Source organism: Triturus cristatus, chromosome 6 (genome assembly GCF_964204655.1).
Source record: "Triturus cristatus chromosome 6, aTriCri1.1, whole genome shotgun sequence".
In the NCBI taxonomy this organism is placed as follows: Eukaryota; Metazoa; Chordata; class Amphibia; order Caudata; family Salamandridae; genus Triturus; species Triturus cristatus.
The window spans coordinates 1,045,003,774-1,045,292,131 of NC_140589.1; the positions used below are offsets into that span (position 1 = coordinate 1,045,003,774).

Here is a 288,358-nt window from a genome sequence, read left to right on the forward strand (position 1 = left end):
TTATACTGTTTTTGAATCAGATCTATACCTTAATTAAAGAAATGAATGCCCCAAAATTTCCCTCTGTTGCCAGTTTTGATAATTGGCGGAATCATACAAATTACACTAAAGAACAGTTAAATACCCTGGTGCAGAACAGACATAAATGGGTGTCATGCTCGTTTTATCAATTCCACATCTGGTTTTAAATTCAGTAGACCTGATCCCCGATATCCCCAGTCAATGCATTCTGGTACTATTTCCACTTATTTGGCTGAAAGCTATGTCAACAATGGTTGGAACATTTCACAGTGTCTGCAGTCCGAGGACATGAACTTATCAGATTTTCTTTTGGGGCCAAATTCCCACGTTCTACAAGATTTATATATTGACATTTGGAAATGATCCCAAATGGAAGCTGCTGCATGCTTGAGACAAATAGACCAAGATATTTTGGAGAAAGTACTAGCCGTTGTCGATAATAGTATGAATACACTATTTTCTTGTATTTACAATTTAAATCACTGATCTACTGTCTTATCTGTTATTGATATTGTGCAGACTGACATGTCAACCTTGTATCATGGGCAAAGTCAGCTTAGATCTATTATGCAGTCTAGCTGGACACTGCAAACACTTAAAAATGGGCGCGTTCCATGGCATTACCGGAATTGAACTGATTTATTCTCACCTTTTAATTTAACACGTAAACAATAATTAATGTCCATGAAAGAAAAACACTATATAATGCTGCATTTAGAAAGAATTAACAGCTTCTTTTCACTATAGCTGAAACGCGTTCAGCTGGGTAGTTGATTCACGTAATTATTTCACTGCCTGTTTTGACTTTTCAGTTCACAGCTTCAACGAAACATTTTCCTGTAGGTAGATACAAACCCCTGGGTAATAGTTACATACATGAAGCATTGTCACTTCTCTTTGCTTATCGTTGTGAGCATAGTGACATGGAAGTTTTTTTACTAGTGAAGATTTTAATTTAAAAGGAATCCTGGGTCCCGCAATTATCCCCTTCATTCTGATCTGAAGGTTAAGCCAGTGGACCACATCGCCTGTCTAGAAAAAGTGCTCAGCGGGCTGCTGTGTGGCCAAGACTGATGTCTCACTGATAGCCAGTCGCATTGAGCTGAGGAGACATCCTAGCTCCTCCTCAACAGTTTCTGATGACTTCTCAACAACTGCGGACCTTCACCTGTGAGGGGAAGACCAAGATACTGGATCCACGCTAGTCAAGCACAAGAGAATCCAAGCCAACTTTTTTACCACAGTGGTGACCAGGGGTAAGAACAAGCGATACTCATGAAATGATTGCGAAATGTAATTGTACTGAGACTGCTTCTTTCAGGATTGCCTGGAGGACAATCCTATAAAGTGTCACCTGGTTGGAAAATAACACAAGGTGGAATCGGTGGTTTTACCGTCACAAGGGAGAATCATGTCCAGGATTTTCATTTATATGCTGGATTGAGCTGGGCAGCATTTTGTACTGCAGTGAGATTAAAACGTTCTTTAGTTTCTTTAAAAAGACATGCGCTGGGCAGCACAGTAAAGCTATTATGTCTGTTAGTTGAGATACACCCACACAAACTCCCTGAGAAGCCTGTGAATGCTTGCTGACGCTTTCCTAAGAGTGAAGAGTGGAAAATGTTTGCTTGTCTCAGACGGCAGACTGACCCCAGTACACCAATGGCAAATGGCCTAGACCACCATGGTTGGACCCAGTAGCCCCTGTCTGCCTGAGGACTCCCGAACAGCTAACAAATTTCTCAGCACTTTCTATACTCTATCTTTTAACTCAATAGTGACTGTGTATGTTGATCTTTGCTTCATGTAGCACCTCTAGCTCAGCTAAGCCTTTTGAGATGTTTCAATGCTACCATTGGTGAGGCACCTAGTAGCTTAATGAAGCGTTCTAACCTGTCTGTAATGAATCTGGATTGGAGCATTGTTTGAGCTCCCCTGAGAAGTGGCATAAAAGAAGAAGAACATGACAGTGGAACCTTCCAAATGACAGCACCTAGCCTGTTTTTATACTCCTTGCGTAAAGTCCCTTATATTTAATGGGATCTGTGTGCACGATATATAGTACCCACCATCACAGTACTGTACTTAGGTGCACCACTCAAAGAAACTTTTAGCAAAAACAGATCATTTTAACGTTCATGTCCAAGAAAGAAAGTTCTTGAGTTTATTCTTTTTTTCTTTCTCTTTTATTATTTCGTATTCATATCACGTTGCTGAGATGCAGTATTCAATACACAGAAGTAGGTCTAAGTCACTCTCCCACTTACCCCCTACAATACCTGTTTTTACTCTGCACATGGCTGTTGCATGCATTCTCTCTATTAACCCCTTCCCTGCTCATGACGGAACCGTTCCGTCATGAGCCACGGTTGCCGTGTGCTCATGACGGAACGGTTCCGTCATGGCAATCCTGTCGGCGGCCGCTCCGCCTGCGCGGCGCTGTTTCCCCGCCTGTGCGGGGCGACAACGCAAATGGGCGGAGTCATGACGGAACCGTTCCGTCATGAGCACAGCTCAACTGTGGCTCATGACGGAGCGGCTCCGTCATGAGCACAGGCCCGCCGCGCTGCCCCCCCGCACCCCCCCGCGCCGCGGCGGAATTCCCGCCGCGGCGAAGGGGTTAAGAAAGCCCAATTTTATTAAGGTCATCTATTCCTGTTCATCCAGTACCATGTTCCCTAACAGATGCAAAATGTTTGCCCGCACCCACACATCTCTTAGGCAAATACTTGGCACCATTTAGAAGGCCCAAAAGGCCTACCTTTGAGCATCTTGGCTAACCTATGAACATCACCCAATGTACACAATTTATTGCTCTAAAGCGGTAAGTAATGTAATTTGTATCGTTTCTCTTGCTCTCAAAGTGTTTCTTTGACAAAACAAGCAATTTTGATGGCATGGGGCGCTTGATGTGGTTACCGTAGACATGAGCAGGGCTTGGTAAACTGAAGACAGTCTTCTATTTCAAATAGTTCAGATAACAATGTCTTTGAACAACTGCAGGTTTCTTCCAGGAAAGACCCGGAAAGCCATTTTAAAATATTTAGTGAGTTGCTCCAAAGGATATTTTTCTTGAAATTCAGTCCTTCCTCCTGGCACAATGTGCACCTTTATTAACACATCAGTGACTGAGTTGATAAAGCCATCAAGATATCATAAGGCTTTTGCACCTTTATAAAATTGAACATATTGTCCATGGACTTGTTGATTTGGAGATTCTACCTTCCAAAGAAGAGAGAATATTGTCTCTGTTCAGATTACTCCATGGGCTTTAAATTTGACGGTTAACTGATTTCTGTGTTTTTTTCAGAGAATATATTTCAAGAAAGATCATGAGGTCCTTAACTTGACATACCTAGAGATAACAATTCACTGTTACCCACTCCTGTTTTTAGAAAGGATATTGCAGGAATATACATCTGCCTGACTGTAGATGGTCTCAAGAGAAAGATAAATACACAATGATTATCTTACTGCTTACTGGAGCAACAGCCGAGGCCAGGACATCTGGATCATGAGCCCTCTACGGAGCCCTCTACGGAGAAGCAAATCACTGAGTTGGTCAAACAAAGACAGTTCCAGCTTAAACTGGTAAAAAATGCAGGGACTGTTTTTTTTGTTTGACCGACTACCTGCCATCCATCAGTGTGGAGAACATTACATTGATGGACTAACTCCTCCAAATTCAGGGTTGACTGCCTGCCCAGTGGTGACTTTTGTGGCTTCAAAGGGATGACTGCCGATTCTTCAAAGGTAGTAGAAGTTTGGACGGCCGCCATCAATTAGGCAGCTGTTCACGAAACATTTTTGTTTTCCAGAAACAAACTTCAAAAGTGTGTTTGTTTCTGAAAAACAAAAACCTAATGACCACCAAACCCTGGGAATTTTCTTGTAGGGTGTGGGAATTCTTTTTTTTCTTCTGTACATTATTGCCAGGTTTTTCTTGTCAGTGATGAACAAAAAATAAAGCTATTAGACTGACTGCTCTAAATGGGGCATGTGGTCTAAGGTCTTTACTCAGATGGCCCATACTCTATTGGGATGTCTGACTTAGTTGTCTGACAGTAGAGCCAATGGGGGCACCACTGTTGCAAAACTGATGGTCCGTCTGAGTGAGAATAGGTAAGTACTTCACCAATTTTGTGACTGTCCTTTAAACTCCAAATCAAGACCACTGTCTCTTTGTTCACAACATCTCTGACAGGAAGCCAGATGAGAGTTCCTTCATGTGCTCTTCAAAGTCTGCAGAAGTTTCATAACAGCGGTACTAGGCTATTTTTTTAATTTAAAAAAAGGCACAAAAACATTATGCAAGACCTGACTGATATCACTGATTCCCTGTAATACTCACAAGGGTATGTTGGGTAATAAAGCTTTGGCAAGAGAGTTTATCTCGGTTTATTACTTCCTGCTTCTTCTCTGGCACAACAAACTCAGTAGTAGCTGCTGCTACTGGGTTTGGGGGAGGGGAGGGGCTTGCAGTTGGGTTTTAAAAATAAAATAAAAAGACTAATCTGCCAGTCCACTGCCGGCCACCTCGTTGCTCCTCTTGTCCTAGAAGTGGATGGACAACACTGCACAGGCTCCCCATCCAATCCAGATGTTACTCTCATGCTATTCGTAGCATGAGAGCAGCCCCTGGATTGGCTTGAGCGGGCTGGTTTAACACTCGCTCAGGCAAAGGGAGCTTGCAGCTTTTTTCCAACCCGGCTGTACAACACAACTCGTTGGAGGAACCTAAGTGCGCATGTCTGTTTGGCAGGCCTAAGACAGTTGTCCAAACAGAAATGCACATTTAAAAGTCCCTCCCACTCCTCCCTATTGCTGACGTGGCGCCCGTCAGCATGGCACCGCCCCTGCCCTCGGATTGGCTGGCAATAAGGTATGAAAAATAAAATTATAATAAAATGGTTTATCATTTTATTTTTCAGCGGGCAATGCTCCTCCGCCACAGAACACACCTCAAAGTGTGAAGAGGAATCTTCGAACCGAGCCAGACACCAAGTAACACTAGAAGTCTTAATTCCTGGTTCTTTAATAATGTAATGTGTTTTGTTTGGTGAATGCTTATGTTCTAGTCCTTGTGAATAAAGATAATGCCCTGCTTGGGACCACCTCAATATTTTTAGGAATGGTTGTGGAAGTGCATGCTAGGTCTCTTCACTATTTAATGGAAAGGGCGTCTTTTTGAAGTTTGTTTATTTTTTTTATCCTGCTGAAATGGAAATGCAATTATGGATGCAGCTATATTGTTGAGATGGGAATTATTAAGACCACGTTGCAGCTGCGAATTTGGGAAAGCTCTATCTAGACAACAGAGAGTAAGGGCCCTGATTAAGTTGCTGGTCGGACTCTTGTCAGACCGGCACTGTAGCGGAAGCAGGGATGCCCAACTAGAAGTCAGTGGTCCCACTGCACTGATTACAATGCGACCGCCTTTACAGCGGTTGCAATATCTGGTAAACACCCAAAATATCGATTCCAAAATATCGACTGCCCATAATATCGAAGTTAAAATATAGAGTGGACAGAATATCGACTCTACAAAATATAGATAGGTCAGAATATCGAAATTGGGGTACAAAATATCGATTACCAAAATATAGACCTTAAAAATATAGATTACCAAAATACAGACCTTAAAAATATCGAATACCATAATATCGAATTTTAAAATATAGATTACCATAATATCGAATTTTTTTTTGTGTTATGTATGGTAGTATATGTGTTAAAATGATGTATTATTGTTGTAATGTATGTTTAATTTATTTAAACAAATGAATGTTATGTAATTTAATTATTGCGTAATCTAATTTCGTAGCGGGTTGTGGGTTTATAGGGGAATAGGGTGGGAAGTAATTTAATTATGGTTAATTAAATGTTAATTATATTTATATGTTTTGATAATTAATTAATTGATAATTAATTATTAATTGGTAATTTATTTTTATTAATTGGTAATTAATTTATATTAATTGATTAATTGATAATTATGTTAATTGTATTTGTTATTAATAGGAGCGGGTTGTGGGTTTGTAGGGGAATTGGGTGTGAAGTAAATTAATTGTAATAAAGTAAATAATTAATTTTTTATTTATGTGTATTGATAATTGATAATTAATTGGTAATTGGTAATTAATTATTATTAATTGGTATTAAATTTTTATCAATTGATAATTCATATTTTTTAATGGTAATTAATTGTTATTAATTGGTAATTATTTTTAATTAACTTTTTATCAGTATTGATAATTAATGTCATCTTATATTTAATTTAAATCATTACTTCCCCTACTTTTGCACTCTCTGGAGTGGGAATAGTAATTTTTACCTCTACGCTATCCAACGCTTTCCCTACTGTTGCACTCACTGGAGTGGGAATAGTAATTTTTACCTCTACGCTATCCAACGCTTTCCCTACTGTTGCACTCTCTGGAGTGGGAATAGTAATTTTTACCCCTACGCTATCCAACGTTTTCCCTACTGTTGCACTCACTGGAGTGGGAATAGTAATTTTTACCTCTACGCTATCCAACGCTTTCCCTACTGTTGCACTCTGTGGAGTGGGAATAGTAATTTTTACCCCTACGCTACCCAACGTTTTCCCTACTGTTGCACTCACTGGAGTGGGAATAGTAATTTTTACCCCTACGCTATCCAACGCTTTCCCTACTGTTGGACTCTCTGGAGTGGGAATAGTAATTTTTACCCCTACGCTATCCAACGTTTTCCCTACTGTTGCTTTCACTGGAGTGGGAATAGTAATTTTTACCTCTACGCTATCCAACGCTTTCCCTACTGTTGCACTCTCTGGAGTGGGAATAGTAATTTTTACCCCTACGCTATCCAACGTTTTCCCTACTGTTGCACTCACTGGAGTGGGAATAGTAATTTTTACCCCTACGCTATCCAACGCTTTCCCTACTGTTGCACTCACTGGAGTGGGAGTAATTTTTACGCTCTCAGTATCCAACAAAATCTCGACTTTTTTAAATTACTTATATTATGTTTACATTTTAAGCTATTTTATATTATATTATGTATGTTTTATTTAATTGTTTTTAATATTTAATTAATTGTATATTATTTTTAATACATTTAAAAAATTCGATATTTTGGCTAACTATATTTTGACAGTCTATATTTTGGAATCGATATTTTAGTACTTACCTGTTTGTAGATAGGGAGTCGATATTCTGTCCCTCGATATTTTAGTGTCGATTTTTTGTATAGTCGATATTTTGTCCCTCGATATTTAGTCACTCAACCGCAATATCTATATTGTCTATTGCTGCATGTGCTGCAGACTGCAGCACACACCCCAAAAGAAAATAAACACATTAAAAAAATCCCTGCACAGTGTAGCAGGCACCATTTTGTGCGATTTGAGTTTTAATAACCTAAAAAGCTTGTTGGGTAGATGTCCACGTCTATACGATGTTGTATATTTATCCTTTTCAAAATGGCATCCACTTTTGCACTAGTATTAGGTGCCCATCGGTATCATGTTAGTCTGTCAGCTCTGTTTCTGATTGCACACATATGAGGGCTGTCATAACATACTATATAAGAAGTTTTAGAATTGGCGTTCGGTTCTTTTCATCTGAACCGGACATCATGCCCACACTTGAGGTGCTATCATACTCCGTACGTAGAGGATACTCTGATTCAATTAACCTTAGGCGCGTACCACTCTATGGCTGACCAAGATATTAAGATGATAACGAATTTGTTTGGAAAACATTTTTGTCTATATACATTTTTAGAATAACTGTTTGCATTGACCTGGGTCAGAGGGCACTAGGACCCTGCACCCGAATGTTGGGAGTGGTCAGCAACTGAACACCACTTCCGGTCAGGGAGTGGGGAGGGAATTCTACAGACACGAGGGCACAGGGACAGACGTGCATGTGGGCACAGCAACGAAGAAGAGCAATAAAGCATTGTAAGCCACATACCTGTCTCTGCGTGCTTACTGCGTGATGACACGACAACTGGCGATGAAGAGGTGGGATTAGAAGTCACCACCAGAAGCGCGTGCCCCCTGCAACATCGAAACAAAGCCAGGAGCCCACCCTGCTTTGCCGACTACAAGGAGCGGAAACGCGACATCGGGTGTCCACCCCAATTGCGAGGAAACGAAACAAGGAGCCTACCCTGGTTTGTGGTGCCCCACAAGAAAAACGCGAATTTGGGAGCCCACCCCGATCGCAAGGAGAGCGGAGCCAGGAGTCCACCCTGGTTCACGTGCGGGGTGTAACGCCCTGAACGTCTCAGGATCGTTTAACAGACACGACAATGAGGACGCAACCACTTGTGAAGGGTTAGTTCTTTTAATGAAGGCAAATAAAATACAAAGAACAAACAAAAGTTATAGTCACTGGAATCCTCCAGGCTAAGTACGTTACCAGCCCACAGCACGGATGGTCCTAACCGTCCTCTGCATATACGCCGATCCCGGCGTATGCCAACAGAGGGCAGAAATGAAATGGCCGACAATGCCAATCGGTAGGCTGTGAGGGGCACGAAGAGTGTTGGGGAGAATCGAGGAGTCAGGGAAACACCCAGCCGGGGTCTCTACCTGAAGGGAGCAGCCGCTCAACCTCTTCCTCAGACTGCACCGGGACGCGGAGTCACCTCCTGGTGATGCGTCACCGATACCCCAATCACAAGCAAGAAGACTGAACCGAGAGCAGCCGCTCGATCGATCGATCCTGTGGACTTCCGAGTCTGTAACGCGGCAAACACCTCCTGGTGTGCGTTACAGCTGGCAGTCCCTGTGTCTCTGGTCGGGCTGGGAGTTACGACTCCAACCAGCAAAAGCGCCACTGCGCTTGGACTCAGCCGAGTCAAAAAGCGAAGCTCAATGGTTGACCGGTAGAGCTTCCGGGTCCTTCACAGGTGACGATGGGGCAAGACACGGCCCAGGGAGTAACGACTCGACCTACCTCCGTTCTTGCCTTACTGGAGCACCACTCCGGAACACTGCTCTTCACGAAGCAGGTACATCGGTGTAAACACAATATCCGACAGCCTTGTACCTCCCGGTTCCTCCCTTTATAGGGCGTGTTTTCCTTGAGTTATGTAACAGCTCTCCTGTTTACATAAGGGCGTGTTTCCCTTGAGTTATGTAACAGCTCTCCTGTTTACATAAGGGCGTGTTTCCCTTGAGTTATGTAACAGCTCTCCTGTTTACATAAGGGCGTGTTTCCCTTGAGTTATGTAACAGCTCTCCTGTTTACATAACCTCTCAACCGCTAAGCATCCTGGGAGATGTAGTCCGTTTTCGCTGGTTACCGTTTTCCTCCCCTCGTATGACAGGAATTCTCGACACGGGGACTACAGCAACATCGGGAGCCTACCTCGGCCGCTTCAAGAAAAAAAAGGTGAGCTGAGAAGAAGCGGTGCACCCGGCCGTGACCACAGCTGACCGCCGACTGAAAAGACAGCCCGAGCCTCCCGCATGTAGATTTCAAGCTGAAATCTCGTGAGAGCTCGGTGGCCATCTTGGAGTCAGGTGGGAAAGCAAATGGGAAAATGAGTAAGACCCAGCGGCCATCTTAAGGTCAGGCCATTGAAAGTATAGCAAATCTCACTGAGTAGAAATCTCGGTGGCCATCATGGAGTCAGAAGGGAGAGCCAATTAGGAGCGGAAGATGGCAAAGTGGCCATTTTGAAGTCAGGCAACAGTAAAAAAAGGCCCAAAAGAAGAAATTACAACAACGAACTGTGAAATAAAGGAGACATAAAAAGAAATTATAAGAAAGAAAGGTGAAAGGTGAAAGAAAGGAAATTAAATACAGCAAAAGAAGACAACTGCACACAGAGTAAGGAGAAGAAGGTCTGCACAACAACAAAATGACAGAAATGGTATGCAACAAGAATAGCGCGAATGCAATTTTCCGCAGACCACTACCATTCAGCTTGTCAGAACCACAAACAGGCATTCGGTGGGAAAGATGGATAAAGCAATTCGAACGATACATGCGTGCCACATGCAAGGCATACACAGATGACCAGAACATAGACTTGTTCCTAAACTCTGTAGGTCACGGGTACTCATAGTACGGCCCGCGGGCCACCTGAGGCCCTGCCAGTCTTCCTTGGCAGCCCGCGGACCTTGCAGACATACTATCTGTGTTTTAAAAAAAAAAATTAAAGAGTGTCAGCAAACACTGCCGGTTGCTGCTCTATGGAGGCCGGGCGATTCCAGCAATAGAGTGGAGATGCAGGGGCGCTAAGAAGAGGTCAAATACAAAAAGCCTCATTAACAAGTAAATGGTCTTTTAAAGACCTGTGAAGTACTTGGGTGACTGGCGCCAAAGGGGGTTTGGATCTGAAAGCTCGGGGGTGAGAGTCAGAATTAAAGCCAGCGACAGATGTGACCCCAGGCCCAGTGGTGGGACACAAACCCCGCGAAGCAGCAAATTCAGAGAGAAAACAAGCTGGCTTTACATTACACAGGGAGAGCAGGGAGTGGGGGGTGGGCTGTCTCTGGGCTGGTGATGGGGACGTGTAGACACAGTATGTGTGCACTGCGACAGGAACAGACTGACAGATAGAGACAGAGCCAGATAGAGGCAGAGACAGATAGAGGCAGAGACAGATAGAGGGTGGGGCAGACAGAGCTAGATAGAGGCAGAGACAGGGACAGACTAACAGAGGCAGAGACAGATAGAGGCAGGGACAGATAGAGGCAAGGGCAGACAGAGCTACATAGAGGCAGAGACAGGGACAGACTGACAGAAGCAGAGACAGATAGAGGCAGAGACAGATAGCGGTAGAGACAGACAGAGGTAGAGAGCGATAGAGACAGAGACAAAGAGACAGACAGAGACAGAGATAGAGACAGAGATAGAGGCAGGGACAGATAGAGGCAGAGACAGATAGAGGCAGAGTCAGACAGAGACAGATAGAGGCAGAGACAGACAGAGATAGAGACAGAGACAGACAGAGAGACGGAGAGGGAGACAGAGACAGGGACAGACAGAGACAGGGACAGACAGAGACATATAGAGGCAGAGACAGGGACAGAGACAGACAGAGGTAGAGACAGACAGACAGAGATAGAGAGACAGAGAGAGGGAGACAGAGAGGGAGGGGTAGACGGAGGGAGACAGAGAGAGAGGGAGAGAGAGGGAGGACGAGGGAGGGAGACAGAGTGTGACAGAGAGAGGGAGACAGACAGAGGGAGACACACAGAGGGAGACACACAGAGGGAAGAGGGTGATAGACAGAGGGAGACAGAGGGAGGGAGACAGATAGAGGGAGACAGACGGAGGGAGACAGAGGGAGACAGACAGAGGGAGACAGAGGGAGGGAGACAGAGGGAGAGAGAGGGAGGGAGACAGAGAGAGGGAGACAGAGAGAGAGAGAGGGAGACAGAGAGAGAGGGAGACTGACACAGTGAGTGAGACAGAGGGAGACAGAGAGAGAGGGAGGGAATGAGAGAGAGAGAGAGGGAGAAAAAGAGGGAGGGAGGGAGACAGAGAGAGAGTAGGAGGGAGACAGAGAGAGGGAGGGAGAGATAGAGAGAAGGAGGGAGATAGAGAGAGAGAGGGAGAGATAGAGACAGAGAGAGAGAGAGAGAGAGAGAGAGATGTGTCTATGCCGGGTCTGGTGGCTCAGTGGACGAAGGCGTCTGCTGCAGGGGCCTGTGTTCAACCTCGTGGTCACAGGTTTTTTTGCTCTAGCCCCGCCCCCCTCCCCCACTGACCCTGCCCCCACCGGTGTGGCCATGCTACAAACCACACTGTAAATTTGGCCCCCGAGAGAAAGTTTGTGTGTACCCATGCTGTAGGTGATGAGGTTGGAGACCTGCTAATAACATTTCCCCGAGATCAAACAGCAACCTACACGGGACTGATAAAGTGTCTCACAGACAATTTTGACCTGCAAAGAAATGTAGATTTCTTGAGGTACATGTTCAACAACATGTGTCAACTAGCAGAGGAGTCACTCGACGATTTTGCAACCAGATTGTGGAAACTAGTATCATACTGCGAATTCGACAAATTTGACAATGATCAAGCGATACAACTGTGTATCATTGAAGGCTGTCAGTCAGTGGAGTTCCGAGCACGAATTCTGAAGGAACCACCCACGCTCGAGAAAATACTGACCATGGCCCAAGCGGAGGCTAGAGCAACAACACATGCAAGACAGATGGAACTGGGAAAGGTAAGAAGAGTGGAACAAGCGAACAGCGTAACTGGAAATGTCAAGGAGAGACAATACACCGCCACCAAGAAAGAAGCAAGAAATAATGTGCTATCGATGTGAACTTGAATTTCCGCATCCCGGCACGTGCCCGGCAATGGGCCACAGATGCATAAAATGCAACAGAGAAAACCACTTCACAAGCGCCTGCATGAGTGGACAATTTAAAAGTGAGCGAGGAAGACCAGCAAGACCACGGACGGTGACGAGCAGATACGCACGGCACATGGAAACAGCAAATTGCAGTCCCCCAGCTGAATCAGATGGACCAACTGCGCCAGAGGCTGCGGAACGACTATATCTGATGTCAGATTCCCCAGTAGAAGACCGCATGCCGGAACACATTCATCTCATAGAAAAACATCAGATAAAGAAAACAGCGACAGTGAACATTGAAATAGGAAGACACAGTACAAGCTTTGTATTAGATAGTGGAGCAACATCATGTGCATGTCAGAATATGAGAAGATGAGGGTGAAACCGCCATTATCACAGTCCACTGTTGATGTATTCACCTGGGGCTCAAGAAAACCAGTAGTGAACATGGGTAAGTTTACAGAGACATTAACTTACAAAGAAAGGTCAAGCAAAGAGGAAATACATGTACTATGAGGAGACATTCTAGCACCCAGTCTGCTAAGCAACGTCACCGCGCAGGACCTACATCATGTCAGAAAGACAGAACATTCTGAGAGAACATCCAGCCATACTACAAGGGCTGGGCAAACTAAAAGAAAAACAAATAACACTGCATATCAATGAAGTAATAAAACCTGTGGCTCAACATTACCGAAGAGTGCCCATACACCTGGGACCACAGGTAGAAGAAGAAGTACAAAGCCTGCTGGCACAGGATATCATAAAGCCAGCCGACGGACCGACCCCCTGGGTGTCTCCAATAGTAGCAGTACCAAAGAAGAACACCTCAAAGATTAGCATATGCATTGACATGAGAGTACCAAACACGGCAATTGAGAGGGAACTGCACCCTGGACATCTAAATGACATGATCAGCTGTCTCACTGGCCCATGCTGATTTTCAAAGCTAGACCTGTGCAAAGGATACCTTCAACCGAAGCTTGACCCGCAATCACGGTACATCACTACTTTCTCCAGTCACATGGGTCTTTTTCGCTACAAGCGACTCAGCTTTGGAATATCATCAGCAGCAGAGATATTTCAAGAGATCATATAGCAAGTAATAAGGCCGGTGAAAAACAGCTTGAATTACAGTGATGACATCCTGGTGATCGGCCGTTCAGATGAAGAACACGACAAGGCCCTACGTGAGGTCTGCAACCAGTTGGAACAAGCAGGCCTAACTCTAGATGAAGACAAGTGCAAACTAGGGAGAAATGCACTAGTATCTTTTGGTCACATCTTTTAAAAACAAGCATTTGCAATGTGTTAGACCTGTCAGCCCTTTGGGTGGTCCCTCCTCATCATTATTTATTTTGTCCCACTTTTGCCTCAAACCCTGTTAGTATTTTTCCTTTTTGGGAACCACCAGACTTTTTAGTATTGATGCAGATTCAGGGAGCCATTTTATCTACCCCTGGAACTTCTGTCTGAGGGCCTGGAGCACAAAATGGTGGCCACCCATTGTCACCTGTGACATCACTGGAACCTACCAGCACCTTCCAGAACATTCCAGAACCCTGTGACAGTTGGAGGCGGTTTAGAATGTTGGGAAGGCATCTCCATAGTTGACAGTTGGAGCTGGCAGTTGGCACCTGACTGGTGAAGAGAGAGCAGCAGAAACCTGAAGGAGGAAGGAGTGAGGCAGCAGGGGTGGAAACTTGTGCCTGGAGTGGGGTCCATAAACCCACCCTTGATACTAGTCCCTACTGACTGAGCCCAGCCTGGAGCCCTGTGTGGGAGAAAGCAAGAAAAACCATCTTAAGGACCTGGACAGCAGGAACAGGCCTTAAAAGTAAAGAGCAGCAAGTTCCTGACCTGGTTACTGGTAACTACCTGAAGACTGACGTCGAGAAGCCTGGAGACCTGGAGCCCGAGGTGGAGAAGCGGCGCTGACTGGAAAGCAGACGTCGTACCCGGAGCCGCCAGAGGTCGAGAGAGGGCGCCGACGGAGGTCGTGGAGAGTACCAGAGGTCGTGGAGGAAGACACCTGAGGTCGAGTGTGCGGCGTCGACGGAGGAGTGAAGTCCGCCCTCCGGAGTCGCCGGAGACCGAGGTGAATCGTGCCGGAGGTCGGGAGTGGAGATCGCACTCCGGAGTCGCCGGAACCTGAAGAGAATCGTGCCGGAGGTCGGGAGTGGAGGTCGCACTCCGGAGTCGCCGGAACCCGAGGAAAGGAGCACCGGAGGTCGGGAGTAGAGATCGCACTCCGGAGCCGCCGGAAGTCGACATCGAGCCGAGGCCGCCCGACGTCATCGAACCGGAGCCGCCCGAAGTCGACATCGAGCCAAGACTGCCCGACGTCATCGAACCGGAGGTCGACATCGAGCCGAGGCTGCCGACATCGAACCGGAACCGCCTACCGGCGTCGACAAGAACTGTCACTGAGCCGAGGCCGCCGACATCGAACCGGAACCGCCTCACGGCGTCGACACGACTCCAGCGGCGTCGGAACTTCATAAAAAGGGCAGTAAGTGGAATAGAGGGCGCCTAAGGCCCTGTGAAGCCCTAAGAGACCATCCTAGAGGCTAGAGAGGTGCTGGAACCAGCTTGATTGTGCCAGGGGTGAGCTGAGACTAATACAGAGGGGTTGTGTAGTGTGGGAGAGCCAGATCTCTAGATTCCCCCTTGATCTACCTCAGTTTAGGCCTCAGCCTTGTCCAAGCCAGGGAGTATACCCCTCAGGCCATCCAAATCTCTACAAGCTGGGATTGGGTCAAATCATCCCATAGTACCTCAGGAATGTGAACTGATTTTCAAGTGTCACTGTTGGCTTTTATTATTTATTGAGAGCACTGTATTTATTGTATTCATCCTATTTATTGCCTCACAGTATTTATTGCCTTACAGTATTTATTGTTTCACAGTATTTATTGTCGCACAGTATTTATTGTCTCGCAGTATTTATTGCCTCATAATATTTAATTGCCTGTTATGTAATGCACTTATATTTATGCCTTGATTATTTATGATCTACCTTATTTATTGAATCGTTGAAGTATTATTTATTTGACTTACCCTTCCACAGAAAAAGCCTTGTGTACTGTGATTGTATTATTATTTATTTAATCAGCAACTAAGAGAAAAGAAGATAAAGAGATATATTTTCAGTATAATTTTTAAGGTGTAGTGTCGTTTTTGGAACGGATGCACGCATGGTTATTGTGTGGGTATGTCGTATGCTTAACACGGTGCCTTCCTTCCCGCTCGAGCCAAGCTACCACAGTGTGTCTGGGAAAATCCCATTACCACCCTTCCGGTGTGGGGGTGGGGTTTTTCTAACATAATTGGTGTTCAGCGGCGGGATTGAGCTGTGCCTACGTATACTCGACAATAACTGTGGGTAGTCCATAGGCCTACACCGGGAGTTTTCTCAAAGCGGCCTTCCTAATTGTGAGTTTTTGTTTTTCCAAATTTACTCTGGTGGTGGGAGGAGGTATTATATAAGGTACCCCCCTGCATAGCTTCTGCAAATAACTGTCCTCTGACCTGAGTGGGCAAGATGGAGTTTGTACTGGAGAATTTAGAAACGTACACTGTGGCCCAACTCAGGGAGTTTTGTCAGCGGGAGGGGGTGTATTGTCCCCCAGGAGCAAAGAAGGGTGCACTCCAAACCAGCTTAAGGGCTTGGGGGGAGGCACGACGAGAAAGCAAGGCTGAGGAGGAGGACAGGGATAGAGAGCCCGACAGTGAGGGAGCTGGTTTGTACCAACCTGAGGTGGGGAACCTGTTAGCGGGGCCCAGGACACTTTCTAGGAAGGGCAGCAGTGCCTCTAGCGGGTGCTTGTCTGAAGTGGAGTTAACAGACCGGAGGGAGAAAAGACAGCTCACATGGGACTTAGCAAGGCTGGAGAAAGAGAAGGAGGAACAGAGGATGGCTCATGAGCTGAGGTTAAGGGAGATAGATCTCCAGATCCTACGAGCCGGGGCACACCCTATTCCTAATGGTGGCAGCGAAGAAAGAGAGTACACCAGGGAACCCAAACCCTATTTGCCGAAAGACATAGTGGCTAGCTATGGTGTGGGCGACGATATTGCCAAGTGGCTAGCGGCCTATGAGGTCTCGTTAAGGGCCCATGGGGTTCCAGAGAAGTACTGGGGAGGGGGATTGTACAAGTACATGCCTCCAGCTGGTAGGGATGCATTATTGGCCCTAGAGGAGGATGAGCAGACCCACTACCCCACCATGAAAGTGGCGCTCATAAGAAAGTTTGGACTAACACCCGAAAAGTACAGACAGAAGTTCCGGTGTAGTCACAAACTGGGCACACAGAATTGGGTGGACTTCCTGGACTATGCAAAGAAGGCACTAGAGGGTTGGATACAGGGCAGTGAAGTGAGGAACTACGAGGGGTTGTTTGATTTAGTACTGAAAGAACACCTGCTCGAAAAATGTTTCCCTGAACTGCGTCAACACCTGGTGGATAGCAAGCTGACCAATCCCCGGAAGCTTGCTGAGGAGGCGGACATTTGGGCTAGTACCCGGGTGTCCACAAGGGGGACTGGAGGGGAAACTCAAAAGGCCGGACAGGGCGCCCCCCAGAAGAAAGAGGGAGGGGAAAAGAAAAAGGAGTTCTCCAAAGGCCCCCAAAATAATTTCCAAGGAAAGGGAACAGGATTCACCCCTAGGGCTAACCCACCCAGAAACCCTAATCCTGGCCAGAGTCAGCAGCCAAGGGTTGTCCATTGCTTCGAGTGCGGTGGCGTTGGACACTATAAGGGAGATGCGAAGTGCCCGAAACGACCACCCCCTCCCATTGGAGGAAAGACCCCCGGAGTAGCTAGTGCAGTGCTCGGGGAGGAGATGCCCTTAACTAAGGGAAGGGAGTGGGCGGGTGTCACTTTAGTGTCCCTGGGAGAATGGGAGATGGTTCCTAAGATCCAGGTGCCCGCAAATACCACAAAGTATGGGCAGTGGGTCACCATCAACGGCCAAAGAGGGGAGGCTCTGAGAGACACAGGAGCCAGTATGACTATGGTACGTAGCCAACTGGTGTCTCCAGAGCAGGTAATTCCCGATGTACTCCACCCAGCCGCGATGGCTGACGGCAGAACAGGCCACTATCCGGTGGCCGAGGTTCCCTTTGAATGGGAGGGGGTTGCAGGTTCACTTCGAGTTGCCGTAAGCCCTGCCGTGCCAGTTGATTGTCTGCTGGGGAATGACATGGAGCACAATGCTTGGAAGGAGGTGGAATACCGGACTCATACTGAGATGCTGGGTACACCTGATTGGGCCTGTGTTAGCACAGGGTCCGCGACTACCCGGAGAGGGAGTTCGTTCAGGCTGGAGCCTGGAACAAAGGCCCAGCCAGCTGCCGATCAAGGGAAGAACCGAGGACAGGAGGAGCCTGCCTCGGCGTCCACACCCCGTAGGACGGATAGGCCACCGGAGGTGGTGGACCAGGAGTCTGCGGTGGGGGATGTTACCAAACTGGAGGACCTACCCATCCCGGCCGAGTGGCACGTGGAGGGAGGCCCGACCAGGGAGGAATTCTGCCAGGGCCAGAGGGAGTGCCCTACCCTTGAGGGGCTGAGGCGTCAGGCCAAAGCCCAGGCAGCAGGGAACGTTGAAGGGAACTACAGTGTTTACTGGGAGGATGGCCTCCTCTACAGTGAACCCAAGGCACCCCTACATGGATCGTCACGAGCCTTGGTAGTCCCTCAACGTTATCGAGCCTTCCTTCTGGAGTTGGCTCACGAGATCCCCTTGGCAGGACACCTGGGGCAAGACAAGACCTTCGCCCGTCTTGTCCCACACTTTTATTGGGCTCAAATGAAAGTGTCGTCCGATACCTACTGCCGGACATGTGTGTCTTGCCAAGCCAGTGGGAAAACAGGGGTGAAGCTGAAAGCTCCCCTGGAACCACTTCCTGTCGTTAGCACCCCCTTTGAAAGGGTGGGCATCGACATTGTGGGTCCGTTAGATCCACCTACTACAGCTGGTCACAGGTTTATCCTGGTTCTGGTGGATCATGCCACACGGTACCCAGAGGCAATACCTCTGAGGACCATAACAGCACCTGTTGTGGCTAGGGCCCTGATGGGAATCTTTACCCGAGTGGGTTTTCCCAAGGAAGTTGTGTCCGACAGGGGGACCAACTTCATGTCAGCATACATGCGGGCGATGTGGAAGGAGTGTGGAGTGACCTACCGGTTCACAACTCCTTACCACCCCCAGACCAATGGTCTGGTGGAGAGGTTTAACAAAACCTTGAAAGGCATGATCAGAAGTCTGCCTGAAAGCCTGCGGAGGAAATGGGACGTCCTCCTACCCTGTCTATTGTTTTCCTACAGGGAAGTGCCACAGAAGGGAGTGGGCTTCAGCCCCTTCGAGCTTCTGTATGGGCACCCTGTGCGTGGACCTCTCAACCTGGTGAGAGACGGATGGGAAAGAACTCCCAGAAAGCTTCCCCAGGACGTGGTGAGCTACATGCTGGCCTTCCGAAGCCAAATGGCTAAGTTGTGGAAGCAAGCTTCTGACAACTTGGAAGCCAGCCAAGCAGTAATGAAGGCGTGGTATGACCACAACGCTCACCCGGTGGAGTTGGAGCCTGGCCAGAAGGTGTGGGTGATCGAACCGGGAGAGCTTAGCGCCCTCCAGGATCGCTGATCAGGACCCTTTGAGGTGTTGGAGAAGAAGGGTAAGGCTACCTACTTGGTGGATCTTAAAACCCCTCGTCAGCCCCTACGGGTGCTGCACGCCAACCGCCTCAAACCCCACCATGAGAGGCCCGAAGTCATTTTGATGATGGTGACTGACGGAGCAGAGGACGTGGAAAGCGAGCCTCTCCCCGATTTGTTTGCGTCTCAAGAGAAGGATGGGTCGGTGGAGGGAGTGATCCTCTCCCCATCTCTAACTCCTGAACAGCAGGAGGACTGCCGCCAGGTCCTGGGGCAGTACTCTTCGTTGTTCTCCCTTGTCCCGGGTAGGACTCACCTGTGCGTCCATGACGTGGACACAGGAGACAGCCCACCTGTGAAGTCCAAGATCTACCGGATGTCAGACAAGGTGAAGGCCAGCATTCACAGTGAAGTCACTAAGATGCTGGAGCTAGGAGTGATCGAACCTTCTAGCAGCCCCTGGTCCAGTCCGGTGGTACTAGTACCAAAAGCTGCACCACCGGGTGCCCAACCGGAACTGAGGTTCTGTGTGGACTACCGGGGACTGAATTCAGTAACCAAAACTGATGCTCATCCGATCCCTAGGGCGGATGAATTGATTGACCGGTTGGGAGCTGCCCAATATCTAAGTACCTTTGACCTTACTTCTGGGTACTGGCAGATCTCTTTGACTGATGGAGCAAGGGAAAGGTCAGCCTTCTCCACGCCCAATGGCCACTACCAGTTCTGTGTGATGCCCTTTGGGCTCAAGAACGCACCTGCCACGTTTCAGCGCCTGGTAAACCAGATCCTCACCGGAATGGAGAGTTTCTCTGCTGCTTATCTGGATGACATAGCCGTCTTCAGTAACAGCTGGGAGGGTCACTTGCGTCACCTGCAAGCTGTTCTCCAGGCCCTGAGACAAGCTGGATTGACGATCAAGGCCAGCAAGTGCCAGATCGGGCAGGGGTCGGTAGTGTACCTGGGACACTTGGTGGGTAGGGGAGCGGTGCAACCCCTCCAGGCGAAGATCGAGGCCATCATGGCCTGGGAACCCCCCAAGACACAGACTGAGGTCCGAGCTTTTCTGGGCCTCACGGGATATTACCGCCGCTTCGTGAAGGGGTACGGTACCATTGTGGCCCCCCTCACGGAGCTCACGTCCAAGAAACAACCTCGACGGGTAGTCTGGACGGAGGCTTGTCAGCAGGCCTTTGTGAGACTGAAGAAAGCCATGTGCGAGGCCCCGGTCTTAAGGGCCCCAGACTTTTCCAAGGAGTTAATTGTCCAGACGGATGCATCAGAACGTGGCATTGGGGCAGTGTTATCGCAACTCAATGAAGAGGGTCTGGATCAACCCGTGGTCTTCCTATCCCGGAGACTACTTCCCAGGGAACAGAAGTGGAGTGCAATAGAGCGTAAAGCCTTTGCAGTGGTATGGGCTCTGAAGAAGTTGCGGCCATACCTGTTTGGCTCGCACTTCCTAGTTCAGACCGACCACAGACCCCTTCGTTGGCTGATGCAGATGAAGGGGGAGAATCCCAAGTTGTTGAGGTGGTCTATCTCCCTACAGGGAATGGATTTTCAGGTGGAACATCGGCCTGGAGTGGACCACGCCAATGCAGACAGTCTCTCAAGGTATTTCCGCCTTAGTGATGAGAACTCCCAAGGGGTTGGGTAGCTCTCCCCACTTTCAGCTGGGGGGGACGCGTGTTAGACCTGTCAGCCCTTTGGGTGGTCCCTCCTCATCATTATTTATTTTGTCCCACTTTTGCCTCAAACCCTGTTAGTATTTTTCCTTTTTGGGAACCACCAGACTTTTTAGTATTGATGCAGATTCAGGGAGCCATTTTATCTACCCCTGGAACTTCTGTCTGAGGGCCTGGAGCACAAAATGGTGGCCACCCATTGTCACCTGTGACATCACTGGAACCTACCAGCACCTTCCAGAACATTCCAGAACCCTGTGACAGTTGGAGGCGGTTTAGAATGTTGGGAAGGCATCTCCAGAGTTGACAGTTGGAGCTGGCAGTTGGCACCTGACTGGTGAAGAGAGAGCAGCAGAAACCTGAAGGAGGAAGGAGTGAGGCAGCAGGGGTGGAAACTTGTGCCTGGAGTGGGGTCCATAAACCCACCCTTGATACTAGTCCCTACTGACTGAGCCCAGCCTGGAGCCCTGTGTGGGAGAAAGCAAGAAAAACCATCTTAAGGACCTGGACAGCAGGAACAGGCCTTAAAAGTAAAGAGCAGCAAGTTCCTGACCTGGTTACTGGTAACTACCTGAAGACTGACGTCGAGAAGCCTGGAGACCTGGAGCCCGAGGTGGAGAAGCGGCGCTGACTGGAAAGCAGACGTCGTACCCGGAGCCGCCAGAGGTCGAGAGAGGGCGCCGACGGAGGTCGTGGAGAGTACCAGAGGTCGTGGAGGAAGACACCTGAGGTCGAGTGTGCGGCGTCGACGGAGGAGTGAAGTCCGCCCTCCGGAGTCGCCGGAGACCGAGGTGAATCGTGCCGGAGGTCGGGAGTGGAGATCGCACTCCGGAGTCGCCGGAACCTGAAGAGAATCGTGCCGGAGGTCGGGAGTGGAGGTCGCACTCCGGAGTCGCCGGAACCCGAGGAAAGGAGCACCGGAGGTCGGGAGTGGAGATCGCACTCCGGAGCCGCCGGAAGTCGACATCGAGCCGAGGCCGCCCGACGTCATCGAACCGGAGCCGCCTGAAGTCGACATCGAGCCAAGACTACCCGACGTCATCGAACCGGAGGTCGACATCGAGCCGAGGCCGCCGACATCGAACCGGAACCGCCTACCGGCGTCGACAAGAACTGTCACTGAGCCGAGGCCGCCGACATCGAACCGGAACCGCCTCACGGCGTCGACACGACTCCAGCGGCGTCGGAACTTCATAAAAAGGGCAGTAAGTGGAATAGAGGGCGCCTAAGGCCCTGTGAAGCCCTAAGAGACCATCCTAGAGGCTAGAGAGGTGCTGGAACCAGCTTGATTGTGCCAGGGGTGAGCTGAGACTAATACAGAGGGGTTGTGTAGTGTGGGAGAGCCAGATCTCTAGATTCCCCCTTGATCTACCTCAGTTTAGGCCTCAGCCTTGTCCAAGCCAGGGAGTATACCCCTCAGGCCATCCAAATCTCTACAAGCTGGGATTGGGTCAAATCATCCCATAGTACCTCAGGAATGTGAACTGATTTTCAAGTGTCACTGTTGGCTTTTATTATTTATTGAGAGCACTGTATTTATTGTATTCATCCTATTTATTGCCTCACAGTATTTATTGCCTTACAGTATTTATTGTTTCACAGTATTTATTGTCTCGCAGTATTTATTGCCTCATAATATTTAATTGCCTGTTATGTAATGCACTTATATTTATGCCTTGATTATTTATGATCTACCTTATTTATTGAATCGTTGAAGTATTATTTATTTGACTTACCCTTCCACAGAAAAAGCCTTGTGTACTGTGATTGTAATATTATTTATTTAATCAGCAACTAAGAGAAAAGAAGATAAAGAGATATATTTTCATTATAATTTTTAAGGTGTAGTGTCGTTTTTGGAACGGATGCACGCATGGTTATTGTGTGGGTATGTCGTATGCTTAACACGGTGCCTTCCTTCCCGCTCGAGCCAAGCTACCACAGTGTGTCTGGGAAAATCCCATTACCACCCTTCCGGTGTGGGGGTGGGGTTTTTCTAACACAATGCAATAGGTCTAGCATTTACGCTAGTTTAAGCTATTGGCATTGTAAATGAAAATGCATTTTATTTATGTTTCAAAAAACAAAACATAAATAAAAGGCATTGTCATTTACAATGCCAATAGCCGAAACTGGTGTAAATGCTAGACCTGTTGCATTGCAAATGCTGGTTGTTACTTTTTGTCCTGGCACTCCACTAAGTATGTTTCTTTTTGTTGACGGCTTCCCTGACAATGCGTTGTGGGTGACTCATGCTTTCTGCACTCGGCAGATAATTACTGTGCAAGGTCCGGGCTCTGCAGGAGGCACAGTGATTAGAGCTGCCTTAAGAGTTTCCAGAGGCGTCAGAAGCAGACCTGCTGGCTGAGACACTCTTGGTTACTCAGCGAGTCTGTTTCATTTTTGCAACATTTCGTCTGTCATCCTGTTAATTCGTAAATGCATGAAGACAGGGGGAAGGTAAGATTCATCTTGTTTCTAATGCTATGGCCGGCTCTACACCTCCCCCTCCTCCAATGTCCGGCCCATGGCTTACAAGAGAAACCGGATGAATCTTACCTTCCCCCTCTCTTCATGCATTTACAAATTAACAAGCTGGTGGAAGAAATGTTGCAAAAATGAAACAACTCGCTGAGTAACCAAGAGGGTCTCAGCCAGCAGGTCTGCTTCTGACGCCTCTGGAAAGGATTAACAGGACGGGGCTGCTTTCAGCTGCATTATATCTCCCAGAATAAAGGAGAGACAGTGTCCCTGGCTCCACCCAGCCCCCTCCTCTAATGGCCCCGCCGGCAGAGCCCAAAAGGCAATGGAGGAGCAGAGCACTTAAAGCACTCCGTGAGGCTTGTGCTTTTTTTGAGAGAAAACATTGCATTATTGCTCGCCGGGTCTGTGCTGCTGTCGCTTTCATGAACATAATGGTGCCAATTACGATCCGGTAAAAAATGTCCCCGTACGACTCGTATCCGGTCTTTTTACCGTACGAATCGTACAAGTGCCGTACGAACTGGCAATCACGATTCGCATGGTAAAAAGTCCATACGAACCGCACTGGGAATCATTCCCCACACGTCCTCGGGTCGGAAAATGTGTCCGACACGTCCTCGGACGATTTACCTTACAAACGTGAAAAGCCAAGTCCGACCGAGGAATCACGATCCATCCCGTGCGTCCGAGCTCACAACCGTATGGACTGCTGGGAGGACTCTGCACACACACCTCCTATTTCTGGATATGTACGCTTGGAACATACACGGTGGGGGTACGCTCCATGCATTCGAGGTGAGGGTACGGGTCGTACTTACACTGTTGGGGTGGGGGTACGCTCCATGCATACGAGGGTGAGGGTACGGGTCGTACTTACACTGTTGGGGTGGGGGTACGCTCCATGCATACGAGGGTGAGGGTACGGGTCGCACTTACACTGTTGGGGTGGGGGTACACTCCATGCATACGCGGGTGAGGGTACGGGTCGTACTTACACTGTTGGGGTGGGGGTACGCTCCATGCATACGAGGGTGAGGGTACGGGTCGTACTTACACTGTTGGGGTGGGGGTACGCTCCATGCATACGAGGGTGAGGGTACGGGTCGTACTTACACTGTTGGGGTGGGGGTACGCTCCATGCATACGAGGGTGAGGGTACGGGTCGTACTTACACTGTTGGGGTGGGGGTACGGTACGTACATACGCGGTTGGGGTGGGGGTACGCTCCATGCATACGCGGGTGAGGGTACGGGTCGTACTTACACTGTTGGGGTGGGGGTACGCTCCATGCATACAAGGGTGAGGGTACGAGTCGTACTTACACTGGTGGGGTGGGTGTACGTTCCATGCATAGGGGGGGTGGGGGTGGGGGTAGGGTCCGTACATCTCCGTCCCCACGCTATGTGATGCTTGTGCGGGCCGTACCCAGGCCTTTGCCACGTGGGTACGATCCGTCTCGCCATTGTTGGGGTGACGTGGGTGTGGGCGTGGTACGTCTCGTACCCACGCTCTTGAGGCGTGGGTTCGGGACGTACCGGTCTGGTTGTGTTGCCGGTTCGCGTGGTGACGGACTTCCGTTGTGGCGGTCGCTGGCTTAGCTGGACACGCCCCCACCCCCTCGTAGTGACCAGGGCATGGGTGTCAGGCATGTCCTGGGCATGTGTGGTGTGTGACTTTGGTGGGGGTTTTGTGGCCTGCCCTGGTCCTGCCACCCCCACCCCCCCCCACTTTCCCCCCTCCCTTAGTTGTTCTGACCTTCTGCGGCGTCTGCGTCGGAACCTGTAGAGGAGGTGGACTGCTATGAGGGCCAGGATGACACGTAGGTTCGGGTCAATGTCTGTCCGTCGCGTACGGGTCCTCCTTGTTTGCGTCGTCCTGTGTGTCCGTCGCGTACTGGTCCTCCTTGATCGCGGAGTCCTGTCTGTCCGTCGCGTACTGGTGGTCCTTGTTCGCGTCGTCCTGATTTCCCGGCAGTTTTTGGCAGCCGGAAAATATTCACCGTGCGGGATGACGTCGGTGCGAATCGTGATTCCTGGTTCATGAATGGCAGGCTGCGAGCGTCCCGACGTCAGGTCGGCCCTTTCCCGGATCGCATTGGTAGGTTTATTTTGTTCGGTCGGGCTTTTTTACGAATCGTACGGAAATGGTGTTCCGTGCGAATCGTAATTCCTTGTTTGTAAATTTTGACGACCGGGTACGCGTCGGACGGAGAATTTGCTCCGTCCGACGGTTCGTACCCGGTTTTTACCGGATCGTGATCGGCACCTATATGTTTTAAAACTGCAGGCGAAGGGGGAATTTTTTCTAAGAATTGGAGAGGGGCTGATTAATGCTCTCTTCCCTCAAACAGACTTTCGCAGCACCAGCAATAAATCACCCTCCTTCCGAAAACACAAAGCTTGGGCGGATAGCTGCCCTGTAACAGAGGATGGAGTTTTAAAAGAAATGTCAATTTTGAATAAATCCCTGTGGGTTTTGGTATTAGCTAGTCAGTGTTTGCCTTGGGATCAGGCCTCGCATTTGGAAAACTGAGGCGCACTATCACCCCTTCTTATAACCTTGTTAACTCGCTATGGTCAGCCACATTCTTCATGAGGATAAAATTAATTTTGACAATTTCCCCCAATACTGCACTTAAGTAAGTTTAGTTGTTTCGCAAATAGGAGCAAAAATGTCTGTGCACACTAACCCCAAGATTATCAATTGTCAACGAGCCAGGTGTCAAATGCATCACTCTTTGGCGCAAGTTGAAAAGGAATTCCATTACGTGTGATGCCTTTTAAGTATTATTCACTGGTCACTGGAATCATGAAACAGAAGCTCAAATTATGCGGCACAAGTTACGTATTACCCAATTGGTTTTGTTTTTACATGTTAACACTATCTGGGCAAAGTCTGATTAGTTTCCCTCTGACACCAACATACAGAAATAAGCAACAAAGTTCAATAGTCAACCTCTACGAAAAGCCTACCACCAAAACATGCCGCTGCAGTGTTAGTAACTTTTGATCCGGTTGAGCTAGAAACGATTTGTTGAAGTCTACAGACAATCCCCGTGGCCGACAGAACACCCGTGATCATTAAGAAATCTGGTAGATAAAGTTACGGTCAGGTGACTACGTCCATTGGGAAGACTTCAACTCCCGGGCACACTTGCTGCTGCAAGCTAAATTTAGCAGATCTCATGGGCATTTTGACCTGGGAAAAAACCACACTGAATGCGCACTTTCTATCATTACTTAGAGAGCGCAATGGCCAAGCTGGAAAACACGTATGGGATAATGTAAAGTTCCATCTATTTTCTTAAAAGCCTCCACCAGGATAACAAGAAGACTGCGAGTGGTGCGCGCAGACTGCAAGAAATGCAGATACCATCCGGCGTGCCTCTGCTTGCCCTCGCAAACAAAACGCTGTGGCAGTGACCAGTAAACAAAGAGGTGGGACATGCGCCCGCCTTTGGCCATTTGCGTGCTTTCATTATTGAAACCACACGCAAAGACCAATCAAATGTGTGGGAGTTGCTAGACCCACACGGGAAGTTTTGGAGTGCTCACAAGAAGCCTCGCATAGACAGCGCATTCGCGCTGCCCTAGGCTCGACCTAAAAAGGAATGAGGCCGGACCCCAGCAAAGTGGAGACACTGCAAAAGGCAAGACCTCCAACAAAAGTAGCGGAAGTGAGGTCATTTCTTGGTCTAGAAAGCTACTGTGCTCGCTACATAAAAGACTTTGCCACAGTGAGCACATCTCTTCAGGACCTAACAAAGCAGGGTCAGAAATTTCTCTGGACACAGGAATGCAATAGGGCATTTGAGGCCATTACACAAGCAGTAATGGCTGTAGATCATCTTGCCTATTTCGACCCGTCGCTATGCACTGAACTGACTGTGGACTCCAGCCCGGTAAGGTTAGGAGCAATCCAAACACATGCCTGGAAGAGATTTGCCCAGGAAAATTGTTGCATATGTGAGCTAAACATTGTATGACATCGAAAGGGCATACTCCCAGCCAGAGAAGGAAAGCCTAGCAGTGGTATGGGTGTGTGAACACTACCACATGTTCATCTACGGGAAACCGTTTACCATTGTAACAGACCAGCAGGCCCTAGTGACAATATATGGAAATCCGAATGCAAAGATACCGCCACGCATTAAACGATGGGGAGTAAGACTGATGGATTATGATTTCAAGATTGTGCACAAGCCGGGAAAAGAACACAACCCAGCTGACTACATGTCAGGACAACCCCTACCGCAGGCACCAGAAAACACATCAATGGCAGAAGAATACCTCACTTTTGTGTTAAGGCAGAACATTCGTGCACCAATAACAATCACAGAGCTAGAACAAGAGACAACGAAGGATGCCACAATGCAAGCAGTCAAAATGACAACACGACAGCAAAGATGGAGGCACGTAAACAGCTGCAAAAAGAACTATTGATGGACAGAATGCAGAACAATGTCATACATTCACCCCAGTACAGAGATCTGGGCCTAAATCCATCGTTTTTTTGCCCACCATGCCATTCCAGTTTGGACCCAGCCATATGCAAATCAGTCTTGACCCTGTGCCCAATGGGAACAGTCCAGCCCGAACTGCCAGGCCAGGTCCTCCCTGGACTGGAAACAAGCATCCTAGGACTGGTTTTGGGGTTTCAGCCCTCTTCAGCCAGGATAGCTTGATTCTAGTGGCATGGGGAGCACGGGACTCACGTCTGAGCATACCCATCCCACTCGGGGTGACAAATGCAAAAAGAACTATTGATGGTCAGAATACAGAAAAATGTCATACATTCACCCCAGTACAGAGATCTGGGCCTAAATCCATCGTCTTTTTGCTCACCATGCCATTCCAGTTTGGACCCAGCCATATGCAAATCAGTCTTGACCCTGTGCCCAATGGAAACAGTCCAGCCCAAACTGCCAGGCCAGGTCTTCCCTGGACTGGAAACAAGCATCCTAGGACCGGTTTCGGGGTTTCACCCCTCTTCAGCCAGGATAGCTTGATTCCAGTGGCATGGAGAGCACGGGCTCATGTCTGAGCATACCCGTCCCACTCGGGGTGACAAATGCAAAAAGAACTATTGATGGACAGAATGCAGAACAATGTCATACATTCACCCCAGTACAGAGATCTGGGCCTAAATCCATTGTTTTTTTGCTCACCATGCCACCCCGAAACCGGTTCTAGGATACTTGTTTCCAGTCCAGGGAGGACCTGGCTGGCAGTTCGGGCTGGACTGTTCCCATTGGGCACAGGGTCAAGACTGATTTGCATATGGCTTGGTCCAAACTGGAGTGGCATAGTGAGCAAGAAAACAATGGATTTAGGCACAGATCCTGTACTGGGGTGAATGTATGGCATTGTTCTGCATTCTGTCCATCAATAGTTCTTTTTGCATTTGGCACGTAAACAGCAACAGCACCATGGGAGAAGGAGTTAACAGGGAAGAAATGCTGCCATTCAAAAACATACACGAGGTACTCTCAGAGACAGAAAAAGGAATCATACTACGAGGAACAAGGATAGTCATGCCAAATGCACTACGTCGGCAGACTGTAATCTTGGCATATGAGTCGCACAGAGGCATGGTAGCAACAAAAAGATGCTACAAGCGAAAGTATGGTTCCCAGTCCTGGATCGACTGGTGGAGAACACTATCATAAACTGTCACCTATGCCAAATAACAGGATGACTAGCAAAGCCAGAACAACTACAGATGTCGGAGCTTCCAGGGGCAGTGTGGATAACGTTGGCAGCAGACTTCTATGGGCCATTGGACACGGGCAATTACTTGCTAGTGGTCATTGATGAATACTCCAGATTTCCCATAGTGCGACACATCTTGTCAACATCAGCGACCGAGATGTTGCCGATACTTGATGACATATTTGCAGCCTGGGGTTCCCCTCAAACAGTTCAAACAGACAACGGTCCTCACTTCTCAGGAGAGGAGTTTCGCAAGTTCATGGACTACCTAGGCATTCACCACTGGAAAATAATGCCTCTGTGGCCACAAGCAAACAGCATGGTGGAAAGGTTCATGGGGAACGTAAAGAAAGCAGTCCAAAGAGCAAAGCTAGCACAGATCTCCATAGGACAAGCACTCTGTCAAATACAAAGAGACTATCGAAGCAACCCCCCCACAGCTCCACGGGACGATGTCCAGCAGAACTAGTGCTGGGAAGGACAAGCCGGACCAGATTGCCCCAACTAGAAGCAAAGACATCACCAGAGCACCACAGCATTGCAGTAAGAGACCGGGAGGCGAAAAACAAGATGAAAGTCTGTGCGGACGTCAGGAGACATGCCACTCCATCGCACCTGAAGCAAGGGGACCCAGTGTTGGTGCGCCAGTGGCAGTCAAGAAAATCCTACAGTCCATTCTCAGATGAACCACTGACAATCATAAACGTCAAGGGGCCAATGATAACAGCTGCATCGGGTCCCTACCGGATCACCAGAAATAGTTCTCATTTCAAGGGACTAAAGACATTGGATGAAGGCGGAGGAGACACACCAACAAAGAACAACGAAACACATGGAAAAGAGGAAGTTATGGACAGCAAGGGAAGAAGGACACACAACGGTGAGAGACAAGAAGAGGTATTACAGAAGGAAATGGATGGAGCTTACCCAAGAAGAGTGAGCAAAAGGCCAAAAAGACTGATTGAGGAAATGTAACGATGGGGATCATCGTCTCTCTCTGTATATCTCTCTCTCTCTCTCTCTCTCTTTCTCTCTATCTCGCTATCACTTTTCCGTCATTTTCTTTCCACAAAGGGGGAGATGTAGTGACCTGGGTCAGAGGGCACTAGGACCCCGCACCCGAATGTTGGGAGGGGTCAGCAACCGGACACCACTTCTGGTCATGGAGTGGGGAGGGCCTTCTACATACACGAGGGCACAGGGACAGACTTGCATGTGGGCACAGCAACGAAGAAGAGCAATAAAGCATTGTAAGCCACATACCTGTCTCTGCATGCTTACTGCGTGACGACACAACACTGTTGTGCTATAGTTTTGGTCTAGGTATATTCAATTTTCAGCAAGGACATTGTTTATAACTTTTTCAGTATGGTGTCTCTTTTGAGATATTAAATATCGATAGCATGCACTAGTCTCACTACGATCCGTTTTTTATGTTGTTGATGGAACTTGTGAACCAAACCATATTGGAATTGCTTTGAGCTTGCAGATTATGTAATGGAGTTTTGTCCTATACGATGCATTGTTTGGTTCACATTTTTATAATATAGACTTACACTATTGGAGCATTTCTGTTGCGTGGCGAGGCTATGAGCAGAGAGTGGACGTGTGCTCATATTATGTTATGGAAGTTTGTTGATTATGCTGAAAGGTGCATGTCCTATTAGTTGTTCCGGATGACTGACAGAATATCGAGGAAGAGAATATCGACCTGCCAAAATATCGAGGAAAAAATATAGAATGCCAAAATATTGAATCCCTATCTACAAACAGGTAAGTACAAAAATATTGAATCCAAAATATTGTTGTAAAAAATACAGTCGGTCAAAATATCGAATATTTTAAATGTCTTAAAAGTAATGTAAAATTAATGAAATAATAAATATAATTAACTAAAACATACTTAAAATACTTAAATAACTTTACTAGTAATAAATAATTAATGTAAGTAAAAAAATTAAATTTTAATACATATATATATTAACGTAATATTAATAAAAAATATTCAATATTTTTAGCGTAGGATAGCGGGCGGGTAAAATTTACAATTACCACTCCAGTAAGTGCAACAGTAGGAAAAGCGTTGGATAGCGGGATGGTAAAAATTACTATTGCTACTCCAGAGAGTGCAACAGTAGGGAAAGCATTGGATAGCGTAGGGGTAAAAATTACTATTCCCACTCCACAGAGTGCAACATTAGGGAAAGCGTTGGATAGCGTATGGGTAAAAATTACTATTCCCACTCCAGAGAGTGCAACAGTAGGGAAAGCGTTGGATAGCGGGAGGGTAAAATTTACTATTCCCACTCCAGTGAGTGCAACAGTAGGGAAAGCGTTGGATAGCGTAGGGGTAAAAATTACTATTCCCACTCCAAAGAGTGCAACAGTAGGGAAAGCGTTGGATAGAGTAGGGGTAAAAATTACTATTCCCACTCCAGAGAGTGCAACAGTAGGGAAAGCGTTGGATAGCGTAGGGGTAAAAATTACTATTGCCACTCCAGTGAGTGCAATAGTAGGGAAAGAGTTGGATAGCGTAGGGGTAACAATTACTATTCCCACTCCAGTGAGTGCAATAGTAGGAAAAATTATAACTTAATATTTTATTAAAAATAAATTAATTATTAATACTAATAAAAAATAGTATTAAAATTAATTACCAATCATACAATCTTTAATAATTAATTAATTATAAATACCAATAAATATTTTTTTAATTAATTACCTATTAATCATTAATTAACAACCAATTAATTATCAATACCAAAAATTCATAAATACAAATAATACCAATTCATAATTAACTAATAATAAATAAATTATCAATATACAAAAAAAATTCAATAATTAATTATTTACAAATAAATTACTTCCCACCGTATTCCCTATAAACCCACAACCCGCTACAAAAAATAAATTAATAAAATTAACATAATTATCAATTAAACAATTAATACAAATTAATTACCAATTAATACACATTAATTACCAATTAATAATTAATCAACAATCAATTAATTTTCAATACCAAAAATTGATGAATAATAAAAAATACCAATTAATAATTAACAGTAAATTAATTATCAATACTCAAAAATATTTTCAATAATTACTTAATTATAATTAAATTACTTCCCACCCTATTACCCTATAAACCCACAACCCGCTCTGAATAATAAATTAATACAATTAATATAATTATAAATTAACCAATTAATACAAATTAATTACCAATTAATAAAAAATAATTACCAATTATTAAAAATGAATTACCAATGAATAATTAATTACAATAAATTAATTATCAATACCAATTAATAATTACTTAATAACAATTAAATTACTTTCCACCCTATTCCCCTATAGACCCACAACCCGCTACAGAAGTAGAATGTAAAATTAAATTAAAAATAATTATTATTTAATGTACTATAATTAAATTACTTCCCACCCTATTACCCTATAAACCCACAACCCGCTCTGAATAATAAATTAATACAATTAATATAATTATAAATTAACCAATTAATACAAATGAATTACCAATTAATAAAAAATAATTACCAATTATTAAAAATGAATTACCAATGAATAATTAATTACAATAAATTAATTATCAATACCAATTAATAATTACTTAATAACAATTAAATTACTTTCCACCCTATTCCCCTATAAACCCACAACCCGCTACAGAAGTAAAATGTAAAATTAAATTAAAAATTATTATTATTTAATGTACTATAATTAAATTACTTCCCACCCTAATCCCCTATAAACCCACAACCCGCTACGGAATTAAACTACACAGAAATTAAATAACATAAAATTCATTACTTTAAAAATATTCAAACATACATTCCAAAATTAATACATACTTTTAACACATATACTAACACTTAAAACACTAAATAAAACGATATTTTTAACAACTATATTATGACTGTCGATATTACTTACTTCTATATTATGTAAATCGATATTTCTTACCTGATTTTCGATATTCTTCACCACTATATTTTGGCAATTCGATATTCTGTCCATTCTATATTAAAAACTCGATATTCTGTCCAGTCGATATTTTTTTTCTCGATATTATGACTGTTTACCGATCCTGAGTTTATATTCCAGTTTTCAATGTACGTGGTAATTGCTGAAAAGCGCGCAGGTCATCCGCAGTTCCACTAAATCCACAATGTGTACTGGGATATAGAGGAGTTTGGATAAAGTATCAGTTACACTTCATTGAGCACGGCATTATCATTTTTGAAATAAAACATTGACAACTTATACTTGCCCAGTTAAAATGAACACACGTGATTCACGTCAAGAACGGGGCACTGGAACGGACTTTTGAGCATGATATTTACAGTGAATGCACTCTTGAAGGGTCGTTTTTAGTAATACCAACAAGGTACAGATGGTATCCACGGATACACATAGCTATCACAAGCATGTAAAATGATAGGAATATACGGATTGTTCTGTTATCCTCAATGGAACCAGACATTTTAGCCTCACAAACTGAATCTGTTTCTACTCATAAGAACAGGTCTTCACAACCTGTATCTTAGAAGTAACAAACTTCATCATCTTGTATAAGGTGTGGATGATGCCACTGCGCAAATATATTTGTGATGTGTACATACGATATTTATGTACCTAATCATTGATATTCTCTTACACTTTTTCCTTTTGAGTAGACATCAAACTTAAGATTTTGTCCACACTTCTGTTACGATTTCTCATTATATTTAAGTGTCAATATTTTAAAGGACTGGGATAGTGCTCCTTATAATGTGACTGATCAGTGTCTGTAACCTGTGTATTATATTGGTAGTAGCATGGTGAGCGTTTCTTTTAATATTCTTGCAGAACTATTCTATTTTAGAGAGCACGACATGGAGAACATGCAGAAAACATCATGTGCATGCTAAGGTATGGAAGCTTAATATATGATCATTGGAAAGCTTATAACAGTAATCTGACTGCTAAGACACGTTAATGAATTTGAACTCTCACTCTAGCTGACATGTGTAACAATTGGCTGCAGAAATTGTGGTCCTATTATGTGAAAGTTAGCACATGGTTTGAATTAAATATTATAACCTAAAATAATGCCAGTCTAATACACATGTGATGGTTTTTCTCCCTGTTTAAATATGTGTATATGGGTTTCTTTGTCTATGTATTTGATACAGAGTGGACTGTCTGGTTCTGTGCACAGTGTAAATATATGTTGTTTTTAACTTTTGTATGTATTGTAAATAACGCTATGTTTTGTATATATTTTATAGCCTTGAAGAAGTCCCTAGAGGGACAAAATGCGTCGGCTATCAATTGCATGCTGTGCTTTTAAGAACAACTAACGAATAAAGAATAAAGAATTCTTTTTCGAAAGAAGAACAATTCATACTATGACTTTTTGAGAAAATATCATTCTGTTTATTTTATCAGTGGACTATGGATTATAATCTCCGTCACTTGATCATTTAAGTGTGAAGTTGAGTGCTGAACCACGCTGTGTGCTGGTGCCTGAAGCAGAGTTCAGAGATGGGGTGCCCCCAGGCCTCATAGCGGAGGGCCAGGGGAGAAGGGGGGCCTTGATAGGGGCCCCCAAAGTCACTTTCTGTCTGCCTTTTCATGGCGAGGGAACCGCCATGAAAGGGCAGACAGAAAGGTACATTGTAAGCCCTATGGCGGTGCCTGAGCAGGCACGGCCTTATTGTAAGGATTGCTGACCCTCCAATGCACAGACTGGCTCCTTGAGCCTGTTGGAAGCTCTTTGGACAGCCCCTCCACCTGCCGCATCATAATGCAGCTTGCAGACCGCAGGGACAGATGTCGGTAGGTCCGACGAGCCGCCTGTGTTGGACCCACCGACATCGTAATGACCCCCTTAGTCATGATGTACTCAATCTGTCCTCTATAAAAGTGGAGTTCATATTCAGTCTGCATTCTCATTCAATGTTTAGCCTCTCCATAGAGGGATGTCAAGAGAAGGCTGTATGTATCATACCATTGGCTCTCTAAGTATTGGACTACCTGCGTAGGAGCATAATTGCAAAGGGCTGTTAACATCCACGCCACCTTCTGCATGATAGTTGGGTTTGAGGGCCCTTACCACTCATTCCACATCAGAGGAAACTCTGAGTACCTCATCGATGCTCAGGCCTTCCTCCTCGTCCAGCTCCTCAGTAGCACTGAGTGGATCTTTCTTCTGTTTTGGGGACAGCAGTCCTGCCAGGAAGGACGGGTTAATCACAGCTTCCACCTGCAATGCAAGGAAAGAACAGACCTGTCAGCGTGGAGAAGAGCAGAACTGAGGTGCACGGGTGTGAGGGAAGAGCTGGTGTTGAGAATTAGGAGTGACGTTTACTGGCAGAGCTGTGTGCTGGTTGCATGCTTCTCAATCTTGGAACAGGAGACGGTGCTGAGCTGTTCGCCCCTGAGTACAGGTGGTGTTGCAGCCTGCAGGACATTACTGAGGTGCACTGACAGGCTAACGCTCACTCTCTCTCTGGACAATGACCTGGTGCTTTCAATCCGAATTGAGGTACACTTTGGAAGTTGTACTGATTTGATCTAGGTTTGATCTTTGAGACCTCTTTAGCTATATTGTCCGACTATTGCTTTTAGGACAAAAATATGATACATTAGACATATGTATTGGGTCTTTTGGTCAGTCCTCTTTATGTACTTGTCTCTTCACTTGCCATTCACTCTTTGCTTCTGCCCACCACAACATACAGCATGGGGTGATTGGTCAGCCAACTTCAGCCATTGGATCCCCTGACTGTGAGTGACCACTTTCCTCTTCTGCATAATGTGCACATCTGCCTAAAAAGTAATCCACTAATCTGCTAGTGCTGGTCAGCCCAATCCACCCTCTAAGAGACTATTGAGCTGAGTCTTCACAGGCGGGAGTGTGCAAGTGTTCATACAGTGGTAAAGCCAGGAGATGGGCATTTCATTCTTTTCACATAAAATAAAAGCACTGAGTCAAGACCAGCACCCTAGTCAAATAGGCTTATCATGCTATTGGACCTTGGCTTCCTAATGCCCCTTCTCTTCTCTAGTCAATGTTATTTAATCAAATGTATTGTACAACCTAAGATCAACTTTGTCATGCTTTCGGTTTGTTTGGCACGTTTTATTCTAAAGGGAGGCCTGGAGCCCTCTCTCTGCCAATTGTGCGTTCATGACCCCCTCATCAACCCTTCTTTTCCCCCTACTTTCAATGCGCATATAGCACTGTGATTTATAGCTAGGTGCTTCCAGTCCTGTGTCTCACTTGCACCTCTGTTGGAATCCAATCAAAACATTTGCCACTGAGATGGGGAGGGGCATTTGTCAGCTGTACCTTTGTACGGCTGCAGTTTCACATACTTTGAGTGGTAATGATAATTGGCATTAAGAAATGATCCTTCTATTGGTTTAGAAATTTGGCTTGCACTGCCAAGCGTGAAAACACACGTACATTGCCTCACAGACACAAAATTTCACTATAAAATACGTATTAATACCAATCAATAGCCCACAAAGTGCACACTAATTTACAAGCTGCGAGAAATTGGATTACTGGTTGAGGGGGGTGAAACCCTACTCAAGCAGCAACCACAAATCTTTTCAGGGTGAAACACAAGCAAACCCCAAATTAACCTGTGCTTAACCCTCTGGTAGCTTGGCACAAAAGCAGTCAGGCTTAACTTTGAGGGAATCTGTAAAGTATTTATGCAGCACTTCAAACAGTAGTGAAGTGAAAACGCAACACAAGAAAAATTCCACATCAATGTAGAAAAATAGAGTAAGGTTTAATAAGGTATTTGACACCACAACAACAAAAGTCCAATTAGTAGAACTGGAAATATGCAATTTTAAAGATTTAGGTGAAAATAGTGCTTGAAAGCACAAAGTGCCAACTGTGGTTATCTGTCGGCGCCGGACCAGGACAAAGTCACAAATTCAGTTGACCGCATTGGAGTGTGGGCCGGATACAGGAACCAAATTAGCATTGCTGAGAAATTTACTGTAAATCCTGGTTGTGGAGTGTTGTGCCACGCAGTGCCGATCCTGTGAAACAATGTGAGGTCCACATCGAGGGAGCATCACGCAGCTGAAATGTTCCGATGAGCAGCAAGGTGTGCAATGCAGGCTGGCATTGAGGTTGAATCACGCTGCATTGGTTCCGATTAAAGGCTGCAAGGTCCAGGTCAAGGATGCACCACACAATCTGCAGTTCTGATGAGCTGGGCCGGCTGTGATGCTGGCTTGTGTCGAGGCTGCCTTGGTTCTCATGAGGCGCTGCGAAGAGCTGCATCGAGTTTGCGTTCAGCTGTGGCGAATCTGATGTGACCACAGGTGGGCTGGTAGAGCCCTTTTAGCCCCATGTCCAAGGGTTACAGACTGGAGGGTCACCAATTGGGAGGGTTATGACTCATAGCAGGCAGAGTCCAGGTGCAGGGTTTGGGATGGTTGGAGCCTTTTCTATCCCTGAGGCTTTGATCAGGAGGCCAGTCAACTAGCCCTTGGTGTCACTCTAGTGGAAGAGGTGTGGCGCAGCAGCCAGGGTGACTGACTCCGGAACCCGGGTGCTCATGGGTCGATCCCCGGCGCCGGCGGCAGATTAGCCCAGCACCATGTGACACTGGGCAATAGCTTGCTTAATCTTCACGACGGCCCCCAGCGCCTTGACACCTTCGGGTATTTGTTCGCGCTTTACAAATAATGGACATTTACTCTAGTGATCCTGGGTTCAAGATGCATGCCCAGTCTGTCTCACTCAGGCAACAGGGCAGCAGAGCAGTAGAGCAGTCCTTCTTACAACAGAGCAGCACAGTAGTAGTTCTTCTGAGTCTTCTGAGTCTTCCATAGGTCAAGAAGTGTACCAAAGAGGTGTCTAAGGGTTCTATTTTTATATCTGGTGCCTCCTTCGAAGTAGGGGAAGTTTCTGGAAGTTCCCCTTTCAAAAGTGCCTGAAATATTCTGCTTCCCTGCCCTAGCTCCAGTCTGGCTACAGGCACAATAGACTAGTGTGAAGTTATTTGTCTGAAGGCAGGGCACCCACTATTGACTTACAAGTGGGACAGTGTCCAGCTTCAACCCCCCCCCCATCCTGCCTGAGATGGCCTATCCAGGCCCAAGTAATCCCTCTATTGTCTGGGGGAAAAATAAATAGGCCAACTACTACTCACACCAGTCATGTGCAATGCAGGCATCAAATAGGACAGGAAAATGCCAACTTTCTAAAAGTGTAATTTTCAAAGTTGTGACTTAAAATCTGACTTTACCATTAAAGAGGATTTTGAATTACAATTTCTCAAACACCAAATGGGACTTTCTCACCCACTCCCAATCAAAAGTTAGCACTTAATAAATGTAATAAGGTAACCCAATGGTATTGTACGGAAGACGTAGGCCTCACAGTAGTGAAAAACACATTTTTGAATTTTTTACTACCAGGAGATGTACAACTTAAAAGTACATGTCCAACTTTTTAATTACAAGCTCCCTGCTCTATGGTCGGCTTGGGGCCAACCTTGGGAGTGACTTATATGCAATAAAAAAGAGAGTTTTAGACTTGGCAAGGGTTTTTTTGCCAACTCTAATTGGCAGTTTAAAACTGCTAACCGGCTGCAAGTGTCAGATGCACGAACCTAAGATATCCTGCACCCGGCGGTTACGATGTTCATGCTTTTCCCACCACACCCCTCACTGTGATGCAGACCGCATTTCTGGTGGTCTGTGTCAAAATGAAGGGAATGGGACAAAATCATATAGAAACAAGATCTGGTCTGTTGGCTCACTTGACACCCTCGTCTGTGGTTGCTGGGTAGGCGTTGCCCTTGACGTGATACCAGGTGGGCATTGAGGATGTGGTGCAAACTATGACATACACATAAACAGAATTACTCACAGATCATCGCACCTAATGCAATCACTCCGCTGCACATCCTACCACACTCACTTCAGTATCTGTATTACGTTTTCAAAGGACCAGATCAGCAGGTAGCCTAGGAGCTTGGATCAGGAGGACTGCAGGCTGTTGCCTTCAGTTAAGTCACTGAATAATTGCCTGAAGGAATGGAGCTCTTCTCCGATCCGAAAGTGCTGGAAGACACCTTACAATGTGACTCACAATAATAAATGATCCAGACCTAAACCAGGTTAACCTTCGGGTTACTTCACCCTCCAGCTATCCTTAAACATTGCAGCAAGCTGGGCATGATATGCTGAGGGCAATGTCATACATGCTAGCCATTGTTAACTTTGCAGAGAGCTAGTGTGGCGAGATTCTATTGTAAGGCGTTAAAGATGCCCCCTTGTGGGTGAATGACTGGCGGACTGGCTTGCTGTACAGTCTCTGATGCACCGATGTCCACCACAGGTCCGTGACACAGGATGATGTGCAGACGTCCACTGAAGACTCGTTACACAGGATGACGCCCACTGCAGACTTGTGACACAGAATGATGCACCAATGTCCTCTGCAAGCTCGTGACTCAGGATTCACTAGATGCCATTATCATGAAGTCCAACGGTGACCAGAGGTGCTCTGAAGATATGACCATGGCTGCACCGATTCCTAATTGCTTAGCAACTGGGTACAGGCAGGGAGTGCCTTTATAGTCCTGGTCCAGTTAAGAGGGCTGCTGAGTGTGTGACTCATTTCCTGATTGTATTATCATCTGCCCAGTCTGGGTGACTCATTTCCTGATTGTATAATCACCAGACTCATACCATGACTGGTGACTAATTTCCTGATTATATAATCAGCAGGCACAGACCATAACGTAAGGGTGTCAACACAACAACTACACACAAACTATATGGGGGAGAGCTCACACAATCAGATGCACACGTGGAAAGCACACAGATACGCCACACAGATGCACATGGGCTATAAATGTGGGTTTATGTGGAGAGCATACCCCAAAATCGCACAGCGCCTGTCCAGGGACGCACATCACGACAAGCGTCATATAACTTGGTGTATGTCCCCATGACACAATGACAGGACTGATACATGTTTTAAAGGGCTACTTAAGTGGGTGGCACAATATGTGCTGCAGGCTCACAAGTAACATTTAATTTACCAGCCCTGGGAATCTGGTATACCATTATACTAGGGTCGTATAAGTAAATTGAATACAACAATTTTACCATGTTTTAGGGAGTGTGCACAAGCAATGACCCTGCAGAGAGGACTGAGAGACTAAGCATGCAACACATGCTTAGCCTCACAAATCCTCATCTGTACTTCTAGTTATATAGAAGTTGGGACGGGACTGTCCTATGTGTTGTGTACAGCTATGCTTCTCTGTCCTGTGTGTCCAACTGCAAGCATCCGGTATCCTTTTTTAAAAATTTTAGCCACAGTCTCATTCTAATCTAGTGTGTGTTCAGAGGCCTAAGCCTATCCCTTCACATGGGTATGGTCTTGAATCTGTTCTAAGACCTGGAAAGGTGATGGCACCATAGCATGTTTTGTCAATCAGTACTTGTGACCAGTCCTGTTTAGGTTTCGCTGGCACATCGCTTGCGCTGTGCTTGTGAAATCTATTGTATTAAGTATATATTAAAAGGGGCTTACATCCTGCCTCCATGCTTTTTATTTTTCCTGACCTTGCCACTTACCTTTCCTCCATTTCTATTGACTGTAGCATACTGTTTCTTGTTGTTCCTCGTGTGCTTCTCTTAACGGTTTCCTGTTTCGGAAATACTGTCTCAATCTGCTTTTGTGGAACTATATTTTTAAGGTTTTGCATGCACAGTGCTTGTTCTATTTTGCTTTCTGTTCAGAAACTTTGTTTTTAAAATACAGCTCTTCACACATGCGATTGCATGCATTTTTCTTTTGTATTTTTTTGGGGGGGGCTCTGTGTGCACTAATGCTCATGCTTCGCATCTAAGACCCGGCTGCAGCGCTGTGCGGCACTTGTGGCGGCTCACTGTTTTCCCTCCTGTCTCTCCCCAGATGCGGAGGCACTGTGCCTCACCTGCATCATGTAGGTAGGAGGTAGTGAAGACCAGGCTGCAGGCCTCGCAGCTCAGCTTCCAGCCTCTCTGCTTTCGTGAGTTTCACCTCCATAAAGTGACTGGTGGAAACTTCACCCCAGCCCGAGTCTACACAATGGGGGCCTTCCAGTTCCAGAGGTAAGTGCCTGGGGATGGCAGCTGGGGGCCCAGGCTGTCAGGAGCCCCCATCCTGTCTGGTATGTATGCACCCTCAGGGGTCCCTTCTTGTTCACGTTTCTGTCCACTAAGTTGTTTTGTTTTTTCCTTTACTTGCCACTACCAATGTATGTTTTGTTTATTGTATTTGTTGATGCCAGTGCTTGTTTTGCCAATGCTTTTTGTTTTTGGGTGCTAGCAACAGTGTCACATTATTGGGCATGTGCTGTTGCTAAGGCCCTGGCAAGCTTATGGGCGTGGCTAAGACACCTGGCATGCTTATGGGCATGGCTAGCCTTGTGTGGTCAACTGCCACTGAATTGGCTATAAAAGCCCAAGCCTCACACCTGAAGGTTCTTGGCTTAATCTTCTGGTTCCCGCTTCAGCTGGAAACTGCTTCTGTCACCGCTTCCAGATTTCCTCCTTCACCATCAGACAGAAGCATGCGCCGGTCTGGAACTGCAGCAAGCATCAGACAGCTAAGTGAAGCGGGCTTTAAGGCTGTGTGTGAAGTGAAAGGCTGTGGTATGGGAATTCTCGTCCTTGAATATTTGCCATATGAATTGGACATCTGGTATTTGGCACAATTGACTTCTGACTCAGGACTATGGCATTTACATATTTGTTTTGCACTTAGCACTTGGGGTCATTTTGTGGAAATAAACCTTTTTAGGGGCCAACCGGTGCAGGGGTTCACCCTTATCTGCCCACAGGTTCTTAAACCAACAAAGTAGAGATTGGCACGGAAGCTGGAATATCAAAGAACAAGTTTATTAATCACTCATGAGTGGGACTACATCAATACAGTACCCTCAGGCCACTGTCGGAGGTAGTACATGGAATTAAGAAAGCATGGGCCTTATATACAGACTTTGTTGCAGAGTCAGCATGGAGACTCAAATGGGAGGTACAGGCATACACAGAAATAGCTATTGACTAACATGGACTGATAGAAATCACTTAGCCAGGAGGGTGGGAGGAGAAACAGAACTGCTTATCAGTTGGAATAGCCTGACAGTTACACTCTAAGACAGGTGCATTCTAGCATCTACAGGCCTTTTTGAGTCTATACATAGTTCTGGCTCAGTACTGAAGGAGTTAACTATAGTTGATGACTCAAGCAGAATAGAAAAGCAAGCAACAGTGAAGACGGGAGAATCACATGGCTAACACATGGCTAACGAAAATGGATAACACAAAATCTCTACAGAAGGGTCTAATAGGGACCAGTTTAACGACTATACTACCTTCAGTCCCCAAAGTAAGACTATAAACACAACGCGAAGGTCCTAAGTCAAAGCATAAACACAACGCCGCGTGATGCTGTATGTGCAATCCCTTACATTTAAACTTAGAACATTATTGCATCACCAGGCAGAAAGATTAAAGGGTCTATCGGGCCACCCTTAATGGCGGAGCTTCGTCATGTATGACCCTAAGGGATCAGAGGCTGGGCCCGGCTTTGACTTAGGACCTTCGCGTTGTGTTTATAACGAAAATGGATGCCACAAACAAAATGACTTCCGCTTATGCTAACGGTAATTTCTATCATTTTCCACAATTTTATGTTTGAACTCATTTCATATTTGTTTTACGCTTAGCGCCATTTTATATCTGAGGCCATTTCATATTTGTTTTACGCTTCGCACTTGGGGTCATTTTATGTTTCTACACTATTTGCATAGAACTTTGCTATTAAGACGAATATTGTGAATTTGATACCACACTTTGCTTATGGAAGCATCCTGTTATCCCTCTGATTACTATATTGAATGGGCACTGGCCTATGTAGCCCTTTAGATTTATTCCTGAATGTGAATATTTGTTTATGGGTGTTTTGTGCAAATGAAACGACGTGTCTAGGTGCCATTCATTTACCTGGCTGTAGATGACACATAATCATAACCAGTGACTCCTTTTTGGCAGCATTGTTCTTAGATAACTATTATTTGGAATGTTATTATTTGGATTGTCTTCTCCTGCAACCTACAGACAAAGGCTAAGAAAGTATCTCAGCTCCTCTCGAGAACCAGGTGATTAACATAACTCGCTTATTATGAATGTTCTGTGTTGAGTGCGCCTGGGTGGCCCAGAAGTGTCTCAGTACTCATCTGTTGCATTTATTATTTCATAGAGAAACACATGTCCTCAAAAAACAATCCTATTCTGCATACAGATCCCCTCGAGCATGTCGGGCTGGACCAGGCTGTGTGGAATAGCAGTGTCCTCTCTTTTTCTCGTCCCATTCCCCTTCCCTTTTGGGACACCTACCGGGACTCCTGTAGTGAGGTCAGTAGTGCTGAGAGGAGTTCTAGGAGGAGAAAGGAAAGTTCATTGCTCCTGCAGACAATCTGACCTTCAGGTGAGTGGCTGTGCCACAGTCTTACACAGGCCAGCCATCTGCCCGTACTCATCCCAGACCCCCAGGACCGATGCCACCGCCCTCCATGTCCCACTCACAGCATGCCGGAAGCAGTACTGACTCCTCCACCAAGGACTCAGGCCTGGCATCACCCACTGCATCCAAGCAGATCTTCTCATGGATGAAGGAGTCTCATCAGAATCCCAAATTGAAAACTGGCAGCTCCAGTTCAGGCAACAGCAACTTATCTCTTAATAACCAAACTTACACTCTTCTGTAGTCCACTTGCAAGACTTCTCACTAATACCCGGCGTATGTTTGCTTCCAGTCTCATGAAGGCTGTGTGAGGTGCGTAACTGTTAGCTGAAGTTTAAAGGTGAGCGTTAGGCATAAGGATGCAGGCCTCTTTGCGATGTGCTTGCATTTCCGTATTTCAGGGTGTAGGTTAACTGGCCCTGGTTACGGCTTCTACATATTGTCGTCCACCAAAGAAGTTCCATACAGGACCAAACATATGTCACAACTCTCTTTGTGAGGATTAATGTATGCACATCAGAGCATTTCTGTACAACTGCATAAGTGGCAAGTTAATTGCTGGTGGTAACATTTTCTGTTGGAAACTTTCATGTATGCACATTTTTAAGTTGTGGCTGCGACTAGAGCTATATTATTTCTAGCTGGAGGATTTGTTCAGCATTCTTACCATACATCTTTGATATCCACGTGAATCCTAGGTTTGATTGGTAGTTCTGTAATGCTATAAGCGCTGCTGTATATTATCGACTTCTCCACCGCAGTAGCGGAGGAGCAGAGCAGTATTTTTTCTCACCGACGGATCTTGCAAAATGTTGCCACTAAGTTTCCTAACACTGTTACAGTTACTTCTAAGTCAAATGTGGTTGAAGATTCGAAAGATTCTGTATGATAAAGTATTTCACTATCTCTGTATCATATCCAACGCCTGCACTTCTCAGTTAGGTACGATATTTTAATGGCTGAATACAGGCACTTCTCAGTAGCAGACAGTATTCTGAGATAGTTAGTACCTAAACTTCATTATTTTTATTCAAAGCACTGCAATCATTTTTGTGTCATGCTCATGAGAGAACTATTTCTAGATGAGTGTACTTGCTGTTGATCCACTGTCATTCACCAAAGTCATTCCAATGCGCAAGCAAATGGCCAGTGGGGATTTCTATGCATCGATAAATCTGATGAGCAATTAAAACAAGTGTATTACTGACATGTAAAACTACTGATTTTGTGCATTAAAAGATGCACACATCAACTGACATGATATAGACATCTACAATTTTAATATGAAGTGATCTGTAACCACATACCATTTTAATGAGCTGTCAGGTTCAAGCACAGCTGTTTTCGGCAACACTGATGTCACTTTCACTTTGTAAGATTCTAGGCTCCCATTACTCGAATGAGTGAATGCTCTCCTGTACGGGTGAAGCTTTATACTATGTGGCAGCCGTCTTAGTGTCAGGCGAAGCACTTTGCAGTTTTTCGGTTTCGCCTGCACAGCGCTTGCAGCCTGTTAGACCTGTCAGCCCTTTGGGTGGTCCCTCCTCATCATTATTTATTTTGTCCCACTTTTGCCTCAAACCCTGTTTGAATTTTTCCTTTTTGGGAACCACCAGACTTTTTCGTGTTGCTGCAGATTCAGGGAGCCATTTTAGCTACCCCTGAAACTTCTGTCTGAGGGCCTGGAGCACAAAATGGTGGCCACCTGTGACATCACCAGCATCCACTGGAACCTACTAGCACCTTCCAGAACATTCCAGAACCCTGTGACCGTTGGAGGCGGTTTAGAATGTTGGGGAGTTAAGAGAGAGAGTTGACAGTTGGAGCTGGCAGTTGGCACCTGACTGGTGAAGAGAGAGCAGCACAACAGTGAAGGAGGAAGGAGTGAAGCAGCAGGGGTGGAAACTTGTGCCTGGAGTGGGGTCCATAAACCCACCCTTGATACTAGTCCCTACTGATGGATCCCAGCCTGTAGCCCTGTGTGGGAAGAAGCCAGAAAAACTCATCCTAAGGACCTGGACAGCAGGAACAGGCCTTAGAAGCAGAAAGCAGCAAGATCCTGACCTGGAAACTGGTTTCCCTGGAGTCCGGCGTCGAGTAGCCTGAGACCTGGAGCCCGAGGTGGAGAAGCGGCGCTGACTGAAGAAGCAGACGTCGTACCCGGAGCCGCCTGAGGTCGTGAGAGGGCGCCGACGGAGGTCGTGAGGAATACCAAAGGTCGAGGAGGAAGTTAACCGAGGTCGAGTGAGCGGCGTCATCGGAGGAGTGAAGTCCACCCTCCGGAGTCGTCGGAGACCGAGGTGAAGTGTACCGGAGGTCGGGAGTGAGGATCGCACTCCGGAGTCGCCCGGAACCTGAGAGGAGGAGCACCGGAGGTCGGGGGTGAGGATCGCATCCCGGAGTCGCCGGAAGTCGACATCGAGGCCAGGCCGGCCGACTTCATCGAAGCCGAGGTCGCCATCGGACCGGAGCCGCCCGAAGTCGACATCGAGTAGAGACTGCCCGACGCCGTCGAATCGGAGGTCGAGATCGAACCGAGGCCGCCGACATCGGACCGGACCCGCCTACCGGCGTCGTCTAGAACTGACATTGTGCCGAGGCCGCCGAGACCGAACCGGAACCGCCTCACGGCATCGACACGACTCCAGCGGCGTCGGAGCATCAGAAAAAGGGCAGTAAGTGGAGTAGAGGGCGCCTAAGGCCCTGTGGAGACCTGAGAGACTGCTCTAAGGGGCTAGGGAGGTGCTGGAACCAACCTGACTGTGCCAGGGGTGAATTGGGACTAACCTAGAGAGGTTGTGTGGAGAGAGAAAGCCAGGGCACTGGTATTCCCCCCTTGATCTACCTCAGTTTAGGCCTCAGCCTTGTCCCAGCCAGGGAGTAGAACCCCTCAAGCCTTCCACATCCCCACAAGCTGTGCCTGGGCCAAATCAGCCCTTAGGAATTCAAAAGTGATCTGAATCCATGAGTGTCAGCTTTTAAGTATTTATTAGGGGCACTGTATTTATTGTATTTAACCTATTTATTGTTCCACTGTATTTATTGGTCCACAGTATTTATTGATGCACAATATTTATTGGTTACAGTATTTATTGCCTCAGAATATTTAATTGCCTGTCTGTATTGCACTTTTATTTATGCCTTCAGTATTTATGATCACCCCTATTTATTGAATCATTAAGCCAGTATTTATTTGTCCTGCACTTTCTAAAAAGTTTGTATATTGTGATTGTTATTTATTTTCTCCAATCAGCAACTAAGAGAAAAAGCAGATAAACAGATATTTTCATAATTTTTACGGTGTAGAGTCGTTTTTGGAACGGATGCACGCATGGTTATTGTATGGGTATGTTGTATGCTTAGCACGGAGCCTGATTCCTGACCACTCGAGCCAAGCTACCACAGTGTGTCCGGAAGACCACCACCACCCCGTCTAGTGTGGGAGTGGTTTTCCAACATAAATTGGTGTTCAGTGGTGGGATTGAGCTGTGCCTACGTATACTCAACAATAACTGTGGGTAGTCCATAGGCCTACACCGGGAGTTTTCTCAAAGCGGCCTTCCTAATTGTGGGTTTTTGTTTTTTCCAAATTTACTCTGGTGGTGGGAGGAGGTATTATTAAAGGTACCCCCCTGCATAGTTACTGCACAAAACCTGTCCTCTAACCTGAGTGGGCAAGATGGAGTTTGTCCTAGAAAATCTAGAAACGTACACTGTGGCCCAACTCAGGGAGTTTTGCCAGCGGGAGGGGGTGTACTGTCCCCCAGGAGCAAAGAAGGGTGCACTCCAAACCAGCTTAAGGGCTTGGGGGGAGGCACGCCGAGAAAGCAAGGCTGAGGAGGAAGACAGGGATGGAGAGCCTGACCCCGAGGGGGCTGAGATGTACCAACCTGAGGTGGGGAACCTGTCAGCAGGGCCCAGAACCATTTCTAGGAAGGGCAGCAGTGCCTCTAGCGGTGGCTTGTCTGAAGTGGAGCTAACAGACCGGAGGGAGAAAAGACAGCTCACATGGGACTTAGCAAGGCTGGAAAAGGAGAAGGAGGAGCAGAGGATGGCCCATGAATTACGACTGAAAGAAATAGATCTTCAGATCTTGAGAATCGGGGCACAACCTGTTCCTAATGGTGGCAGCCAAACCCAAGAGATCACCAGGGAGCCTAAACCATACCTGCCAAAGGACATAGTAGCTAGCTATGGAGTGGGCGACGATATCGCCAAGTGGCTAGCGGCCTATGAGGTCTCGTTGAGGGCCCATGGGGTTCCAGAGAAGTACTGGGGAGGGGGATTGTACAAGTACATGCCTCCAGCTGGTAGGGATGCTTTATTGGCCCTCGAGGAGGATGAGCAGACCCACTACCCCACCATGAAACTGGCGCTCATCAGAAAGTTTGGACTAACACCTGAAAAGTACAGACAGAAGTTCAGGGGTAGTCACAAACTGGGCACACAGAATTGGGTGGACTTCCTGGACTATGCAAAGAAGGCAATGGAAGGTTGGATTCAGGGCAGTGAAGTGAGGAACTACGAGGAGTTGTTTGACCTAGTACTGAAGGAACACCTGCTCGAGAAATGTTTCCCTGAACTGCGGCAACACCTGGTGGATAGCAAGCTGACCAGTCCCCGGAAGCTTGCTGAGGAGGCGGACATTTGGGCTAGTACCCGGGTGTCCACAAGGGGGACTGGAGGGGATACTCAAAAGGCCGGACAGGGCGCCCCCCAGAAGAAAGAGGGAGGGGAAAAGAAAAAGGAGTTCTCCAAAGGCCCCCAAAATAACTTCCAAGGGAAGGGAACAGGATTCACCCCTAAGGCTAACCCGCCCAGAAACCCTAATCCTGGCCAGAGTCAGCAGCCAAGGGTTGTCCATTGCTATGAGTGCGGTGGCGTTGGACACTATAAAGGAGATCCGAAGTGCTTGAAACGACCACCCCCTCCCACTGGAGGAAAGACCCCCGGAGTAGCTAGTGTAGTGCTCGGGGAGGAGATGCCCTTAACTAAGGGAAGGGAGTGGGCGGGTGTCACTTTAGTGTCCCTGGGAGAACGGGAGATGGTTCCTAAGATCCAGGTGCCCGCAAATACCGCAAAGTATGGGCAATGGGTCACCATCAACGGCCAAAGAGGGGAGGCTCTGAGAGACACAGGAGCCAGTATGACTATGGTGCGTAGCCAACTGGTGTCTCCAGAGCAGGTAATTCCCGATGTACTCCACCCAGCCGCGATGGCTGACGGCAGAACAGGCCACTATCCAGTGGCCGAGGTTCCCTTTGAATGGGGGGGGGTTGCAGGTTCACTTCGAGTTGCCGTAAGCCCTGCCGTGCCAGTCGATTGTCTGCTGGGGAATGACATGGAGCACAACGCTTGGAAGGAGGTGGAATACCGGACGCACACCGAGATGCTGGGTACACCTGACTGGGCCTGTGTTAGCACAAGGTCCACGACTACCCGAAGAGGGAGTTCATTTCGGCTGGAGCCTGGAACAAAGGCCCAGCCAGCTGCCAGTCAAGGGAAGAACCGAGGACAGGAGGAGCCTGCCTCGGCGTCCCCACCCCGTAGGACGGATAGGCCACCGGAGGTGGTGGACCAGGAGTCTGCGGTGGGGGACGTTACCAACCTGGAGGACCTACCCATCCCGGCCGAGTGGCACGTGGAGGGAGGCCCGTCCAGGGAGGAATTCTGCCAGGGCCAGAGGGAGTGCCCTACCCTTGAGGGGCTGAGGCGACAGGCCGAAGCCCAGGCAGCAGGGAACGTTGAAGGGAACTACAGTGTTTACTGGGAGGATGGCCTCCTCTACAGTGAACCCAAGGCACCCCTACATGGATCGTCACGAGCCTTGGTAGTTCCTCAACGTTATCGAGCCTTCCTTCTGGAGTTGGCTCACGAGATACCATTGGCAGGACACCTGGGGCAAGACAAGACCTTCGCCCGTCTTGTCCCACACTTTTATTGGCCTCAGATGAAAGTGTCGTCCGATACCTACTGCCGGACATGTGTGTCTTGCCAAGCCAGTGGGAAAACAGGGGTGAAGCTGAAAGCTCCCCTGGAACCACTTCCTGTCGTTAGCACCCCCTTTGAAAGGGTGGGCATCGACATTGTGGGTCCGTTAGATCCGCCAACTACAGCTGGTCACAGGTTTATCCTGGTTCTGGTGGATCATGCCACACGGTACCCAGAGGCAATACCTCTGAGGACCATAACAGCACCTGTTGTGGCTAGGGCCCTGATGGGAATCTTTACCCGGGTGGGTTTTCCCAAGGAAGTTGTGTCCGACAGGGGGACCAACTTCATGTCAGCGTATATGCGGGCGATGTGGAAGGAGTGTGGAGTGACATACCGGTTCACCACTCCTTACCACCCCCAGACCAATGGTCTGGTGGAGAGGTTTAACAAAACCTTGAAGGGCATGATCAGAAGTCTGCCTGAAAGCCTGCGGAGGAAATGGGACATCCTCCTACCCTGTTTACTTTTTTCCTACAGGGAAGTGCCACAGAAGGGAGTGGGCTTCAGCCCCTTCGAGCTTCTGTATGGGCACCCTGTACGTGGACCTCTCAACCTGGTGAGAGACGGATGGGAAAGAACTCCCAGAAAGCTTCCCCAGGATGTGGTGAGCTACATGCTGGCCTTCCGGAGCCAAATGGCTAAGTTGTGGAAGCAAGCTTCTGACAACTTGGAAGCCAGCCAAGCAGTGATGAAGGCGTGGTATGACCACAATGCTCACCCGGTGGAGTTGGAGCCTGGCCAGAAGGTGTGGGTGATCGAACCGGGAGAGCTTAGTGCCCTCCAGGATCGCTGGTCAGGACCCTTTGAGGTGTTGGAGAAGAAGGGTAAGGCTACCTACTTGGTGGACCTGAAGACCCCTCGTCAGCCCCTGCGGGTGCTGCATGCCAACCGCCTCAAACCCCACCACGAGAGGCCCGAAGTCATCTTGATGATGGTGACTGACGGAGGGGAGGACGTGGAAAGCGAGCCTCTCCCTGATCTGTTTGCGTCTCAAGAGAAGGATGGGTCGGTGGAGGGAGTGATTCTCTCCCCATCTCTAACTCCTGAACAGCAGGAGGACTGTCGCCAGGTCCTGGGGCAGTACTCCTCGTTGTTCTCCCTTGTCCCGGGTAGGACTCACCTGTGCGTCCATGACGTGGACACAGGAGACAGCCCACCTGTGAAGTCCAAGATCTACCGGATGTCAGACAAGGTGAAGGCCAGCATTCACAGTGAAGTCACTAAGATGCTGGAGCTAGGAGTGATCGAACCTTCTAGCAGCCCCTGGTCCAGTTCGGTGGTGTTAGTACCAAAAGCTGCACCACCGGGTGCCCAACCAGAACTGAGGTTCTGTGTGGACTATCGGGGACTGAATTCAGTGACCAAAACTGATGCTCATCCGATCCCTAGGGCGGATGAATTGATTGACCGGCTGGGAGCTGCCCAATATCTAAGTACCTTTGACCTTACTTCAGGGTACTGGCAGATCTCTTTGACTGATGGAGCAAGGGAAAGGTCAGCCTTCTCCACGCCCAATGGCCACTACCAGTTCTGTGTGATGCCCTTTGGGCTCAAGAACGCACCTGCCACGTTTCAGCGCCTGGTAAACCAGATCCTCACCGGAATGGAGAGTTTCTCTGCTGCTTATCTGGATGACATAGCCGTCTTCAGTAACAGCTGGGAGGATCACTTGCGTCACCTGCAAGCTGTTCTCCAGGCCCTGAGACAAGCTGGATTGACGATCAAGGCCAGCAAGTGCCAGATCGGGCAGGGGTCGGTAGTGTACCTTGGACACTTGGTGGGTAGGGGAGCGGTGCAACCCCTCCAGGCGAAGATCGAGGCCATCATGGCCTGGGAACCCCCCAAGACACAGACTGAGGTCCGAGCATTTTTGGGCCTCACGGGATACTACCGCCGCTTCGTGAAGGGGTACGGTACCATCGTAACCCCCCTCACGGAGCTCACATCCAAGAAACAACCTCGACGGGTAGTCTGGACGGAGGCTTGTCAGCAAGCCTTTGAGAGATTGAAGAAAGCCATGTGCGAGGCCCCGGTCTTAAGGGCCCCAGACTTTTCCAAGGAGTTCATTGTCCAGACAGATGCATCAGAACATGGCATTGGGGCAGTGTTATCGCAGCTCAACGAAGAGGGTCTGGATCAACCCGTGGTCTTCCTATCCCGGAGACTACTTCCCAGGGAACAGAAGTGGAGTGCAATAGAGCGTGAAGCCTTTGCAGTGGTATGGGCTCTGAAGAAGTTGCGGCCATACTTGTTTGGCTCGCACTTCCTAGTTCAGACCGACCACAGACCCCTTCGTTGGCTGATGCAAATGAAGGGGGAGAATCCCAAGTTGTTGAGGTGGTCTATTTCCCTACAGGGGATGGACTTTCAGGTGGAACATCGGCCTGGAGTGGACCACGCCAATGCAGACGGTCTCTCAAGGTATTTCCGCCTTAGTGATGAGAACTCCCAAGGGGTTGGGTAGCTCTCCCCACTTTCAGCTGGGGGGGACGCGTGTTAGACCTGTCAGCCCTTTGGGTGGTCCCTCCTCATCATTATTTATTTTGTCCCACTTTTGCCTCAAACCCTGTTTGAATTTTTCCTTTTTGGGAACCACCAGACTTTTTCGTGTTGCTGCAGATTCAGGGAGCCATTTTAGCTACCCCTGAAACTTCTGTCTGAGGGCCTGGAGCACAAAATGGTGGCCACCTGTGACATCACCAGCATCCACTGGAACCTACTAGCACCTTCCAGAACATTCCAGAACCCTGTGACCGTTGGAGGCGGTTTAGAATGTTGGGGAGTTAAGAGAGAGAGTTGACAGTTGGAGCTGGCAGTTGGCACCTGACTGGTGAAGGGAGAGCAGCACAACAGTGAAGGAGGAAGGAGTGAAGCAGCAGGGGTGGAAACTTGTGCCTGGAGTGGGGTCCATAAACCCACCCTTGATACTAGTCCCTACTGATGGATCCCAGCCTGTAGCCCTGTGTGGGAAGAAGCCAGAAAAACTCATCCTAAGGACCTGGACAGCAGGAACAGGCCTTAGAAGCAGAAAGCAGCAAGATCCTGACCTGGAAACTGGTTTCCCTGGAGTCCGGCGTCGAGTAGCTTGAGACCTGGAGCCCGAGGTGGAGAAGCGGCGCTGACTGAAGAAGCAGACGTCGTACCCGGAGCCGCCTGAGGTCGTGAGAGGGCGCCGACGGAGGTCGTGAGGAATACCAAAGGTCGAGGAGGAAGTTAACCGAGGTCGAGTGAGCGGCGTCATCGGAGGAGTGAAGTCCACCCTCCGGAGTCGTCGGAGACCGAGGTGAAGTGTACCGGAGGTCGGGAGTGAGGATCGCACTCCGGAGTCGCCCGGAACCTGAGAGGAGGAGCACCGGAGGTCGGGGGTGAGGATCGCACCCCGGAGTCGCCGGAAGTCGACATCGAGGCCAGGCCGGCCGACTTCATCGAAGCCGAGGTCGCCATCGGACCGGAGCCGCCCGAAGTCGACATCGAGTAGAGACTGCCCGACGCCGTCGAATCGGAGGTCGAGATCGAACCGAGGCCGCCGACATCGGACCGGACCCGCCTACCGGCGTCGTCTAGAACTGACATTGTGCCGAGGCCGCCGAGACCGAACCGGAACCGCCTCACGGCATCGACACGACTCCAGCGGCGTCGGAGCATCAGAAAAAGGGCAGTAAGTGGAGTAGAGGGCGCCTAAGGCCCTGTGGAGACCTGAGAGACTGCTCTAAGGGGCTAGGGAGGTGCTGGAACCAACCTGACTGTGCCAGGGGTGAATTGGGACTAACCTAGAGAGGTTGTGTGGAGAGAGAAAGCCAGGGCACTGGTATTCCCCCCTTGATCTACCTCAGTTTAGGCCTCAGCCTTGTCCCAGCCAGGGAGTAGAACCCCTCAAGCCTTCCACATCCCCACAAGCTGTGCCTGGGCCAAATCAGCCCTTAGGAATTCAAAAGTGATCTGAATCCATGAGTGTCACTGTCAGCTTTTAAGTATTTATTAGGGGCACTGTATTTATTGTATTTAACCTATTTATTGTTCCACTGTATTTATTGGTCCACAGTATTTATTGATGCACAATATTTATTGGTTACAGTATTTATTGCCTCAGAATATTTAATTGCCTGTCTGTATTGCACTTTTATTTATGCCTTCAGTATTTATGATCACCCCTATTTATTGAATCATTAAGCCAGTATTTATTTGTCCTGCACTTTCTAAAAAGTTTGTATATTGTGATTGTTATTTATTTTCTCCAATCAGCAACTAAGAGAAAAAGCAGATAAACAGATATTTTCATAATTTTTACGGTGTAGAGTCGTTTTTGGAACGGATGCACGCATGGTTATTGTATGGGTATGTTGTATGCTTAGCACGGAGCCTGATTCCTGACCACTCGAGCCAAGCTACCACAGTGTGTCCGGAAGACCACCACCACCCCGTCTAGTGTGGGAGTGGTTTTCCAACATAGCCTCTCTGTTTCCACGAGATTAATCTCCAAACAGTGAATGGCTGTAACTTCACCCCAGCCTGGGTCTACACCACAGGAGTCCTACAGCTCCTGAGGTAAGTGCTGGGGATGGCAGTACTGTCTCTAATTTTACACATATTTATTGATGCAGGTAGCACATCTGCCTCAGGGTATATAGAAAGTACACTTGCAGCCTCACTCCCTCATGTCAGCAGAGCTATCCCCCAAGTTGCATAGAGCAAACATGAACAGGTCTCGGATAACTTTACATTGAGTTTCACATACTGAACAGGCTCAGCGGTTATACAGCAGAGCTATCTTTCAGGTTACACAGGACTCCGGCAGTAAATTATCCGAATACAGGAAGATTACATACCGGGATCTGGGCAGAACTATTTTACAGGCTCAGGACACAGATGGCACAGGCACAGACCACGGGCAGCACTTTGCCACATGGCAGGAGGGTGACTCAAGGATACTACGTGGGACATAAAGACCCACGACATTCCCTCTCTGGTTATCTGTGCAAAGTTCGTCAGGCACTATGCACCAACATGCTGATGGCCTCAGCGGCTCATCTGCCACACAGCTGTCAGGTGGCTTCATGCCACACTCGGCATCACACTCCGTTCGCTATTAGTGGAATCTGAGCATCCTTGGAATTGTAGGCCATAGCTTTATGGAGGCATGTGACACTTTAAATACCAGAATACATGTGCCCTTTCTCTAAAAACCCTGGATCTGTCTAAGGGAGCTACAGATAACACATTCTGCCTCTCATCGGGTTTCACATAGGGTACCACTGCTTCTTCAGTAGGAGATGCACACACATTTAAACACAAGGTCATGTACAAATCTGTTATTTTGTAGATTTATAACGTGCACCTTTATCCCTGAGAAGGTTAATAATTAAATGCTTCTCATTTTAATAACAAACTTTGTCCAGTAAATCACCACAGAAGATAGTGGCAAGTGTTTATTTAATTCACTGGACCTTCGCCTCAGTTCACACATGTACTAAAAACTTGCACAAGCATTAGCAAAGTCAATAAGTCTGGCTTTAGGGTCTAATGATTGAAAAAACAGGTAGTATCCACATAATCTGTTCAAAATGACAGCAACAGTTAAATAAGATGTGAGGATTAACCAGGACATGGAGTTAGCTAGAAAGTTTCATAGGACTCCATCTTAAAATCACCCCTATAGAAAAAGAAAGGAACACCCTTCACATGGGAAATGGAAACAGGACTACTCCTCTAGAGGACCCACTAATGGAAAGGGTGAGAGGACTTCATCTACTGAACAGACATTTGTAGCAAATGGGGTGGCCATCTTGGACTGACTCACTCAAAATGATCTGATGCCCATACAACACAGACATCATCCTCGATCCCATATTCTACAAACTCACAGGTGAGAGCTATTCCCTGCTATCCTAGCCCCTCCCCAACATCACAAAGCACACTACCTCTCACACGCCCTGACCCTTTTTTAACCCCTCTTAAACAGCTACACCTTCACTATGGAGCTCACTGGTTTACACACCTATTCCATTGTATAACCCCCTAACCTTACAAAAAAGCAGTAAAGGCTTTAAACATAATCTATTAAAATCTCACCCAGAAACTCAAATCTCTGACCCTTACTTCTCGAACAACAAAGGTCATATAACTAATGACATCATCTTCTTTATTAAAAGAAGACCCCAATGGCGGTAAGCCTTTCTCACCCTTTCTCAATCGCATCCACTAGGAAAACAGCACATGGTCTCACATTATCCATCATTCCCTCCCCTTTCTACAAAGCTGCAGCAACTATTACCATCTATCATATTGGGATCATCCTCATGCAAGCACTGGACCGTAACCTAAATCTACTGGATAACATCTTTCCTCTCATCAAAGAAAAAGTTGTACGGCTCCATTTCACCTCCACAGCAAATCACTCTCCCAGCTCTCTGCCCGACTCCCTACCTGATTCCCCATTAAGACAATTCCCCTCGGTATGCCATCAGGCATATACACCCACCACAGACCTAACCGTCACCCTGGGTGATGACACACATCTCCCCAAGTCCTACTCGTCCCCCAGCACCACCATGATTTCTATTGTTCCTATCACACCCCTCACCCTTATTTCCTCCCATCCAGCCATCCCACATGCCCCCTCCCCCCCACTATTACTCCTTTGCTCCACATCCATACCTCCTCTCACCCCCGAGATAACACACTCCTCCCCACTTCCTACTCCACCCCTGCCACACCAATACTCACTCCGTTCCAATCACACCATACACCCTTACATCTGTCCATCCCGCTTTCCCACCCTCTCCTCTCACTATGAACCCCTGTCGTACTCATAGCACACACCAATACCCCCTCACATCCCTTCTATACTCCACCCCTCTGGATTGATTACCATACTGAAAAATCACCATACAATCAACCAGACCACGTTTCCCCATAGGACGCCACACAAGGATTAACCCCTCCTCCCTTAACTACTGTCCATGCTATAAATATGTTAACTCCAACACCTGACCCTAGACTCGATGAGATATTACTTTCTCTACAACAACTTAAAGAGGACCTCCAAACTCTTCATGACCTGATTCTGCAACAACCCAAGTCCATGCGTTCTGAAGTAGAAGCTAAGACATACCGCCACAGCAACCACTTGAAACTCACTCATCAGCTACATGCAGGCTCCCCGAAACAGGAGCTCCCTTGGTGGAGAACAGTACCTTTCCCTAATGCCTCATCCTGTCCAGTCAGGAGGAAAAACCCCTTATCATCTAAAGACTTAATTTCCCTACTCCATTCTTATGAGCTCCCGTCTCTACCCCTTAATATTGCGCACACGGATAACTTAAATAAATTTTCCTCAATCCAATCCATCCCTTTTAAAGCCTCTAGAGCTACAAGATACATTTCTAGAGGTATAGTTGAAAACAACCTTATGCAAGTACCCATCTTATACGAGCCCAACACTACTCCTTCCAAAGCCCAGCTAAAATGTATTCTGCTAAACTGTAGGTCGGCCGCAATACATGCTGCCGATATAGCCGACCTCATACTAGCTAATGAACCTGACCTTCTAATCTTGACCGAAACATGGCTAAAGGAATCATCCACACCCATCCTAGATATACTAGTACCCCCAAACTATCACATCACTAGACTAGATAGAATTGATAGGCCAGGCGTTGCTATTGCTTGCATACAACAAAGCAACCTCTCTGTGAACTGCTCTAACTCCCCGGTTCTTTCTTCCTGTAAATACCTGTGTTTAGACATCACTAATAATCACAAACTAATATGTTCACTACACTCGTTCTACCACCCACCAGAGGATAACCTCACCTTCATCGAACAGCTCATAGATATCCTAGCTACAAATGTCGGACAACACAACATTAAAATATTCCTGGGGGACTTTAACCTCCATTGGAATGACCCTGACGACCCAGAGGTCAATAGCCTCAAAGCTTTCCTCTACGTCCCTAACCTGTCCGAAATCTGTGACAGCCCCACTCATGATAAAGATTCAACCCTCGATCTAGTAATTTCTAAAGCGGACTCCACCCAGCTTGAATCGATCCTTCCCTGTGACTGGTCTGACCATCACATCTTCACATTCCACATCAATGAATCAGTTAAACTACTCTCTGTTCAACCCATGAGAACGAAAATCTGGAAGAGGAACCTAAAAAACGTCGGTTCCGACTTAATTGCAACCTCCAGTCCTAACATCATGCTTCCACTGGAAGGTTTATCCGAGGTACAAGATCTGACTAAACATTACTTCCACTCCATGAACATGGTATTAGACAAACTAGCTCCCTTACAACTGAAAAGAGCCGCCACAAAAGACTCAAAACTCTGGTATGATGGTAGTCTAAATGAAGAGAGAAGATCACTAAGAGCAGTTTAACGACAATGGAGATCAGCCTCATCCTCTGACCACCTCAAGTTACTAAGACGCACCAGAAACTCCTATTACAGAAAGATTAGACGATCAAAAGCAGACTTCTTCAGTAAGCAATTAGATCAAGCCAAGAAGCGTACCAAAAGGTTATTCGAACTAATCAAATCTCAATCTAAGGATGTCTCACACGTCCCCCAAGTTAATCCAGACACACTGCCCAACTGCAAGGAATGTGCCTTCTTCTTCACGACGAAGACAGAAAACATAAAGACAGACCTGCTCAACAATCTATTATCCCATACCGACCCTCACATGGTCTCTTCACTGCCCCCACTAGGGACCCCTCCTACTGGTTCTGCAAAGTTCGACCTCAAAAACAATGCATCCTGGGCCTCCTTCAACACCTACAGTGAAGAAACACTCTTCAAAATGCTCATGGCCCTGAACCCCTCCAACCACTTCACAGACCCTCCCCCAGCAAACCACTTAAAAGACTTCATTCCAATGCTATTGCCTCTATGGACTAAGATCATAAATACCTCTCTCCTTCAAGGAACCATCCCAGAAATCCTTAAAGCATGGTTAGGTATCCCCCATCTTAAAGAAGCCAGCGGCAGACCCGTCAGACCTGAATAACTATGGTCCATTATCCAACATCCCCACCTTGGCCAAACTGCTAGAAAAATGTGTTCTCACCCAGCTTGGCAACCACATAGACCAATTCAACCTGCTTGACCAATACCAATCAGGGTTTCGTGCAGGGCACAGTACTGAATCAGCCATGACCCACATAATAGATGACGCATTAAAAATCCTGGACCAAAACAAAGCCTGTTTATTAATCCTGCTTGACCTATCCTCGGCCTTCGACACTGTCAAACACGACAACTTACTAGATCTCCTGAAACACAGAATGGGATTATCTGGGCCGGTCCTAAACTGGTTCCCCTCCTTCCTTCAAAATAGAACACAATCAATCAATCATTATCAAAGCCCACCCCAGTCACTTTAGGAGTACCGCAGGGATCATCCCTCTCCCCTACACTTTTCAACTTGTTTATGGAACCACTCACCAAACTTCTTAGCTCCTCGAATGTCCACTATCACATGTACGCAGATGACACACAACTCTACATAAAGATTCATTCACTTGAGGACATCAAATCTCTCAATTCAACGCTCCAAAAAACGCAGACCTGGCTGGCCAAAAAACATTTAAAACTAAACACCCTCAAAACCAAATTCCTCATAATCGCTCCCCCCAGACAATCAACCATCATCCTCGAGTGGATGAACTACCTAACAGCACTCAACGGTCAACCTCTCATTATCGACTCCGCGAAATCGCGGGCAAGAACGCTGGACAGTAAGCTAAATATGTAGAAACACATCAGCGCTTCGACAAAAGGAGCTAATTTTCAGATGAACACCTTGAGAAGACTGAAACCCTTGCTGCCTGCAAATGACTTCAAACAGGCAGTTCAAGCTCTAGTAATTCCTAGACTGGAGTATGTGAGTGTCGCTCTCTGTGGCCTTCCCAGATTGTAGACAGACCCTCTAAGAGCCACAATCAACGCAGCTGCAAGACTCATCACAGGCTCCAAAAGAAACTGTCACATCTCCCCTGACCTTCGTGCCCTCAACTGGCTACCGTTCGAGGCCAGAATTCATTTGAAAATCGCTTGTATGATGCACAAGGCATTACATCACAAAACTCCGGGATATCTAGCTGAGAAATTGGTGCTATCGGGTGTTAACAGAACTACCAGGAGCTCTTATAATCTTCTACTGAAACCACGATTCACCAAAAAGAAAACATACAACTGGACCTTCTCAGGAATGGCTTCCAGGATTTGGAATGCCTTGCCCCCAGAAACGAGACAGACCCTTCTACGGCATTCTTCAAAAAATAAGTGAAATCGATTCTCTTGGCAAAATTCACTTGAACTATTTATACATCCTTGTATATATTTGCTATACTGTATTATCTACGACTTTTGTATTAGCCCAACCTATATTATTCTTTATGCTTGTTTCTGTCACCTATATCTGCCCTGTAAAGCGCTCTGATACTCGCAAGGGTCTTGTTCTGTGCAGCTCCTCTCTTTTTGTGCCTTGATTTTCTACTTCCCCCATGCTTGTTGTGCTGCTCCTTTTTCATTCTGTAAGTTTAATTCAGTTTTTTTTGTGAGGGCCTGGCATCTCCCCACACACTTCTATCAAGCCTCTTGCTGACACTTGCAGCTACTACATGGTGCACTGTGGGTGTCCATCTGTAAAGAAGTAGGTTATTAGTTGAGAAGGATGTGAGTCCTTCACAAGTAATACATTGGCAACTTTTCCTTTCCTGAGAAGCCAATACCCCATTGTAGCACTTGACTCTCTCAGGGTAGCGAAGCAGAGCAGTCCAAGGCCTGCTCAGGGAAGGTGGTGTTGGCTAGTACCCTAGTACGCAAGTACACAACACACGAAACCCAATAAACCAAGTCCAGTTGTTGCATTTACTTATAAAAAGTAAAGGTATTTTATTACGCACACAGTACTATGCATCAGTTCACAAACATACATATTGGCAGATTGAAAGACCTAGTTTGACACCCTCCTAACAGCTCACACTCTTCGCAAGCCAGGAAGTCTATAACCACAATACTCCCATACCTGTGCTAGGCACAATATACAGGGGTGTAGGGACGTTTAGGTCGAGCTTAGAGGAAGCACGCATGCGCTGCTCTGCGAGGCATGCGGTATTCAGTATGTGTAGCTTGGCCAAGCCCACCAGTTTTAATTAGTGCCGCCCTGTGCTTGTCCAAATGCTTTTCTTATGGTTGGTGAATGATGGAATTTGTCCCTCTTTTGGGTGTGTTTGTCATGCCCATAGCGACCGGCCCCCGGTCATTTCGCTTCAGGCCATTTGATACTCCCGGCGCACTCTTTTTAACATGTTTTTTTAGACTGAACACTAGCGCTTGTGTTTGGCATGGCTGCGCGCTTGTTTGCTGCGGGAAAACACCCTCCGGCAGAACAGTGGGTCGCCAGGCACGAGCTCCTCGGCAGCACTGGCCCTCAGAAACATCCATGCCCCTCCTCTGAATTTGGTACTGTCGCCCAACGGTAGTGCAGAACAGAAATGCCTGACAGCAGGGGTGAACAGCAGAGGTGAACCCGCTCCGCAGCACGCAGACTGCCATCGACCTGGCAATAATATAAAATGCAATTTGTGCATTTTAATTGCATCTGTTTTCTTTTCAACACTGAGATTGTGCTTGTCCTTTCTTACTGCTGCTTTCCCTTTCCAGAGGTAGGGCTGGGATTCTGTCTGCGTGGGCACCGTGAAAACGAACCAGGGAGCTGTAATTCCAGAAAGCGATGCCTAGGGCCTTATCAAAGCACAGGCGGGTGGCATTCGGGGGCCGGCAGCACTGCACCCTCTGTAACCAGTCAGTCTGGCTCTTTCTCCGCCTCTTTCATCCCTCCTCCCTCTTCCTTCCTCTCCCCACCTCGCTGCCTGTGGTAAGCGCAGCCGTCCCTCTTTGACACCAGTGGGGGTACATTTAGCAGCCTCTTCTGCCGTCCACGGCGCTTGCTGAGGAATTGTTGATACAGAATTGCTCAGACAAATAACCCCTGTTAAATGAATACAACTATTTATACAGAAGGGATTTATAGTTGGGTAGCTTTAGGTTATGTGGACTTACATCGTTAATGAAAGTGCGAGCAAAAACACCGAGTGGCCATGTGTGAATCTGTAATTAGATAGTTTGAAGAAAAATCAAGACGTTTGAGCCATAAATCACGAGCTTCAACATTCTAGAAGCAAAAAAGAAAAGAAAAACGGACATTTCTGTGCACAGAAAAGAAGTGCTCGTGTGCATGACAGATGTTCCAGCAGTGTGAGAACGTCCACTGGCCCAAAATTAAGATGCCCTAATAAAGGCACGTGTTTTGTGAGAGGTGGGGTTAAAGTCACCCCAGATGTGGGGTGCCCTATCACGAAGTGCCGGTTCTGTCTCTGCTGTAGTGCATTCTTCAGTTCTGCCTAAGTGCAGGCTTGTGTGAAGAGAGCTGGGACCGACTGCCGTGATTAGTATGAATGTTGATGCTTATATATTAATTCAGACAGCAGGTTTATCATTTCTAAGCGCTGTAAGTAATGGTGAATCCATCTCTCACTTCAGTGCTACTCAGCCCATTACTCTCAGAGGTCAAGAAAGAGAATCCAGATTCTGAACTGCAGGCCACGTCAGACTATGTTAAGTTAGATTTGTAAAGCGCTCATATATTCATGGCTCTCTTGGTGCTATACAGTTAAGCCAGTAACAATTATAAATGTAATTTATCATGCATCAGTTGCTCAAAATGCAATACTATGCTTTTTTATATTTACTATGTTGTTGTCAGCCTAAGACAGCCATCTCTCAAAGACGTTTAACAATCACCAACACCTTCCACTTGCTTTGATGGATTTCGTCAGCTGGTCAATGGACAGTAAAGCTCTGTAAAATGCAAAATGGTTGTGTTCTACACCCAGTATGTAAACGTGAATAAATTAAATGAAGGCAAAAAGATAATGGGCCAAAATGTGTATAAATACCTCATACATTAAAAATGTTTGCAGTGTTTTTTAAATATAGCACAAACTCGCCCCAAGGTTTTTGGAGTGCTATATATGAGTACCAGTTGCATTACACAAGGTCACCTTTATTTTGTTTTTGTAGGAACGGGGAGATTAAGTGCTTTATCCAGAATCACAGGACGGGGAGCCTGTGCTACTGCACCCTTTCCCTGCTTTGTGCACATTAAACCAGTAAATGTTGCTGTACCCACAATAATGTGCTGCATAGGTAAGTATACATCAGGTCCAAAAGGTGAGACCGATTGCATTGCAAATGCTTGTTAAGGGTGTCGTCACATTAATAACAGCTTAAATATGTCATACACAACTAATGCAACACTATTAAAACCACTAAGGATGGTGCCATCTTATAAGTAAATTCATGAGGGAATGTAATGACTCACTGTTAAGCTAGTGATTATCAATGAAAGCATTTTAAAACATTCCAGTGACCTTCATTAAATCATTTAATGATTAACTGTTAACTTTAAGTTAGTCAATAAATCCTTTTCATGACCTCGCTAGAGACATCATATGTCATCCTCATTTTGGCCCTTTGATGGTGCACCTGGCATGTGCCAATTGTTGGGGCCACACGGACAGTCCAATCCCGCATGGCCCATCTGGCTCCCACCACTGGAAAGCTGTTGTGTGCTTGCATGAAGCCAGCATCCTCTATTTATTTTTTTCCTGCCACAGTCGGCGCAGACTGGGAGATATCGGTCATGTACCTTCTGCTCCCCTAGACTCAGGCACAGAGAGTGAGAGAATTACACTTCCTTACCACTTGAGGTAAGTGGTGCTCTGCCTCTCCCTAGCTTCTTTGTGTCCCTTGCATCAGGCCCCAGAGGATGGGGTCCCTGGGGTTGATGATCTTCTTTGGGGAGTGGGCCTACTCACACTCCCTCCCATTTATACATGATTGTGCCAACTCCCAGGTCCTGCCCTACTCCCGAGGTATTTTTAAGTATCTGCAGTGGAGCTCTATGCACTTCAGTTTCTACCCAGACAGACTCGCTGGCACTTTTCTGTAGCACCAGAGAACCAATCCAAATGTGGGATATGTTGTTTTAGTCTTAGTGGTAAGATCGAGCCACCAGGAGGGGATTCTTCAGGCCTCTTGACCGCCAAAGTTTTATTTTCCTTTGGAAGATTGATTTCTCTTTGCACTTAAGCTATGTGCTCAGGACCTGTCCTCTGCCTAGTGCCTGGTGTTCTCATCGGCCTAGTTTCTCCTTCAGAGGCACCCCGTAGCCCTCAAGGCAGAGTTACCTTCCTGCATGCACTCTTCAGGTCTGGTGGTGACCCTGCAGTGTGGTTAACCCATCTGCAGGCCTAGTCCCCATACATCCCAGGGAAAGCCTTTTAAACCAGGGTCTCCTAGCAGGTCCATCCTTCAACTGTCCATAAATAAGTGTAAGGGTTCCAGCACCCCTGGCCCTTGAGAGATGAATGCAGTCTAATTTGAAGGTCCTCGCCACCCCAGATCGGGGTCTGGTCTTCTTCAGGGTCTTGCAAAATCGATCTCCCTGCTGTGCCCTGTGCAGAGGTTTTTAGGTGGGGGTGGGAAGTTCAAGAGGTTAGGCAGCTCTGTGTAATCCTAGTATGAAATATCATCACATCACCACTATCCCAACCCACCTGTGCAACATCTTGGGACACTGAAAATGGTGACTTGAAGTGGTCAATGAAAAAACCTCTTTGAGAGTCTGAAACCACACCCCTAACTGCCACAGCTGCCTGGTCTCTTCTCTCCAAAACTTCAAAGAAGGGTCCCGCCTGTAGTTGGCTCAAGAGAGCTTGCTGCCCTCCTTTGTCCTACTTGGGTTGAGCCCTCCCAGGCCTGGTGCAGGGTGAAAGTGCCATCAGTACATTACAGTACTACCCCATTCTCTACCAGGCCCAGGCCCTTATCTGTTGGGAATGCTTTTTGTTCTCTTGCTGGTCAGCAGCATCATTAACTTGACCCATGAAGGAAATTCAAAACCACAAATCTAATACAGGAGTTTGCTCAGAGAGTTGTGAAAAACTGTAACTAAACGTTGGTGCAGATTTCACCCATAAAGTATAATACAATAGGCACACAGTATTTTTCAGTTAAGTCATTCATACTTACGCTATGAATACCCACGCACATTATAAGGTCTACCCCAGACCAATCCCTGAAGACTCCCTTCTGCATTTCACTGCACAGGTGGATGCTTCAGTGCATTATGCTATGGTAAATAACACCACTGGGTTAGAAAGCTTGGTCCTGGGGTGAACTTAGCTAAGTGTGATATAAAATTGATTTTCAGATTGTGAATGGTTAATTCAAGTGATTTTTCATTGCTGGTCTTAAGACAGTTTGTAGATGCTATTTATATTTATATCAACAAACAACACAGGGTGGACGTGCCATGTTCTGTGCACTGTTTGAGATATTTTAGCACTTTTATACAGTAGTGTTTTCAGCAGCCACAAATATTAATTGGGTGACCATTATCGGGATAACTTTCTTTTTGTGGGCAAACAGGGAAGTAGCATTTGTGAATTGGCACTGGATGACTTTCAGAGTCTAATGAGTACATTGATTGTGTCTTGGGCTTCAGAAAAGACAGTGGCCTGAGCAGATATTTTACCTTTTTGAGTATTGAATTGGAGGTGAAGGATTACCGACCACAAAAGTTTAGGCGGTTTTGAAAGAAATGGTTGTGGTTAGAAAGCTGGAGTTGAAACAAAATCTGGATCTCCTTTTTTTTTATAACTCTGTTTTTTTAAAAGAAACATAAATCAAAGAAAAACATTACTGGTGCAGTTACAAAACAAAATACAATATCTGAGGACAACCGGAAATGAAAACAGATTACATTGGGTCAAGGAAAAATTTTTTCTCTTTTTTTTCCCGTGATATCATCAGCCCCCCCACTGCCCGCCTATGGTGTAACGTTATCACCAACATCAATCGTCTCACCAAATGGGGTACAGATAAATCCTCTGCTTTTATTCCAGGGACCCCATACTTTGGTCCATTTACCTGGGTAACCTCTGCCCTCATACACCGCCCTCTCCACCTGCATGCACCAATCCAAGTCCGCTGCCCAATCCCTGTGTCGAAGTGTAACCCCTCCCCTTCCAGGTTCTAGCAATATAGCGTTTGGCGATCATACATCCCAGTGTGACCCAAATACGTTCAAACCTGGTTAGGTCAGTGGCCTCCCAAACATTCAGGAGACAGAGACGTGGGGGTACATCGATTGGCTTATGGCATATTTGGGACATGGCGAAAAACCCCTCTACCCCAGTATCTCTGAAGGACAGGGCAGTCCCACCACTGGTGTAGGAAAGTACCTATCTGTCCACGCCTGGGGACAATCTGGAGAGGACAAGAGACCCATCTTAACAGTGCAGTAGTGGTGTAGTATGCCCTATGAAGCAGCTTGAGTTGCATCAGCTTAAAACGGGACCAAATCGCCACTTCCCGGGGTGATGCCGGAGCCTCCTTCCACTCTTCATCATCTAGCTCTCCCACCTCATCATTCCATTTTGCCCGTATTTTACTCACGGAGTCAGGCATATTATTAAGGATCTTGCGATATATCAGGGAAATCGCTCGCTCTGGGAGGTAATCATCCAAAATCGAGGAAACATGATAGTGTGGAAATCCTTTTTGCCTGATTTTAACGAACTGACAACATGGGCATTGAATGATGTGATGTTGTGGCAGGTGCAGAGATTGTCAGATGCTGCAGCTGCAGGGGGTTCTGTCTCTTTTGGGATGGTGGGTGGTGTGTGAAATGCTGGCCAGAATACTGGTTGAGGACAGAAAGGTGTTCTTCCATTGTTAGTAGCCATGGTGCTTGGAGGTAAGGACTTGCTGACAGGGAAGTCACATTCAATGTGTACTATAAGAGTGTTGTTGCACTGGCCAATGGGCAGATGGCTAAACACCTGAGGGTTTTATGACTGTTGAGCGTGCTTTGGAACTGGTGCAAAAGTCTCTGATGTTGCCTACTAAAAGTTACAGGCAAGCTTGATATCTATTTCAGGCTAGTGTATAGCACAGCCGAGGAGTAATTTGTTGGCAGACTAAATAAAAAAGACATGATGATGTGGTGAATTTTAGCATGGGATGGATTGGGCCTAATTTATTAGAGATGACCATATCTGTTAAATATACAGTAAATACTTCTGAGACTATGAGCCATGAACTGGTGAGTAGGGTAGGATACTTGTTCTAGATTGGGTAAAGGGTTTTTCCCTAGGTTGAGTATTTTGTTATAAGAATGGCAGGTAGTTTGTCTGCATTCTAGGTTTTGAGAAAGGTGATGAAGAAGAGGCGAGGTTTTCCACAGTTCAGTTTGGTACACATTCATTCAGAATAGCGGCTGAAAAGAAGGCAGACAGGCTTGGTTCTTACTGAAGATGAAAGGCGCAGCAATGGCTGGTGGAAATCAGTTTACCGATGCTGTTACATTAGACGAAGTGTTATTTTAAGTGGTTGCCTAATTCTGTTTTCCACTGGAGCGACATGTTAATGGGGACACTGGGTGGTTTGAGGAAGGGAATGATAGGATATGTGTTTTCAGTTAGTGAGGGAGGAGACGCTATCATGTTGGATTTGTTCAGTGTTAATGAATTAAATGTTTTCAGCCACTCATTTTCTTGTCCATTCATTCCCTCACATACCTTAGAAACAAACATCTGGCTGTCGCACAGCTGGTGTATGTAGTTTAGAAGTTCTGGGCTGGCATCTTCCTCTTCTTCAGCCTCGGTGGTCTCTTCCTCCTCAGTCCTACTCCTCAGCCCCGCCATGATCTCCATGTACTGCTCTAATGCCTCCGCTGGGACCTCCTTGGCAGCAGGGGGCGCTGCAGGCTTCGCTGGCCTCCTCTGTCTACGCTTTGGTTGGGCAAGCTTCCAGGCGGACTTCTTGGGAAAGTAGACTGCTGAGAAAGATGGAAGGCAAAGTCATAGTGGGTGCACGGGGGTACAAGGAGCGCACAGCACACACTTACAAGCGAGGATGGTCAATTTGCGAAGCCCCACTCCATATGCAGGTCACAACTGGTCCAAATAAAAGTAGTGGTACTGTTTTGCTGATCTTAAAAATCCATAGAAATAGGGTTAGGGTCATTATAGAGGTGTGCTGGGAGTGTTCAGACTAATGCGGGAATAAATATTACCTGCTTCCTGATCTGTGCCTAGCGACCTTGCAGGAGTTACAGACTAGAAAGAAGTTACAGAAGGTTGGCGTTATGGCAACAGTCCGCTGCCATACCCAGTTAAGGCAGAGATGTGGAGAGAAAACATACGTTTTTATGCACGATCCTTGCTTTAAGGCGCTAAGAAAGCAAAGGGATGGAGGGCTGATAAACAAGTCTATCTTCACCACACACTGTGGTGAGGTACGGTCTGGAGACAACCGAAGCCCAGGTATGTTTTTGTATTTGTTCGACCCCTTAGGAGCATGATTGAACTGTTCAGGGCGTTTTCACTGGGAAATATTCCCTTGCTTTTCTCCGGTTTGAACTTTTCTGTTTTGGGACCTCATTTCAAGCCACCACCTGTTGGCCAGAAACTGGTCTTCTTGTCCACCTATGTGAACAATATAGGTATTAAAATGGACTCTGCTTTGTCCTTGGTGGGTCATGTCAACGCCGTGATAAAGACTTGATCTTTTCAGTTGTGCTCCTTGAAGCTCATCCTGTACCTGCTAACTTTTCTCCAGAAGTTACATATTATAAATGCTTTTATCTCATCGACCCTTAATTACCGTAACTAAATTTGTTTTGGTCTTCCTGACTATTTAACTTCCAAGTCACAAATCATTCAATATTACGCAGTGAGCAGTGCTTTAAATGGGCTGCTACTCAAAGGGACTGAGTAAGGCACTTCTTGTTTTTACCAAGCTGAGTACCGGCACTTTTCCAGTGCCAAGGAGAGTACCGGTACTCGGATTGATCAGATGCCACTGGGCCGATGCCTGAGGGCCAGCTGTGGCCCGTTTATTTGGCAGCATGTTTTCCGTTTTGGCACCTGCTGGAGGCCTGCCTCAGGGGTAAGTAGGCCTCTGCTCTTGAAGCTCTCATTGTCCTCAACCACCCCCTGCCGGTATGGTATACTTATAACAAACTTGCCCCTGAAGAAGTCTGCTGTGACAACAACAGCTTAAGACAAAACATGTCTTGGCAAGGGCTTAAATTTACGATTGAAACAATAAAAAATAACTTTGAAACCTCGATTTCAACTCCCTTCTGTGTGCCTGGAGAAAAACTTTGCTAATTCTTGAACCTTTTCAGATCAAGGAAGAATGTATGGCTCTTCCTTCTCTGGAGTACCAGATTACTTATGGACAGTGGCATAAAATGGACTTTTATAAATACTTTTCTTCTTACTTTTTGTGGTGTGCGCCCATCTCCTAGACACGCTTCATTTTTATTGTTTACGCACTCACTCAGATCTAAGGACAAACTTCTCCTTATTCTTCCCAAAGTGCGTTTAGAAAGTACGTTTAGCATTTCCTTTTGGGTCCTGCTCTCTTTTTTTTCTTGCTGAAGTTTCTTTAGAAAGTTGCCTGATCTAATTTTCGAGCACCATGATACCACTGTGGTGTGATTGCCATGCTATACAAAACATCCAAAATAAACTGAGATAACATTTCTACTACACTTACACTTGTCGTCCCAGGATCCAGATGTTGGGGTCTCTTGGGTTGGTGTGAGTGTGTCTGCACTTTTGTGTGTGTGTAGTCTGTCATGCCCACCTCGATGAAACGCTGACCCTCACATAATGGCACCATGTGAGAATCCATGATGCACACTCCTGACAAAATACTGGCCCTGGCATGCATGGCAACTTGTGGGGTCCCGGGCATATTTCCTACTGGCCCATTCATAACAGCAGCAATTACTGAAATATTCTGGGCATTCATGGTATGATGGTATCTGTTTCTGGTATAATGCTGTTCCTGGCAAAATATTACATAATCTAGGAACAGTATGGGTATCCAATAAACACTGGGGCTCAGCCCTGTTGTATTCCGCTTTAGGTGTCCGTATATAGGTTTTCCTGAAACATGTCCTTATATAGGCACAATTCTCATTGCCCTTATATAAGCATAAGATCCCAGTTCTTATTTAGGCATTAGCCATGCTATCCAAATACAGGCATGGTCACCTACATCCGTCGACCCCAACGTCACAACGAGTTCTTAGAAACCAGACCCTTAAGCTCTTGCGAGTGACCCTAGCACAGGATTATTGATTTCTCCAAGAACTCATTTATTATGCATGAACCGCTATTCCTTAAGGGTTCATTCCTGATGTCTTCCTCTGCCCGACTTTACGTCAATGCTAACATTCCAAGGCACCTACCAGGTATAAATATACCTTCCCTTGCCCAAGCAAGTAGGAGACCTCGACTTTAGAGGAGCCCGTGTCCAGGCCTGATGCACTGACAAGAGACGCTGTCATCCCTGCTCGCAGAGACTTCAGCTTCCAGTGTTCTGATTCCCTTTGCGGGGTGTTAGAGTTCAAGACCCGGAAAGAGATTCCCACCTCTCTCATTCTCAAGGCATGGAGCTGACTAGAACCTAGAGGGACTCTTGGCATACCAGACTTGGCATACTAGACTATAGCATACCATACTATAGCCTACCATACTATAGAATACATCACCTACTTCTTACCTTGTACTACACTTAGGTTAGGTACACTGGGGTAGAACTAGTTAGAGAAGCATCTTATGAGTACTTGCATTTTTAGCCTATGTTATTTATGTATATGAATATATGTGTCATAGCTAAAAGATAATGCTAGCGCAGTATTATTTCTTTCTACTGCTTACGCTGTACATAATATATCTCGCAGACTGTCTTATGATTGTAACATTTCATATCTCTTACACGAGAAACAAGACTGTTCAATAAATCCTTTTATTGTAACGCCTGTGTATTCTTTCTGTGTAACTCTCTGAAGAAACTAAGCATGCACGATTAGCTAAGTGAAACTGTTATCTGTTGTTTCCACGATTCTGAGAGTGTTCTGATTCTAAAGGAACACAAAGTTGTCATGTGTATGTGGTTGCCAGAAACCACTCCCTTCTTGTTTACATGGAGTTTCTAGTGGCCTCTGAGTTAGCTGGCACAAAGTAATTAAGTTTAATATACTCAATAGGGGCATACTGACCTCAGTCCTATGCCAAATCTATAGGGTATATAATTCCAATGCGCAGAGCCAATTAGGGAAATAGGAACTACACTACATGGTGACCAACATTTGGTAAGGCACTTATTTAACACTAGATACTGAGTAACTCAGTTGTGCTTTTCTCAGAAACCCCTACTCACATACTCCATAAGACGTCTGGAGCGGGTAGGGTTAAGTATCCGCCAAAGCTGAATAGGACAAAAATCCTATATATTAGCTGTTTGGTTTGTTCAACGTTGAAGGATCCTGTGCTCCAAAATATTGTGCACCTTATCTCTGTTTCCTTGAAACTTGTTCTACATTTTTCAAAAACAATGTCCCTTAATGGGGATATTAACACCTAGAACATTGTAGCTATGACTGACGCAGTCATAACAGCTTTTAATTTTACAGGTTTAAATGAAACCGATGAGGGTGTTATAAACATCCCTCCAAACTTAAGGAGAGCCATCACTCTTAAAACTTATAAAACACGGCCTAACACCAAGAGGTGGTAGAGCAGTTTTCGTGATAGAGGCACACGAATCCTTTCAGACAGAGGTATTCTATTCATAGATTGTATTCCCAGAATCAAATCAAGTAACAAAAGTATTTCACATCTTTAAAGAAGATGAACCACCTGAAGAATATATTCCTTTTGAGGACATTGAAATTCCACTCACATACCAAGAGCATAATCTCTGGTTTAAAGGCGCCCTAAAACATCACAAAAACATTACCAGGCTCGGTCCACTAGGTAGACCAGGAGCAACATGGCTGATTCTAGCCGGCTACACACCTCATCCTGACATCGAAGAGATGTCAGACGAGGAATTACTCACTCAACTACAAGAGTTAATAAAAAATTAACAGACAATTAGTCCAATATGTCATGCGGACTTTTACAGTCCAACCACCAATGACCATTCCAAATCAAACCCCTCAACAGGGGTATACACTAAAAATGTCTCCACAGACGTTACACGCAGTCATGGGTAAAATTCCCACAAAACATGAACAAATTACATTCTGAATAGCTAAAAAAATTACTCAAATCGAAGCAGTATTTCCAAATACTAGCCCTTATGAGAAACAGAGAATTATTATTTTATTTTTGCAGCGTTTTATATAGTGCGAACTTGACCCGAATTGGGTATCAGAGTGCTTTTGCTTTACACAGCACCAGTTACGTTACATGAGGACACACATTCATTTTTGGCAGGCAAGGGGAGATTAAGTGATTTGCCCAGAATCACTGGATGTTCAGCGTCATTGCTGAGACTTGAACCCAGTTCCCCAGGTTCGAGGTCGACTGCCCTAGCCATTAGGCCAACTCCTCTCCCCAGAATCCTAACAATCTGTTTACCAATGGGGATCACACTACAAGTGGAAGACCGCACAACTTGGGGCACAGTCTTTTCTGCCATCTATACTAAAACACATGGTGTTCCGTCAATTGCAGTAATACCAAATGTCCTGAAACAAATTCAAAACAAATACGGGGCAGAGCCTGCTCTGAATTTAGGTATGAAATTACTGAAAAACTTCAACCAGGTCTCAACAATAATATTATCTAATATTAAAGGGGAGGCAGCATCAGTGGCGATCCACCAATGCCTAAGGGAATTTGATGTAACAGAACATCAACATGAACTACCCAGAATAATAGAAAAATCTTATGCAGAATTAGGCAGAGACAGTTTGGGTGGAAAACCTTTGAAGCCAAAAGTGTCTGAAGGTCCTGAGAAGGATTGTATTAAACAAAATGCTTCATCCTCTAAAAAGAAGTGGGAAACTAATAAACAAAATTCAAAAGAGAAACGTTCTCAATCCCGAAGTAGGTCTCCTCAAAAGAAGAGGGATAATTTAAGAAAACCTGACAGGTATCAGGATACTGATACACGTTCCTCTCGTACCTTTCAGATATCGTCACAGACATCAGAAAGAACAGGACGGTCAGATCACGAAGAAGAACGTGTGAAGTCCAAAGACGATCGACACATTCAAAAAAATTAATCAAAACCTCAATTCACCAAAAAGAAGGTAGCAGGTCTGAAGATCAGACATGCCGAGAATACTGAGAACACAGCTCAAGAACGGGGAATGGGCTCAGACAATGCTGGACAGTGTAGCAGAAGTAACAATAGCTCGCCAGAACCTGAAGGAACTTCTGGAGATAGTGGACTTGAATGAGTACATTACAGTAGAGACTGTAGACACCAGAGTTAGTACTCCACAAAAGTTATATGAAATAACACTCCGGATGGAGGGAGACATACCAAGAAAAGTGAAAGCACTCTTTTGGGAGAAACTTTCAAGGGGTTATGATATACTTCTAGCAGAACAGGACTGGCCAACAAAATCTGTCAGGGAGTGCCCACATCGCGAGGACATCATTATGCCAGCTTTCTCCAACTATATTCCAATTCACCTAAAATAAACTTATGCCAGGAAATGGGCAGTTGCCCAGGCCCTAGCATTATACAAAAATCATGGAGGATGACATGAGGACTCACCTCACCACAAAATACAGCAAAAAGATCAACCTACTGCACAAAGGCAGTACCTAATAAAGCAAGAAGCTAAAAAACAGGTCAGGGAGATCTTAGATCAACTTGAATACCAAGGGGTGCTTGAAACTCCTCAATGAACAATCCTTTGTTTCCTGTATCCAAACCAGACAATACATATCGTCTAGTTTTGGATTACAGACATTTGAACAATTGTTCCAAAACATTTACTGTGCAAAATGCACATAGTACAGCATTAATGAATAACATTGTGCGTAAAAAAATATAAAACCACATTGGACATTTCAAATGGTTTCTTTTGACATAACATAGCACCTGAAAGCAGGTACTTAACAGCTTTCTCAATAATGGGGACTCAGCGTCACTTTTGTCGACTCCCACAAGGGTTCAAAAACAGCCCAGAGTTATTCTCAGCAAGGGTAACAGAGTTACTACAAATGTATGATGACCAGGCATTGTCATACGTCGATGACATCTATCTGACAGACGATGACCTAGATAGGCACTTGACCAGGGTGAGTACCATTATACTGGGCTTCGCCTCTGAGTGCTATAAATTCAACTTTAAAAAATCCAGAATTGCTTATCTTAATGTCCTTTTCCTAGGATATGAGCTTTCAAGTGAAGGCAAAAGCCTGGCAGCTAACTTTTTAGAAAAGTGTGCGCTGCTCCAACCTCCAAAAACACTGAAAAATGTACAATCCATCTTGGGTTTCCTAAATTTTGGAAGAACTTACTTTCTAAATTACGCAGAAAGGGTTAAACCTCTCTACGAATTAATCAGACCTGATTTTTCAACAAAACATTGGACACAGGAACACACAGACATTCTGCGTTCACTCCAAGCTAACATGTTAGCAACAAATCACTTACAAACAGGCATACATAAATGCAATTTAGTGATCCGAATAATTTCGGGTCAATGCAGATTCACCTACTTAACAATTAATGAGGGTGAAAAAGTACCAATAGCATACAAATCACATTTGTATACACAAGCAGAAATGCACTTCACTTCAACAGAAAAAATACTGACAGCAGTTCAAACCGCTGTAGCAAAAGAAAGAGCACTAGCTCAGGGGAAACGCATTATTGTTGTGACTCCAGTACCAGCCTTAGAGGCGGTTACAAAAGTGAGCATTCCAAATGCAAAAGCTTTACATCCTAGATGGATACAATGGGTTGCTGCAACAGATGTTGAATATATTTTTGATCCTGCTTTAAAAACACAAGTGTTCCTGCAATATGAACATGAATGTCCTCTACCCACTGAAATTCTGCCTCTCGATCAATACGAGTTTATAATTTATACTGACGGATCAGCACAACCTGCTACAGGGCGTAAGCAAGCTTACAGTGCAGCGTGTGCAATCGTTAAAGGTCGCATGCGCGATGGTAACTTCTGACCAATGGTCACTAAAACTCAATCTCTAGGAGATTGTACAGCTCAGCGAGCTGAACTACAAGCATTCAAACTGGCACTTGAAAGTACTGATTGCGAATTTCCCACACTTATAGTGTGCGATTCCTTTTACTGTGTTCAGTCATATAATGAATTTTTACAGAATTGGCTTCAAAACGGATTCAAAGATGCAAAAGGTGGCACAATAAAGCATAAAACGCTTTGGGAACAAGTAGTTCAGTTGAGAAATGAACTACCAAAAGCTCACGCGATACACATGCTGAGTCATCAACGTGATGGCGTTTACGTTGCAGGGAATTCATTGGCTGATAAAGCCGCAAAGGGGGCTGTTCAGACGGCTTCCGTAGCTGCGATCACTCGTTCAAAAACAAGAATAGAAAGTGAGATATTGTTGGCTGTCAATGCTTCAAGCAAAGGCAGTGGTGCAGCGTTACCAAAGAAATTTCCACTCAAGTACTCTTAAGTAATTGATGCGAACAAAGTTGCTTTTTGCTCGAATCCCTGGAGTTGGGGATAGGGTAATTCCAAACATGGAACGTAGATTAGTACTGATCCTAGCAGCACATGAAGGGATAGCCTCTGCCCATGCATGTGTTTCTGCAACAGTATCTTTACTAAAACACAGATATTGGTGACCTGGCATTAGGAAACAGACCAAAAACGCTGTTTAGGAATGTGAAGTATGCCAAAAGATGAAAGTCTCCACAGTGAAACGTCCTGCACAGACACCCCTGTTGATTTCAGACAAACCATTAGCTTGTGTTTAACTGGACCACTGCGGTCCCTTGCAAAGGGACGGTAACTATAAATATATAATGGTCGCAGCAGATTCATGCTCAAGGTTCCTATGGATATGTCTTCAGCGCTCGGCTGACGCTCGAACTGTTATAAAAGATTTGCGAGTCTTTATCGGCACATACGCAATTGGCACACTACATTCTGACCAGGGCCCTGCGTTTAGCCAAGAAGCCATGGCCAGTTTGGGCGCAGCATTGCGGAACTCCTCTCCGTTTCATCCTGAGGGAAATTCTGTTGTGGAAAGGAAAAACTGGGACATAAAACAGTCTATAACAGCTAGAGTATTAGGTTCGGGTGATGGGTGGGTCAAACATCTTTATGGGGTCCAACGCTCATTAGAACATTGGAATGTTGGGAGCTCCATTGAATTCAATGGAGCGCTCCGGGCTTATAATGGCTGGTATAAGCCCGGAGCACCAACATTCCAATGTGTCTTTGGTCACGGCTCTGGCTGTGAACAAAGGCTTCAGGGAGCCTGAGGGGATTTGAATCCCCTCGCGCTCCCTGAAGGCTTTGTTTTGTTAGAACATTCTGCCCTCTAGTGGCAGAATGTTCTAATAGCCTTATAGCCCTTCGTAGCAGGGCTATGCCGGCTTTTAAAGTCCCTCTGCTTTGTTAAAGTCCCTCGCCTTCGGCTCGGGCCTTTAACGCTGCAGCGGGCCTTTAACAGCCGGTATAGCCCACTATGGCGGGCTATAAGGCTATATTAAATAATTTGCCAAAAAGTTCTCTGGGGTGGTGGGGGGGTCACTCCATATTGTCGGGTCTTGATCCCAGAGCCGTAGAAAAACCAGTCTCCTCAGGAGCGAGGACAGTGTCCGAACTCTCCCACAAGGTACGTTCACTGGTCTGCACTGTAAAAGCCCCAGACCAGAGATGGATACCTCTAAGGAGAGAGGAGACGACCACAGGACCACGAATTCTTGGCAACAGTAGGAGGTTGATATTTCACAAGAAAGGAGTAGGAGAAGGCTCGCGTTTTCAGGACTGTAGCAGATAAAATAATAAACAGGAGAGAAAGAGATAAGGGCAATGTTAAATGTAGGAGCGTAAAGTGTGATAGCAGGGCAGACCAGTAATGACAGTCGAGGTTGTGTGCTCTCACATACTTACACAGTATGACAACCGGTCTAGCGTAAAGCAAGGTCCCCTCATAAAGCAACTTCGCAAGAAAAGGAGAAAAGGCTCCTGTAGTTCCCAGCTAGAAGAGGAATGCAGAAGACAACGATATCCGTTTTGTATTTGTCACCACAATAATACAGTCCCATATAGAATCCACTGTTTGGAGGACTATAGCTTTCGTTCGCTTCTCCCAAAATTATAAATAAAGTTTTGGTTCGATGGACGCCAAAGCAATTGATTAATACAAAGCAAGCACTAATCCTATAATCCGGAGGTATTGTAGTCCACTCACAGACACAGGCGCCGCTCTCGTATTTAAAAAGCCAAATATATCAGGTGCAGATAATTAACCGCAGTCCCACGTAGAGGTTGAAGCAACACACTTTCAATTCTTTGACTCAGGCTAAAGTTAGTGTGATTGGGAGCGTGGGAGTGAAACGCAAACGATAAAAAAAAGAAAAATAACAGACAGACTCGATCTCCACCCCCTGGTGAGGCTCGCGTTGTTGTGATAGCAAGAAAAGTCCAAAGCAGCGGAGTCTCAGAGCCTACGGGGTCCGAGAGCGTCGCTCAGTCCCAACAGAATGCGCACAACGTGGCAGCAAAGCAGGCAAGTCCGGGGAAAGTCGGGGACGAGGAGAGAGGGCGCTCAGCCCCACAAGGAAATCAAAGAAGACGAACAACGGGAAGTCCGGAGCTTCCAGGGAAGGATGCGGAGCTCTTGGATGCTTCCTTCACAAAGAGCGGCGCGTAGGGGGCACAACCAAAGAAACAGGCAGGTATTCCGGCAAGACAAGCTCTCTCTCAGAAACAGAGAGCTTCACGTACTTCAGGGAGTCCAATACACGGCGTGGTCCACCGCAGCTCAGTAAGCCAAGCGCCGACCATAGGAAAGGGCATCCAGTTTAAACCTTCGTCGCAAGGCAGCATGGGAAGGCCCACAACCCCTCCCCCAGAAACAGGGCTCTATGGGAAATGTAGTGTAGTCATGGGGGAAAGAGTCAGGGGACAGGAAGCGGGACGGGTAACACATATGAGGTCCTATTTGGGACAAGAATGTGGGTTCCTGATCTCGAATGTAAAGGCACAGTGGTGGAAAATAAACCCTTTGATATCAAAGATCGTTTGGCTGTTTTACAGGATCTAAATGAACTAAGATCGAAACAAAGCAATGTGTTCCTGAAGCCAACCCCCACTGGGGAAAAATCGGCAGTCCCAGCAAGGCCTGTCTGGATCTAGTCAGAGAGAAGATTGCGGACAAGAAGGAATTTGGACCTTCTTGCAGACAACCAGTACCTGTCCTAGCCGTCCACGGAACAAGAACAGTACTTCTGCTGCCCCTTGCTGGAAAAAAGGAGAAAAGATTTATGTCAGTCAACCTCATCAAACCACACTATGCGGCCAATACTAAATAGTAGGCCTCCTGGACTCTGACCTAGTAGCAGACACCCTCCTGTCGCTACTATCTAAAAGGTTCAGACTGAAAGACTCATAACCATCGAGAATTCAGCAGTAAGAGATGAAGGACTAAGCAACAATGCTATGGAACTCATCCCTCCTGAAACTCAAGTAACAGTTCATCCAGACACACCTGTCTACACCAACGTAACATGTGATCAACTGGTTCAAGCGATTTCGATGAATCCTGATGCAATTCCAACAATTGACTGAACTGCTTCTGGCTACTTAATTAACTTTGATACGTTTTCTGAGGATCCAAGTGAGCCTGAAACAACGCCAGCCCTAAAAACTTTCAAACAACAAGTACAAGATTTTTTTCATTTTCTGAAAGACACTTATCTGGTTTCACCATGGATTGAACTATGGATTATTTCTGAAATATATTTCTTTCTGCTTTGGCTAGTTTTGGTAATGACTCTTAACGTGCTTATGAATGGCAGATACATTCATTTGGACACTGAAAGTAAAAAGTGAACTTACTTTTAAAGCCACACAAATCTTCCCATCGTGAAGCAAGAGACTTGTCAGCGTGAACATCACAACTGTTCCTATACAGGATGGTATAGCTTGGGCAAAACCGATTTCGACATATTCGGCCCGACGGAACTTTTGAAGATTCCACATTTATTTAAAATTTCATTAAGTGACTTTATTACCTCCAGTACCTATTCTGATGATTGGGACTTTGGGACTGTTAATAACATGATGTCTAATCTAGAAAGGTCTGCTGCGTTCTCTAACAATGAAATCTTAGAGGGTTCATCAGACTACGAACAGCTTTATTGTTACAACCACTATTATCATCATTTCTTGCATAAATCTGCAACACCTAGAAATGTGTTTATGTTTAACCAATGGGAACATTGTCCTGCACCACCAAAGGGTAGTTCAAAAACGTTTGCAAATAAGTTTCCATATTTTTCAGGGTACAATACATCTGATCCAGAAACATTTTTCTATAGAAATGTGAACAAAACAGGCCAGAAAAATATGTTGACTAATACAAAACAGATTTATTCTGCAGCCTTTATTGCCCAACTGTCGACACAAGGGTTTGACTTTTGGAAAGACACAATCAACACAAAATCTGTCTGGGGTTCTAAAGATTGGCAAGTGCAGGGGTTAGAAGTTTTGTTTAGAGCCTGTATCATCCCACAGCAAATAATGTTTCTGAATGACAGTGTGCAACAAACGTCTTGCCTTGGATTAGCCAAGATCATAGACATGAACACACCTTCTGTACTAACACCTGCAAGTAATAGGTGACCGCTCCCTGCAAGACACAGGGAGCGGTCACAGTAGACACAATACTACAAAACAACAGATCAGGTTGCTCTGGCCAACAGACACAAACATCTGTCGAGAAAGATTCCTGAATAGAATACAGAGATTTACTATCCATAGGCCAGACCCACGTTATGTTCAACGATAGCACCCGGGGGTAGTAACAACATACAGTGTAGGAAAATTGTGTCTCGACTGGTTACAAAAATCTACACTCGAGGATGTGAAACAACACTTATCTTTACTTAAAGAAGACGCAGACCTTAGGGATTTCTTGCTTGGACCACGAAAAACCGCATCAAAAACGTTTCATATATGCCGGCATTTATGTTGCTTATAATGAAATATGGAAGGTTTCACAGGCAGAGGCCGCAGAAAGAATACGTGAGCTTGATTAACTTAGAGAAATCTCTCACAGTGGTCGACAATGTGTTAACAACTTTGTCATCCAGAATATATTTACTGGATAACATTGTATCCTCTGCTATTGACATACTGGAACAAGATTTAGCCATGTTACAACAAGGCCAATCTCAGTTACGTTCTATTATGTTATTAGGCTGGACGCTGCAATCCTTGCGTGCAGGCTATGTGCCTTGGCGTTTTATCAACACGTCGTCTCTGTTTTCAGAATACAATCTCACAGATAAACAGATCAAACTGGCACAAAGGGGAGCAAAGTATACAGTGCTGAGCATTGAAAAACTGGAAACATTACCATTTACGGTAGCAGAAAAACCAGCTACAGAATGCCTTATCCATGGCAAAATAACTCTGCCAGTCAGTACTTTTCATTTTCAGTATTGCCTCAAACAAATGCAAGCAGGCAAATATGAAAGGTTAGGTAAAGAATACATTAAGACATCCTGGGATTTACCTTACGAATACAGATGTTGGAGTGGGGGTCGTGAAGTGTATCTAAGTGATACACACTGTGAAAATGCACTGACCGGATCACTCATATGTCAGGACATTTCTTTACATGGAGCTTGTAATGGTTCTGTGGCAAACTTGTCCTGCCACCTGCAGGGTACACCAGCTGCTGTGATTAATCCAACGTTTGGCCAACTTTCTAATGGGAGTTACCTCATATTGAATGATCAAAGTTGCTGTGGCATGTTGCCAGGAATCCCATATCTGGTAACGGTTAGCTCCAGGGTTACTTGTTGTATGCAAGTATTGTTGCCCCAAATAGACACAGTCAGGGAGTTGCCTCTATGGCCTTCATTGAATGTTTCTTTTATACGTTTTGATACTTTAAGCAGAATGAAAGCCATGCTTTTGCAACAGACCGTGCCTTTGACCTCGGCCAAAGAAACCTATGTTCTACAAATTGCAAGGACTTCGGCTGAGATACAGGCTCTAATATGTACAAACTGCACTATACATTTCGTAGAAAAGATGGGACGTATCTTAAACATGTCTGATACAAGCGGGATTGTACATGTATTTAAAACCATATGTTCAGGACTGCTAACACCTTTTCAGGCAGTCCTCGGAACATTCCAAACTTCGTGCATTCGGTGTTTGGTGGTCTGCCATTAATTCTAGCACTCATTGCAGGAATCCTATTTCTATTCCTAATACTACGCTATGGCAAGCCTAACCACCGGCGTCACTCCCAGCAACTTGGAGAAAGGTCTCCTTGAACGGAAGTGCCATGAGCGCCTAGTGCAACTTTTGGGCATATCTCGTCTACGGGAACTCTTAATACAACATGGTTTCTGTCATTTAAACCGATCTGGCAAGATTGCATCTTACCTGTTCTATGCTGCCTGCTTTGCGGTGAAGAATGCGTGCTAGACATCTGTCTAACACTCCCATTAGTCGTGCCAACGGATATCGATACTCTGCTGGACCCGATACCGGCCCATGCTCTGTGTTGTCCCCAGAGGCTACCAATCCTGATGACGGCATTCGTTGAGATCTCACAGATGCTTCTTGCTGCTGCTGAGGTACGAGATGAATCAACCTCACTTTAGAGGAGCCTGTGTCCCGGCCTGACGCACTGACAAGAGACGCTGTCATCCCTGCTCGCAGAGAATCCAGCTTCCAGTGTTCTGACTCCCTTCGCGGGGTGTTAGAGTTCGAGACCCGGAACGAGATTCCCACCTCTCTGATTCTCAAGGTATGGAGCTGACTAGAACCTAGAGGGACTCTTGGCATACCAGACTTGGCATACCAGACTATAGAATACCATACTATAGCCTACCATACTATAGAATACATCACCTACTTCTTACCTTGTACTACACTTAGGTTAGGTACACTGGGGTAGAACTAGTTAGAGAAGCATCTTATGAGTACTCACATTTTTAGCTTATGTTATTTATGTATATGAATATATGTGTCATAGCTAAAAGATAATGCTAGCGTAGTATTATTTCTTTCTACTGCTTACGCTGTACATAATATATCTCGTATACTGTCTTACGATTGTAACAGCTGAAATCTCTTACACGAGAAACAAGACAGTTCAATAAATCCTTTCATTGAAACACCTGTCTATTCTTTCTGTGTAACTCTGAAGAAACTAAGCATGCACGATTAGCTGAGTGAAACTGTTATCTGTTGTTTAACACGATTCTGAGATTGTTCCGATTCTAAAGGGAAACAAAGTTGTCATGTTTATGCGGTTGCCAGAAACTACTCCGTTCTTGTTTACAAGGAGTTTCTAGTGGCCTCTGAGTTAGCTGGCACAAAGTAATTAAGTTTAATATACTCAATATGGGCATACTGACCTCAGTCCTATGCCAAATCTATAGGGTATATTATTCCAATGCGCAGAGCCTCTTAGGGAAATAGGAACTACACTACAGCCCTGGCATAATGTTCACACTGACACAGTGGTAGAACTGTTTGTACATTGTGGACATCCATTTCACAGTGATGATTCTGGCAGTTTGGTGGCAACTTTTGGTATATTGTGGCATCCTTGGCACATATCAAGAACAACCTGGACGGACCCACTAGTGAATCCTTAAACAAGGATGACTATGTTAGAAGTATTGGAGTGACAGGAACCACATAGGTTTTTAAGAAGAACCCTTACCCACCAACCCAGTTGGTGGCATGCTTCATCATCGGGTTCCCAGCTGGGCTGCCGAATGCAACCCAGTTGTGCTTAGACACCTGAGTTACAGCGGAGCGGGTTTTGTTTTTATTTCAGTGTGATGTGTGCTCAAAAGGGGGTGAAGTTAAAATTGCTTCTGGGACTCCTTGATGACAACATTTATATTCCCAGCAGCCCAGGACATAGTTAAAAAGAAAAAGGTAGGGATAAAGTGAAGACGGACAATTGGTCTTCATTATCCCTCAAATACTGGTCGACATGTTTCAGCCTTGTCAACAATTGTGAGGCTTTTTTCAGGACCATACAGTGAAAATGTGCTGTGGCAAAAATAAGCCACGTGTATATATTTCAGCACACGCGCTAAGGTGCACCTTAGCGGATCTGAAGCTGTTGTTGTCACAGCACACATCACACTGAAACAAAACCTGCTCTGCTGTACACTCCAATGGCACTCCAATACTTCTAACTTAGTCAACCTTGTTTAAGGATTCACTAGTTGGTCCATCCGCGTTGTTCTTGATTACTACTAGTCAGGGGATAGGGACGTACCCCGTTTACCTTCCTCGCTCTCTCTTTTGTTTCTCGCATCCATGGCACAGTCATGATACTTCACCAATGGCATACACACTGCTATGATTGCAGGGCACACCATTATGGTGATGTGAGAAATTGGAGTATTAGTTGAGAGGGTGAGAACCCACCTCATATATTAATCACAGTACTTGTGAGGGTGAACGACAAAATTCACTAAATAAACTTGTGATTAACCCTCTGGTAGCTCGGCACAAAGCAGTCAGGCTTAACTTTGAGACAACGTGTAAAGTTACGTATGCAGCTCTCAAACAGTAATAAAGCGAAAACACAACAGAAGAAAAATCCCAAACTAAGTTAGAAGAGTGGAGAATATTTTCATAAATAAAATGACAAACATCCAATCAGGAGAACAGAAGTTGTGAATTTTTTAAGTTTAAGGTGAAAAAGTGCCAAAATGAGTGCAAAGGCCGAACTGCCCGCACCAGACCAGAACAAAGTCAAAAGTTCAGGCAAACTGCAATTCAGTGCCAGTCATGTACCGGATCAGGTCCTGCCTGCTGGGAGTAGTTCCTTTTGGTCTTTGTGCAGGGCCTGCATGATGCTCTGATGCAAGGCTCTGCATTAGGTCTGTTGTGCCGCCAATCAGGAGCTGCATGTTGCTTTCATGTGAGGCTCTTGGTTGGATCTGGTGAATCCACCAATAAGTAGCTCAGTGGTGTATTAGTGCTAGGCTCTTCATCATTCTGTGCCCTTCTGTGTCTGATCCAATGAAGCTACCGATCAGGAGCTGCCAGGTGCTGCAATGCGAGACCTGCATCATTCTGCGCTGTTTCAGATCCAGTAAACCCTTCAGTTGAGCAGGGAGAAGTACACTCTGACTCCAGCCAAGGGTCCAGGACCTACAAGGCAGCACTTTGAGGTCAGGACTCACTTCTATAGATGCCAGCAGAAGGGACCAAATCCGGTCCAGTTAGGTCTGGTCAGCTGGAAAGCAGGAGAGACCTCCAGAAGGTTGTGTCCCAGTAGCCCAAACAGGAGGTCAGCCAACTTACCCTTGGAGTCACTTCTGGGGACCTGAGTTCAAGGCAAGCAGGTCCAATGTTCCTTCTTCAGACAGCAGGGCAGGCCTTCTCTGAACCTTCTCAGTTCCCGGAATTTTCTGACTTCAGGTTCTGAGGGTGCTACTTTTATGCCCACTGCCAGTCTGTGAGTGGGCAGCACCCTCTTGCCTAACCCAAAAACTGGTTCTGGTAAGTTCTTCTCTCTTCCCTGGATTTGGTTCCAGTTTGTCTAGGGAAACAAAGTGCAGGCATGCCCAGATGTGAGCTGCATCACAGTAGGCATCTTCTGAAGTCAGATAGGGCTGGAAGCAGCCCTAGGCTATCCTTTGATCTGAAATCAGGACAGGGACAAGGCTCCTCCCCAGAAAGACCCACTAGCATAAAGGCACATTTGGTTTAGTCAGGAAAATGCCAACTTTCTAGAAGTGACATTTTCAAAATAATTTTCTAAAATCTGACTTAACAAATAAAGAGGATTTTAAATTACAATTAGAAAGAGAGAAAAGTATTTTTCTAGCTCCTCCAATGCTGAGTTTATCACTTAATAAACATAGTAAGGTAAATCAGTGTTAGCCTACGGGAGGCAAGACTTGCCACAGTGAAAAACGACTTTGGGAGTTTTCACTGTTAGGATATGTACAATTTAAGTACACATGTCCTACTTTTTTAAATACTGTGCACAGTGCCCAGTGAACCTTTAGGGCCTACCTTAGGGGTGATGTATAAGTACTAAAAAGTAAGGTTTAGGCTCTGCCAGGTCAGAATTCTTCTGATAGACAAGCCTTGAATAATGCTATTATATTGCCACTACTGTTTAGGCCCTGCACTTGCTACCCCATTCAAAGCTCTCTGCATCACCTCTTGGTCCAGTTCCTCTATTGCTCATAATTATCGGTCCTTTCAGAAGAACCCTTACAGGAAGAAGCTCTTTGGTACAAATTTGCAAACTATTCAATACCCTACCAGGCACAACAAGGAAAAACTGTAGTCACCTAGAATTCAGAAAATCAAAAAAAATTTGATTGTGTCCTAAAATATGACTCATCTCAAATTGAACCTATAGTTTATCAGGTCTATATATCACATAAGAGATCCCTCTACCAGTTGAAACGGGTGGATTCCTAAGATCCTAGAAGGACTGTATATGGAAGTAATCCTACAGCCCCAACAGCCAGTAGTAGGGGCGACAGGGTCCTTCACTCCTAGGAGGACTGTACATCTGTACATTCCTTTCACAGTGACTTAGCAGGGTCCCCAGGGTTAAATATATATATTTATATACACAAGCATTGTGGTATAATTAAATCAGACCCCGCCCTAGGACTTGTAGTAGCCCACAAACCTGACATCACATACAGAAGAGCTTTTTCCATGAGGAATGCCCTAGTCAGAAACAGTCCGGAGATCGCCACGCCAAAGAATTGGCTAGCAGACAGAAAGGTTTTTGTTAAATGCCAGAGTTGCAGGGCATGCAGGTTTGGTAAGAACATCACAAAGGTAGACTCAGCCTTTAGACACGCGCCATCTACCATCAGACATAGACTCACGTGCAGAACGGAATTTTATGGTGTACACGCTCGAATGTAACTGCGGGCTGCGTTACATCGGGAGCACTAAATTGCAAGTGCACCTGCGAATTCTCCAGCACCTCAGAGCGATAGTCAACAATGACCCAGCCTACCCCGTAGCCAGGCATTTTAACCCCTTCGATGCTCATGACGGAATGGTTCCGTCATGAGCATCGGTGCCCCTGTGCTCATGACGGAACCATTCCGTCATGAGGCCAGGGACACGAAATGCCTCTGCTGCAGACAGCAGAGGGATTTCTATTTAATGCCTTTGACCTTGGGAGCAGGGGAAGAGCTTCCCCAGCTCCCGAGCCCCCTCCCTGGTTTCTGTGCAATGAAGATCAGCGCGCATGTCGCGCTGTCTTCATTGCATAGAAACCGAAACTGAAATGAGCCCTTAGGCTCATTTCAGTTTCACTTTGTATGTGCTCAGGGGGCTATCTCAGCCCCCCGGGCACATAGAAAGACGGGAGAGGTATCATTGGAAAGGGGAGAATCTCCCCTTTCCAATGGTGCCCCTCCCCAGTGGATCCCTGCTTGGGGATCGCCCCAGGAGGGCGACCCCAAGCAGGGGTCCACCCACTAGAGGGGTAGCGGCCCCTTAGGCAATGGCTTTTGCTCCCCCAAAATATTTTTTGTGCCATTTAGTCTTTTTGCCCCCCCCTGGGGGGCAGATGGGGGCAGTAGCCCCCAATCTGCCCTCCCGGGGGGGGGCAAAAAGCCCACTAGACACCAGGGATTTATTTTTTCTTGTAAATTGGGGTGGGGGCTGCCCAATATGGGCATGCCCACCCACCCTCCGCAAAAATGACAGCCTTTCTGCCCCCCCTGGGGGGCAGATGGGGGCATTAGCCCCAAATCTGCCCCCCCGGGGGGGCAAAAAGCCCAGTAGACACCAGAGATTTTATAGGCAAATTTTAATTAGGGTGGGGGCATTGGCCTGCCCGTTTTGGGCAGCCCCCACCCTAATTAAAATTTGCCCAAAAACTCCTTGGCGTCTAGTGGACTTTCTGCCCCCCTGCGGGCAGACGGGGGCATTAGCCCCCAATCTGCCATGCCAGGGGGGCAAAAAGCCCAATAGACGCCAGGGAGTTTTTTTGGGGCAAATTTGAATTAGGGTGGGGGCTCCCGAAACAGGCATGCCCATGCCCCCACCCCCAACCCCCGCAAAAATAACAGCATTCCTGCTCCCCTGGGGGGCAGATGGGGCAGTAGCCCCCAATCTGCCCCCAGGGGGGCAAAAAGCCCACTAGATTCCAGGGATTTTTTTGGCAAATTTTAATCAGGGTGGGGATATTGGCATGCCCGTTTTGGGCAGCCCCCAACCTAATAAAAATGTGCCCAAAAACCTCCCTGGCATCTAATGGACTTTCTACCCTCCCCCCCCCCCCCCGGGGCAGAAGTGGGCTTTAGCCGCCAATCTGCCCCACCGGGGGGGCAAAAAGCCCACTAGATGCCAGGGTTTTTTTTGGGGCAAAATTGTATTAGGGTGGAGGGTCCCAAAAAGGGCATGCCCATGCCCCTACCAAAATTACAGCCTTCCTGCCCCCCTGGGGAGCAGATGGGACAGTAGCCCCCAGTCTACCACCCCGGGGGGCAAAACACCCACTAGACGCCAGGGATTTTTTGTGGCAAATTTTAATTAGGGTGGGGGCATTGGCATACCCGTTTCGGGCAGCCCCCACCCTAATTAAAATTTGCCCCAAAAACTCCCTGGCGTCTAGTGGACTTTCTGCCTCCGCTGGGGGGCAGATGGGGGCGTCAGCCCCCAATCTGCCCTGCCAGGGGGGCAAAAAGCCCACTAGATGCCAGGGATTATTTTGGGGCAAATTTGAATTAGGGTGGGGGTTGCCTAAAACGGACATGCTCAGGCCCCCACCCCCTCCCTGCAAAAATTACAGCCTTTCTGCCCACCGTGGGGGACAGATGGGGCAGTAGCCCCCAATCTGCCCCTCCCCCCAGGTGGCAAAAAGCCCATTAGATGCCAGGGATTTTTTTGGGCAAAATTTAATTAGGGTGGGGGCATTGGCATGCCCGTTTTGGGCAGCCCCCACCCTAATTAAAATTTGCCCCAAAAACTCCCTGGCGTCTAGTGGATTTTCTACCTTCCCTGGGGGGCAGATTGGGGCATCAGCCCCCAATCTGCCCTGTTGGGGGGGTAAAAAGCCCACTAGACGCCAGGGATTTTTCGGGGCAAATTTTAATTAGGGTGGGGGCATTGGCATGCCCGTTTTGGGCACCCCCCACCCTAATTAAAATTTACCCAAAAAACTCTCTGGCGCCTAGTGGACTTTCTGCCTCCCCTGGGGGGCAGATGGGGGCATTAGCCCCCAATATGCCCCACCGGGGGGGCAAAAAGCCCACTAGACGCCAGGGAGTGTTTTGGGGAAAATTTGAATTAGGGTGGGGGTTGCCCAAAACTGGCATGCCCATGCCCCCACCCCCTCCCCGAAAAAATTACAGCCTTCCTGCCCCCCCGGGTGACAGATTGGGCAGTAGTCCCCTATCTGCCCCTCCGGGGGGCAAAAAGCCCACTAGACACCAGGGATTTCTTTAGGCAAATTTTAATTAGGGTGGGGGCATTGGCATGCCCGTTTTGAACAGCCCCCACCCTAATTAAAATTTGCCCAAAAAAATCCCTGGCATCTAGTGGACCTTCTGCCCCCCAGGGGGGCTGATGGGGTAGTAGTCCTCAATCTGCCCCCCTTGGGGGGCAGAAAGCCCACTAGACGCCAACGATTACGCTGGCTTTTTTATGTGTGGGGGTGGGGGCTTCCCAGAATGGGCATACCAATGCCCCCACCCCCCAAAAAATAGCCACAGTGTTTCTGCCCCCCTTGGGGGCATATCGGGGCAACCCCCTCCCCCCCGATGCCCCCCCCGGGTGGCAGAAAGCCAACTGGGCACAGAGTTGTTTTTAGCAATATGCCTACCTGTGGATTTTGGGCCCTAGCGCAGCCGGCACATAGGGAAACCTACCAAACCCACACATTTCTGAAAACTAGACACCCGGCGGCTTGCAGGGAGGTATGGCTTGCGTGGATCTCCCAACGTTTCCTTACCCAGAATCACTTTTTTCACACATTTTGGTGTGGGAAAGTTGTGGCATCACCGGGCTCACACAAATTTACCACCACCCAGCGTTCCCCCAGGTCTCCCGGTAAAAATGGTGCCTCACTTGTGTGGGAGGCCCAAGTACCCGTGGCAGGCAAGGGCCCAAAACGTTGTGAGGCGTCAACAAAATGGCCTATCGCAAAACCACCTGGTTTTGCAAGGGGGGTCACTTGGGTTTTTGGCCCGGTGCTCGGCGGCCATCTAGGGAAACCTACCAAACCCATACATTTCTGAAAACTAGACACCCGGCGGCTTCCAGGGAGGTATGGCTTGCGTGGATCCCCCAACGTTTCCTTACCCAGAATCTCCTGCAAATCTCAATTTTAGCTGAAAAAATCACTTTTTTCACACATTTTGGTGGGGGAAACTTGTGGCATCACCGGGCTCACACGAATTTTGTACCACCCAGCATTCCCCCAGGTCTCCCGGTAAAAATGGTGCCTCACTTGTGTGGGAGGCCCAAGTACCCGCAGCAGGCAAGGGCCCAAAACGTAGTGAGGAGACATCAAAATGGCCTATCGCAAAACCACCTAGTTTTGCAAGGGGGGTCACTTGGGTTTTTGGCCCGGTGCTCGGTGGCCATCTAGGGAAACCTACCAAACCCATACATTTCTGAAAACTTGACACCCGGCGGCTTCCAGGGAGGTATGGCGTGCGTGGATCCCCCAACGTTTCCTTACCCAGAATCCCCTGCAAACCTCAATTTTAGCTGAAAAAATCACTTTTTTCACACATTTTGGTGTGGTAAAGTTGTAGCATCAGTACCCGCGACAGGCAAGGGTCCAAAACGTAGTGCGCCTCAACAGGCAAGGGTCCTAAACGTAGTGCGCCTCACCACGTTTTGGGCCCTTGTCTGTCGCGGGTACTTGGGCCTCCCACACGAGTGAGGCACCATTTTTATCGGGAGACCCGGGGGAACGCTGGGTGGTAGGAAATTTGTGTCAGCCCGCTGATGCCACAACTTTCCCACACAAAAATGTGTGAAAAAGGTGAATTGTTTAGCTAAATTTGAGGTTTGCAGGGCATTCTGGGTAAGGAAACGTTGGGGGATCCACGCAAGCCATACCTCCCTGGAAGCCGCCGGGTGTCTAGTTTTCAGAAATGTATGGTTTTGGTAGGTTTCCCTAGATGGCCACCGAGCACCGGGCCAAAAACCCAAGTGACCCCCCTTGCAAAACCAGGTGGTTTTGCGATAGGCCATTTTGATGTCGCCTCACTACGTTTTGGGCCCTTGCCTGCCGCGGGTACTTGGGCCTCCCACACAAGTGAGGCACCATTTTTACCGGGAGACCTGGGGAAACGCTGGGTGGTGGTAAATTTGTGTGAGCCCGGTGATGCCACAACTTTCCCATACCAAAATGTGTGAAAAAAGTGATTTTTTCAGCTAAAATTGAGGTTTGCAGGGGATTCTGGATAAGGAAACGTTGGGGGATCCACGCAAGCCATACCCCCCTGGAAGCCGCCGGGTGTCTAGTTTTCAGAAATGCATGGGTTTGGTAGGTTTCCCTAGATGGCCGCCGAGCACCGGGCCAAAAACCCAAGTGACCCCCCCTTGCAAAACCAGGTGGTTTTGCGATAGGCCATTTTGATGTCGCCTCACTATGTTATGGGCCCTTGCCTGCCGCGGGTACTTGGGCCTCCCACACAAGTGAGGCACCATTTTTACCGGGAGAGCTGGGGGAACGCTGGGTGGTGGTAAATTTGTGTGAGCCCGGTGATGCCACAACTTTCCCACACCAAAATGTGTGAAAAAAGTGATTTTTTCAGCTAAAATTGAGGTTTGCAGGGGATTCTGGGTAAGGAAACGTTGGGGGATCCATGCAAGCCATACCTCCCTGGAAGCCGCCGGGTGTCTAGTTCTCAGAAATGTGTGGGTTTGGTAGGCTTCCCTATGTGCCGGCAGAACTAGGGTTCAAAAACTACAGCTAGTCACTTTGCCAAAAAAGGGTCATTTTTCACTGCAAAATTGAGGTGTGGCCACGTTGCGTTTTGCGCCGTTTCCTGTCGCGGGCACTAGGCCGACCCGCACAAGTGAGGTACCATTTTTCTCGTAGGACTTTGGGGAATGCGGGGTGGGTGGAGATTTGTGGATCCACGCAGATTCCAGAACTTTCCATCACAGAAATGTGGGGAAAATGTGTTTTTTTTGTCAATTTTTTACGTTTGCAAGGAATTCTGGGTAACAGACCATGGTGGGAGGCACTCAAGTCACCCCATACTGGATTCCCCTGGGTATCTAGTTTTCAAAAATGTATAGGTTTGCTAGGTTTCCCTAGGTGCTGGCAGGGCTAGGGTTCAAAAACTAGAGCTAGTCACTTTGCCAAAAAAGGGTCATTTTTAACTGCAAAATTGAGGTGTGACCACGTTGCGTTTTGCGCTGTTTCCTGTCGCGGGCACTAGGCCGACCCGCACAAGTGAGGTACCATTTTTCTCGTAGGACTTTGGGGAACGCGGGGTGGGTGGAAATTTGTGGATCCACGCAGATTCCGGAACTTTCCATCACAGAAATGTGGGGAAAATGTGTTTTTTTTGTCAATTTTTAACGTTTGCAAGGGATTCTGGGTAACAGACCATGGTGGGAGGCACTCAAGTCACCCCATCCTGGATTCCCCTGGGTGTCTAGTTTTTAAAAATGTATAGGTTTGCTAGGTTTCCCTAGGTGCAGGCAGGGCTAGGGTTAAACAACTACAGCTAGTCACTTTGCCAAAAAAGGGTCATTTTTCACTGCAAAAGTGAGGTGTGACCACGTTGCGTTTTGCGCCGTTTCCTGTCGCGGGCTCTAGGCCGACCCGCACAAGTGAGGTACCATTTTTCTCGTAGGACTTTGGGGAACGCTAGGTGGGTGGAAATTTGTGGATCCACGCAGATTCCGGAACTTTCCATCACAGAAATGTGGGGAAAATGTGTTTTTTTTGTCAATTTTTTACGTTTGCAAGGGATTCTGGGTAACAGACCATGGTGGGAGGCACTCAAGACACCCCATCCTGGATTCCCCAGGGTGTCTAGTTTTCAGAAATGTATAGGTTTGCTAGGTTTCCCTAGGTGCCGGCAGGGCTAGGGTTCAAAAACTACAGCTAGTCACTTTGACAAAAAAGGGTAATTTTTCACTGCAAAATTGAGGTGTGACCACGTTGCGTTTTGCGCCGTTTCCTGTCGCGGGCACTAGGCCGACCCGCACAAGTGAGGTACCATTTTTCTCGTAGGACTTTGGGGAACGCGGGGTGGGTGGAAATTTGTGGATCCACGCAGATTCCAGAACTTTCCATCACAGAAATGTGGGGAAAATGTGTTTTTTTTTGTCAATTTTTTACGTTTGCAAGGGATTCTGGGTAACAAACCATGGTGGGAGGCACTCAAGTCACCCCATCCTGGATTCCCCTGGGTGTCTAGGTTTAAAAAATGTATAGGTTTGCTAGGTTTTCTTAGGTGCCGGCAGGGCTAGGGTTCAAAAACTACAGCTAGTCACTGTGCCAAAAAAGGGTCATTTTTCACTGCAAAATTGAGGAGTGACCACGTTGCGTTTTGCGCCGTTTCCTGTCTCGGGCACTAGGCCGACCCGCACAAGTGAGGTACCATTTTTCTCGTAGGACTTTGGGGAACGCGGGGTGGGTGGAAATTTGTGTATCCATGCAGATTCCAGAACTTTCCATCACAGAAATGTGGGGAAAATGTTTTTTTTTTGTCAATTTTTTACGTTTGCAAGGGATTCAGGGATTCTGGGTAGCAGACCATGGTGGGAGGCACTCAAGACACCCCATCCTGGATTCCCCTGGGTGTCTAGTTTTCAAAAATGTATAGGTTTGCTAGGTTTCCCTAGGTGCCGGCAGGGCTAGGGTTCAAAAACTACAGCTAGTCACTTTGCCAAAAAAGGGTCATTTTTCACTGCAAAATTGAGGTGTGACCACGTTGTGTTTTGCGCCGTTTCCTGTCGCGGGCACTAGGCTGACCCGCACAAGTGAGGTACCATTTTTCTCGTAGGACTTTGGGGAACGCGGGGTGGGTGGAAATTTGTGGATCCATGCAGATTCCAGAACTTTCCATCACAGAAATGTGGGGATAATGTGTTTTTTTGTCAATTTTTTACGTTTGCAAGGGATTCTGGGTAACAGACCATGGTGGGAGGCACTCAAGTCACCCCATCCTGGATTCCCCTGGGTGTCTAGTTTTCAAAAATGTATAGGTTTGCTAGGTTTCCCTAGGTGCCGGCAGGGCTATGGTTCAAAAACTACAGCTAGACTCTTCGCAAAAAATGTGTAAATTTTCAGTGTGAAAATGTGGTGTGTTCACCTTAGGTTTTGAGCCACTTCCTGTCGTGGGCACTAGGCCTACCCACACAAGTGAGGTACCATTTTTATCGGGAGACTTAGGGTAGTTCAGATTTGTAAAGCAACTGTTATTACCTATTGATTTTTGATGCATTTCTCCCTTCCAAATGAAAGACATTGTGTAAAAAAAAAGTCATTTTGAAAAATGACCAATAATTGTCATGCAAGTATGAGTATTCCCAACTTCGAAAATGTGCAAATATGCACTGTTTCTAAACTCTGTAATTTGTTCCAATTTCAGAAATACATAGGTGTCTTTCATAGCAATTTTTCCATGTATACATTTTCACACTATAATTGCTATATACCCGGAACTAAAAAAAAAACATTACAAAATGCTGCTCAGTTTTTTACTCTGGGTTTGTTGGGCTCTTGGTGAACCTACAAGTCCTATATATCCCCACAACCAGGAAGGTCCAGCAGATGTAGCGGTACATTGCTTTCTAAGAGATGTCATAATTAGAAGAAGTTACAGGTGAAAACGTTGACACAAAAGGCTGCTTTTTTCAACTAATTTTTAATTTTTCCTATATTTAACTGTTAGTTTCTATAAAGAAACCTTGATGGATCTACACAAATGACCCCTTGCTGAATTCAGAATTTTGTCTACTTTCCAAAAATGTATAGCTTTCCAAGATCCATTATTGCTTTTCTACCCATTTCTACCATTATCTGGAAGGAGGTTGAAAGCACAAAAAATTGCAAAAATAGGGTATGTCCCAGAAAAATGTCAAACTGTGTAAAAAAAGTTGGATTTCTGACAAAAATCTGTCATTCCCTAAAAGCTGGAGAAATGGTGATTTCAGTCCCACAAACCCTTTTTTGATATCATTTGCAGAGAAAAACCCAGACTCTTTCATTTGCAGCCACTTTTCCCCATTTTTCACAAAAAAAAACAAAATTTTGCTGTATTTTGACAAAGTTCTGGGAACCCTCTAGGAGAATCCACAAACCCTGGGCACCTTTAGAATCCGCATGATGTTGGAAGAAAAGGACGCAAATTTGGCGTGGATACCTAATGTGGTCAAAAGGATACAGGGGCCTAAGCGCGCACTACCCCAAATAGCCCAAAAAAGGCTTAGCACAGGAGGGGAAAAGGCCTAGCAGCGAAGGGGTTAAGGAGATGCATAATAACAATCTAGAGCACCTTCGTTATTCAGTCATTGATTGTGTCCCACCACTTAGATGGGGTGGCAACAGGGAGAAACTTTTGAGCCAATTGGAGAGTAGATATTTTCTGCAATTTAACACCAAGGCGCCCGCTGGTCTCAACACCATGGAGGATCTGCACCATTTCCTGTAACATAGCATTGCATTCACACCCTTAGTGATCATACCATCGCATTGTAACTGTATATTAATGTTATCACCTGTATATATTTCACTGTTTATATCAGGCTCTACCTGTGCACTCTCAGTATTCACATAGAGTTGGGTTTCCTGTCATCAGGCTACGTGCAACCACGAAGAGAATACCCAGTATTCATACTGTCATTTTGGTTGTCTATAGTCGGTCTTTAAGCATAGGCACTACAGGCCTGTAACCAATGCTGTGACAGGAATGGCAACACATGTATTTAGACCATGTTTGCGTATGATTATGAATTAGAATGTCACTTTTTCACAATACGCTATGCTATACACCCATTGCTTCATTGCAAGGGATACTTTGAACAAGCACTGGCAGACTCTAGAATATTTCCTGCGCTTTCACACATTTTTTATTAGTACATTCTATGCATTTTCATGTCACTCAAATGCTCTTGAGGAGGTACAAACACCACACTTATATATTTTGGCTTATATGCGCACTCACGCCTTCCTCAACATGTATATACACGCCTATGTGCACATTTCACCCTCACTCACACTTTTAACTTTTGTTGTATTAAGTGGCAGATTTGTTTTGCATTTATGCAGTTATCTAGTTTGTTTGCATCTTTACTGTACCGGGGCTAGACGCGCACACTAGCCTTTGTTCACATGCAGCGCTTTCACTTTGTGCTTCATGAGACGCGCCGAGAGCAGGGAGTTACGGACACACACACTGTTGTGCTAGGTCTCGCGTTTCCAGTTGTGAGCAATCGGTAACACTAACATGATTGCTTACGAGGGGCATGATTTCCGTTTTAATGTGTACTTACACGATCGGTTGGCTGCATCTGGGGACGCCATATACTCTTGTACCAGCTTCCACGATGCATGTGCGGGAGGACTGAGGCAATCACCGGCTTCATCAGATAGTTGACAGTTTTATAGTCTGTTTACACTGGTGTTACTAACTGTAGTAAAACATGATGTCACACATGTGCTGCACTGCATCTTGTCCACAGTCACACGCTGCAAAACTACTCAGTCACTCAGTCATTGCAATGAACATAGTAAAAACACTGCCACTCACACATATATGTATAAATACCACTCATTCACCAGTACAGCGCTATGTGATCAAGGCCGCATGTCTGGCGGCCGAAACGTGTCATTTGGACACTTGATGCTTGAATAAATCATCATTTAACTCTCAACTTTGCCTTTGGCTTTGCCTTTGGAGTCTGTTTCCTGGTGTTGCGCCTTTCTTTGGATGGTGGTACCCCTGGGATCCTGCTGTGGAATATCTATCTATCTATCTATCTATCTATCTATCTATCTATCTATCTATCTATCTATCTATCTATCTATCTATCTATCTATCTATCTATCTATCTATCTATCTATCTATCCATATATATATATATATATATATATATCCTGCTCCTGCTTGCACCAAACGATTAAGAATCACTCGAACACGAACATAGAGCTCCAAGCTTAAGCCCTTTAATTAGTGGTACGGAAGACACCAGCCTGCTCCCTTTCACAGCCATCTCCCACTTCTGCCGACGCGTTTCGAAATTATCTTTCTTCTTCAAAGGCTTGTGGGAAAGGAAAACAAGCTTAGTCCAGTCTCTCCCAGTTAAATACACAAAGATAGCGCGCCCTCTATGGACCGCTCTGCATGAGTCAACGCTGAGTGTTCTGGGAGATGTGGTCCTGAACAATTGCTTTTGAATATTCTGTTGGTGCGTGCGAGGCCCGTAGATGAGCCCCGGCAGGTGGGCGCTTCCTAGATCCAAATGTTCGTGCCCCACATAGAGAGGCCATTGGATATCAACCTCAGTGGCTCCCACTTTAGACGGGATGGTGCATTCTCTACGGCATGGCCGCCGCAAAAATATCCTGCTCCTGCTTGCACCAAACGATTAAGAATCACTCGAACACGAACATAGAGCTCCAAGCTTAAGCCCTTTAATTAGTGGTACGGAAGACACCAGCCTGCTCCCTTTCACAGCCATCTCCCACTTCTGCCGACGCGTTTCGAAATTATCTTTCTTCTTCAAAGGCTTGTGGGAAAGGAAAACAAGCTTAGTCCAGTCTCTCCCAGTTAAATACACAAAGATAGCGCGCCCTCTATGGACCGCTCTGCATGAGTCAACGCTGAGTGTTCTGGGAGATGTGGTCCTGAACAATTGCTTTTGAATATTCTGTTGGTGCGTGCGAGGCCCGTAGATGAGCCCCGGCAGGTGGGCGCTTCCTAGATCCAAATGTTCGTGCCCCACATAGAGAGGCCGTTGGATATCAACCTCAGTGGCTCCCACTTTAGACGGGATGGTGCATTCTCTACGGCATGGCCGCCGCAAAAATATCCTGCTCCTGCTTCCACCAAACGATTAAGAATCACTTGAACGGGGGGAGGAGCCAAGATGGCGACCGGGACGGCAGCGTAGACTCCCGGCTCCGTGAACCTCCGCATCCCGCACGGATATCCTGCACGAGATCCTCAGCCTGTGCTACGCGGTTGTGTTTCTGAAGGAGAGTGGCACCCGATCGTGTGACTCCGAGGTCTCTGGCTGCGGTATCGCCGGAGAAATGTGCATTTGAACTTAGCGGCCCTTGCGGCCCTGGAGCCGGGACCTCGAGTGGACGCCGTGGCCGGGTGGAAGTTCGACAACAGCGGCCTGTGGTGACTGGGGGGAGTCGGTCCACCGGAGCGGTGCCAAATTTGACCTACATTTCGTCGTGGTCGTTTCTACTGTCAAGCGTAGCGGACCGAGTGCACGCCCGGGGGTGCAATTCTCAGATCCTCCGGTGACTGCCCCTGCCTTTGATGGTGAGCTGCCCAGACTCCGCCCGTATCTTGCCCTGATCCTTGCGGGCCGCTCCCGGTTTTTCGCGGGAGCTGGTCCGTGGCGGGGACGACTGTTGCCCGTGACCACGCAACGGACAACTTTTCGCCTGCCCCCGGAACCCGGTCCCCAGCGACGTGGACCTCGAGGCGCTTGTCCCTGGGTCCCGGCCCCGGTGCGGGTCGGGCATACTTGGCGGCCATCTTGTTGCAATGAAGCCTACCATCCTGTCCGCTGTGTCGCAGCGGGTTTGTGAGTGTGTGACTTTTGGGAGTGTGGCGGAGCGATCGCAGAGAGCTGTGCTGGGGTACGGCGACCTCCTCGAGGCCCTTGGTGCTCTTCACTCCTCCTTGGTTCATGGTGTCGGGGTCTTGGGGAGTAAGCTCGACGGTGTGGCGTCAGCGTTGGGACAGTGGCGGCCCGCCTGTCCTCACGTACACAGGGACTACACACACGGCGCACAGGAGGACACGGTGGCGGCCACCCCCGAGGATAGTGCACAGCTGGACGCTCCGGACAGTATGCTACCGTGTGCTCGGCCAGCTGAGGGCCTGATCTGTCCCGGAGGCATTGGACCTGAGTGGGAGGTGGTGGCCTCGTCCCGTACATGGCCTCCGGCGACCGAGGGACAATTCCAGCAACAATTGTCAGCTTTGGCTGATTCTGCCTTCCTGGACCTTGAGTGCTGTGCAGATCCTGGGGCAGCACTGGGAAGCCTGTCCCTCCATGCTGCGGACTGTGTTTGTGCTCAGAGACTTCCACCCCACCTGTGTGCGTCGCTTCTCAGTCGTTTTTGGACACTCCTCTACCTTGAAACATCGGTTATGGCGCTGGGTCGAGGGGTAGGCATGGGCAGAATTACAAAGAGTGGTCAGGGATAAGGCTGATCCTTCAGGGGTGGTTATCTAGTGGATGATCGGGCTCAGGGGTTGCGTGCTCCCCTGGAATAGCTAATAGCATAATAGGTGCATAATGCTCCCCCTCTTTCTTTGATACGATCGATTTTGTGCTGCTTATTGTTCACTTTGGGGGATACTTACCGTGCGGGAGGGAGAAGCCGGGGGTATGTTTTGAAGGCCCTCCTCCAGTTTATTAATATTTTCTCTACCCCCCCGTCTGGTGGGGTTCTTTTCCTGCTTCTTTTTCCCTATTCTCCTATATTTCGGGTCTGGATCCAGGGCGACAGGCACACTGCTGGGGGGGGGGGCCGTACTCATCTGCAGAGGTGCAGGGTGGGGGGTTGGGGGAGGGGATTCTCTAGTCTTTCATCTCTTTTTCCATGGCCTCCTTTTTCTTCTCTGATTCTTCTTGTTTTTCCTTTTCTGGGATCAGTGTGATACGCCTCCTTTGTTATGACTCGTTGCCATTCCATGTGTGCCACAATTTCCGGGGTGTTCTCTGGGAGTTTGGGCGGGGGACTGCAGGCGCAACTGTTTATGATATTCTTCCCCATCCTGACGTTTTTGTGTCTGCGCCATAGATCCAATAGATTGCGGTATATTGCTTACATCTATTACTCTGCATACCTTTTATCGTTGTTTGGAAATTGTCTGGCACCTGATCCTTCTGTCTTGTTCTATTATAAAATGAAAACCTTTTTCTCCTGTTGCCCTACCTGCCTTGTTCACAGTATTAGCATGAGGATTCTGCTCCCCGAAATGCTGCCTGTGTTTACATTTGATCGTTATTGCTCTGATTGCTTAGCGGCCGGCCCCGGGTGGTTGTAGGCCCATATTTGTTCTTGATTGAAATATCAATAAAGGTTTTCAAAAAAAAAAAAAAAAAAAAAAAAAAAGAATCACTTGAACACGAACATAGAGCTCCAAGCTTAAGCCCTTTAATTAGTGGTACGGAAGACACCAGCCTGCTCCCTTTCACAGCCATCTCCCACTTCTGCCGACGCGTTTCGAAATTATCTTTCTTCTTCAAAGGCTTGTGGGAAAGGAAAACAAGCTTAGTCCAGTCTCTCCCAGTTAAATACACAAAGATAGCACGCCCTCTATGGACCGCTCTGCATGAGTCAACGCTGAGTGTTCTGGGAGATGTGGTCCTGAACAATTGCTTTTGAATATTCTGTTGGTGCGTGCGAGGCCCGTAGATGAGCCCCGGCAGGTGGGCGCTTCCTAGATCCAAATGTTCGTGCCCCACATAGAGAGGCCGTTGGATATCAACCTCAGTGGCTCCCACTTTAGACGGGATGGTGCATTCTCTACGGCATGGCCGCCGCAAAAATATCCTGCTCCTGCTTGCACCAAACGATTAAGAATCACTCGAACACGAACATAGAGCTCCAAGCTTAAGCCGATTAATTAGTGGTACGGAAGACACCAGCCTGCTCCCTTTCACAGCCATCTCCCACTTCTGCCGACGCGTTTCGAAATTATCTTTCTTCTTCAAAGGCTTGTGGGAAAGGAAAACAAGCTTAGTCCAGTCTCTCCCAGTTAAATACACAAAGATAGCGCGCCCTCTATGGACCGCTCTGCATGAGTCAACGCTGAGTGTTCTGGGAGATGTGGTCCTGAACAATTGCTTTTGAATATTCTGTTGGTGCGTGCGAGGCCCGTAGATGAGCCCCGGCAGGTGGGCGCTTCCTAGATCCAAATGTTCGTGCCCCACATAGACAGGCCGTTGGATATCAACCTCAGTGGCTCCCACTTTAGACGGGATGGTGCATTCTCTACGGCACCAACAGAATATTCAAAAGCAATTGTTCAGGACCACATCTCCCAGAACACTCAGCGTTGACTCATGCAGAGCGGTCCATAGAGGGCGCGCTATCTTTGTGTATTTAACTGGGAGAGACTGGACTAAGCTTGTTTTCCTTTCCCACAAGCCTTTGAAGAAGAAAGATAATTTCGAAACGCGTCGGCAGAAGTGGGAGATGACTGTGAAAGGGAGCAGGCTGGTGTCTTCCGTACCACTAATTAAAGGGCTTAAGCTTGGAGCTCTATGTTCGTGTTCGAGTGATTCTTAATCGTTTGGTGCAAGCAGGAGCAGGATATTTTTGCGGCGGCCATGCCGTAGAGAATGCACCATCCCGTCTAAAGTGGGAGCCACTGAGGTTGATATCCAACGGCCTCTCTATGTGGGGCACGAACATTTGGATCTAGGAAGCGCCCACCTGCCGGGGCTCATCTACGGGCCTCGCACGCACCAACAGAATATTCAAAAGCAATTGTTCAGGACCACATCTCCCAGAACACTCAGCGTTGACTCATGCAGAGCGGTCCATAGAGGGCGCGCTATCTTTGTGTATTTAACTGGGAGAGACTGGACTAAGCTTGTTTTCCTTTCCCACAAGCCTTTGAAGAAGAAAGATAATTTCGAAACGCGTCGGCAGAAGTGGGAGATGGCTGTGAAAGGGAGCAGGCTGGTGTCTTCCGTACCACTAATTAAAGGGCTTAAGCTTGGAGCTCTATGTTCGTGTTCGAGTGATTCTTAATCGTTTGGTGCAAGCAGGAGCAGGATATTTTTGCGGCGGCCATGCCGTAGAGAATGCACCATCCCGTCTAAAGTGGGAGCCACTGAGGTTGATATCCAACGGCCTCTCTATGTGGGGCACGAACATTTGGATCTAGGAAGCGCCCACCTGCCGGGGCTCATCTACGGGCCTCGCACGCACCAACAGAATATTCAAAAGCAATTGTTCAGGACCACATCTCCCAGAACACTCAGCGTTGACTCATGCAGAGCGGTCCATAGAGGGCGCGCTATCTTTGTGTATTTAACTGGGAGAGACTGGACTAAGCTTGTTTTCCTTTCCCACAAGCCTTTGAAGAAGAAAGATAATTTCGAAACGCGTCGGCACAAGTGGGAGATGGCTGTGAAAGGGAGCAGGCTGGTGTCTTCCGTACCACTAATTAAAGGGCTTAAGCTTGGAGCTCTATGTTCGTGTTCGAGTGATTCTTAATCGTTTGGTGCAAGCAGGAGCAGGATATTTTTGCGGCGGCCATGCCGTAGAGAATGCACCATCCCGTCTAAAGTGGGAGCCACTGAGGTTGATATCCAACGGCCTCTCTATGTGGGGCACGAACATTTGGATCTAGGAAGCGCCCACCTGCCGGGGCTCATCTACGGGCCTCGCACGCACCAACAGAATATTCAAAAGCAATTGTTCAGGACCACATCTCCCAGAACACTCAGCGTTGACTCATGCAGAGCGGTCCATAGAGGGCGCGCTATCTTTGTGTATTTAACTGGGAGAGACTGGACTAAGCTTGTTTTCCTTTCCCACAAGCCTTTGAAGAAGAAAGATAATTTCGAAACGCGTCGGCAGAAGTGGGAGATGGCTGTGAAAGGGAGCAGGCTGGTGTCTTCCGTACCACTAATTAAAGGGCTTAAGCTTGGAGCTCTATGTTCTTGTTCGAGTGATTCTTAATCGTTTGGTGCAAGCAGGAGCAGGATATTTTTGCGGTGGCCATGCCGTAGAGAATGCACCATCCCGTCTAAAGTAGGAGCCACTGAGGTTGATATCCAACGGCCTCTCTATGTGGGGCACGAACATTTGGATCTAGGAAGCGCCCACCTGCCGGGGCTCATCTACGGGCCTCGCACGAACCAACAGAATATTCAAAAGCAATTGTTCAGGACCACATCTCCCAGAACACTCAGCGTTGACTCATGCAGAGCGGTCCATAGAGGGCGCGCTATCTTTGTGTATTTAACTGGGAGAGACTGGACTAAGCTTGTTTTCCTTTCACAAAAGCCTTTGAAGAAGAAAGATAATTTCGAAACGCGTCGGCAGAAGTGGGAGATGGCTGTGAAAGGGAGCAGGCTGGTGTCTTCCGTACCACTAATTAAAGGGCTTAAGCTTGGAGCTCTATGTTCGTGTTCGAGTGATTCTTAATCGTTTGGTGCAAGCAGGAGCAGGATATTTTTGCGGTGGCCATGCCGTAGAGAATGCACCATCCCGTCTAAAGTGGGAGCCACTGAGGTTGATATCCAACGGCCTCTCTATGTGGGGCACGAACATTTGGATCTAGGAAGCGCCCACCTGCCGGGGCTCATCTACGGGCCTCGCACGCACCAACAGAATATTCAAAAGCAATTGTTCAGGACCACATCTCCCAGAACACTCAGCGTTGACTCATGCAGAGCGGTCCATAGAGGGCGCGCTATCTTTGTGTATTTAACTGGGAGAGACTGGACTAAGCTTGTTTTCCTTTCCCACAAGCCTTTGAAGAAGAAAGATAATTTCGAAACGCGTCGGCAGAAGTGGGAGATGGCTGTGAAAGGGAGCAGGCTGGTGTCTTCCGTACCACTAATTAAAGGGCTTAAGCTTGGAGCTCTATGTTCGTGTTCGAGTGATTCTTAATCGTTTGGAGCAAGCAGGAGCAGGATATTTTTGCGGCGGCCATGCCGTAGAGAATGCACCATCCCGTCTAAAGTGGGAGCCACTGAGGTTGATATCCAACGGCCTCTCTATGTGGGGCACGAACATTTGGATCTAGGAAGCGCCCACCTGCCGGGGCTCATCTACGGGCCTCGCACGCACCAACAGAATATTCAAAAGCAATTGTTCAGGACCACATCTCCCAGAACACTCAGCGTTGACTCATGCAGAGCGGTCCATAGAGGGCGCGCTATCTTTGTGTATTTAACTGGGAGAGACTGGACTAAGCTTGTTTTCCTTTCACACAAGCCTTTGAAGAAGAAAGATAATTTCGAAACGCGTCGGCAGAAGTGGGAGATGGCTGGGAAAGGGAGCAGGCTGGTGTCTTCCGTACCACTAATTAAAGGGCTTAAGCTTGGAGCTCTATGTTCGTGTTCGAGTGATTCTTAATCGTTTGGTGCAAGCAGGAGCAGGATATTTTTGCGGCGGCCATGCCGTAGAGAATGCACCATCCCGTCTAAAGTGGGAGCCACTGAGGTTGATATCCAACGGCCTCTCTATGTGGGGCACGAACATTTGGATCTAGGAAGCGCCCACCTGCCGGGGCTCATCTACGGGCCTCGCACGCACCAACAGAATATTCAAAAGCAATTGTTCAGGACCACATCTCCCAGAACACTCAGCGTTGACTCATGCAGAGCGGTCCATAGAGGGCGCGCTATCTTGTGTATTTAACTGGGAGAGACTGGACTAAGCTTGTTTTCCTTTCCCACAAGCCTTTGAAGAAGAAAGATCATTTCGAAACGCGTCGGCAGAAGTGGGAGATGGCTGTGAAAGGGAGCAGGCTGGTGTCTTCCGTACCACTAATTAAAGGGCTTAAGCTTGGAGCTCTATGTTCTTGTTCGAGTGATTCTTAATCGTTTGGTGCAAGCAGGAGCAGGATATTTTTGCGGTGGCCATGCCGTAGAGAATGCACCATCCCGTCTAAAGTAGGAGCCACTGAGGTTGATATCCAACGGCCTCTCTATGTGGGGCACGAACATTTGGATCTAGGAAGCGCCCACCTGCCGGGGCTCATCTACGGGCCTCGCACGCACCAACAGAATATTCAAAAGCAATTGTTCAGGACCACATCTCCCAGAACACTCAGCGTTGACTCATGCAGAGCGGTCCATAGAGGGCGCGCTATCTTTGTGTATTTAACTGGGAGAGACTGGACTAAGCTTGTTTTCCTTTCCCACAAGCCTTTGAAGAAGAAAGATAATTTCGAAACGCGTCGGCAGAAGTGGGAGATGGCTGTGAAAGGGAGCAGGCTGGTGTCTTCCGTACCACTAATTAAAGGGCTTAAGCTTGGAGCTCTATGTTCGTGTTCGAGTGATTCTTAATCGTTTGGTGCAAGCAGGAGCAGGATATTTTTGCGGCGGCCATGCCGTAGAGAATGCACCATCCCGTCTAAAGTGGGAGCCACTGAGGTTGATATCCAACGGCCTCTCTATGTGGGGCACGAACATTTGGATCTAGGAAGCGCCCACCTGCCGGAGCTCATCTACGGGCCTCGCACGCACCAACAGAATATTCAAAAGCAATTGTTCAGGACCACATCTCCCAGAACACTCAGCGTTGACTCATGCAGAGCGGTCCATAGAGGGCGCGCTATCTTTGTGTATTTAACTGGGAGAGACTGGACTAAGCTTGTTTTCCTTTCCCACAAGCCTTTGAAGAAGAAAGATAATTTCGAAACGCGTCGGCAGAAGTGGGAGATGGCTGTGAAAGGGAGCAGGCTGGTGTCTTCCGTACCACTAATTAAAGGGCTTAAGCTTGGAGCTCTATGTTCGTGTTCGAGTGATTCTTAATCGTTTGGTGCAAGCAGGAGCAGGATATTTTTGCGGCGGCCATGCCGTAGAGAATGCACCATCCCGTCTAAAGTGGGAGCCACTGAGGTTGATATCCAACGGCCTCTCTATGTGGGGCACGAACATTTGGATCTAGGAAGCGCCCACCTGCCGGGGCTCATCTACGGGCCTCGCACGCACCAACAGAATATTCAAAAGCAATTGTTCAGGACCACATCTCCCAGAACACTCAGCGTTGACTCATGCAGAGCGGTCCATAGAGGGCGCGCTATCTTTGTGTATTTAACTGGGAGAGACTGGACTAAGCTTGTTTTCCTTTCCCACAAGCCTTTGAAGAAGAAAGATAATTTCGAAACGCGTCGGCAGAAGTGGGAGATGGCTGTGAAAGGGAGCAGGCTGGTGTCTTCCGTACCACTAATTAAAGGGCTTAAGCTTGGAGCTCTATGTTCGTGTTCGAGTGATTCTTAATCGTTTGGTGCAAGCAGGAGCAGGATATTTTTGCGGCGGCCATGCCGTAGAGAATGCACCATCCCGTCTAAAGTGGGAGCCACTGAGGTTGATATCCAACGGCCTCTCTATGTGGGGCACGAACATTTGGATCTAGGAAGCGCCCACCTGCCGGGGCTCATCTACGGGCCTCGCACGCACCAACAGAATATTCAAAAGCAATTGTTCAGGACCACATCTCCCAGAACACTCAGCGTTGACTCGTGCAGAGCGGTCCATAGAGGGCACGCTATCTTTGTGTATTTAACTGGGAGAGACTGGACTAAGCTTGTTTTCCTTTCCCACAAACCTTTGAAGAAGAAAGATAATTTCGAAACGCGTCGGCAGAAGTGGGAGATGGCTGCGAAAGGGAGCAGGCTGGTGTCTTCCGTACCACTAATTAAAGGGCTTAAGCTTGGAGCTCTATGTTCGTGTTCGAGTGATTCTTAATCGTTTGGTGCAAGCAGGAGCAGGATATTTTTGCGGCGGCCATGCCGTAGAGAATGCACCATCCCGTCTAAAGTAGGAGCCACTGAGGTTGATATCCAACGGCCTCTCTATGTGGGGCACGAACATTTGGATCTAGGAAGCGCCCACCTGCCGGGGCTCATCTACGGGCCTCGCACGCACCAACAGAATATTCAAAAGCAATTGTTCAGGACCACATCTCCCAGAACACTCAGCGTTGACTCATGCAGAGCGGTCCATAGAGGGCGCGCTATCTTTGTGTATTTAACTGGGAGAGACTGGACTAAGCTTGTTTTCCTTTCCCACAAGCCTTTGAAGAAGAAAGATAATTTCGAAACGCGTCGGCAGAAGTGGGAGATGGCTGTGAAAGGGAGCAGGCTGGTGTCTTCCGTACCACTAATTAAAGGGCTTAAGCTTGGAGCTCTATGTTCGTGTTCGAGTGATTCTTAATCGTTTGGTGCAAGCAGGAGCAGGATATTTTTGCGGCGGCCATGCCGTAGAGAATGCACCATCCCGTCTAAAGTGGGAGCCACTGAGGTTGATATCCAACGGCCTCTCTATGTGGGGCACGAACATTTGGATCTAGGAAGCGCCCACCTGCCGGAGCTCATCTACGGGCCTCGCACGCACCAACAGAATATTCAAAAGCAATTGTTCAGGACCACATCTCCCAGAACACTCAGCGTTGACTCATGCAGAGCGGTCCATAGAGGGCGCGCTATCTTTGTGTATTTAACTGGGAGAGACTGGACTAAGCTTGTTTTCCTTTCCCACAAGCCTTTGAAGAAGAAAGATAATTTCGAAACGCGTCGGCAGAAGTGGGAGATGGCTGTGAAAGGGAGCAGGCTGGTGTCTTCCGTACCACTAATTAAAGGGCTTAAGCTTGGAGCTCTATGTTCGTGTTCGAGTGATTCTTGATCGTTTGGTGCAAGCAGGAGCAGGATATTTTTGCGGCGGCCATGCCGTAGAGAATGCACCATCCCGTCTAAAGTGGGAGCCACTGAGGTTGATATCCAACGGCCTCTCTATGTGGGGCACGAACATTTGGATCTAGGAAGCGCCCACCTGCCGGGGCTCATCTACGGGCCTCGCACGCACCAACAGAATATTCAAAAGCAATTGTTCAGGACCACATCTCCCAGAACACTCAGCGTTGACTCATGCAGAGCGGTCCATAGAGGGCGCGCTATCTTTGTGTATTTAACTGGGAGAGACTGGACTAAGCTTGTTTTCCTTTCCCACAAGCCTTTGAAGAAGAAAGATAATTTCGAAACGCGTCGGCAGAAGTGGGAGATGGCTGTGAAAGGGAGCAGGCTGGTGTCTTCCGTACCACTAATTAAAGGGCTTAAGCTTGGAGCTCTATGTTCGTGTTCGAGTGATTCTTAATCGTTTGGTGCAAGCAGGAGCAGGATATTTTTGCGGCGGCCATGCCGTAGAGAATGCACCATCCCGTCTAAAGTGGGAGCCACTGAGGTTGATATCCAACGGCCTCTCTATGTGGGGCACGAACATTTGGATCTAGGAAGCGCCCACCTGCCGGGGCTCATCTACGGGCCTCGCACGCACCAACAGAATATTCAAAAGCAATTGTTCAGGACCACATCTCCCAGAACACTCAGCGTTGACTCATGCAGAGCGGTCCATAGAGGGCGCGCTATCTTTGTGTATTTAACTGGGAGAGACTGGACTAAGCTTGTTTTCCTTTCACACAAGCCTTTGAAGAAGAAAGATAATTTCGAAACGCGTCGGCAGAAGTGGGAGATGGCTGTGAAAGGGAGCAGGCTGGTGTCTTCCGTACCACTAATTAAAGGGCTTAAGCTTGGAGCTCTATGTTCGTGTTCGAGTGATTCTTAATCGTTTGGTGCAAGCAGGAGCAGGATATTTTTGCGGCGGCCATGCCGTAGAGAATGCACCATCCCGTCTAAAGTGGGAGCCACTGAGGTTGATATCCAACGGCCTCTCTATGTGGGGCACGAACATTTGGATCTAGGAAGCGCCCACCTGCCGGGGCTCATCTACGGGCCTCGCACGCACCAACAGAATATTCAAAAGCAATTGTTCAGGACCACATCTCCCAGAACACTCAGCGTTGACTCATGCAGAGCGGTCCATAGAGGGCGCGCTATCTTTGTGTATTTAACTGGGAGAGACTGGACTAAGCTTGTTTTCCTTTCCCACAAGCCTTTGAAGAAGAAAGATAATTTCGAAACGCGTCGGCAGAAGTGGGAGATGGCTGTGAAAGGGCGCAGGCTGGTGTCTTCCGTACCACTAATTAAAGGGCTTAAGCTTGGAGCTCTATGTTCGTGTTCGAGTGATTCTTAATCGTTTGGTGCAAGCAGGAGCAGGATATTTTTGCGGCGGCCATGCCGTAGAGAATGCACCATCCCGTCTAAAGTGGGAGCCACTGAGGTTGATATCCAACGGCCTCTCTATGTGGGGCACGAACATTTGGATCTAGGAAGCGCCCACCTGCCGGGGCTCATCTACGGGCCTCGCACGAACCAACAGAATATTCAAAAGCAATTGTTCAGGACCACATCTCCCAGAACACTCAGCGTTGACTCATGCAGAGCGGTCCATAGAGGGCGCGCTATCTTTGTGTATTTAACTGGGAGAGACTGGACTAAGCTTGTTTTCCTTTCACAAAAGCCTTTGAAGAAGAAAGATAATTTCGAAACGCGTCGGCAGAAGTGGGAGATGGCTGTGAAAGGGAGCAGGCTGGTGTCTTCCGTACCACTAGTTAAAGGGCTTAAGCTTGGAGCTCTATGTTCGTGTTCGAGTGATTCTTAATCGTTTGGTGCAAGCAGGAGCAGGATATTTTTGCGGTGGCCATGCCGTAGAGAATGCACCATCCCGTCTAAAGTGGGAGCCACTGAGGTTGATATCCAACGGCCTCTCTATGTGGGGCACGAACATTTGGATCTAGGAAGCGCCCACCTGCCGGGGCTCATCTACGGGCCTCGCACGCACCAACAGAATATTCAAAAGCAATTGTTCAGGACCACATCTCCCAGAACACTCAGCGTTGACTCATGCAGAGCGGTCCATAGAGGGCGCGCTATCTTTGTGTATTTAACTGGGAGAGACTGGACTAAGCTTGTTTTCCTTTCCCACGAGCCTTTGAAGAAGAAAGATAATTTCGAAACGCGTCGGCAGAAGTGGGAGATGGCTGTGAAAGGGAGCAGGCTGGTGTCTTCCGTACCACTAATTAAAGGGCTTAAGCTTGGAGCTCTATGTTCGTGTTCGAGTGATTCTTAATCGTTTGGTGCAAGCAGGAGCAGGATATTTTTGCGGCGGCCATGCCGTAGAGAATGCACCATCCCGTCTAAAGTGGGAGCCACTGAGGTTGATATCCAACGGCCTCTCTATGTGGGGCACGAACATTTGGATCTAGGAAGCGCCCACCTGCCGGGGCTCATCTACGGGCCTCGCACGCACCAACAGAATATTCAAAAGCAATTGTTCAGGACCACATCTCCCAGAACACTCAGCGTTGACTCATGCAGAGCGGTCCATAGAGGGCGCGCTATCTTTGTGTATTTAACTGGGAGAGACTGGACTAAGCTTGTTTTCCTTTCCCACAAGCCTTTGAAGAAGAAAGATAATTTCGAAACGCGTCGGCAGAAGTGGGAGATGGCTGTGAAAGGGAGCAGGCTGGTGTCTTCCGTACCACTAATTAAAGGGCTTAAGCTTGGAGCTCTATGTTCGTGTTCGAGTGATTCTTAATCGTTTGGTGCAAGCAGGAGCAGGATATTTTTGCGGCGGCCATGCCGTAGAGAATGCACCATCCCGTCTAAAGTGGGAGCCATTGAGGTTGATATCCAACGGCCTCTCTATGTGGGGCACGAACATTTGGATCTAGGAAGCGCCCACCTGCCGGGGCTCATCTACGGGCCTCGCACGCACCAACAGAATATTCAAAAGCAATTGTTCAGGACCACATCTCCCAGAACACTCAGCGTTGACTCATGCAGAGCGGTCCATAGAGGGCGCGCTATCTTTGTGTATTTAACTGGGAGAGACTGGACTAAGCTTGTTTTCCTTTCCCACAAGCCTTTGAAGAAGAAAGATAATTTCGAAACGCGTCGGCAGAAGTGGGAGATGGCTGTGAAAGGGAGCAGGCTGGTGTCTTCCGTACCACTAATTAAAGGGCTTAAGCTTGGAGCTCTATGTTCGTGTTCGAGTGATTCTTAATCGTTTGGTGCAAGCAGGAGCAGGATATTTTTGCGGCGGCCATGCCGTAGAGAATGCACCATCCCGTCTAAAGTGGGAGCCACTGAGGTTGATATCCAACGGCCTCTCTATGTGGGGCACGAACATTTGGATCTAGGAAGCGCCCACCTGCCGGGGCTCATCTACGGGCCTCGCACGAACCAACAGAATATTCAAAAGCAATTGTTCAGGACCACATCTCCCAGAACACTCAGCGTTGACTCATGCAGAGCGGTCCATAGAGGGCGCGCTATCTTTGTGTATTTAACTGGGAGAGACTGGACTAAGCTTGTTTTCCTTTCACAAAAGCCTTTGAAGAAGAAAGATAATTTCGAAACGCGTCGGCAGAAGTGGGAGATGGCTGTGAAAGGGAGCAGGCTGGTGTCTTCCGTACCACTAATTAAAGGGCTTAAGCTTGGAGCTCTATGTTCGTGTTCGAGTGATTCTTAATCGTTTGGTGCAAGCAGGAGCAGGATATTTTTGCGGTGGCCATGCCGTAGAGAATGCACCATCCCGTCTAAAGTGGGAGCCACTGAGGTTGATATCCAACGGCCTCTCTATGTGGGGCACGAACATTTGGATCTAGGAAGCGCCCACCTGCCGGGGCTCATCTACGGGCCTCGCACGCACCAACAGAATATTCAAAAGCAATTGTTCAGGACCACATCTCCCAGAACACTCAGCGTTGACTCATGCAGAGCGGTCCATAGAGGGCGCGCTATCTTTGTGTATTTAACTGGGAGAGACTGGACTAAGCTTGTTTTCCTTTCCCACGAGCCTTTGAAGAAGAAAGATAATTTCGAAACGCGTCGGCAGAAGTGGGAGATGGCTGTGAAAGGGAGCAGGCTGGTGTCTTCCGTACCACTAATTAAAGGGCTTAAGCTTGGAGCTCTATGTTCGTGTTCGAGTGATTCTTAATCGTTTGGTGCAAGCAGGAGCAGGATATTTTTGCGGCGGCCATGCCGTAGAGAATGCACCATCCCGTCTAAAGTGGGAGCCACTGAGGTTGATATCCAACGGCCTCTCTATGTGGGGCACGAACATTTGGATCTAGGAAGCGCCCACCTGCCGGGGCTCATCTACGGGCCTCGCACGCACCAACAGAATATTCAAAAGCAATTGTTCAGGACCACATCTCCCAGAACACTCAGCGTTGACTCATGCAGAGCGGTCCATAGAGGGCGCGCTATCTTTGTGTATTTAACTGGGAGAGACTGGACTAAGCTTGTTTTCCTTTCCCACAAGCCTTTGAAGAAGAAAGATAATTTCGAAACGCGTCGGCAGAAGTGGGAGATGGCTGTGAAAGGGAGCAGGCTGGTGTCTTCCGTACCACTAATTAAAGGGCTTAAGCTTGGAGCTCTATGTTCGTGTTCGAGTGATTCTTAATCGTTTGGTGCAAGCAGGAGCAGGATATTTTTGCGGCGGCCATGCCGTAGAGAATGCACCATCCCGTCTAAAGTGGGAGCCATTGAGGTTGATATCCAATGGCCTCTCTATGTGGGGCACGAACATTTGGATCTAGGAAGCGCCCACCTGCCGGGGCTCATCTACGGGCCTCGCACGCACCAACAGAATATTCAAAAGCAATTGTTCAGGACCACATCTCCCAGAACACTCAGCGTTGACTCATGCAGAGCGGTCCATAGAGGGCGCGCTATCTTTGTGTATTTAACTGGGAGAGACTGGACTAAGCTTGTTTTCCTTTCCCACAAGCCTTTGAAGAAGAAAGATAATTTCGAAACGCGTCGGCAGAAGTGGGAGATGGCTGTGAAAGGGAGCAGGCTGGTGTCTTCCGTACCACTAATTAAAGGGCTTAAGCTTGGAGCTCTATGTTCGTGTTCGAGTGATTCTTAATCGTTTGGTGCAAGCAGGAGCAGGATATATATATATATATATATATATATATATATGGTTTCACACACGTTATAGTTAGGAATTAGCATTTAAAAAACCTTGCAAATTCACTGAAAAAACCATAGGTTTCCCACATGTTATAGTTAGCTGGACATTTTACTGATAAAAAACCAATGAAATTCCCCCGTTATAGTTAGTGCAGGCAACTATAACTCACGCAACCGCAATCCTCTGCTGATGCGCACCGCGTGCCCACATTACGCTGGATGGGCCATGTACGCACGGTGCGCTTCGCGCATCGTGGGCGCATGGAGGACATATTATGTGCTTCGTTGTGAAAGGTATTGTTTGATTTTTTGTTGTGCTATGGGACAGTGCGCCATTTGCACCATTTGCACACGGGGTGTGGAGAATAAGGATATTTTTTTTTTTGGCAGTTTTTTTAGCGTACGCGTACGGTAAGCGTAATCGGCGATTTTTCGAAAAAAATTAAAATTGCATTTTTGCCCTTGGGGGTTCTTTGAGGACACCTCCATCAAGGCTAGGTGGTTGGGAGCAGTCTAAACAGCCCCTTTATATGTTTTTTGCCTTTGTTTTTCTTCCACCCCCTCAGAGTGCGAGATAGAAAATGGCGGCCGCCGCTTCCTGGTTTCGACCGATTCGAATGTTTACTAAGATCTAACAGCCAATCAGAATCGCGCTCGCGCACGTCACCGTACGCGTACGGTAAGCGCACGGTAAGCGCACCGTAAGCTGGCTCAGATATATATATTGATTTAAAGGCTATTTTCTCAGAATCTACTGAACAGATTTACACCAAACCTACAAAAGGCACTTCCTTGACCTGTAGACTACCTCTCTGCCAAATTTCAAGGAACTCTGTTCAGCCGTTCGGGCTGTAGCTGTGTCTAAAGGTCCTATGGAAAAATGCATGGGAAAAACGCGTTTTGGGACCCCCCTTTTATCTCAGCCCCCGCTTGACGAATCCCCCCGAGACTTTCAGGGTAGGAGCGGAGCGTAGCGCCCCATTAGTTTTGAAGATTTCGCGAGGATTCGTCGACCGGCGCCAAAGTTATTCAAAATAGAATGTTGCGGTTTTCCTATGGAAACAGGGTCCTAACTATAACTACCTACTGGCGACCGCCAGTAGGTAATATATATATATATATATATATATATATATATATATGAAATTCCCCCGTTATAGTTAGTGCAGGCAACTATAACTCACGTGACCGCAATCCTCTGCTGATGACAATATGTGTCTTTATGAAAAAAAAATATTTGTAATATATGTATAGCTAAAATTTAATGCTAGAAGACATGGGCAAATAAGTGTCTAAATACAGTAGTAGCATCAGCAGAGGATTGCGGTCACGTGAGTTATAGTTGCCTGCACTAACTATAACGGGGGAATTTCATTGGTTTTTTATCAGTAAAATGTCCAGCTAACTATAACATGTGTGAAACCTATGGTTTTTTCATTGAATTTGCAAGGTTTTTTAAATGCTAATTCCTAACTATAACATGTGTGAAACCTATGGTTTTTTCAGTGAATATATATATATATATATATATATATATATATATATATATATATATATATATATATATATATAATTCCACAGCAGGATCCCAGGGGTACCACCATCCAAAGAAAGGCGCAACACCAGGAAACAGACTCCAAAGGCAAAGTTGAGAGTTAAATGATGATTATATATATATATATCATATATATATATATATATTATCTACTCGCGGTCGCCAGTAGATAGTTATAGTTAGGACCGAGTTCCCATAGGAAATCTGAGAATTCTATTTTGAATAACTTTGGCACCGGTTGACTTATCTTCGTGAAATTTTCAAAACTAATGGGGCGCTCCGCACAGCTCCTACGCTGAAAGTCTCGGGGTGATTCGTCAAGCAGGGGCTGAGAAAAAAGGGGGGTCCCAAAATGCATTTTCCCCATGCATTTTCCCAGAGGACCTTTAGTCGAAGGTACAGCCCGAACGGCTGAACAGAATTACTTGAAATTTGGCGAAGAGGTAGTCCTCAGGTCTGGCATGTGCCTTTTGCTTAAATGGTGTAAATCCGTTCAGTAGTTCCTGAGAAAATCAAAAGTAAAATCACATATATATCTGGGCGGAGCCTAACCACACATCTCATCGTGAGATCTGATTGGCTGTCAGCACTTCATCCAAGAAGTGTTGGCAGCCATCTTGGGACCAATATACATGATAGCACCTCATTAAAAAGCATTGCAGTTAATAGAAGGTTTTAACCCCTTCGATGCTGCGCAGATTCCGCCGCTGTGCTGGCGGAATCTTGCGCGGGCGTGGTCATGACGGAATGGTTCCGTCATGAGCACAGCTCAACCGTGGGTCATGACGGAACCATTCCGTCATGAGCACCGAAGGGGTTAAGACTTTAGTTACATTATAAATCATTTGTTGATGGTACCATACTCATTTTAGGAATTGTGGTGTGTTCTAAGGTGATTTTACCATGTGAAAAAGCCTTCTGCTGTGATATCATGAATCATGTTTGAGAGAAAACTATTTTCTCATGCTTTCCCACAGAGGTTTGGAAGGTGATCTATAAGCTAACTGAGCATATTTTCTGTAAATTCACATTATCTTTCTCAGTCATGTGAGAATGAAGTCTGACATTCTCAGTAAAACATGCACATCCAACAAGGGCAGAGACTGTCAGTTTATTCCTTTGTATTCTACTGCAGCTTCCCAGAGTGTTCTAAAGAACAACTAGAGCGCTAACAGTCCTACTTATGACAAACGTATGGCACACCTGAAGCCATCTTGGTTGGAATAAAGTGGTAATTCTTAAAAATTTAATTTAAAAAGGAACAAAATGAGGGGGTTCATTTTGCCATAGAAAGTATGATCAGTGCTGCAGAATGAAAAATTAGGGCACATTTTGAGTGACTTCTCAAATCCTCTTCTACTTCATTAAAAAATTCTGACATGCAGCCTGAAACATGCACTTTCAATACCAGCAGCAGACTTCCCTGGTGAGCTGTAGCTTTACTACAGTGATCTAATAAGCAACTAGAGTGCTAACATTCTGAATTTATGGCAAATTTGTGACACACCTGAATGCCTTCTTGATGGAATCAAAGTAATAAACTGAAAGTATTTCCTACTGAGGAGACTGTAGTAAATGAGGAAATTAGGAAACATCATAACAAATAAGTCTCCCAAAATGGCCACCAGAGACAAAAGAGCCCAAATGTAGCCCAAATATCACCCAGATGTAGCCCAAGTATAGCCCAATGACAGAATGTCCAAGAGTCTTCTAACGAACAACTAGAGCGCTAACAGTCTTACTTATGACAAAAGTATGGCACACCTGAAGCCATCTTGAATGGAATAAAGTGGTAACACTTAAAACATTTAATTTACAAAGTAACACAATGAGGGGATTCATTTTGCCATAGAAATTATGATTAGTGCTGCAGAAAGAAAGAAGAGGATTTGAGAAGTCAAAATGTGCCCTAATTTATGTCCTAAAAAAATTCTGACATGCAGACTGAAACATGCACTTTGAATACCAGCAGCAGACTTCCCTGGTGAGCAGTAGCTTTACTACAGTGATCTAATGAGCAACTAGAGTGCTAACATTCAGAATTTATGGCAAATTTGTGACACATCTGAATGCCTTCTTGATGGAACCAAGTAAAAAACTGAAAGTATTTCCTACTGAGGAGACTGTAGTAAATGAGGAAATTAGGAAACTTCATAACAAATAAATCTCCCAAGATGGCCACCAGAGACAAAAGAGCCCAAATGTAGCCCAAATATCACCCAGATGTAGCCCAAGTATAGCCCAATGACAGAATGTCCCAGAGTGTTCTGACGAACAACTAGAGTGCTAACAGTCTTACTTATGACAAAAGTATGGCACACCGGAAGCCATCTTGATTGGAATAAACTGGTAACACTTAAAACATTTAATTTAAAAAGGAACACAATGAGGGGGTTCATTTTGCCATAGAAATTATGATTAGTCCTGAAGAAAGAAAACTTAGGGCACATTTTGAGTGACTTCTCAAATCCTCTTCTATTTCATTAAAAAATTCTGATATGCAGACTGAAACATGCACTTTTAATACCAGCAGCAGACTTCCGTGGTGAGCAGTAGCTTTACTACAGTGATCTAATGAGCAACTAGAGTGCTAACATTCAGAATTTATGGCAAATGTGTGACATATCTGAATACCTTCTTGATGGAATCAAAGTAAAAAACTGAAAGCATTTCCTACTGAGGAGACTGCAGCAAATGAGGAAATTAGGAAACTTCATAACAAATAAATCTCCCAAGATGGCCACCAGACACAAAAGAGCCTAAGTGCAGCACAAATATCACCCAGATGTAGCCCACATGTAGCCCAATGACAGAAGTGTGCAAAACACTTATTTTTTGTGTATTTGCAGTTTTATATAGTGCAGACTTGTCAGGTATTGGAATGCTTTACATGAGCATTGGTTACATCACACAAGATCAAAGTCATTTTGGTTGTAGACATGGGGAGATTAAGTGATTTGACCACAATCACAGAATGTTGAGCTGAAGCAGAAACTCCAACCTGGTTCCCCAGTTGCAAAGTCTGCAGCTCTGGAAGTAACACCACATCCTCTCGCCAAGGTGCAACATTTAATCAAGTGGTCAACTGGATAAAAAAACATAAAGATTACAAATAATTTAAAAGTTCTTTGTCGCTATTTGAAAATTCAGAAAATATGTCCTCATTTTAGTTTTTTAGAGCACTAACCATAATTTTGATGCAAATAAGACCCTCTCATATATGTAATTTCTAAAGGAAATACTCTAGGTATTACAGTTTTGATTACATCAAGATGACGTCAGGCGTTCCACACTTTTGTAATAAATATAGAATGTTAGCAATCTAGTTGTTCATTGGGATACTGTTGAGAGGCAGAGGCCAGGGGCACGGACTCTGAAAATTGAAGGCAGGTAGGAGAGTGCAGAGGCAACAATTTGACCACACTGGGCAGGCAGAAAGGGCAGTGGCAGCACAACAGACTATGGAGGGCAGTGGAAAGGGGGGCAGGGGCAACAAACCAACAATACAGGACTGGCAAGAGAGGCTGTGGAAATATAATAGACCATTGTGGGCAGATGGAAGAGGCAGTGGTAGTACAACCATACATGCCAACAGACCCTTTTCAGCCAGGAAACGTCCAATGTTTTTAAGCTCAAATGGGCTTTATTTGATCTGTCTCCTGTCTACAATCTCCTCTTTTTCAATGTAACTCAAAGGGGAAAATCAATACCCCAGTTTTTTTTCAAAATCTCCCTCTTACCAAGTTCAAAATGTTCGCAAGTATGGTACATTGAATCTTGGTAGGCAGGAGGAATTGGGGTAGGGACATGGACTTGGATAACAGAGGACAGGAGGGACATGGAGAGGTGCACCAAACTGACCCTATAGGGCAGGCATCAGGGTTTGCAGCATCCCAATACACCACACAGCGCATGCGGGACGGGAGTGCAGCACAACAATCCATAGAAAGTAATAGGGAGGGGACAGGACCATGCACATGGACAACAGAGAACAGATGGGAAAGAGGCAATGGTAGCTAGCTGACCATAATGGACAGACAGGAGAGAAAGCTGCAGCATAACAGACCATAAAGGGCAGGAGGGACGGATCAGGGGCATTGCAATGGAACAGACAAGCCAGGAGGGAGGGAATAGGGGGTCTGCACATGAAAACAGAGGGCTGGGGCAAAGTGGGAGGGCAGGAGCAGCAAGATGACCATGGAGGTCAGGCAGGATGGGCACTAGAAACAAGACACACCATGGAGAGCAACAATGAGACTATGGTGGCATACACACAGACCATTGAGGGAAGGTGGGAGGGGGTCAGGGGCAGCTAGCTGACCACACAGGGAAGGTGGGAGGGGCCATGGCAGCACAGAAGACCATGCATTGCAAGCGGGAGGGTTAGTGGCAGCACAATGGCTATGATGGGCAAGAAGGAGGGTGCAGGGGCATGCACAAAAGACGATGGAGGATAGAAGGGAGGGTCAGAACCTGGGCACAGACAAGAGAGTTCAGGGGAAGGGGCCTCACAACAGACCGCGCGGGGCAGGCAGGAGGAGCAGTTGCAGCACAACAGATCAGGGAGGGCAGAAGGGTGTGGCAGTAAAATGGACCATGGAGGACAGGAGGAAGGGGAAAGGGGCATGGCATGTGGACAGGCAGGGTGGAGGTGGCAGGGACAGGTTACAGTCATCTGACAATGCTAGGCAGGTGGGAGGGGAGTGGCAGCTCAACAGAACACTCAGAGTAGATAGGAGTGGCAGGTCCATGGAACATAGTGGACAAAAAGGATGGAGCAGGGGCATGCACAAAGACATCGGAGGGCAGGGGGAAGGAGAATAGGGGCAGCAAGCGAAGCACAGAGGCTAAGCAGGAGGTCAATGATGGGCCATAGAATTGGGCAATGGAGGGCAGGAGGAGTGGACTGGTACATCATGCTAAATGGAGGGCAGTGGCAGCACATCAGACCATGCATGGCAGGAGGGAGGAGGCTAGTCCATGGATTCAGACAACAGAGGATAGGGAGGAGGTGGATGGGGCAGCAAGCTAACTGTTCAGAGAAGGTGGGTATTAGGAACGTTATTGTTTTTAAAATGTGTTTCTGTGCGAACTACTTAAAATATGAACAAGTATGCAGCATAATCTCACTTTTATTCAGGAAGAAGAGGACGTTTGTGACTGTGACTCCGGGCTCACTTGGCAGAACCCCCCCCTGACCCTCCACCCCCATCGCAAAATGTAATGCCCGTGAAAAGGGTAGGTGGACGTTTGAGTTAACGTGTGCAAACAAGCCCTGTGGCGCGTTTTAAGTTGGGGAAATAATTCCCCTTCAATCCTGAGGGCCCCTGGGGGCTAACTAGCCCACCAGGTGCTTCCAGTAAGCGCCACTGAGCTGCGCTGCAGAGAGGTGGTCCAGGCCATGCCACTTTTTACACCTCTCTGCAACGCAGCTCTGTGGCGCATACTGGAGTTACCTAGTGGGCTAGTTGGACCCTAGGGACCCTCAGGATTCAAATGAACTTAATCTCCCAACTAAAAACGGCCACAGGGCGTGTTTACACAGTGGTGAAGGGAGGGGACGGGGCCTGAGTTAACGTGTGCAAACAAGCCCTGTGGCGCGTTTTAAGTTGGGGAAATAATTCCCCTTCAATCCTGAGGGACCCTGGGGGCCAACTAGCCCACCAGGTGCTTCCAGTAAGCACCACTCCGCTGCATTGCAGAGAGGTGGTCTAGGCCTTGCCACTTTTTACATCTCTCTGCAACGCAGCTCTGTGGTGCTTACTGGAGGTACCTAGTGGTCTAGTTGGACCCTAGGGACCCTCAGGACTCAAGGGGACTTAATCTCCCAACTTAAAACGGCCACAGGGCGTGTTTACACAGTGGGGAAGTGAAGGGACGGGGCCTGAGGTGACGTGTGCAAACACGCCCTGTGGCGCGTTTTAAGAGGTAGTTTTAATCCCCTGCCCTATTATATACTAGGGGCTTACAGAGGAGGTCATGCTGATCACAGGGGGACCCCAACGCATAGTGTTCCCTAGTGTATGTAGGTGTTTTCACTGTATTCTGAGTGTCTTTTAACATAGCACTGGCTCTAGGACTGGTTAGTCGGACTCAGTTACCACCAGTATCCGTCTGAAAAAGTTGAGGGTACAGGATGATTTTGCAACAAGGCTTCTTTCTGCTCTTCTGTTTGTTCTTTCTGCACGTTATCCTTCTTCCTGTACTTTTCTTCGTCTTTGAGGACTTCTGTTGCTTCTTTCTGCATTTCTTTTTTTTTATTTCTGTGCGTTTTTTCTTCTTTCTTCACATGTCCTATCTCTGTAGGTAGGCATAGTTAGAAATTAGCATTTAAAAAACCTTTGAAATTCACTGAAAAAACCATAGGTTTCAGGCACGTTATAGTTAGGAATTAGCATTTACAAAACCTTAGAAATTCACTGAAAAAATCATAGGTTTCAGGGGCGTTATAGTTAGCTGGACTTTTCACTCGTACAAAACCATTGAAATTCCCCCGTTATAGTTAGTTCAGCTAACTATAACTCCTGCGCCCGCAATGCACTGCTGATGACGTCACATATTACATCACTCATGACATGGTCAGTGACATCACTCATGACATCACTGATGACATCTCAAATGACATCACTAATGACATCACTGATGACATCATCCTTGTGATACAGTGGCAGACCTCCTCTTCCCCTAATATAACCTTTGATATACACATTCAAAAATAGAAACTACAATGTTCAAAACAATGGACATACCAATACCAGTTACAACAACCTATTCAGTAATTCTAAGATCCACATCCACATCCACTCATTCACCAACAGTCCTATACAGTCACTCATACATGTACTCACTCATCATATGTACTCACGCACCTATACATCCTGTTACACAATGCCACTCATCCATAGAGTTACTCACACACATAGTCACTCATGCTAATAAAGAATCAAACATCCATTTACTTGCATATACAGTTATACACACACCACCACACTTACTTCTACAGAAACTAACACATACTTAGTCTTTTAAACAATCACTTATAGAAACACATACTTATTCATACAGAAACTCTTTCAATCTCTCACTCTCACATATACTCACTTATATACACCAATAGTCACATATACTAGTTTAAAACATATGTAGTTACTCATAAAGACACTATTGAGACAGTCTATCACTCACTAACACACCCATGCACACACTCATCCACCCATACAGTCCTACACACATGCTGTCTTCAACACATACAAACAGTGAGTCACTCATTCATGCACCTATGCACTACGTAATACCCCCCACCGAACCATACAGACACTCAGACACTCAAAAAACCAACTAATAACCTATATAGACACTCATGTAGCTACTCACCAACCCATGCAGCCACTTATACACAAAGTGAGAGACTGATACAGATATTTACACATTTAAACATTACTCACTAAGCCATGTATTCACTAAGATACACTTAATCAGTCAGTTATACAATCAATTTTTCAAAAACAAATCATCCATTTAGACACTTATATACCCATTTATTCTTCCATCGACCTTGAGATATACATATATAAAACATATGTAATTTTCAGAAAAACACACATTCACTGGATGATGTCATCAGTGATGTCATTTGAGATGTCATCAGTGATGTCATGAGTGATGTCACTGACCATGTCATGAGTGATGTAATATGTGACGTCATCAGCAGTGCATTGCGGGCGCGCGAGTCATAGTTAGCTGAAATAACTATAACGGGGGAATTTCAATGGTTTTGTACGAGTGAAAAGTCCAGCTAACTATAACGCCCCTAAAACCTATGTTTTTTTCAGTGAATTTCTAAGGTTTTTGAAATGCTAATTGCTAACTATAACGTGCCTGAAACCTATGCTTTTTTCAGTGAATATATATATATATAGACTATGAGCATGGTCACATTTTTACATTTGCCAAGAAATACGACAACGTCAAAGCTAACAAGAAGCTCATTTTGAATACAACTGATGCAACAAAGCAACCTGCCAACACTGCTATACCTGAGACCTCTGCCTCTGAACTAAGTTCAAATGTGGATAGACAATCTGACAACGATCAACAAAGAGTGCAGAGATTGGGGTTTCGCAAATTCATGTTGACACAAGAACTGGAGTGCATGCGTCAAGATCGCAAACAGACCTTGCGCTCGAGTGTTCGAAATGTCGACATCGACAAAATGCCAACAGGAAACGGAATGCAAGGAGGAGATGCAACAAATTGCACAAACGCGAATACAAAGAAACCATACAAAAATACTCGCAAGCAGTGGCAGCGCAGGTAAGCGCACTGAGCATTGGGAGTGATTCAAAGACGGTCTTAAACCTTACCGATATTGTACTAAGTGAACAAGAAACTAACATTTTGGCATTAGGACTAACATTCAGTGCTAAAGGTAATTTCGATTATGCCAATACAAAAATCGATGTGTTTAGATTTGTTCGCAAATTGAAATTGCGTAAGTTCTATTCAACTCACAAATCTACCAAAACAACGGTATCTGCACCACCAAGTTTAAGTCCCACTCTATTAACGGCGGGTGATGCAGAGCTTCTACAGGACTTATTGCACATGCAGGATGAGACCGTAACTCTATCAGCCAATCCAGGTTTGGGTCATGGAGGATCAATAGCACCTACCCCATTTAAACCAAAATCAACATTTTGTCCCCTAATGTTAAAAGATAACATTGATATGTTTCAAGACAAAGTGTCACAAGAATTAAAGAATCTGCATCAAAAACAAGCCAATGCAAATATGAAACATCGGTATCGTGATTTTGCCTATCACCAACTTGTCAAGAAGTTGCAGAACAATGTAAACATTGTTATCCGCCATTCTGATAAGGGCGGAAACGTGGTACTGTGGCCAAGAGACATGTACATGGAGGAGGCATGGGGCCAACTGAATGACAGGCAATGTTATAAAAGATCATCTATGACTGAGGTTAAACAGGCTTGGAATTTATTCCATACAAACTTAATGGCTTGGAGAAGTACGGGTTTAATAACAATGGAGGAGTTTAAATTCCTGAAGAATGACCATCCGGTGATGCCAATAATTTATTTCATCCCTAAAATTCACAAAAACAGCATGAAACCACCTGGCCGCCCCATCATTTCCGCTTGTAATAACATCATGGAAAACACTAGTAAATATGTGGATTTTTTTCTGCAGGAATTTGTAAAGAGACTTCCATCGTACATTCTAGATACAGGTGATCTATTGAAGAAAATAGAGGGAATACCGTGGCAACCAGGGTACCTCCTTATCTCTTTAGATGTATCCTCCTTGTATACGAGTATTCATCACAGGGATGGAATGAAGGCCATAGAGTATTACCTTAATCTGAGAGCCATCTATTTTCATGAGCATAACAGAATGTTACTGTCAATGATTAACATGTGCCTTGAGAACAACTTTTTTCTGTTTTCTAACCAAGTATTCCAGCAGGTGAGGGGCGTGGCTATGGGGGCATGTTTCTCCCCTAGCTACGCCTGCCTACACTTGGGGTATTGGGAGGAACATGTCCTCATACCTACATACACTAAAATCATGTCTGAGAACATTGTAAAGTGGTATAGGTATATTGATGACCTTTTAATAATTTGGAACGGGCCAGAATGTGAAGCTAAACAATTTATAGACAATCTGAATAATAATGAATTGAACCTCGGCTTCTCCGGGCAAATCAGTGATACATCTATTTGTTTCATGGATGTAGAAATCCAGGTTTGTTCCAATACATTACAGACTAAATTGTTTAGAAAACCCACGGCTGGGAATGCTATACAACATGCCACTAGTCATCATCCGGCACATGTAATTAGAAGCATTCCGTACGGGGAAATGCTTCGTATAAGAAGAATCTGTAGCAATGACATTGACTGTATTATTGCGCAAAGAGAGTGCAGGACAAGGTTTTTGAGTAGAGGTTACCCCATGGAACTCATTAATAAGGCCATATGCAAAGCTAATGAACCAGGCAGGGCACTTGCACTTACAGGCAGAAAGAAATTGGTTTCCGACGAGCAAAATGAGTCAAGATTGATTCTGACATATAATAGTCAACATCAAACTATCCGCAAGATCATAAAGCAAATTTGGGCATTGATTGTGAATGATCCGGTATTGGGGAGCCAATTACCGAGATCCCCTAGTATCACATATAGGAGAGCAAGATCCTTGAGCAATTGCCTAGTATCTAGCAGCCCAGAAATCAGAACCAATAATTCCTGGCTCAATAGTAGCACAGGTTTTTTCAAATTCTCAGTCTGTAAAGCCTGTAAGAATGGAGCTAACAAAACAGAATACATGACTCCCCTTAGCACAAGACCTGTCCGTATACAGCACAAATTGACTTGTAAGACTGAGTACGCGGTGTATGTGCTGGAGTGTCCGTGCGGCCTGCGCTATGTGGGCAGCACCAAGCTGCAGGTGCATAAGCGGATACTCCAGCACCTACGAGCCATTACCAACGGGGACACCGAGTACCCAGTCGCCAGACATTTCAATGAGGTTCATGATAGAAACTCGGCAGGCCTAAAATATTTTGCCATAAATACAGTCCCGCCCCTAAGAAGAGGTGGTAATCGAGAGTCATTACTGCGCAAATTAGAAACAAGACACATTATTCTCATGGACTGCAAAACACCTCATGGACTGAATGCCAGTGAAGACTATTTTACCTGTCTCTAACTTATTTTAATGTAAATTTATAAGGCTGCCTTCTCCCGCGACCTATATGGTCTTTTTAAAGATTAGACAATTTTAGAGTACTATCTTATACACTTGGTTTGCACATATTTATGTTAATTTATCTTTGCATCTGCACATATAGCAATAGGATAGGAGTGGAAGAAATGACTGACATTTGTCCTCTATTTTCGATGAAATGTTTGTTAACATCTGAGATGTCGTACACAGAGCATAAAAACCTTTAGTATCCTCAAGGAGACTAATGTTTAACAAACAATCTTTTTAAACAGATATCCGAATATTTATATATGATATTTATTTATTTATTTATCTATATTTATATAGGCATAGTCCGTTTTTTTATACTTGAGAATTCACATATGTTTTAAAGTCAATATGTGGAGGATTCTGTGATTTATATGTTTTTATGTATGTATATATTTATATATAATCTGTGTAGATATCCGTACTCACTCCATTATCGTATTTTACGATGATTTTAAATCATGTATTTTACATTGATTCTGTTCACTGATCTATCATACATAATTCTTAAGTTGTGATGTGATCAAAGTATGTTTTCTATGTCTATTGCTAAACAGCACACCTGATGCAATTGGTAATGAGTTTTACACTTGCACTTTAAATACTTCCTTCACGCCCTCAAACGTTGTCATGTGATCAAGGCCCCACGAGGGCTGAAACGCGTAATGGCGGCATTGGTGTTGGGCACTAAATAAACGCTGGCACGAATTTACTTTGGGTTCGCTTCGTCTTTTCCAAGGATTGGTTACCTGTAGGCGAGTTGCTTCATATATGTGTGTATATATATATATATATATATATATTTAAGGGGGATGGGAGCACACTGCTACCTCCCAGCACAGTTCGCCTCTTTGCATCCTGGTACATGCAGTTCAATTTACATGCTTACTTGAAATTTTGCAGAGTGTCTCACCAAAGTTGGTGCAGGTTAGTGCTGTTAATCTCTAGACAGTGGCTCAAGGGAGCCTTTTTGAAACAGAAGGGGGATGGGAGCACACTGCTACCTCCCAGCACAGTTCGCCCCTTTGCATCCTGGTACATGCAGTTCAATTTAAATGCTTACTTGAAATTTTGCAGAGTGTCTCACCAAAGTTGGTGCAGGTTAGTGCTGTTAATCTCTAGACACATGTGTTTCTGGATTTCATCCTTCTTCAGTAGAGATAAAACGAAATTCTTCTGGGGTTTGCTGAGAAAGCTGCCACAATCCTCTCAGGTCTCTGTACCTCTCCCTGGCGCACACGTATATATATATGTATCTAGGTGTATATATTATATATTATATATTTATACGTATTTTATATATTTATATGTATGTATCTAGGTGTATATAAATTATCTACTGGCGGTCGCCAGTAGATAGTTATAGTTAGGACCGTGTTTCCATAGGAAATCCGCAACATTTTATGTGAAATAACTTTGGCGCCTGTTGACGAATCCTCGCGAAATTTTCAAAATAGGTGGGGCGCTCCGCTACGCTCCTACCCTGAAAGTCTCGGGGGGATTCATAAAGCGGGGGCTGAGAAAAAAGGGGGGTACCAAAACGCGTTTTCCCCATGCAATTTTCCATAGGGACCTTTAGTCCAAGGTACAGCCCGAACGGCTGAACAGAATTACTTGAAATTTGGCAGAGAGGTAGTCCTCAGGTCAGGGAAGTGCCTTTTGTAGGTCTGGTGTCAATCTGTTCAGTAGTTCCTGAGAAATTTAAAAGTAAAATCATATACATATGTGGGCGGAGCCTAACCACACATCTCATCCTGAGATCTGATTGGCTGTCAGCACTTCATCCAAGAAGTGTTGGCAGCCATCTTGGGACCAATATACATGATAGCACCTCATTAAAAAGCATGGCAGTTAATAGAAGGTTTTAAGACTTTAGTTACATTATAAATCATTTGTTGATGGTACCATACTAATTTTAGGAATTGTGGTATGTTCTAAGGTGATTTCACCATGTGAAAAAGCCTTCTGCTGGGATATCATGATTGAGAGAAAAATATTTTCTCATGCTTTTCCCACAGAGGTTTGGAAGGTGATCTGTAAGCTAAACTGAGTGCTTATTTTCTGTAAATTCACATTATCTTTCTCAGTCATGTGAGAATGAAGTCTGACATTCTCAGTAAAACATGTACATCCAACAAGGACAGAGACTGTCAGTTGATTCCTTTGTGTTCTACTGCAGCTTCCCAGAGTGTTCCAAAGAACAACTAGAGCGCTAACAGTCCTACTTATGGCACACCTGAAGCCATCTTGCTTGGCTTAAAGTGGTAACTCTTAAAACATTTAATTTAAAAAAGGAACAAAATGAGGGGGTTCATTTTTCCATAAAAAGTATGATTAGTGCTGCAGAAAGAAAAATTAGGACACATTTTGAGTGACTTCTCAAATCCTCTTCTATTTCATTAAAACATTCTGACATGCAGACTGAAACATGCACTTTCAATACCAGCAGCAGTTTTCCCTGGTGAGCAGTAGCTTTACTACAGACAAAAGAGCCCAAATGTAGCCCAAATATCACCCAGATGTAGCCCAAGTATAGCCCAATGACAGTATGTCCCAGAGTGTTCTTAAAAACAACTAGAGCGCTTACTGTCTTCATTATGACAAAAGTATGGCACACCTGAAGCCATCTTGATTGGAATAAACTGGTAACACTTAAAACATTTAATTTAAAAAGGAACACAATGAGGGGGTTCATTTTGCCATAGAAATTATGATTAATGCTGAAGAAAGAAAATGAGGGCACATTTTGAGTGACTTCTCAAATCCTCTTCTATTTCATTAAAAAATTCTGACATGCAGACTGAAACATGCACTTTTAATACCAGGAGCAGACTTCCATGGTGAACAGTAGTTTTACTACAGTGATCTAATGAGCAACTAGAGTGCTAACATTCAGAATTTATGGCAAATGTGTGACACATCTGAATGCCTTCTTGATGGAACCAAGTAAAAAACTGAAAGTATTTCCTACTGAGGAGACTGCAGTAAATGAGGAAATTAGGAAACTTCATAACAAATAAATCTCCCAAGATGGCCACCGGAGACAAAAGAGCCCAAATGTAGCCCAAAATCACCCAGATGTAGCCCAAATATAGCCCAATGACAGAAGTGTGCAAAACACTTATTATTTTGTGTTTCTGCAGTGTTATATAGTGCAGACTTGTCAGGTATTGGAGTGCTTTACATGAGCATTGGTTACATCACACAAGAACAAATTCATTTTGGTTGTAGACATGGGGAGACTAAGTGATTTGACCAGAATCACAGAATGTCGAGCTGAAGCAGAAACTCCAACCTGGTTCCCCAGTTGCAAAGTCTGCAGTTCTGGAAGTAACACCACATCCTCTCCCCTAAGTGCAACATTTAATCAAGTGGTCAACTGGATAAAAAAACATAAAGATAACAAATAATTTAAAAGTGCTTTGTCGCTATTTGAAAACTCAGAAAATATGTCCTTATTTTAGTCTTTTAGAGCACTAACCATAATTTTGATGCCAATAAGACCCTCTCATATATGTAATTTCTAAAGGAAATGCTCTAGGTATTACAGTTTTGATTACATCAAGATGACGTCAGGCGTTCCACACTTTTGTAATAAATATAGAATGTTAGCAATCTAGTTGTTCATTAGGATACTGTTGAGAGGCAGAGGCCAGGGGCACGGACTCTGAAAATTGAAGGCAGGTAGGAGGGTGCAAAGGCAACAATTTAACCACACTGAGCAGGCAGGAAGGGCCGTGGCAGCACAACAGACTATGGAGGGCAGTGGAAAGGGGGGCAGGGGCAACAAACCAACAATACAGGACTTGCACGAGAGGCTGTGGCAATGTAATAGACCATTGTGGGCAGAAGGAAGAGGCAATGGTAGTACAACCATACATGCCAACAGACCCGATTCAGCCAGGAAACGTCCAATGTTTTTAAGCTCAAATGGGCTTTATTTGATCTGTCTCCTGTCTACAATCTCCTCTTTTTCAATGTAACTCAAAGGGGAAAATCAATACCCCAGTTTTATTTCAAAATCTCCCTCTTACCAAGTTCAAAATGTTCGCAAGTATGGTACATTGGATCATGGATGGAAATGGGGTAGGGACATGGACTTGGATAACAGAGGACAGGAGGGACATGGAGAGGTGCACCAAACCGACCCTGCAGGGCAGGCATCAGGGTTTGCAGCAGCACAATACACCACACAGGGCATGCGGGACGGGAGTGCAGCACAACAATCCATAGAAAGCAAGAGGGAGGGGACAGGACCATGCACATGGACAACAGAGAACAGAGGGGCAAGAGGCAATGGTAGCTAGCTGACCATAATGGACAGACAGGAGAGAAAGCTGCAGCATAACAGACCATAAAGGGCAGGAGGGACGGATCAGGGGCATTACAATGGAACAGACAAGCCAGGAGGGAGGGAGTAGGGGACTGCATATGTAAACAGAGGGCTGGGGGCAAGGGGGCAGGGCAGGAGCAGCAAGACAGCCATGGAGGTCAGGCAGGATGGGCACTAGAAGCAAGACACACCATGAAGAGCAACACTGAGACTGTGATGGCATACACACAGACCATGGAGGGAAGGTGGGAGGGGGTCATGGGCAGCTAACTGACCACACAGGGAAGGTGGGAGGGGCCATGGCAGCACAGAAGACCATGCATGGCAAGTGGGAGGGTTAGTGGCAGCACAATGGCTATGATGGGCAAGAAGGAGGGTGCAGGGGCATGCACAAAGGACGATGGAGGATAGAAGGGAGGGTCAGGACCTGTGCACAGACAAGAAAGTTCAGGGGAAGGGGCCTCACAACAGACCGCACGGGGCAGGCAGGAGGAGCAGTTGCAGCACAACAGACCAGGGAGGGCAGAAGGGTGTGGCAGTACAATGGACCATGTAGGACAGGAGGAAGAGGATAGGGGCATGGCATGTGGACAGGCAGGGTGGAGGTGGCAGGGACAGGTTACAGTCATCTGACAATGCTAGGCAGGTGGGAGGGGAGTGGCAGCTCAACAGAACACTCAGAGTAGATAGGAGTGGCAGGTCCATGGAACATGGTGGGCAAAAAGGATGGAGCAGGGACATGCACAAAGACATCGGAGGGCAGGGAGAAGGAGAATAGGGGCAGCAAGCTAAGCACAGAGTTTAAACAGGAGGTCAATGATGGGGCATATAATTGGGCAATGGAGGGCAGGAGGAGTGGACTGGTACATCATACTAAATTGAGGGCAGTGGCAGCACATCAGACCATGCATGGCAGGAGGGAGGAGGCTAGTCCATGGATTCACACAACAGAGGATAGGGAGGAGGGGGATGGGGCAGCAAGCTAACTGTTCAGAGAAGGCGGGTATTAGTAACTTTATTGTTTTTAAAACGTGTGTCTGTGCGAACTACTTAAAATATGAACAAGTATGCAGCATAATCTCACTTTTATTCAGGAAGAAGAGGACGTTTGTGACTGTGACTCCGGGCTCACTTGGCAGAAACACCCCCTGACCCTCCACCCCCTATCGCAAAATGTAATGCCCGTAAAAAGGGTAGGTGAACACAGTGTTATATAGAACATAGTCCTGAGAGCACGATTGAAAATGAAAACTAGATATAGTGTATGGTATAAACTATGCACCAAAAAGTGTGATATAAGATGAACCGGGCGTGAAATATAATATGCAATACATTGTGCGCAATTACAGATTCATTGGAGAGCGCGAGATAGCACAGGCACTAGCGCGTGCTATGCGATATGCGCCTTGGAGGGCAGTGTTGTATAACCTAACTAGTCTCTAAAGTTGTAATATAAAATATGTGCTGGGGAGTGTAACGTTGCATATGCACTGTGACAAAGATATGGATCCCAGATTGTAATATGTATGGCATAGCACTGTGCGTTATAACATAGGCATCGAGGAAGGCACGTTAGATGGGACAATATAACCCGTGCGAAGACAAGTGTGGCATGACATATTCACGGGGTGGTGTTACAGTGCACATGGGCTAGAGAGTGTCATAGCATATGCACTGGCTAGTGGAATACAACACAGAGGTGTGTGGCACTCAGCAGGCAATGGTGGGTGTAACACAGCATTGGGCTCTGCCAGGAGCGCGCTGTGACTCTCAAGTGATGTTCGTCCCCTTTCCAGAGAGTAAAATAAAAAGTATTACACATCCGGCAGTGGATGTGTGTTTTATTAACCGTGAGGGGGGTTTCTTGCATAGTTTTGGTCGAATTTTTGTCGAATCCCCTTTGAACGGCTTGGTGTGCATGTGTATTAAATGTGCCCGTCAATAGCTACCCATGTTTGTATAAATAAACGACAAGGGTGTCTACCGGGATTAGGCACGGTAGGGCATCAGACATGTCAGAGCTTCACTAGTGGTGTAAATACATTCCACGTGGATTCATTGTATGCATAGTCGCCTTTTAATGAATATCACGCAAATCGTCATGGTGATAGGTACGTACGGTTTGTCTAGCATGTCCTAGGTGTGTCTATAAATATATATTTTTAAAACATAATAAAAAACAGTGGCCGGCCCTGGGGATTGGGGTCAAAAAAATATAATTAGGAGACAGGCCCTGGGGGATGGGGTCATCAGGGCCAATAAATTAGAATAAGAAGGGGAACCACACAGCCCCCCTTCTTAAAAAATTAAAATAAATAAAAGACTGGCATTGTGCCGGAGGCCACGCCCCCTCCTTGCAGCACTCTGCAAACGCGCCCCCTGGCGAATTGTGAGTTGGGGAATTAATTCCTCTTCAATACTGAGGGTCCCTGAGGGCCAACTAGCCCAACAGGCATCTCCAATATGCGCCAGGGAGCTGTGCTGCAGACAGGTGTTCTGAGGCCAAGCCCCTTGTTACACCTCTCTGCAACGCAGCTCTGTGGCGCTTACTGGAGGTACCTAGTGGTCTAGTTTGACCCTAGGGACCCTTAGGATTCAAGGGGACTTAATCTCTCAACCTAGAACAGCCACAGGGCGTGTTTACACAGTGGTGAAGGGAGGGGACGGGGCCTGAGGTGACGTGTGCAAACACGCACTATGGCACGTTTTAAATTGGGGATATAATTTCCCTTCAATACTGAGGGCCCCTGGGGGCTAACTAGCCCACCAAGTGCTTCCAGTAAGCGCCACTGAGCTGCATTGCAGAGAGGTGGTCCAGGCCGTGCCACTTTTTACACCTCTCTGCAACGCAGCTCTGTGGCACTTACTGGATTCAAATGAACTTAATCTCCCAACCAAAAACGGACAAAGGGCGTGTTTACACAGTGGTGAAGGGAGGGGACGGGGCCTGAGTTAACGTGTGCAAAAACGCCCTGTGGCCTGTTTTAAGAGGTAGTTTTAATCCCCCTGCCCTATTATATACTAGGGACTTACAGAGGAGGTCATGCTAATCACAGGGGGACCCCAACGCATAATGTTCCCTAGTGTATGTAGGTGTTTTCACTGTATTCTAAGTGTCTTTTAACATAGCACTGGCTCTAGGACTGGTTAGTCAGACTCAGTTGCCACCAGAATCCGTCTGAAAAAGTTGAGGGTACAGGATGATTTTTCAACAAGGCTTCTTTCTGCTCTTCTTTTTGTTCTTTCTGCACGTGATCCTTCTTCCTGCACTTTTCTTCGTCTTTGAGGACTTCTGTTGCTTCTTTCTGCACTTCTTTTTTTTCTTTCTGTGCATTTTTTCTTCTTTCTTCACATGTCCTATCTCTGTAGGCATAGTTAGACATTAGCATTTAAAAACCTTTGAAATTCACAGAAAAAACCATAGGTTTCAGGCACGTTATAGTTAGGAATTAGCATTTAAAAAACCTCAGAAATTCACTGAAAAAAACATAGGTTTCAGGGGTGTTATAGTTAGCTGGACTTTTCACTTGTACAAACCATTGAAATTCCCCCGTTATAGTTAGTTCAGCTAACTATAACTCGGGCGCCCGCAATGCACTGCTGATGACGTCACATATTACATCACTCATGACATGGTCAGTGACATCACTCATGACATCACTAATGACATCTCAAATGACATCACTGATGACATCACTGATGACATCATCCTTGTGATAGAGTGGCAGACCTCCTCTCACCCTAATATAACCTTTGATACACACATTCAAAAATAGAGACTAAAATTTTCAAAACAATGGACATACAACAACAACCTCTTCAGTAATTCTAAGATCCACATACACATCCACTCATTCACCAACAGTCCTATACAGTCACTCATACATGTACTCACTCATCATATGTACTCATACACCTATACATCCTGTTACATAATGCCACTCATCCATAGAGTTACTCACACACATAGTCACTCATGCTAATAAGGAATCAAACATACATTTACTTGCATATACAGTTATACACACACCACCACACTTACTTCTACGGAAACTTACACATACTTAGTCTTTTAAACAATCACTTATAGAAACACATACTTATTCATACAGGAACTCTTTCAATCTCTCACTCTCACATATACTCACTTATATACACCAATAGTCACGTATACTAGTTTAAAACATATGTAGTTACTCATAAAGACACTATTGAGACAGTCATTCACTCACTAACAGACCCATACACACACTCATCCACCCATACAGTCCTGCACACATGCTGTCTTCAACACATACAAACAGTGAGTCACTCATTCATGCACCTATGCACTACGTAATACCCCCCACCGAACCATGCAGACACTCAGACTGATACTCAAAAAACCAACTAATAACCTATATAGACACCCATGTAGCTACTCACCAACCCATGCAGCCACTTATACACAAAGTGAGAGACTGATACAGATATTGACATATTTAAACATTACTCACTAAGCCATGTATTCACTATGATACACTTAATCAGTCAGTTACACAATCAATTTTTCAAAACCAAATCATCCATTTAGACACTTATATACCCATTTATTCTTCCATCGACCTTGAGATATACATATATAAAACATATTTAATTTTCAGAAAAACACACATTCACTGGATGATGTCATCAGTGATGTCATCAATGATGTCATTTGAGATGTCATCAGTGATGTCATGAGTGATGTCACTGACCATGTCATGAGTGATGTAATATGTGACGTCATCAGCAGTGCATTGCGGGCGCGCGAGTTATAGTTAGCTGCACTAACTATAACGGGGGAATTTCAATGGTTTTGTACAAGTGAAAAGTCCAGCTAACTATAACACCCCTGAAACCTATGGTTTTTTCAATGAATATATATATATATATATATTTTCACAGATTTGAGATGTCATCAGTGATGTCATCAGTGATGTCACTGACCATGTCATGAATGATGTAATATGTGACGTCATCAGCAGTGCATTGTAGGGGCGCGAGTTATAGTTAGCTCAACTAACTATAACAGGGGAATTTCTATGGTTTTCTATGAGTGAAATGTCCAACTAACTATAACATCCCTGAAAACTATGGTGTTTTCTGTGAATTTCAAAGGTTTTTTAAATGCTAATTCCTAACTATAACGTCCCTGAAACCTATGGTTTTTTCTGTGAATTTTTAAGGTTTTTTAAATGCTAATTTCTGACTATAACGTGCCGGAAACCTATGTTTTTTTCTGTGAATGTAAAAGGTTTTTTAAATGCTAATTTCTAATTATAATGTTCGTTTAACCTATCTTTTTTCTGTGTTTTTTAATTATCAACCCATTCTCAACTTGGTGAAAACTGCAAATCTCACCACTCTTCCATCGATACCTTACGCCAACAAAATCACCACAAACGAGAGCCACAACTAACGCTAATGAAATGCAAAGTAGGCGTTCTAGTGCACAAACACCACTTCCCCATATTTTCAACGACCAGCCAAATCTGCAATGCGATCCAAAAAGCAGGCGATAAGCTGAGTTAGCAGTAACAAATTAACATCAACCTTTAACTGGTGTAAGGAGGTCGACTATCTACTCCGTGAATTGGACCCAAATCACAGCCACATCTAAAAACCAACACGTGATAGAGCTACTGATCATGCAGGTCCGACATGCAACAAGACCACAACACCCAGCGCCACCACAACCAGAACCTCCCCCCCGCACCACCCCCCCTACTACCACCAAGGCAGTGCAAAACAGGAGAACGAACCTTCCCAAAACACCATGCCCCTCAGCCACACAATAGCTGAATGTTGGGAGATGTGTCAACCAGCTATATATGAAGGATGCAAGTCACCCTTCAACAATAAAGCACACAATGCCAAGTGTAACGCTGATATGCTGCACAGACCTCACTATGCAAAGCACAAACCTCTCCATGTGGAGATATACTGTGAATACTTGTAGTGTGCACAGTGGACGCAACCATGTTACCTCAGGCAGTGGGGAAGATCTCGGTCATGTAGCTGTGTTGTCCCCCCCTGGAAGCGGAAGCGGAGTAGGCTGCTCCAACGTACGCCACTCCAGTGTAGCAGTATGAATAAATAGGCCAGGCCCTAGGCGTGGTTCACTTGAGGGAAGACCAATGAGTCTGTCACAGCGGCAGCCCTCACCCTGGCGTGTGTCTGCCGCCATAACCGTGGGCCTCCTTGACACAGGTCCCTGGTGAACCCAGCGGCACAGCACCACAGACGTATGTCTGAACCAACTACTGCCTTCGATCTTCACTGTGGACAGCAGCGCTCACAATTCAGATGCAGTGGCGATTGCAGATGTCGCAGTCCAGTTCGCAAGACACTTTGATTCCAGTGCGGCCCGCCCAGACCACGCATCATCGAATGGTACGCACACGCTGTGTGCTTCAGGTGCTACTAACTCACTGCACCATAAATCATCACCACGTAGCTGTGCGCCCATCCTGTGTGCTGCCTCCGCCCTACACTGGGGTTACACGGTTCACAATTCAAGATCAGTAGCGACGCAAATTGTGGAAGACAGTATAATGGGTTAAGAAGACCACATGCTCCCAATCTGTGCAGCTCAAGTCAACATCACCGGCCTGTTGGCCTTTGCTGACCGCTGCCTCCGGCCTACACTGTGGAAAACCGGCTACACGTGGTGCCAACTAACCCTGTTCAACACAAGCCGATCCCACATGTGTAACTGTGTCCTGAGTCCTCAATGGCAGTGGCCACAGCACCACACTCCCTTTGATCACCGAGGTGTTTCCACATGGAAGATCGGCGACACGTGGTGCGATTGAACTTGTACTACGCAAGGTTTGTTTGGGTCACCAACGTATGCACGTGGCTGTGGACCCTAGCTCACCACTACCTCTGCCCTACACTGTGGGCGACCGGCGACAAATGGTACCACTAACCGTCTTCAACACAAGCCGAACCCACATGTGTAAGTGTGTCCTGAGTCCTGAATTGCAGTGACCACAGCACCAGACTCCCTTCGATCAGTGAGGGGTATTTCCATATGGAAGGCCGGCGACACGTGGTGCCACTGAACCTGCACTATGCAGGCCTGTGTGGCCACCAGCGTATACACGTGGCTGTGAGCTCTTGCTCACCGCTACCTCTGGCCTACACTGTGGAAGACCGGCGACAAATGGTGCCACTAACCATCTTCAACACAAGCCGATCCCACATGTGGAACTGTGTCCTAAGTCCTGAATGGTAGTGACCCTAACTCCATGAGACAACCACAGCACCAGACTCCCTTCGATCAGTGAGGCATATTTCCATATGCAATGGCGGCGACACGTGGTGCCAATAACTCTGTTCAACACAAGCTGAAAAATCCCACATGTGGAACTGTGCCCTGAGTCCTGAATGGCAGTGACCCCAAGTCCATGGCAGCGACCACAGCAGCATACTCCCTCTGATTAGTTAGGCATATTTCCATATGCAACGGTGGCGACACGTGGTGTCAATAACTCTGTTCAACACAAGCCGAACAATCCCACATGTGAAACTGTCTCCTGAGTCCTGAATGGCAGTCACCCCAAGTCCGTGGCAGCGACCACAGCACCACACTCCCGTCGATCAGTGAGGCATATTTCGATATGCAAGGCCGGCAACACGTAGTCCCACTAACCTTCTTTAGCACAAGCCGATACCACATGTGTAACTGTGTCCTGAGTCCTGGATAGCAGTCACCCCAAGTCTGTGGCAGCGACCACAGCACCACACTCCCTTTGATCAATGAGGGGTATTTCCATATGCAACTACAGACTCCAGTAGGCAACTAACTATCACAGTACTACACCCTATATATTATCCTTTTAGTATCCTCGCTTCAAGATTTTTTTTTTATATCAGTTATAGCTTTACTACAATCACCAAATTAATCTTCAAATGCAAACTAACATGGAATAGCAGTCTACACTACAGGCAGTACAGCTCGCAATTCCAATTTTAAATGCTAAATTCTAACAAGATTGCACTCAGAAAATACACAACACTTCGTCAATGTATTCTATACTTATTTCATCTTTTCATCATACGCCTACACTGCACTCAGTAGGGCTCACAATGAAAATTATTTCTTCATTCATTAACTACAGAGTCCACTAGGCAAGTAACTATTACAGGCCTCAAATCTACATAATATCCTTTTAGTATCCTTTCTTCTTGAACATTTTTTATATGAGTTATAGCTTTAGTACAGTGACCAAATTCATTTTCAAGTACAAATGAACACTCAGCAGTCTACACTGCGGGCAGCAGACCTCACAATTTGAATTTTGGACACGTGGTGCCAACTAACACTGTCCAACACAAGGCGATCCCACATGTGTAACTGTGTCCTGAGTCCTGAATGGCAGTGACCCCAAGTCCATGGCAGTGACCACAGCAGCATCCTATTTGATCAGTTAGACATATTTCCATATGCAAGGCCGGCGACACGTAGTCCCACTAACCCTCTTTAACACAAGCTGATCCCACATGTGTAACTGTGACCTGAGTCCTGAATGGCAGTGACCCCAAGTCTGTGGCAGTGACCACAGCACCAGACTCCCTCTCATCATTGAGGCATACTTTCATATGCAAGGACAACAGCACGTGGTGCCACTAACCCTGTTCAACACAAACCGATCCCACTTGTGTAACTGTGTCCTGAGTCCTGAACGTCAGTGACCCGAACTTTGTAACAGCGACCACAGCACCACACTCCCTTCGATTAGTGAGGGGTATTTGCATATGGAAGGCCGGCGACACGTGGTGCCACTGAACCTCCACTACGCAGGCCGGTGGGGCCACCAACGTATGCATGTGGCTGTGGGCCCTTGCTCACCGCTACCTCTGGCCTACACTACGGTCAGCACGCCTCACAATTCAGATAGAGTTCTGATTCCACATGACGCAGTCCAGTAGCCAAGACACCTTGTTCCCAATGCGGCCCGTCCACAACAAGCATCATCACAGGCTCATACAGTCTCAATACTTCTGCTGCCACTAACCCTCTTTAACACAAGCCGATCCCACATGTGTAACTGTGTCCTGAGTCCTGAATGGCAGTGACCCAAGTCCGTGGCACCGACCACAGCACCACACTCTCTTCGATCAGTGACACATATTTCGATATGCAAGGCCGGCGACACGTAGTCCCACTAACCCTCTTTAACACAAGCCGATCCCACATGTGTAACAGTGTCCTGAGTTCTGTATGGCAGTGACCCCAACTTCGTGGCAGCGACCACAGCACCAGACTCCCTTCAGTCTTATTTGTTGTTCTTTTCTTTAAATAATTTTTTTTATATGTAAATCTATACATGACTAAGATTCTTCTTTGTCCAACCGCACAGGGACACTTCCAGGCCCAAGAAGGTTGTTGGGGGTATGATGGTAATGTGGGAAGAGGGTGTGTTACCTGCTGATGTGGGGAGAGGCAGCGTCAAAGGGGTATCTATCACAGAAAGAACTCCAATATGTTTTCACAAATGCCTCGGACAAATGCCAGCTGACGGACTGAATCACAAAATGTTTTTTCAATGCTTATGTAGTGTAAGTTCTAAACAGTTCGCACCCAGGCTCGCAGAGGACCAGCTGTGGCCCATCCGCTCGACTCACAGACGCAGTACTGCGAGCCGTCCGCATTATTGTAGCTATCCCTGCACTGTTCCGTTGTACGCCACGCCACTGCGATTAAGTTCCGACATTGGCCCCACATAGCTAGCTGTCACAGGCGTACTCGCTGTTGGTGTGCAGGTCAGTGGTCTAGTTCTCAACATCTCACGGCCACTCCCTCAGGGCAGGTTTGCACACACACCACACCCATCCGGCACATGCGTCACAGGCCATGTGACCACGCAAATATAATAGATCGACATCACATCCTTTATTGCCGGTGCTGACTAGATGGCGGACGCTCCATGTGTCTCAAACATAAAGAGTCTTTGAAAAGTTGCGCAGAAGGTTAGTCGCACCCTGATCTGTTTAGCCATCAGGGGCCTACCACCCCCTTGGCGCGGACTTCAGATGCACAGGGTTAGTGCCACCCGAAGCTCATATGGCCATCAGGGGCCTACCACCACATGGCACGAACTTAACTTCCACAGGCTTAGTGGCCCCAAAAGCTGATGTGGTCTCCACCATTGATGACTCAGGACTCAGCGACATGTGTGAGATCTGCTGGGCCGTGGAGAAGATGATGTAGTCTCCGCCATTCGTGACTCAGCGACATCTGTGCGATCCGCCAAGCACCTGATGTGGTCTCCGCCATTCATTACTCAGGACTCAGAGACATATCTGGGATGACTTTTGACGGGCACGTGGAGTGCCCACTGCTGCACACTCCGGTGGCACCAGGTAATTATTTGCTCATGGATGCGCAGAGGCGGCAGTGTCTGTCTCTCTCTCTCTCTCCCTTCTTTTCCTTCTATCTCTCTAACTCTCTCTCTTCGTTCTCCCTTTCTCACTCCCTTTCTTTCTTTCCCTCTCTGGCTTTTTTTTCTTTCTCTGTTTTTCTGTGCCTCTCTCTTTTGATATGCCCATTACACACGTCCTTATTTTGTGCTTTATTTTCCAGGCTCTGTCGTCGACATCCATGGTCCCACAGGACTTGTTTTCTATTATTTTTGTTACATTTTGTTTATTAGTTTATCATTTATATATATGTTAATAAAAAAATTAATTTTGCAAATAGTTTTTTGTTTATCGTTTACATATATATTTATAAAAAAATGTGTTCTCTTCACTGCTGTGTGGCTCTTTCTTGCTCTTATTACTGTTATTTGATGGAGTCCACCATGGTGTTAAATTTTGGGGAACTTATCGTGGGAATACTGGTGATGTCTGCAGTTTACACCAACTTCTGAATAGTGTGTTAGATTTATCTCAACTTTACTTCCATTAAAGTGCTGATAATGAAATGCAGACTAGCCGTTCCCGTACAAAAAGACACGAGGTGCACCTTTGCGATTTATTCTAAATACTAAAATCCTGTATTGAATTGCACTGAGGTAGTGGCTGCACTTACAGTGTACACACAAAATCAATTAAGAACTCTCATTGTATTTACATTGATTGAGAATAGTGCGTTAAGTGCTGGATCTTGACGAGATACACTGCTCAGTTCGTATATTGTTCTTCACACGAAAAAATCACATCACAAATTTCACACCAACTGCAATGCGAAACAAATTCCGGCGATAAGCCACGTTAGCACCAGGTATTTTACACCTGCTTTCTGCTGGTGTTAAGCAGGACGACTACCTGCACCATGAAACGGAACACAGCCAAGAGCCACACCAGAACACCCACAGGTGCCATAGAGTCAATGGGCATGATGCAGGGATACCCATGAGGGCCACAAGACTCATTGCAACAGCTCCAGGACCGCCAACGCCCCCCAAACCCGCATCTGAGCAAGTATGTCCCTGTGGTCATTGTCTTAGCATGATAGGCACGAGCCCTGCAACATCACAGTGGGCTGTCACCTCAGCGTTGGCAGTGAGCCTGGACATGTAGCTATGCACGCATCCTCCTGCATGCACAACCGGCATGTGCTGGTCCGGAGTACACAGGTCAGCGCAGGGGTATGCCTCTCTGGCAAGGGGAACAGGGTGTCTCGGACATGTCCGTGTACAGGAAGTGCGGTAAGTGTGTCTGTGTTCTGGTGTGGCTTGCCACAAAGGCCGCAGCACTCGATGTTGTAAAGTGCCATGCACCACCTCAAAACGGCACTGTGATGGTGTAGTTTGAATGTAGCAGTACATGCGCGAATAGGCATTACAATGGTGTGCCATACGAGTGCACAAGATACAACAACGCACCGTAGAAAAGTGTGGGGGCTCGTTGGAGGGAGAAGCAGCTGTTTGGCAATGTAACACACAGTGAACTCGCCCATGTGCCGGGCATCTCATCCATGATAACCACGGTCGCAGACATCCAACAACACCAACGACCGGCCTTTGAACACATCCTGTATGAATGCAGCGTGGTTTTCACTTCTGTGCTCATTCAGTGGTGTGATGTTGGCGGGTTGTGTGACTTGTGCTCCTTGTCGGTGTGTTTCATTTTGGCCATTGTTTGTCTATACTTGTGCTGCACTTAATGGTGCATGTGTGCCATTCTGCCCATCTCCCCCTGTCCCCCCACTCCCTGCTTCTTCCTCTTTCTGGTGCTGTTATGTCTATAATTTTGCTGCTCCACACATAAACACATGTAAAGAACAAATTACAATAGTTCCTTGATTCTTTTAGGTTTCAAAAGTTCTCTCTATTGGTTTCTTTTTAATTTTCCATATAAACCGTTTTTTAAATATTCAACAACACATAGAAGTCAGAAGTGCAATGTATTCTATCAACACACTTTCTAGAACATTCTACAACACGTGCAGGTTAAAAGTTCATAAATTTTTTTAAACTTAACAATATTTTTTTGCAACATTTTCTCGAACATTTAACGGCACGTGCAGGTTAAAAGTTCACGATTGTTTTACGTTCGAACAGAGCCTTCCAAATGCAAATAGCAGCTGTGGTTCAGTTGAGCAAATTTTATCCTATGATATGTACTCCACGTTGAAACTGCTTTTTCTTAACCAATCACAAAGATGCTTTTCCACAAAACGAATGTGCACCCTACTTTTAAAAAAGAATGCTTTTCAACTCCCAATCAATTTTGCATGGCAAAAAAAGTACTTCCCCCATCTTTAAACATATCTCTTATTCTACCAAGGAACTGCATGAGCTACAGACATCTTTCCATACCTTCCAACCATACCTTCAAAATGCAGTGTGGATCGTAGGACATAGCTATATTTTCATGTGCAAGAGGTATGCAGAACACAGACGTATTGACTTAGACCTAGGTTTACAAAATGTGGACATTAAATGGTTTACACAGAGAAGATTGAAGTTGCACCAATTGTTACCTTTGGTTAAAACCTATTTTCATCTTCCACACCCTGACCTCATGATTGTGCATTGTGGTGGAAATGACCTAGGCACATTGACTGGAGTAGTTTGGAAATGCTTATGAAGGACACCTTTGGACACCTCAGCTCAGCACCATGTGACTCCGGGCAATAGCTAACTTAATAGCTCACATAATTTCTACGCCGGCCTCGAGGGCCTTCAGACCCATAGGGGTGAGTAGTTTGCACTTTACAAATACCGAATTAATTTGATACGCGCGATTTACCTTCGCACTCCCTGTATAACACCCCCTAAACACCATACACAAGTTACAATGTTCGAAACAAAAGATCCTCCGAGTAGTTATTACTACATGCTGACACTACTTGACAGATGTGGCACAGCGGCCAGAGCACATGACTTCACAGCATATGACACACAGTTTGGACTCATGCTTTCATCCCCGACTCCGACAGCACCTCAGCTTAGCACCATGAGACTCTAGACAATACCTCACATATTTTCCGTATCCCAGGACTTTCAAACCAGTAGGAGTCAGTAGCTCGTCCTAGTAGGTATAAACACATGCTGACACTACTTCGATTTGGGAAAAAGGGGGTGGTGATGGACAGAGTTTCTGAATGATGCAGAATACTCTTACCAAGTCAAGAGATCATGGTTTTAATCCATCACCGTTTTTTAGCTCACTGCACCATCCCAGCTCAGAACCTGGCTACATGCAAATTAGTCTGTACCTGTCCCAGTGCATGATGGGAACAGGGCAAACCAAACTACCAAGCCAATTCTTATACTGGGAAGGAAACAAGCTTCCGGGGACCGGTTTCTGGCATCACAGCCTTCGTCGGCCCGGCTTGCCTGAATCCTGATGGTGCAATGAGCAAGGGACTCACGTCTGAGCATACCCTCCCACACTGAGTGTGGATAAAATCGATTTGGGAAAAAGGGGGTGGTGATGGACAGAGTTTCTGAATGATGCAGAATACTCTTACCAAGTCAAGAGATCATGGTTTTAATCCATCACCGTTTTTTAGCTCACTGCACCATCCCAGCTCAGAACCTGGCTACATGCAAATTAGTCTGTACCTGTCCCAGTGCATGATGGGAACAGGGCAAACCAAACTACCAAGCCAATTCTTATACTGGGAAGGAAACAAGCTTCCGGGGACCGGTTTCTGGCATCACAGCCTTCGTCGGCCCGGCTTGCCTGAATCCTGATGGTGCAATGAGCAAGGGACTCACGTCTGAGCATACCCTCCCACACTGAGTGTGGATAAAATCGATTTGGGAAAAAGGGGGTGGTGATGGACAGAGTTTCTGAATGATGCAGAATACTCTTACCAAGTCAAGAGATCATGGTTTTAATCCATCACCGTTTTTTAGCTCACTGCACCATCCCAGCTCAGAACCTGGCTACATGCAAATTAGTCTGTACCTGTCCCAGTGCATGATGGGAACAGGGCAAACCAAACTACCAAGCCAATTCTTATACTGGGAAGGAAACAAGCTTCCGGGGACCGGTTTCTGGCATCACAGCCTTCGTCGGCCCGGCTTGCCTGAATCCTGATGGTGCAATGAGCAAGGGACTCACGTCTGAGCATACCCTCCCACACTGAGTGTGGATAAAATCGATTTGGGAAAAAGGGGGTGGTGATGGACAGAGTTTCTGAATGATGCAGAATACTCTTACCAAGTCAAGAGATCATGGTTTTAATCCATCACCGTTTTTTAGCTCACTGCACCATCCCAGCTCAGAACCTGGCTACATGCAAATTAGTCTGTACCTGTCCCAGTGCATGATGGGAACAGGGCAAACCAAACTACCAAGCCAATTCTTATACTGGGAAGGAAACAAGCTTCCGGGGACCGGTTTCTGGCATCACAGCCTTCGTCGGCCCGGCTTGCCTGAATCCTGATGGTGCAATGAGCAAGGGACTCACGTCTGAGCATACCCTCCCACACTGAGTGTGGATAAAATCGATTTGGGAAAAAGGGGGTGGTGATGGACAGAGTTTCTGAATGATGCAGAATACTCTTACCAAGTCAAGAGATCATGGTTTTAATCCATCACCGTTTTTTAGCTCACTGCACCATCCCAGCTCAGAACCTGGCTACATGCAAATTAGTCTGTACCTGTCCCAGTGCATGATGGGAACAGGGCAAACCAAACTACCAAGCCAATTCTTATACTGGGAAGGAAACAAGCTTCCGGGGACCGGTTTCTGGCATCACAGCCTTCGTCGGCCCGGCTTGCCTGAATCCTGATGGTGCAATGAGCAAGGGACTCACGTCTGAGCATACCCTCCCACACTGAGTGTGGATAAAATCGATTTGGGAAAAAGGGGGTGGTGATGGACAGAGTTTCTGAATGATGCAGAATACTCTTACCAAGTCAAGAGATCATGGTTTTAATCCATCACCGTTTTTTAGCTCACTGCACCATCCCAGCTCAGAACCTGGCTACATGCAAATTAGTCTGTACCTGTCCCAGTGCATGATGGGAACAGGGCAAACCAAACTACCAAGCCAATTCTTATACTGGGAAGGAAACAAGCTTCCGGGGACCGGTTTCTGGCATCACAGCCTTCGTCGGCCCGGCTTGCCTGAATCCTGATGGTGCAATGAGCAAGGGACTCACGTCTGAGCATACCCTCCCACACTGAGTGTGGATAAAATCGATTTGGGAAAAAGGGGGTGGTGATGGACAGAGTTTCTGAATGATGCAGAATACTCTTACCAAGTCAAGAGATCATGGTTTTAATCCATCACCGTTTTTTAGCTCACTGCACCATCCCAGCTCAGAACCTGGCTACATGCAAATTAGTCTGTACCTGTCCCAGTGCATGATGGGAACAGGGCAAACCAAACTACCAAGCCAATTCTTATACTGGGAAGGAAACAAGCTTCCGGGGACCGGTTTCTGGCATCACAGCCTTCGTCGGCCCGGCTTGCCTGAACAACAGGTGTGCTGCAGCGGCCAGGGCACATGACTTCACACCATAAGACACACAGTTTAGGCTCACGCTTTCATCCCCGACTCCCGCAGCAGCTCACCTTAGCAGCATCAGACTACGCAATACCGCACTTAATTTCCGTACCCAGCACTTTCAGACCGGTAGGTATGAGTAGTTCATTTTGCACCCCCTCTATAGCACACCCTAAACACCCCACAGAGGTTACAGTGCTCCTACCCTCCTCTTTCCCACATTTTTTGCCCTTTTTCCCCCTTATTCGCTTCAACGGAATCACAAAATGGCGGCCAACACTTCCTAGTTGCAAACACTCGCAGCGCTCGCAGCCAATCAGCAGCAAGCTCGTGCTCGTAACGCCTCAGCCAATCAGATGGCAGAATTCTCAAATATCGATATCTGTAAATTTCAATATTTCTCAAAAACTACTGAACGGATTTACACCATATAAACAAATGCGTGCTTTCCAGACCAAGACCCTTCTCCCTGCCAAATTTGGGGTTATTCCGTTCACCCGTTCAAACTGTAGCCTTGTCTAAAGTTTCCTATGGAAATTAACATTGAAAAAACACGTTTTGGGACCCCCGTTTTTTCTCTGCCCGCCTTGACGAATCACCCCCAAACTTTCAACATAGGAGCTGATCTCAACAAACAATTAATTTTGAAAATTTCACGAAGATTCATCAATCTGCCCCAAAGTTATTACGAATAGAATGTTGCCATTTTCCTATAGTAACTAGGTCCTAACTATAACTACCTACTGGCGACCGCCAGTAGGGAATATATATAATATACATATTGATTGTGCCCATCAAAGTAAAACTATGTCTATAGTTCTACCTTGCTGGGTGCAATCAATGCATTCTCTAACCTGCTGATGACCCTAATACTCATCAATTGTGATTGCAACAAATGACACAGGCCACCATAAAAGTGTTAAGTACCTGCATGTGTAACTATGTCTATTCTTGCACTCTTCATAACAACCCATGTTTATGTGCAGTGAAGTCCGAAACCAAATCCCTCCACGATGCTGTCAAACTTCACACACATCATCAAAATGTTCTGATATAGTTCAAACTAAAGCCAACCCTTTTTCAACTAACTACCGAAGGGTGCTAAGGAACAGGGCTGGCTTTAGCGATGTTGGAGCCAGGTGCGACAACCATTTTTGGTGCCACCCCCATAACCTCCCTCTCAGATTCCCTCCTGATCACTGGGCAAAACTTCACCTCATCTCTCCATAGACACTCTAACACACACACATTTAATTTGTTTTAAAGCACTGGTAAAGGCTGACTTTACTAATAAGAATGTATATCTACCCAAACAAACCCTTTTCAGCAACATCAAAAATAGTTAATGAAAGACTGGGGGGGGGGGGAGGGGACTGAGCGTCCTAACCTATTTTATGCAGTTTGATTGTAGCTCCTTGATGACAGTTCATATGTCACTGTTCTATATTAAAGCTGTATCTTTTGAACTGCGGTGACAAAACGATCTCTGTGATAAAAGCAGCAATCCACTCGGCTATCCACTTAAAATACAGATCTGCAGGGTACTAGTTCTTTGCAGCAGGCAGACCCTCTGCGCTACTTTATGACAAATGAAAATTGCCTCTCGACAAAACTCCGATCTCTCTCTCTCTAGCAGGAACATTAATCACAAGCGTTATCTTGACATTTTAAATGCTGCCTGAAAACTAGACGCACAAGGAAGGTGTTTTTAAATCATAAGTTATTGCTAAACACAGCCTTCCCCCACTTGAGATCAGGGGCCCCATCCTCAGGTCAGCACCCAGTGCGGCTGCACCAGTCGTACTCCCCTAAAGCCCACTCTGCTGAGAAACCCGATGCTAATCAGATGGCTTCATGGCCTTATCAGGCCAGTGTCTGAAGCGTTTTATAAGTGATGCATAAAGAGTTGAAACTCAACATTCCAGAAGGACTTTGGATCTCACAAAGGATAGGAATGTGCTGTACAATAAACACAGTACAATTTCAAAAGGTTCTTCTCTAAAATGGCACAAAATGGGATAAGATTTTGATGGAGCTCTCTTATCAGTGAGTGCATTGGTGGTGTTCTTGATATGTTACCTACTCCAGTAACAATATTTTTAAATGAGAATGGTTTCCAGCAGAAGTCTCGAAGCATTAGATTGGTTCAAGATAAGTCCTGGGTACTTCTAGTAAGAGACCAGCTCCAAACTAGACATTACAGTAATTAAAGTTCTTTTTGTGCTAGTTATGATCTAGGGCCCAAGAGAACTCCAGAATGTCATGTAACAGTTCTATGTGTTATACCTCGGTTGAACATCAAGTAGAGGAACCATGTATGTAGAAGTCTACAGACATGTAATTAGTATCTAGATCTCGTGCTTGTAAAAGGCATTGTGCAGAAAAGCTTCTGAGAATTCAATTAAACTGCAGCTTTCATTAAGACAGGTCAGAATTCACAATTATAGCTTTTCTCTATTGTTTTTCTGTAAAATCAGGAATTCTCGCTTATCGTGCTTCATTAATATGATCGATTTTCAAATATATTGTATTATCATTGTTTGTCTATCTCACAGCGTCCTTTGACTCCAGTCCTGATCCTACAACCTCTCCTTAATTTTCTGTCACGTCACCAAGAGGCTTCTAATCCATGATATTTTGGCGGGAAGTTGGTAGTTATGTGGGATCTGTGCTATCCTATGGAGCTAATACTATATTATGAAATAGATATTTGAAGAATGCTTGTGCTATCCATGAGACACAATGATCACCAACATCTCTGCATTAATACTTAGCAAACATTTCCATAGGTTTCTCATTGACTGCCTTTCTGTCTTAACCAGTGCAGGTTTACCCACAGAAAAGAGGTTGGGATGTTACCCCTTGTAGATTGGTTTCAGAATAGAGCGCTGAAAGTCTAAATTATGCAATTTACAGGGATCATTGGAGTACGTAACTACCTAGTAACTACCATTACGTCAATCTCTTGCCTTCGCATTTTGGGCTGAACTGTTCCTATTGGAGCAGGGCAAAATGATTTGCATATGCCTGTGTCTAATTTGAGGTGGGATAGTGGGCAAAAAACAATCAGTTGGAATCCTACCCGAGTGATTGCCAGGAGTTAGACTATTTAAATCACCTTTGATTTAACCAAACTAGTTTACACTGCTGTCAGAAACCCTGGCGCTGCATCAGAATGGCCATCTCCTGTCTCAGTAAGGTCTCCACAGACCCGGAGGGAGAACGTGATTGGCATTGTGCATGCACCAACCACCTTCTCCTCTGTCAACACGGGATGATACAGACCCACGCTGAGAGAAAAAAATGAATATGAACTGACAGCGGCAGACCTGGGAGAACAGTTTTGAGTTGTGAGGGACTCTGATTGCACTGAAGGTGCTCCGTGGCTGGAGGCCAGGTTTTTAGTTTTCAGTTGGGGGCAGGATGTGTAGCAGATGGGGGTGGTGGGTGACAGGAATCCTAGCATTTTTTGGATACTATTTCTTTGAATGGGGTGGTGAGGATGTATACGCAGTTGATGGTGTGGGTGGTGGACATCCAAAACGATCCCAACACCTCCTCCCTCCTTGAAAACATTGCCATCACATGACTTAAACAGCTAGTCACCTCTCCCTTGCACACAGCAGGAGACACACTTGACCCCATCTTCGCCGCAGGAAAGCATTTCCTACAGCCACACCACTGACCTCCTCTGGACCGATCTCCACTTCTTTTTCAACAAACTCACCACACACTAGCATGCCTACCGTTTACCCTGCAGAAGCTGGATCAGAGTCATAGAAGATCAACTCACCACCTTCTTCAATAACACATCTTCACCGACAACCTCAGACATCAACACCAGAGCACACAACCTCCACCAATGGATCGCACACTGCACTGACACCCTTGCCCCTCAAGAAAGCCACTGGCAAACAACAAATCAAAAAGCAAGCTGGTTCACCCCAATGCTTCAAGAGTCCAGACGCACCTGCAGATGGCTCGAGAAGAAATGGAGGAACAACAAAACCCCGGAAGCCCACGTCGCCTATAAAGCAGCCACCACCGCACACCACCACCTCATCAAAACCACAAGGAAGAAGGCCCTCCAAGATAGAATCACCAACAATGCACACAATAGCACAGAACTCGTCAGCATCATCAAGAAGTTCGCCAAACTCAACAGCGAGGCCACAGACTTCCCACCCTCCCAAGACCTCTGCAATAGACTCGGCACCTTCTCCTACCACAAGATCAAGACTATCTACGACAACTTAGACACCCAGCACCACACCATTGTTCCAGCAACCACCACAACTAATGCCGACACCACCCTCGACCGCCTCTGCACAGATGGTCCCCACTCAACACGAACCATACCATAAACACCATGAAAAGCATCCACTCTGGTGTACCTATGGACCCCTGCGCACACCGCATCTTCCACAGAGCCGCCTCCGTCATTGCACCCGAACTATGCCGAACCATCAACTGCTCCATTGAGACCGCCACCTTCCCTGACGACTGGAAGCACGCCAAGATCAACCCCCTCCTGAAGAAACCATCTGCGGACCTGACGGACCTCAAGAACTTCAGGTCCCTCTTCCGGCTCCCCTACCCAGCCAAAGTTATTGAAAAAGCCATCAACACCCATCTCGCTGCCTTTATCAAAAACAACCATTTTCGGGACATCTCCCAATCTGGATTCTGAAGCAATCATAGCACCGAGACCACCCTCCTTGCCGCCACCAATGACATCCTCTCCCTCTACGACCAGGGCGTAACCGTGGCCCTCATCCGACTGGACCTCTCGGCGGCCTTCGACACCGAATCCCACTGCACCCTAGCCACAAGACTCCATGACGCTGGTATCCGAGACAAGGCCCGCAACTGGATCCAATCCTTCCTCACCGGCAGAACACAATGGGTTAGACTCCCACTGTACATATCAAAACCGACAGAGACCAGCTGCAGAGTACCCCAGGGCTCCTCCCTCATCCCCAACCTTTTCGACATCTACATGGCCCCCCTCGCAGTTATCTTCAGGAACAATGAGCTCAACATTGTCTCCTAGGCCGACGACACCCAGCTGATCCTCTCCCTCACTAAAGAACTTACTGTCACCAGTAACAACTTCCACAAATGAATGAAAGCAGTTGTCACCTTTATGAAGGACAGCTGACTGAAGCTCAACTCGAACAAGACAGGAGTCCTCATCCTGGGAGTCTCCCCCTCTGCTTGGAATGACTCCTGGTGACCCTCTGCTCCCATAACCCCACAAACCATGCACGAAAACTCAGCATCATACTGGACTCCTTGCTCACAATGGACCGCCAGATAAACACCATCTCCTCGGCCTGCTTCAACACACTCCGCCTGCTTTGAAAGACTTTAAGATGGATCCCCACCGAATCCAGGAAGACTGTCACCCATGCCTTCATCAGCAGCAGACTTGGCTACGGCAATGCACTCTATGCTTGTGTCACCCAGAAACTCCTCCGAAGACTCTAGTATGTCCAGGACCTTGCAGCAAGACTAATCCTACACATCCCTCCATTGCAGCCACATCTCTCAACACCTCAGTGACCTCCACTGGCTCCCAGTTGGCAGAAGAATGACCTCCAAACTCCTCACCCACGCATACAAGGCACTTCACAATGCCAGACCCGCATACCTGAATCACCGCCTCACATTCCACAAACCCAATAGACACATCTGCTCCATCAAATTTCCCTGGCTAGTATTCCACGAATCCGCAAGACCAGAACTGGAGGAATGTCCTTGTCCTACCTCACCTCCAAGACATGGAACATCCTGCCCATCCACCTCAGGAAATCCTCCTCACTGATGCACTTCAGGAAGGACCTCAAGACCTGGCCTTTAGGATGAACTCAGCACTTAGTCTAATCCGCTGCACCCCCCACAGCGCCTTGAGACCCTCATGGGTGAGTAGCCGCGCTTTACAAATCCTGATTGGTGGCAGGAGGCCAGGCATTTTTTCCATTTGGACATGTGCGGGGTTTAGAGGGTGGTGGTGGTGAGTAGCAGAGGCCAGGCATTGATTTTTTTGTTTGGGTGAAGGGCTGAGTGTATTGAGGGTGGTGACGGTGGGATGTCAGATTTTTTAAACATTTGTTTGTAGGTTAGGGATGGCTCCCCCATTACTCCTCTGACCCTGTGGATATTTTAGAAGCAGGGAAGATGATTTGGTGGCCATATACAGCATAGAATTATAGATGGGTAACATGTAAATTATTATTTATTTATTTTGGAGTTTTATATAGCGCTAGCCAGACCCGAAGGTATCGGAACGCTTTACAACATTTGTCAATGACAGTCAAGTATACAAAGAGTGGCACAGTAAACACAGTGTTCAAAGGTGAGTCATTGATTGGTATAAGTCATGTAGCATTCAGATTCAGAGTAGTAATGTTCGTGGTAAAAGTAGGGGGAGTACTGTGTGAGTCAAGAGGAAGATGCTGCAAGGAGTTGTTCTGTTCGTAGTGACTGAATCCTCTGTTTGGTGGCGGAATATTAATGTAGGTCTGTTGTCACTTTGTGAGGGCTCGATTGAGGAAGAGAACTTTGAGCTGGCTTTTGAATTCTTTGAAGGAAGGGTTAGTCCTGATATGTATAGGGATGGCATTCCAAATTGTGGGTGCATTCCCGGAGAAAGACCAAGATAAAGTCTTTTGTTTGCGGGTTTTCGGGGGGATGAGTAGCAGAGTGTTTGGTGCTTCTGAGATTTCTTGTCTGTCCCGCTTTGTTGAGTTTGGCGGCTAGATAGGTGGGTCTACCAGTGTGCAGAGCTTTGTGGGTGAGACAAGCAGTTCTGAAGTTAGCCCACATTTTTATTGGGAGCCACTTAAGTTCTTTTAGTGCGGGGGAGATGTGTTCATATTACTTTACTCCTGTCACCATTTTGGCTGCTGTATTTAGGGTTGATCTAAGAGGAGCAAGGTGTAGTTTAGTCGTGCCTGTGAGGGTGGCGATCCCGATGTCTAATCTGGATAGCACAAGGGATTGCGTGACTTGCTTAAGGTCATTTGGGGGGATGAAGGGTTTGATTTTGTTTAGTAGTTTTAAGTTGAAGAAGGAACATCTTGCGGTGTTCTTGATGTGTTTGACCATGTCAAGGTTGGGGTCTAGAGTGATTCCCAATGACTTCACGGAGTCTGCTGGGATGAGAGTACAGTCGAGAGCATCAATAGACTTTATCCATTCCGTGATTCGGGGGGTCTGTTCTTTGTTGGCTATGAGGAGGATTTCTATTTTGTCTTGGTTGAGTTTCAGATGGTTTTGAGACAGCCATTTCTGGACTTCTATTAGGGTGTCATTGAGTCTTTGCATGGCCGCTATGGTGGAGGTTTCGAGGTAGATCTGGGTGTCATCAGCATAGAGGTGGAAGGGAATATTGGCTTTTTTGAGGATGATGGTGAGTGGCTTCATATAAATGTTGAACAGTGCGGGTGAGAGAACTAAACCTTGGGGAACGCCTCTGATTATAGGGTGTAGGACGGACGTGAAGTTTCAGATTTTCTTGTCTTTGAGAGCGGTTTTGCAGGAAGGAGGTGAACCATTCTGAGACCACCCCTTCTGCTCCTACCCTTTCTTGGAGTACGTTGATGAGTAGTTTGTGGTCGACTGTGTCAAAGGCTGCCGAAAGGTCCAGGAGTATGAGTAGACAGCAGCGGTCCTTGTCCAGTGATTTGTGAACGTCGTCAATAACATTCAAGATGGCAGTCTCTGTGCTGCATCCTTTTCTAAAGCCCGATTGGTGAGGGTCGAGGAGGTCGTTGTTGTCCATGTGATGGGTGAGTTGACGGAGTCCACATTTTTCTAGTAGTTTTGCTAGGAATGGGAGATTGGAAACAGGCCTGAAGTTGTTGAGATCGTTAGGGTCAGCACCTGCTTTTTTTAGTAATGGTGTTACCTGCCCGATTTTGAGGCAGTCAGGCATGATTCCTGTTTCCAGGGAGCTGTTTATAATCTCTGACCAGAGTGGGCCTAGGGAGTGTCTGAGTTTTTTAGCCAGTTGGTCAGGGAGGGGGTCCTCAATGTGTGATGAGGGCTTGGATCCGGTAGTCAGTTCAATAATTTCAGTTTCAGTGATGGGTTCGAAGGTTAGCCAGTTGTTAGTGGATTGCCTGGGTGGGTTCATGTCTTCTTTATTAAGTAGCGGGCCTTCATTTCTGGGATGGGAGTGGTCCTTAAGTGAGAGCTCAATCTTTAATATTTTTTCATTGAAGAAATTGGGAAGAGGAGTTGGCCTAACGGTTAGAGCGCTCAACCTCGGACCTGAGGGAACTGGGTTCAAGTCTCGGTAATGACGCTAAACATCCTGTGATTCTGGGCAAATCACTTAATCTCCCTGTGCCTAACAAAAAAAATGAATGTGTGTCCTCATGTAACATAACTGGTGCTATGTAAAGTGCTCTGATACCTGATTGGATTCGGGTCAAGTATGCGCTATATAAAACTCTGGAATTTTTTTTTTAAAAATGGCAAATTTGTCACATAGGTCTTTGGAGGCCGGAATTGCAGAAGGTGATGGTTTGGATGTTTGCTGTCTAATGATATTGAAGAGTTCTTTGGGCCTTTTTTAGCATTTTTAAGTGCATCGCAGAAGAAGGTGGATTTTTCATGTACGATGTGCTTTTTATATTTCTTACGTTCCTTTTTGAGTAGCTCGCGGTGGGTTGTTGAAGGGTTGTTGCACCAAAGTCTTTCTGCCGCTCTTAGTTGCCTTCTTTCCAGGTTTAGGTCAGTGCTGAACCACGATCTCAATGGGAGGGTCTTGTTTTTTTTCCATTTCAGGGGAGCTATTTAGTCCAGCATGTCGGTTAGAGCCGCATTGTATTGTGAGGTAAGTTCTGTTGTGGACCTGTCTCCTGCGTTGGAGGGGAAGAGTGTACTTAGCCTTTCTTCTAGTTCTTCGAGGGGGATCTGTCTCAGGTTTCTCGTCCAGTGAAAGTGATCATTGGAGCGAGGCGGTCGATGTGTCTTTTGATTGATCTGGAAGAGAATAAGATGGTGGTCTGACCAGTCGACAGGGAGGGTACGGTCGATGGTGATTGCAATATTCGTGAGCTATGATGGCATCCAGGATTGAGCCTTTGTTGTGGGTTTGTTCGGTGCAGTGTTGGGTAAAATTGTTATTGTGAAGGAGCTCATTTAAAGTTTGTATCAGGGGGTTGTTAGTCTCATTCCAGTGAAGGTTTAGGTCTCCTAGAATTAGGTTGTTAGCGTTTGAGAGTGAGCAGTGTGAGATCAGGTCAGCCAGATGTTCACCAAATGTGGAAGTGTTGCCTGGTGGGTGGTAGATGTGGTGACAGTGAAACATTTTGTTGTCTGACGTTTTAATGGTGGCGGTTAGGTATTCCAGTGTGTGGTATTTGAAGGAGTCAGTTTCTGTTATAGAGATGTTCCTTTTATGTATGATTGCGGTCCCCCCACCTCGCTGAATTTTTCTGTCCTTGTTGATGATAGAGAACCCCGGGGGTACGAGCATATCGAAGATGGGGGGTGAGGATTCGTTCAACCATGTTTCTGTAATGAACGTGATGTCTATGTCGAGTGTTAGGATAGTTTCTGCCAGTTCGGTTGCGTGCTTGTTCACAGATCTGCAGTTTATGAGCATGCAGTTAGCCACCCTCTTGTTGTTGAGTTCCTTATTTGGGGGAGCCATAGGAATATTGGTGAGGTGTGCTGGAGGTCTCACTGTTCTCAGAGCGTTAAGTTCTCTACCAAATCGTGTGATTACTGGGATCACAGAGCTGGGGGCGACCGTTGGAGCTGCTTTATAGGATTCAGCAAGATCCCACGCCTCTTGCATGGACATTACAGCGCTCGTCCTTTTGGGTCTATGTGGCTGGTTTCTAAGGGAGGTTGTCTTTCATCTGAGTTGTTGAGTTTTGTGGTGGTATCTGTGTTTATTAGGAGTGAAAGTGAGTGTGAGGGGTGGGCGCTGGGTGGTGGACGTGTTGCGGTTGGATAAGATTTTGTTAATACTCTGTATAACTATTTCTAGCTGGTATTCTAGTTGAGCCAATCTTTGGGTTGTATTCATGGAGGGAGGGGTGGGGGAGTTTGGTCTCGGTGTGACCAGAGCCAGGCCATTTATGGCTGGGGGGTGCTTGGTTGTGTTTGGGAATGATAGCTTATCTGTGTGGATGAGGCTCCCTGTGCTTCTAGTATCTGTTTGGTTTATGGGGAAAATCGCGGGGGTAGGTTGTGATAGATTGTTTCAGAGATTGCGCAGCGAATTCACTGGGTTTAGTGTAGGAGGGGAGTTTGGGGCTGTTGTCTGCGGGTCGGTTTCTTTGGTTGCTAGTTGGGGGTATTGGGAGAGGGGGAGACTGGAGAAGGGCTGTAGTGTATCTTCTTGGATGAGCCTTGTGTTGGGTGTGTCCAATAGGGATGATTTGCGTGGGTTGGGGGGAGTTGAAGGGGATGGTGGGGCTGGGGGGAGATAGGTTGGAGGGTTGGGATTGAGTCGATAGATTGATTTGATGGTTTTCCCGGGACGCATGGCTCGAGGATAGGGTTGCTTTTGAATGAGAATGGGATAGATGAGTGAGGGCGAGACGTAGCGCGGGGAAGAGTGAGTCGAAAGCGTCCAGGTTGTCATTGTTGGCTTGGATCAGGATTGTGCCATTGCTGTTGATAGTCGCAAAGGTGTTGCCGCTGCGTGTGTGGTGGTTAGGTATTAGGAACGTTAGTTTGCAGCTGAGAGGGGTGCTGATTGTTTTAGAGATGTGGAGGTGGGATCTGAGAATGGAGTTCCATCCCACCGGATCCTGGGTGTGGAAAAAATTAGGGGGATGTTGTTAACCATAGGGTTCTGAGTGACATTATAGGCAACTCGAACTTCACTCTTGTTGTCTATTCGATGTAATGCAAATAGAACAGAATGATTTGATACATGATGCAGTCGTTCTAAAAATTCTTTTTCTGTTCTTTTGCCTTGTGAGAATTACTCTATAAGCCAAATAAATTAGCCTGTGATCCGGGTATCCTTTATCCTATTGTGCTCACATTTTAAATAATGGAAAACATCAAAGTTATACAAAGATAGCTCATCAAAAAATGACAAGTCACCATGGGCAAAAACAGTTTATTTTCCTTATTGTGTTAGAACAATTGTACTTTTATTAAAGACACAAAGGTGAATATTATGCATTCATTTAGATACTTCTTTTTGAGTAGCAGTGTTTTAAATAAAGGACAGATGAATACTATGGATATCTTGGAATTTGTCAACTTTCTTAATAAACCAACGTACACAGAGAGATCATTAGCACTAATTGCATTATGTAAATCACTAACAAACTGTGTTAAAGCTCATAACCGCACCCAGCTCCATGCTGTAATACAGGGGTCTGATGGGGTTGGCCATGTTACCCACTACTTTTGATCACAAGGTATGGGGGGGTATATGAGCCTTTGTGAGGGAATTCCCTCAGAAAAGGCTCTCACGTCCGCTAAGGGCAATGGGACAGGACAGAAAACATACCCATGATGTGTGGAACAGCATAATATGTAATAGCTGATACTTTTCTCTCTAGCTAAGTGTGTATACCAGGATGTACTTTTAACAGTACCCCCAAACACCATCTTTGCACTGATGCCCAAACCTCGCTGCCATAAAGCTCCGACACCAAATCGCGTCTTACTTTGATTTATGTTAGCAGTTACATCATGATGATCAGCATGAAGACTCCATCATCGTGCTATTTTCATAACCTAATAAGGTAGATGAAAAGGTAGTTTAATACTGTTTTCCATGCCATATTCCATCACCACACTAGAAAAGGTGTGTGCCTTCCGAGGGTGACGAATAAGAAATGTTAAGGAGTAGTTTCCATCGCACTGCCTTCAGCTGCAGCTAAGGCTGCTTCTCACAGATGGCTGACATTATTGTGAGTTTTAAGAACTGGATCTTTGGTGCTCTGTATACTGTAATGGTGAAGAGTAGTATTTGGCTATCTCAGGATGCACCATTCCACCCACTCCCCACATGACTGAAACCCTCTCTCTCAGCATCCAGAGCTCCTTAGCAACCCAGAGTAGTGGTTACCATGGAGGCTACACACCCCTGGAAAACCTGTTTGGCAACTAGTTTCCCCTTACCTGTCCCTAGTGCCTGCCTGTCTACCTAGACAATGGAGAAGCCCCTGTCACAAGTGTTACACATTTTCTCTGCAAATGTGGCTTCTCCTTTAAAGCTCGCCTTTTGGGCCATCGCCCGTGCGTCTTTCTACAGGAAGCAGGTAACACCTCTCTCCAGTGCAGGCTTCTATTGCCCCCTTTCCTGGAAGTAGTCAGCACATCTCAGCAGGAGGCAGAAAGCTGTTTCAGGTACAGGCTCCGTTAAGGGTACAGGGGACTAAAGGTAAAAGTTGTACACTGCCACATACTACATTAATTTTGACTTGCGAATCAAGCTGAACTTAATGTAACGAGTTGCTTGATACCTTGGAGTACAACTTTGGTTGCACCGTTCAGGAGTTAGCACAGCTGAGGACTCCGTTTGTAACCTGTCTCTCGCTAATGGGGCGATCAAGCTTTTCCACAGTAAAGACGTAGTTTTCATATTTTTACTGCCAGAACATGTCAAATACATGTTCTGCCTGTGAAATATGATGCACCCTGCCTTAAGGCTTGGTAAGCCTGCTATAGAGTTATTTACACATCTTGCAGAGGGAGGTTTGACTTTGCCATTGCTTTAAATGGTAAAGTCTGGCTAGCAGTTTTAAACTGCTCATCCAGTCTGCAATGGTGGACTGAGACATTGTTTTATCTGTCTCACACCCAGGGTAGAACAACCAGTGCTGCAATCCATGGTGTGACTCTCCAACTTGCACTTGGTGACCTGGGTACCATATACTAGGACTTATAGTTAAGTTAGCCTCTGCCAATTGGGTCTAGCCAATGTAACATTAACGTTTTGAGTTTGGGGCACTGACACTGAGGTCTGGTTAACAGGCCTCAGTGCATTCTCAGAGTCGAAAAACCAGCAGCATCAATCCATAAATTTTTGGGGTGACCACACAAAACAAAGCATTTTCTTACGCTGCTCATTCACGCTTCTTTTCACAGTTATGCGCCAGAATTTCTGGAACTCTTCCAGATTATATTTCATTAGTGGCCAGCCAGTAAAGTAACTTTCCGGTCTTATCCCAGTGTTTGCACACCTTCCTAGTCAAGTCCCCCCCTGCATTAGCGGGCCTTGTCCAGGGAGACCTGCCTCAATTTATTTTTATACTGTTCAAGCTGATGTTGGAGAGTATCTAATGTCTCTGTTAGGCATTGACATTCTAAATACACGATCAGTTATCTGTCACTGTTTGTCTTTTTCTTTATGCCTGAGATAAGCTCTGTAATCCCTCTGATAGTGGCTTTACCAGCAGCCATAGTGCACACACAGAGGCAACTGATTTTTTTGGGGGGGAAAAGTATGATTTGAGCTCAGTCAATAGATAATCAGAGCACTGATCATCTAATGGGCACCAAGCGTTAAGATGCCACATGCGGCATCTTAAAGCGGTTAACCTGAAATGAGCAATAACCAGGGAATGGTCCGAAACAACCCAGTGGAAGAATGGCTGTCATGTGGAGACTGTTGGTGGCTGGAGGAAGCAGGAGGTCTATACTGGAAAACATCTTGTGTGCTACAGAAGTTTGTGTGTATTCGCTATCTTGTGGATGAAATATTCTCAAGGCTTCACAGAGCCCAACAGAACCCATCCAGGTCTTAAATAATGTAATTCTCACCAGACAGCTTGCTGTTGGGGGCATGGGCCTGAGGAGTCTATATCAGGATTAGGTGAAGTGCTAGGATTTCCCCCATGATGAAAGTGCAGCATAGCAGTTTCAACTGCAGCAAGTGCAGGTTTGGGCAAGTGGGGTGGTACACAAACGCTTAAGAAGGTGAATTGTTTCCCATCCAGAAGCCCTCCTTCCACAATATATCTAACCAGGGTGTCCGAAGTGACCACAGATACACCTAGAAGAAAGCTCAAATGTAGGAGTATAGCAACCCCTGGTGAACCCAGCGTGGAAAGCTCTGTCATAGCCAAAGCGTTGTAAGAAGGGGGTCCATTAAAACCCATCAGATGGGTTTCTTGCAGCATGAGGACTGCAGGCAACTTCCTTTTTGCATATTTGACTGCCCTTTTGATAAGATCTAGCAAGCCGTTAAAATTCAGGACATAATTCTAAAGTCAGTAATGTGTGTATGGCACAGTGAGTGTTGTCACGAGCAGCAGGTCCATACACTTAAGATGAGAAATCTCGGGCCTGCAAGTTTGGTTCAGTGGAATGGGAGACTCTGATCTGTGTACATGGTGCTCAGAATATCAAACTGAATCAAATATTTTAAACAAACAGTAACAAGTAGAAAATGTGTTTCCCAGAACATCTCCTGTCTCCAGACTTCTACCCCAGAAGCATCTGTTGCCTGGTAAACTCCTTTTGAACACATCATTGTTAGAGCTTAAGTAAGGCATTGGAAATGGACCTCCTCCTATGTAGGTTTTTCTGCCAGGGTGATGTTCACAGAGGATCTGTAATAACAGCTTGTATAAAGTAAAGAATGGAAAAAAGTCCTGAGCACTCAATTATTAACTCATAAAGTGTCCGGAGTTCTTTTTATTCCTTTCTCATCTTGTGCGTCAAATACCGTTGGTACATAAACAGGCAATCAAGAGTAAGCAGCCAACACGTGTTTCGTCATCTGATGAATATGCCTTTGACTTCCTCAGGCCTGCTTATACAAACTTCAAGGAGTATATCCAAGATGGCCAAAAGGCCCATCAAAATTATAAGCCTCAATCCGTAACTGGTCGAGTAGCATCTATCGATAAATGTAATAACCTAAAAAATGCTCAGTGCATATTATTGTATGGTATTTATGTAGTGGTATAGTTTTCAGTCCCAATATTTAATATTGCGTCCAATTTAATGTAGAAACCCCTTGTCGGAGAGTACTCCATGCTCATGTCGGCGGCGTGCACGCATGCTGAAAACGATACCACTACGTGAATACTATAGAGACACATGCACGAAGGCAAAACCCTCCCTTCCAGCACCCAGGATGTGAGTCATATCTCGAGGAATTTCTCCAGATCTGTCGATTCAGCTGCTTCTGGAAATTGAAGATTGTTGCACCGTGATCTATTTTGTGCATCTTCTGCCCTCTCTTCATGAGTTTTGTTTGTAGATAGAAGTTGTGACATGTTACAATTAAGTTCATCTACTTTTCAATACAGAGACTCGACTTTTTGACTTGGAGTCTCTGTTTGCCACATTACAGAGATCCTGATGGAGGAGTGCTACATATGCTCCCGCTTCTCTGATTTTAGTTTCAACTGCTTTGCGTGATGTCTGGATTGCCTGCAGGATAGTTTCAATGTCACTAGATAAAATAGTTCTCTCACTTGAGGAGATATCCTTGGGAGTTTTGACATTTTCAGAAGCAGGAGTTGTGTATTTATCAGTCTTTGCTTGAGCTTGAGTGTGTAGCCCCTTATCCTCCCACATGTTTTAGTTTGTCCCATGGGCTGCATTGTAGTAAACACGAAAGGCGGAGGGGGGTGAAAGAGGGGCAATGATGGATGTACGCTGGCTTCTGGCAGTTTCAGTTGAGTCAGGGTATACCCCCAGGCTGTGTCTGTGAGTCCATTTCTATGCTGGGTGTCTCTTCGGTCTTGAACAGCTGAGGGGTAGGGGACATGCTCGAGGCCAGCAAAAAGATCTCTCAGAGCTGGCGCCTTGAGTATGTCTGTAGAGCCAGGGTCACGGCTTGGTGGTAACGCGGCATAGAGGCTGTTGCAACCCCATTTCACCCAGCCCACTTGCCACGGATGTCAAGAAGTAGTCAGCATGAGCAGCTGGGACCATCCGAGGAAATAACGCCCAGTCAGGAAATTGCAGATGAGACCCATGTGGTGTAGCATGAAACAAGGGCCTTTGGGTTTCCTTTACCTTATTGGGGCCCATGTGTTGACCCAACAATTGTGCCTGGAGGCACCCGAGAAATGTACACCCCTCAGCCTCTGGGTTCTAGATTTATCTCACTAGTCCCGAAGTAGGAGCACTGGGCTGGCCTGTCACTCACTTAGTGGATGCCACCCTTCAGCCAGCACAGCCGGACAAGAAACTCCTTGTCTCCACTTCAAACTGTATGAAGCCTTTGGACATCACCTGCTACTCTCCCAGTCACCAGAGAAACAATGTGGGCATGAGTCTATTAGGACCCGGGCCTCTGCAGTTTGTAGGGGTCTCAGGGTTGAGAAGTTGCCTCCCTTTGCCAGGTCTCACCCACTGGGGGAGAACACTACAGCTGGACGGGCAACACCAACCAAGGTGCTGCGTTGGCCCATCACCCCAGTGGTCAGTCAGCCGTTCCACATCTGAGTCTGGGTATGTTTCGTTCTCTGCCACTCTCGTGGATTCCTGGAAAATCTTCAGTGCTCCAATGCCATCTTGACCTCAATGCGGTCAAGGGCACGCAACCCGCCAGGGCTGAGAGGCTGTCCTCGCGGCTTCAGGCCACCAGAACAGGCACTCACAGCTCAGGGGTCTGGCCGCCAGTCACTGGATCATTTTTAGCATAGCCTGGAATCAGAATGATGTCCAATTATAGAGGAGGTTCGGGAGCGTTCTTAGAGTGCTGAATTTGATTGTATGAGCAACTCATGCTCTGTCCTGTGACATGTGAGACCTCCAGTTTAAAGCCCGCCATACATCTGTTAATACTTCACAGCTCTCGCTCTTTAGAAAGGCTTAGTGTGGCAAATATGTATATGTTTTACATCTTTTTTGTTTTAGAATATCCGCCCTGCCAATGAAGGCATCTTTTTTTGATAGTTGAGGGTGGAGCAGTGGAACAGGTCTGTGTTAATTTCCGACAAACCGTCGTGTCCTACCTCCCACTTTGAGAAACAACATTCATTATTACCTTAGTGAAATGTGCTAATTTTCTCCTTGGAACCTGTAGACTTGTCTTTTAATCCTGGCACCTGCCCAAAAAGTTTTAATTGTAGACAAAGCATTGTAGCTCAAACTGTAAACATTCTTATCGCCTCCCAAAGCCAGATGCGACCTTGAGTTTTAAAACAGTCGAGTAAACAGCCTACCTTCAGCTGCTACCAGTAACTCAGATGAACTGAGGCCTGACCACTGAACGTGGTCAACGGGTGATCACGGCCCGTGCTCGAGCATATGATCAGAAGATGGCGTCTGTATGATTCTCGGCCTACTCTTTTAGCAATAGATATACAGGGAGGAAATAAATGAGTTTCCTCCAAGCAAAAGCATATATATCAACAGGGAGTGTACGTATAGATGCATCATGCTAACATAATATAGGTCTGATAATCCTTATATACGGGAAATCTACTTTTTATCCCTCAGAACGGCCTTTTAGCATGATGTAGCTAACTAAAACAGTTCAATCTTCAAATATTCCCTCATCAATCTGCATTTGGTCTTTGAGCTCCTGCTGAACTAGCTGAGCTTTTACCGCTGTTGGGGATGGACCAGACACAGAGGACATGAGTTTTGTCGCGCAATAAGAGCAACATGCAGGTCCACATTGTACACAAACACAACATGTGAATACGATACCGGCTAAACATGCCAGCACCATCAAAATGATCCATCCCCAAGTAGACATCAAACCCCAGAACCAACCAAAGAGAGACCACGTATCAGTTTCTACATGTATCTCGGAAGCTAAACGATGTAGCTTCTGTATTGCCAAATGAACGGAGGGGGCGGAGTCAGGAATATAAACACAGCAAGAGCTGCCGATCACACAGCATGCTCCTCCTCGATCTGCCAAGATAACGTCCAAAACCATACGGTTTTGAAGCGAAACAAGTCTGGTCGCCTGTAGCTCTACTGTTATATTGGTCAGTATTCCTGCAGTAGTGTTAATTACCCCTTCAACTACTCTAGACAAACGTCGTACTTGTTGGCTAGTAATCATAGGCACCCAAAAGGGTAACACTCCCTTCATAATGTCAGTGAAATACTGCAGTGGAGTATCGGTCTGATCTATATCGGTGGTATCTATCACCCTTTTATTTCTCCTAACAAGCATGCTACGTTTATCTAGTCGGTGATCCTTGTGATAATCAGAAGGGGCAATATAGACTGGAGGGTATAGGAAGGACAGGTAGCAACGTCCAGTCCAACCTCGTGGAATCCAAGTATAGGCACTTTCTCCACAGACAAAATATACATTAGGAGGGGTTAACAACGGAGGGCTACTAAAGGTACGCAACTGATAAGTGTAATTACATCGGCTTTCTCTACTGATATGTACTCTACTCCTTGAACACAAAACGAGGGGGAATTGTTTAATACAGGCACTGGAATAGCCCTATCTTCAGTAACATTACGGTCCTGAAAGTGTCGATAATATTGAGTGAAATTGAATTCAACAAAGTCAAAAATTTCATTTTTCAACCAGGTGGTATTTTCATGCGTTATATACATATACATACAGGCATTCGGATCTAAGGTTCCCTCTCCATTATTCCCATCGGGGTTGAATCCTTGATGAACCTCAATATATGCTAAAATCATTTCATAATCCCTCTCTGAAAACCTTTGAGCGTCCACAGTGTAATGCATATACATCATAGAAAGCAATTTGAACCAAGCCTCACAGCTTCCCAGATAAGACAAAGGTACGGATATAAATAAGTCGTGCTTGTGCATAACAGATGGTAAAAGACCACAAACCCAACAATTTGTTGTATTGGTGGCACTATGTGCTTGATGAAGCATTTCAATGAATGCGTTTTTCACATAGGTCTGACAATGCCTTTCCTTCTGAGGGGCTAAAGTATGAAACACATGTTCCGGAGGTGGGGTAGTTGTTTCAAAAACAGTATGCATAGGGTGGCGAAATTCTAAATATATGAATACTCCCAGTAATATAATTAGCAACATTGCTATAATAGCTCTAAATGCAATTTTAACACGATTGGTCCAACTAGAAAAAACAGGCATATATGTAGGAAAATAGTGTGGTACAAAAGGACGTTCCTCTTCAGGAACAAAATGAGCAAAGGGATACATGCTAACTAAAAGTCCAACAATAAACTAGGGCAATGCAGTCCAACCTGCAAGAGGATGGTTCTTTCCTGTGTCCGTTTAGAGCCTCACAGGCAGGCTCCTATCGTTCATCACAGATAGTACCAAAACAAACTTCTCACGTTGGAGTTATGTTCTCACACAACCCTTGAAGAAAACACAACCTGGGCCCCTTTGAACATGAAATTCAGTATTTCTTTCTGAACAGAGCAAACAAATGTTCACGGCTCTCAGCGCGTTCAGTCCAGTGTCTCGCTCAGTACACCAGAAGCGTATCTAACAGACATTCATAGCACAGGTCTGTACCCTATCACTCAAGTCTCTCCCTATCTCTTACCATGCTCATCTGATGTACCGTGTTGTTTTCTGGGCCGCAGGTTGTATCGAGTATGGCCAGGCACTTCTTGATCAGAAAACAAAACAGAGGATGACGAATCCGGCGAAACAGGGGTACTGTGGTCCTCTGGGTTAGCTGTAGGAACAACAGAATCTGGGGCGATCAATTGTGCTGATGACAGAGCCCCTTCCGAGCCCGGGGCACCTTCTCCTTGCCCTTCTCCAATTACCTGGGCGTCAGAAAAAGGGATGAATCAAGGAACTCGCTCACTTTCCTGAGTCAGAACCTCGTACTGGATTCGCTGATCATATGGAAGCGGGTGGGGTAGTTTTTTCAGATGTGACACATGAATCCAGTGTCGCTTGCCGTTCACTTTTACCGCCGTCCGCGTGGCCAACAAGACTTGAAACGGTTCAGACCAACGAGAATCCAAGCTGGATTTTCGCTGATAGTTACGGACCAGAACCCACTGTCCTGGTTCCAAGCGATGTCCAGGACCCTACGGCAGGGGCTGCAAAACTACTGAGACCTGTTGATGAATGGAATGAGGATATTTAGTCAAAGCATACAAATAGTCGGTCAGCATAGGATACTCTATATCACGAAACGTTCTGTGTCTCGGGACGCCCCAAACATTAGCAGGGTGCCCAAAAATGACCTCATACGGAGACAGACCAGAACGAGAATGTAGGGTAACTCGTATTGACATTAATGCCAGCGGCAGAGCATCTGGCCACCTCAATCTAGCACTTTCTTGAATTTTAGCTAATTTGAGCTTTAATATCCCATTATACTTCTCGACCAACCCAGCGGACTGGGGGTGTCGAGCCGCATGGAATTTCTGTTTAATCTGTAGTCCATTACACATATGTGTGATGAGTTCTGCATTAAAATGTCTTCCGTTGTCACTCCAGATCACACAAGGCAATCCGTAGCGAGGGAAATACTCCTTTACCAACGCTTTTGCCGTTGCCAAAGCAGTATTTTCTTTTGTCGGGTAGGCTTCCACCCATTTACTGAAAGCGCATACCACGACCAGGACATACTTCAAATTGTTAACACGCTCCAGCTGGATATAATCCATTTGAAGCACCTCAAAAGGCAAAGATGGTGGTGCAAAGTTTCCACTCAGAACAGGCTCCCTGCCCCCTGGATTATGTTGTAAGCAAACCATGCAATATTGTACCAAATGAGCAGCGGTCCTAGAAATATTGGGATTGTACCATACAGGATCTAATAATGCACAAATACCTTTCACCCCAATATGAGCTGAACCATGTGCCATTGTCACCACCGCATTCACTAATGCATAAAGCAACAGCCACAGCTGCTTTTCTGTCAGATCAATCCAACAACCATCTGCATCTAATCTCCCAATTCGCTCTTTCCAGTGAGCCAGTTCAATAGGGGTAGCTTCTTTCTGTATTTCTCGGACACTCTCCATGGTATTATCAAACATCTCTGTTTCAGCCAGCACCCACCTAGCAGAGCTAGTCACAAACATTGAGGTCAATTTGGATTTCGCGGTTTCCTTAGCTACTTGATCGGCAAAGGCATTACCCTCCCCCACTGCATCAACCACCGCCTTGTGTGCACTACATTTGACTACAGCCACTATTTCTGGTAACGTCAATGCTGTCAGTAATCGCAAAATCAAGGGGCCATGCTGTATTTGCTGACCATGAGAAGTAAGAAAACCTCTTGCTGCCCAAGGTCGGCCAAAACTATGAGCCACGCCAAAGGCGTACTGGCTGTCGGTGTAAATATTTACTCTCAGTCCTTCACTTAACTCACAGGCCCAAAACAATGCCACTAATTCAGCTGCCTGTGCTGACTGATAGGGTACTCGAGAAGCCTCAACTATAGTGTGAAGAGTAGTTATCGCATAAGCAGCAGGTGTCGTGCCTATTTGGTAACTTGAAACAAGAGCCATCGACGTACAACTCCCCTTGAGGGTCAGATAGAGGAGTGTCAGTCAGGTCTACCCGTCCCTTCGTTTCTTCCTCAGTCCGAAATATACAATCATGAACATCATTGTTCTTTTCATTCGAAGGGAGGGGTAGTAACGTAGCAGGGTTCAAAGTGGCACATCGTTTAATCGTAATGTGTGGAACAAAAAAAATCAATTCGTATCCGGTAAGATGCGCACTCGTAAGGTGCTGGGTCTTTCTTTTGTTCAATAATGTATCCACAGCATGCAGTACCATCACTGTGAGGTGAGTGTTCAGAACGAGTCCTTCCGACTGTCGAATAGCCACCGCAACCGCGGCAGTAGCTCTTAAACAGCTAGGGAGTGCTCTGGCGACGTTATCCAACACCGCCGAGAAATAGGCACAAGGTCTCTGCTTACCACCAAATCCTTGTGTTAACACAGAAAGCGAGCAATCGTCCACCTCGTGTACGTAAAGCACAAAAGGTTTTCGGTAGTCAGGAATACCAAGAACAGGTGCAGAACAAAGCGCAGATTTCAAAGAGTCAAAAGCATCTTGACAAGCATCAGTCCAGGGTAAAGGTTCATGCACATCTTTAGTGGTTAAATACAGAAGAGGTTTAGTAAGCAGGGAAAAATTAGAGATCCATTGGCGACAGTAAGAAGTTATGCCGAGAAATGCACGAACAGCACGCTGAGTACGAGGTACAGACTTATTAAAAATGGTAGTCACACGCTCAGGGGTTAGTCTCCGCCCCTCCTTCGACAGTAGATGACTGAGATAGGTCACCTCCCGTCGACAATATTGAAATTTAGAAAGGGATACTTTATCGCCATTAGCAGCCAAATGAGACAATAATTGTACAGTGGCCTTCTTACAACCTTCCTCGGTATCAGAGGCCACTAACAAATCATCTACGTATTGCAAAAGCACATTACCAGGGGGCAAGACCAAATCATCCAACAATGTTTTCAAAGCTTGACTATAAATTCTAGGACTCTCTGTGTACCCCTTGGGAGTGCAGCAGAACCGGAAGCTGCGACCAGACAATGAGAAGCCAAAAATATGGCGGCTATCAGGATGAATCGGAATGCTAAAGAAAGCATTTTTTAAATCAATCCCAGAGAAATATTTAGCAGTAGAAGGAATCATAGTGAGAATAGTAGTGATGTCTGAAACCACAGGGTATTGGGGCACCACTATTTTATTAATTTCACGCAAATCAATCACAAAACGATAGGTATCAGCATAGTCAGGATCGATTCCAACAGGGGCTTTCTTTAAGATAGGCAAAATGGAGCTGTTGCACACATTAGCAGCTGTCTCTTCCACCACACCCCTTTTTACCAAATCTTGTATGATGGAGAGCAAAGCCTATTCGCCTGCCGGAGAAATTTTGTACTGAGGTATACGAGGAAGCCGAGCATTTTGCTTCAAAGTATTAGAAACGGGCGGAATCTTTAATAAACCTACATCTGTATCACCAGTGACCCACACTGTTGCTGGAATAGCAGCAAACTCAGGAGGGAGGAGTTCATTTTTAGTGAAACACTGCAGAGTATGCTTCCCAAGGGAATTAATAGTCAAGTAAACACCATCAGGTGAACAATGAATCTTAGCATGTAATTTCTTCAACAAATCCAAGCCCAAAAAATGTTCGCCACAATGGGAAGTCAAAAGAAACGGGGAGTCTATCGTAACAGGACCAATTGTAAAAGGAATAGGTTTGTAGATGGGGCTCACCACCGGAATTCCCGAGAATCCTACCGAAACATTATTGTGCCCGGACAGAGCAGCCCCTGGGACCAGGGAACGAGAAATAGAACTATTCATTGCACCCGTATCAACTAAAAACTTTTCAGATGTCCCCATCAAATGCGCCTCTACATAAGGTCCTTGCTGATCAATGGGTACTGACACCTGGCCCTCACTCTGTCCATGGCTATCCTATGTATCAGCATATCCTTCGGTCGCGTCCATTGCACACTCCTCATTATAATACGGCCTACCTCATGGATTATCAAAATAATTCTTTTCCTGTCCAACTTGCGTTGCCTCTTCTCGTCGCATATCACTGCGATCCACACTTCCCCGACCTCTTAATCTACTTCTCATAGCCCCGTTCTGGGCCGGCAACAACGGACACTGAAATCGTCAATGCCCTTCCTCCTTACAATAAGCACACTGATTAATTCCCAAAACGACAGCCGGCCCTCTGCCTAATCCAGTTCCCGCCCCCCTCGGGACGAACCCTCTACCACCTCTCTCTCTGCCTCGTCCTTGAACAACTTGTTCCAACAACACCCGTGTTTTAAGATCCTTCGTTTTCTTTTCCGTCTTATCCTTACTCTCATTTTCTCTATGTTCGTAATATTGGGCTATACTCAATATTACCGAGGGCGTGGAAGTGGTCCAAGTACTTTCAGCGGCTTGTAGCCATGCAGAGACTTCTGGTAACAAATTGGTTACAAAACGATTGACAAATAATCGTATACCGCCTTACAACGATAAATCCTATCCATTAAAATCATTGAATACGCACTCAAATCTAGTGAAATAATCAGAAACACTTTCATCTTTCTTCTGTTTACATGCGGTCAATTTGTCCCAATCCACCTTACGAGATGGAATTAAGGAATGCATGTAAGTGATAATACGGCCAGGTAATACCAATAATTCAGGTTTCGGCTTATCTCCAGGCTTACGATCCTTGTCCCAATCTTTTATCTGCTCCCATGTTCCGCCTAATTTTTGAGCATGGTCCTGATCATGCACCTGACGCCATACGTCAACGGGAACTAACAATGCAAAAAATAGCTCTATGTCAGATAAAGTCATGACGGTCGAAGAGGCCGCTTCTGTGAGTTCTTTATAATAAGCCGTGGGATTCTTACGGGGGTCGGGTAATTGTGATTTTAGCGAGAGGACTTCACTCCTCTTCCAGGGGGTGTAAACCCACTGCTCCTGCACTTGGGCCTCTACAAGAGGTCTAGTCACCACGCCCTGGACATTCTTTAGTTCCGGTATTTCAGGATGAAAGATAGGATGAACTTCTCGCATAGGATGCTGAGTGTTTCACGAGGGACACTTTTGATGCATCCGTTCTCGATAATTTAGTAAAACCTCCCCATTTCTATACACTTCATCTGGACTAAGTTCAGACTTTTGAGCCCTGTCTCGGATGTCATACATCACTTGGGGGGCCATCCCTCCTGGAAAACACTGTTCCCAGAGAGTAATAATACGTGCAGCCATGTTTTTCAAGGCATGTTGCTGCATAACAGGCTCATAGTCTCGAAGCGTGTTCCATATATCAGTTATAGTGGGATGACTGATTCTCAATCATCTGTTTCTCCTTCTGTCCTACAGCCGAACAGGTAAACAACTTCCGTGCGTCAAAATCCCCCGGAGCACGAAATGGAGTCGAAACAGCTGGAGATGGAGTCGTGCTTGCAGAAAGGGAGGCCCACACAGGGGTGGGGGGAGACAAAACAGCTGTGGACATAACGGAAAACGGCAGTGTAACAGGCCATAAAGTAGCCAACTCAGACACTGAGGGAGACAAAACAGAGGACGTCCCCGGAGAGGCAAGGGAAGAGGAAACAACAGGGGCGGAAGCTGAAGGGGCCTGTACTAGAGTCGGGGGAACAACGGGATATATACACTGCAGAGCATAAGGTGGAGGTGGACGAGTATCCAATAAATCCTCTATCTCATCTTCCGCTTCAGTCCTAGCCACATAGGTCTTATCCACTTGCAATCTAAATTGTCTGTCTGCACAATCAATCCCTTGTTCAGTTTGTGCTTTATCATAAGCTATAGCTTTCTGCGTAATCGCCTGATTTCCTTTCATCCTACGTACTTTCTCCTTCCGCACACATCTACGCTTTGCTTCCTTCTGCCACAGGCTTAGGGAGTCAAACATTGACTGTCGACTACGTTTAGAAAATAATCGATCCTGCAGAAAATGTATCTTTTTTTCATCAAAAGACCATTGTAATTCCACATTATCTTTAGTATATTTATGCCATAGTGTATTAAACAAGAGAGGTGTAATACCATACTTTACATACATATCATAACTTGGGCTGCCCTCAGGCGGGGCAGGTTGACTTTCAGCCAAACGCGTATCATTAGGGCGGCAACAACATCCAAAACAACTCAATTTGCTAAAACACGGCATGGTTATTGGCGTCACACGTTCCTCATTCGATCATAAAAATACACTTCCAAACATGGCCATGTTCAAACATGCGCAAAACATACAACCTCACGCTCATTGAAACATACACAAAACAATAATATAAATATACATACAAAGACATTCAAAATGACGTCTTTTCAAACAAAGAACAGAGCCCGTCGACTCCTGTTCGTGGAGAATCATTCAAATTCAGATTCCAATACTCACAGATACCAAAATCAAGCAGTCCAAAGACTACTAAGAGACCGTCAGACAGGTATAACCACAGACCGACCTACAGACCATCCCGCAGCCTTCCTGGTTCACTCTTGGGACTATTCTGACTAAGCCCGCTTCATTAGCACCGCTTCAGATGTGTTCCTAAGGCTACCCAGGTACAGCCACAGGCTTTTCCGAGAGCAGTCTGGCCGGGCGCGCACCACACGTGCCACACCGGGCGTCCGATCGGCGTCTCTATTAGTCACAAAAGGTCCGTGGAGCATCTATACGTGCAGCCACCACAATGCTGCCCCGTCAGACCCCCAAGATTCTCCGTGGTACACTGACCACCAAATACTTACACAGTTAACTGCTTCAAAAACACTGCTCAACAGTGCATGCCAAGAACATCAAAACAATTCCACTCACCTGGTGCACACAGGTACAATTGCGTGTTCTCCACTGCCAACTCGGTCAGCTCCTGGGTTACGCCCGTAGGACTCCGGTGAAGGGTCACTAGCAGCTGGGGATACTCTGATCGTGAGAGCGGAGTAAATTCATACCAAAGATGGCTACATTTCAAAGGATCCTTTGTCCGTCCACCCGCTCGTCCAGAATTACCCCTTGTCCTTACCACCCGTTTTACAGGGAGGACGACCCAGTCACGGAGTCCTGGCAGAGTCGCCAACTGATGTACCAGTAAAATAAACTAAAGGACTATACCTACCAATAGTCCCAGTACCATTACCAAATTATCAGTCAGTTGGCAGTGAAGAAGATTCAATCGTTTATTAAACAAAATACTCTATAGAGGAGCCTCTCCGAACCTCACCCATCGGGTGCGCCGAGAAGACTGTTGGCTCGTATTCAAACATGAGGTTATATACTTTTCGGTTCAACACATACAATCACTGTAAAAGGAAAAACACTAGTTGGCCCTTGAGCTCCAGGAAAGGACCATATATGGCACACATCAGACCAGTACAAAGGCATAACTTTCTATTATTAATGAGGTCAGGAGGGGTGACTCCCTTTCGTCTTGGTGCCTGGGAGTATAGACACGGCGCCTCCAGGAATGCGCTTATCGCCCCCCAAAGCCAGATGCGACCTTGAGTTTTAAAACAGTCGAGTAAACAGCCTACCTTCAGCTGCTACCAGTAACTCAGATGAACTGAGGCCTGACCACTGCACGTGATCAACACGTGGTCACAGCCCGTGCTCGAGCATATGATCAGAAGATGGCATCTGTATGATTCTCGGCCTACTCTTTTAGCAATAGATATACAGGGAGGAAATAAACGAGTTTCCTCCAAGCAAAAGCATATATATCAACAGGGAGTGTACGTATAGATGCATCATGCTAACATAATATAGGTCTGATAATCCTTATATACGGGAAATCTACTTTTTTATCCCTCACAGTATTGGACTACATGGACACAGACTGTAGATAACTCACGTGCCCACAACACACACCTAAGGGCACTTGTTCATTTGACTGATTCTGAATTTTGTTTTACATTTATCATTACAAATGTAAAGTGAGACACTGAACACACAAGCTGGGGGGGTTAGAGTTAACGTGGGCAACAAAGGATACTGTCTTAATGTAATGTTCTGTTGTGACGTGTTACCCTGTATGAGCAATTGAGTCACCATACTTGGAATTGAACCTCTAATAAAAACGTATTTACAAAAGCAAATTCTCTGTATAGAGTTCAACTAATCCTAGGAGATATGCTGAAACACATATCCAATATAAAATACCCTTCAGGTTAGGCAGGCATTTTTACAGCAGGTCCATTAATTCACCAATCTTTACGTCTAGAGTTAACCAAGTCCTTTTATTTTTTCAAAAAGAACCTTAACAAATACATACATATACAAAACATTCAAGGATTTCCAGTCAGTCCTCTTTGTCGATTGGTCTGTTTTAGTGCCATTCACTTTTTGTTTCTGCCCACTACAGCATGGGGCATAATGCCAACCCACTTCAGCCACTGGTGTCCACGATTGTGAATGGATACATTTCACTTGTGCACAATATGGACATGTGCATAAAATTAAGTCCAGTACAGTGCCAGTGATTCTTGTACCAATGTGGTGTTTTTATTTAAATATGCCAACAATGGGCAAATCTATGACTACTGCAACACATTGCTTTTAAAACAAGCATTGGCAAAGCCAATAGGTCTCGACCTTGGAGACATTATAAGTATTTAGCCTTGCAGCACATTATCCTGGATGCTACATCGACTATTCTTTAACATGGAAGCTCTTGGTTGATGTGCAACTGTGAGAGGGCCTGGTTTGACAATACACCTAAATATAATTTGTTGGTTAAAAAAACTGGTAAAAAAACCTGATGGGGATTTGAGGTTTAGCGTGTCCAGTAAAGCACGGCACTTCAATACAAAAGTTTGATTTTAAAATAATCCACTCCCCAAATGCACTACTATATAACTAAACTAAAGGTAGCCCTAGCCCAAAATCTGCTATCCTAACAATTAAAATCTGAAATCTGAGTGACACGAGTCATCCTATACAATGTAAAAATACAGGGAGGCATAGCAAATTCAAGTAAAGCAACTAGGAGAAAGAATCTCTGAGGGAAGCTGGCATACTGATCCTAATAGAAACCTCAGGGCAGACTCTTTCATATGAGGAGTCTAAAATGGGTGCATACTGAGGCCCGAGAAGAGAATGAGATCGCGGAACCCTGTATGAGATGGGAACTTTTCACCAGCAGGTCCACTTTTCCTGGCAGTTATACATCCACCTGTTACCTCTACATGGAGGTCTTTGAACACTGGAAAGGGGGGGGAGGGGGTCCTCTTCTAAAAGAATGGCTTTCACTAGACATGTTTCTAGAAAGTTATTTAAAAAGTTCTCTGCTTCTCTTTTGTGGCAACACACTAATTTTTGCTGCCTACATTAGAACTCACTCTTCCTGGCAGTTCTGCATCCACCTGTTACTTCTACACATGAGTTCTTTGAACACTCGAAAAGGTGGGGGGCGGCCAGGGAGCCCGATAACCCGAGGCCCTAGTAAGGTTTGCAATAGGTGCCAGACAAGAGCCACGCGGGTGTACCGCTTTCCAGAGGAGAGACAGAAAGAGCAGCCGGTGAGCCCCACTATCTGCAATCCAACTGTGGGCACAGGACGGTGGTGCGAGGGGCGCCGTGACGTCAGCGCGCACAAACCCCGACCATGTGGCTCTTGGGAAGCGCTGCAGCAGAAACACGGTGGGCAGTGGGTTAGATGGGGCGCCTGGGTCTTTTAGTGCTTAAGTGACAGCAGATTAATGGTCCATGAAAGCGAGCATGGTGTCTGCCACACTATGATACCTGATATGCTATTACTCTGACAGCAGGACATCCTGGTGAAAGAGGATGTCATGTCACAACGCTGGAGCACTGAAGTCAGGATTTAAAGGTGCAGGCACCAGCCAAATAGAGGAGTGGGCCCGGAGGACACTACGCAGAGTTAAAGGGATGGTGAGCTGTTGACAATTGGAATCACCTGCATTTACAAAGAAAATGAGAAAAGCAGGGTTGGCGGGAGGAAGGGATCGGCATTGGGGAGATTAACTACCTCTGCAGGCACACGGGAAGGATGCCGCAGCAGATGTGAAGTGATTACAAGAATTATAGCCCTGTTTAAATAAACAGAAGTTGGAGCTCAGAGCAACAGAAAACTTCAAGCGCTCTGGTCAAATGCTCTTAGGAAAAGGTAAAAGTAGTCCCTAAACAGATGCTACAATAGGACAAGTAGAAGGATACAAGTACTGGGCGCTTCTTTGTGGGAGTGAACAATAAAGGAAAAGGAGGGACAAAGAGGAAGGATTGATCCCTAGCAATCAAGGATTTTTTAAGGTCACTGAAACAAACAAATGGGAAGCAGTAGGCGAGCTTTAAACTCACAAAGAAGTAAATACTAAATTCTATACAAGAGGTCTCAAAAGCCCAACTTAAAAAATAGCAAAAAAGGCACAAATAAAGTTTTTCTGATTTTACACAGCACTGCCCCAATGTTTATAGATTTTCAATACCTACAGCAAATACATATATTTTTGTATGACTACAAACTTAGAGGAACAGGAGTAAAGTAGTGATGGTTCACCTTGATGCAGGCACTCATAATTAGAAACCCGACTTTTGTGCATTTTGCACCTTTCATTGTGGAAAGGCATTTTTACAGAAACAAACTGAATTTGCTTAATTGTTTGCACCATCGTGAACCTAGATTTATTGTTGCTGGTGGATTGCTTCATTATGTAATATGACAAAGCTCACACTGAAGGAAAACCATCTGCTTTCCCCAACCCATTTATCTGTCTGAATGCAAAAGATTTAAATGAACTAGATATGCCTTACTTTCTTCACCGAAAAGGTATTACTGCATCAGTTTATTGTCGCCCCTTAGTTGTGTCCTCCAATGCAGATTGAGCTGGGCTTCCTTTCGGTCGGTGTGAATGTTTATGTATTCCTGTTGTAGGTAGAAGTGAGTGCAGATTGCAAACCTGTCTACCCCAAACTGTACATGTACACCCTTTGCCACCTAAGTTCATAAATACACGTGTTTCTTATCCCTTAGTCCTTTCCATCGCACCATGACCATCAATTTTAAAATGAAATCACTACAGCAATGACTCCCTGGATCTCTATTCCTATCTAGCTATCTAATAATTAGTCCTGACCTTGTTACTGCACACCTCGCGAATTCACCGTGGCGTGGCCTTATGGAAATCAGTAGTAATCTGATCATCTCAGCCCCAACCATTAAGTCTTCCACTAATTCTTCATACCACAGAGTAACCCACCAAACTTACTAGCGTTGAAACATGTGACTCATATATCACCATACCAGACATGCACCTACTTGGGACAGCTCCTTGGGATTGGAGTCTGGAAACTCCAAGTGATGTGCTGAAGTCACCAATCTGTTTATTGCCAGCTTTGCCACTCTTGTAATATAGAGACCGCAATGCTTGGATAGATCTGAAGGGCTATAGGAATGTTGTTTACTTTACTCCTGTTTGGCAGTCATTGATGACCCCAAACCCCTATGCTTCCAATACCTTCACTACCATCACTTCACACTGCTCTGCTTCTTGCACCATATTTTTAGTCCGGTGCACTGTGGTGCTTGCTGGGAAACCTCAGGCTGCCACCCCCAATCACTCCGACTAAGATATGTCGTTGTAAATGCAAGAAACGCTACAGAAGTGCACAAGTGCCAAAACACAGGGAAGTGATATGGGAAAAGATTGGGGTCCCAGGGATTAGCAGCCACGTGTAACCCCACGCCTGTGTTTCTTTCATCTCTTTAGGTTCCACACCACAGCTTCAGTTGGGTTGGATCCTACCTTGCTGTTTGTTGGCATCAATGGGGGCTGCAACTTCTATCTGCTGGTTCTGGCCTACGGTGCTGGGCTGAGCCTTCTGCATCTGCATCTCCTCTTCCTCAAACTCCATAAACCTGAACATTGAGTACGCAAACAAATTACATTTTAACAATAGAAGAATCTCTTGATAGCCTTAATTTTAACACCACACGCTCGATTAATGGGCTCAAGGTCTGAGTATCCTCTTGACCCCTGTTCGACTGCCTTGTGTTAGAATTCTCCATTCTTACTCAGACTGAATGCCCTGCCTGCTACTCACTGTGAAGAGCTGAAGTGAGGAATCCAACGCTATCACATGCAACTAGACAACTCAAAGACTTGTTGCTACCCAAATGAGGACAGTTAGGAAGTTCTCTGTAGCTTCAGTTATCACTTGTTGATATTAAAGTGTAGAAATCGATGTGTGACGGTCGTATTCTCCTACATCGATCATTAGAGGGAAGGGACTTTGTTACATCAAATAGCCTTTGACTACCATATCAGCGGTGAAATTTGCCAGATTTAAACTGCAACAATTCCGCTTTTGTGGCAAAAAGGCAGCATGCTTAACTTCCTCTTTGCTATTCCTGCTCTGGTCAAGTTGTCTCTGTTTTGCCTTGTTTCCCCCCTGAGTCTCCTCGGCGATCCTAATGAAGCCTTTCCAGGAATCTTTACCATGGTCTCCCATGAGAGATGGTTCATCCTTCCACAGCAAACCCAAGGAGATGATGGACAGAGGGCTGAAACTTTTAAAACACTCACCCCCAGTCACAGATCTGGGTTGAATCCATCATCATTCTTTAGCTCACTTTGCCACCCCAGTTCAGACAGGGCTATATGCAAATCAGTCTTGACCCTGTGCCTCATAAGAACAGTCCAGCCCGAACTGCCAAGCCATGTCTTCCCTGGACCGGAAACAAGCATCCTGGGACCGGTTTGGGGCTAACAGCCCTCTTCAGCCAGGCTAGCTTTAATCCAGTGGCAAAGTGAGCAAGGGACCCACGTCTCGGCATACCCTGCCAACTTAGGGCAAACAAAGCAAACACAAGGAGATGATGGACGGAGTGCTGAAACTTTTCAAACAATCACGCCCAGTCACAGATCTGGGTTGAATCCATCATCATTCTTTAGCTCACTTTGCCACCCCAGTTCAGACACAGCTATATGCAAATCAGTCTTGACCCTGTGCCTCATGGGAACAGTCCAGCCCTAACTGCCAAGCCATGTCTTCCCTGGACCGGAAACAAGCATCCTGGGACCGGTTTCGAGCTAACAGCCCTCTTCAGCCAGGCTAGCTTTAATCCAGTGGCAAAGTGAGCAAGGGACCCATGTCTGGGCATACCCTGCTAACTTAGGGCAAACAAAGCAAATACAAGGAGATGATGGACGGCGTGCTGAAACTTTTCAAACACTCACCCCCAGTCACAGATCTGGGTTGAACACATCATCATTCTTTAGCTCACTTTGCCACCCCAGTTCAGACCCAGCTATATGCAAATCAGTCTTGACCCTGTGCCTCATGGGAACAGTCCAGCCCGAACTGCCAAGCCATGTCTTCCCTGGACCGGCGGAAACAAGCATCCTGGGACCGGTTTCGGACTAACATCCCTCTTCAGCCAGAGCTTGAATCCAGTGGCAAAATGAGCAAGGGACCCACGTCTGGGCATACCCTGCCAACTTAGGGCAAAGAAAACACAAGGAGATGATGGACGACGTGCTGAAACTTTTCAAACACTCACCCACCAGTCACAGATCTGGGTTGAATCTATCATCATTCTTTAGCTCACTTTACCACCCCAGTTCAGACCCAGCTATATGCAAATCAGTCTTGACCCTGTGCCTCATGAGAGCAGTCTAGCCCGATCTGCCAAGCCATGTCTTCCCTGGAACGGAAACTAGCATACTGGGACCGGTTTCGGGCTAACAGCCCTCTTCAGCCAGGCTAGCTTTAGTACAGTATCAGGGTCAAGACTGATTTGCATATGGCTGGGTCCAAACTGGAATGGCATGGTGAGCAAAGAAACGATGGATTTAGGCCCAGATGTCTGTACTGGGGTGAATATATGACATTGTTATGCATTCTGTTCATCAATTGTTCTTTTTGCATTTGTCACTCCGAGTGGGACGGGTATGCCCAGACGTGGGTCCCGTGCTCCCCATGCCACTGGAGTCAAGCTATCCTGGCTAATGAGGGCTGAAAGCCCGAAACCGGTCCTAGGATGCTTGTTTCCAGTCCAGGGAGGACTTGGCTTAGCAGTTCGGGCTGGACTGTTCCCATTGAGCGCGGGGTCAAGACTGATTTGCATATGGCTGGGCCCAAACTGGAATGGCATGGTGAGCAAAAAAACGATGGATTTAGGCCCAGATCTCTGTACTGGGGTGAATGTATGACATTGTTCTGCTTTCTGTCCATCAATTGTTCTTTTTTCATCCTTCCAGAGCGCCTGGACTAAGAAACTATAGGGCTCTGAGGCCTCAGAAAATATTGAGGTAGTTCACTTTTACAAAGGGGATATGCTAAGTATGCTTATTGAGCAGACTGGCTGTACTGGAATGCTGAATGTGTAGCTCCGCTCCATGTGTTTGGTGAGACAACAAATATTTTCCTTTCTGGAACAGAGACTGGTGAGGTGAGGGTTTCACGGAAGCTTGTGTGAGACAGACTAGTCTGTTAATTAACTGAGGCAACAGACAGGGAATGGACTCACTTTTCTGCCATTTCGAAGAAGACCATTCGGTCGAAGTTGCTGACCCTCTCCCACTCCTGCATAGCCTGTGGAATTCCCTCTTCAATCTTCATCTCCGGCTTCAGGCGGGCTAATGAGCGCAAGACAGGTCTAGGGAGAGAACAAAAAGAGCAAAATATACGTTTGCGGCAAGAGGAGGCATGCGCTAGCGGAGAGTGAAATGGGATACGACACTGATTGAAGCTTGACCATCCGGAAGAACACCTAGAAAGGAAACTGCATGATTAGGACGCTAAATGAAACTTGAACTAAGAAAGTACACCTAGAAAGGAAACTGCATGATTAGGACGCTAAATTAATCTTTTTTTTAATTTCTTTATTAAATCTCATAGATACATCATAGCAATTATTTCAAAAATATACAACAACAGCAGTAAACCAAGCTAAATAAAGCTTGACCCTAAGAAAGTAGACCAAGGAAGAAAACTGCATGAGGAAGCATTATGTGTTACCGCATTTGTTAGCACATATGGAGCAGGCCCACCATCCCCATAAAGAATTATACACCTCTTGTAATGAAGGCCTCGAGGCTTGCAACACGTGTATATACCCCACACGGTCATAGAAGATGAAAAGCTTTCATGAAATCTGAACACAATAGCACTAGAAATGTGGCCACCCAAAACACAGAAATTAAGCACATGACACCAAATAGGCCTGGGTGTAGTTCGTGGAGTTTTGCTACGCAGAGCTCCGCGAAGTTACAAAAAACCTCCACGAAGTTCCACGAGTGGTGGAGTGCAGTGCGAACTGCAGTTTGTGCTGGTATTCCTGCAGCTCGGGTAGAGATTCTACCCAAGCGGCAGCTCACGATCGCAAACTTACCATTCGCGATCGCAAACTTAGAGTTTGCGATCGCGAGTGGGGAAAAAACTCCGCCGCACATCGCGAAGAGGAGTTTTCTGCACTCTGCGAGCTCCGCAGAGGGCAGAAAACTCCACAAACTCCACGAACGGAGCGAAGTTCACCACCCAGGCCTAACCATGAAGGCATGTTAATGACGATATCACCCAGTTAGGAGAAGGCGAAATATTCCAGACAAATATTTCCCTCCTGCAAGTGTCATTTGATGGAGCTGGAGGGAAATTGAGAAGTAGTAAGTAAAAGTAGTTTCAAGCAGTCCTTTTGTGTTTCCCCACACCCTTTTGTATGTAACAAGTCCTGGGAAAGAAAATATGAGAAACGGACACCTTTGGCAAAAACATTTTGAATGGGCATGCGCACGTAATGAGTTTATATAAAGTGTCCCAAGAGAGGGTATGCAGAGTCGAAATGAATGTGTTCTCAATAAGATGTAAGGTTTGTCTAAGTTTAGCCTAAAAGATTAATGCCTCCATTTAGGTATTTATTGTAGGTGAACAACCCTCAAAGACTAGAGACGATAGAAGGAAACAGACACTATTATCCCAGCGCACACTGAATATTTATAAGTATATTTATATAGTTTGAATGTAACTGAGATTATACTACACTTGGGCCATCACTAATACAACGATTGTAGGTGATCATAGGAGTTTTCTCCATTTATAATAGGAGAATATAAACCCCAATGGAAGAACATATGACAACATCTTGGATATCTGAAGTACTTATAAGCTAACAGTGAGAAGAAAAGCAATAAGAACTCCTCACTAAGAGGCGAAACTGCCCTGAACACTCCAGCTAGTATCATAATTACAGTGAGTAAAGCTTGTTTTGCACTACATGTACTAGGATGCACTGGAGAGGAATGGAGCAGACCCACCAGCTAATGTGTAGCCCCATGGAACAGCACCACCATCCGGCCGCGGGCTCCTGGAAATGTAAATGTTTGTTAATGAGTGTCAGACCCTTCTCGTTGGGGTTTTCTGCCACCAAGATGTAGGTAGAGAGTGGATGCCCCTTCCGGACAAGAGGAAGTACAGCCCCAGGAACCCTAACAGGGCGGTGGCTTGGACATTCTCAACTCTGCTCATCCAGAAATAAGAGACTTGACCACCCTTCTTGGCCGCAGGATCCAAGCCTGCCCCCATTAACTTACACAATCTCTGCCGCCAACCCTCAAGGCTGGACACCCAGCTGTCCAGTTAAGGACATCTTCATCCTCACTCACTCCATATCCTACAACCCTCGCTCCTCATTCCTCACAATACCCTTCTTTTCCTACTCTACTAGTGATGAGCACAAGTGTTGCTCTCATTGGTCGTGCTCAGCACGGACAGGCATTCTATGCTGGATATTGATTAAAGGGAGGCGAATGGACGGCTTTACAGCTTTACGTATTTGGTGTCAGTGATTCCATCACGTGCATTCAAACAGCAGATGCAAAGTAAATGTACCAGCACTGTACTAATAGATGAGAGAGCTCTACTCCTGGAAAGCCCTCGACACATACCCTTGGAATCTCGGCATGAGACATTTATATATCCAGAGTCCTTTGCAACACATGTCACCCGGTCTCATTCCCATATAAAGAGGCATATACACATATTTCTTAGGTATTGTTACATCACACATATGTCTTACAATGTTCAGAATACACTTACACTATCATGTTGATAGGTAACTGCAGACTGATTTTTAAATATTCATTGAGTAACTTCAGAAGGACGGAAATACTGACTATTTTCGAAGGAAGAGGACAGAGTACAGCTGTGAAGCAGACCTATTTTAAATCCATTGAGATCTTTTTTAAGAATGTTAATTGATAATATTTTAATAATTTATTATTGAAACACGATGTATATTTGATTTCTAAAGCATGTCATGAAATCATTTGTAGTAGCAAATAAGTAAATGGGAGTTTATTTGCAATGGGGCGTATGCAAATTATTTCAAGCAGAAGGCCTTTTATTCTAGGCACATCTGCTAACACCAGCCCTGAGCACTAGAGGGAGGAATGAGGAGTGAGGGATTAAGAGTGAGGGATTAAGAGTGAGGAATGAAGAGTGAGGATGAGGGAGGATGTCCTAAAATGGCTGCTGTTCTGCAGTTTATCTCTCCCCATGAACTGGACATAAATACCACGCCTGCCAGAAACACTCGTCTTTATGACACCATGGAATAGACACATGTATGACTTATAATCTACCAGAATATTAATACATAAAAATGATTTGGGCCTGGTCTCTTCTGTTCAGTTTCCCCCACCCCCAGCTCCAACGGTCTTTTCAGTTCCTGCTACTTGGACAGGTCAATCCAGACTTACTCTGAACACCCCAAAGGGCTTCAAGAGCACCCCCATTGGGCTCCTCCTCTTCCTTCTGCTCTCCTCATGTTCAGAGCTGGGGACACCAACCAGGCCTAGGTCTTCCTCTTCCTCCCTGATCCTAGGCCATGCTGTAATCAACTCACTTCTTCAGCCGCCGAGTCAGTGGCAGATTGGGGCTCTGAAGAGGGATCAGTCTGAGCTCAAGGGATCTGATCACTCAACAGTTGCCAATCATCCCTCTGAAATGTCAAGGTGCTCAGACACATTTCTTTCCTTAAAGGTTGTCCTCCTGTCCGTCAGTACCAGTCCAATTCATCTCCATCCGGGCTTTAACCTTTTTGGATCTGCTCAGGCTCCATGGTGCACGCAGTCCCCGCCTGCGCTTCCCTGAGCCACAGCACCGTCCAAGCCACTTCCTGGTGCTGGGCTTAGGGTCTTCGTCCATCTCTACCTTGTACACCACTACGTCCCACATGGTTCTCCCAACCTAGAGGGTCGCTTGCATGGTTTAAGTTCTGCTATGGGGTGCTCCCTTATAAGAGCCCAGAGAGAACTGCCTAAACCAGTGGTTCTTAACCTTTTGACTCCTGGGGATCCATACTCGATTACTACCGGAACCCAGGGACCCCCACTGAATTATTACTGGAATCCAATGACCCCCCATTGAGTCATTACTGGAAGCCAGGGACACCGACCTAAGCATAGTGGATGATTTGAACAGCAAAACAATACAGGAAAAAGCATCCATCAAACAAATACAAAAATGAAGACACATTTTACTTAATTCGCAAAACACATATAAATAAAAATAAAAAAACTTGACAGAAAGGTTGGAGCTATTCTAAATTCAATTGAGGCCACTCATCATCCACACTGTTTTCTGTTTAATGCACCTGCACTGCTCCCACAAATCAGTCGGAGGATACTAATTCAATTTTCTGCCTCCAATTTCATATCCCTTCACATTTACACCACGTTTTAAAATTTTAAACTGTTCATTAAACTTCTTTATTTATAATCACTTTATTAATTGGTTAATATTATTTAATTTTCTAAGTAGTTGCGGACCTCCTAAGGAGGCTTCGTGGACCCCAGGGGTCCTTGGACCACAAATTGGGGACCACTGGCCTGAACTCCTCTCACCTGAAGCGATTTGCGAACAACTAGGCCTAAAGATCTCAGCCACTGGACGCTTCCGTGCAGGGCCCATCACAACTGTCTTCTCTCCTCTTCTGTTGCCTTGTGGTCTCCAGCCGATGCATGTCTAGTTGCGACTTGCTTGCTCGTTCTCTCATTCCAAGGGTCTTACAACTGCCCTAGGACCTCTCTCCTCCCTCCTCCAGCCCCCGCTCTTCTTCCCTGAATTTGGAGGTAGGGGTTGTGCCTGGCACCTCCTGAATGCCCTGGTTCAGACACAAACATTGCAATTGCCATCTTGGAGCCTTTTTTTGGGTTGGCTTGTTGGCAATCACGCTCCTCTTCCAACCCAGAGTGGAGGTCAGATGACCACCCCTAACACCCACTACAAAACCCCCACACCACCTTCCACCCAGGTGCCTCAATGTGGAGAAGAGGCCTGGATATAATTTTTGGGGCTGAAGCTTCTTTGGCCATACTGGGTACTGAGGCCGAAGCTGAGGTAGCAGAGAGTGCATACTACCTTCTAAGCATCCAGGCAAAGCCTCCAATATAATGACTTTTATCCCCCTGGTGCAGCCTGCATGCATTTGTACCAGGAACGTACCGAAAAGTCAGATATGACAATTGAGATAGCCTATTATTTATGTTTTGGGATTCTCCCCACAAGCACTGGGATGTATTTAGTAGCCTCCCAGTGCCCAGAGATGCACAGCAAGTGTAGTCCCCAGTATGAGAAAACTTTGGAAAAACAAATATAAATGTAGATATTTTTTCTGAAATGGGTCTTTAATTATGTCATGTCTAGTTTAATTAGCAACATAACTGAAAAGTCTAAAAGAGGGACTATATGCTAACAGGGAAGGACAGGTTACCATTTAGATAAGATTAGGTTAATGGAAAGTAGTAAGCCCTGTTTTGCCTTTTCCTTTTACAAACAGTGAAAGCGAAGAGGGAGTGGGGGATTAGTGAAAGTGGGACAATGGGTGAAGGTTTGGGAGTGCATGCAGGGGGGGGAGAGTGGATGAGTGAGAGTGTTTGGGGAGGTAAGAGAGTGAATATGGGACAAGTTAGTTGATCAGAGGCAAAAATTGTACGGAATGTTCAGGGAAAGGGGCGTGGTTAAGGAGTTGCAGAAATCCAACTGACCAAACGGTAAATAAATTTAAACATGTATACACAGATTTAATTATCTGATTCTTTTCATATTAACATGTTTTCCTTGGATGTGTGCAATTAGTTTTGAATTTTACCTCATCTGAAAGTGGTGGTTCCGAATACATTTGCATTGGCACATAGCCATTGGCTTTTCTGGTAAACATTAAAGGGGTTATTTAGTGTTTGGGGAAGTGTCAGGATAACCATCAGTGCTCCTACCTCACCAAATTCATGGGTCTCCTACTCTATTTGGACTCCAAAAAAGTTCTGTACTTCTGATGGTGGTGGTACCTGTTTGGCTATCTGAAACCTCTGTCTGACCTGATGTCCCATCCCCCACATGGTCATCAGGTCATAGTGACAATCATCCCATCCTATTTACAGCAGGGTGACCATCGCTATATTTCACTGCCTGGGACTCCTATGTAAGGCATGGCAGTCCCAGGCAAGGAAATTGCCCAATGGTCACCTGGGACATGAAGAAAGCTCCCTGAGTGTCAGGGTCATTGGTCGTCAACAGTTCATTTCCTTCAATGGCACTCCAACAGCAGCAGCTCCACTGAAGACAAAGAGATGCCTGGCTGGGTGGATATCTTAGCATGGCGGGCAATTTTTTGCTTGAAAGGCAGAGTTTATGGCCTCCGCCTGCCTGGTGGCCCAAACACCATACTGTAAATAGCCAACTATACGGAACTCTAATAGGGGAGTAATAGAAGATAGGCAACTTTTTGAGAGAAAGGTAGGGACAGGCTGGTTGGTACTGGATGGCCATGTCCTGATCAGTAATGGTTGTGCTTGTGAGTGTTTTGCCTGCTGCTAGTATGCCTGAGTGAACCAGTTGTGGTTGAGCCTGCAGTAGTTGCTCGATGAGCTTACAGCACATATAGGGGTGCGTTCCGCCTGGGGGCCCTGGTCAAGGGGTCCACCGGCAAGTCAAAGAGCTGGAGAGGAAAGTACATGACCTCAATGACAGAGGTTGTCTGGATCCTTGGCAGTGCTTAATTTGAGGCGGTGAATTCCAGTGCTCGGCACCGGAACCTAATTACCAACACCAGCATGACAATCTGCCACATCATGGTACTGATTGTCTAATTTAGAAATGGGCACAACAACAGATGTTTATTTAGGCAATATACATTAAAAATTCCTAATATCTGCCTCCCAAGCCATTCTTATAGCATTTGGGGTCTGGAATAGTCTGAATGATCCTACTTGTAGGAGTGTGATGATTAGTAGCTGTGTTTTTTACCATCATTGGCAGCATGGCAAGGGCAATGTGTGGTGCAAACTGCAGTGGCTTCCCAACAAGAGTCCTGGCACTTATTTTTTTTACAAATGAAGCACTGATTGGTGGTTGGACATGGGGTACACGGTGTCCCAAAGAAAAGAAGTAACTGATAGTTTGCACTATCACGTCGGAGTATCAAACACATTTGTGGACTGTGTAACCGAGGTGCAAGAAGGTAGGATCTTTCTTTTTGCCTGGTGTAGGTGTGTTTTTGACTAGTCTGACTGGGATCCTGCTAATCAGGACTCCAGCCACCCTCCTACAAACCCAGGAGTCAATTCTCCAAGCAAGTGGGCTCAACCATTTTATACATATAGTGGACATCAAGTCAATTACGAGATTTCTAACTATATATTGACTGCACCGAAACCGGTCATGTTTGGTATTAAACATGTTGGAATCCCACCCCAAAGCCGATTCCAGTGCTAGATGTAGGATTTCATGTACTGGGGAGCCCCTTTCTGGGTCTCACAGCAAGCTAGTGCTGCTGCCGACCACAGACACAATTCTGCCCTCCTGCTACTGAGCCAGGCTTAACCAGGGGAAGGTAGAACAATAGGTTTTCTGTCACAGGGAGGTGTGACCACCTCCCAGACAGGACTTAGTGTATTGGGCTGGGGTTGCGGTGCTTGTCAGCACCACCAAACTGCTTTGAAGGGCACATTTGGTGACCTCCTTGCATACTCCAGTTTGAACCAGTTCAGGGAGCCATTGGCTCCCGCTCTGGAGTGAAACTGGACAAAGGACATGGGAGAATCCTCTCCTCTGTCCAGCCCCTTCTCTGTAAAGGATCCCTGAGTTGTTCCAGCCCTTATCCTAGGGTACTTTGGAGCTTACCTGTGGGTTGGTCCTTAGATTTGTCATGAGACAAGACTCAAGGCTGAAACCACGCCACTCTTTGACCTTCTGGACACTTGGACTACACCTGGAACCGAGACTGCATCAAAGAAAACACCTGCTGGTCCGCATTTCTGCGAGTCTTCTTCGTCGTCCGTGTCTGTTCCTCTTCTTTCAGGATCTTAGCAGACGGACTTCACAAGGCTCAGCAACACAAGGGGTGGTTCTGGAACCCCCTTGAGGCCTGACCTGTCCTATCAGCAATTTTGAGGCCAGTATTCCTCGTCGGAACCACTGGGACCAAACTCCTGTGCACTGCCTGGACTTGCTGTTGCGAAGGCTTGTTGGCTCTGCACTCCAGAGATCTTCGGGCTACAAGAAGCTCCAGCCTCAGCATTTCTTCCTGCTAAGTACAGCATCCTCACCTCATCCTTTGTACCATTGGCCTTCCTTATTGGTGAGCTGCTCGAGGTCCTCTTGCGACTACTGTGCCTTCTGCCTGTGGGTACTTCTGATGGTCTTCTCCTGCTTCAGTGGGCTCCTCTCTTTGCCAGGGGCCTGCTCTGACTCTCCGCCCTGTGGTGAGTCCCTTGGAACTTACTGGTCCCATTGTTGCTCCTTCTTCGTACTCCACGGCAGTTGCGGCTAACAAGGCTTGTTGGTGCTCCCAGCTGGACACCGACCCCGTTGTCACTGACATCCAAAGTGGGACAGCTTGAGCACGGATCCTGGTCTTTCTGAGTGTCGCCTGGTCCTCACTGCTGCAGTGACAAGGTCACTGTCAATTTGTCTGAACCGGCCTACATCGGTGGGCATTGCTCTTCCGTGCCTCCTGTTTACTCCTGAGTGGCATATACTCTGTACCCACTGCTTGCAGGTTCTTCACTTCCAGAATGTACCCTTGGATTCCACCGGACTTCTTCACCTTCTTCTCCAGAGGTACTTTTCACCAAGTCTCCCATTGTCGTCTACGGAGTTTACAGATGTCTCTTCACCCCTATGCACCTGGCTTCCCTGGTGTAGGTAACCTGGTATCCACGGGTGGGGTGGCTCTCTAACCTTCTGTCCTCCAAGGGAATTCTTCAGGGTCCTCTAGGAAGGGTCCTCCTGATGGATTTTTTAGATAGTGATATTCTTAGGATGGGAATATCTTTGTTGTCTTGAAGGTGGTTTCATATTTCATAACCCACCAAAACGCGTTGACGCATAGAGTGTGTTAAAGGTGAACAACAGATGATTGCATTAAAAAAGTAAATTGGCGTGTGCTATGTTGTGTTACATTTGGAGATATAAAGATTTGAGTTACTGTGCAGCATTCGACTCACTCTGGACTGGAGGCATGAATGTGAGGTGATTTGATGTGTGTATGTTCTGTTAACTGCATATAAGAGGTTTCCAAAGGGAGTTATTTACGACTGGAAAGGCCATTTTAACCCCTTCAGTGCCACGCCCTTTCCCCCTCCTGTGCCGGGCGTTTCGCACGCGGGTGGGGTTCATGACGAGATAGTCTCGTCATGGGCACAGCGCGACCGTGCTCCATGACGAGCCTATCTCGTCATGGGCACAGAAGAGTAACTCCCTCTCGCTGTTGCCTTCACTTTGTAACATGCCTCACATGCAGCACTCCCCTTTTTACAACCATAATCTGTGCACTTTTATGTTGATTGCACGTACTTATGAATAATTGTAATATTGCTGTCTGAATTCATTCCTATATAAACTATTGAATACAGACCGCAACAGTCAACCCTTGGTGTTTCTTTCTTCTTTCACCTTTTTAAGTCATTTAATTTACTTTGTACAACTTGCTAGACACTGTTGGCTATTTCAATTGCCCAGGTCTCAACTGGGTTTACGGATTCCTTCCAGCTGTGTTTACTGTTAGGTGTTGTTGCCAGCATGTTGTTATTTTGAATTGGCGTCCCATATACATCCAAAAGTAACAAGTAGCAGACGAACAAGACCCCATTCTTATAGCGGGACAGATAATTAAAGGCGAAAGCAACCATCTGGGATCTGAAAAGTGCGTCTTGATTGGCAGAGCAGTGAAAGTGGGCATGTGACAGAGTTATTGGGCAAGGGAGAGCCAGACTTGATGGCTAGCACCAGAGAAGTGCCGGAGGGATGTCTTTGGTTTCTAACCCTCGGGGTTCTAGCAGGTTCAGGTCCTTAGGGTGTAGAGCAGTCATCTCTTGGGTAAGTTACTCGGGTTATATCAGGGAGCAGGTTTGTAGCTCAAGATGGCCGTCTGAAAGGTGCACGCTCACTCAATGAGAAGCAAATGCAGTGAGCACAGAACGGGAGTGATACGTCATAGCATGGAGGGCTGCTGCTCAGCATTCCCGCAGCATGCAGGGCAGCTGTTAGCGGCACTGATCTGGTTTGTGGTTAGTCACTGAGCAGGAAGTCTCCTAAGTCCAATCATTAAGGTACCATTGCTTGAACAGTAGTTTTCAGTTCCTGTTCTCTGGTGAAGTACTTTCTGCCTCTGAGCATTTGCAGCTGGAATAGTATCTCAACAGCTGCTCATTTATGAGCACTCAAGACTGATGGTTTTGGTTAGAAGGTAACCCACAAATATTGCTTTTGTGACACAAACCTGGGGCAGGGTCCTAAGGAGGAGAGGGATTCCAAAGATTTCCGGATAGGAAGAGCAGAGGGAATGATGTAAGGGTGGAGTAGTAAGATGGTGGTATGCCCTCCAGTGCGTAAACTTTCAGGCCATGAGCCAAATGAGGAATGTCATCCACAGAGGGGGGTTTAAAGATTAACTGGATACCATTAGGAAGTGAGTGCAATATTAGACCCAGATTGTAAATAAATCCTTCTAAAAATTCCATATATAGACTTGGATGGAGCCTTTAGGGATCTAAAAGGAGAAGGTGTGGAGGAGGCCATGAAGCCATACATTGTGGTAAACTGAGTGGACCCCTATGTACAGGAAGTAGTACACTTATAATGTGCACTCTACCAATAGCTGTTAATTACTACCAAACTCAGTATGTCCATCTTAGAGGATCAAAGGCTGAGAGGACCCGATGAGATTCAAACATGTAACCTTCAAGTAACACACAGATCAGGCCCAGAAATCTGATGTTGTCTCGTGTAGGTGGGGGTAGCTCACCCAGTCCAGCCTTTTCTTGCCAGTCTGGAACTTGTTGCTGTGGACTGGGGATGGAAAAGCATAACTGCAAGTACCAAAATTCAAGTAATATAACCAGGACTTGTGCAATTACTCATGTCTGACAAGGATCAACTTGAGAGATCTACAAAGCCTGACCTAGGGCCTAAGCTGCATTCAGGGCGTAGCGAGAAAGGCCACAGGGCACCTTTAGAAGGCTGGATCTGTGGGCCTGGCTTGCCCAGGCTTCCTCCTACATCCAGCTAGACCATGTAAATTACCCACATGTCAAGACACGCTGGCCGTCAGGTGATCGCCTAGTGTTTGTGCTAAGCATCACTTGTAACACTGCCTTGGCTCATTCAGTGGTATGGCTCAGGGGAGATGAGAAGGACACACCCTTCTTTCCTGCTAATATAGAACAATGATGTATGTTCAGGCTTTGTCAATACAACGAAGCGGCAATTGGTGCTTATTATCATTTGCAACTAACAACCACTGGCAAAGCCAATGGTCCTGGCTTGTTGTTGGTTTGATGTCACTTGTAGTGTTATATATTCAGATGCAATGCCAGAAGCAGCAAAATACCAGTCGAGCGGCACACTATGCAAAGCACAGATTTTTAGTTTGTGTTTTAAGCCACCCCCCTAATTATAACGGCCACGCCCCTCTGAGAGGCCCTCCCCCAGTTTTTTCACTTAAGGCCCTCATTATAATTTTTAAAAAAATTAACAATGGTACTGGCTTAATTACAAATTCACCATGATACATCTACATTTGCCACCATCTCCTTCTGCCTAGCCCCATTACGCCCCCCCCCCCCACAAGCTGACCATCACGGGGGAGTTTTCCATGGCTTGACCCCCTACCTGACATGGTGCCTGCCCCCTCAGTCACTCACATTAGAAAGCAGGCTAGCGCCTCGGTGTCCGGGTTGCTCGGGAAGTGTCTGCGCACCAGAACCTTGTACTGCTGCCACCGGCGGAAATTCTCGTAGACCCCCTTGGATGAGCAGGACATGTCTCCAAGGGGCCTGGAGGTGGCGCTGCCGCACGCCCCTGGGGACAGAGGGCCCGGGGCCACGCACTGCGGGATTAATGGTGTGGGGTTCAGCCCTCCCACAGTCTTCCAGGCCAGGTGGCCCGGAGAAGCCATGTGCCCTTGGCCGGGCCTCTTCGTGCTGGCGGAGTCCTCCTCCCCCTCTGCAAAGAAGGGCAACACGCTGGAGCTGGGCAGAAGCATTGGCTGGCTGTGGGGCAGTATATGGGACAGGTCAGCGGATGGTAGAGCTGGGGTGCTTTCCATGGGCAGGATCACCTTGACGGCGGTCTGGGTGACGATGAAAGTCTGGTTCTTCTGCTCGTGGCGCTCGTTCGGCCCCGGAGCCCCTGCGGGAGAGACACTTTTGACCTTCATGATGACCTTGGCAGAATCTCCGGTGAACAGCAGGGTGCTAGGGACAGGGGCCACCAGCAGGGGGCTGCCCAGCTGGAACGGCAGGGCACGGTCTTTGGCCTCCTCGGAGCCGGCTCTAGAGAGGGCCAAGGCCGGGGCGCCTGGCGAGCTGGAGACCTCTGGCGGCTGAGAGGCCATGATGGAGAGGCTTTGGAGTCAGTGCCGTCAGACGTGATGAGTGACTATCAGGGTCTGTATCCCGGATGCTGTCCGCCTGCTACAACCAGCTCAAGTGTGGAGGAGTTTGATGAGTAACTGTGCGTTAAGTTTCACTAAGAGTCTATGTGCGGTGCACATCTGCCTGCGTATCTTCGCGTGTGTTTAGTCTGTCTGCTTGTGTTTTGTGTATGTAACTACGTATTTTGTCTATCTGTCGATGTGTTTTTATGCATCTTTCCGACTGTGCAGTTGCGCCTGTGACTGTTGTGATCCCTTAACGTATGTATGCTCTTGTGTTCCGTAAGCCTAAGTCTGCCTCTGTTTATATGCTTAAACGTTTGCTTATGCGTGGGAATCGCTGTGCCTGCGGGTACTCTTTGCATATGTAGCTGTGTGCATCGGTCTGCCCATGAGAAAAAGTTCATATATCGGCCTTGTCCTGGCTGGGGGAGCGGGTCAGTTGAACGAGCAAGAAACTCTAAGCAGCTATCTGCTGCTATGGGACCTGCCTGTGTCTGCGTGTCGCCCTGATTGTGTAATGGCCTGCCTGCGGGAGAGCGGGTCTGTGTAAAGGCCTGACATGGAATGCTGGTCTGCGTGAGAGGACAACAGTGCTCCACCTGCCTGCGACGGACTGGCAGTGCAACCCTAGCTGCTGTGTAGGTCGGAATATGAGGGTCTGAGTAAGTGAAGGCCTGCCTACGGGAGGGTCTTTCGATAAATCGTTGTCCTACTGGCCCTGGTCAGCCTCTGTGAGGACCGATCTATGTGAAGGACAGTCTGTGTGAGGGTCCGTCTAGCCGAGGGTCTGTCTGTGCCCGGCTCGGTCACGCTCTCCTTTCTCCGAGGCGGCTGTTCCCCTCTGTGGGTGAGCAGGCCCGGTGCATCCAGAGCCAGGCCATCGCCAGAGACCAGTTTCCTGTAGATGTTAAACCAAAACACTCGTGGCTCGGCAGGGTTCCAGGCCGTTCTACATCTAGAACACTCCCTCACGTGGCTGGTGCAAGCATTGTCCAAGACCACAAGGGACTAAACCTAGCACAAGTCTTTGAAGCCATAACTATTTATTTAACATGCCATCATTTTGAAATAGAGAAACATATACGTTTACGTTTAGTGAAGAGAAAAGATCTAGGGGGCTTATTTACAAGCCCCTTGCGCACTCGTAGGTCACTTTTCCCAGGTTAGAAATGACGCAAAAGTGGCTCAAGGGGCTTGGAAATAAGCCCCTAGATGTGTACAAAGGCGAAGAGAAACACAGCAAAATATCGACAAAGGCATAGAGGGCGAAATACGAAGAAACACGAGTGTGAAGGACTTTTAATCGCTTATATTTTTATGTATCAATAATGTGCAGACTGTATTTACACACTGACGTACACAAGTATGCACTGATACAGTATTATTGCTTTTGAAACAAATTATTTTTGCTGTGTAACAGTTTGTTTCCCTTATCACTGTTAACTGGGCTTCAGTTTAATACATAGGCCATATTTTCCATGGTGGAAGCCACACTATTGTCACTCATGTCTTGACCCCATGTCCAAATGAACATATGGTGATGACCGAGGGAATCGCCACACATTACTGTTTCCGACACTTCCAAAGATACTTTATCTGGCATTCATTTAAGTATGTACTGCACTGACTTGTTAGCTGTGGTTGGATTTCGAGTCCCAGCTGAGCCATAGAAACATAGTTCAGTGCATAGGGCTGGGCAGAGTTGAGACTCACTGCTGGATAAATAAAGATGTATGTACATCTGTGGTCACGTACTGTGGTGCTGACAAAAAGTTCTTCATTGGTGCTGATGGAAGATCAGACGTGGCGGCTGGGACACTAAGGTCGTGCAGCATCTGTGATGTATTTTTACATCCTGTTCCTGGCCTTTTTTTTAGTATTTTTTTTTTTTTAGATATTTTGCAAGCTAGTCAAACGCCTAGCAACATTTATTTATTCAGTGTATTATATAGCCCGGACATGACCCAATTAGGGTATCAGAGCACCTCACAATTCCATAGCCATAAACTTTCAACAGCAGGTTTGATGAGACCTTTAAGCAAAATAACCAAGCGTAAATAATCAATTTGATTGTGAGACATTTGTGCTTTAAAAAACCATAAATACATGTCCTAACGATTACTAGAGATCAACTTGTATTATAGTACCTAGATAATATCCTAACAGTGCCTGGTCTGCTGTTATTATGGAAGGAATTTGCTCATAAGAAAGGTCTTAGCTTACTTTTTGAAAACTGAAGTGGACGAGATTCTTCTAATGTTCGGGGGAGTGAGTTCCAAATTCTTGATGCAGCACCAGAGAACACTCTGTCATAAGTTCTCTTCTTCCGGAAGAGTGCAGGTTTCAGTAAAAGATCTCCAGTGCTCCAGGAGAATCAGCTGCCTCCAGATAATGTGATTTTCTGGGCTAGGTATAGTGGCGTTTTGTAGTGTATCGCTTTGTGTGTGATACATGCCATCTTTAGTTGGATTCTTGCTTCGTAAGGTAGCCAATCAGGGGCGTAACACCGGCCTCCGCACCCTGCCCAAGCTCCAGGGGGGCTCCTAAGCCCAGCTCTTCAGCCAGAGAGTTCCTGATTGAGTCTGAAGGGGGCCCCTCCTCGTACCTTGCAAGGGGGCCCCCTCAAGTTTCGTAACACCATTGTAGCCAATTAAGCGCTTTCAGGTGTGGAGTGATGTGGTCAAACTTTCGAGAGCCTGTTATGAGTCTTGTGGCCGCATTGAGACAAGGTTTTAGCCGGGTTGTTGAAATCTTGGGTAGTTCTGATAAAGTTGTGCATCCGTACTCAATCCTCAAGATAAGATGGCTAATGCCTGGACTGCCGTTTTGAGGTCTGATGTTGCTATGAATGGTTTCAGTTTTCTAAGATAGCTCAGATGGAAGTGGGCATTTGATGATGTGGGTTCACATGTTCAGGTTCTTATCTAGCGTAATTCCAAGAGACTTGGTTGAGCCCACTAGCCTCGGAGTACAGTTTAACACAGTGATCAGCCTGGTCCATTCGATTATCCTTCCTGAGCTTTTCTGGGGAGAAATCAGAAGGAATTCTGTTTTATGCGGATAAAGCTTGAGATGATTATCAGGCCTGCCGGGACCCAGTAGGTGCTTCGGCTGGCGGTCGAACCTTTGTTGAATTTACATTGAGGTTCCCGCTACCCAGCAGTTCCTAAGGAGCGAAACTTTTCTATTTTTTATATTCCATTGGCTTTCGGGAAAATCCTGAAGGTCTTCACTTAACCGTGAGTTGCCAATTAAAATCACACCGCAGGTTAGGGTAAGCCTTAGTGTGCTTAGACCGCCATGGTGTTTCTGGTCCTGACGAAAGCTTCAACGAATCTAATATGGAAGCTGAAACATGTTGACCGTATTTTTTCAGGATGTATCTGGTCAATTAATCACCAGTTAGGGACATCCACCTTACTTTATTTTAATTGGTGTCCTTTTTGTCTATAATTAAAATTATTTTTTACAAGAAAGGCCCCAATTTTACTTACACCGTCTCTCTCACTTGAGGTTTTAAGATACAAACGCTCTACTATACCTAAGCGTTGTAGCACACCAGAAATGCATGTGGCATTTCTGGTGGGGACCCTATGATGAAGCATGTCACCAACCAGGTTGGTGAGTGAGGGTTCCATTTTTCACTTTGAGTGACTCTTTCCCTCTTTAAAACCTTTTTCATGTGGAGACACTCTTTTGTTGTTTGATTATGATAATCCAGGGGGACTAAGAGTGGTTCCTTAAAAATGTGTTTACCCTCTCTCTCTTTTTGTTTTGAAATGATTATTAGTTAGCCATTGAACTGTCCTCTTTAATGACTGGTTCATCAGGGTGATCTCTTCCAGCGATGTAATCCTTGATATCTACCTGTGTCTCATGTGCGTACATGTGGAAGGAGATGTAACATAAATAGTGGTAAGGCTTGTCGTACAAGATCTGTCCCCCAACACATACCTTATATAGTCTTTCGCTGGGATTTTTAGGGTTCTTTCCAGTGTCCTTTTTTGGTCTAGCTCATCTTTGCCCCCCCCCCTGTTCAGCATGACGACTAATTTTTTCTGAATTCTGATGCTTTGCATTAATGAAAACTCAAACTTTGGCTAACATAGAGATTCTAGTCCTTAGACTCCATGTTGTTGTGACGTTTCACTGTAACATGTAGTTAAATTAGTAATTTCATGTCTCAGTAGAATAAAGTTGAATGTGCTTCATGGACAAGGATGGTGACCTTCACAAGTTGCACTGAATAAAAGTTGTACCTAGGTTTTGCAGTAGAGTCGCACATGATGTAACAATATGAGGGATTTTTCAAATGTATTCATCTGCACTGTTTCTTCTTGTTTACTCCAAATTGGCAGGTCCCCGAGAACCATGTACAACCGTAGTAAATGTATGAAATCCTTTGTTCAGCATCCTATAACAGTATGGTCCTTTTGGATCTGTGGAGAATCCATGCTGGATTTCTCTCCCATTTATACTTTGTGATTTGCTGACTCGAACTTTATTGAGTTCCTTGATTGATTTCTGTACTTTAATTGAGCTTGCACTCTGATTTAATGATAATTTGGTTTTGACTATTCTAAAGGATTCCTGTATGACTACAGTGTTAAAATGAAACCCCTAAGGTTTAAGACTTATCTGTCATTTTTGAGGGACCAATTTTGCACTATGTGTTAAATTGAAATTGTCATTTAAAATGGTCTAATTGGGAAACGGGTCCACTGGAGAGCACCAAAATCCATATAGAGGTTGCACCGCTCCCAGTCCATCAGTTGCACAGATAATTTGTGCCGTAGCGTGTCCTTAAGTGCCTCCGTTCAGCACCCAGGTATAGTATTTGTTAGACCTGGCACCATAGCGTGGGTCTCCCTTCCATTTTTGCTGTTGCCTCATGTGTTTTTGCTGGTGTTAGATGCTTTGGGCACTGTGCCACTGCTGTCCAGTGCCACAGTGCAAGTGCTGCCTATTGTAAATTGATGTATGAATTAGTGATTCCATGATTGGTTGGTTTGGTTTACCTGTCAGACCCTAGTACAGTGCACCAGGAGTACCCAGGGCTGGTGATCCAAATACTGCTGGTGGGCTCGCAGCACTGGTTGTGCCACCCACAGAAGCAGCCTGTAAAAGTGTGTCTAAGGCCTGCCATTGCAGAGCCTGCATGCAGTCTAGTACTGTCATGCTGACTTGGCAAGTGCACCCACTTGCCAGTCCCTAAACCTTCCATTGTCTTCTTATCAGACACCCCTATGGTAGGCCCAAGGGCAGGGTGCATTGTAAGTATAAGGTAGGACATGCCCTGGTGTGTGTGGCATGTTTTAATAGTGAATTACAGACATTTTCGTTTTCACTATTGCAAGGCTAACTGTTCTCCACAGGCCAGAATGGGCAATTTGATTATTACATCCTATAATCCTAACTAACTCACGGGACATGGTAGAAATTCGAATTCAGTATGCCTGAACCCAGAATGATAAAATACATCTTTTAGTGAAGTTGGTTTTAACATTCTGTGTTTGAAAATACCACTTTTAGAAAGTAGGTATTTTCTTGTCTAACCATTCAAACCTGCCTCTGCTAGGCTGTGTATTCATTGTCTGGAGTTTGAGTGACAGGGCTGGGGGATTCCAGGAGACAGGGTGAGTCAGCCCAGTGGTGAATAGAGAGATCTGCATCTAGATGGGAGGGAGGAGTTCCACCTGGGAACTGAATAGGGCTGTGCCTTCCCTCCACAATGCTGGCTCCACCTCCTGTGGTGCGTCTGATGTCTCTGCCCTGCACTCTGAAAGGAAAGAAAGAGTCATGTAAACAAAGTGCTCCATGACTGACCGGAACTGGTTTGGACTAGGCAAAGGCATCTCTGCCTTTAGAGAACAAATAGAAACTGGGTATAAATATTGGGACCTAAACCCAAGAACTTTAGATCACTTTTGGACAAGAAGAAGAAACCTTTGCCGAGGAGAGGAGAGGAACCAGAAGAAACTGAGGAGAGACTATCCCTAAGCTGAAGTGCTGCTTGGGGGATTGGCCTGCAGTGGTTGCCTGACTGCCAAAGAAAGGAGAAAGGACTTTGTGTGCACTTTATTCAACTTGTAAAGGATCTACAAGGGCTTGAGAAAAGAGCTTGCCTCCTGCTGAAGTCTCAGGGACAAGAGACTTCAACCACCAGCTCCCCAAGAGTTCTTTGGAAGTGCCTGTAGCTGTATTTGGGCCTTCTGAGGGACTGCGTGTCGCAAGGAGCTGGAAGAGTGACTCAAGAAGAAGAAGCGTGTCACCGTCACAGCCGCTGCCGTCGCATCACTGAGCAAGGGTGTTGCCGCTGTAGCTGTCGCATTGCACCGCATCACGAGAAGCGTCCCGCAACACCGAAGAAGCGTGTCGCCGTCGTCGCATCACCGAACAAGGGTGTCGCCGCTGTAGCTGTCGCATTGCACCGCATCACGAGAAGAGTCTCACAACGAAGAAGAAGCATGTCGCCGTTGCAGCTGCTGCCGTCGCATCCCAGAACAAGGGTGTCGCCGATGTAGCTGTCGCATTGCACCGCAGAAGTGCCTGGCATCCACGGAGAAGCGTGCCGTCGTCGGAGCCGCTGTCGTCGCATCACTGAACAAGGGTGTCGCCGCTGCAGCTGTCGCATCGAGCGGAAGCGCCTCGCATCCACGGAGAAGCGTGCTGCCGTCGGAGCCGCTGTCGTCGCATCACTGAACAAGGGTGTCACCGCTACAGCTGTCGCATCGAGCGAAAGCATCTCACATCGTCGGAGAAGAGTGTCGCCACCAAAGCCGCTATCATTGCATCACTGAACAAGGGTGTCGCCGCTGCAGCTGACGCATCGAGTCGAGACTTCTCGCAACATCGGAGAAGCGTGCCGCATCAAGAAGAAGACGACATGTTTATTTCTTTGCACCAAACTTTCATCGTATCACCATCGTTGCAACACTTTCTTTGCCCTGCGTGTCGCATCCAAAAGTACATTGACTCAAAGTGTCGCATTATAAGATCTAAAAAGAACTAAGCCAATTCTACCATTTGTAAGTAACAGTATTGTGGATTTTTGTCATTTATGCTCTTGTGTTAAATCTATATAAAGAATACTTATTTTTAATATATAACTGTGTGGTGTCCATCTGTAGTGTTGTCACTTGATTACTGTATGTGTTCACAAATGCTTTACACACTGCCGCTGAGATAAGCCTATCTGCTCGTGCCACACTAGCAAGGTGGTGAGCAGGGGTTATTTTAAGAGTGTACCCCCCTTACCCTGACTAGAGGCAAGGGTCCCTATTTGTCACAAGTGCCTACCTGTGCCAACTAGAGACCCCCAAATCTAACATTGGTGGTCAGCGGTGAGGATTCTGGACTTGCATTTGTGACTCATGTACAGTGATTGGTGACACACTACTAGTGAGTGCAGATCAAAACGCAACCACATATTTTTAGTAGATTTCTTTTGGGGATTTTCTATTTTTGCCAAGTTCAACCATCATGGAGAGAGCAGAATCCATAGCCTCTGTTGATTTAGAGTGGGAAGAGGAGAAACTAGAAAGCTACAAACTAAAGCAGCTGAAGTACTTCTACAAGAAATTCAATGTTTCCATTATTGGGCTCACCAATAAGGAAGAGTTCTACAAGGCGCTGAGGGCCTGGGTAGAAGCTAGGAATACCCCTGAGAATGAGGAAGGGGATGAAAATGCAGATAGGCAGCTGGATGGGCCAGTGGGTCCAGGAGGGAGGGGAGCACCTTCCCCCGCAGGTAGCAGTGTTTCTGCCAAGAGTCTGTCTCCAGAGGAGCTGGAGGACAGAGAAAGATGCAGGAGGCATGTGATGGAGCTGGCCAAGCTCAAGTTGGGTGGGCAACTGGAATTAGAAAATAGGAAATTGGCCCTAAAGGAAAAGAAAATGCATTTGTATCATGAGAAAAGTTTGAGGGAGTTGGAATTGAAAGCCAGGAGCTTAGAGATTGCTCTCTCTGGTGGCAGCACACCGTAATTGCCTGTTGAATCCAGAGTGTATATTCCCAAAGAAGTGGTGAAAGAATTTTTTTAAGAATGATGATATTGGGCAGTGGTTCAAGGCCTATGAGGTAGCCATGTCTTCCCATGGGTCTCTGAGAAGGATTGGGGAGCGGTTCCTTAGTGAAGGGCGGGACACACTGTTAGACTTGCCTTCTGAAGTCTATAATTCATATCCCCACATGAAAGATGCATTAATGTCCAGTTATGGTTTAACTCCTGAATTGTACAGACAGAGGTTCAGGGGTTGCAAGAAGATAGAGAACAGTACCTGGGTGGAATATGTCACTTTTTTCTGCAGAGCATTGGATGGTTGGGTGAAGGGTAGCAAAGTTGATGATTTTCAGGGGTTCTTTGATTTGATTGCATGGGAGCACTTGTCAAGTAATTGTTTTTCAGAGCTACGCCAGCACCTGATTGATAGTAGGCTGACTAATCCTAGGAAGCTTGCTGAGGAGGCAGATCTCTGGGTCAGTACCAGGGTCCACAAGGATCACATGCGAGATTCAGCCAAGAGTGGGCAGGGTCCCCAGCAGAAGAGTGGGGGGGACAAGGGTAAACAGAGGGAGTTCCAGAGAAGGCCCCATAGTAATCCCCAAGGGAACCAAGGGAAAGGTTCCCAGCCTCCCCAACAGAAACCGTCAGGGGCCCGACAGGTCCACCTGTTCAAGGGGGACCCCTGAAATGCTACAAATGTGGGGACCTGGGTCATAAAGCGAATGATCCCAGGTGCCGCCCATTTGTGAAGACAGCACCCCCTGGTGCAGCCCCCCGGCAGATGGCTAGTGTAGCCCTGGGTGAGGAGATGGGTGCTCAAGGTGGGTGGGGCCAGCAGAGATGTCCCTTGTCTCTTTAGGAGACTGTGAGGTGCTCCCCAGGACCCAACTGCCTGATAACACTAAGAAATACAGGCAGTGGGTGACCATCAATGGTCATAGAGTGGAGGCTCTTAGAGATACAGGAGCCAGTGTGACAGCTGTCAAGTGTCACCTGGTTTCTCAAGAGCAGGTTGTCCCCAATGCATTCTATCCAGTTGTTGCCGCTGACAACACAGAGAGCAGCTGCAAGGTGGCTCAGGTTCCCTTTGAGTGGGGGGGTCTCTGATACTCTTCAGGTAGCTGTGAGGCCCGCCATGCCTGTTGACTGTTTGTTAGGGAACGATCTGGAGAGCTCACCTTGGGCGAAGGTGGAATGGAGTGCTCATTTGGAAATGTTGGGTCTGCCTGACTGGGCGTGTGTCACCACACGGTCCATGGCAGCCAGTAGGGGTTCTCATGAGGACCTGGACCCTGAGAGGGGGGCCCAGGTACCTGCCTTAGAGAGAGGAGGCAGGGGGCCGGGAAACCGGCCCTTGAAGTTCCCACGGTCCAGGAGGGAGCAGACTCTGAGGGGGATGTCCTGGAGCCTACAGGGGTACAGGTAGCAGAACTGGGGGACCTGCCTGAGCTGACCCATTGGCAGCAAGAAAGAGGACCCTTCAGGGAGGATTTCTGTGAGGAGCAGAACAAGTGCCCTTCTCTCGTGGGTCTGCGGCAGTAGGCTGCAGACCAGGCAGCAGGTGATCAGTCTGGGTCACATTGGGTATACTGGGAGAATGGTCTCCTGTATTCTGAGCCTAAGGTTGCTGAGCCTGGGTCAGCCCGTATGCTGGTGGTACCCCAGCGCTTCAGAGCCTTCCTACTGGGGCTGGCTCATGATGTGCCATTGGCAGCACATTTAGGGCAGGACAAAACCTTTGAGAGGCTTGTCACCCACTGTTACTGGCCCCAAATGTGCTGGAGTTCAGACACTCATTGCAGGACATGTCAGACTTGCCAGGCAAGTGGAAAGAGTGGGAGGAAGCGCAAGGCTCCTCTCCAGCCATTCCCTGTGGTCAGCACCCCCTTTGAACAGGTGATATTGACATTGTGGGGCCACTGGACCCCAAGAAAGCCATGGACCACAGGTTCATCCTGGTCTTGGTGGACCATGCCACCCGGTACCCGGAAGCCATACCTCTGAGGACAGTGAGGCCCCCGTGGTGGGACGAGCACTGATGGGAATTTTCTCCAGAGTGGGATTCCCTCACGAGGTAGTGTTTGACCGAGATGCTAACTTAATTTCCAAGTATATGAAGTCCCTGTGGCAGGAGTGTGGGGTAACCTACAAGTTTACCACTCCTTACTACCCCCAAGGAAATGGGTTGGTTGAAAGGTTCAATCGAACCCTGAAGGGCATGGTTATGGGTCTTGAGGAACCCATGAGGTGTAAGTGGGACATCCTCTTACCATGCCTACTCTTTGCTTACTGTGAGGTGCCACAGAAATCTCTAGGGTTCAGCCCCTTTGAGCTTCTCTATGGACACCCACTGAGAGGACCTCTAAGTTTGGTCAAAGAAGGTTGGGAGCAATCTCCCAGGAAACCTCCCCAGGATGTATATAGCTACATGCTGGCCTTTAGGAACCAAACTAGGCATTTCAGGCAACTCGCTGAGGCAAATCTGGAAGCCAGCCAGGAGGAGATGAAGCAGTGGTACGACCAGAATGCCACTCTGGTAGAGCTTCAGCCTGGTCAGAAAGTGTGGGTCATGGCCCCAGTGGAGCCCTGCGCGCTCCAGGATAAGTGGACCGGACCATTTGAGGTTGTGGAGCGCAAAAGTCCAGTTACCTGCTTGGTGGACTTGCGGTCTCTCAGGAACCCCTTGAGGGTCCTGCATGTCAACCGCCTGAAGCCCCACTTGGAGAGTCAAGTGGGAATGCTCTTAGCGACAGATGGTGGAATGGAGGAGGAGACCGAGACTCTTCCAGATCTCCTGTCGGCGACAGAGCAAGATGGGGCAGTGGATGGTGTCAACCTCTCTTCCACCCTGGCCCCTGAGCAAGAGAATGACTGCCGCCAATTGCTGGGACAGTGTTCTGATCTGTTCTCCCTGATTCCCGGTGTCACTGATTGGTGCGTCCATGATGTGGACACTAGGGATAGTACACCTGTGAGGCACAAAACCTACAGGGTGACTGACAGGGTGAGAGCTTGCATCAAGGAGGAGGTCTCCAAGATGCTTGCGTTAGGGGTGATTGGGTCCTCTAACAGTACTTGGGCCAGCCCAGTGGTCTTGGTCCCAAAGGCTTCCGCACCGGGTGCCACACCAGAACTCCGGTTCTGTGTGGACTACTGAGGGCTCAATTCAGTCACCAGGACTGACGCGCACCCCATCCCCAGAGCTGATGAGCTCATAGATCGGCTAGGGGCTGCATGGTACATCAGCACGTTTGACCTAACGTCTGGGTATTGGCAGATCGCATTGACTGATGGGGCAGGAGAGAGGTCAGCATTCTCCACACCAGATGGGCACTACCAGTTACGGGTGATGCCCTTTGGGATGAAGAATGCCCCTGCCACCTTTCAGAGGTTGGTCAACCAGGTGTTGGCTGTATTGGACGAGTTCAGTGCCACCTACCTGGATGACATTGTAGTGTTCAGCGCCAGTTGGGAAGAACATCTGCGCCACCTCTGGGAAGTGTTGATGGTGCTGCAGAGGGCAGGCCTCACGATCAAGGCGAGTAAGTGCCAGATCGGGCAGGGTTCCGTGGTGTACTTGGGACACCAGGTGGGGAGCGGCCAAGCGGCGCCCCTACAGCCCAAGATTGAAACCATCCTGGCTTGGGAGCCGCCCAAAACCCAGACAGAGGTGAGAGCCTTTTTAGGACTCACGGGTTACTACAGGAGGTTTGTCAAGGGGTATGGCAACATTGTTGCACCCTTGACCGCGCTGACTTCCAGGAAGCAGCCTAAGAGAGTGATTTGGACTGACACCTGTCAGAAAGCTTTTGAGGCCGTAAAAACTGCTATGTGCACGGCGCCTGTGCTCTTAGCACCCAACTGTAGTGTAGTTCCTATATCCCTGATAGGCTCTACGCATTGGAATAACATACACTATAGATATGACATAGGACTAAGGTCAGTATGTCTCTATTGAGTATATTAAACTTAATTACTTGTGTGTGCTAGCTAACTCAGAGGTCACTAGAAACTTCTTGAATATACAAGAAGGGATTAGTCTCTGACAACTGCATAAACATGACAACTTTGTTTCCTTTTAGAATCGGAACAGTGTCAGAATCGTGGAAACAATAGATAACAGTTTCACTCAGTCAATCGTGCATGCTTCGTTTCTACATAGTTGCACAGAAATAGAGAGACGGGCGTTTCAATAAAAGGGTTTATTGAACAGTCTTATTTCTCATGCAAGAGATATGAATTGCTACAATCGTAAGACAGACTGCGAAGTACAATATGTATGAGGTTAGCAGTAAGATAAAATAATACTGTAATAGCATGGGTTGTAGCTATGACATATATTAATCCAAATACATACATAAATAACATAAGCTAAAATGTGATACTCATCTGATGCTTCTAAATTGTTCTACCCCAGTGTACCTAACCTAAGTGCAATACGAGGTTTGAAGTAGGTGCCATTTCTGAAGTATAGCTAGCTATATTTTAGTTTAGCCAAGAGTTGTCAAAAGTTTCTCTCAGTTCAAGTCAGCTCCATACCTTAGAATGAGAGAGGTTGGAATCTCTTTTCTGGACTCGATAGTATAACCCCCCCGCAATGGAAGTCAGAGAGCACTGGAGCTGGATTTTCTGCGAGGAGGATGGCAGCATCAGGTCAGTGCATCAGGCTGGAACTCGATCTCCTTCCGAACTTGTCGTGGCGAACCGCGTAGTCTGGGTTGGATCAAATTCTCCGGGAAGCGCAATTTGCCACTGCAAGTGCTGGTATATTTATACCTTGAAGGTGTCTAGGAATGCCAGTATTGACGTAAAAGTCGGGCAGAGGAACGTCATGAATTAACCCCTAAAGAATAGATGTTCATGCATACTTAATGAGTTCTTGGAGAAATCAATATTCAAGCTGAGGGAAAATCCTAAAGGCTTAAGGGTCTAGTTTTCCAAGAATTCTTTGTGACGTGGATGGACGGATGTAGATGGCCATGCCTGTATTTGGTTTGTACGGACAATGTCTAAATAAGGGCCGGATTTCTATGTCCAAATAAGGGCAAAGGGAATTGTACCTATATAAGGGCATAAATCGGGAAACCTATATACGGAATCTAAATCTGCACACAACACCCACTCCAGTTTCGTATGATCGACATTACTAAATCCTAAACGTTCTAAACATATCTTAAAACAGAGTATCGCATGGGTTTGCTAAAATAAGCTAAAAACATTTCTAAAACATGTCCTAAAAATACATTACAAAACCATTGCTATGCATAAAGTGTTGTACATATTAAAGGCAATGTTCCATTCTAAGCAGAGGATCACATTGGAATGCTAAATGAATGAACCAAAATATATACATGTGATGAGATGGCTCGTAAATACAGAAGAAAAAAGGGTCCGAAACCATTTCATATCAGGTTACACAAGTCAATTTGTTATTCATGACAAGGTGGCATACTGTCCCTGGAAGTGTTATCAAAGAATTCTGTTCTCTATGAATAGTTCTACTATAAGCAGATTACTGTGCCAAAAAATGAAAAATACAATTTTGGGACCGAATGAAAAAAAATATATAATCATAGAAAAAGTTCCAAAGTCAGTATCACGTTTGAAAAAGAATGAAGGCCAAATTCAGAGTCTCTCCGGAACACTGTGTGCTTGAATCAAAAGGAAATTAACAGACCTGGTTACCTGCCGCTTGCAGAGGGAACCGCTCGTGCCATCTCCGCGCCAGCGCTGCTGTCGCTGTTGTTCTGGGCTCTCCTTGCTGTTTGTCTCCCCCGCCGCCGCCATCACCATACCTTGCGGCCAAGAGCGGGGGGAGACTACAGCCCCCAAGAACCCCTGCGGCCGCTGACGCCGCCAACGCGCCCGGAGGCGCTTTCAAGAACGCGGCTTCCTCCTAGTCGCGGGACACGCGCGGGCGGCGCCGGGCTAAGCCCGGGACAAGGGCGGGACCGTCTGTGGCCGTCCGGGGCAGGAGGAGGCAGGGCAGGGCCACCCCTCTAACATCTTCATCTCGTCTGTGGTGAGTCTAAATTATCTCCTAAATATGGAGTCTGTAAATGCTGGTATCACACAGGACGATTTCCCATTCCCCCCTGCTACATTTGAGTCCCTACTTGAAAATGCACTGAACTTGGTATCAAGTGAAATAGCTGACACTGAAAGAAGAATGTCCATGAGCTGTTCTAACAATATTATTCAGCCGACATCATTGTCAAATAGCCCTGGGATTCCACTATCACCAGCTGTTGTAATTACAAAACCGGTATTGGTACCACCATCCCCCGTATCCCTGTTGTCTGAAATTGCTTCTACTATTACAATTGCCTCCCAGGATGGGACCTACGGACACCAGTAATAAACAGGGAGGGGAAAAACGCAAAAGGGGTACTACCAAACCTAGTGCCAATAAAAGGAAACAACTCCCAACTAGCAAGAATCAGCCTACGCCTCAGAGCCTGTGGAATAAACAAAAATTCACTGGGGCACAAATTGCTCATGCTGTGGACAAAGATATTGCGGTCGCGGATGACGATACTCTTACCGCAACCACCACTGATTCAAGCGGGACCTCTAACACTATATGGACCCAAACAACACTAATGGGAGATAATTATCATCTCACGAAACAGAATGGGAACCTTATAGAAACTATAGTGGATACTATTTTTAATCGACTAGAGAAGCAAATGATCAACCAGTTTAATAATGTTTTTAAAAGACTTGATAGATTAGATAACCTGGTTAGAAACGAAGAAGCAAAAAGAAAGGGGTCTGTCATCTTGGATCAAATCAGAGCTGACCGTCTCGTAAAACAACTTGAATCTGTAAGCAACACTCTGTCACTAAAGAAACAGGAAGTTTCCATCTTACTGGGCGGTGGCACGAGTAATCCTGGAACATCAGCCCATTCTCCTGCACTACCTACAATTCAACCCCGATCTGCCAATGGAGGGAAGAACCTGACAAAATCCAATTTACCTCCCAAATCTACCCCAATGCCTGCACCTAGACAAACTGCCCCTTCCGTTAGTATTAATAAAAATGCCAGTAACCACAAAAACAGCTCCATCTATCCTATAACAGCAATAAGACCAACTGCTGATAACAATAAAGGTACCGGGCAAGCAGGGACAAGCAAGCCTTTTAAACACCAAGGGCCCGCCTTACATTTGCCACCGGATGCTTGTCCCTATGTTCTAGTTCTTGCAGGAGTACCACCGTTGAGGGAGGAACAGGGGGAATCATGGGTGCAACTGCAAAATAAATGCATAGATTGGCTAACTAAGCATAAAGGTGTTGGATTCGATATTTCCAGAGAGATTTTATCGGCTCGTAGGGTGTCTTGGGTTGGCCCCTTAATTAAAGATAAGGAAGGTGACTGTATTGTCCTCAATTTTAAAAACCCTGGTACTGTAAGATTTTTACTCAACAGGAATGGTAACTGCTTTGCCATTTCTACGGTTGTAACTATGTTACCTTTGAGTTACTTTTACAGACAACCCACAATGCAATCACGGCCACCCTTAATGCAATTCCAACCACCATCAATGCATTTTCAGTCACCCCTTATGCAATTCTAGCCAACTTTACCTCCACTCAATATGTTTAATAGATTTGCACCTTTGTCAGATTTGGATATGTTAGACTGACCCTCATCGACTAATTCAGCCGATTCTTTATCATTGGCATCAACCACCGAAATTTTGGAAGTCCCACAACCTTTGTCTTGGACTGTAGAGAGAGAAAAACCCACAAACCAAAGACTATTGTCCCAGGATTCCGAACTATCTTTTGTAAGTTGGAATATAGCGGGACTTAACACTAAAATGAAAATTAAAGAATGGTTAGAATGGGTTAAAAATAACTGTGACATACTGATGCTACAAGAGACTTGGTGTACAACCACACCTACAATGGAGGGTTTTTGTTGTTATAATTTAAAGGCTTCTGTTTCAACTATGGGTCGCCCCAGTGGGGGTTTATCTATCTGGACCAAAATAAAATCCGGGGTACAAACAAAATTGATCCCTACTCCGGGTAAATGTTTTATGGCTATGAAGTACATTAACAGGATGAAATTATGTTTAATTAACTTTTATAATAATGATTTTGTTACTCGTCCCAATGACAATTTTTTGTCATTGTTTAATTTTATTGATGAAATTATGGAGGGGCAGAAGTATGGGCTCTTTGATGGCATCTGCATCGGAGGGGATTTTAATGCTCATATGTACCGTAATAGTCCTCCATGTAGAAACGGTGAAGAGTTGAAAAACCATCTAGCCTCCCGTGATTTAGTAAATGCAATGGAAACTGCTGGTTCTAGTGCAAACAACATATTAACACCTACATATATAGGCCAGGGCTGTGCTTCTACGATAGATTATATATTTATCTGTCCCACATTGTGTGATATAATTTTAAAAGCAGAATTCATCTGTTCCGCATATAGTGATCACTACCCGCTTAGAATATACTTAGATAATCCACAGATCACGAAGGTTGCACTGAGAGCAGAGTTGGGGGAACAAAATCTGGATTTATCCACTGATAGATTAAGATTAATATGGAAAGGGGTGGATAATAAAGATATTCTAGCTAGAGTAATTAAAAAGCACCCTATGATAGTAGAGACCTGTCTGTCGCATATTAGCCCAGGCGATGATGTGGTTATTGCTTTTGGTAATCTCTGTGGGGCTATTAAAAGAGAATCCTCTAAACCAGCTAGGCCTAATATAGATCATGGCTCTCGCTGGTTTGACTCCTCCTGCTCTAAGGCCAATAGGGACCTGAGGGCGGCCCTAAAAATCAATCCTAGGGACGCTCAACTTGTGAGAGAATTAAGATCAAAATATAAATTCGTGTTACGTATTAGATCCGAGGCCCTAGTGATTAATCACTGGGAATCTCTCACGCGCTTTGCCTCATTAAAAGACACAACAGGTTTCTGGAGAGAAGTCAAGTCCCTCAGATCCTTTGGTTCTAACATCAAACCAATCAATTGCAATATAACTGGTGAGGTGTGGGTAGAGCATTTTTCTAAAATCTATGCTATATTACCCACTTCCCAAGACATTGTCCCCTCATTTAACACCGTTGATCGACTGAATTTTTTATTATCCGAGGTCGAGGACGCTATACTTGAGAGCACTAGTAATAAAGCCCCAGGCCCGGATGGTCTTTCTATCGACCAGATTAAATCCGAAATCAATTTTTGGGCCCCCTTATTATGTAACCTATTTAATAATTTGGCTGACAGCTCAATTCCCGATTCCTGGTCGAACAGTGTCATCGTACCGATATTCAAAAAAGGTGACAGGTCGGATCCTGCCTGCTACCATCCGATTTCACTGATCGATAATACGTTAAAAGTTCTTGGAAGGGTAATTTTTAAAAGAATAAGAAATTGGGCTGAGGATAATAATGTTTTACACTGCAGTCAACTGGGATTCAGAAGCCATGTGGGTACTGTTGAACAATGCCTTAATCTGAATTTGATTATGGCTAAATATACTATTGTTAAAAAGTCCCCGCTTTATTTAGGTTTTATGGATCTGAGTTCCGCATTTGATTTTGTTAATCGTTCTAGGTTGTGGTCACTTTTGCTTGATTATGGTTTGGATGACTCACTGGTATATTTTCTTTCCTACTTACATAGGGATCTAAAGGCGAGAGTACGTATTAATAATGATGGCGAATTATCTGATGATATTTTTATTAGCAGAGGAGTTAGACAGGGCTGCGTACTCGCCCCACTGCTTTTTATTTTATACATTAACGGGTTGAGCTGCTCTTTGAGCAAGAACACTAAGGATGTACCAATTATAAATGGTTCCCCCATTTCTACCCTACTTTATGCGGATGACGCAGTATTAATGGGGCGTACTCCGAATGCTCTACGCATTTTAATTACTGGGTTTGTTGCTTTTATGTCTGATTTGGGCCTAAGTACCAATTTTAAAAAATCTTTCATTATGAACTGTGGACCCAAAAAGTATAACATCACTTCGATAAAATCAGGGGACAATATATTAAAATGCACCAGCACCTTCCCTTATTTAGGGTTATTATTCTCTAACACAGGCTCATGGCAGCCACATGCTGCCTATGCGAGAAATAAAATTGGTAAATCGATCAATTCAATTTTATCTCTCCGACAACCCAAACTGGCCGATGTCATTTCCCCCCTGCTTAATATTTATCGTACCCAATGCCCCCCAACTGGGACATATGGAGCAGAAGTGTGGGGTTATTGTAACAGCACTTCTCTCCAGTTGGAGGAAAATAGATTCTGTAGAAAGGTACTGGGGGGAGTTCCCTGTGCGCCCACATTTATTTGTCATAATGAACTTAGGCTGCCATATATTGCCGATTTTATTAGGTCAAGGCCCGCGCTTTTTTGGATAAAAATATGGTCCAATCCAGCTGCATCTTTAACACGCAGCATAATATCTGATTGTTTACTACATGAAAGATCCCACCTTATACCCTGGTTAAATGCAGTTAACAACAGCCTGTTGAGTGTGGGACATGGTCTTCTGTTCAGCTCCCCTAATATCATTGCCCCCTCTCACAAGAACGGCGTAAAATGGGCACTGTTTGATTTATATAAGGAGGAACGAAGGAGATCCGAATTGGTAAAACCTGTTGTTATTAAATATCTGCCACTAACTGATCCAGACAATGATAACCTAAACAAGCCCTGTAGATACCTGTCAATCCCAATTGGAAGATGGAACCGGAGCCTTTTATTTAGGTTCCGGGAAGGAAGTATTGTCAATTTACTAAGCTTCCCTCTCGGCTATAATAAAAGTTTAGAAGAGCTGGATTGCCCTTGTCCAGAGGGCGGAAAACAAAGTTTGTTGCACTTCTTTTTCTTCTGCGGCCATTATAAGCTGTATACCCGTCAATATCTAATGCCGATTTTCCGTAAACATAACTTAAGGGACTTTAATCTGGCATTGAGATTCCTACAAATGTTGCCAACAGACGAGGTTATACACATGGTAAATTGCTTTATAAAAATCTGTGTAAGATCTAGGGCAAGCATGGAACACACATAACGGCCACTGAATGTATATTGCACCTTATCATTTTTATATAAATTGTATATAGAATCAATTATATGTGTGTTTGGATCTGTATGATTATTATGGAAGTGGATAAAGTGGAATCTACAACTACATATATTAATAGACCATGTATATCCTTATTATGTACCATGCACTTTACGCTATATATGCTGCTCAAACCCAACTGGAAATCTTGTTCTTAAATAGACTATGTATATCCTTACTATGTACTATGCACTTTACGTTATATATGCTGCTCAAACCCAACTGAAAATCTTGTTCTTAAAATTTTTATATATGTTTTTATGTGTTTTAATCTGTATGTACTTTTATGGATGTATTAATTCCGAATAAAGATCATTTTTTTTTTTTTTTTAAAAGTCAGTGTGTGGGGATGGAGAAGACATAACATTTTCTAATCCTGTAGACAACAAGTCGTCTACCGTTGTGGGTGAGAGTTGGAATACCTCGTGTAGAAGATCAACAGCACATAGATGCGAACTATCGCCTTCAGCATGGGAAGCATCAGCAATGTCCGGTTTAGATGTTACCTACGCGCCTGGTGTTTCCTCTCATACCTCAGCAGTAGCATGTTGCATCTGTGAGATCTCAATGAATGCCGCCATCAGGATTGGTAGCCGCTGGGGACAACACATAGCATGGGCCGTTATCGGGGCCAGCAGAGTATCGATATCCGTAGGCATGACTGATGGGAGTGCCAGACAAATGTCCAGCACGCATTCTTCACCGCATAGCAGGCAGCGTAGAACAGGTAAGATGCAATCTTGCCAAATTGGTCTGAATGACAGAAACCAAGTGGTGTTTAATTCTCGTAGACGAGGTAAACCCAGAATTTGGACGATGCGCTCACGACACTTCATCTCCAATAGAGTTCTTTCCATGGTGAACTGGGTGTCGCTGGTGATTTGGCTTGCCATATCGTAGCAGTAGGAACAAAAATAGTATCCCTGCAACGAGTGCTAAAAGGAGCGGCAGTCCGCCAAACACAGAGTGCACGAAGTTTGGAAAAATTCCGAGGACTGCTTGAAAAGGTGCTAACAGTCCCGTACACACGTTCTTAAATATATGTACAATACCGCTCGTATCAGACATGTTTAAGATACGACCTAGCATTTCTGAGAAATGCACAGGGCAGTTTGTATACAAAAGGGTATGCATCTCTGTAGAAGTCCTTGCGACTTGGAGATCATAGGTTTGTTTGGCAGAGGTCAAAGACACAGTTTTTTGTAAAAGAATGGCTTTCATTCTGCTTAGAGGATCAACTAGTATAGAAGAGATATTCAGTGAAGGCCATAAAGGCGACTCCCTGACTATGTCTATCTGGGGAAAGAAAACTTGCATACAGCAACTGACCCTGGATGTAACCGTTACTAGATATGGGATACCTAGCAGTATGCCACAGCAGCTGTGATCATTCAACCTAATGTAACTCCCATTTGAAAGTTGATCAAAGATTGGATTAATCACTGCTGCAGGTGAACCGTGCAGGTGGCAGGATAAGTTTGTAGTGGAACCCTCACAGGCCCGTGTAAGTTAATACCCTGACAAAGGAGAGAACCGCTTAGTGCGTGCTCGCAGTTTTCACTGCTAAGAAACACTTCACGCCCCCCACTCCAACATCTGTGTGTGTAAGATAAATCCCAGATGTCTTGATTTATTCTTTACCCAACCTTTCATATTTGCCTGCTGGTATTTTTTTAGGCAATGCTGAAAATGGAAAGTTGTAACAGGCAGAGTAATCTTACCATGTATGATCCACTCAGTAGCTGGTTTTTCTGCCACTGTGAATGGTAATTTCTCCAGTTTTTCAATGCTCAGCACCGTATAGTCTGCTCCCCTTTGTGCCAGTTTGATCTGTCTATCAGTGAGATTGAATTCTGCAAACAGTGACGTAGTATTGATTAAACGCCAAGGAACATAGCCAAAATGCAGATTTTGAAGCGTCCAGCCTAATAGCATGATAGAACGTAGCTGTGACTGACCATGTTGCAACATGACCAAGTCTTGCTCCATGATGTCTATGACAGAGGATACAATGCTGTCCAAAGAATATATCCTGGACGACAGAGTCGTTAACCCATTGTCTACTACAGAGAGAGATTTCTCTAAATTAATACGATCAATTTCTCATATTTGTTCTGCAGTCTCTGCTTGGGTGACCTTCCATACTTCATTTAAGCAAGGTAGGTACTGGCATATATGGAACGTTTTTGACGCGGTTTTCTTGGTCCTAGCAAGAATTCCCTAAGGTCTGCGCCTTCTTGAAGTAAAGTTAAGTGTTGTTTTACATCCTCTAGTGTAGCTTTCTGTAGCCAATCAAGGCAAAGTTTCCCTACTCTGCAAGTTATTACTACCCCCGGATGCTGTCTTTGGATATAACGTGGGTCTGGCCGATGAAAGGTAAAACCTTGTGTTTTGTTCAGGTATCTATCATGACAGTTGTTTGTGTCTAAGGGCCAGAGCAACCATTTTTTCCATTCAGGATCTGATCTGTTATTATTCAAAATAGTATGTACGTCAACCGCCCCCTTCGTAGTGCTTTCACTTGTAGGTGCAGGTATAGACTGAGTGTTCATGTATTTTATCTTGGCTATCCCAAGGCATGATGTTTGTTGGACAGTGTCGTTCAAAAACATAATTTGTTCATGGATGATACAGGCTCTAAACAAAGCTTCTATTCCCTGTACTTTCCAATCTTTAGTACCCCAGACAGTTTTCGTCTCAATGTTGTCTTTCCAAAAGTCGTAACCCTGTCTAGACAGTTGGGCAATAAAGGCTGTAGAATAAATCTGTTTGGTATTCGTTAACATATTTTTCATTCCTGTCTTGTTCCCATTTTTAAAGTAAAACGTTTTTGGATTAGACAAATTGTAGCCTGAAAAATATGGAAATTTCATTGCAAATGTTTTCGAGCTACCCTTTGGTGGCATAGGACAATGTTCCCATTGGTTATACATAAATACATTTCTAGGTGTTGCAGATTTATGCAAGAAATGATGACCATAGTGGTTATAACAATACAGTTGTTCATAGTCTGATGAACCTTGTAAATATTCATTATTAGTGAATGCAGTTGACATCTCTAGGTCAGACATCATATTATTAACTGTCTCGAAGTCCCAATCATCAGAAAAGGTACTGGAGGTAATAAAGTCACTTAATGAAATTTTAAATAAATGTGCAAACTCCAAAAGCTCAGATGGGCCAAAAATGTCACATTCGGTTTTGTCCCAAACTATACCATCAGGTATAGGAATCGCTGTGTTTTTCACTGCTGACAAGTCTCTTGCTTCACGATGGGATGATTTGTGTGGCTGGAGAAGTAAGTTCACTCTTTTACTTGACTGTCCATTTGAATATATCTTCCATTAATCAGCATACTCAGAGTTATTTCCAGAGCTAACCAAAGTAGAAAGAAGAATATTCCCAAAACAATCCATACTTCAATCCATGGTGAAACCAGAAAAGTTTTTTCCAGTAGATGAAAAAAATCTGCTGCTTGTTCTTTGAAAGTTCTTTGTACTGACATTCTTTCAGGCTCGCTGGGATCCTCAGAAAACGTATCAAAGTTCATGAAATAGCCGGAAGCAGTTCTGTCAATGGTTTGAATTGCATCCGAATTTGATGAAATTGCTGGAACCAGTTGATCACTTGTTACTTCGCTGTAAACAGGTGTATCTGGATGAACTGTTATTTGGTTCTCAAGAGGTGCAAGGTCCATAGCATTGTTGCTTAGTCCTCTATTTCTTACTGTTGAATCTTCTAAAGGTGATGAGTCTCTCAGTTTGAACCTCTTGGATTGTAGCTAGAGGAGTGCGTCTGCTACATTGACGGTGTCCACTTGGCCTACTATTCAGTATCGGCCACATAGTGTGGTTTGATCAGGTCGATGGACACAAATCTTTTCTCCTTTTTACCAGCAAGGGGCGGCAAGAGTACTGTTCTTGATCCGTGGATTGCTAGGACAGGTACTGGTTGTCTGTTTGAAGGCCCAAATTCCTTCTTATCCGCGATCTTTTCTCTGACTAGATCCCCAAGCTTTGTGATCCAGACAGGTCTTGCTGGGACGGCCGGATTTTTCTCAGTGGTGGTTGGCTTCAGGACCACGTTGCTTTGTTGCGTTCTTAGATCATTTAAGTCCTGTAAAACAGCCAAACGATCTTTGATATCAAATTGATTGTTTTCCACCACTGTGCCTTTCATATCTAAGTCCGGAAACAACATTCTAGTCCCAAAGAGGCCCTCATATGGAGTGACACCCCCTAGAGAACTTCTTGACAAGTTGTTTATTGCGCGCTGGACCCCATATAAATGTTTGACCCACCCATCACCCGAACCTAATACCCTAGCTGTTATAGACTGCTTTATGTCCCGGTTTTTTCTTTCCACAACAGAATTTTCCTCAGGATGGAATGGAGAAGAATACCACAATGCCATGCCCAGACTGGCCATGGCTTCTTTGTAAGCCCTAGAGCTAAACGCAGGACCCTGGTCAGAATGTAGTGTGCCTATTGCGTATGTGCCGATAAAGACTCGCAAATCTTTTATAACAGTTCTCGCGTCAGCCGAGCGCTGAGGCCACATCCATTGGAACCTAGACTTAGTGTTTCTAAGATTGCATTCGTCCATGAGGACGCATGCATTTCGTTAGTCTGATGCTATCTAACAATGGTGTCTGAACTGGGCTGGCTACATTGTAGTCAGGTGTCTGGTGGCATTCTGTACTGCGATCTCTATTGCATGCTATACAGTTACAAATGAAGATGTGAATGAGAGTATTCATCCCTAGCCACCAGTACATCTCTTTTAACTCTAAAATTGTCTTTTAGATCCCTTGATGTATCAGACCCTCTCCCAGATGCTCTTCGTAAATCAAAGCTGCTCTACGTTCCCTGTTTGGAATTTCTCTATCCCCCAGTCCAGGGATTCGAGCAAACGGAACGCCATTTGCATCAATTATATATGAGTATTTGAGTGGAAACCTTTTAGGTAATGCCACAATGCTGCCTTTGCTTGATGCATTGACAGCCAGCATTATTTCGCTGTCTATGTTCATTTTCGAACGAGTGATTGCAGCTATGGAAGCCATTTGCACAGCCCCTTTCGCTGCTTCATCAGCCAATGAATTCCCTTCAACGTTAACGCCATCACGTTGGTGACTCGGCGTGTGTATCACGTGAGTGTTCTATAGTCCGTTTCGTAACTGAATTACTTGTTCTCAAAGCAATTTGTGCTTGATTGTGCCACCTTTTGCATCTTTGAAACCATTTTGAATCCAATTCTGTAAATATTCATTGTAAGATTGAACACAGTAAAAAGAATCGCACACTATCAGTGTGGGGTATTCGCGATCTGTATTTCCAAGTGCCATCTTAAATGCTTGTAGTTCAGCTCGCTGAGCTGTAACAATGTCCTAGAGATTGGGTTTTTGTGACCATTGGTCTGAATTTGCCATCTCGCATGCGACCTTTAACGATAGCACACGCTGCACTGTAAGCTTGTTTACTCCCTGTAGCAGGCTGTGCAGATCCGTCAGTATAAATTATAAATTTGTACTGGTCAAGAGGCAGAATTTCAGTAGGCAGAGGACATTCGTGTTCATATTCCAGGAATGCTCGTGGTTTTAAATATGGATCAAAAACGTATTCAACATCAGTGGCAGCAAGAGAATTAACCCATTGTATCCATCTTTGTTGTAAAGCTTTTGCATTTGGAATGCTAGCCTTTGTAATTGCCTCTAGAGCTGGTACAGGAGTCACAACCGTAATGCGTTTGCCCTGTGCTAGGGCTCTTTATTTTGCTACAGCGGTTTGAACTGCTGTCAGACTTTTTTCTGTAGAAGTGAATTTCATTTCTGCTTGTGTATACAAGTGGGACTTGTATGCAATTGGTACTTTTTCACCTTCATTAAAAGTTAAGTAGGTGAATCCGCATTGACCCGGAATTATTTGGATCACTAAGTTGCGTACATTTACACGTGTTTGCAAGTATTTCGTTGCTAACATGCCTGTTTGGAGTGAACGCAAAATTTCTGTGTGTTTTTGTGTCCAATGTGTGATTTTAAAATCAGGTTTGATTAATTAGTCGAGAGGTTTAACCCTTTCTGCGTAATTTAAAATGTAAGTTCTTCCAAAATTCAGGAAACCTAGAATCAGCGTTTTTGCCGGTTGGAGCAGCGCACACTACTCTAAAAAGTTGGCTGCCAGGCTTATGCCTTCACTTGATAGTTCATATCCTAGGAAAAGGACATTGAGGTGGGCAATTCTTGACTTTTTAAAGTTGAATTTGTAACCCTCTGAGGCGAAGCCAAATATTATGGTGCTCACCCTGTTCAAGTGCCTATCCAGGTCATCGTCTGTCAGATATATATCATCGACATATGAGAATGCCTCGTCATCATAAGTTTGTAGTAACTCTGTTACCCTTGTTGAGAATAACCCCGGGCTGTTTTTGAATCCCTGGGGCAGTCGACAAAATTTACGCTGAGTCCCCTCTATTGAGAAAGCGGTCAAATATCTGCTTTCTGGTGCAATATTTTGACAAGAGAAACCATTTGAAATGTCTAATGTGGTTTTATATTTTTTATGTACAATGTTATTCATTAATGCTGTTCTGTGTGCATTTTGCACTGCAAATGTTTTGCAACAAGAATTTAAGTGTCTGTAATCCAAAACTAGACGATATGTATTGTCTGGTTTGGTGACAGGAAACAAAGGATTGTTCATTCATGAGGTGCATTTTTCAATCACCCCCTGATATTCAAGTTGATCTAAAATCTCCCTGACCTGTTTTTTAGCTTCTTGCTTAACTGGGTACTGCATTTGTGCATTCAGTTGATTTTTTAACTGGATCTTATGGTGAGGTGAGTCCTCATCCCATCCTACATGATTTTTATACAGTGCTGGGGCTTGGGCTACTGCCCATCTCCTGGCCAATGTATATTTTAAATGAACTGGAACATGGTTGGAGAAGGCAGGCATAATGATGTCCTCGGCATGTGGGCACTCCCTGACAAATTCTGGTGGCCAGTCCTGTTCTGCTAGAAGTATATCATAACCCCTTGAAAGATGCTCCCAAAAGAGTGCTTTCACTTTTCTTGGTATGTCTCCCTCCATCCGGAGTGTTATTTCATATAACCTATGTGGAGAACTAACCCTGGTGTTTACAGTCTCAACTTGTATGTCTTCATTCAAGTCCTCTGTCTCCAGAAGTCCCTTCAGGTTCTGGCGAGCTATTGTAACTTCTGCTGCACTGTCCAGCATGGTCTGGGCCCATTCTCCGTTCTTGAGTTGGGTTCTCAGTATTCTCGGCATGTCTGATCTTCAGACTTGCTACCTTTTTCTTGGAGAATTGAGGTTTTCCGTCCTCTTCTTTCGGATGTCTGTGACGATATCTGAAAGGTACGAGAGGGACGTGTATCATTATCTTGATATCTGTCAGATTTTCTCAAATTATCCCTATTCCTGAGGTTGTACCTCCTTTCAGAGGGCTCCTTCTGTGGAGGAGACCTGCCTCGGGAATGAGAACGTTTCTCTTTGGAATTCTGTTTGTTTCCCACTTCTTTTTAGAAGAGGTAGGAATGTTTTTAGGAAAGACCTTATCAGGATTTTCAGACAGTTGTGGTTAAACTGTATATTTCTATTAGCTTTTGTATGTTATTAAGAAATTCCTCGTCCGACATTGATTCAATGTCAGGGTCAGGTGTGTAGCCAGCTAAAATCAGCCACGTTGCTCCTGGTCTACCTAGTGGACCAAGCCTGGTAATGTGATTGTAATGTTTTAGGGCGCCTTTAAACCTGAGCCCATGCTCCTGGTATGTGAGTGGAATTTCAATATCCTCAAAAGGAATATATTCCTCAGGTGGTTCATCTTCTTTGTAGAAGTGAAACATATGTGTTACTGGATTTGATTCTGGAAATACTATCCATGAATAGAATACCTCTGTCTGGTGAGATTGATGTGCCTCTATCACGAAAACTGCTCTACCACCTCTTGGTCTCAGATCATGCTTTATAAGTTTTAGAGTGATGGCTCTCTTTAAATTTGGTGGGATGTGTATAACACCCACCTCGTCTTCATTAAGACCTGTGAGGTCCGCCGCTGCTTGACCGTTGTTGACGATAGAATCGTTGTTCTTCGACATTGTTTAATGAAAGTTGCAGAGCAACTTTCAAGGAAACAAAGATAAGGTGCACAATATTTTGGAACACTGTATCCTTCAACGTTGAACAAAACTAAACAGCTAATACATAGGACTTTCATCCTACTCAGCTATGGCGGATATTATCCCTACCCACTCCAGACGTCTTATGGAGTTTTATGAGTAGAGGGTCTCTGAGAAAAGCACAACTGAGTTACTTCAGTATCTAGCATTAAATTAGTGCCTTACCAAACCGTTGGGCACCATGTAGTGTACTTTCTATATCCCTGATAGGCTCTGCACATTGGAATAACATACACTATAGATTTGACATGGGACTAAAGTCAGTATGTCTCTATCGAGTATATTAAACTTCATTACTTGTGTGTGGCAGCTAACTCAGAGGTCACTAGATACTTCTCGAATATACAAGAAAGGATTAGTCTCTGACAACCGCATAAACATGACAACTTTGTTTCCTTTGAGAATCGGAACAGTCTCTGAATCGTGGAAACAATAGATAAAGTTTCACTCAGTCAATCGTGCATGCTTCATTTCTACAGAGTTGCACAGAAATAGAGAGACGGGTGTTTCAATAAAAGGGTTTATTGACCAGTCTTATTTCTCATGCAAGAGATATGAATTGCTACAATCGTAAGACAGACTGCGAAGTACAATATATACGAGGTTAGCAGTAAGATAAAATAATACTGCAATATCATGGTTTGTCGCTATGACATATATTAATCAAAATACATACATAAATAACATAAGCTAAAATGTGATACTTATCTGATGCTTCTAAATTGTTCTACCCCAGTGTACCTAACTTAAGTGCAGTACAAGGTTTGAAGCAGATGCCATTTCTGAAGTATAGCTAGCTATATTTTAGTTTAGCCAAGAGTTGTCAAAAGTTTCTCTAAGTTCTAGTCAGCTCCATACCTTAGAATGAGAGAGGTTGGAATCTCTTTTCTCGACTCGATAGTCTAACCCTCCGCAGGGGAAGTCAGAGAGCAGTGGAGCTGGATTCTCTGCGAGTGCGTCTGATGTCTCTGCCCTGCACTCTGAAAGGAAAGAAGGAGTCATGTAAACAAAGTGCTCCAGGACTGATCAGAACTGGTTTGGACTCGGCAAAGGCCTCTCTGCTTTCAGAGAACAAAGAGAAACTGGGTATAAATATTGGGACCCAAACCCAAGAACTTTAGATCACTTTTGGACAACAAGAAGAAACCTTTGCCGAGGAGAGGAACCAGAAGAAACTGAGGAGAGACTAAGCTGAAGTGCTGCTTGGGGGATTGGCCTGCAGTGGTTGCCTGATTGCCAAAGAAAGGAGAAAGGACTTTGTGTGCACTTTATTCAACTTGTAAAGGATCTCCAAGGGCTTGAGAAAAGAGCTTGCCTCCTGCTGAAGTCCCAGGGACAACAGACTTCAACCACCAGCTCCCCAAAAGTGCCTGTAGCTGTATTTGGGCCTTCTGAGGGACTGCGTGTCGCAAAGAGCTGGAAGCGCGACTCAAGAAGAAGAAGCATGTCGCCGTGGCTGCCGCTGCCGTCGCATTACTGAACAAGGGTGTCAGAGCTGTAGCTGTTGCATTGCACCGTATCACGAGAAGAGTCTCGCAGCGAAGAAGAAGCGCGTCGCCGTCGCAGCCGCTGCTGTCGCATCCCGGAACAAGGGTGTCGCCGCTGTAGCTGTCGCATTGCACCGCAGAAGCGCCTCGCATCCACGGAGAAGCGTGCCGCCGACGGAGCCGCTGTCATCGCATCACTGAACAAGGGTGTCGCTGCTGCAGCTGTCGCATCGAGCAGAAGCATCTTGCATCCTTCAGAGAAGAGTGTCGCCGCCAAAGCCGCTGTCGTCGCATCACGGAATCAGGGTGTCGCCACTGCAGCTGACGCATCGAGTCGAGACTTCTCGCAACATCGGAGAAGCGTGCCGCATCAAGAAGAAGACAACATCTTTATTTCTTTGCACCAAACTTTCATCGCATCACCATTGTTGTAACACTTCCGTTGCCCTGCGTGTCGCATCTAAAGGTACATTGACTCAAAGTGTCGCATTTTAAGATCTGAAAAGAACTAAGCCAATTCTACCATATTTAAGTAACAGTATTGTGGATTTTTGTCGTTTATGGTTTTGTGTTAAATCTATGTAAAGAATACTTATTTTTAATATACAACTGTGTGGTGTCCATCTGTAGTGTTGTCACTTGATTACTGTATGTGTTCACAAATGCTTTACACACTGCCTCTGAGATAAGCCTATCTGCTCGTGCCAAGCTACTGAGGGGGTGAGCAGGGGGTATTTTATGAGTGTACCCCCTTACCCTGACTAGAGGCAAGGGTCGTTATTTGTCACAAGTGCCTACCTGTGCCAGCTAGAGATCCCAAAATCTAACAGTATTGTTTCCTGGTAATCCGTATACTCTTCAAACCTTCATTTCCAGCTGTCGCTGACAATACAATGTCAATCATATAGTCTCCAAATTTTCTACCTTCAATCACTAAACCTTCTATGACTAATGGTCGCATTCATATGTTGTCTCTAATGTATCCCTGAAATTAATTTAGCCTATCTTCTTTTATCTCTCATTGTGAAGTGCTTCAAAACCTCCAAACCAGCTGCTTTTCACTTCCTCCAATCTTCCTCATTTGACATCCTCTATTTAGCAATTTTGCTGGTAAAGGATTATTTTCGGATGTTTTGGGATTAATGTCTCTAGTCCACTAAAGTATCTTTTCTGAAGTCCTGACACCTACTTGCAGACCACATTTTGGATTTGGCCTGCAGGTTCCCATGTCTCGCAGAGTATGAGAAGAGGGACTATGGAGTTACCATGGAACTAAAGGCCGGAGCCTTACTGCTAGAGCGGTCGACCTCGAAGCTGTGGAACAGGGTTCGAGTCTCGGCAACAACGCTAAAACATCCTGTGATTCTGGGCAAATCACTTAATCTCCCCGTGCTTACCAAAGGTCTAGTTTGCGCTATATAAAACAAAAAGCCGCTGATTGGGTGTGGACTGATTCAGAAGATCCAATACATTTGCATACGATCAGCAGGGCAAGAAGTTCAAGGCTTCTTATGGAGGTAGTGAGAGGGATGAGGCCCAGCATTCAACTATCACCCAATAAAGCAATGTAACAACAGTCCAATCCAGTGCTTCTCTTTATATAAAAGAGAAGTACTTTATTATACACTATGCAGTAATACACAACAAGGATATGAATGGGGCACAGTGGTCTAATGAGGTTCTACAGGAAAAGGAACTAACGTAATTAGCAAGGGAAAATCACAAATGCAGGTTTAAAGTGAAAATGCAAGCAGACTGCTGTGTCTATGACTTTTATCTCAACATGTAGGACTCTTAATCTCAGTTCACATAGGAATGTGTCCCGGTATCAATTCTAGGTCCTTCTGTTAGCTTAGACCCGAACCAGTTCAGGTTTACCCACCCTTATTGCTGTGAGAACAAGGCATGAGGTAATTGCGGTGGTGCTCTACAAGACAGCAGACCCCACGTCTCTTCTGAGAGCACGAGAAACGCTCCAGATGCTGGGCCTGGTCTATTCGTAAAGCAGTGGGAACAAAAGAAGTAAACATGCTCAGTGCAAAATCCTCCACCCAAACAGTAAAATCACTCCCTCGTGTTCTCTGTGAGGTCATTGGTTCCTGGTGGTCAGAGGTCACAGACCGTGTCAGCAATAGTGTCCAATACTCAGGTACAGAACTGGGAGTCTGTGAGCCATGGTCAAGTTCATCTTTGTCAGCACAGCACCCCAGTCTGCGGCAGGGTAAGAGAATCGGACTGAAGCCCTCCAGTCAGCTCCTGTAACATCTCATCAGTCAGGGTTGATCAACGTCAATGGTCATGCTCTCTTGTTTCTCTTCAGCTTAGCTGAGTACACCAAACAGGTGGACATGGATGCAGGGTGACACACTAAATCACTTGGCCGGCCTCTGGGACACCCCCTTAGCAGTTCTTACTCCTGGGCAGCCTTCCTCTCCACTCTCTCAGACGGCCAGGCAGACTTTATACCAAGGTAGACCACTAACTCTCCTCTAGTGGCAGATGTACATATGCAAGTTATGTCCGTTCACCTAAAGGAGATTGAGTACAAGCGACACCCCTTGACACAAGAATTTCCTGACCCTTTGTGGAGTGCCACCTGTACCCTTAATGAAAATGTCTGGTGCACCTTTGGAAGGTTTCTTTTCCTTTCATATAGCAATTATCCAGGCAGGAAATGTTGATTCCATTGTCACTGTTCTGGAACCGGTTCAAGGTGGTTCGCTCAGATAGTGTATCTCTCCTCTCCAGACCAGGCATTGTCTTTGCTCCCAGGTGAGGGTTGGACAGCAAGAAGCAATGAATGGTGTCTCCAAGTGGAGTACCCCAAATCAGCACAATCCGGAATGGACCTTTTCCCTGGCAACCATCTGCCTTTTTGAAGTAGCATGTCTGTGAGAGACATAAGGCAGGCCTTGGCAGAATGGCTCCCTCTACACTACAAAGGAGACCACTGTCACCCCTCCCCTCCCCATACCTTCCATGTAATCAAGTGAGTGCCTTCAGGTTGGAATATTCACACTGATCCCTGCTGAAGGGTGAGTGTTCCATTTGTAGACAGCCTTGTTCCAGTCCACTGTCACCTAAATATCTGGTGCATCTCAGAGGAACGCCGGCAGTACACGGTGCTAGTCTGGGAGGTTGTGCCCCAGTCACCATTTGGGCAATCCAAAACGGATCCCATTCTCACACCAGTCAGTCATCTGTCATTCATCTCCATGTTGTCAGTCATCTTTTAATCTTAGCACTGACATACCGCGCACATGGGATGTCAGCGCGAGGACATGGGTATAGTGCTTCTTTGGACTTTACAAAGTGTGCCCAGTAGGCTACATACTTGTTAACAGGAGCTGGGGAAAAGATCCTGCCTGGCGCTATTGATTCAAAAATTGCCACCACAACCAAGTGTTTGAAAGCTGTTGCATGGGCAGTAATCCCATGGAATACAGAGGGTTTTTTTTTTGGTGCTGTCACAGTACTGCTATGTCCCCGCCCATACCTTACCAACTGAGCCAACACCCCTCCATACCCCCCCAGACACACACACACACACATTGCCTTTGCTAACTTCTCCAGCAGCTTCGTGGAATCTTGCGGTCTGTATGCATGCATGGCGCACTCTGACTACGCACCTGTGCAGGACTTCTATTCCTGCTCCGTTGGCCCCTTGAGTCCATTATGCATGTACTTAACCAGATGAATGTGCGAAACTGCATTGGTCGCATGAAACTAGTGTATCAAGGATGTTAATAGTTTACACATGCAGCCCTGGTAAAAGTGGAAACTAGGCAAGCCCGAAACCAAGAAAACCCTGTAGGTACTGCTAGCTTGGGGTAGTGTCTGCCGCATAAAAGCAGCTTTAAATAAAGTCATACGGGATGACTGGAAAAGGGACCTCCATTCCCTGTGAGCTTCGAGCTGTAGCCAAGATTTCTGTAATGCCTGTTGCAGATCAACTACCTGCATCGCAGCTCGGCTACACAGCATGCTCCCTAATGAAGCACACTCATACCCTAGATGCAGCGAAGCAGAGGCCATCCTTTACAGCGTGGTATGGCCAGCAGTATACTAAAGCCATACTGGGAAATGATCACACAGTAACAAAACATCTGGACTGGGTCAAGAACTCAAGTCAACCCCAAAGTATTCCTCCTTGGCCACCAACATTCATGGATCCAGCAAGCTGTAGATTTTTTTTAGTTTGTTGATTGACATACATACGGTTTACCAAATCCTGAGACACTAGCACTTCACTCACTTTGTGTATGGTACACACTCTCCTTAGGAACTGGGTAGTCAGATCAGAGTAGTGGACGGTTGTATTATGATGCGTATTGTAAGGAGCTGCTCGTATCAGAAAATTGAATAGAGATTACTTTAAAAATGAAAGTATGGTAATAGGTTACCACATATACTATGAATGTAAAGTCATGACTGGTCCTTGGGAACTGTCCCAATTTTCAAGGGAAAGAACGTATCTCTACCTTCACTACAGTATGTATAGAGGTATATGTTAGGGCTTATGGACTCCAGCTCTTGACTTACTGGGAAAACCCTGTGTTTGGAGCAGGGCCGGACTGGCCATAGCGGGCACCGGGCATTTCCCCTGTAGACCGCTAGGGTAAGGCCCGGTTTTGGGCCCCTGGAGGGGCCGTTTTTGTTACCAGGGGCTGGCAATATCGGCCCCCTGTAACTAAATCGGCTGAAACCGGCCCTCGCAAACTGCTCAGCTGCAATCCCCCTCACCCGTGGGGAGGCTGAGCAATTTGCCAGGGCCGGTTTCTGCTCCCAGTCCGGCCCTGGTTTGGAGGCCTAGGAGGAAACCAACTGAGTATCTGTCCCAGGAAGAAATGCTGATGTAGGATTAGGTGAGACAATGGGCTCCTTATTCCTGGGGTGTGCACTGGCCTATTATCTGAACACACACGCGTGAATGTGTTCCAGCAGAACATTTGAGGAGGTCAATGTCAGTTGAGAGCTTCTCTCTGTGGGGGGTAGATCAATGATCATGGGCAATGTCTGTGGGGCAGTTCTGCAGTAGCTCTGCCACGCATGCCCAGCACAGGTGTCAGGGTCCTGACATTGCCCTTGAAAGGCAGGATGAGCAAATAGGTCAAGAGACTAGAATGTCAGTCGTCTGTGGGACCAAAAAGTTGGAAGGCCAAGCACTGGACTTCATCAAGGCATTGGCCTGCAGAAACCTAGGGCTATCCATGTCAAAGGTCCCCTTTTGACCATGCATTTTTTATTTTATTTTTTATTCTTTTCATTCAAATTTTTCAGTAATACAGCGTTACATTCACTTTTGTTATGCACTACGTCCATAAGTAATCTTCTCAGAATTTACAAAATAGTGGTCATAAAAAGAGGTCTTGTTTCAAATATTGTCTCTTTGTAAGTTCGCTGCATGGCCTTAAGGCAGAGGTCTTCAATCTGTGGGGCGCGAACCCCAGGGGGGCCCTGGAGTCATGGAAAGGGGGTCGCATATTTCCAGGCCCCACTTCTGCCTGGAATCCAAAATGTGCTTTTCCTTTTGTAAAAAGACACCATTCCGGGCACTTTATTATGATAGGAAAAATAATTCTGCTGATGTTAATTGAGTCTCCTGTGCTGTGAAAAAAAGAGACAGGGCAGACAGGTAAAACAATACTTCACACCAGGGTGCCTGCTTGGCTGAATGAAATGCAAATGCAGCTATGAGTTAATCTGCAGATGTAAAGGGTACTTGGGAGTGGTAATCACTCCACGCATTGTCATTGCAAAGATTTGTTTTTTTTCCAGTGGTAGTAGGAAGAGTTAATACCTTGGCTGCAAAGTGCTTGCTTTTAATTGTACCTGTATTTACACAGCGCTTAGTACCCCTGAGGAAGGTTGAAGGGACAGTTGTGCAAAAAAAAAAATCCATTACTTATGTACTGGTATTACTAAAATCTACGTTTTGAAAGCTCCATTTTATCCTACAATATTATAAAATTCTGACTTATGCATTCACAGTGCTTTCTGGTACAGGCTGTGACCTCGTAGCACAAAAAATTACATGTCCCTATTCTCCACTGCACCAACCAAATGTAAATCTGTGGCTTTCTGGTTCCAAGACACAGACCTCTGCAGTCCATTATCTAATAGTGGTTTCATAATGTACTACAGTGCATTTCCCACTGAGTTACATCTTTTTAAAATGTATTTTTCATTTCAGCTATACATTATTTTATATGTAGCTACCTAATTGTGAAAGTTCTCAAAAATGAACAAAATATTTTGGGGCTTGTGCCGCTGGAGTGTCACTTTTTTAGAAGCTCTGGTAGCGCAAGCGTCTCAATTATATCTATGTGGTGACGCAAAGTCACCCAGTGTGGCTTTGCATGGCCTCATAGATATGGAGTAAGACAAAGCAGTGCAAGTTGCTGCGTTGCCTTACTCTGTGTCAAGTAGGCGTTCCATGGGCATGGGCATTGCAGTGGGTGTTCCCACGCACCTCCCACAGATTTTGACCCTGACCCAGATTTACAAAACCATGTAAACCTGGGGCCGCGCCAAAATCGTATGCCTCAACACAGCAGGCTTAACGGGGAGAAATGTTTTCATTTCTCTTCATTATTTCCACTTTCCATGTGTGCTGTATTCTGCAGCACACATAGAAAGAGGAAAACCCCTCTCTGGATTGTTTTTGGTCAGGAAGGTGCCCCTTCATGCACAAAAACAACTCTGCCTATGTTGACTGTAGGCAGCACTTTGTGTGCCAACACAGGGGGAAAGGACAGCAATGTACCACTTTTCATAAATAAGGTGCATTCCTGCCCTTTCACATTGGCGTAGGGCAGCGCAGCAAGAAGACTTGCGGAGCTGCCCTACGCCAATTCCTCATAAATGAGGCCCTTTGTTTTTAGACAGACCTTTGACCACGCCCCCACGATCATTGACCTTTGCTTTGCTAAACTTAATATTATTTCCCCACTGTAAAAATGATTTGTTGTGGGAACTGGGGGCGTTTATGGTTGTCGATAGTTGTCAATGATGAGGAGTACCAAGTTCTAGAATTTTTTGTCAGGAGGGGGTCCTTACACCAAAAAATTTTGACAAGGGGGTCTTGGCATCAAAAAGTTTGAAGACTTCTGCCTTAAGGCCAGAAAATTGAATCGGATCAGGTAGTGCATGAGTTCAGGATGCATTTTTAAGTAAGAAAACCGTGCCATATCAACAAACCAGGGAAAGAAAAAAACGGGGTGAGGGGGAAAGGGAGGGAGGGACAGAAGGGGGAGGACAGCCAGATAAAAAATTCTCTTCCAGGGGGAGCTACTGGTGATGCCAAGAGCGGGTGTGGTGAGGGTTCCCCGTGTTACTCTTGATTACCCGGGGTCAGAGGAGGGGTAGATGTCAGAGGAGGAGTAGATGCTTCTCTATCTGCATGTGATTGCATATATTCTTGCAGTGGCCCCCATATGTCTTTGGGGCAGGACTGAGGTGGCTGGAGGTCCCAGTATGCAGAAAGCTGCTCCGGACAGAACGCCGCGTCCCGAGCCATTCTTTTCTATGTGGAGCTATCCTTCTCCCCCAGTTCATTGCAATGCCTCGCTTTGAAGGAAAGAGAAGCAAAGCTGCAAGTTTTCTGCTGTTCAATGGAAGGTCTTTGACATACCCTAAGCAGCGCAATCAGAGGGGACCTCTCTATGCGCATTCCGACCATCTGGTCTATCGCATCAAAAATGGTCTCCCAGTAGTGGTGAATACCCAGGCAACGTGGAGAAAGGTCGCCTCGGGGCAGTTGCATCGCTGGCAACGCACCTCATCTATTAATCTTGCCTTTTGGAGCCAAGCTGGCGTTCTGTATAATCTATGAAGAAATTTGAAGTGAATGAGGCAAAGCCGGTAGTTCGGGGATAGTGCGCACGCCTGCGGACAGCAGAATGTCCATTGTTCCTGTGTGATTGAAATTCCAAGCATGGCCTCCCACTCTCGATGGGCTTGTGGAGTGCAAAGGGGCGCTATATGTTGCATGTCTTCATATAGGCACGTGATAAGCTTGCATGGTGAGGGGTTTCTCAGGAAGCACTCAAGAGCTAAATATAGGGGGCGCCGCTGGGAAGGGGGAAGGATGGCACGCAGTGAGGCTACTAGTTGATAGTGTGTCATCCGTTCTAATGTAGACAGCTGACCCTTCTCCCGTACCTGGTGTAGCTTGATAAATCAGGCGCGCCTAGACCGCCATGCTCAAAAGGTATTGTGAGAGTTTTCCAGGAGATCCTGGGCTGTTTGCCTGATCATGTCAGGGTAATTATGTTGGACGGCTGACACCTCTTAGAGAAGTGAGTGAGGGGGAGCAGGAGATTCGTAAAAAGGTAGATGAGCTTTGGTAAGATCACCATTTTTGCTATAGCCAGCCGTCCAGTCAGGGATAGTGGCAGAGCAGTCCTTCTCTTAATGCGCAGCTCCAGCCAGTCCATTAGTTTACCTTAGTTGGAGTGCCATAACTCCTCAGGGTCGCGGCTTACCCAGATGCCCAGACACTTCACCAGGTCTTGTGACCATTGCAATGGGAATTCTGAGTGGACTTTAGATGTGTCAGCGGGAAGATCGTTGATTTTGCTCAATGTATTAATATCCCGGATAGCCTACCAAATTGAAGAAACTCCCTTATTAGGGGTTCAAAGTTGTTCACGGGGTGTTTCACATATAGCATGACGTCGTCCGCATATAGTGAGACAAGTATCACCAGGGGGGTGAATGCCAGTCCTCTATGGGCATGATGTTACCACAAGCGGCTCCATAGCTATGGCGAAGAGTAGGGGCGATAGCGGACAATTATGGCGGGTGTCGCAGGAGACCAGGAATGGTGGCACTATCACTCTGTTGACTCGGATGCGCACAGTAGGTAGGGAGTACAGTAGGGCGATGAGTTTGATGAACTTGTTGCTAAGACCTATTCGAGCGAGGAGAGCAAATAAATATTGTCATTCGAGCGAATCGAATGCCTTAGTGGCATCCAAGAAAATTGCAGCTGCCTCCAACTGCGTGTCCACCACTTGCATTGTGGCGAAGAGCGTTCGTAGGTTGTGAGCAGTAGCCCTGCCGGGGACAAATCCTCATTGGCACAAGCGCAGCACCATGGGCAGCAGCGGGAGGAGCCGCGCGGCGATGAGCTTGGCCAGTATATCTTATTGTCTACATTTATCATGGACAGCGGTATATCTGTCGCTGCGTTCAGCAGCGACAGATATACTCAACACCACCAAAAAAAAGGATACACTTGGGGAGAGTCATTGTCCTTCAGTGCGGCTCTGGCCTATTCTGCTGGGACTGTTTCAGCAGATATTCATGGGACTTCAGGGCCGGGAATGTTCAGTCATTGTTGCTGGTGCGATTTCGTTCCTCTGCATCCCTGCTCGGGAGTTCTGTATTCTTAGCCAGACGCAGATATTTCGCAAATAAGGCTACGCTCTTCAGGTCTGTGAAGTATGTGGTCCGTCCTGTGTGGAAGACTTGTGACTTTGCCTGGTACAGTAAGGAGTATTTAACATCCAGTTGTTGCAAGGTGCTTTTTGCTGCCAAGAATTCCCTTCTAGCTGCTTGTACTGCTAAGGTAAAATCTGGGTAGAAGGACACCGGGGTCCCCTGATACACAACATTTTGCATGTCTCTGGCTAGCCGGAGAACCGAATCTCTGTCCCGGTAGTTCAGGAGGCATGCAATGATTGATCTGGCGGGTGCTTCTGGTGGGAGCCGGGAGCCGAGAGATCTGTGTGCTCGTTCCACAATACACACAGGTGAAAGTGATGCTCCATAAAGGGCATGCAGCATTTCCTCTACATAGTCCTCCACAAGCAACATTGCGGTGGATTCCAGCATCCCTACAATTCGCAAATTGTTGCAGCGTGATCTGGCCTCCGAATCTTAATTTTTTTGTCTTATCACCTTCAGTACCTTTTCCATACTAAGAAGCTTTTCTCGGGTGGTCCCTCCTTTATCCTCCAGTGCAAAGGTGCGCTGTTCTACTTGTTCGAGGCGTTCTTTGTGTTTCACCACTTTCTCCTTGAAGCGGTCGAATCTGTCTGACAGCAAATCTATTTTGTTGTCAATGGCCGTGAGAGACTGTTTAAGGTCCCTAAACATTTCTCTGATATCCGGTTCAGAGGGGGCAGCACCACCCAACACCTGGTTACAATATCTTCGAATGGCAGGGGCAATTGCACCAGCTGAAGTCACTTATTGAAACTAAGGAAGTCATAGGACTGATGGAAGCAAGCCTCCAAGTGGATCATTCTGTTATATCAGAACATAGTCGACAAGTCACCAATAAGGGTTAGAATTTCTGTTCTTTGTTTACTGGATTCAACTGTTAATGAAACCTAATGTTAGTTATCAGGGAAAGTTTTTTAGAGGCGGGAAAGGGGTGACCCAAATAAACACACAGTGCCGATTTAACATGCCACACATACCTGTGTCTGCGGCCTTTGGAGTAGATCTACTGAATAAATCATATCATGCTCACAACTGACTTTGTATACAATCTGTCTTTCGACAATAGGAAATATCTAACATTTATATTTTTTAATGTAAGAGGCTTAAATACTTTCTGTAAAAGGATTAGAATGCTGCAAGCTCTCAAGAGGTTACAAGGAGAAATAAACCTTTTGCAAGCGACCAACCTTTTAGGTAAAGATACATAGCAAATTAAGTCTGAGCCTCCCCTCAGCTATTTTAATCCTCTTTGCGGACTAAGACAAAAGGAGTGGGGATCCTAGTAGGGTAACAAATGGCCATTACTCCAACCGCAATACACAAAGATAGAGAAGATGCTGGAAGCAGAGGGGAAGAAGGGGGTGGGGGGTTTCTTGGGAGCAGTGTACGTCCTGACTTAGAACAAGAAACTTCCCTCCACCACACCATACAGAGGCTGACAGAATTGTCAGAGGTCCAGGTAAATATTGGGGACTAGAACTTGATATTAGAGCGCCCTTTAGATAGATCTACTTAGTATTGTTGCCCATTCTGGGAAAGGGATCATCTAGCTAAATGAAGAGCGAGACTACTCACATTACTCTGCTTCCCACAAAATATCTGAAAGAATAGACATGATATTTTCGGAACAGGAACTACTGAAGGAAGTGAGTAAAACGGAGCATGGGGTCATGACACTGTCTGGGCTTTCCCTGGTCATAGGCACCTTATTGTGAGAAAAGTTAGAAACCCCGGGCCATAGCAATTGTAATCTCACCTCAAACAAGATTGAGTAGCGAGTGAAAAGATACAATCGCAAATTAAAGACTATGTCACAAGCAATGCCACAAGAGAATGCCCCTTGTTTGTGATTTGGAGTGATCTCAAAGGGTAAATGGGGGTATTTATTGCAAAGAGCAAGACTTGAGAAAATTCAGATTTGTAACATGGAAACAATCAAGCTATGTCTAAAAAAGACTAGACGAGATACATAAAAATCTTTCTCCCAAAACATCTCGAGGTAAATTGTTGCCACCGCTCGACTCCAAAGGAAACAAATCCATTCCCAAATCCTAGTTGTTAAACAACATAATAGAACTAAGGGCACACAAGATCATGACATACAGGTTGCCTTCCAGCTCTAGTATCAAACTTTATATAAGTCCAATCCACCAGAAAACCAATAAATGCAGAGTCACATTTCTGTAACAAAACTCCACAGAATAACTCCTGCCCAGTGCTTCACCTTGGAGGCTTCTATTTTGAAGGAATACGTTATTAAAGCCACAAAGAAACTGCACCAGTTCAAGGCTTGGGACCCAGATGGCATTACCCATCCTTCTAAAAGTCATTCTGGCAGGAAATTATAGACATTCTAACTAAAACCTACCTAGATGAAGCCAGAACAGAGACAAATAACTCAATCCATGACAGAGGTACTCTTATTTATTCTGTCAAAGAAGTGGAAAGACAAGAAAGAATAAGGCCCGTATCTGCCCACTTCTCTACTAAATGTAGATGCCAAAGTCTGTACCAAGATTATAGATAACTGGCTCCAACTGCTGATGTTGGACATAAGATTCCTAGATCAAGTTGGGTTCATCTTGCAGAGGTGAGTGGGAGATAATACGATAAGTGATCCAATTTATCAATATTGCAAATAATTAATGTGAAAAGACACTGCTGCTCTCACTCGAAGCACAAAAGGCCTTTTGGTTGAATACTCTTTTCTAAAGGAGATTATAGGGAGTGTGGGTTTGAGTGAGAGCTTCATAAAAATGGCCTTGGCTGGATACTCTACTCCAACACCTGAATAAATGTTAACAATAGAGTCACTCATAGTTATGATAAAAAGTGGCACGAGACAGGTGTGCCCTTTGTCATCCTTGATCTTTGCACTATATCTTGAACCACTGGCACAGAGAATATGCGTTGATGATACTACCACAGGGATAAGATTTTGTTAGGAAGAATTTAAAGGACCACTCTTTGCAGATGACTTCCTGATGACTCTGTACAAGTCAAGAAGATATTTGCCCTCTCTTATTACAGAGATAAATACCTTCCACTTTGGATTGGTTTTGCCAGACGAACAGAAGAGACACATTTACGCATTAATGCACTGACGCAGGAAGTAGGGGCCGTTGGCTAGCGAAATGCTGTCCAGGAAGGACTCGGGCAGGGAGGAGAGGATCGCAGAGAACAGGGTGAACCACAAGCCATCCATCCAGTCAGTGCTTGATTTGAGCCAGTGGTTTCCGGTGCTCAGCACCGGCACTTAATTGTGAACACCAGCACTTAACACATTCTGCCACATGGTGGTGCTGTTTCCGTAATTTAGAGATGAGCAGAGCAACAGTTGTTCATTAATTCAATTTTCATTAAAACGACTAATACCTGCTGCCCAAGCCATTCTTATAACTTTGGGGACCTGGAATAGTCTGAATTGTCACACTTGTAGGAGTGTGATGGTTAGTAGATGTGTAAGTACTTTGTTTGCCGCAACGAGTGTAATCTGCACTGGTTTCCTGACAAGGGCCCTGGCACTTCAGTTTTTTACAAATTAAGCACTGCATTCGGTGATCGTTGTGCTGAGTGCCGGAATGGGGGCCGGCCAACGTACATCCACAGACTGGGGCACTAACAGGAGGGTTCCCCCTAGCAAACCCCTCTCTTCTGCTTCCCCTGCTATAGCGCCGGGACACCTCTGTTTGAGGTAACTGTGGCGCTTTATAAACTAAATACATTTAAATTCAATAAAAACTTGCAAGGCTCTGGGACATTCCTTCTGTTGTTTCTGCCTGCATTATTCCCACCCTTGCCAGCGTCCTGGTTTTCAGGCCTCTTTGCACAGGTCCACTGCTTTGCCCACAGCGGACCGCAATACTCGAATCTGAAGCTGGAGCCGGGGAACCTGGTGCTTTTATCCTATTCAACACCAGCTTCTTCATTCTGCTTTGTCACCTTATCCCCTTGAGTGGCTAGCGTGCGGAGAAGCCAGGATCCAACGGGGAGGTAATTAGCATAGAGCACCAGCAAGAAGGGGAGTGCACTATTAGCCGCTGTAATGTTTTACGCGACAGCAGCAGCAGTAGTGGCAGCAGCGGGGAGGAAAAGAGGCAGAGGACGGGTGAGGAGGTGAGGCCCAGTGCATTAGGCGCTGTGGCGATGGATTGAGCTGCAGTGCGCAGAGGCGGACAGCCTAGGTGCCGGTGCGGCTTGCTTGCCTTTATGCTCCCCACCACTCTTCTACCAAGAAGCCCAATGGAGCATACTCATTTTAGCCTCCTGCTGCAATGTTTCCTGCCAAATACTCAAGCCCCTCTGCTTTGGCCCCAAGGCTCATATTAAGGCATCCAGAGGGGCAGTCGCGGCTGGCAGCATCAGAGAGTGGTGGGGTGGGCATATGGGTGGATGACTGCATATACACAGTTAATGAAGAAAATTAATTCAAAGGCACTTACCTGCATGAAGGTCCTTGTTGCTCCGGTCCGGTTTGCTTCTGCTAATTAGCATGAGAGCAGCACCAGGATTGTAGGGAGCGGCCTCTCTTGGAGCTACCGAGAGCACTGGAGGCCTGGGCTTTGACTAATCCAGTTGTCTTTAGACAGCTGGGTTAGAGGTTTCAAAGTGCACATGTCTGACTGGCGCACTTTAGGGCACATCTGATTTGCTTTGATCTGCCCAGGCATCCCACCCTCCTCCCCGCTGCTGTCATGTAGCAGGCCCTGCCCCATGCTGACACTTGGTTCTGGACGGGTGGAAGAAAAATAAAATGGTAATAAATTTAAGTTTATTACGATTTCTATTTTTCATCTCTGGGGCTTTTTTGGGGCATTTCTGTTTATGGGGTGACCTCAAATGGAGGAGCCTGCCTCTACAGAGGGGGAGTCCGTGAAAATAAGGAACCCAGAGGCTGAGGAATCAAGGAGGAACTCAAAAGTCAGAGCTCTAAGTAAGCACCAATTAAGACCCCTCCACCTTTTGTTGCAGTACTGAACTGAGAATAATCTGACCACTCTGGTCAGTATTCTGGCCAGCAACAGGCATGGTTCCTGGGCTCAGGCAAGGGATTCCCTCAACATTGCACAAATTACAGCTGTCAGTATCACTGGCCATCAGCTGAGAAGGCGAGTATTGAGATCCTACTCTTTGACAGGAGTAAGATAGACTGTAGTACAAGGGTTCTCATAGGGAGGTAAATCGCCCCTCAAACTCAAGCACACATGCAAGTAACAAGAGCCAAGATGAGAGCTGCAAGAACGGGATCTGAGGATCAAATAACTCATACAATTCAAACTACTAGTGTGCCACTCATAATGGAGAAGGAAACTGGTGAAATATTAACATAGAATATATTCATCAAAAAGCTTGTGACACAGGAAGATAATCTAAACAAATCATGCAAATCCTCCAGTCCAGAGTATGTGCATTAAGTTAATCCTGTGTTTTCTTCTGCCGAGACTGGCATCACAAGGGGAAAACAGTGATACAAATGACCAGTCACGCTTTGGTGGGAAGGAAGCAGGCAAATCAAACTGCATAACCGCTTTTGCTACCTCTAAATCCAGAAAATCAATTTCAGAGCAATACAATAACAAACTACTTTGGTATTAACAAGGTAAAAGAACAGGATTACTCTTACTGGCTGATGTCACAGGATCCCCCACAAGTTATAAAACTAGAGACGATAACTGAAGGGAAATTCTTGACTCCTAAGTTAGTGCCCTTGCTCGAGGAAAAATCCCCGGCCGAAGCTGGGAAGCCTGAAAAACTGCAATGCTTGCTGTACTCGTAGGAGTCAAATGGAAGGCGTCTACACACGCAATGAGTAAAACCAAATTTATACATACAGTCGAGGTTGAAGATGACTTAAAAGACATGAAGACCTATAGTGACATCGACACCAATAACTTACATGCATCAAGAAGAGAGTCCAGTAAGGAATTCTCAGGGGCTAGAGTTTGTCATTGGAAGTTCAGACAAAGAAGGAACAGCCAGATGGCTCAAAGAAATTAAAATACCTCCAGCACAACCGATTTTGGGAATTATAAAAGTAATGGGTAGATCTTTAGATGCAATAGTCAGAGCCTTAACCCTACAGTCACAGACACTAGACGATCAAATAGGATTCTTCAAGATTCCTTACTATCAATAAGCAATATGAATCACAGAATGGCTGTAGTAGAAGTGGTGAAAGACAAAATCAGTCACAGTCTGTGCCACAAAAGGACACCTGCTTCTGCCCTTGCATCTACTCACCTATATTAAACAAACTCCAGGAGGTTTCTGGAATTATAAACAGAATCTTAATTGATTGTAAGACAAAGTTGGAAAATATGTGCACTGCCAGTAGTTTATCACTGAAGCAACATGGATCCGATTGTGAAGCAGGGTTCTAAACCTGGCTCAAAAGCTGACAAGAAGGATTACATAAGAACAACTCATAATCCTAAAGTTCGGATGCAAAAGAAGCACAGACCACAAGTCAGTCTACATACTAGAGCCCCAAAAATCTACTCGCAAAGCAGAAGGTTTACAGTGGGAAAGTACACAGAGAAATATGTGGATATAGAAACCAAAAAAGATATTCCTAACAATGCAAGTCAATCAACAGTAGACCATAAGGTAGACAATCAGGGGATACAGGTACATCTACAGCCAGATTCAGACCCAGATCCAACAAAAATAGAACCTGTCCCTCCTAACCGGTCAAGCAATCCAAGTCTCTCCCAAAGGAAAGCGTCCTCCTCTCCATTTATTAATATAAATTCAGGTGTTTTGTGCAACAATCAGTGTACAAACCACACATATAGTAATAGAGTGCTAACAGGATTTAGATCAGGTGTCTCCAACCAGTCGATCACAAGATACCAGTAGCTCACAGACACCTTCAGAGTAGTTCCCAGCCTTGAGTTCATTTTTAAATTAGCACAGGGTCACGTTTTGCTTTTAAAGTTAAGGAAAGGCTGTGTTTATTTTGCATTATTATCATCAGGTTGCAGATTACAGGGCCTAATAATGAGCAGTGCCAAGTCAGATTTATGCTTGAGTCAGATTTATGACCCAGGTGGGGCACAGAGGTGAAGAACTGAAGCACTGAGAAATTTAAGTCCTAAAGAAAAGTCCTTGCCAACTCAATTCCTCTCATTTAAACAAATGGCGTTTTTTTTATTGTTATAATTGTGGCATAATGCCTATAGGCCAGTGGGTGCAAGATGCCTACTGTTTGTAAACGTGACTCTTTGAAATGGTAGAACATTTAAATGATGAGTTTTATGGAATACATATAAACAAAGCTAACTCTTCAGTTTAATTTAGACCCATTTCAACTTGTCACCCTTACAAACAACAGGCATCTTGTTCCCAGTTGCTGGTAGAAACGATGTCATAGTTATAACTGAAACATATAGCCATTTTTTTTTAGTAGGAGAAATGTAAAGTACAAAAAAATGTTCCATAATATGAGCATTTTTGAAAGAACATTTTTCTGCTCTTTAAATTTCTCCTATTTAAAAATGTTTGTGTTATACATGTAATGGTTGGAAATTTAGACTGTGTGGATGAGAACACCTATTAAAGAAACTGTACGTAAAAATAAATTTTCTGAATGTTTATTGTCCTGCGCCCTCAAGTATCTGCCTAACATGTTATTTCAACAATGGTGCCCAATGCATTTCGGGGCTTGGAGGTCCCTTCTTCAGGGGTAAATTATATACAACAATGAAGTTTTATCCTTCACAAGGTAATAAGTCTTGCCATTGTTGAAACTTCATGTGAAGACTCATGGAATGTTATAATTTGGACATGTTAATTTATGGAAAATCTCGATTTGTATATTTTTGTAGAGGCAACTTTTGTTGCTGATAACGTATATTGAAGAACTGTGTTTGCAAAAGATAAAGGAAGCTTGATGTACTGCACACATCAATGGTTGATCGTTTATGAACTTTTTGTGTACATTGACATATCATTGACATATATTTTTCTCATAGTTGTGCATGCCTTGTCCAAGTTACACTCAATAGCTTGGCCCCAATTTGATACATGTAATGGTGCCACATATGTTATGGTATATTATGTTAATATAAAGCGCATACCTGGGGGTGTCTCGGCGCTGAACTGAGCGTAAGCCCTGAGGGAAGGGAGAAGAATTTATATTAATTCACAAATAACCAGGTTTTAAGATACTTTCTAAAAGAGGCAAGAGAGTTGGCCGCTCTTATGTTCACCGGGAACGTATTCCACAGTTTAGCTATACCATGGCCTATGATTCGACCGCCCCAGCTCGAGGTTCGAATCGTTGGTACCAACATCAATCTGGCATTGGATGACCTTAGGTGTCTGCCAGGGTGGTACCAGCAGAAAAGGTTTTTCAGAGATGCAGGTCCTAGATTATTCAGTGCTTTATAGGCCAGGCACAGTGCCTTGAACTTGATACGTTTAGTCACTGGCAGCCAGTGAAGTTTCTGAATGTCTTCCGCAACTGTTTGATACTTTGGTACATTCAATAGAAGCCTGGCTGCTGCATTTTGCAGCATCTGAAGTTTTTTCAGATGTTGTTTCTGTAATTCGAGATAGAGGCCGTTACAGTAGTCTAGTTTTGATAGTACTAGTGTAGTTACAACCGTCCTTCTCGAATCAGGGGGGATGTAGGGCAGGATCGTCTTCAGTTTCCTTATCAAGTAAGACGTGGCCGAAACTGTCGCATTGGTTTGCTGGGAGAAGGTGAGTTTGTTGTCAATCAGAACCCTGAGGTTCTTTGCCTTTTCTAACGGTTTTGGAAACTCTCCAATTTCAGCAGGCCACCATAGTTCGTCCCATCTTGGTTGGAAACTACCAAAAATGATCACTTCGGTTTTATCCGAATTCAATTTGAGGCAATGCCTTCCCATCCAGCTACAAATTTCCCTCATGCAGTTTTGAAACTGCACTGCAGGGGAAGCTTGAATTTTATGAGCCGCGATGATAATCTGAGTGTCGTCGGCTTATGATGTTAAGTTAAAACCGAAGTGTTGGATTAACGGGGCCAGTTCCGACACATAAATATTAAATAAGGATGGTCTCAGGGATGAACCCTGCGGGACCCCACATGGGATCATGTATGGGATGCTTTAAACTGATCCAGGGTCATAGTCTTGTCTTCTATTCTGCAGAAAGGATGAAGTTAAAGACAGAGCTTCGTCCTTTACCCCTAATCCTTCCAGACGCTGTAGCGGTGTGTCATGATGGATGGTGTCAAAGGCCGCTGATAGATCAAGGAGAATCAGAGCAGCCGCACCTCCTTTATCCATCACTGCTCTAACCTCCTCAGTGGCCTTGATCAGTGCCTCCTCCGTACTATGCCCTGGGCGAAAGCCAAACTGAGAGGGATTGAGTAAATCATTATCTTGAATGAATTGTGTTAACTGGCTATTCATGATTCTTTCTACTATTTTTGCTGGGAAAGGCAGCCTAGCAATCGGACGGTAATTAGTAGTTGTGTCCTCATTTGCTTTTATTATTAGAGGAAGAATGGCTGCATCTTTCCAAATAGCCGGGAAAATGCCAGAGGAGAACATATTGTTAAATATTGTAGTCAATGTTGGGCTCACCTCCCTTGCAATGTTCCTCAGAGCTGCAGGGGGGCAGGGGTCTAACGGAGATCCTGATTTGATTTCCTGAATAGTTTTTCCACAAGCTCACTGGATACCTGTGAGAAATTCAGAAAAACATTTACTCCAATCTCAGTGCGTGTGGGCTCCTTGGCTGGCTTGTTGGAATAGTAGTTTATGTGATAATATTGCACTGGCAATATTGTCACATAAAAGTTGACTACTCCCTGTAGTTTTTTTGCTGGGGGCGGTAGTGAACTTCTCTACCACCCCAAAGAGTTCTTTGGCTGAATTCTTGGCTTGCTCGATCTGTCGGGTGAAAAACGTCCCTTTTCACTAGTCAGCAGGGATTTGTAGTCGGCCAATCCATTTTTGTAATTATTTTTGTCTACTGCCTTATATTTAATTCTCAATCGCCTTTCCAGTCTCCGGAATTTTTGTTTCTCTTGTCGCAAAGCTTCAGCTAACCAGGGGGCTGATGGTTGACTGCGGTTCCCTGAATTATTACAAGTGGGCACTGTAGCTCTAAATGCATCATTCAGCCAATCGGTGTATTCCTCAGCTGCCTGATCTGCATGCGTGCTCAGGGTCGGCCGTGTCTGTTCCACGTGAAGTTCCAGCATGTTTTTATCTATCTTATTCCAGACTTCATAGGTGCTTTGCTGTGTTTATGTAGCCCTAGCTTCTAATGTTATTGGAGCTGTGTAATCAAATATAATTAATGAATGATCTGACCAGACAAGAAGATAAATATCCTTGACTGCCAAGCCTGATACGAAGGACAATACACCATCCAACGTGTGTCCAGCCTCATGGGTGGGTTTGCATACCATCTGTGTTAATTCTTGTGTGCCTAGAGTTTCTGTGTGTCTGGCTGTGTCTTTATCTGACAATTCCTGGAGGTATATATAAAAGTCGCCCATGATCGTAAACTCTTTAGTGGAGAGGAAAGGTTCCAGTAATAAGACTAGGATTTCAGTGAAACTAGCTCTGGAGCCAGGGGGGCGGTACACCAGCATACCCTTAACTGTGTTTTTGGGGTTTAATTCTAAAACGAAATAGAGCCCTTCATAGTGGGGGTCCAAAGCTGGGGAGAACACGACTCCAAAATGTTCACAGTATATTACCGCCAGCCCTCCTCCTCTCTTGATGGGTTTGTCCACTCTATGAGATACAAATCCTTGTGGGACTGCAACCACAAAATCGGGGTCGGACGATAGGTCTGCCCATGTTTCAGCAAGAAATAGCACATCTAAGTTATATTGTAGGATGGTATCAGCTATTTCATATTTATGTTTGGCGAGTGACCTTACATTAATTAAGCCACAGTGTACCTACCTCTGCCCATCTTTGGGTACCTGACTGATTTATTTTCCGCTTAATGTCAGAGGCATAGCCTGCTTTAATCATTTGTTGAGCCGGAAATGAGAAACCACAAGTGCATATGAAATGATTTGCCCAGGATCCTTTATTTAGAATACATATTTAGCAGTCTGGGCCAGAGCATAGCTTATATATATATAACAAAGTTCTTTACCTGTATATTGCTTCATTTGACCAGAGTTTCTGGTGGAAGACTAGACCGCTCACCACCTGAAGTAGCAAAATGATCCTGTAAGCCTATTGACACTCAGCCGCGACGGACCAGGGTGTGATCGTTAAAGGCAGTAGAATCCGGTAAGACAATGTGCAAATGAGCAATACAATGTTTTTACAAATGTATAAAGTATAAAAAGATCTAAAAACGAAATGTGCCGGTTGCTGAGTAAAAAACAACGCAACATGATTGAATAACTGTAGGCCAAAAATAAAAACAGTTAAAAGCAAAGCATTTTAAAATGTATAACAGGACAGTCCGTAGGGCTTTCTTCAAAATAATAATTTTCATTGTGTTTCACTAAAGTACATTTCTTCATCCATTTGTGTTTCAGTGACTGAGTGGCCTGGAACTTGTCACACCCCTCCAACAAGCTATGGACACTACGACACCTGACAGTTATTTTATTTGTTCCCCCATGGGTGGCAGCTGCACCACCTTGTCCATCCCAGAATACCTCCTCTGCACCCCCTTGACAGGACGCTCTGGGGTGCTGCAGCGGCTTCTTTTCAGTGAACGATTCTGATTAAGGACATATGGTGAAAGGTATGTCCGGCGCCACAAGTACATACAACACAGGCTCTCATTTACCCATACACATGTATCCCATTCATACGCACAAGTTCATACATCCTAAAAAGCGATGCACTCACTGACACACATGGCAGCCTCTCCATTAAAAACTTTTTTGGCTACCCTTAGGCATTTTTATTCGCACTGCACGCACGCACGCACTGTCCCTCACACCCAACCCAACCTGTTACCCACACACCCACATGCACCCATCGGCAGCTCTCTAAAAGATCTCCGTCAAAGTGACCCTTCGGGGGACCCGTAGGGCCTTGCACCGCCGGCCCGACGAGGAGCAACTGCCCGATGATGAAGCATGACATCCCCTGGGATGTGTGAGGGCTACAAGAGACAAGTTGTGTCTCTCCCCACCCCATGACCTGACACCTCTCTTCCTTCCTATCCTTGTTTCGTTGTTTTGTCCCCCTAAGTGTGAGGACTACGTGTTAACTAATTGCATACACAAACCCTGGAACAGTGCCCCCTATTTGGTTTACATATTATCCTTGTGGAGCACGGGCACTGGACCAATAACAGGCTCCCGGTTGCCCCCCCCCCCTCTATTTTTTGAATTGATACCTTGCACAGCGGCTCAGCCGAGGGACCTTATTCTTATTCTTACTGTCTCTCTTATCCGTTTTCCTACACCCCGCCTCCTCCTTGTGAGACATGACGACTTTAACTATGGGGGACAACTTAGGTCTTAACTTTGGTGAGGACATTGTGGCGGAAATTCTGAGAACTCCATCACTACTGGATAGTGACGGCAATACAGCGTCAACAAGCGCCCACAGCGACTGGAACTCGCTAGCTGCTCTCAAAAAACTGCAAGTCAAGATCGCTCTTCATGGCTCAATAATGACCGAATACCTCTGAGCAAATGCAGCACCAAATGGCCTGTTGGTCCGCACAGCGCCCAGGATCTTTCTGGAAGATCTGATCTTTAGACGGGAATGGAGCCAAATAGCTTGGAAGTGTACTCGTGACTGGATTGTTCTGATAATCAGCACTGCTAAAAGACTCTCTGAAGCATTGATAATCAAAATCAATGTAGCAGAGAATGGCCTCAAAACCGGTATCAGCATTTCAGCATATAAAACCCGCTTAGCTGAAATCAACACAGAGATGGCAGACCACCGCGAATATCTTCTCAACCAAAAGATCACTAAGCTACAGAAAGACCTTAAAAAATTTGACAGAGAAAAGATCTATCCTTACACAAAAGAGGATTTCCTGCCGACTGAGACCGAGGTTCTATCCGATAATGGCTCCTCCACATCAAACCAATCAGGACGATCCTCTTACAGCAACTCGAGCAATCAGAGCTGGGGCAGACGCCCTAACCAACAAGGCCTACTACCACCACCCCCCATGCCTCCGCTATACGGATACCCAATCCCACCATATCAACAACCAGGACCCATGTGGTATCCTCCATATAATGCACCACATCCAGGGTTCCAACAGCCTTTCTTCCACAACCCTCCTCCTCCTTTTCAGAACAGAGGCAGGGGCAGAGGCAGAGGAAGAAGAAGAGGGAACAAACAGGTTCAATGGCAGGACACAGACAACCAACAGAGAACAACAACAAGGAGCATGACGCATCAAAAAAATTAATCGTGAACCTCTCATCCAGGTCATTGAATCCGGATGAGACTGCAGCACTTGAAATGGGTTTGGGATTCGTTCCAACTCCAAAAGAGGACAACTTCCGGCTCAATGAAGAGTTACACCAACTCTTCCGGAAGGTCAGACTCAGGGCATTCTTCAATGACACAACTATACCTGAACAGGAAGACAACGGACTGAGGCCAGCCTCTAGATTTACTCCTACTGCGGGGATGGTCCCTGTGGAAGTCCTTACCTTTGAAAAGACGGTGCTTAAGGAGGCCAATCTTCTCAAACCACCCACCACCTTCAACAATATGCCTAGGAGACTACGAAACGCCATCAATTCCCTTAAAAACGATCCGAATATCTTGATCAAACCTGCGGACAAAGGGGGAGCCACAGTGATCCTCGATACCAAGGACTACGAGCTGGAATGTGCAAGACAACTTGGCAATACAGAATATTACAAGACCCTTGACACTGATCCAACTGCAAGTCTACTTGGACAGATCTGCATCATGGTGAATGAGGCATCCACCGAGGGTTGGATCACAGCCAAAGAAGCGGCATTCCTTGTGAATAACACACCAAGGATGCCCTATTTCTACCTTCTGCCCAAAATTCACAACGGTGTCACACCCTGTCCCGGTCACCCCATAGTATCTGGCATCAACTCACTTTTGGAACCTCTCAGCCAATGCAGTGATTTCTTTCTATGCCCCTTGGTTCAATCAACACCGGCGTACCTCAAAGATACCCGTGATGTTCTAAACCTCATCCAATTGATCAACGAAGAGAACACAGAGGACATCAATCTCTTGATCACCCTTGATGTCGAGGCATTATACACCAACATGCCCCAAGATGCCACCATCGAGGTCACCAATAACCTTCTGAGAGAATCCGAACTCGCTACCAACACGCCGGCGGAGTTCATAACAGCCCTCATCTCGATGGCCCTGACGAACAACTTTTTCAGGTACAAGTCCTCCATATACCATCAGGTCCAAGGTACCAGTATGGGGAGTACCTTCGCTCCTAGTCTGGCAGGCCTGTACATGGCACATTTTGAGGCGACTTACATCTTCACTGACACAAACCCCTTCAATGAGAACCTTGTCACGTGGAAACGCTACATCGACGACATTCTGATCCTTTGGAGGGGCCCAAATACCCTAGCTAAGTCCTTCCATGAATGGATCAATAACCAGGACCCTCACCTACGCTTTACCATGACGGCTAACACAAAGGAGATTCCATTCTTGGACCTCAATATCAGCATTGAAAATGGAGTATTGCATACCACCACCTACAAAAAGGACACAGATTGCAACAGCCTTCTTAGCTACAAGAGTTTCCATCCGAAAGCGTTGAGAGAAAATTTACCCTACGGCCAATTCTTGAGGATTAGACGTAACTGCAGCAGGATTCATGAATTTGATTCACAAGCTAACCACCTGACTAAGAACCTTATGGAGAGACATTACCCGGGTGAGGTCATCAGAAAAGCCAAAAAACGGGCCAGAAACAACACCAGAGAAGGCCTTCTGGAAACAAGGACGCCTAAAATTAACGATCTCATCACCTGTGTCACAACCTTAACTCCTCTCTCTAATCAAATGAAGAAAATTGTCAACCGGAACTGGAGAATTCTCAACAGCGACACCCTGGCCATCGAACCACCCCGGTTTGCTTTCAAAAGAACTAGCAACCTTCGAGACCAATTGGTACACACACGTCCCCTTACACCACAAGTAACCAGGGAGACGACGTTGTGGAACACCCCGGCTCTAACAGGACACTATCCCTGCGGGAACTGCGGCGCATGCTCCTCCACACGGCACACCAAGTCACTCCAACTAGGGAACTTCCGATGGGAACAGCGCGGACATACAAACTGCAACACCGCGAACTGCGTGTATCTTATCACATGCCCTTGTTCTCTACATTACATTGGCATGACCACCAGAGCAGTAAAAACTAGGATCAGTGAACATAAAAGCACAGTACGACGAGCACGCTCAGCCACTAAACTTACTAATCACTTTTTGGAAAAAAAACACCCATGTGAGGCTATCCAGTGGACAATCCTAGAGGCCAATCCTGGCTGGAACAGTGACTCTTTATTCAGACGTGAACAACGCTGGGTCCACCGCCTCCAGACCAATACCCAGGGCCTCAACGACGATATCCCCTGGACAGAGTTATGATTCACTCATGTAATGAACACCAGAGCAGCGTCCTTCTGGTAGAAACTCGCTCACCTATGTGCGTACACGGTCTCTGAGTACCTTACCCCCACACCGTGATCTCATCTCTCTCGCTTTTTGGTAGGCTTTTTGTGATTTTTTACCCGTGTGTATGTTGACACACATTACATTCCATACTTACACCTATTCGTGGTTTCTTTTATTCATTGCCACCTTGGATCGAGGACATGCTCATCCTTCATTCTGTGTGGTTTTCCGACCTTCGGTGCCCAACCCCCCATTTAGCATTGGGCTCTTGCAACCGTTTTGAGACAACTTTGGGTCACCAACTGATAAAGTTTTTAGCCACCAACACATACTACTCCTTTCAACCTCGCCTTTATACAGCGCTTCCAAACTCTCGACAAATTCGAACTACTCAGATTTATCTTAGGCGCATGCGCACCTCTGCACCTTAGTGGAGCATGACATGCACATGCGCTGTCCATATCTCCCTCAACGTGGACACCACGTGATCAACCCGGAATTGGGCGGCTCCCCAGTCACCGTAGCAGAGCTAAAAGAAACGGCAGATGCCCCCAGCTCATGAAGAAACTTTATCTTTGTATCTAGGTAAGCCGATCACTACCTTATTAGTTCTGTGCTCAGCTTCTTTGCTCCTGGTCATAGTAATTAGTTTAGAGACTTGACCTGGTGTGCACCTTGCCTCTGACACCATACTACGATTTTGGGACCATACCAAGTGTGGCCACGAGGCGCTGTATACAAGTGGTGCGTGTCTCTACCCTGACTCACCTAAAGGGCTTTCTACTTGCTGCCGCGACCTGGTCCGGGGCGATCCATATGTTGTGAGGAGGTTTCTCATCCTTTGAGCCCGGGCACTACCCCTTTGCCTGGTGGATTGGGGTTTGAATTGCCTCCCCGTCCATTGCGCCCCGTCTCGGTTGGTGACACAACCACCCCTTGGGTGATCAAAACTATTTTTTTAGATCTCTTTTAGATCACTTTTGTTCATTGTCTCACCCCATTACTTTCGATTGCCTCTCCTGCACCCTCCTTGGCAGGGCGAACATACCAGAGGACAGAGTACTTTGTATCCTGACCCCTATGTGTTGTATCTCTTCTTTTTCTGTTTCCACAGGTCATATTCGAAGAGGGCATTAATCTAATTAGGATCTATGATAGCCACTGACTAGTAGCTGTAGGCTTCTCCCCTTCTTTTCTTTCCCCCCCTTATTAGACTTCAAGTGGGCCATTGTTACCCCACCCTTAACACATACTTTCGTGCACTCACCACGCTCCACCTACACTCTTGGTCCTGAAAAAACGCCAAGGATCGTTTGACCGTTTTCAGGCGTGAAACATGTCGACCTTAACGTAGTTACCTAGGGCACATTGCGCCCACGCTGGTAACCCCTAACCTACGGGTTGTTTTACTCTGCCAAGGGTACCTCTTCATTAAAAACTTTTTTGGCTACCCTTAGGCATTTTTATTCACACTGCACGCACGCACTGTCCCTCACACCCAACCTGTTACCCACACACCCACATGCACACATCGGCAGCTCTCTAAAAGATCTCCGTCAAAGAGACCCTTCGGGGGACCCGTAGGGCATTGCACCACCGGCCCGACAAGGAGCAACTGCCCGATGATGAAACATGACATCCCCTGGGATGTGTGAGGGCTACAAGAGACAAGTTGTGTCTCTCCCCACCCCATGACCTGACACCTCTCTTCCTTCCTATCCTTGTTTCGCTTTTTTGTCCCCCTAAGTGTGAGGACTACGTGTTAACTAATTGCATACACAAACCCTGGAACAGTGCCCCCTATTTGGTTTACATATGGCAGCCCTGTCATAGTACCCCTTGTCAAAGGATTTTGTTCAAACCATAGTATGTGGCTCTATGGACATTGAGCTTAAAGTCTATGAAACCGGGCATGGGAGTGTCTGGTAACACTGCGGAAGTGGCTTGGCCTTCAGTAGCTCACAAGGATATGTTCAGAAGTAGCTCTCACTACAGAAAAGGTTGGGGACTCCTGTTTTACATTTTTGCAATTATCTGAGCCCCCTAACCCAAAGACAACAGACTAAGGCACTACTGGAGAACTAGTACCTGGCGGAAACCACCACCGGTTCAACTGGTTAACTAGTGTTAATCAAGTATATAATAAGGTAATTCTATAGGAGCATATGGCCAATGAAGAACCAGAACTTAAGCATACCCTAGTCAAAGCACAGACACCATTGATGCCAGAGCTCGTCTGCCCTAGCAACCATGGGAGAAATAGCAAGTGAATTGGAGCCCACTCTACATTCAGTATGCAATGGAGGATGGGAGGGGAAATCCTGCCCCTTGTGACTATCTTGCTGATGAATGGCTTTCTATGCTTCATGTAAGGCCAGAGGTCAAACATGGCTATTGCTGGCCACACGACATCAGGGCCAACTAGAATCCCAGACGGAGCCCTGGAAAAGTGCATAACCCAAATATAATAACTAATTTCACTTCAGCAAAGGATATTCAATATCTACCTGTAGCCAGAGCAAATGCAGTCAGAGGCTGCATGGAATCCAGTATATCTCTAAAACCCCAAGTCACCCCAAGTGACAAGACCGTATTCTCATTCACCCCATTGTATTTGTGGAATCATGTTTTTCTGTCATACATAGAACCCATTTTTCCTTGCTTATTTCTGTGATATTCAATGATTATAAGGCTTGTAGAATGTGCACAGCAAGTACATGACCTTTGGTAAACGAATGTACTCTACTGAAGTAAACAGCTTCTAACGCAACACAACACAATGCTTGCTCAAAGACATCACCCGTAAATTGCAATTGCATGCTAGCCCAGCAACAAGGCACCATTAGGCCCGTTTAGCACACCATATATAGACGAGCCAAAGCATCCACCTCTGATTGGTTACCACATTGCTTAGGCTTGGAAAAGCCCTACTGTTACAATTTGTACACCTGGGGGTGCACCACCCTGCATCATGCAGGTGGCACGCACTGTTAGCTTCTTCTGATTGGCTCTGTATCTAATAATTGTGTAATCGTGAACTGTCTGCTTCCGGATATGAGATGTATTATGCCATAGTTGCTCAGAATTTCTATTGTACTAGTGATTGAATTGGACATGTACCAAAACGTCTTGTTGGGGTTTGCAGGAATAAAAGATTGTGCTAACCTTCAACAATTTGGACAATTGAGCACAATGCAAGCTGTCCCCGTGTACACGTATAAAGCTGCCATTGAAATTCACCTGTGTCTGTGATAGAGCGCGGGTCACCAGCTTGGGTTAAACACACACATACCGAAATACTCACCTGGGCTCAAACCATTCACACAAATGAGCTGGAAAACCCCGCTGATATCAATTTTTGAGATTTACCTGTAATTTAATTTCACCTTTACTAAGTCTTACCAATTTGATCTCCTTAATAATTCTTTTCTCGATGAATCAGGTTTATGAGATAGTTTAAGGTGGAAAATGACATTTAACTTCAACTTGAAATAACCACAACCTCAAAAAGTTTGAGTAACTTTATCTAAATCAATAATTTAGTGAGTCAGAATCAATTACAGTTTAAACACATTCTTTCAAGAGGCAAATTAAAGTCAAATAAAACAAAGTCATAATCATGATCAATGAAGATGATACCTGGCAAAGGAAAAGAGAGAGCAGGTACAATGACAGTTTTCGCAGAATTATATTTACCTAAGGTGATAGATGAACCTAACTCTTGAAGATAAACCAGATAGAATCTGCCAGGACAGGATGTAGACAGAGGATTGGACAGATTTGGATCTGGGATGGTGACCTCTTCTAAGTGCAACGCCAGAGTCGCACCCCTCTCTGATTCTACTCTCCTCGGGTGTCCCTCTTCCAAAATCCCTTTCTAGATGATTAGATTAGCGATCAGTATCTCAATTTCTCGAGCAGAGTTTCTGGCAGCAGCAGGGTCTGAGACAGCGTCTCGGACAGAGTCTGTAGCAGCATACACGTTGGGTCGGTGACGAGTCGGAATGGCGGATCTGACAAGTCTGACAACATTTCTAGTTAACTTACCTCAATTACAATTGTACCTCCCCCCAAAATTGCAATTTTTGTGTTTTCCCCTATTCTGATTGGCCAGGGCGAGGAGGTGAGTTCACCACACCATATTAAAAGTAATAATATTACTATGGACTATTGTTCTATGTTTCCGCCCCTTAATTTACTTTCCCATAGCTTTATTCCCACCCGCATTTCACATTATGATCATTACAAGTTATACATTTTATTCAAAATTGTTGCTTTCGTCCGGTTCAGGGGTTTACTTTCCCAGGGGTCTTCGCCTAATGTGGCCTTGGCTGTGGTTCAAGTGTGTCATCCCAGTTTCCGGCACGTTTCTATGCGCACGCATGCGGATCATGTGAGGTAGGGATTTCAGTCACCCTCCGAGGCCCAAACGTGAACTAATAATAAAGTCAGAAAATGACTGTTAGAATGTGACAATAAATGATTTCACTGTATACCACTTATCTCTACTCTATCCCCATTTACTTATTTATTCTTTTCGCATTAGTGTTTAATAGAACTTATGCGTTTTAGTTCAAGCAGTAGCATATGTATTAACATTTGAGTTTCAAGCGGCCATATTTAGTGCTATTGCGCAGCTGCAAAGTTTTCCCACCAAGCGACAGAATACGTCATACTACGTAGATGCAGTAGACGCATGCGCAATAGAAATCCCACGTTTTTGGCAGCCATTTTAGGACACTCGGGTTACTTGTGAGTAATACACATAGGAAAGCTTCCCCTAGATACAGTATGTTGTGAATAATGCAATATTAGTATTTACAAAACGTGTTGGTTACGTGGTTACATGTTATTTGAGAGGATTGCATACAAGCAAGTTTCTTTAAATACGAAACCTTGCTCCATCAATCCCCTCTCTGATGGCATTTAATGCCATCACTAATTTCTACTAAATCAGATGCCAACTTAAGCACATCTCAATATCTTCTTCAACCTTTTCATTCCTTTCTTTCTCCCCCTTACACAGTAATCCTCTCATTCTTTTGTAAAAGTCTCCTTTTAAATCTTCTAGTTGTATTTCCTCGAATTTTCTTTTCTTACCTCTTTCACTCAATTCATATTTCTTTCTCCCTTTGCAACATTTATGCCAGAACATTATTGCTAATGCTAATAGTGTTATTCCCATTATGCGCAGTATTATATGGCCTAGAATACCATTACCTATGTTAGAAAACCAACTACCTAAATTAGAAATGCTATTTGTTAACTTAGTCCAAACATTTTCAACTTCCAGTGGTTTCAACTCTTCTTCTAATTTTGTGATATTTTTAATGTATTTCCCAATTTCAACGCTTTTATCTGGAATATACGTGCAACAATGTTGCGCTTTCAATAATTTACAGACTCCACCCTCTTTTGCCAATAGTATGTCAAGAGCAAGTCGATTTTGCATAACCATAGATCTGACTGCAACTAATTCAGTGTTTATCTTTAAGAATCCTCCAGCAGTGTCAGTAAATAACTGATCAACTACTGTAGATAACGGACCAATCTTCCGTGAATTTAGAAGAACTCCCACTGACGGTATCAATGCTCAAAAAATGTCACCTACTATTTCTGAAAAACAAGCTCTTTTTACATGTGTTAGTTCATTATTGCCTTCATTGCTCCCAGTGATTCTCTTTACATGATAAACTTTAGGGAATACTATTCCAAAATACCATCTCCCATACCAGTGGTCAGGCAGCCTAAAGTAAACTTTGTTGCCACACACATAATAGATTCCAGGAAATACTGGATCTGTTCCTCATTTTAGTCCCCATCCCCCAATTATTAAGAAATAATGTTCAAATTCACTGGAACCAATAAACACATTGTTATATTCAGTCTTTAACCTATGAAGACAGAATTTTCCCTTCTTGTCAAGATCCAAAGACATTGCAGCATGAGTCTTGCCATTTGCATAATGCTCTTCCTCCTCAGCCCATTTAGGTATCTGAGGTTTAGGTTCAGCAGCTCTCTTTTGAAAACCCTGTCTCCTTGCCTCAACTAAATTCAAAAATATTTTATCTCCTTCATGCAATTTACAAGTAAATTGTGCTTGTGTGCTTCAGCTATATCTATTGCTTTCATTGTTAGAAAATATTCACCCATAAATTGCGAGTCTCTCGTACTAAGGACAGGGTTCATGCTTTTTCACATAGGAACCTCAGAAAAATCACATTTACATTAGAATAATAATACTGCAATTTCCCTGTTCTATAGAATAAACTTGCTAAAACGCTATACGAAATTCCATATTTCAATGGTAAATGATGATATGTTACTCCTTCTGCTACAGATGCGGGTAATTTCATACATACATAGCAATCACTAACCTCCATGGTTTTTACATATTGTACTAATAAGTTGGTAAAAACATTCAAATCTGTATAATTTTTATTAACAGTGTGATGTAAATCTAACTCATCTGGTGCTTCTAATTCTACTTTGTCTCCTTTGATGGTATCTACCTTTCCATGTGTATTAGTGCTATTTTGTACATTTGTAACCATCAAATAAGGAATGGCCACGGTAAGCACTAACCATATTATGAGTACTAAAAGTATATTACCTATACATATTCTGCAACATTTCTTTACACAATTCGGTTTTCCAACAGCTCTATCGTCAGCCATTTATCAAATGGAACAAGAAGATTTCTCTTCTTTACTTTAGTATTTAACTTCGTGGCAGAATATAAAGGGAAATTTCTCTTCAGGTTGGTCTCACTTCTTCATCACTTGGTTCTGCATTTAAGCTTTTGTCATCTTCTCCAATTATTTCCAAATTTTCAAAATTTTCAAGAATAACATATGTCCATTTCGGACACTTGAATTTGTTATTTATTATTTTCAATCTTGGACTTCTTCGTTTTGGCACTTCAGTTGACGGTCCAGATTGACTGGATACTTCGGCTACTTGTTCTGGTTCCTCTGTTATGGGTTTAAGCCGGTATTACACTCTCTTGATAACACTAGGCCAATTATCGCCTCTCCTGATTCTTTTAGCTTGCACTGCTCTTTCACTTCTTTGAGTGTTCTTTTATTTTCATTAAGTTGTGGCACAACTTGTTTATTTTTCGTTTTCCGAATCCCTCTCTACCTGACCTTTTCCAGGGCTTTTTATTTTGATGTCTTCTGCCTGGATACGTTCTTCTTTCCTAATCTGACCCTGTTCAGGTTCAGTTTTAATTGGCTTTTCTTCTTCTTTTACCTGAACTTGTTTGACTTTGCCTGTCTGGTCCTGCTCAGGCCTTTCTGTTTCTTGATTTTCTTCTGCCTGAACGTTTTTTCAAAGACCTATCTGTCCCTCCACAGACACCGGGGCTGTAACTTTAACTTCGTCGGTCTGAGTAAATTGCTCTTTCCTTATCTGGTCCTGCTCAGGTTCCCTAAAAATCATGGTTTCACTTACCTGAGCGTGTTCTTCTGTTCCTACCTGGTCCTCACTCTTTTCCTGACTAGCTAATCTAGTTTGACTCCTTGTCCTTACAATTTCTTCAGGTATCTCAACTATTGGGATCCAATCATCTTGACTGGTGCTTGGTTTTTCCTGCTCAGCTACTTCAGGATTTATTATTCATGATCCTTCAGCTGTACAACCTTCAGCCCCTTCACCTGCTTGAGTCTGTTGAGGTTCTTCTTCATCTGGTGCTGGTACTCTTTTAGTATGGCTTGCATGAATCCAATTAGGCAAACCTGCACATTTTACTGCTGTCGTTGTAACCAATATAAACTGATGTGGGTTTTCCCACCTTGGTGCTAGGCACGATTCTCGAGTATGATTCTTCACTACAACCCAGTCACCGGGATTCAGATCATGCGCTTGGTTCGGCTGACTGGGCACTGCGCCTTCTCCAACCTGGTGAGATATAGAACACACTTGGTCAGCTAACTCTTTGCAATACTCCAGTACCAAATCATCAGTTATATTTCACAGCTTGTGTCCTGGTATACATGCCTGCCTCATTGTTCTTCCCATGATTATTTCATGGGGTCTCAATACGGTATTCTTGTCTGGAATACTTCTAAGTCCCATCAGAACAAGAGGTAAAGCATCAGGCCAATCCAGTGGAGTGGATGCACACACCTTTCCCAGCCTCGACTTAATTGTGCCATTCAATTGTTCTACCACTCCAGATGCCTCTGGGCGGTATGCACAATGCAGCTTTTGTTCAATTTTGAATACTTCGCAAATTAATCGAATTATTTCATTATTAAAATGAGACCCTCGGTCTGATTCAGTAGTTACTGGAAAACCGAAACGCGGTATATACTCTCCTAATAGGAGTTTGGTCACTGTCGAGCTGTCATTTCTTCTGGTGGGATATGCCTCCACCCACTTTGAAAATAGACAAATGATGACAAGTACATATTTTAATCCTCGACAAGCAGGCAAATGAATGAAATCAATTTGAAGTCTTATAAAGGGACCTTCCGCTTTTCCAATTTTTCCTGTATAGACTATTGTTCTCTTGCCAGGATTCATTTGTTGACATGTCAAACATCTTTGGCAAAGGCTCTCTGCAATATTCCTGAATCTTGGATTAAACCAATCCCGTCTAAAGAGTCTAATCATTGCATCCCTGCCTATGTGGGTGTCTCCATGATACATCCTAGCCATGGGTGCAAGCATACAGTCTGGCAATACAGTCTGTCCTCTAAGTAAACTCATATACCATCTTCTGTCCATCTTTGACAAACAATTTTCTCCCACTCTGCTCTTTCTTTTGTCTCCGCTTCATCTTGGAGTTCTCTTATCTCTCTCCATGTTTGTAATCCTGACAATAGCATAAGTTGGCAGCTGATTCCACAATTTTCAACTTTCCTGTTTACTGCCATTTGAAATTTTGCACAGTGTTGGGCAACCTGGTCAGCATATTGATTACCTGCGGTCACACGGTCATTTCCTGACTTGTGTGCGGCACATTTGACCACAGCCACCTCTTTTGGTAATTGTATTGCTTCAAGCAACTCTTTTACAAAATTTCTGTTTTTAATGGGAGACCCTGAAGAAGTCAGGAAGTCTCGCTGCATCCAGAGCTGGCCAAAGTCATGCACAACCCCGTAACCATACTGACTATCAGTGTAAATGGTTACTCTTCTCATTCTTGCAAGCTTTAATTAAAGCTATCAATTCGGCTACTTATGCAGACTTGACTCCTGGTAAATAGGATGCTTCGACTATTCCAGCCAATGTACATACGGCATAAGCAGCAATCAACCCTCCCTCCTTATGATGCATACATGAGCCATCTACAAAAAGCTTGTGCTCAGCATCTCTCAAAGGCTCATCCTGTTTTTCTGGTCGGGGTTTGGTACTGAGTTCTGTTACATCAAGACATTCGTGTTCAACTTCATCTTTCACTTCCTCATTGTATGGGTCTGGCAACAAGGTAGCTGGAGAAGAATGGTACATCTGATTATGGTCACATTTTCTGCTCCCAATATGATCCTTTCATATTTGATTAATCTGCTCGGAGTGAGATACTGAGTTCGAGTTCTTGAGGGACGTATACCTTAACAGGATGTCCCATCACAATTGACTCACTTTGTTCTATACTTACATAGGTTGCAGCCACAGCTTTTAAGCATCCTGGCAATGCAGATGCTACAGGATCTAAGGTAGCAGAAAGGTATGCCACTGGACGTCGCATTCCATGTCTCTGTGTTAAAACTGAGAGGGCACAGTTATCTCTCTCACAACAGAACAATGCAAATTCTTTTGAATCATCAGGCACACCTAGAGCAGGTGCTTCACATTAACAATTTCGCAATTTTACAAAAGATTGCATGCTCAGACCATCCCACTCTACTGGGTATTTTGCTCATTTCTTTGTCATTTGTATCAAGGGTTTTACCAGTAGTGAAAACCCTACAATCCATTGCCTGCAATATCCCACAACGCCAAGAAACATTCTTATTTCTTTTTGTGACTGTGGTAGTTTCATTTGTTTTATTATTTTTATTCTCTCAGTGGTCACTCTTCTTAATCCTCGTTCTATTTGGTGTCCTAAATACTTAACTTCGCTTCTGCAGAATTGCAATTTTTCAGGGGACACTTTATGTCCACCTTTTGCTAGATGGTTAAATAGGGCAATGGAATCAGTTACACAATCACTCCTTGTTTTAGACGCGACCAATAATTCATCAATATACTGCACCAGGACTGATTCCCGAGGCAGCACCAATGTCTCAAGGCATTTTTTCAAAATTTGGTTAAAAATGTAAGGACTTTCTGTGTACCCTTGAGGAACGCAATTCCAAACATTGATACGATCCTCAAATTTAAAGGAGAATAAAAACTGGCTATCAGGATGTAGTGGGATGGAGAAAAAAGCATGGCATAAATCAATTACAGTAAACCATCTTGCATTCCATGGTATTTGGTACAAGATCACCGCAGGGTAGGGTACTATAGGGCAACATGGCACAACAATCTTGTTTATTTTTCTTGAATCTTGAACTACCCTATATTTTCCGTTTGGTTTCTTAATGCCAATTATAGGTGAATTACAGGAACTACTCATGATTTCCTTTAAGATGTCCTGTTCGACCTTTCAATGAATTTCTGCTGCTACACCTGCCTTTACTTCGGGACTCATCTTGTATTGTTGAGTATTTGGATAGACTGCACCTTCTTTCACAGTCACTTTAACAGGGTCTACGTCTTTCATTAACCCTACTTCTTTTCCCGTATAATCCCATTCTTCAGGATTCACTGTTGTTTTGACCTCATCGGGTAAGTCGTCTTTGGTCATCACTGAATATAATTAATCTACCCCTGTTCCTTGCTTGGCTAACATGATTTTATATATTCCATCTTCATCAGGGGTCTGTATGGCAACACCGTCCGGTGTGCAAAATATGGTGCAATTCATTTTGCACAACAAGTCCCTTCCCAATAGATTTACAGGACTAGTATCGCACACTACAAACTTGTGCATTTATTTAAAATTTCCAATACACACTTCCATTGGTTTTGTAATAGGGGTCCTAATTTGTTTATTAGAAATGCCCACCACTTGGATCGCTTCTCCCGAGAGGGGTAGGTTTGGGATGTCTGCTGTTCTCATAGTAGAACGGGTAGCACCAGTGTCCAACAAAAAGGTAATGTCATTTCCTTCTACCTTTCCATCAATGTACGGACCTGACTGATCTACCGGTAAGGATGCGCCAAGTACGCACTCCTCTTCTTCCCCTCTCAGGCACCGTCATTGATCTTGATCTCCAAAATATGTATCCTGTAAAAGAAACTGCGATGTCACATAGTTTTCTTACCACTTCCTTCTTTGAATCCTGTGTCTGCACTGTACTTGGCTTGACTCACAACATTTGGCAAAGGGGCAGGTGGCAATTGCCTCTGTAGGTTTACAACCTGCTGGGGTTGATTCATTAGCACCTCATTCTGCGTCTGTGGATTTAAATTTTGATTTGGGCCATTATTATGTTGTATGCTTTTACACTTGTTCTTCCAATCCCCCAATTTTCCGCACCCATGACAGGGAAAGCTTTTCTTGGCCTCTTCTCTACTTAACCGCCCTTTTGGTTTACCCCCATTATTTTCTCTCTGACCTTGCCCCCTTCCTGCATTTCCTGCTTGATTTTGTAACTGGAGTTCTTGCTGTTCTGCTAATTTCACTTGAGCTCACATCACTTTTTCTTCTAAATTCTTTCATCTACTGTCAATCTCATCATCTCAGAAGGTTATTACGTGGTTATATTTCTTCATAACCTCCTCTTATGGAGCTCCTGTTTTCTCATTTCTCCGGTACTCATCATTAGGCCAATCGACTGTGGTTTTACATTCAGTCCACAAATCAGCAGGCACCACTATATCAGAAAGACCATCTAAATCTTTCAACAAAACTTTCGATAATTTCACCAACCTCTCAACTTTCCCTGTACCGTTCCACTGGTTTTTCTTTCAACTTTGGAAAACCATTTGTAAATTATAATATATCCTGTCGGGTCCATGGGACATGTACATATCCTCCTTCTGGAACTTCTCTCATTGGGTACAACCTTTCTGTCTTCTCTGTTTCTTTCATTAAATATTCAGATGTTACCAAACTTTCCACCTGTCTAAATCTCCCCATTTCTGCAATATCGTCATTAATTCCTTAACCATTAATTCCTTAACCTGTAATTTTCTTCCTGACACATTCATATTTTCTAAATCCTTATCAGAAAATTCTGCTCTATAAGGTTTTTGCAATACTTTGGATCGCCCTATATCTATTCCCATTTCAGAGGCTAAATTTACCAATTTTTCATGAAATGTTTTTGTTTTTTGGGTTATACTTCTGCAAATGAATAGCAATTCTTCCTCATTATAGGTATTTAACCTATCTAGTCCTACATTCCTAGCTATCATTTCTTCTAATTCAACTCTCAATTTGAATATGTCTAATATTTTCGGTGGTGAATTTGGTTTCTCTATTTCTTGTGCCCATCTTTCTATTTCTTCTAGGGTTACAATTGTGGCACTTTTCGATCTGGTAGCTGTCTCGATTCGTACCTGTTTTGGGCAACCTGATGTGACTCTTCGGGGTGTGTCATTTATTTGCCCTCTTATCGGTAAGTCCATTAATGACATTACAGACTCGCAATCACTAGCTTGGTCATCAACCACTAACTTTCTTTTCTTGGCTCAATAATGAGTGTAGTCATGACAGGTGTTTTAGGACAATTTGATTTATCTCCGTACAGTGGGACAACAAGACCTATAGTCACTGGTATAGTCAAAGCTTCGGGATGTGCATTTAACTGTGTTATCTTCTGTATTAATTAATCTCTACTCTGATTTATCACTTTCCTTTCTTTTATTCTGAAGTACCCTTTCCATTGTTCCCTCATGTACTATTTGTGGCACGACGGGTGTATCTAGAATCGAAGCACTCCGGGTAGTTCTATTAGGTCTTTCTTGATAAGGCGGAGGATTTTTCATTCAAATATCTTCTAAATAATCATCTTCTGATTCCCCGCAACCAGTTAATGTTAAATGTCTTTTCTTTTCTGTGCACTTGCCTCCTGTCTGTTCCTCTGTCACCAATACAGGGTATAACCCTTCAGTTAACATGGCCTGTCTCCACTGTTTCATCTGCCTATCTCGAGTTTCACGTGGAAATTTTGGATAACATCTACTCAAATTTCTGTTACTCCTAGGTCTATCTTGCCTCAGTTTCTCATTCTTCTAGGGCTTCATACTGAGTTAAGCTGGGTCTTGGTTCTAATTCATTCATTCTATTGCGTAAGTTATGTAAAATTCTTCCATTAAATGTTCCGTACTCTGGGAACGCCAGTATTCCATAATCTTTTGTATATTCTACCCAATTTTCTATCCATACACAAGTATGATAACCTCTTTCTACCATCATATAGGATGCAGGAGTTTTCGGAGGAGGAATGAGAATTCCCTCTCTAGTCTTAATGGGTTTATCCTTTTTAAAATAATTCTTAATTCTCTGCATAAATGACATTTTTCTTTTCTCTCCATACATTTTGCGTGATCTTCCTTTTATGTACTGTACGTAGGCAAAACCTAAATACCGTCTGTCTGGGCGATTCCCTATTAATGTAGGATCGTGTCTCCACATGCAAGACCCATTATCAATTATTATTATGGCTTCTATTTTTACCTAATCAAATGTTCGCTTTTACTTTAACAATTGACCAATACCAGCATGGCTTATTTTTCTTCTCACCAATCTGATTGTATTTTGCTATGCGTTTAGCCAATACTAGCGCGGCTCTCTATGACGTCAGTATCAGTCCTCACTACTGACCCCTCCTTTACAATTCTTAACGATAGTCCCACGCCCACTGTTTCAACCAATCCCAGCGCAGCCCTCTGTGATATCAGTGCACCACCCACAACTGACCCCTCCTTTACAAGGTAATACAAAAACATATTTCTTTCACAAATTTACATTGCAATTTTTCATTAATCAACAACATAGAAACATTCGCTACTGTGTCTGATCCTCTAAATTCAAAGACTAGTCAACTTTTTACTGCGAGCAAATGTTTTCTGCTTGCTCTCCACACACTACGATTAAAACGCTTCCGCTTACTCTTCACACACTATGAGTAAATCTTTCCGCTTACTCTTCACATAAGCATCAGAGAACCTGCTACTCCTTCAGTAATACCCTTTCTAGGTGATATAAGACCAAAGTTTCACCAGCGGACTCCTTTGCTACCAATTACTCTTACTTTTATACGAAAGAAAATAATCCCTAAATCAGTGCTTCTAGCCCTGCGTAACTTTCAGCACTTTCCTGATCCAGACAAGTAACCTCACTGCGGTATGGCTTCCATTCGCCACCCACTATTCAATATTCCCGGGAATTTCCAGACGACATGAAACAATACATAACAATTAACGAATAGTGGTTGTTAATGCATAAATCAAATAATTCAATCCACAATATTTTCTAACCTAACTAACTAGAACCTAACCATGCCTCTGCTACCAAAGAAAAACTTATAGAGCGCGGGTCACCAGCTCGGGTTAAACACACACATACCTAAATACTCACCTGTGCCCAAACCATTCACACAAATGAGCTGGCAAACCCCGCTGATATAACTTTTTGAGTTTTACCTGTAATTTAATTTCACCTTTACCATGTCTTACCAATTTGATCTCCTTAATAATTCCTTTCTTGATGAATCAGGTTTCTGAGATAGTTTAAAGTAGAAAATTACATTTAACTTATACGTAAAATAACCACAACCTCAAAAAGTTTTAAGAACTTTATCTAAATCAATACTTTTGTGAGTCAGAATCAATTACAGTTTAAACACATTCTTTCAAGAGGCATATTAAAGTGAAATAAAAAAAAGTCATAATCATGATCATTGAAGACGGTACCTGGAAAAGGAAAAGAAAGAGCAGGTACAATGACAGTTTTCGCAGAATTATACAGAATTATATTTACCTAAGGTGATAGATGAACCTAACTCTTGAAGATAAACCAGATAGAATCTGCCAGGACAGGATGTAGACAGAGGATTGGACAGATTTGGATCTGGGAAGGTGACCTCTTCTAAGTGCAACGCCAGCGTCGCACCTCTCTCTGATACTACCCTCCTCGGGTGTCCCTCTTCCGAAATCCCCTTCTAGATGATTAGATTAACGATCATTATATCAATTTCTCGAGCAGAGTTTCTGGCACCAGAAGGGTCTGAGACAGCGTCTCAGACAGAGTCTGTAGCAGCATACGCGTTGGGTCGGTGGCGAGTCGGAATGGCGGATCTGACAAGTCTGACAACATTTCTAGTTAACTTACCTCAATTATACGATTCTGTATTTGTGTACCTCCCCCCAAAAATGCAATTTTTGTGTTTTCCGCTATTCTGATTGGTCAGGGCGAGGAGGTGAGTTCATCACACCATGTTAAAAGTAATAATTTTACTGTGGAATATTGTTCTATGTTTCCGCCCCTAATTTACTTGCCCATAGCTTTATTCCCACCCGCATTTCACATTATGATCATTACAAGTTATACATTTTCTTCAAAATTGTTGCTTTTGTCCGGTTCAGGGGTTTACTTTCATAGGCGTCTTCGCCTAATGTGGCCTTGGCTGTGATTCAAGTGTGTCATCCCAGTTTCCGGCAAGTTTCTATGCGCACGCGCGAGGATCATGTGAGGTAGGGATTTCAGTCACCCTCCGAAGCCCAAACGTGAACTAATAATAAAGTCAGAAAAAGACACGTTAGAATGTGACAATAAATGATTTCACTGTCTACCAGTTATCTCTACTCTATCCCCCTTTACTTATTTATTCTTTTCGCATTAGTGTGTTATAGAACTTACAAGTTTTAGTTCAAGCAGTAGCATATGCGTTAACATGTGAGTTTCAAGCAGCCATATTTAGTGCTATTGCGCAGCTGCAAAGTTTTCTCACCAAGCGATAGAATGCGTCATACTTCGTAGATGCAGTAGACGCATGCGCAATAGAAATCCCGCGTTATTGGCTGCCATTTTAGGACACTCAGGTTACTTGTTAGTAATACACATAGGAAAGCTTCCCTAGATACAGTATGTTGTGTATAATGCTATATTAGTATTTACAAAACGTGTTGGTTACGTGGTTACATGTTATTTGAGAGGATTGCACACAAGCAAGTTTCTTTAAATATGAAACCTTGCTCCATCATCTGTGACTATTTTGTTTAGCTTCAACATATCAATCCAGGGGGAGCCATGACATATTAAACAGGGGGAACATACTCTAGTTGGTTAACTCTCTGCCAGACCTAGATCACATAACATCAGGAGCCTTATGCACTGTATGTTTCATCCTGTTGAGAGACTCCCAGGGAAATGAGAAACCATCACTTCCTGGTGAAACATTAATCTGCAATGTCAAAATACTTAATCATCTGAAGATTCTAAAGTCCTGGGGAATAATAATTGAAGCAACCAGCTCAGAGCCATACACTGTGATCTTCCTTGAGAAATCAATGGGGATCAACTCTGCCAATATGAAACAATGGCCTCAAAATAGAACAGCCTCGTTTTTTGAAACAGCGTGCAGTCCTGACTGACAATGGACAGCCACATGCAAGCACACGAGGAGGAGCCTTTCAGCTTTTCAATGCCATCTCTGTCCGACTGCCAACCGCTCTGTTTCTACCTGTCACTGACATTCTTGTCACCCCTCATAAGGGGTATTTTAAAGAAATGGGAGCAACTCAAATGTCCATGTGAACATGGGTATTGTTAATATTGATAGAATCATTGGCAATGCTTATAATGATACATTTGCACATATGAACGAAATCACATCCCTATTGTCAAATTTGCCCGTCATGAACTCTCCATCAACCCCGACTCAGAAATAAGTGGTCAGGCAGGCTCTGAGACCTAGGCGTGAGGTTACTGATTGAAGTATCACAGGTGGGTAGAACGTAGCTGGCAGACAAGCGGGCGAACTGAAAACTCGGGTCCATTTCCCGGATAAGCGTAGGGACACTACAATGGTCCATAGAGACGCACACATTGGTAGGGTGTACGCATTACCAAACCACAATAAAGTCAGATGTCACATGAAGTGTAACACACAGCCAGTCAGGACACAGCACCCACAGTACAAGCAGTGATCATGCACCCTTCATGCCGGACATCTGGACAGGTCACCCACTGGCCCACATTATGTCCATGCAGAGTCGAGGTCCACCTGCATTTACTATCAGGCCCCCATTCTTTCTACCAAAAATGGATCACCGGAAGTACTTTATGATACCCAAAGAAATGTATAAAACCCTGTTCAGATTGATCGTACTTTGAGGCAGTCCTCAAATCTGGTTCTGTAATTGTGCTCCCGACTGAAGTGTTTAATTAAAATAACTGTTCTTTTTTTGCTAAACGCCAATTTTTCTTTTGTTTTTTTCAAGGTAAATTCATGTTCAAGCAACATTTTGGCGAGCCAGATAGGAGAGATTGGTACTTCGGACCAGACTGCAGCCAAAGAAAAGGGGCCCAGTCTGGACAGATTCACAATTGAGCAGCAAGGAAGGTGAGCAGACACCGCAAATGATTGGAAGTTCTGCTGAATCCTCAAGGTGTAGGTCCATCTTGAAGCCACCGTCAGTGGGTAAGAGACCACATCTGATCCTTAGTCCCAGCAAATGGCATATGGCAAACTACGAAGAGGCGCAAAAATGTAACCTGAGCGCCCTAACACTTAGAAAACTGGCATGTTACCTATTTTATGTTTCCGAACTGAGTAGTTGCAAGGCAGCCTCGGAGGTGTTCCCGCGAAGGTCACCTTTTTTCAATAGTCAGCATGCTAAGAAGGGTGAATATTGGTTGTTGCTTGGACAACTGGGTATGACACAGATGGTATGCTTGTCCACTCGGTGTGATACAGTATTGAGGCCTCACCAGTTGGATCACTTGGCATGACACAGAAGGAACACATGAGCCCTGGGTGTGATATAGGGAGGCACTTCAATCTTATTTTTTAGTTTAAAAGAGTTTTCTCAGTGCTACCAGTTTCTTAAACACTATTGGCATCTGAAAGAGGTGAGAGGTGTTGTTCGCTTGGACTGCTGAGTGTGACACAGATGGTACGCTAAGCCACTGGGTGTGAAACAGTGAGCGATTCAGACATTAGGGAAACAGATTTGGATCTGGGAGATCGGGAGTAGCTTGAGCTTTGCCAAGAGAGGCCTGTGGTTCTTTGAGTTATTCCTTTTCTCCACCAATTTGTTTTTCTTTTCTTTGTCCCAGAGCTGATATTGACAGACTATCGGGCTCACTTAGTCCTGTGTACCGTGCAGGGCTTCCTCTGGTCACAGGATAGCTTGTTCTAGAAGCAGGCTAAGGGATCTTTGACAAGGTCATCATTTGTCCTCTGTCTGTTTTATCTTTGTTGTAGTATTGAAACTGATGCAAAATATATTTGATGTTGTGGTGCTGGTGAACTAATGCAACTGTACTTTGTCTTGAGTGTTGTGTTTTGTCAATGTCTGAATGTGCTATAGGAAGGCCTTGCTATTTTCTCACAATCATTATTTCAAATCAAAGTAAAGTCTGCTATTTGCTGCCAAATTCCATTACAATTTATTAATTGCACTATCTTCTAGATTGTGACCCTTCATATGTATTGCTATTTGTGTTTGTGAAATGTTCACATTGATGCATCTGTAAAAAGTGTTGTGCTCATAGTAAGTAAGAATCAGCATCCCCTGTGTATATATTTCTCCACAACCAGAGCAGAACTTAAGATTCCCTAAAACCAGAAAACATCAGGGTACATCCGTCCCTTAAAAAGTATCCAATTTATCATGGAGTCACCACTAAAACACATGCAAACCACGTTCCCCCCACAGGCTAAAAAGCTTAAATAGTTTTGGCATGAATGGCACACACCAACTAAGGCACACACGTTCCCCTGGCCAAAGGAGGGAACCCTCGACACTAACACAATCAAATACATGAGAACACACTAACAGACCAAATACATAGGAAAGAAGAAGGACAGGAGAGAGGCAGTATAAGAACTATGGGACATCTTCGAGGAGCCCAGACCAATAATCCTATCCCACAGACAATAAGCAGGGCGTCCGCACCTCCCTCACCATATGGTGGTGCTCTCCCCGATGACCTGCTATTCCCGCATTAGGATACACCAACATGCCAGTTGGGGGGAATTGAAGGGACCCCTACTGAACAACGAACTGTTAGGTCCAGGAATGACAGTCTCACCGGGCCGGGCAATCCCAGCACCACCCCAGTCCAGAGTTCCCTGAAGTTAGACCCCCCTGTCCGTCGCATTTAGCCATTGAACTCCAGTGGCGCGAAGAACACACACTCCCACCGGTTCAGATGAACACACTCAAGAGATAGGGAAATCTATAGCAGTTCTGGACAATTAGACAACTAGTGGGAGTGAGAAAAAGGACCCCAGTCCCCAGGATTTGCTGGCAAGAATAATGCTATAATGGTAGCCCAGCCAGCCAAGGCAGAAAATCGATAATGGATGACCAAAGCAGAAGCGGCATTCAAAAACACACACATCCTACTGTCCACCCTAGACCTATCAGAGGACGATCCAACAGTCACAGTACTTGTGAACAAAACACCATTCAGTTTCCTAATAGACACAGGGGCGACGAGGTCATGCCTGAAGAAATGGATAGTGCCCTTATTGAAAAATACTGCAGTTGTACATGGTTTCTCAGGCACAGTAACAGGGATCCCCTTCACTTAAAATCTCAAGTTAGAGCTAGGGGAAATAGTGTGAGGGAACAGTTATTATTCTGTCCCTCATATCCAGCTAATATACTAGGCGAGACCTGATGACCAAGCTCAAAATATCCACCCAGTTTGCTGATGACGGAACTATAGCCTGCTCCTCCCTAGAATCTCCTTCACTAGAGCCCGCGCCATGAAAACATATGTACATATGTACACAGGCGAAGATGGTCAACCAACCAACCCCTTCGCTGAGGCAGTCCTAGAATATACTGATAATTTTTTGGTGTTGTGCAAACATGCTCAGCAATGGGCATGCCATGTGTACCACCTCTTAGTCCAGACAGCTAAAAAGACAAGGACCTTGATAGCCAATAGGATACGAAAGGAGCAAGAAAGTCTGTACTGCACCTCGCACACACCTGCTAGGTCCCCTGAGGCAAGGCGGGAAGTAGGGCTGAGGCACACGGGGACAATGGTGGTAACAATCGGACCATACGTGCATTCGCCATGCCTGATGCCCTCCTTCCATTGTCAGATAGGGTACCCAAAAGCATACCATCATAGGAAATACGGCACATAAGGTAAACAGAAAACAACCACGAGAAATTATCCCCGCCTACCACATAGAAAGGGAAGCTGAGCGCGAGATGGGCAGGCAATCACACACAACCCCCACTCAGCGACCCACTAAGAAAATTCCACTACAAAATCTTGAAGGATTCCAACATAACTAGGACAGCAGAGGCCAGGGGCATTGGTAACAATCAGACCCTAGAGGGTATTAATACTGCCTCAGAATGGGCCACATCGCAGACCAATGCCGGCTAAAAGCATATCAGGAAAAAAAGTCGATAAACCTGGGCCAGTGCACAGAGAATCTCCATCCACAAAACCAAGCCCCGGGGAACCTGAATGGACCTTACACTCAACCACAGGGAAGTCAGCGACTGTACCACCACAGCAGGGATCAGGTAGTTAGACAAACACGGGGCAACAACAGACAAAGAACCCAGCCCAACAGGGACCGGGGCCAAAACTACAGCAGGGTGGGGTAACTGTCTCTGGGGAGGCAATGCCTTTGCACAAACACAGAATGCAGGTAGTTGGTGCGGTCCGGAACATCCGCTTTCTTTTACATTTAGCAGTAGCTGAATTTTATTTACGCTAAACTTCTGCTTTTTAAAATCTTAATTATTGGAACTTCTGCATTTTAATTATTTTAGTTAGTGGAATCTCCTTACCTCACTTTGGGCATTTCCTGTTTCCCTGGTCCGCCGCGAGCTGTACGGCACAATTGCTGCGGAGGGAAGCAGGTAGCAGTGCAGTTCTGGGGAAGGAGCAGACCGGCAGGCAGTGTTCTAATGTTTGAACTGGACACTACGTTATAAGGGCCATGTGTACTTGGATGTGCCAGTAGTCAATGCCGTCAGGTACACCCGCTTTTTATATATCTAGCAGTACCTGTTCTTTTATTTGTGCTAAACTTCTGCTTTTTAAAATCTTATTTGTTGGAACTACTGCATTTTAATTATTTTAGTTAGTGGAATCTACTTACCTCGCTTTGGACATTTCCTGCTTCCCTAGCCCGCCACAAGCCAAAGGGCACGATTGCTGTGGAGGGAAGCAGGTAGCGGAGCACTGCCGTGGAGGGAGAAGACTGGCAGGTAGTGTTCTAGTGTTTGCACTAGACACTACGATAGAATGACCAAATGTACATGGACATACAGCGGACGTGCGCAGAGTGCAAGCCCGTCTGTGCCTGTCCACATCCGGACTGTGCCCGGGACCGGAACCCCTGGTTCTCGCAGCAGGGAACAAACATTGAAGATCAGATACTCCAAAAAATTGCTATTGAAGCTTCGAGGTAGGTCGAAGTCCCACTCCTGCATTGTATTTCCTTTTATGGACCTCATGAGCAGGAGCAATGCGACTGCTCCGCATGCGGCTTTCATATGCACTATCCTCAAGACAGAGACTGTGCATCTAACAAATGGGGAGGGCAAGTTTCAAGTGCTCCCAACATCTGATATAACTGAAAGGCACTATGCCCATATTTCTGAAGAGAAACTTAATGGGTTTCTCTTAAACCCATGGTCACGCATAAAGCATAAATTTGAGTTTGCTGTTTTCTTGGCATCAAGAAATCCTGACTGGGTCTTTTTTTACTGAAACCTAGGCTAACAAAGCCTAGGTTCCAACAAATTATTCAATTATGAGGGTGGACAGGGCCTCTCAGCCAGGTGGGGTACTGGCCATTGTGTTCAGATCACAATTTAAACATTTGATGGAATCTGGATTTGATCTAAAAACATGTGAAACCCTTTATTTTAAACTTATTCTATCAGCTACTTGCACAGTTGGACGCTTGCTGATTTACAGACCCCCAGGATCCAGACACCCTTTTTTAAAGGAGCTAAAATACCTAATTTAACCTTTTTTAACTAACAAATGTTTGACCATCATGGACGATTTTAAATTCCATCTTGAAGAGACCAACCACCAAGACTCACTATCACTTACGGAAGCCCTTTGGATTATGGGAAGGACGCATTTAGTAATTTCCCCTACTCATAGGGCAGGTCATACACTAGATGGTATTTTTACTAATGATCTTAGGCTGTCTTATCATTCAGTTAACCCCCTTAGCTGGCCCGATCACAGCGCCGTTGCTTTTCCTTTACATCTTCATCCTCAGTCAGCAGCAGTCAGCCCCTCGAACCACGACCAGGTTAAGAAGTTAGAAGAGGGTATCTGCTAAAGTCCTGTCCAACACCTTAGACAGCATACCATTGAGATAAGGAGGCAGAGGCATTTGCAGAGGGGCTGGAAATGGCAGCCAACAAGATAGGCTAGTGACGCAAAAAAGGCTCTACATCAGCCCCTTAATACAATGACAGACTCAGGACGCTCAAGCAGACATGTCGCCGAAAATAACGTATTTGGAGGAAACACCAGGATAAGCAAGAAAAACTCACCTATAGAAACCAAATGAAGGAATATAAATGAGCTCTGATGGAGGAAAAATGCAAATATTGCACTAAAACAAAATTGAAAATGCCACATTTGCCAGAGAACCTTTTAGGGTAGTGGAACAGTTCTCGCCCCCTCTGGTCACTGGAGAGCCTGAGGGCTCACAACTATTCTGTAATCAGTTAGCGAATTTCTTCCAATCTAAGATTGTAGACATCCACAAAGGATTAGAAGCAGCATCTAAATAATTTATGCAGCCGACCCAAACTAGAAGGCCGCAATTGGCATCTTGGAAGACATCTGAGCAAATAGATCAAAAGACCAAACTACTGTCTGTCTTTCCACCTCTTACTCCTAAGATGGTGGAACATTACCTTCTTAACAAGAAATTGGGGTCACCCCTTGAAGCATGACTCTTGCCCACCGACGGTTCTTCACTGGGCAGCCAGTACCACAGCCCAACCTCTTTCCAATTGAATGAATAGAGTGATTATCTCCAGATCTTACCCCCAGAGATGGAAAGATGCAATCATTAGGCCCCTCCTAAAGAAAACTGACCTGGATAGAATGGACTGTAAAGATAATTGTCCTATTTCACAGCTTCCCTGCCCAGCAAAGATTCTAGAGAAACATCTTAATAACCACCTGAAGGAGTTTGCAATTCAGCTGGACAACTCTCAGTTTGGTTTCAGGAAACATCATGGAACGTAAACTGCGTTGATCTCAGTCACAGACTGCATTAGGCGGCTAGTGGATGAAGGACAGGGTGTGGCATTGATACACCTTGATCTATCAGCAGCGTTTGATACTGATGGAGCACGATTTCGCGAAAGAAACCTACTCAATTGAACACAAATATAATACGTACTAACAGTAAGTAGTGTTAGAATGAGTAATGTGCACAATTACACTACACGTGGGAAGTTTTCTTTGCAAAATGCATGAACTAACTAGAATTAGTACGTAAGTAACCGGAAATGTAATAATCTCGTGTTCAGAACAAATTAAGAAGGTTTGCATGGCAAGGCTGCATGTGTATTTAGTAAAAGCATGACGTGTGTTGCTTTATCCTAAAAATTAATGCCGCTTTTCTGCTTATGCTATGCTAGGCTAACCGTTAACATGAAGTAGAGTTACGGTGGGTGGTAAACAGTGAAAATGCATTATCATATAATTAATAAATGTTTGTTTTCCGTTCTTTTAGTAATGGACGACTCCTCCATCTTTTTAAATTAGCCTCACAGAGGGCGGGTGGAGTATGGAGTGATGCAGCGGAGTCTACCAGCTCTATACATACATACATACACACATCACTCATTTGGGCCCATATACATCCATACACTTAATGAGCTAGCAAATATCCGCTGGTCATCAATTTTATTTTACCGTAGGAAACCTTTACACCAGTATTCTTACCATTTCTGTCTCCTGAGTAAATGCACATCCGAAAGATCTAGTAGTAGATTAAAATAGGGAGGAAATAATATGATACATTTATCTTTTATTCAAAAAACCACAGACTCAGAAGGAGTTTTAAAAGTTTCAGTCAAATCAGAACACACATGGAAATGCCAGAATTCTCCATTAGGAAAAATAGTACAGTTAGCTTATAATCAGTTGCATCAATGAAACTCTTGCAATGACAGTACCTGAGGAGAGAAAGAATAGAGAGCAAGTACGGAGTATTTACCCCACAATTATATTTACCTAGAATGATGTGAGGTCCCCGACATCAGAGTGTCAAAGATTCAAGAAAGGTTCAGGACAGGGAAGGTGACCTCCTCTAGTGTAACGCCAGCGTTACACCCCTCTCTGGTGCTACTCTCTCCGGCTCGGGCTCGTCCGGACCCCTTCCTAGATGTGCCTCCTCGGTTGTTCTGCGAATTCCCCTAGTGTTGGATTCTTCAGTCAGATTGCAGCAAAATCGGGCAGCATCTCAGCATAGCATCAGCATCTCAGCATCAAGTGTGTCTAACTATCTAGAACTTACCTCTGTTATACCAATTCAAATGTATCATCCACCCCCAAATGTTTCAATTCCATGTTCAGTCGCAATTTGATTGGGCCAAACAGTGGGGTGAAGACATCACACCATACTAAGTGTAATAATTTCTTTAGTCTATTGTCCAGCTCCCCGACCCTTAATTTTAATACCCACAAGCTTTATTCCTACAAGCATTTCATATGTGGATCAATAAGTCTGTAATACAATGTTGCGTCGTCGTAGGGTCAAGAGTTGTTCTTCCATGTCCTTGCTGGGCTTAGGCGTTTGGCAGTCAGTCAATAACTTCAGTTGTTTAGGACAAGCAGACGTTGCGCATGCGTAGAAGCCACAAGGAAACAGAGACGCGGTCACCCTCCAAGGCCCAAATATGAACTATTAATAAAGTCAAAGAAGAACACGTTAGAATACAAACTTAAATGAATTCACTGCATACCACTTATTTCTACTCTAACCCCATTTACTTAATAAATCTTTTGCATTAATAGTTTAGTAAAACTTGCATAGGTTAGTTTCAGCACAGCACGTGCGTTGGTGCGTTACTTTAAAGCAGCCATATTAAAAGCTATTGCGCAGCTGCAAAGATTTCACCCCAAGCGACAGAAGACGTCATACTACGTAGATGTAGTAGACGCATGCGCAGAAGAGTTCCTGCGTTTTTGGCCGGCCATTTTAGGACACTCGGGTTATTCTTTAGTGAGGCACATAGGAAAGCGTCCCCTGGATACAATTTGTAGAATGTTGGTGCAAAATTAGTATTCACGAACAGGTTGGTTACAATGTTATAGATTATTTGAGAGGATTGCATACAAGCAAGTTTCTTTTATACGAAACCTTGCTCCATCAATTCCCTCTCTGATGGCATTTTATGTCATCACTAAATTCTGTTAAATCAAATGCCAACTTTAGCATTCTACCATTTCGATGTCTTTAAATCTTTTATTCCTTCCTTTATCTTTCTTAAATTGTGATTCTTTTATTCTTTTGTAGATATTCCCTATCAATTCTTCAAGTCGTATTTCTTCTAATTTTCTTTTCCCACCCTTCTCATTCACTTCGTACCTCTTTCTTTTCCCACTGCATTTACGGAAACACATTATCATCAAAACTATTAAAGTTATGCCCATGATTGGCAATAATATTTCACCTAAGATACTCTTACCTATGTTAGAAAACCAACTACTGATTGTCGAAAAGCTATTTGGTATTTTCTTCCATACACAGCCAACCTACAGTGGTTTCAGTTCCTCTTCCAAATGTGTAATATTTGTAATATATCTTCCAATCTCTACACTTTTATCAGGTATATACATGCAACAATGTTGCGCTTTCAGCATTTTACAGACTCCACCCTCTTTTGCCAATAAGATATCAAGGGCAAGTTGATTTTGCAAAACCATAGCTCTAACAGCAACTAGCTCTGTATTGATCAGTAAAAATCCTTCAGCAGTGTCAGTAGATAACCGATCAACTACTGTTGACAATTGACAGATTTTTTGAGAATTCAGCAGAACGCCCACAGAAGGTATCAATGAACCAAATATATCACCTACTATTTCAGAAAAACTAGCTCTTCTATATCTGGTTAGTCCATTACTGTCATTATTGCTCCAGTGATTCTCTTAACAAGATAGACTGTAGGGAATACTATTCCGAAATAGCAACTCCCATACCAGTGATCAGGCAACCTAAAATAGGCTTTGTTTCCACAAATATAATAAATTCCAGGAACTACTGGATCAGCTCCTCCTTTTAGTCCCCAACCCCCAATTACTAAGAAGTTATGTTCACATTCACTGGAACCAATAAATACATTGTTATATTCTGTTTTAAATCTGTGGAGACAGATTTTCCCTTTCTTTTCAAAGTCCAGAGACATAGCAGCATGAGTCTTGCCAGTTACTAAAAGGTCTTCCCTTTCAGCCCATTTAGGTATCCGAGGTTTCGGTTCAGAAGCCCTTCTTGGAAATCCTGTCTTCTATGTTCTACTAAATTCAAAAATGTCTTTTCTTCTTCATGCAATTTACAGGTTAAGTTGCGTTTATGTGCATCAGCTATATCTATTGTCTTCATTGTTAGGAAATATTCACCCATGAATTGTGAGTCTCTAGTACTAAGGACAGGGTTCATTCTCTTTCGCATGGGAACTTCTGAAAATATTACATCATTTGAATAATACTACTGCAGTTTTCCAGTTCTATAGAATAAACTAGCTAGTACACTACATGAAATACCATATGTCAAGGGTAAATGATGATAAGTTACCCCTTCAGCTACTGAGCTTGGCAATTTCATGCAAACATAACAATCACTAACTTCCATAGTTTCTGCATAATGTACTAAAAGATTTGGAAATACACTTAAATCAGTTTCATTCTTATCTACAGTGTGGTGTAAATCTAGCTCATCTGGTGTTTCTAAGTCTACTCTATCACCTTTAATGTTTGCAACTTCTTTATGTGTCTTAGTAATATTTTGTTTGTCAGTAACCATTAAACTACATATACAGATCCTACAACACTTATATATACAGCTTCGCCTTGGTTTTCCAGCAACATTATTATCAGACATTTTTGGACAAGAAGATTATATTTTCTTAACTTCAGAACCTGGTATGAGATAACAACTTAAGCGTCTTTTCTCTTTCAGGTCGGTCTCACTTCTTCTTCAATTCGTTCAACATTCAGTTCTTCGTCACTTTCTTCATTTAAGTCGAGATTTTCAAAGTCTTCAAGAATAACATATGTCCACTCCGGACCTTTGAACTTGGTATTCAATGTCTTTAACCTTTGACTCCTTCGTTGTGATGTTACTTTGGAAGGTCCAGATTGACTAGTTACTTCATTTACTTGATCAGGTTCTTCACTGATTGTCTTAAGACGATATCTCAGTCTCTTAATAATTCTCGGCCAATTATCACCTTTTTGACTTTTCTTAAATTTCACTGCTCTGCCAGGTTATTCAAGACTCCTTTTATTTTCTTTAGATTTTGGCACAACTTGATCAGCTTTATCTTCAGATTTCCTCTCTATCTGACCTTGTCCAGGGCTTATTGTTTTTGCCTTTTTCTGCCTGGATGGGTTCATCTACCTCAATCTGACCCTGTTCAGGATTAGTGATGTCTGTTTTTTCTTCTGTATCCTGAACTTGCGTTTCTGTGCCTATCTGGTCCTGTTCAGGTCTTTTTTCATCTTTACCTTCTTCTGCCTGAATGTTTTCTCTAAATCCTAGCTGTCCCTCTTCAGACTCAGGAATGGGGCCTTTGTTTTCTTCTGTCTGAGTATATCGTTCTTTCCTTAACTGTTCCGGCTCAGGTTCCCTAACAGTTGTTTCCCTATTTTTCTGAGCGAGTTCTTCTATTCTTGTCTGGTCCTCACTATTTTCCTGTCTATCTAACTGTGTTTGACACCTACTTCTTATAAGTACTTCAGGTATGTCCACCACTGGGATCCGGTCATCCTGGTAAGGGCTCGGTTGTTCTTGGGGAGCTACCTCAGGATATTCTATAGGAAGTTCTTCAGCTGCACAACCTTCAGCACCATCAATTTCTCGTTTCAACTGAAACTCTTCTTCTTCACGAGCTGGTACCCTTTTGGTATGACTTGCATGATTCCAATTAGGCAATCCTGCACACTTTACAGCTGTTGAAGTAGTCAATATAACTTGATACGGTTTATCCCACCTTGGTGCTAGGCACGATTCTCGAGTGTGATTATTCACAACTACCCAGTCACCGGGATTTAGATCATGCGATTGGCTAGCTGTCTGTTGAAAGCGTCTTCCCCAACCTGATGAGAGGTAGAACGTACTCTGTCAGCCAACTCTTTGCAATACTCCAAAACCAAGTCATCAGTTATATTCAACAGTTTGTGTCCTGGTACACATGCTCTTCCAATGAGTATTTCATGGGGACTCAATCCAGTATTTTTGTCTGGAATACTTCTGAGTCCCATTAGAACAAGAGGAAAAGCATCAGGCCATTCCAGTGGGGTGGATGCACACACCTTTCCGAGTCTTGACTTGATTGTGCCATTCAATTGTTCTACCACCCCAGAAGCCTCTGGACGGTAAGCGCAGTGCAATTTTTGTTTGACTTTGAATGCTTCACAGATTAGTCGAATTATTTCATTATTAAAATGAGACCCTCTATCTGATTCAATCGTTACTGGAAAACCAAATCTAGGAACGAGTTCTCTTAATAAAAGTTTTGCCACTGTCAAGCTGTCATTTCTTCGGGTCGGGTATGCTTCCACCCACTTTGAAAATAAACAAACTATGACAAGTACATATTTCAGCCCTTGACAAGCAGGCAGTTGAATGAAATCTAATTGAAATCTCACAAAAGGACCCTCTGCCTTTCCAATCTTTCCCATACAGACCACAGTTTTCCTACCAGGGTTCATTTGTTGACATATTAAACATATTTGGCAAAGGCTCTCTGCTACATTCCTGAACTTCGCGTTAAAACAATCTTGTCTGGAAAGTCGAATCATTGCATCTCTGCCCACATGTGTGTCTCCATGGTACATTCTAGCCATTGGTGCAAGCATACTGTCTGGCATGACTGGTATGCCATCATAACAAACCCACACACCATCTTCTGCCCTTCTTTGACATCCTATTTTCACCCACTCTTCCTTTTCTCTTATGTCTACTGCATCCTGCAAATCCTTTACCACCGCCCAGGTTTCCACTCCTCCAAGTAGCATAAGTTGGCAGCTGATTCCACAAGTTTCAATTTGCTTGTTTAAGGCAATTTTATGCCTTGCGCAGTGTTGGGCCACTTGGTCAGCATATCGGTTACCAGCTGTCACATAGTCATCTCCTGATTGGTGAGCAGCACACTTTACCACGGCCACCTCTTTTGGTAATTGAAGTGCCTCAAGTAATTCTTTCACAAAAATTCCATTTTTAATGGGGGTCCCTGAGGAAGTCAGGAAATCCCTCTGCATCCAGAGCTGGACAAAATCATGCACAACCCCATAACCATATTGACTGTCAGTGAATATGGTTACTCTCCAATTTTTCCCAATTTTGCATGCTTTAATTAAAGCGATCAGTTCAATTACTTGTGCAGATCTGACTTCTGGTAAATAGGATGCTTCGACTATCCAAGTTAATGTACATACAGCGTAAGCAGCACTCAATCCTCCCGCCTTGTGTTGCATGCATGAGCCGTCTACAAACAGCTCATACTCGTTCTTCAAGGGTTCCTCTTCTATGTCAGGACGTGGTTTGGTGCTAAGTTCAGTCACGTCCAGACATTCATGCTCAACCTCATCTTTCACTTCTTCTTTATAAGGATCAGGTAGTAAAGTGGCTGGATTGAGAACAGCACATATCACTATAGTCACGTTTTCAGCCCCCAGTATTATTCTTTCATATTTTGTGAGCCTACTGGGAGTAAGGTACTGCGTTCGGGTTCTGGTTAGTAAAATCACCACTGCATGAGGTACGTACACCTTGACAGGGTGTCTCATCACAATTGACTCACTCTGCTCTATGCTTACACAAGTTGCAGCAACAGCTTTCAGGCAACCTGGAAATGCACAGGCCACAGGATCCAAGGTAGCAGAAAAATATGCCACTGGCCTTCTCATCAATCCATGTCTCTGTGTCAGAACAGAAAGTGCACAATTACCCCGCTCATAGCAGAATAATGCAAATTCTTTTGAATAGTCTGGCATGACTAAAGCAGGTGCTTCACAAAAGCACTCCCGCAACTTTCTAAAAGATCCTATACTTTCTTCATCCCATTCTATAGGATCTTTCGCTCTCTTTCTGGTCATTTGTATCAGGGGTTTGCTAGTAAAGCAAACCCTACAATCCACTGCCTATAATACCCTACAACTCCGAAGGAACATTCTTATTTCTTTTTGGGTTCGTGGTAACTACATTTGTCTTATTATTCTGATTCTTTCAGAGGTCACTCTTCTAATTCCTCTTTCTATTTGATGTCCTAAGTATTTGACTGAGTTCTTAAAAAACTGAAGTTTTTCAGGGGACACTTTATGTCCACCCTTTGCCAAATGATTTAGCAGTGCAATTGAATCAGCAACACAGTCATCCCGTGTATTTGTCGCCACCAATAGGTCGTCAATATACTGCACTAAGACTGACTCTCTAGGTAACACAAGATAGTCAAGGCTTCTTTTGAGAATCTGATTAAAAATTGAAGGAACTTTCTGTGTACCCTTGAGGCACACGATTCCACATGTAAACATGCTCTTCAAATTTGAATGAAAATAAAAACTTGCTATCTGGATGCAATGGACTAGAAAAGAATGCATGCCATAAATCGATTACTGTAAACCATCCTGCTTTCCACGGTATCTGATAAAGAATCACAGCTGGATTAGGCACTGCTGGGCAGCATGGTACAACAATCTTGTTAATCTTCCTAAGATCTTGAACCACCCTATATTTTCCGTTAGGTTTCTTAATGCCAATTATAGGTGAGTTACAAGGGCTACTCATTACTTCTTTCGGGATACCTTGTTCGACCAATTGCTCTATCTCTGCTGCAACACCTGCTTTTACTTCTGGACTCATTTTGGATTGTCGGGTATTTGGATAAACAGCACCTTCTTTCACTGTCACTTTCATGGGATCTACATTTGCCATTAATCCTATTTCCTTTTCAGTAAAATCTCATATTTCTGCATTTACAGTCCGTTTGACTTATGCAGGTAATTCATTTTGTGTCATCATCGAATATAATTCATTAACTTCTGTTCCCTGTTTAGCTAACATGAACTTGTAAACTCCATCCTCATCTGGGGTTTTCATTGCAACACCATCCGGTGTGCAAAATATGTTGCAATTCATTTTGCACAGTAAGTCCCTTCCAAGCAGATTTACAGGGCTTGAATCACAGACCACAAACTTATGCATTTCTTTAAAATTTCCAATTTGCACCTCCATTGGTTCTAATCCGTTTGAAACACCTACAACTTGGATGTCTTCTCCTGAGAGGGGCAGGTTAGGAATGTCTGCTGTTCTCACAGTAGACCTGGTAGCACCAGTGTTCAACAGAAAAGTGATATCATTTCCTTCCACATTGCCTACAACGTATGGACCTGACTGGTCTACCGGTAGCGATGGCCAAGTACGCACTCCCCTTCCGCCCCCCTCAGCCACCGTCATTCCTGATCATAATCAATTAGTGGGTCCTGCAAAAGAAATTGTGATGTTACAAAACTTTTCTTACCACTTCCTTCTGGAAATCCGGTGTCCACACTGTACTTGGCTTGACTCACAAAATTTGATTTAGGGGCAGGTGGCAATTGACTCTGTAGATCTATACCCTGTTGCTGATGACTCATTAACACCTCATTCTGGGTCTGTGGATTTAAATTTTGATTCAGGGTATTATTAACTTTTATAGCTTTACACTCGTTCTTCCAATGCCCCAACTTCCTGCACCCGTGACAGGGAAACTTTTTCTTAGCCTCTACCCGATTCAACCTTCCCAAGGTTTTCCCCCATTATTGTCACCTTGACCGTGGGCTCTTTCTTGATTTTCCGATTGTTTATTTAATTGGAGCTCTTGTTGTTCAGCTAATTTTACTTGAGCCCACATTACATTTTCTTCTAGGGCTTTTCGTTTGTTATCAATTTCATCCCCACAATATTTAGCATATTATAAAATCTCATCGATGGGCTTCGATTGCCAATACAGCATATGCTGCTTAATCATTTGAGATATATCCAATCTCAGCCCAGACACAAATCGGTACACAAAATGAGTCATGTCTTTGTTATGTCAGCTTTCAAACCCACTAAACTGTTTGAACACCTGTAAAAGACATTCGTAGTAGGCATGTACAGACTCATTCTTTTCTTGGGTTGTCCTGTCTATTTTTACCCAATCGGTTTCCTTCAGGGTAATTTTACTCTTTAGGAAAGTTATTACTTGATGATATTCTTTCATTACATCTTCTGACGGAGCTACTGTCTTTGAATCTCTTGGATACTCCTCTCTTGGCCAATCTACAGTAATTTTGAACTCTGTCCACAAATCTGCAGGTACCACTATGTCAAACAGACCATCTAAATCCTTTAATAAAACCTTTGAAACTTTCACAAACCTCTCAACTTGTCTGTACCACTCCACTTGTTTATCTCTCAATTTTGGGAAATCATTTGCAAAAGACAAAATATCCTGTTTATTCCATGGCACATGTACGTACCCTTCTCCGGGCACTTCTCTCATTGGATACAACCTTTCAGTCTTTTCTGTTTCTCTCATGGCATTTTCAGATGTCGTTCGATTTACCTGTGCTTCTTCCTTTTTCTTTGCCCATCTAACTTTCCATCTTTCAAGATCTCCCCACTTTTGCAACAGAAATAACAATTCTCTGATTTGCAACTTTCTTCCAGACACATTCATGTTTTCCAAATCCTTATCAGAAAATTCTGCTTTATATGGTTTCTTCAACACCTTTGATTTCCCTATATCAATTCCCATTTCCGATGCTAAATTTGCCAGTTTTTCATGGAATACCTTTGTATTTCGTGTAATGCTTCTACAAATAAACAGTAATTCTTCCTCACTGTATGTTTTTAACCTGTCTAGACCCACATTACCAGCAATCATTTCTTCCAATTCTACTCTCAATTTGAAAATGTCAAATTTTTTGGGCTGAGACTTTGGCTTCTCTATTTCTTTAGACCATCTCTCTATATCTTCTGGGGTTACTATGGTGGCACTTCTAGTTCCTGATGATGTTGCTAATTTAACTTCCTTTGAACAACTGGGCAAATTTATTTTCGGTGTTTCCATCATCGGTTCTCTTATGGGCAAATCCATCAATGATATTACTGATTCACATTCACTTGCTTGATCATCTATTATTATCTTTTCTTTTCTAGGTTCTATGCTTGGGGTAGGCATTACAGGAACTTTAGTACAGTTTTATTTTTCACCATACAATGGGACTACTGGTATGGTCAAGGCATCAGGATGTATATTCATCCGAGTTGTTTTCTGGATCAGTTCATTTTTATTCTTATTTATTGCTTCCCTTTCCTTTTCTTTAAGTACCCTGTCTGCAGTGTCATGTACTATGTGTTGAACCAAAAGTGTTCCTATCATCGGGGCACTAGGGGTCATTCTATTAAATCCATCATTATAAGGTGGAGGACTTTTCATCAATACATCCTCTAAATACCCTTGTTCTGTTTCTCTGATATCTATCATGGTTAAGTGCTTAGTCTTCTCTGTACATTTACCTCCCATCTGCTCTTCTGATGTTAACACAGGATATAAACCTTCTGCCACCATGGCCTGTCTCCATTGTTTCATTTGACTATCTCTAGTCTCTCGGGGAAATTTTGGGTAATATTTGCTTAAGGTCCTGTTGCTTCGGGGTCTGTCACGTTCAAAGGCTTCCATTTCCCATTCTTCTAAAGCCTCATATTGAGACAATCTAGGTCTGGGTTCTAACTCATTCATCCATGTTCTTAAATTGTACAATACTCTTCCATTAAACCTTCCGTACTCAGGAAATGCTAATATTCCATCATCCTTGGTGTATTCTACCCAGTTTTCTAATCATACACAAGTATGATAGCCTCTCTCCACCATCATGTATGATGCAGGCGTATTTGGAGGAGGAATGAGAATCCCCTCTCTACTCCTTAATGGGTTTGTCCTTTTTGAAATAACTCTTTTTTTTTAAATTCTTTTTATTTGCATTTTCAACAACAAAACCAATACAATTTACTGCAGGTTGCATAGGATATAATATAGACGAGACAGCTCCCCTCCCCCGCAATGCCATCCAGAGGACCGACAGGTGGCCACTCTTTAGTGCTCGGAAATAGTCACATGCCTCCTCCGTCACAGCCCCCCACACACCCCAAGTAACCCTCACACCCCAAGCGTCGATGGCAGTGTCCCATTTTCCACCCCGGTGGCCGTCTCCTCCCAGCCATCTGCCGTGAAGATCAGTATTCTACAGTGCTTGAAGCGGCGTGTGAGCCAACCAATGTGTGAATGGTTCCCATATGTCCTTTGGTCGTGTACGCGCCGGCAGGAGCTCCCAGTATAGGGTGAGTTGTGTCTGGCAGTACACTACACTTTTAATCCACTCCCTAATGGTGGGTGATGTGGTAGCCCCCCAGTGAATCGCCACCTGTCGCTTGGCAAGTAAAATAAGCATGGCTGGCAGCCGACGATGTTTGGGCTTAACCATATGCAGGATCCCCAGTAGCGCAGCCTGCGGTGTGCATGGAATCTGTAGTCCCGTGATGATACACACCAGCTCCATGACCTCGGCCCAAAAGGAGGCCAGCCTGGGACATTCCCATGCCATATGCAAGAAAGCAGCTCCGCGTGCAGCACATTTCCAGCAATTATCCGTATTTCTCAAGCCAATACGATGAAGCCTGCTAGGGGTGCGATATGTCATATGTACGTATTTGAAATGTATCAGCCGGAGTCTATAGTTAGGGGATAGGGTCTCAAGCATTTTACAACATAGGTCCCAGTGAACGTCAGTGATGTCAACACCCAATGCAGCACTCCACATACCGCGCGCCGCTGGGGTCACTATTGGATGATCACTTTGCATGCGCCCATATAAGCGGGAAATTAGTTTGCGCCCTGAGTCTACCTTCAGTACATTCTCCAGGGCCAGCAAGCTCGGCGGTGGCTCCGGGAATGTAGGAAATAGTGCCTGACAGGTATGCCGAAGCTGATAATGGAGCAGGGTATCAAGCATCGTTGGGGCCTCTGGGGCGCACATGCGCTCCAGCGTGATGAAAATGTCGTCAGGGAAGATGTCCCCCGCCGTATGGGGGCCGCGCGACGTTGCGCGTTCTCCAGTTTTCATGCTTTGCAGCGGGGGCCACATGGGGTTTCCTCGCAGAGGTACCGATGTAGTGTAAAGGAGGTCCAGCTTGGCCCAGCGGCGCAACCCGTCCCAGGCCCATTTAAGCACGTGTACCGTGTCAATTTCATTTCGCCTCCTCTTGTGCGACGCATATAGGGCAGTGTTAAGCGGTATCGGGGCCACCATATCCGCCTCTATCGCCACATGCGGCTGAAGTGGCGTGGGATGCACCCAATAGTGCAAAAATTGCGCCTGCGCACAGTAAGCGTACAGCGTAAAGTCTGGTGCCGCCATACCTCCCTGTCTCTGTGGAAGAGTAAGGGTCTCCCAGGCCACCCTCGGCTGTTTTCCCCCCCACACCAGTTCGATCATCAGCGAGCGTACCTTGTTCAAAAAACGTTTAGTCAAGGGGAGTGGGACGTTAACAAATAAGTATAAGAGCTTTGGCAGGATAACCATTTTGGCCACAGCTATCCTACCCGCCAGCGACAGGGGCAAGTGTTTCCATCGGCTGACCCTCTCCTCTATCCACCGCAGCGCCCGCCCATCGTTCTCTGTCCACAGTGTTTGCATGTCTGTGCTAAGCCAGACCCCCAGGTAGCGTACCGGACCTGTCGCCCATTTCAACGGGCAATCTGGCGTGAAGCGGGTTGTCCCAGCCGTCAGAGGCAGGATGACGACTTCTCCCAATTTATGGTCACTCCCGACAGCAGGCCATACTTTATCAATTCACTCGTCATGGGGGAGAGATTATCTTGTGGGTTGATTACATAAAGGGTAATATCATCTGCGTACATTGAAATGGTCAATGCCCGGGATGAAAATCCGATGCCCCTGTCCGCATGGTGCTGTCTAATCCGGGCCGCAAAAGGCTCTGTGGCAATCGCGAATAGTAAGGGTGACAGGGGGCAACCCTGCCTCGTGCCTCTGCTAATAGCAAAGGGTTCGGATACAAGCCCGTTCACCCGCACACGGGCAGTGATGGTGGTATAGAGCAGTCTAATATAGCGGATAAAAGCTTCACTGACCCCCATCCGCTGTAGCAATGGAAATAGGAACCCCCATTCCAGGGAATCGAACGCTTTCGTGGCGTCCAACAGCACCACCGCGGCCTTGACATGAGGGGCTAAATAGTGCAGTACCCCAAAAAGGGTACGTAAGTTGTGGGCCGTGGAGCGGCCTGGCACGAATCCCGACTGATCTGGGCGGATCATGAGTGGCAACACCGGCTGTAGCCGCAAAGCGAGCATTTTAGCGAATATTTTCACATCCGTGTTTATTAGGGACAATGGCCGATACGAGTCGCACTTCTGGGCATTTTTATCGGGCTTTAAGAGGGCAGTAATGAGAGCCTCTCTCATCGTCGCAGGGAGTACACCCGTCTCAACTGCCTCAGCGTATACAGCCAGCAGCCGGGGGGCCAGGAGGTCAGCATATTCCTTGTAAAACTGCGCTGGTAGGCCATCCGGCCCCGGCGCTTTGCCGGGTGCCAAGGACTCCAATGCTTCCTTGACATCCTCTAATGTAAAGGGGCGATCGAAGTACCCTTTTTGGTGCGCATTAAACCATATCAGCTGAACCGTGCCTAGGTAATCGGAGAGGTCTTCCGACGTGGGCACTCCCCGGGAGTGGTATAGGTCTTTATAAAAGGTCCGAAATGCATCCAGGATCTCCGGAGGGGAGCACGCGTTGTCTCCCCGTGACGTTTCTATGGAGGGAATGTATGAGGAGCCCCTCTGCGAGCGTAACAATTGGGCAAGTGTTTTGCCCGAACGATCCCCCTCTCCATACCGGCGCGCCGTTGCATGTTTATGTAAAAATGTAATCTCTCTATCCGCCTCAGTTTGGTATTCCGTTAGTGTGGTGCGTGTGTCCGCTAGTGTGGTCGCTGAGGGGTCAGAGCAGTACTGTATTTCTAGGGCATGTAGGCGGCCTTCCAGTCTCTGGAGTGTATTTCTAATGTCCTTCAGCACTCTGGCCTGTCCCGCAATGCAGTGGCCCCGGATGACCACCTTGAACGCATCCCATAGTATGCCCACAGATGCCACCGAGTTCGTGTTTAGCTCGAAATAGTCTAGTATGTGTTGGTGCACCTCCTCACGAAAAACCTGATCCAGCAGGGCCTGCGCCGGCAAACTCCACGTGAATGGTGTGATGTATGGTTTGGGGACCTGTAGCACCAGTTCAACCGGGGAGTGGTCGGAAAGTGTGCGCGCTCTGTGGTGAACCTCGGACGTCCAAGCATGGACATGCGGGGTTAGGAGCCAAAAATCCAGTCTGGACCACGCTTGCCTGTGTGGGGTGAAGCATGTGCCCTCCCTCCCGTCGGGGTGTAATATCCGCCACGAGTCTAACAGGTTGTATTCCTCCATTAGACCTCGAAGAAGGTCCGCCGTGCGCGGGTGATGTGTGCGCGCCGCCCCCTCCCTGTCGTGTTCCAGCGAGAGCACCGCATTGAAATCCCCTCCCCATATGTACTCTCCTTCGCCAAGTGACTGCGCCTTTAGCCAGACGGTCCTGAAGAAACTAGGGTCATCCGTGTTAGGACCATAAGTGTTAATTAGTATTATCTGCTTGTGAAACAGTTTCCCCAGTAATATTAAATACCGTCCATCCGAATCGGCATGCACTTTAAATGTTTGCCAGGGCAGGCCCCTACGAATTAATATGGCCACCCCCCGGGAATAGCTGGGGCAGCCGGACGTATGCACCTCACCCCACCTGGCATGTCGCAATCTTTCCCCTGCTTCCTGTAGCAGGTGGGTCTCCTGCAAGAGACAAATGTCGATGTGGTGTCTGGCCAAGTGCGCGTGGGTCAATCGGATCTTGCGGTGGTCGTTGAGACCGCGAATATTCCATGTCAGGCAGCGCAGCGCGGTCAGGGATGCAATGGGTGATGTGTCTTACGCAGCAGTGCGTCCATCTGCGGTGTAAGGGGCAGAGCAGATGGCAAGAGACCTATCGTAGCAGGTCGCGCACTTAACTGGAAAGCGTGCGTGGTCAGGGATAATACTGTGTCATCATTCAGTTGTACATTATAATGCTGCAGTTCAACAATACCAAACAATACAAACCCCCCCTCCCCTCCTCCCACTCCAACCCCCCAATCAGGTTGAGATACAGTACCCCTCCCAAAACTAACCCAAAAACAGAGCATTTGCACAGGAATCATCCCTTCGAGGGCGTGGGATTACCGGCACACTACCCCATCTAGAATCGATAGGGTGGCCGAACATTTTGCCTTCCACAGTCACAAGCAGACCAAATATAACAGGCAATGACTTGCGCATCGCACAGAACAGCAGCGGCGCCCACCCTAAGGTCCAGAAGCATCAGTGGTCCGCGTGGCACTGGCCTCGGCGGCCGCTCCCCCCCTCCCCCACCCACCGCAGTGATCAAGACTCGGACAGTAAGCAGAGCAGTGTGTACTTATCAGCAGAGTCTCATGGCACCATTCAGCAATGCAGGAATTCCCCAGAAATGTCTGCCTGTTCATTCCACATCGCTCAGCCGGTCCACCGGGGAGGCCGCACGATCGACGCGCAGCTCCCCGTGCGTTCGTTCTGCTTTTCGTGCAAATTTCAGCGCCTCCTTCGCCTCTGTGAAGATCAGCGGCCTCCCTTTGTGCTGGATTTTCAACTTGGCAGGGTACAGCATGGCGTATTTGGTCCCCACTTTTTGGAAGATCTTTTTGGCCGGTATGAATTCGCGCCGTGCCGCCTGCACCGCCTGCGTAAAGTCAGGGTATAGGCAAATGGCCATGTTCTGAAAAGTGAGCTCGCCTTTTTCTCGAGATAGCCGCAGGATGGTGTCCCGGTCTCGGTAATTTAGAACTCGGGCAAGGATCGGTCGCGGCGGCGCCCCCGGCACCGGGCGCGGACCCAGTGTCCGGTGCGCACGCTCGACCAGGAACATTGCCGACAGTTCCGCCCCAAACAAGTCGCGGAACATGCCCTCCACGAACTGTTCCATATTACCAATGTTTGTGGACTCTGCAATTCCAATAATATGCACGTTGTTTCTGCGGGAGCGGGCTTCCAAATCCTCGTTGCGCCCGCGTATCACCTCCAGGACCTTGTCCATGCGGAGCAGTTGTTCCCGGGTGTCACTGTGGCCCTCCTCGCAGTCCGCGATCTGCGCCTCCGCCGCCGCAAGCCTCTCCTCGTGTTGGTCGACTGTGCACGATATGCCCTCCATTCGCTGTGCCATTGAGTCTAATTTGGTGTCAATCTCCCTCAGGCAGCCCTTGAGATCGCGAAACATACTTTTTATGTCGTCTTCTTGCGGGGGTTCCAACTGCGTCTCAGGGACCACCGTCTGCGAGGCCGGCTCCACCTCAACATTCCGAGTGGATTTCCTTTCAAAATGCAGCTTCGGCTGCTTAGTATCCGGCTTCCCCATGGTCCTGCAGGGGAGACTCCTCAGGAGGGGCCCAGGGGGGGAAGGGGGGGGGGAGCCCCAGCCAGTCGCTCCAGTTATTTGTACACTGCCACACAGGTAGGCCCCACAGGTGCTCGAGGCCGCAGCGCCAGCCAGACGTCCGGGCCCAGCAGGCCCCCAGCGCATGCAGCAAGTTATTATGTCCGTTCCTCTGCCCTGAGCCCGTGGCCCCCGGCCGCTATGGATGTGATCAGGCACCCCAGGTCTGGCCTGTCGCCTCCCCCGGACATCCGCAGCTGGCAGGGCGGGCAGACCAAAAGGCAGGCAGCGAGGCCACGTAGATCCGCAGCAGCCGGGCAGACGCCGCCACCTGCAGGCACCATCGGCCGCTGTCCGCTCTCCGGCGGAAGCACCAGCATAGGCAACTCTCACGGGCATCTCCGCAGCGTACAGGCTGCTCCAGGTCTCCCCGCAGGTCCCCTCGTGCAGCGCCACCCTCAGGGGGCAGCCAGCTCACCTTCGCTCCGGTGTCGCGGATTAGCAATCAGGCCTCACAGGTTACGGCTGCGACAGCGCCGCAGGTTCCCACTGCTGTTCCGCCACGCGCGCCGGGATGAAGGCCCGTGACCGGGGACTTCCGTAGCGGCGATGGCCGGCAAATGCGAGGTGGGCGGGTCGCCGGTGCAGCGCAGGGTCAGTTCTCCGGGAATCTGCCGCCGATTCCAGCCGCGAAAGCTGCCACCGGGTCTCTGGATCGCCGGCACCTCGCTCCGCAACTTTGTCTGCCCGGAGCAGGAGGCATGCACGGATGGGCCTTCGGATGTTTCGTTCGGCCGGCAGAGCCCCGTTACACAGCGGCCATCTTGCGGCTCGGCAACGCCCCCCTTTTTGAAATAACTCTTAACCTTTTGCATAAATGTCATTTTTCTGTTTTCTCCGTACATTGCGTGCATGTACTTGTTAATGTACTGCTCGTAAGTAAACCCTATAAATCTTCTATCTGGTCGAGTCCCTGTTAAAGTTGGATCGTACATACAAACTCCACTATCTATTATTATTCTTGGGATTTCTATTTTGTCAACCAATCAGACACTCACTTTAATTCTAAAATGTTCTCCAATACCAGCGTGTTTTCTAGTCTGAGGACCAATCAACTTTTACTCTGCTCACTTGCTCAGCCAATGCTTGCATGGCTTTTCTGTGACGTCAGTATCACTCCTTGCTACTGACCCCTCCTTTACAAATTTCGCATCAACTACACGCCCGCTGTTTCAACCAATCCCAGAGCGGCTCTCAGTGACGTCGGTGCAGCACCCGCAATTGACCCCTCCTTTACAAGGTAATGCGAAAACTTATTTTCTCATAAAATTTTCACTCAATTTCATTAATTAAACAACGTATAAACATTCGCTATTGTGTCTGACCCACTAATTCAAAGAATAGTAAGATTTCTTTCACTGCAAGTAAAACCCTTCTGCTTACTCTTCACACACTACGAGTAAAACCTTTCTGCTTTACTCTTCACACAAGCCTCAGAGAACCTGCTACTCCTTCAGTATTACCCTTTCTTGGTGATATAATGCCAAACTTTCACCAGCGAACTCCCCGCTACCAATTATTCTCACCAACATACAAGAAATTATTCCCTAACTTAGTGCTTCCAGTCCTTCATAACTTCCAGCACTTTCTCGATCCAGACCAATAACCTCACTGCAGTGTGGCTTCCATTTACCACCTGCTATTCAATATTCCTGGTAATTTCCAGACAACATAAAACAATACATAACGGGTTTTGGTTAAAACATCAATAATTCAAAATTTCAAATACAATCCTCACCTAACTAACTATACTAACCATGCCTCTGCTACCAAGAAAAACTGATGCAGCGGAGTCTACCAGCTCTATACATACATACACACAACACTCATTTGGGCCCATATACATCCATACACTCAATGAGCTAGCAAATATCCGCTGGTCATCAATTTTATTTTACCCTAGGAAACCTTTACACCAGTATTCTTACCATTCCTGTCTCGTTAGTAAATGCACATTCGAAAGATCTAGTAGTAGATTAGAATAGGGAGGAAATAATATGATATATTTATCTTTTATTCAAAGAACCACAGACTCAGAAGGAGTTTTAAAAGTTTATCTGAATTAATATTTTGTGAGTCAAATCAGAACACACATGGAAATGCCAGAATTCTCCATTAGGAAAAATAGTACAGTTAGCTTATAATCAGTTGCATCAATTAAATTCTTGCAATGACAGTACCTGAGGAGAGAAAGAATAGAGAGCAAGTATGGAGCATTTACCCCACAATTATATTTACCTAGAATGATGTGATGACCCCGACATCAGAGTGTCAAAGATTCAAGACAGGTTCAAGACAGGGAAGGTGACCTCCTCTAGTGTAACGCCAGCGTTACACCCCTCTCTGGTGCTACTCTCATTGGCTCGGGCTCGTCCGGACCCCTTCCTAGATGTGCCTCCTCGGTTGTTCCGCAAATTTCCCTAGTGTTGGATTCTTCAGTCAGATTGCAGCAAAATCGGGCAGCATCTCAGCATAGCATCAGCATCTCAGCATCAAGTGTGTCTAACTATCTAGAACTTACCTCTGTTATACCAATTCAAATGTATCATCCACCCCCAAATGTTTCAATTTCATGTTCACCCGCAATTTGATTGGGCCAAACAGTGAGGTGAGGACATCACACCATACTAAGTGTAATATTTTCTTTAGTCTATTGTCTAGCTCCGCGCCCCTTAATTTTAATACCCAAAAGCTTTATTCCCACAAGCATTTCACATGTGGATCGATAAGTCTGTAATACAATGTTGCGTCTTCTTCTTCTCGTAGGGTCAAGAGTTGTTCTTCCCATGTCCTTGCTGGGCTTAGGGTTTGGCAGCCAGTCAATAACTTCAGCTGTTTAGGACAAGCAGACGTTGCGCATGCGTAGAAGCCACAAGGAAACAGAGACGCAGTCACCCTCCAAGGCCCAAATATGAACTATTAATAAAGTCAAAGAAGAACACGTTAGAATACAAACTTAAATGAATTCACTGTATACCACTTATTTCTACTCTAACCCCATTTACTTAATAAATCTTTTGCATTAATAGTTTAGTAAAACTTGCATAGGTTAGTTTCAGCACAGCATGTGCGGTAGTGCGTTACTTTAAAGCAGCCATATTAAAAGCTATTGCGCAGCTGCAAAGATTTCCCCCCAAGCGACAGAAGACGTCATACTACGTAGATGTAGTAGACGCATGCGCAGAAGAGTTCCCGCGTTTTTGGTGGCCATTTTAGGACACTCGGGTTATTCATTAGTGAGGCACATAGGAAAGCGTCCCCTGGATACAATATGTAGAATGTTGGTGCAAAATTAGTATTCACGAACAGGTTGGTTACAATGTTATAGGTTATTTGAGAGGATTGCATACGAGCACGTTTCTTTTATACAAAACCTTGCTCCATCAGGAGCGAGCAGGAACCATGTGACCATATGACTGAAATGCTGTGTAAAGCTTAAAAAGCGTGCCCTGTTGAAGAACAGAAAATTGACAAGCAGCCAACCCCAGTGTCATCGTGGGAACGGAACCTGAAGTTGTTAAATGTATTAAAATGTACAATAAATTGTTACATGTGTACTCATGAGAGAGAAGAGGCATTGATGACTATGTAAAAAAATGTTTAGAACAATGGTGTAGTCTAGAGTAAATGATTTCACAGTGCGGTGACATCCCACCCCTAGAATTCAACCAATCCCTTAGCTAGAAAATGTGAACTTAGCAACTATTATGGAACGGACATGTATTTTTAGGGTATAAGAATGGGTGCTTTAGGGGTGTGGTTTAGGGTCGCTTAGGCTGAAGGTGTTTGAGAGGCAGATGCGCCGCTGTTCGTAGGGTTGCAGAGAGGCCTAGCTGTTCCTGTCCTGTCCTAATTCTCGAGCCTTTGATCCCTGATTCTTGGTTCAGGGGTCCCCCACTGCTACCTAGGCCTGGGTGGTAGTTTTCCCCTTACAGATCCTTTGGGTTTGTATTTGATCTAATTTAGCATTGCAGAAATTATTTTTCAGTCGTATTTCTTGTCTTTGTACCTTCTGTCTCTTCATCTATCCCTCCGAATTGTTAGTTTAAAAAAATCGATATATTTTTCTTGCATCTAATGTCTCTTCATCTATCCACTCTTTGCAACGTATATATGACATGATAGTTCCGTTATTGCTATGGTTAGACTTTTGCCCTCTCTCTCATGACGTTTCCAGTAATTGCATTTATGTAGTAATCAATATGAACATTTATTATTACTAGATAAAAATGATTAAATCTCACCCAGAGTCTGTGGTTATTTAGCCAGTGTTATGAT

At 45.5% G+C, this 288,358-nt stretch overlaps 1 protein-coding gene across 1 annotated transcript; it reads right to left on the reverse strand.

Moving 5' to 3' along the window:
• Window positions 1–35,009: 35,009 nt before the first annotated feature.
• On the reverse strand, window positions 35,010–190,140 carry LOC146820962 (NUT family member 1-like). The gene is made up of 5 exons (XM_085609771.1): window positions 189,449–190,140; window positions 177,778–177,906; window positions 175,052–175,164; window positions 67,106–67,365; window positions 35,010–35,156 (listed from the first exon to the last, which is right to left on the reverse strand). The coding sequence occupies exons 1-5, from the start codon at window positions 190,138–190,140 to the stop codon at window positions 35,010–35,012; spliced, it is 1,341 nt and encodes a 446-aa protein (XP_085465897.1).
• Window positions 190,141–288,358: the final 98,218 nt, after the last annotated feature.

Coding starts and splice junctions, on each gene's coding strand:
- LOC146820962 (XM_085609771.1), bottom strand. CDS start 190,140: ATGGCCTCTCAGCCGCCAGAGGTCTCCAGCTCGCCAGGCGCCCCGGCC. Junction 175,165..177,777: donor TTCTTCGAAATGGCAGAAAA/GTGAGTCCATTC, acceptor CTCAATGTTCAG/GTTTATGGAGTTTGAGGAAG. Junction 35,157..67,105: donor GCCAGATGTTTGTTTCTAAG/GTATGTGAGGGA, acceptor CTTGCATTGCAG/GTGGAAGCTGTGATTAACCC.